The 288,358-nt window shown below is 41.2% G+C and overlaps 4 protein-coding genes across 12 annotated transcripts; 2 read left to right on the forward strand and 2 right to left on the reverse strand.

Annotated features, from left to right (window-relative positions):
• Window positions 1–15,449: 15,449 nt before the first annotated feature.
• Window positions 15,450–75,786, forward strand: LOC115790284 (alpha-2-macroglobulin). Of its 3 annotated transcripts, none has more exons than XM_030744082.1 (36): window positions 15,450–15,701; window positions 20,357–20,531; window positions 25,375–25,531; window positions 26,417–26,469; window positions 28,357–28,377; window positions 29,037–29,205; window positions 29,299–29,383; window positions 29,734–29,854; window positions 29,953–30,067; window positions 30,156–30,265; window positions 30,667–30,822; window positions 31,084–31,320; window positions 31,685–31,748; window positions 32,262–32,407; window positions 32,550–32,699; window positions 40,497–40,763; window positions 41,272–41,353; window positions 43,817–43,967; window positions 44,300–44,525; window positions 45,066–45,192; window positions 47,055–47,176; window positions 54,654–54,705; window positions 56,290–56,373; window positions 56,483–56,659; window positions 57,528–57,609; window positions 60,319–60,475; window positions 61,719–61,793; window positions 68,952–69,117; window positions 71,289–71,485; window positions 71,577–71,792; window positions 72,795–72,913; window positions 73,080–73,170; window positions 73,262–73,330; window positions 74,140–74,245; window positions 74,375–74,416; window positions 75,247–75,786. In XM_030744082.1, exons 1-36 carry the CDS (start codon window positions 15,625–15,627, stop codon window positions 75,267–75,269), a joined length of 4,467 nt encoding a protein of 1,488 aa, XP_030599942.1. In that variant the 5' UTR covers window positions 15,450–15,624; the 3' UTR covers window positions 75,270–75,786. The 3 variants fall into 3 exon arrangements, with proteins under 3 accessions (XP_030599942.1, XP_030599943.1, XP_030599944.1); XM_030744083.1 differs by having other exon boundaries at window positions 15,625–15,701; window positions 43,820–43,967; XM_030744084.1 differs by having other exon boundaries at window positions 15,625–15,701; window positions 43,826–43,967.
• On the reverse strand, window positions 75,578–187,114 carry phldb1b (pleckstrin homology-like domain, family B, member 1b). Of its 6 annotated transcripts, none has more exons than XM_030744078.1 (23): window positions 187,000–187,114; window positions 172,129–172,230; window positions 165,610–165,733; window positions 164,173–164,343; window positions 140,068–140,193; window positions 130,752–132,256; window positions 110,824–111,147; window positions 110,146–110,292; window positions 108,294–108,431; window positions 106,876–107,004; window positions 104,414–104,569; window positions 102,888–102,998; window positions 102,711–102,800; window positions 100,750–100,872; window positions 92,816–92,932; window positions 92,578–92,680; window positions 90,353–90,397; window positions 89,079–89,421; window positions 88,013–88,103; window positions 87,160–87,306; window positions 85,318–85,537; window positions 83,771–83,856; window positions 75,578–79,878 (listed from the first exon to the last, which is right to left on the reverse strand). In XM_030744078.1, exons 2-23 carry the CDS (start codon window positions 172,186–172,188, stop codon window positions 79,738–79,740), a joined length of 4,497 nt encoding a protein of 1,498 aa, XP_030599938.1. In that variant the 5' UTR covers window positions 172,189–172,230; window positions 187,000–187,114; the 3' UTR covers window positions 75,578–79,737. The 6 variants fall into 6 exon arrangements, with proteins under 6 accessions (XP_030599938.1, XP_030599937.1, XP_030599936.1 ...); XM_030744077.1 differs by lacking the exon at window positions 187,000–187,114 and adding an exon at window positions 173,221–173,428 and having other exon boundaries at window positions 110,887–111,147; XM_030744076.1 differs by lacking the exon at window positions 187,000–187,114 and adding an exon at window positions 173,221–173,428.
• Window positions 187,115–222,860: 35,746 nt separating this feature from the next.
• Window positions 222,861–238,343, reverse strand: arcn1b (archain 1b). The gene is made up of 10 exons (XM_030744200.1): window positions 238,151–238,343; window positions 235,549–235,812; window positions 232,802–232,981; window positions 232,163–232,368; window positions 231,900–232,061; window positions 230,380–230,545; window positions 226,861–227,008; window positions 226,213–226,321; window positions 223,856–224,060; window positions 222,861–223,005 (listed from the first exon to the last, which is right to left on the reverse strand). The coding sequence occupies exons 1-10, from the start codon at window positions 238,151–238,153 to the stop codon at window positions 222,916–222,918; spliced, it is 1,533 nt and encodes a 510-aa protein (XP_030600060.1). The 5' UTR covers window positions 238,154–238,343; the 3' UTR covers window positions 222,861–222,915.
• A 2,368-nt stretch (window positions 238,344–240,711) lies between these two features.
• LOC115791245 (porphobilinogen deaminase) lies at window positions 240,712–250,315 on the forward strand. Of its 2 annotated transcripts, none has more exons than XM_030745408.1 (14): window positions 240,712–240,885; window positions 242,751–242,804; window positions 243,136–243,208; window positions 244,600–244,649; window positions 244,881–244,936; window positions 245,312–245,389; window positions 246,122–246,199; window positions 246,289–246,364; window positions 247,315–247,428; window positions 247,513–247,551; window positions 247,666–247,785; window positions 247,890–247,943; window positions 248,135–248,221; window positions 248,317–250,315. In XM_030745408.1, the coding sequence occupies exons 1-14, from the start codon at window positions 240,862–240,864 to the stop codon at window positions 248,488–248,490; spliced, it is 1,077 nt and encodes a 358-aa protein (XP_030601268.1). In that variant the 5' UTR covers window positions 240,712–240,861; the 3' UTR covers window positions 248,491–250,315. The 2 variants fall into 2 exon arrangements, with proteins under 2 accessions (XP_030601268.1, XP_030601267.1); XM_030745407.1 differs by lacking the exon at window positions 240,712–240,885 and adding an exon at window positions 242,174–242,577.
• The last annotated feature ends 38,043 nt before the right edge of the window (window positions 250,316–288,358 follow it).

The raw sequence follows: 288,358 nt of genomic DNA on the forward strand, positions 1-288,358 counted from the left end.
AGTACGACTCAGTCTCATCAGATTCTCTGCAGTCACCAACATCTTGATTATTTTCTGTATGGTGCATGGATATTTTTTGTTGTTGTTATTGTTGTATTTGCAAGACGGCCACATGGATTTCCTTGCTTTTCTTTTTTTTTCACCCAGAACATTTTGTTTTTGCTGTAGTGTATAATGAATGCTTGTGGTGTTAGTATTTTACCGGTTGTGCGTGTGATCAGATGAAACTGTTTAGTTGAGTTTTTTTTTTTTTTTTTGGGGGGGGGGGGGGGGGGGGGGGTATTGTGTTTACAGCTGTAAAAAAAGAATGCATGTGTTTTTCTGGAGTAACGATTACACACTTACAGATGATGTGAAAGTGTCCACTTTCACAACTGTCTTGTGCCACATACTGTAATGTTTACTGATTATTTATTGAATCCTATTGTATAATAATGTTGGTTGGCTTTATCAAAGAAATATAAATTCTATGAGAAATATAATACATATGAAACCCAAAATTTATTGTAAGTTTTTTTTTTTCCATTTAGGTCTTAGGGAAGCAGATTCTCAGTGGCCGCAGCAGTCTTGAGTAATTATTTCATACCACTTGGATATTTTTGTGTGCTCTGAAATTGTTGTATAATTTTGAGCACAGATAAAAATGTTTTGTGGTTATTGTTTGGTTTTGTGAGAGCAGTTTGACATTTTTGGAACATAGTTTGACAACTGGGCTTACATTTTTGAGAAAAGGGTGGCAGGTTTGAAAAAAAAAATGTGTCTTAGCAATTGAGAAAACCTGTAACAGCCTCTGCCCTTGGCTGTCACTCTGCTTGTGTTTCTTATACTTGACCTCTGTGCTGCTTGTGTGGCATCATGGCCACAGTGACAGGTAGGACGAGGGGAGGTCGGACAGGCAGGCTTGCACCACCTGTGGGTCCCACTGCCCTCATTAGTAAAACCAGAATGTCTCTCAGCATGGCTCCCCGGCTGGAGCTCCTCTGCCTATCCTCTGCCTCCCTGACAAACCAAAAGCTGATTGAAGCAGCCAGGTCTTCCTGTTGCTATAGTAATAGGCAACACTGGCTCACCCCCACTTGAAAACATGTTTTTTTGGCATCCCTGTAGCCGTGGGTTTTTCTAGGCCTCCCCCTCAGAGCTCTTGCACCCCCATTGTTTACACTCTTGCTATTTTTTTTTGCAGACACTGCAGTTTTTTATTATGCATGATGCGCTTCTTTAGTCACACATGAATTTGTAATCATACCAGGTCATGGAGATCAGGAAAAGTTGCGCTGGTATGTGTGATGCCCCTTCAAGGACTTCATATTTAATCTGTTCCAAATGACCTCAAAGGAAATGACTCACTGAGATCAGGACTGAAAGCACAAACAACAGCATATGAGTTACAAATAAATAATCATTTAAATGTAGTCAAAATGCATTTTAAAAATGAATATAGTCATTTAAAAAGAATTCAAATGCAAATGAAATTTACATTTCAAGAACTAAAATCCACTGTTCACTGTACACTGTACTGTATATACCCTATATATTTGGTCCACACTATTTCATCAGTGAGTGCAATCCACAATGAATTCCTTAACTCGCAGGCGTTTTCTGCGTTGCGGCAAAACGATTGCCTGCTCTCTGTGCAGTATTGCCCTCCATCTGTCCGTTTGTACTGTATAACCATACAGGAGTCTTCTCCAGCAGTGCATCGTGGGATGGGAAGAGCCTCCTTCAAAGACACAGGCGGCCATGCACTCCTCTTACTATGGCACATTGGTATCAGTTACACCATAATTTCATCACCGGCAGCTCCCTGTGAATCCTGCTTACATTAACTTTTTACAGGGATTGGCAACACAGAGGCAGAGATGCATGGCAGCGCCAGCACTTGAACCCATTTAGATTTCCTATTCAATAGTTGGTCTCAATGTATTGTTATTTGTTGATGAAGTGTTGTATTTGTATGAACAAATGGATGTGAATTGTGTAAAATCCCTGTAGTTACAGTGGGATTAAAGAGTGGGCCTGGCAAGGGGGGGATTAAAAAAACAAGAGGATGGGGAGACTTCAAAGTGGCAAAGTGTGCAGGGCTGTGTTTGAATGATGGCTGGCGTATTGTTTTGATAAGTGTTCCCCGAGGAGAACATGCGAGGCAGCGTGTCACTCTCTCCTCACATCTCCTCTGATAGGGAGCCAGGCACCGGGGAATGTCAGAAATCCAGCTGTAATTACAGCAGCAGTGCAAGCAGTGCTGCAGAGTGGCTTCTTCACACTTACACAGCAGCCAAAACACACAAGAGCCTGAATTAATTAATAACATGAACGTAAATTAGCATGTCAGACCCTGAGATGGTGATGATAACTCCAGCTCACTGGGAGTGAGGAAGAATATCAAATGTAGACAATTTAATCCAGTTCCCATGATACGCACATCTGCTTTCATCATGGTGATATTATCAGCTATTGTAAGAGCTTATTAGGAGACCAAACAATGTCAAATATACTGTAAATTTCCATATTTGTTTACTATGAGTTTGAAACTGTAATTAATTTTGCACCACTTGTGCTTACAAATGCAAATTACCAAAGCAGCATGAATAAACATGAGCAAATTAACCCATTACGTTGGCCATGAACACGTTTTAGATGATGAAATGTGGATTAATGTAGGTCTCATTGTGAAGTTGGTTTTTAATATTATATCTTACCTTCTTTCACAGATTTGTACATGTGAAAACTGGTTGTAAAATCTCAATGAAAATAAACAAAATGCATCAAAAAACACAAATCAAATTTAAGGCCTCTGGTTTTTATTTTTCAAACTGTGGCATTTATCCTGATAATTTTATACTGCTCAAAAAAGCAAAGTAATTTAAATGTTTTAATGTAGATAAATTGACATGTAGAGCAAAAAAATTCTGATTTTAGAAAAATAAAAATTGCTATCTAATATAAAATGGTTCTTTTTCTTTACTTTTATTTTCTTCTAGCCTCAAAAACATTGATCAAAAAAATATACTTGACAATCATATACATGTACAGTGTGTTCACATGGCTGACTCTATTTTATGAAGTATTTATTTTAGGAATGATTGTAGGAGTTGGCAGTGATATGTATGATGCCCTAAACTGCATGGATTTGAGATGGAACATTTGAATTGGATTCCACATGAATGAGCGTTACAGCGAGTCAGGGGAGGGCTGGATTTAGGATTTATTTCCTTAAGAGAAAAAGAAAACAAATCTAATTATAATCAGTACACACAAACACCTGTACTTTCTTCCCCTGCATTTCCTGCCGTTATCTATGCTGTCACAAATAAATGCCAAAAATAATAAATCTTACAAAGAAAAGTACAAGCTCTGACATCAAACCTGAGCTCATGACTGAAACAGAAATACAGTGTATTATATTATAAATCATTGGGATAATTGAGGTTTGTTGACCTGGACAGGCCGTCCACCAGTGTCACTATATTCCAAAGAAGAAAGCTGACTTGTGTCCCCAGCTTCAGCTTTCCGGCAGTATCACACAAAGTGCACCGAGCAGACGAGGATGAGTTTACATCCAGAGAAACCCACATTACTAGATTACTGTTGTCTTTCTCAGGGTGTTCCACCGCAGTCTCTTGTAACAATGCTGTGGTTGGGGGGGAGAGTGTACCAAGCCGTCCCAGTAATTTCAAGTCATCGTGGTCTCATTACAGCAGGCTGTTGGTAATCCTCTGCCTTTGATCTGGGAGCTGAAGGGAGCTGTGTTTTACTGTAGTTCAAACAATGTTCTTGCTGCTCCCTTAGCACCTCCACCAGGAGCCCTGTGGTAGCTGAGGGGTGGGGGGGGGGTAGTTTTTTGTTGTTTTTTTGTTTAATATGATGTAGGTGCGAGCCAATGAAGATGGAGATTTACAGTGGGGTGTAAGTCAATCTAAGGTTAACCAGAAGGTGATTCAATCCACTGGGGGTTCTGACATTAGGGTCAGACTGAACAAGTAAATTCAAGATTTTTTTTATTCATGCTTCAAGGGATGATTCAAGGCAGAAGCATACACAAATAATGAGAGTGCACCGCATTTACACACAAAAAGACAACAAGAGGACAAAGCGTACACAGCTCCACCTCTTCTTACTATCTTAGCTAGCAAAAGCCAAATGTTTACCTGTTAAAGACAGAGTCAGATAGCAGAATAGCTTCACAAGGCTTAAACCAACAGATACCTACATGTATGTCATCATCAGTGACAAACCCACAATCAGGAACTAGCAGGAACAGGAACTGCAACAAGAAAAACATTGTGATGTTTCTGTGTTGCTGCTCCAGTTTTATTCCAGCTGATATTTGCAGACAGCTCACACACCTTTCTTGAAGATTCTGGGAAAGACAATCTAGTTTCAGAGTTTCTGAAACAATTTGATGAGCGTTGTAAGGATAGTTAAAGTTATATCATTTTTTTGGCATTTCTTTTAACATTTTTCTTTGTTCTAGTGCAGTGACCTGCCTTTTTATATCTTAAGATGTTCAGTCCAACATTATTAAAGTTAACTAAAATCATGTAAGTGTGGGGGAAAAATTAGATAACCAGAAATATAAATAAAAGTAGACTTTAGAATAAAACACAAACTAACTGAAATTAGTGTACTTACACAAATAACTAGAATAAATTTAAATGTAGAGAAAAGTCCTTAGTTTTAGTCTTTGTAAATTTGGTAAGACAACCTGCCTAATGAGGCTTTGGTAAAGGTGATTACTGAGACTGAGGTCAAAATGAACTTGGGTGAACTGCCCTCAAAAAGTGTTATGTTTGTATTGTAATATTTATTCTGAACTTCTTAGATATTTCATGTGACAAATACTCTCCCGATTATAATAATTTAAATAAGTCTGCAACTAACACTGAAATGAATGAAAACTAAACTCACACTTAACAGTTTCAGACAAAAAAAAAAAACATACTGAAACAGCAACTCCAGAAACTAACTGAAACTGAGCCGAACTTAAAATAAAGACTTAAAACAACATACAAAGAAAAAATAATTTGAAAATAAAAAAAAATTATAGCTTTGGTTCTGACCAAACACGGAGCCAAGTTTTGCAAACTTGCATTAATTAGAGTCTTTGCATAGAGTTCATATTCAATTGCTTCTAGCAAAATCTAGACTTCACATTTGGTGTGAACACACCATTAAAGAAATCCATGGAGATGAGTGAACATGGTAACATTTATGACTGAAGTGACATACCTTATCAACTTTGTTCTCTGCAGTCCTGTTTGTTGAGCGTGGCATAAACGTGGTTACCGTGATGTCATTCATCCGTTTCTGAAGCCCCGTTTGGAAGCCTTGAGATGAACTTTTGCACTATTGCCATCATTCATTCATTCATTCATTCCATTCATTCTCTTCCGCTGGTCAGGGTTGCAGGGGGGCTGGAGCCTATCCCAGCTGTCATTGGGCGAGAGGCAGGGTACACCCTGAACAGGTCACCAGCCTGTCGCAGGGCCAACACAGAGAGACAAACAACCTTTCACACTCACATCTATGGGCAATTTAGAGTAGCCAATTAACCTAACCCCAGGACTTTTGGACTGTGGGAGAAACCCGGGAGGAAACCCACGCAAGCACAGGGAGAAGGAGGGACCTGGGACAAGGTGGAATCAAACCCAGACCTTCCAGATGTTATTCTAACTGTGAGGCAACAGTGCTAACCACTGCTCCACCATGCTGCCCCTGTTGCCATCACTGTTTCTAAAAAACATGTGACAAAAGGTGTGGGTCTGAAATCACTTGTTCATTGGTTAACAGCTTGTCAATTGCACATCATTACATTTACAAAATAGACTATTTTTTTATTCAGTATGACCCAAAATGAGTGATTGAGCCTATAAACATCAAATTATCGATAATGTATACAGAGGTCGAGCCAAACAGCCATTTTCCCATAGATTTCTATAGGACTTGAAGTCTTTGTGCAACCACAGCTATCAGCATTTGGAGACTTCAGCTAGATTGCAGCCTGAAGGCACTTCCACACTGGCGTCACTTCTCAGACACATACTGTAATCTATACATTCATGTTTTATACTGTCTACGGTTTAGTGCCAGCATACTCACACTCACAACTAGTGCTGCACTAGTAAGCTGTTTACCATTAGTATGTTAGCATTTTTGCCCACTGACATTAGCATTACATAAACATTAGCTTCCAAATGTTATCATGATTGTGGTAGTGTGATTGTGTTCCCAGTCTTTACAAAGAATGGTAACAATTGTAACATTAGTTTTCAAAGATTGTATTAGCATTGCCATGGTGTGCTCCAAACAAGCACAAAGGAACATTTGGCCCTGGGTTACTCAGTAACTAACTGTAATCCCATAAACACTGTTCACTGTAATTGCATGTGTGGCAGTACATGCAGTGCTGTTGCTGTTTTTAGATAATTTTGCAAGCCACAAATATTTAACCTAAAAACTAATAAATTATATATTTCCTCCCAATGTTTAATAACTAGCTGGAATCAAATAACAAAAACAGACTTAAAAACGTTCAGCTTGCACAGAATTTATAGACTTTTTATGCAAAATTTCATTTCGTGGTTGTTCAGAAGAACACACCATCATTGTGAGCAAGTTAGCATTACCATTGAAGGCTTTATGGTTCTACAATGACGTCTATTTGCATAGGCCTTCAGCTTTGGAGGAGCAAGAGAGAGAGTGGTTGTGGGAATTCAGGGTGATGATGTTATGTGTAGTTCAAATGCTGATTGGTGGGCTTGAAAAGAAGGGGGTTGGGGGCACAGCAGTTCATCAGAAAAAGAAGCATGAAAAACAGTCAAGAGAAAAAAAAGCACACAAGAAAAGCATTGTTTGTGGCTGCGGTGGACAGTTTTCATTGTTTTTATCACTTCAGTACAGCTCTTTTGTCTATTTTCGTTCTTGTGATTGCATTTGCTTCAAAAAATATCTTAAAGTTTTAGAAAAGTGGATACAGCGTCAAATAACATGAAACTAACTGAAATGATGCAGATGTTACAAAATGACAGTATCTAACAATACAAAGATCTGAGGTGGAATTCTCCTTTAAATCTCAAGTAACACAAAGCACGCTAGATCTCAAAGGCAGTGTCTGGGTGTTTGTCATACCCATGAGACTCCTGCAACAAACTCTGATTTTGCTTAATAAACCTGTAGAAACTACACAGCTAAAAGAATTGAGGGCACTAAAGGCAGTCAGCTCTCTGTTATATCCACCACCTAAAGCTCAACTTATCCCTGCTCAAGCTTTGTACACATACACATAGACACACACTACCAGTGGATTTTGTTATACCAATATGGGAATCATAAACTCTGATATGGCCTCACTGACAAAAATTCTCTGGGATTGTGTTCATCGCTGGCTCATGTACCACCGCTGTGGGTTTCTGTTTGTCCCTGATCTTCAACATTTTGGTAGAAGTGTGGATTCCAATAAAGGCTTGTTAAACAACAGATTTCATTCTCAGACTCAAGGGGGCCCTGCATGGCCCAAAGGCGTAAGCTGCTCCTTTGAACATATAAATCCCCATGCAGCGTCTGACTTCCCTTTGTTATTCACTGGTGGACTGGTTTTTCCGTGTGCGCTATAGCTCTGGAAAGGCTCCAGTGGGCTGTGTAGAGGGAATTTTTAGCTGTAAAAGATCATTTCATTGAGATCATCAAGCTCCAGCTAATTGAAATTTTATATGATAACTTTGTAATAGCACAGCGTGAACATATTGTTTTAATAAAGAATTCATCAGCCAGAGACGGAGAGTGAGACATAATGAGCCCCTCCCTGGGTTGGAGATGAAAGACGTGGAGAAAACAGTGTGCTCTCAGCCTGCATGTCTGCTGCCCTCTCCTGCCAGCTGCTGTGAACACACACACACACACACACACACACACACACACACACACACACACACACACACACACACACACACACACACACACACACACACACACACACACATTGCAGTTGTTAGATGCGCTTCCTTATGAAGCTGAGGTAGTGTTTTACAACCAAATTATGTGCTGTTTATCAACAGTTACGTGTCAGTGCTGCGCTATTTCCAAAAGCAGGGCAGTGTGATTGTAAAATATTAGAGGTTGGGGAAAAAATCAATACAGCATAGTATTGTTTCAATACAGAGACATCAAATATCGATATTTTATTAAATAAAATATAAACAAGAGGGCCCATGTCATGCATCACCCTCCAGCGATAACGTTAGCCAGTCTCACTGTACATTTTGTATTATGACAAATAAAAGCGTCCTATTCTGTTCTAGCTAAGCAAACTTACATTAAATCAGCTGGACTGAAAAACCATCCAACACTGGACACACGAATTCAGAGCACACTAATGACTCAGTAACACAAGTAAAAACTTGCCCTTGCATCTGCTCCCCGCCAAAAAAAGAAAAGAAGTGAGTGGCTGCCTCGTGGTTGTATGGAATTGTTTGACATTCTGCGACCAGTTGCAGCTTGTGGCAACTAAATGGTTGGCCAGAGCTTGAGGGTGTTTTACATTTACAACCACTTTTGATCACAGGTGATTGCCTGATAGGAGGCAACCTTTCTGCAGCTGCAGTCTGACTTGGACTGACTGCAGTCACTCTCAGAGAGACTAATTTATAAATGCAGACAGATTACCAACACATTGCCATCAGTCTGACTGAGCCTTTGTCACAACTTGAGACTTGAAACTCAACTGACTGCCAGTTGGTTGTATTCTGGTGAGATTCTCATAGAACAGGAAAGTTGCTGAGCGTAAATGTAATAGTTAAATGTGAATTTCTATTAAATGTGAATTATGTAGACATGATTGTCTGACAATTTATCACAATTGGTGTTTTATCAGAAACAAGCATGTACCGTAATTGCCAACTCGACCCCATCAAATGGCAGACTGATGGCAGACTGATAGCAGACTGATAGCAGACCGACTCCATCTCATGGCAGGTTTTAGTGACAGTGTTGGTAGTGTCAGTGTTGACTTGACAATCTCAGTTTTTAGCAAAAAAAATAACTGAAGTGAGATCACTTTTTCTTACTGGATTAAACAAGTACTGAAAAAGTTTAAATCTGTGGACATAATTTGTAGTTTAACAATGTTATAGCAATACTCAGCATATGGCAAAATGATTAAAACTGCAATAATATCACGCTGAAGCATTGTAATAATGTCATTTCGTGGGGTGTCTGATGATTCCCACCTCTATAAAATATAAGACTGGACTTTGCCAACATGGCTGACGTTCTTCATTAGGGTTTTGGTCATTTAAACAGCTAAAGATCTTACAAAGGTAAAAATAAACACTTCTGTGTTGGAGATATTGTCCTGCTGTATGCTACTTTACTGCACTGCACAGCACACAGATATACAGTAGCTCTTGGTCAGGCTGCAGGTTCTCTGTGCACCTTGAGCTGAATTTGCTGATTGCCAACTGTCTTGAATATTTTCCCTATATTTAATATTTAAAAAAAAAAAAAAAAAGAATATTTTCCCATGTAAATGATCATTGTCTCTGTAGAATGATGGACTTAAATTGTCTGGAAATTATCTTATAACCTTTTCATGTCATGTAACGCTGTGTGTGGCAGGCAGTGTTGGACCCAAATGCAGCCCGTGGGAAACACGATGTGACTTGATACAGCGTTATTTACAAGCAAACATCTGACTTAACAAATCCTCAGGTGGTCAGCAGCCAACTGAACTGAGAATTACTACTCAAAAGGATTACCCTGAAAACAGGAATCTCACACCCAGCAGGCGGACTGCCACAGATGACACGGCAAAGAGCAGAAGGAAGACGCAGGTGCGCGATATTCTAATTTTATGACAGGTGCTGGTCATAAAATTAGAATATCACGAAAAAGTTGATTTATTTCAGTGATTCCATTCAAAAAGTGAAACTTGTATATTACATGCACTCATTATACACAGACTGATATATTTCAAATGTTTGTTTCTTTCAATTTTGATGATTATAACTGACAACTAATGAAAACCCCAAAATCAGTAGCTCAGAAAATTAGAATATTGTGAAAAGGTTCAATATTGAAGACACCTGGTGCCACACTCTAATCGGCTAATTAACTCAAAACCTGCAAAGGCCTTTAAATGGTCTCTCAGTCTAATTCTGTAGGCTACACAATCATGGGGAAGACTGCTGACTTGACAGTTGTCCAAAAGATGACCTTTGACACTTTGCAAAAGGAGGGCAAGACACAAAAGGTCATTGCTAAAGAGGCTGGCTGTTCACAGAGCTCTGTGTCCAAGCACATTAATAGAGAAGCGAAGGGAAAGAAAATATGTGGTAGAAAAAAGTGTAAAAACAATATGGATAACCACACCCTGGAGAGGACTGTGAAACAAAACCCATTCAAAAATGTGGGGGAGATTCATAAAGAGTGGACTGCAGCTGGAGTCAGTGCTTCAAGAACCACCACGCACAGACGTATGCAGACATGGGTTTCAGCTGTCGCAGTCCTCGTGTCGAGCCACTCTTGAACAAGAGACGGTGTCAGAAGCATCTCGCCTGGGCTAAAGACAAAAAGGACTGGACTGCTGCTGAGTGCTCCAAAGTTATGTTCTCTGATCAAAGTCAATGTTGCATTTCATTTGGAAATCAAGGTCCCAGAGTCTGGAGGAAGAGAGGAGAGGCACAGAATCCACGTTGCTTGAGGTCCAGTGTAAAGTTTCTACAGTCAGTGATGGTTTGTGGTGCCATGTCATCTGCTGGTGTTGGTCCACTGTGTTTTCTGAGGTCCAAGGTCAACGCAGCCGTCTACCAGGAAGTTTTAGAGCACTTCATGCTTCCTGCTGCTGACCAACTTTATGGAGATGCAGATTTCATTTTCCAACAGGACTTGGCACCTGCACACAGTGCCAAAGCTACCAGTACCTGGTTTAAGGACCATGGTATCCCTGTTCTTAATTGGCTAGCAAACTCACCTGACCTTAACCCCATAGAAAATCTATGGGCTATTGTGAAGAGGAAGATGTGATACGCCAGACCCAACAATTCAGAAGAGCTGAAGGCCACTATCAGAGCAACCTGAGCTCTCATAACACCTGAGCAGTGCCACAGACTGATCAACTCCATGACACGCCGCATTGCTGCAGTACTCCAGGCAAAAAGAGCCCAACTAAGTATTGAGTGCTGTACATGCTCATACTTTTCATGTTCATACTTTTCAGTTGGCCAACATTTCTAAAAATCTTTTTTTTGTATTGTTCTTAAGTGATAATCTAATTTGTGAGATATTGAATTTGGAGTTTTCATTAGTTGTCAGTTATAACTAACTGACAAATAAACATTTGAAATATATCAGTCTGTGTGTAATGAATGAATATAATATACAAGTTTCACTTTATGAATGAAATTACTGAAATAAATCAACTTTTTCATGATATTCTAATTTTATGACCAGCACCTGTATACACACGAGGTAATAAGGGAGATAGGACATACCACAGCTGCACTGAATTTAACTAAAAGGGCAAGGGAAGCAAAACTAAATGCAAACCACATGAGACAAGAGCTAACAAAGTAAAACAGGAAATCACTAAACACAACAGACAGAAACACAAACCTGACACACAAGGAGGCAAACACACTGAGGGAAAACCACAAACACTGTGTTGAAATTTTAAAAAAATATGAGTTGCTGCTTAAGTCTTTTAGGTTTCTGCGTGCTGGTTTATCGAACAGGAATGACACAAAACAATGGAATAAGGAGTCCAATGAAGTACCGACACCTTCTAGTTCAGCTCACAGTTTCATATAGTCACAGCTTACCTATCTTGGTTACATCATATACAAAACAAAATGTGGAAAACAGAGAATTTCAAAAGCAGGGTGTTCAGATGACCTCGAAGTCTCCATTTCTATCATTGTGTAGTCTCCATGAGTGGCTGACCGTTGCCCAGTGAGAAGACAAAGTTCCTGATGACACGAAACATTATAAGCTTCTGTATTTTTAATCAGTTGTGTTTATCTTCCAGTCTAATACAAATTTCTCAGGCAAATAAATGTACATATGGTAAGGGCAAACATATACCATGAGTATATTCCTTCAACTGCAATAGAACTAAATACTCAAAGTTGAAACACTAAGAAAACATTCAAAACTGCAAATCCTAGAATGAACTAGGAATCTAAATCATAAGCAAACTATGAAACACAACTGAAGAAATATAACAATGACAGAACTTCAGGGACTGAAAAACACAAAACACTGGGCCACAAGCCCGGGACCATGACTTCACCTGTATATGAAACCTTTCTCTCATTCTGTAAGATCATTACTGATGCCTCTCCTCTTTGGCATTGTGTTAACACACCTGAATCCTCCAGACCAGCAAACTGCCAAAACTTAAGTTCTTATAGAGGTGCTCACATTTGCTGATGATCAATTAATCAAGTACATCTGATTATCAGCACCTGACTGTTACTTTCCCTCTTAATTCTGATGGAAACAGTAAGGTTGTACTCAGTTTTTCACATGCTGTGTCTTCATTTTGGCTTAGGTTTTATTAAATAAATAATGACAGTGTAATATGCCATGTTTTGTAGTTGATCCAAGGTTGTATTTGCCTAATTTTAAGATGTACTAAGGACCAGATGATTTTTATCATGTTCTGGTATATAAACCCTTAGAACTGAAAGAGATAGATACCCAAAGATACCCAAGGAGGAGCCAGGGATTGATCCGCCAATCTTCCAACTGGTAGATGCTCTACCACCTGAGCCACAGCCACTCAGGTGACAAACAAAACAGAAAAACCTGAACCTTTGACCTCTAGATCCAGTTGCTATTGGTATGGTTTGGGACATGGTTCAGTGCAAACCAGTAAAAAATTCTCCTATGATATAATATTTTTATCTGAAAGTAAGCTTTTCCTGAATGACAGCGCCCCCATCCATATAGCATGAAGCCTCACAATGATGGAGATGAAAATGATGTGAATTATTTGCTGTGGTCTTCACAGTCCCCAAATCTCAGCCCAGATTTTGGTTCTGTGGTGGATGCCTCCTGAGTTACTTCATAAAAGTAGTGTCTATACTGGAGGTCATTGGGGACCAGAAAGTTTTGCCTGAGGGCCCCCTTGAAGGGTAGTCTAGCCCTCTCACTATGTGAAGAAACCTCAAATCTCTGGTTTTAAGGGGGTGTCAACCTTTTAAATCGCTTTAAGAACAAGGAAGGAAGGAAGGAACTCAAGCCCATTTATACATGCCTCTTCCACTGAAGACAAAATAGAAGAAACAGCCTTTACTGACCCACTCTGGAGTTAAACAGGACCAGCAGGAGGGAATCACTCTGCATACATTTCAGATGAGAATGAGAATAATGTTGCATGTAGTCTCCAAATAGGAAAATACATTTCTGTTAATACTTTCTGTTCAATTCAGTTCCGCATTTGATTGATTTTTGAGGCAGCAGAGATCAAAGGCAAGAGGAGACAAAAGATAAAAGAAGATAAAAGAAGATGCTGGAGGAAACACATCTTGGAGACTGTCACCATGTCGCCTCCGGTCTAGTGGCATACAGGCATCTCAGCAAACCTGAAATGAATGAAAATTGCTACACTTGCCCTGTGTATTGTTATGGAGCTTTGGGATGTTTCTGGAAAAGTCAGACCACATTGTGTATGTGCTGTGGAAATTACTGTCTCCGCTGAGCTGCATTCTGGTTCCTGGCCTCACATAGGAATGAAGAGGGGGAGTGTGGCATGTGAGAGAGAAGATTTTTAATATCCTGAGAGAAATTCTCCTCATGTTTACCCTCTCTTTTGTCTTACAGGATGATGGGCCTAATCTGCAGTTGCCCTTGATGCACAATATCTTGTGCCAGATTCCTTTAGCTGTATATTTAAATTACCCTCAGCACCTTATGAGTTTTGTTGATGCCAGGATCAGGATTTTTCAATTTTAGTAGAAAAGATGATACAGTGCTTGCATGCAGAGATTTCAATGGACTAGTTCTTATATGATAAATGGACTAGTTCTTATATAGCGCTTTTCTACTCAGTATGAGCACTCAAAGCCCTTATACAACATGTTTTACATTCACCCATGCACTCCCATTCATACAAGCACTTCCGTGTTTACTAAGCTAAGTGCTTTTAATTGGCTAACATTCACACGCATTCATACTCCGACAGGACGGTCGGAGAGCAACTTGGGGTTAAGTATCTTGCCCAAGGATACATTGGCATGTAGCCTGGAGTAGCCAGAAATCGAACCGCTGACCTTCCGATCAGTAGGTGACCTGCTCTACCTACTGAGCTACAGCCACCAGACTCTTGAAATCTTTTGATGATATTATGTACTGTACAGTACTGCAGATGATGAGCTATTCAAAGTTTCTGCAATTTTACTGAAAATTTTCCAATAAGGCACAATTTTTGGAAGACTGGCGAGCCACTACCTACCTACCTACCTCCATCCATCCATTATCTTCCGCGTATCCTGTTCACGGTTGCAGGGGGGTTGGAGCCTATCCCAGCTGACATAGGGCGAGAAGCAGGGTACACCCTGTACAGGTCGCCAGCCTGTCGCAGGGCCAAGACAGAGAGACAGACAATCATTCACACTCACATACACACACACACATACATATATATATATATGTATATATATATATATATAAACTATATATGTATAGTTTAAACTATATATATATATATATATATATATATATATATATATATATATATATATATATATATATATATATATATATATATATATATATATATATATATATATATATATATAGTTTGTATATATATATATATATATATATATATATATATATATATATATATATATATATATATATATGTGTGTGTGTGTGTGTGTGTTTCTATTTCCGTTCAGCTTTTCTGCACTCTTCTCTGGTGACCAATCTAATCATTGACCCAAGGAGAAGTCTGACGCCCAGCTTTGTAACACTATATCACCTTTAAGTCCACATATCCATATTCCATCAAACTGAAGTTATTACTATCCCCCTTCAATAGCTGCATAAAATGAATGTGAGGGGCCTTTATGAAGACACCGAGGCCCCTCTGAGCCTGTGCCTTATCTGTGTTGTTTTTTTGTCTGTTATTGCTCAACACGCGCTGACATTGCAGGGTCATCATGGCTGTCTCAGACAATGCTCCCTGTATTTTCACCTCTCCACCCACTCTTTTTTCAGCCCTCACTGGACTTTTCTGAAATTCTTCAGAAACTCGAGCAGCGGACCACTGGCCGTAGGGAAGATTTTGTGTGTCTGTGTGTGTGTGTGTGTGTGTGTGTGTGATTAGACTTTTGGGAAGTGCGACTGTTTCGGGAATAGGGAGGAGGCTGCAAAGGTCCAACGAGGCTGGGGGGAGTGACTCAGAGGAGGGGGTGGCGGTGTTTTGCGGTATAAACAGCAAACCACTGTCGCAAAGCCCCTCTTTTGGAGCAACTTTGCACCGTGCACATCCCTCAGTGTCTCTCACTCTCTGGGTCCGGGCCCTGGGAGTTGCAGGCTGCAAGTACGTCCTCCTCCTCCGTTACAGTGCGGTTCGCTCCTGCTGTCTCGCTGCTCACAGAGCACCGACTCTCCTCTGCAGCCATGGTACCTGTTTATCAACTGTTTGTTGTCATACTCTCATCAGCTCTCCTGCAAACGTCGGCCCTCCTCAACGACGCGTAAGTAAACTTAGATTTTTTTTAAAGAAAGTGCTGCATGTGATTGTGCAAAGGTTTTGGTTTAACAGAGGGGCGCCAGAAAAAAACAAAAACAAAAAACACTTTAAAAAACTTTTTCACGCGCAGCTGCTTCTCCTGAATTGCAAAGAAAGGGGACAAACCTGCAGCATTGCACTGGTGAGTCAGAAAGTCCAGTGGCTGGCCACAGGACAGTGTTATGCAATGAGCAAAGAAACTGTGTGTGCGCGTGCATGTCCCATCTGGTACCACTTACCACCATTTGATTAATAACCTGCTCCAGTGCCGCAGTTATCTGAATAAAGTGTAACTGGGAAATGTTTTTCATGAGACTGGACGTACGAATGGCTCCCTTGCATTTTCAGAGCCTCCTCGTATGCACTGATTTCCGTCCTAACCTTTGTTTTGTTGTTTTTGTCTGCTATCTAAACTTCAGCCATCATGACTCGCGTGCCTTTCATAGTTTACAGTCAGAGTCAAATTACTTTTCATCATTGTGCAACTTCGTCCCTGACAAAAACAGCATCAATATTCTCAGCAGCACCACCCAAAACTCAATTAAATGTGTCCTTTATTTCTCATTGGCAGCAGCAGGCCCCTGTGTGCCAAGCAGCCTCCAATACAGAAAATCCAGCAGGGTGGTTCACTAGAAACTCGATATCATGGTTGTTGCTGATGTCTTTTAATGAACTTTATTTCCATGGAAAACGTGGATAACGCTGCAATCCAAATGATTTGCATATGTAGCTTAGGGGCTTTGTGGTTTTGAGGTTGCAATGTCCCCTTATGTCTGTGGTGCAAGAAGGATGGCACATTGACACAAGAGCTGCTCTTGCTTGGGTGCCCAAATTATTCCAGAGCTGATATAAAAATGAACTGCACACAGTCATCATCAACAGCATACACTGTTCTCTAAACTGTATGCATGTTGCAAAAGCAGATACATTTTGAACAAACTCAAACAAAATAGGCATTATTTCAGTTTCATACAGTAAGGTCTATAAGTATTTGGAAACTGACATCATTTGTGTAATTTTTCTTTTTTATGCTACCACAGTGGATTTAAAATAAAAACTGCTGCATTAACTGTTCAGGAATTAAATACATTTTGATACACAGTCTCTAATTTTTAGAAGCTCAAAAGCATCTGGACAGTTGATTTCCAGGGTCCAGAGAGAGAGGGAGGTCATAATTAGGCTGACACCCCCCCCCGCCATCAAGAGATGTCTTCATGAATGGAAACAAAGAGGGATTACAGCAGGGTGCAAACCACTGGTTACACTCAATAACATGACGGGCAGAGTAGACGTTGCCAGAAAACATTTTTTTTTAAGTCTTTGATGGGAAGAGGAAAAGTATGGAGAAGGAAAGGAAAGCTTATAACCCGAAGCATACCACATCATTTGTCAAACATGATGGAGGGAGGCAGTGTTATAGAATGGGATGATGCATGCTCAATCGTCCAGGTAAGGAAATCCCAGAAAGCTGATTCTGTGTATCTGGAAGTAGCATTTTCATTAGGAGAAACTTTTTGTCACTCACCCAGGTGACTTCTTGGAGTCCCGCTGGAAACGCTACATCCAGATGAACAGTGTCAAATTTCTTGGGTTATAGAATAGGCATGCATGGCTGTCTGTCTCTCAAATCCAAACTGGGAGCTGGTTTCAAGGAAGAGGGTCCTGAAAGCTGAAGGCTCTGCCTCTCATTCTAGAACCACAAGTAAGCCAGCAGTCTGAGAGTGAAGTGCTGTATTGAGCTGATATGGTACTTTGAGTTCTTTAAAGATAAGATAGGGCCTGATTATTCAAGACCTGAGAAAAAGGATTTTAAATTCAATTCGGGATTTAACAGGGAGCCAATGAAGGGAAGCCAATATGGGCTTCTAGTCAGGGACTCAATAACTGCAGATATCTGGTATTAACATCAACACAAAAACTGTACCAGAAACTTCATGATTTGGGTTTCTGTGGCTGAGCAACTCCTGTAAGTGTAGGTGGTCCAGTACTTTTGCCTATGTTGTGTTCTTACACACTTGGTTCAGCAAAATAATCTCTACACATTGGCACAACTTTTATAGTCTTTGACGTGTAAATGCTGCTGCAAGAAAAATGCTAATGTTAACTACATCGCAGACTTATGACTTTGTCACCTCAGTGAAGCTAACATGTTTGGCTTATAACTTCTCTAGTCTCATGCTTGTTAGCATGGTCCTTCTCTTATACAGGTAAAGGTTATGTAATTAACATGTGGGGTTTTTTTTTCATCTTAGAACAAAAAGTGAAAGTGTCTAAAGCTGTATATCTTGTTTTCTTATTGATGCTTCAATCTTAAAAATGATCAATCAGTCTTTATTAGTTGGCTATGTACCACAGGCCTTCAAGGTGGCTGTAATTAAACCGCTACTTAAAAAGCCATCACTGACCCAGCTGTCTTAGCTAATTATAGGCCAATCTCCAACCTTCCTTTTCTCTCAAAGATTCTTGAAAGAGTAGTTGTAAAACAGCTAACTGATCATCTGCAGAGGAACGGTTTATTTGAAGAGTTTCAGTCAGGTTTCAGAATTCATCACAGTACAGAAACAGCATTAGTGAAGGTTACAAATGATCTTCTTACAGCCTCTGACAGTGGACTCATCTGTTCTTGTCCTGTTGGACCTCAGTGCAGCTTTCGATACTGCTGACCATAACATTTTATTACAGAGATTAGAGCATACTATAGGTATTAAAGGTACTGCACTGCAGTGGTTTGAATCATATTATCTAATAGACTCCAATTTGTTCATGTAAATGGGGAGTCTTCTTCACAGAGTAAAGTTAATTATGGAGTTCCACAGGGTTCTGTGCTAGGACCAATTCTATTTACATTATACATGCTTCCCTTAGGCAGTATTATTAGAAAGCATTGCATCAATTTTCATTGTTATGCAGATGATACTCAGCTTTACCTATCAATGAAGCCAGATGACACACATCAATTAGTTAAACTGCAGGAATGCCTTAAAGACATTAAGGCCTGGATGACCTCTAATTTCCTGCTTCTAAATTCAGATAATACTGAAGTTCTTGTACTCGGCTCCACAAATCTTAGAAACATGGTGTCAAACCAGATACTTACTCTGGATGGCATTACTTTGGCCTCCAGTAACACTGTGAGAAGTCTTGGAGTCATTTTTGACCAGGATATGTCCTTCAATGCACATATTAAACAAATATGTAGGACCGCTTTTTTGCATTTGCGCAATATTTCTAAAATTAGAAACATCCTTTCTCAGAGTGATGCTGAAAAGCTAATTCATGCATTTATTACTTCTAGGCTGGATTATTGCAATTCATTATTATCAGGCTGTCCTAAAAGCTCCCTGAAAAGCCTTCAGCTGATCCAAAATGCTGCAGCTAGAGTACTGACAGGGACTAGAAAGAGAGAGCATATTTCTCCCATATTGGCTTCTCTTCATTGGCTCCCTGTTAAATCTAGAATAGAATTTAAAATCCTTCTCCTCACCTAAAAGATCTTGAATAATCAGGCCCCATCTTATCTCAAAGACCTTATAGTCTCATATCACCCCAATAGAGCACTTCGCTCTCAGACTGCTGGCTTACTTGTGGTTCCTAGGATACTTAAGAGTAGAATGGGAGGCAGAGCCTTCAGCTTTCAGGCGCCTCTTCTGTGGAACCAGCTCCCAGCTTGGATTCAGGAGACAGACACCCTCTCTATTTTTAAGATTAGGCTTAAAGCTTTCCTTTATGATCAAGCGTATAGTTAGGGCTGGATCAGGTGACCCTGAACCACCCCTTAGTTATGCTGCTATAGGCCTAGGCTGCTGGGGGGTTCCCATAATGCACTGCCTCTTTTCATTCACCTTACCTTACATCCACCTTTACTTTGTTTACACTCCACTCTGCACTTAACCATTAATAATTATTAATCTCTGGCTCTCTTCCACAGCATGTCTTTTGTCCTATCTCTCTCTCCCCTCAGTCCAACCAGTCACAGTACATGACCCCCCCTCCCTGAGCCTGGTTCTGCTGGAGGTTTCTTCCTGTTAAAAGGGAGTTTTTCCTTCCCACTGTCGCCAAATGCTGCTCATAGGGGTCGTTTTGACTGCTGGGTTTTCTCTGTATTATTGTAGGGTCTTTACCCGCAATACAAAGTGACTTGAGGCGACTGTTTGTTGTGATTTGGCGCTATATAAATAGAATAGAATTGAATTGCTTTAGGCACCAACTTAAGAAATACATTCAGGAAAATCTTTCACTTAAGATGAGGGAACTGAAAGTACAAAAGGATGGTTTTAGGGCTTATTCCTGTGACACACTCAATTAGTTATTTAGCTAGATTATTTATCAGCTAGCTTTAGCCACACTCTAGCTTGGGCAGCCACAATTTGTGCTTCTCAAATATGAGCTTGTAGTATAGTAAGTCAAAAATATGCTGACAGCTTAACATGGGGCTAGCTCATAATCTTTGGTGCCCAGCATGTTGTCTTTCCTGTAGCTTTTCACTTGAACAAAAGGTAAGTAAGATAAAAGTAAGTAATTAAGATGAAAATGGGTTCTTTTTTCCCATTGTTTTTTTTTTTCCTTTGTAACACATCATTTTATTTTAAAAATGAGCGCACTTTCTTTTTCTCCTTGCAGGATCTTTGCAGTGACTGTGAGCTCTCGTGTGACAGGAGGGAAGCAGGAGATGCTGTGTGCCCAGATTCATGGCCTCGCAGAGCCCGTCCGCATGGTCATCGGCCTCACCCAGGACTCAACCATTATCTTAGATGAGGATGTAAAGGAGGACTTCTACCGCTGCTTAAACTTCCAGGTCAGATTCAACAAACACACAAAAGTACTGCAAAAGTACAGCTGCTTCCTATACACACATGAAAGTCGCTGTGTGTTAACTAGGGTTCTAAAGTCTAGCTAACCGGTGCCATAGAGGGAGTATGCACTGTGAGAAATCCTAAATGGACCAATTCAGCACTAATGGCTACACTTTATGGGTAAAACAGCTTCCCTGTACAAAAAAACAAAAGCACATCAATGATCTCTTCTTCAGGTGTATTTTCCATATAGTTTTTTTTTTTTTTTTTTTTTGCAGAAGCTGGTGTAAGCAGTTTTTTCTTACCCCATTCACTCTTATTCATCAAGGACTATCTTCTGAGCTCTGTGCCTCTGGCTGAATTGCAGCTAATTTCTCTACAGTGTGATTCTTAGGAAGTGGAAGGTCTTCCCTAAATTTTCTCTTATATGTATGTCCAGTGTGACTAGTTGCAAACAAAGTGCAATATTTCACTTCAGATTTTTTCTTTTTATTGTATTTTGTAGAGACGAAATGTACCAATGTGGTTTCTAAGCAGAGTTCTTCTTCCCCTCACCATCCATTAAACTAATGGCTAAAATCTTGGCATAACTGTGGACCTAATTATCCTTTGGGCGCCATGAGTGAGACTGCCAACCCCAGTGGGTTCTCTGTAAATTGGAGCTCTGGTTTCTGTCACACCGCTGCATGCTGTTACGCAACTTGGAGGCCTTGCTCTACATTGACGCGGAGCGACCCGTCAACTCGAATAAGCTCTGTGACAGTAGCACTTCATTTCACTTTGTTCCCCACTGTTTGGCCCTGTTGCTGGACTGCTTGGGTATTTGTCTCTAGGAACAAAGGCTGATTTCTGCCAGAGGCTAGCTATGTACCTGCATTCCTCTGGAAGCCACCCCCTGCCCTTACTCAGTCTCACAACACATCTGACCCCCCCCCCCCCCCCCCCCCCAAAAAAAAAAAAACCCATTCCTTTTGACATGTTTGGAAGTGGTCCCAGTCTCTCTTATGTAATTGCAGCTCAATTATAACAAGTTAAAAAGTAAAAATATGCTATACAAGTGTGACAACATTTCATAATTAACCCTGTGGGACCTTTTTGCCTGTTGTTGCTTAAGAACAGCAGAGCTCAGATGGCTCTTTATGGTCTTTCATCTTATGGGTGACACATGTCAAAAGTCCCAAGATGGAAAATACTTTATTGCACAAAAGTCTAGAGCTTCCCCTCATTTCTTTATATTTCGCTTCTAATGAGATCCACTTTCTTGTAATTTTTAAATTTTTTTTTAAAGTGGTCTTGTGCAATAGTTCTTCAGGAGGTCTTTCAGAGTGTTTGGACATTGGCTGCTTTTTCACTAATTTTTGGTGAATGGTAAAAGAACTAGTTCTTATATAGCACTTTTCTTGGAACACCCCTAAGCAGCATTTAGGAAAAGTGGTGGTAATGCCTTGTGTATCCACCAGGGGAAATAGTGATGATGGAAGCACATTCATTTACAGCTTGGATTCTATAATTATAACAGAATAATAATGGTGAACCTTTCTATAAAACACTGATATAGATATTTGCTTGCAGCAAATAAAGTAGAGGTTGTGCACACCGAACAAGCAAAACCAAAGACAGAAAGTTGTGCATGCACTCGATGATTACTGCTGACTAATGTTTCTGAACATAAAACATAAAAAAATTATTAAACCGCTCTGCTAATGTTTTTAAAGAAAAAGTACACTTTCATATTTAAACATGAATTGATTACAGTGAGGGGTGCATTTTAGTTGTGATCTGACAGAGGACTGGGTTTGCGTAACAATACTGTATGTGCGTGTATATTTTGTTATATGTGCACATATAGAAAGAAATATGGCAGAAATATGCGGTGCTCTGTTCAAAACATTTAGGATGAGGATTAAGTGAAAAGCTACTGTACAGGAGGTGCCCAAAGATTTGGCTCTCACAACTCTCTTACCAAAATTTCCAAATGAACAGACATGGCACCAGTGATTACAGTCACAAATGCTTACTTTTGGTGTTACTCAATGCACTAAGTTGTCTGTCACTAATCTTAGTATATCACGTTTGTGTGATTGTTGATGCATTTGGTCCTTTTCACAGCAGAGCAGAGTATTAAAATACAAATACATGTGCTGTAAAAAGTGTCCAACCTAATAATGCAGTGGCTGGTTATTTATTTATAGATGCAAAAGCTGTGTGTGCATTAGCATTCAACCCACTCTTTGCACTTAATGACAATTCAAACAGCTCCCCCACAAACCATGATTTTCAACCTGAATGTAGGGAAAAAAACATGGGAATGGGAAACTGTCTTAAATAGTAATGGACTCTCCTCAGCAGAAATGGTTGGTTTCAACATTAAAAAATCAACAACAATGAATATAAAGTTGGAAACCCTTAAATTACGTTTAGTCACATTTACAGTACGAAGACCGTTTTGTTATGAATAACAAACTTGTTTTTCTTCCTTGCCAGTCAGAAAACACAAGACATAAACAAAGAGTGGAGCCCTCTAGTGGAAGGGAGTGATGCCAACACTTTTCCCTGCCCCCACCAAACTCGCACAAACACACACACACCCATAGTCAGCTGTAGACACTCACTGTTGTACCTCTCTCCTGACCTCCTCCATACAGCTTGATGACAATTTGAACAAAAATTTCAAAGTTGGATTCATCACTCCATAAAACCCATTAAGTGTCCTTTTTTAAATAATTTGTGGTTTAGTTAAGTGGTTTAGCAAAGAAAGAAAAACCATCCCCTTCAGGTACAAGGACTGGACTGAAAATGATTTAAAATGCAGCCAATGTCCAAAGAACAACTTTTAAAGATGTTCATAGAGCCTGGTGAGCACTTGAGGAAAAAAAAAATTACAGTAGGTCAAAGTCTGGCTTCTGATTTACAACAAGACTAGTGCACAATATCAAAGGTTAAAGACGTTTATAGAGTAAATGAAGATATTAAATTGTAATCTGACAGGAAAAAAAATGTAGGATTGAACAAGTAAAATCCCAGCAAACTCTAAATGAAAAATTAAATTCTCCCAGTATCAGGCATAATCTGCACATCTGCTTTTGGATCTGTAGTATGAAAAAGTTTGTTGGCAAAAATATTTTTTCTGTATTTCTTTTTCTTTTAAATGGACTAGTTCTTATACAGCGCTTTTCTACTGTATTTGAGCACTCAAAGCACTTATACAACATGTTTGCATTTACCCATTCATACAAACACTTTTTTGTACATCAAAGAGCTTTTTCTATCTAACATTCGCACACACATTCACACTCCGAATATATTGGCAGCTACTCAGGGTTCAATATCTTGCCCAAGGATACCTTGGCATGCAGACTGGAGCAGCCAGTAATCGAACCACCAACCTTCCAGTTAGTAGATGACCTGCTTTACCTGCTGAGGCACAGTTTTAAATTGTATTTATTTATTAGATTAAATTGAAATGGATAAGTGAAGAAATGTTTGCTGGGAATTGTTTTGGTAATTTGCAGCACAAAATGTCTGAATGGTTATCCATCTATTTTACATTTTCAAAACTTAACTTTTTATAACTTTTTTATATTTCACCAGTTGAAAATATTCAAGCTATCAAAACAATTTTAAACTGTACAAGTCAAAGTTTTTTGAAGACAGTGTTATCTCTTGATGACACTCTGCAGCCAAAGGGGTGTGTTTGTAGTGGAAAGTGGATACACACCCAGAGAAGGAGGGGGGACTCCCAGCAGCTGGTAACTGGTTGACAGCTGGTTGGCAGCAGGCTGAGAGCGGCAATTAAGTGGCTGTATCTGTACACATTACAGACAACCTGATAAAGAACCCATTTTAAATTGCATCTAGGCACTTTGTTACTAGAACCTGTCTGAAAAACACACAATTTGTTCCCATTTCTTCAGTTGAATCTAAAAGGCAAAAGATAACATAGTTGACACAGATGATACATTTTGGCAGACATAAAATGGTATCTTTGGACCAACAAGGTGATTCCCAAAGAGCTAGTAGGCACCCAGGGCAAAATAAAAAGGGACAGGCCTTAAAAAAACAAAACACTCTCTCCAACAGATCAATAGTAGCATGAAGTCATGTTCTTATGAAATAGGGAACAAAAATCCAGCAAAGACCTGACACAGGACCTTAGAGATGCATCTGTCCCTTTAGTTGATCCATCTACTGTTCACCAAAGCCTCATCAGAAATGGTGTCAGTGGAGGGGTGGCTGTCAAGAAGCCATTCCTAAGGAAAGGAAATGGGAAGAAAAGACTGAGGTGTGCCAAATTACACAGAACTGGACTGAATAGTGGCAACTGGTCTTAAAGAGAAGGATGATGATGATGAATCAATGTGTGAAATCTTTGGTTAAAATCACTGTCAGTATATATAAAAACTGTAAAGAAAAGTACAGTGAGATTTTGATCCATCATGCAACACCGTCTGACACATTTCCAATGCAGTAAAAGTGTTCCTGAATAGAAAAACACACAGTGGAACATGATCAGTCATGGATTGGCCTCCCCAGAGTCTGGACTTCAATGTTATTGAAGCAGTGCGAGATCATCTTGACAGAAAGGAACAAAAGGCAGCCAATATCCAAAGAAGTCTGGAGAAGGCTTGCCTAAGATGGTTCAGACTATGTTGAAGAATAAAGATGGTCATACCAAATCTTGACTTTCAAGCTTGAATTATATATGTACAAACTCTGTTTTTGTATTTCCACGTATGTTTCTACATGTTGCAACGAAGAGTAGAAAGAGTAGAAATTGTGGTCCTACATGAAACATGGTTTAAAAGCCCTTTCTCCATCTGACAAATGTGTTTGCTGGTATTGCAGGTCCCAATAGTACGCAGAAGAACTGTGGCAGAATTTTATGTCAATTTTATTAATGGAAAAGCCATAATGAGCAAGCATGTCAAAGTCCTCATTGAGCCTCCAGCTTTCATCCACATCATCCGCACTGATAAACCCATCTACAAACCTGGACAGACCGGTAGGTGGAAGGTCACAGTTCAGTGTGTATAAGTGTTGGAGTTTCCTGTCGTGTGGTCAAATTAATAATCCTCTGCTCAAGCTGTTCATTTCATCTCTATGTCGTCTTGTCTGCACTGCTTACCAATTCTGCTGTACTTGCACATTTTTGGTCTAATTAGTTATATCTGCATAATGCTGAGCCACTACTTGATAACTTTAGGGATAGTGTCTATTCAGTGTAGAGATGAAGGGTGATTTCCTCGAGAGAGGGTGTTTATGTTGACTTAAAAACATATCCAATGCAATAAATAAATATCTGCACACACTCTAGGTGAAGAGAAAAGGAAACACTGGGGAGGTTATTTCCCACTTAACAGCCTGTGCCAGCAAGAGAGCACTAAATCTTTCTTTAAGTAAAAATAGGCTAGTAGATTTTTATGCATGTCTTAAATGTATTTGCCTACTACATTAGACACATGCATTTATTTAGATGGGGTGTGCCATCACAGTAGCTATGTCCATGTTTTTACTGTCTTTGAGGCTAATACTTCCTAAAAAATGCATCTTAAAATTTATTGGCCGACTACAGGAGGCAGAACATTGTAAGATGCATTTTTTTTAAGTGTTAGAAAAAGGCTAACCGAAACACTAGACTAACAAGATGCATAATCGAACTTAACTGTTTTAACTTTTGCATGTATTAACTATTGCATGTATTAAAAAAGAGAGAGAAGAGAAATTTTGGTGCTTACATATTAATTTTTTAATGCCATCTGCTATCACTAGAATCTTTTCCCCTTCATTTTTTTCTGCTTTAAGAAATTCAGCAGATTCCTCTCATTAGCCACTTGTACAATAACTAAAAATACACCATAGTAATAATTTTTCTTTCTTTTCTTTAAAGTCAAGTTCCGGATTGTCTCCATGGATGCCAATTTCATCCCTGTAGAACGAGTGGTAGGTTTTGATCCACTTCTTGTTGTCTGTCAGAATCATGTGATACTGTGCGATTTGTGTAGTAATTTCAGCCAGCAGATAACTTCATAATCTGCTCTGCTTTCTAGCAGGCAGTCAGTGAATCTGAAGAGTAAGGTCTATTTTGGTTCAGGAGAGTGGGAGGTGAAAGGAAGGCTGTTTGTTGATTTTGAAGACAGCGTGGGTGTGATGCGCTGTGTGGAGTAGTGTGATAAACATGCTGTCAGAGTTCATTTGGCACACACTGCATTTGACCCAAACATCTGAATCAATACTGGCTCAAGGCCTTTTCCGTTTTTGATGAGAGGATGAAAACACGACTGCACGCAGTCGACATGAAATCCATTCAGATGTATCACATGATGAAAGTACCTTGCTCTAAAGTGGTAAATCCCACCAGTTATAGTGAAAACGTCATGTTTTTTTCCCCTATTTTGTAAGACTTTATCACTCATTATGCATCTGTTCTCTTAAGCACTTTGTTGGAAATGTAAGAACAAAATATTTGAGGCCAATGTGGTCATGTCTTTCATGGGTTCTGTGGAGGAATGCACCAATCAGGGTTCGGACGGGCGCTGTAAATCCTTGAAAAATGCTTTGATTTTAATATTGTGTTTTCAAGTTTTGAAAAGGGCTTGAATTTTGGATATAGTGCTTGAAATTGTAATCATTTTTGTTTTGCTTTAAAAAAATAAATCTGATTGAACAGTTCGCTTATGAGATGGAGAAAGAAAATGAGTCGTCAAGTCTAAAATGAAAATGTCTCCGCCTGGCCTGCATGTGAGCTCTCAGTCTGCTTGTGACCCCACCCTTTTCCCCGAAGACAATCGCTGTTTTAATGAATGTTGGCTGGAAAATTGCAAATTACAATTATGGATAACGCTAGTATGGAATTATGTTTATTATAACCCTCGCAAAGAATGTCATTCCGCAGGCGCAGGAATTCATTCTTCGGGGGTAAATTAAACACTCGCGCGTAGAACTCAGCAGCCGCGCGCACAAAGAAACATCGCGCACACGTGTAACTTCAGTGTTTGTGCTGTCGCAGGTTCACGCGCAAGGAAGAAAAGTAAACGCGTGTAGCAGAATTCTTCGCCTGTGAAGAAACTTACCTTTTGAATGTTTGGGCGGGGCCTATGGAGCCTAATGTGATTGGTCACTTTGATGGATCGTTCAGGTTACTGCGTTAGACCGAGTTACACCGTGGCAGCAACATTAAAGCAGTTTTAACCGGATTTGCTCACAATCTGGAGAATAAAGTTTCCAGAATTAACTATCAGCAGTTATTGTTTTCCTTCAAGTGGCTTATGGCATAATACCATCTTTTTAATGTAATTAAAAATGTGAAATATTTTGAGTATGTATGTATGTATGTATGTATTTGTATAAATATGTATCCCAGTGTTAATGTGCTTGAAAATCTTGAAAATTGACATTGAAAGTGCTTGAAATGTTGTATAAACTCTGACCAATATATTACCTGAACATCAGTATGGGCTGGTGCCTTTTTGACTCCTACCAACCAAATAGGAAATAAGATGGCACATGGCAGCAGTGGGGATGTTGTTTCAGGGTGTAGTTCCTTCACAGTTCCTCTTTTAGCCACCTTCTTGGCTCCCAGTCCAATCATGTCTTTGACTGTGATGCTTAGTGCCCTATGCCTTTTGCATAATTGCCTTTTGCTGTGTTATCTGAAACTGGAACTACAAAAAACTAATAAAAGTTGATTATAATTGAACATATTTCTGTACTCTGAAAATGATTGCAACATTTATCAGAAAGCTTTACTGATAAATTGTCCTTATTGCATGCATTGTTCAAATTCTCTATGCAACTAAGCTATATCTAAACTCTTTCTTTTCCTTTCAGTATAAAGAAGTGGCACTCCAGGTAAGAAACATGCAAACTGGCATCTCTTTTGAAAACTGCTGACTTGTCTCTTTCCTTTTTAAAGGAATTATTTGCCATTTCTGCCTTTTTCATTTGGAGTGTAACAGCATAGAGGCAGGCAGGAAATGAGGAGACAGAGGGAGGGCTTTATGACATGTAATTAAAGGACTGGTTTATGGAGAACCTCAACAATACAGAAGTGTAGAGGACTACTCACTGCCCCCCCCCCCCCCCCCCCCCCCCAAATTTACCTTTCCCCCCTCATTCAAGGTGGTGCTGGTGCCATTTAAGAACAAATACTTATTTTGACAGGTTTAAGAGTCAAACGTTAAGTAGCAGAAGTTGCCAGCTTTTTTTTTTTCCCTCCCCTCCTTTTCGGAGCCTGTTCTAGATTGGATACCTGCATTGGTGGTGAAGAGGTGGTGTTTTAGTGGCAGCGGTGAAGCAGAAAGTAGACTAAAAAGCACTTTGGTATCCTCTGAACCGTAGAGGTTAGTCTGATAGGTTGGCCTGATAGGTGACCATGGCTGAGCCATCAGATTCTTGTGCCTCTTCCAAGCCTGGCTTCATGAGGCACTCTGGCATCCCTGGGGTCCCAGGTGATGGGCTCTGATTTGACATCCTTAAATAAATGTGTTGAATGTCTTTACTCTGTGTAGGATCCCAATTCAAATCGCATTGCCCAGTGGCTGGATAAATCCGTTGTTGGCGGCATCCTTGATCTTTCACACCCCATGATTCCTGAGGCCGTTCAAGGAAGTTACTCGATCACTGCCTTGACAGACAAGGGAGAAAAAATCTCTCACAAGTTTGATATCAAAGAATACGGTGGGATGAAAATTTATGATTTAAAAAAAAATAAAGCTTCATCTCTTACATACCAAAACAATAATGGGTTCAATCTGCGTTTCTTTGATTTAGTTTTGCCAAAGTATGAAGTGAAGGTTCATCTGCCCAGTGTGATAACCATCTTGGATCAGGAGGCAACGCTGAAGATTTGTGGAAAGTAAATGTCCCACTTCATCATGTTCTCAAATTTATTGTAGCAAATATAACAAAAGATATCTGCGTATTGTATTGAAGAGCGATCAGCTGTTGTTGAACTAGGCCTCGGCTGTACTGTGCAGTAATACCAATTTTTACCAAAGGCTGCAGCGAGTCATTGCAGTAAATTTTAGTTTCCTAGCTAGACACTGTACCAGTCATATTACCAGCACAGACAAAGACATGTCTCTACTCCTAAATTTCAATTTAACTTTTTGAATGATCTATTTAGTGTTACGAACAATTAATATGATCCAGCCATTACCTTTCCGTAAAAATCACCTTTGTATCAATGTGCCTTTTTCTGAACAGGTACACCTATGGGAAACCTGTTATTGGTTCAGTAAAGGCAGAATTCTGCAGAATCGCTGTCCGGTTTTTCTGGTATTACTTTTCCCATGAAAAAGATCTCTGCAAGACATATGAAATGACTGTGAGTATTCCAGATGTTAACAGAGACCCTTACTGTGCTGAAATTACAGTCCTCTTTGAGTATTTTTTTTTTTCCAATGCACTTTTGTAATCTTCTAGACGGATAAAAGTGGATGTGCTACACAAATGGTGAACGTGACGGCATTTTCTGTCTACAACAACTTGTACAGTGACAGTTTTGAGGTGACTGCTGAGATGGAAGAGTATGGCACAGGTAGGCTGACTGAAAGCCAGATACTGTTCATTGCAGCTCATCAGGAATTTGTTGTGATAGTTCAATCTGTTTGTTGACTATCCTCTAGGCGTCATGCTTAAAGGCTATGGGGGGACCACCTTCACCAGTTACATCAGAACTCTCAACTTTGAGGATGTACCTGAGGCGTACAAGCCTGGCATCCCGTTTGAGGGAAAGGTAACCAGACTCATTAGTGACCAGTTGGAATTATACCTTGCTGTCAGCACAGTGCATAACACAGGTACAGTAGGATTCATCCCCTTAAGATGAACGTATTGCTAGAATAATGTATTATGAATTACTTGATCAAATAAGCATTGTACCTGGAGTCCAGAAGATTCTATAACTTTAGTAAGTCTGGAGTCTGCACAGTATAACAATGGATTTGTTACAATGTAACTAAAAAGTTTCTGAGACAGCAGTTTAGTAATGGTGTTAGCTTTGTAAAATTTGTGACCCTAAATCATGCAGAGGAAACTAGTAGTGGAAAATTAAAAAAAAATCATTATTATGAAAAACAGTGAGCTTTTAGTCTTATTACATCTTCACTGCTTTTTTCATTTCTGACTTGTTCACAGGTCAAAGTGGTTGGGCCAGACAGCAAGCCTGTTGCCAATGAGCCAGTGTACTTGTTTGTTGGTGGCTCACTAAAACTAACACTCAGCACAGACATGAAAGGTGTGGCTTTGTTTTCTCTGGACACCTCTCTCTGGAAGGACACTGTGCATCTGACGGTTGGTTGCTGCTGACTGTACTTATTTGATGTTCCCAGGGACGAGTATATCTGTTATTTCAGTTCACCAACTAGGAAAATCAAATATAAGGTTGATCTAGTTATAGATATTCATCATGTTGATCATGCTGAAGACACCCACAGTAGCCTGCATTCTAATGAAACTGTTTTTTTTTTTCTTTTATTGTTACGGGTTCATGTTTGAGCATCTGAGGTTAACATCTGAGTATGAGTTTGACATCTGACCACATTTTGTCGACAGGCGAGTTCAAAAAATACAACGGAGCATGAACCACATGTTCACGGTTTGAGGAGACCAGACTACAGGTTGGCCAGCCAACATGTCACGCCGTTTTACTCCAAGAGTAGTAGTTTTCTGAAGCTCATGCAGGTCAGCGGGATGCTGTCCTGTGACAAAGATGCTGCTGTGGGTGCTCAGTACATCATACAGGGAGAGGAGCTGAATAAGGGACAGGAGGTCCTCGACTTCTTTTATCTGGTATGTCTAAGGGATTGTGAGGTGATCCTCAGCCCAATGCTTTTTTTTAAGTTTAATTTTTTTTGCATATTTAGAAATCTATCTTTATGAGAATTGCTGTTTGTAGCATCCGTACTTTTTTTTTTTTTTTTTTTTTTTTACCCAAGCCCCTTAGATCATACATAATACATATAACCTACTAAAGCTGCTCATGTTAAATAATTCTTTTTTTTCCAAAGAGGAGTTGTGAGCAATCATGTAAAATGTACACAAAGTGTAGGTATGTCACCCCCCCCCCGCCAAAAAAAACAAAACAAAACACATTCACGCGCACACACACACAGGAAATCTCTCATTTTTCTGCCTATATTGTCTTTCTTTACAGGTCCTGTCCAGAGGTGCAATTGTGCAACATGGTCGTATCCCAGTGGCTGTTAAAGCAGGAATTGGTACAAACTAAAGTCATTTGAACAAAGAAGATGAAAGCTAATGTTGAAATATGAGTCAACAAAAGCTACTTTATGCAGTCAAATGCATCATTACACCTTCTAACTAGGGGTACAGCAGGGGTTGCTCAAGATAGTCCTCAGTTAATTGGAACAAATTTGATGAAAGGCTAAACTAATTTTGTACAGCTGTTGATAGATTTAAAAAATGTCTTAGTGTTTGCAAATACAGTATAGAGTATAGTAGATCACTTGATGTGTAAATTATGAACATGTTAACTGTATCAAAAAGGAGATATTTGCTCGAGAGTCAGAGATAGGTAAGACTGTAGCAATGACATATTCCGAGACATGCATCTGTGGTCAAGTGCTTGAGGCTAATCATATTGTGCTAGGTTAGCTTCATGCCAATATAGTAGCTTATTTGCTCATACCAACTTTGATTAGGACAATGACTGAATAATATGTTATACATTTTGAAAACTGCTGCCATTTTTTTCTTTCTTTCTTCCTTAGTCAACAAAGGAGAGTTGTCTGTTCCACTCAGTCAGGTGACAGACCTGGCACCGTTTGCCCAGGTGGTAGTTTACACTTTGATGCCCAGTGGCGAGGCTGTCGCTGACAGCCACAACTTCCCTATTCAGCTCTGCCTCAATAACAAGGTAGTACATTACCACATTAAGACCTCAAAGCCACTTGGAAATGTAGTAAACTGAGGAAACGGGTGTATCTTAGACTGAGAGCTGACATGAGGACAGGCAGACTTCATCTAATCTGTTCTGCACCTTGGTATCTCCTACACAGGTGTCTCTGAAGTTCTCCTCTCTCCAAGAGCTTCCAGCAGAGAGGACCACCCTGACTCTCCAGGCTCACCCAGGCTCCGTGTGCTCTGTCAGAGCTATTGACCAGAGTGTCCTCCTGCTGCAGACTGAGCAGGAACTCACTGTCAACTATGTATGACAATCATTTGTCCTACTTTAACCTATGTTAAGAACTGTAACATCAGCTTGGTGTGGTGTTGTAATATCTTCTAGTTTCTATAACAAAGCCAAACAGCTAACTCTCCTATTGAGTCTTATTTTGAGCTTTCGGTGCCCCAGGTATTGACAGTCTGGCTTGTAATCATTGAAATCAGTCTCAGTGCAGTGAGATATTGAGATGAGATTCTGCAACCAGTGGCAATCCAATATCTCCACAGTCTGCGATTGAACTCTATCCTCCAAGATGACAACGTTCATCCCCACAGAGCAGGGTTTACCAGAGTCTACCTCCAGAATTTAGGAGTAGAGAGGATGGAATGGCCTGCCTGCAGTTCTGACCTCAACCCCACTGAACACTTGTGGGATCAGCTTAGGCATGCTGTTCATGCCAGAGTGGCCAACCCAACTGCATTGGCTGCCTTATGACAAATGCTGGTTGAGGAGGTTGAGGAGGAGGTGCCAGGCTGTTGTGGCTGTGTGTAATTCTTCCATATGCTACTGAGGCCTCTGTTTGATAAATTAATAAATTGTTAACTTGCCAATATGTCTTTGTAGCACAGCTGCTGCTATAGGAACCCAAACACATGCACTTGGACACAGTGTTCACTGTATGTCTCTTTATTTATCCAATGCAGAGCTTGCACTGTTCACTGTTTTATACATGGTAAGCCATGGTCAGCTTTAGTCTGCTTTGTTACAGTTTCTCTGCTGCTAGCTCCAGTCTCCTTCTCACTCTCTCCCATCCCAGCACACTACTGTTTGTATATAGAGAGACATGATGCCACCCCTTGATGGTCTGAGAAGAGGAGGGTGAATGAGAGAGTCAACCACCCACTGGTTGGTGGGTTGCCTCCTCCTTCTGTAACGTGCTGTAGCGGGTCTCATGCTCAGACATATTTCGGCTGATATACACAGTTGGGTGGACAAAACTGCCCCCAGTCTTCTGCCTGAAGTGTCACTCTGCAGAACCAATAGGAGGTTCGGAGTGTGGAGCAGGGGTTCCTCACAGAGAACCTGTTTCACTTGGGCAAAAATTGCGTGGCAGTAACTCCTCCATCCCCTGGACCAGATCTGGGGCAGCGCCTCAAGTGAGGTGGGTTAAGGGGCTGGTCAGCTCCGCAAAGTTCAGAACAAACCTATGGTAGCACCCAGTCAGGCCCAAAACCACCTCACCTACTTTTTTTTTTTTTTTTTTTGGTCTTGCGACGTATTAGAAAGATGTGATGGCTGTTCTTCTCCACTTGGGAACATACTTGCCCACCTTCCCTGTGGTACCCCACATACTGTACCTCCCTCCAGCTAACCGCTCACTTCTTGGGGTTGGCCATGAACCCTGCCTGCCTCAGACACCAGCACATTGACCACCTGCTGCGCATGCTCCACCCAGGTGTTTTTATGGATGACATCATGCAGGCAGGTGGCAGCATGTGCGGCGTGTGGACGCATCACCATGTCTTTGAGACACTGGAAAGTGCCAGGGCTCCAGGCAAGCTGAAAATAAGGGGAATTAGTTGGCGAAACCCATATGGAGTGGAAATGTCATCTTTTCCTTAGACTCTGAAGACAACGGAATCGGCCAGTAGCCCTTGGTCAAATCCAGTGTTGTAAAAAACCGAGCAGTACCCTACTGATCCAATTTGTCGACTCAGGGCATAAAATACGCATCGAATTGTGTCACCGCATTCACCTTACAGTAGTCAAAACAGAACCATATAGACCCATTGTTCTTCACCACAAGAACTACAGGGTACTCCGTGCACCGTGTGGGTCTATTACTCCCATCTCCAGCATCACAGCCGGTTCTTTCTGAACTATTTGCCTTTTGTGTTCAGGTAAACTATAGGGCTGTGAACGCACCGTCACACCTGGGTTTATCACAAAATGGTGCTGTATGAGGGTGGTGTGGCCGAACAGAGGGAGAACACATCTGCAAACCGCTGTTGCAGTGCAGCAACATCTGCTCTCTGGGCTGGTGTGAAATGGTCTTCATAATGGAGTGAGGTGTAAATGATTTAATTCAGGCCCCCAACTCATCTGTCTTTTACCAGGCTCACCAGAGAAACTGGTTTTGCCTCTCTTTATGCTTTTAGGAGGTGGTAAATCTGTGGTTTCACCTGTGTCCAACCACACTTATAATCAATGTCCCCTACTTGTGTAACCATAAAGGGCCCTTGCCTCTTGGTGAGTAGTTTAGAGCTTGAAGAAGGAAGTAATACAAGCACTTTCTCTCCCGGTGTAAATTGTCTGAGTCTAGCCCCTCAGTTGTACAGATGTTACTGATGTTCAGGGCCTGGAGCAAATTTTCCTGCGATGACATGTCCAGTGCATGCAGGTTTGCTGTCAGGTCCAGAACATATAGAATTTCATTCTTACTCAGGCTTGGACTGGGCTTCCTCCCAATTTTCTTTATTTATGTCCAATAACCCCTGTGGTTTCCTGCCAAACAGCAATTCAAACTGAGAAAATCCCGTGAGGCCTGCGGTACCTCTCAACAACAGAGGGTCTAACCAGTGATCCCAATTGCATTCATCTTCATGAATCAACTCATGAATCATGGACTTTAAGGTTTTATTCAGATGCTCCACCAGCCTGTCGGTCTGTGGCTGGTAAACGCTAGTCTGAATAGACCTAATGCCCAATCATTTATGCAGCTCTTTTAGTGTGTGAGACACGAATGAAGTGCTTTTGTCAGTCAGTATCTCCTTTGGGACACAGACTTGAGAGATGACCTGAAACGGTGCCTGTGCCACACTCTTTGCAGAAATGCTGTGCAGCAGCAGTATTTTGGGATGCCATGTTGCAGAATCCACCAGGACTAAAACAAAATGATATCTGGTGAAATGGCCCGATCCATGCCAATGCACTCAAACTGGACCTCCGTGCTTTTAAAGTGGCTGGCTGGTTAACCAGCATTCCAGACAGGACACGCACCACTAGTGTACTGCGAGCTGCCTGAGTCCACTAAATCCCGGTGTGTACCCCTATGCCACCTTACTGGAACACTGTATGTCCCTCCTAGATCAGGGGAAGGCCAGCGACATGGACCACTTGTCCCACCTCCATCAACGGGCACTCCCTGCAAAAGTGCCCCAGTTGCCCACACTTCAAACACTCCTCCCCTGGTATTTGGCCAGCTTCCTGCAGTGTCCATAGCAACTGGGATCTAAGGAGGCAGAGCACATGGAACATAATTAGTTGTGGTGCTTGCTGGTGGTTGCTTCAGGGGGAAGCTTCCACCTTGGTGCTGGGACTGGCCCAAAACCACACCTCTCCACCACAGACTTCTTTCTTTACGCTTCAATTATCCAATCCAATAAATGACACCAAACAAGAGTCCAAGCTGTTTGGCACTGGCAGAGAAGATTTGCCAATGCAAAGTTTTTCATGGGCTCAACCCACAAATACCATTTCCTTACAAATTACACCATTTAAGAGAAAATAAACAAGCTTTCCAGCAGTGTAAAATTTACTGCCAAGAGGCATTGCTAAAACAAATAATTGACCAAACACAAATTTCTTTACAGTGAGGTCGATTATCTCGTCAATAGTTTTACATCCTCACTGCGTACGACTTTGGATACTGTGGCTCCTCTGAAAAGGTAAGCCTCAAATCAGAAGTGCCTGACTCCGTGGTATAATTTGCAAACGCACAGCTTAAAGCAGATAACCCAAAAGCTGGAGAGGGAATGGCGTCTCACTAAATTAGAAGATGCTCATTTAGCCCGGAAAAAGAGTTTGTTGCTCTATAAAAAAGCGCTCCGTAAAGCTAGGACATCTTACTACTCATCGTTAATTGAAGAAAATAAGAACAACCCCAGGTTTGTTTTCAGCACTGTAGCCAGGCTGACAAAGAGTCTGAGCTCTGTAGAGCCGAGTATTCCTTTCACTTTAACTAGTAGTGACTTCATGGATTTCTTTACAAATAAAATTTTAGACATTAGAGAAAAAATTTATCATAACCATCTCAAAGATTTATCTTCATGTTCAGCTGCTTTCGGCACTGCTGGTTTTTGTTTAGACTCTTTCGCGCCAGTTGATCTTTCGGAGTTAACTTCAATAGTTACTTCCTCCAAACCATCAACATGTTTATTAGATCCCATTCCTACTAGACTGTTCAAAGAGGTCTTTCCAGTTATTGATGCTTCTATCTTAAAAATTATCAGTCTGTCTTTATTAGTTGGCTATGTAAAGATAAGATAGGGCCTGATTATTCAAGACCTGAGAAAAAGGATTTTAAATTCAATTCGGGATTTAACAGGGAGCCAATGAAGAGAAGCCAATATGGGCTTCTAGTCAGGGACTCAATAACTGCAGATATCTGGTATTAACATCAACACAAAAACTGTACCAAAAACTTCATGATTTGGGTTTCTATGGCTGAGCAACTCCTGTAAGTGTAGGTGGTCCAGTACTTTTGCCTATGTTGTGTTCTTACACACTTGGTTCAGCAAAATAATCTCTACACATTGGCACAACTTTTATAGTCTTTGACGTGTAAATGCTGCTGCAAGAAAAATGCTAATGTTAACTACATTGCAGACTTATGACTTTGTCACCTCAGTGAAGCTAACATGTTTGGCTTATAACTTCTCTAGTCTCATGCTTGTTAGCATGGTCCTTCTCTTATACAGGTAAAGGTTATGTAATTAACATGTGGGTTTTTTTTTTTTTTTCATCGGAGAACAAAAAGTGAAAGTGTCTAAAGCTGTATATCTTGTTTTCTTATTGATGCTTCAATCTTAAAAATGATCAATCTGTCTTTATTAGTTGGCTATGTACCACAGGCCTTCAAGGTGGCTGTAATTAAACCGCTACTTAAAAAGCCATCACTGACCCAGCTGTCTTAGCTAATTATAGGCCAATCTCCAACCTTCCTTTTCTCTCAAAGATTCTTGAAAGAGTAGTTGTAAAACAGCTAACTGATCATCTGCAGAGGAACGGTTTATTTGAAGAGTTTCAGTCAGGTTTCAGAATTCATCACAGTACAGAAACAGCATTAGTGAAGGTTACAAATGATCTTCTTACAGCCTCTGACAGTGGACTCATCTCTGTTCTTGTCCTGTTGGACCTCAGTGCAGCTTTCGATACTGTTGACCATAACATTTTATTACAGAGATTAGAGCATACTATAGGTATTAAAGGTACTGCACTGCAGTGGTTTGAATCATATTATCTAATAGACTCCAATTTGTTCATGTAAATGGGGAGTCTTCTTCACAGAGTAAAGTTAATTATGGAGTTCCACAGGGTTCTGTGCTAGGACCAATTCTATTTACATTATACATGCTTCCCTTAGGCAGTATTATTAGAAAGCATTGCATCAATTTTCATTGTTATGCAGATGATACTCAGCTTTACCTATCAATGAAGCCAGGCCTTAATGTCTTAAAGACATTAAGGCCTGGATGACCTCTAATTTCCTGCTTCTAAATTCAGATAAGACTGAAGTTCTTGTTCTCGGCCCCACAAATCTTAGAAACATGGTGTCTAACCAGATACTTACTCTGGATGGCATTACTTTGGCCTCCAGTAACACTGTGAGAAATCTTGGAGTCATTTATGACCAGGATATGTCCTTCAATGCACATATTAAACAAATATGTAGGACTGCTTTTTTGCATTTGAGCAATATTTCTAAAATTAGAAACATCCTTTCTCAGAGTGATGCTGAAAAGCTAATCCATGCATTTATTACTTCTAGAGTAGACTACTGTAATTTGTTATTATCAGGCTGTCCTAAAAGCTCCCTGAAAAGTCTTCAGCTGATCCAAAATGCTGCAGCTAGAGTACTGACAGGTACTGACAGGTACTAGAAAGACAGAGCATATTTCTCCCTGTTACATCTAGAATAGAATTTAAAATCCTTCTCCTCACATACAAGGTCTTGAATAATCAGGCCCCATCTTATCTCAAAGACCTCATAGTCCCATATCACCCCAACAGAGCACTTCTCTCTCAGACTGCTGGCTTACTTGTGGTTCCTCGGATACTTAAGAGTAGAATGGGAGGCAGAGCCTTCAGCTTTCAGGCCCCTCTTCTGTGGAACCAGCTTCCAGCATGGATTCAGGAGACAGACACCCTCTCTGTTTTTAAGATTAGGCTTAAAACTTTCCTTTTTGATCAAGCTTATAGTTAGGGCTGGATCAGGTGACCCTGAACTATCCCTTAGTTATGCTGCTATAGGCCTAGGCTGCTGGAGGGGTTCCCACAATAGACTGTTTCTTTTCATTTACATTATTAACTTTGTTTATACTCCACTCTGCATTTAATCATTAATTGATATTAATCTCTGGCTCTCTTCCACAGCATGTCTTTCTCTCCCCTCAGCCCAACCGGTCGCGGCAGATGACTGCCCCTCCCTGAGCCTGGTTCTGCTGGAGGTTTCTTCCTGTTAAAAGGGAGTTTTTCCTTCCCACTGTCGCCAAGTGCTTGCTCATAGGGGGTCGTTTTTGACTGTTGGGTTTTCTCTGTATTATTGTAGGGTCTTTACCCGCAATACAAAGCGCCTTGAGGTGACTGTTGCGATTTGGCACTATATAAATAAAATTGAATTGAATTGAATTGAATTTTTCCAGACCTGTGTTTTCAGGCCAAGTCTAACTTGGACTTCTTGTTCTTATATACTTGGACTTGTATTTTGTATAACCTCTTTGGACCTGGTCATTGAGTGTTCCAGTGAACAACTACTTGTAAAGTTTAACATTTGGAATCAACTCCAGATATTCTGTCTGGTTAATTCTAATAATGAGGGAACCTGTAAATTGTCTGGTCACTTTTGAACCTTTGAGGTCTGGATTCACAATCATACCAAAACTCACCAAAGTTTAAAAATGAAACTCTCAGGCTGATCCAACTTGCATCATAATGTGGCACAGTAATGTTTATGGCCCCCACATGTCTGTATGTGCTCCCAACAAAATCAGGGACTGGTCCTGATGAGATGGTGTATTGAGAATCTCCTCCCAGACCTAGATCATCTTGTCACTGAGCTACTGGACAGTCTATGTGGAAGTTTTAGATGCACCAATACAATTATCCCAGAAGTTCTCAACTGTATTCAGATCTGGTGAATGTGAGGCCCAGCCAGTGGCATCCATGCCTTTCTCATCCAGGAACTGCTTAAACTCTGGCCACATATAGCCAGGCATTGTCTTGCACCAGAAGGACCCCTGGACTCACTGCACCAGCATAAGGTCTGACATTAGGTCTGAAGATTTTATTCTTGTGTCCAACAGCAGTCAGTAGCATTGGCTAGCACTTGGAGGTATGTGCAACCCTCCAAGGATCTGTGTCCCACTGCCAAATGGGTCATGCTGGATGATGTTACAGGCAGCATAGCATTTGCAGACTCTTTAACTTCTGTATCTGGATGGGTTGCAAGTACTGTCAAAAAGCAAAACTAGAAAAATAAGTAAGGGTGGATGAGGAGAAGGAAATGGTCACCACCTCCAAAACCATCCTCTTTTGAGTGGATTTTTGTTGTTGCTCCAGTGTAGTTGTTGTCACTTTATATTAAAGTAGGTGAAATTAATTCAGAGCAGTTTGTTTTCTAACTGGACAGATTGCTATCCCTGAAATTTAAGTGATGTGTTATACTATGATGATTAAGGGTTCCCTTAACCTTTTGAGCAGTGCATAATTGTTTAGCATGTAGTTAAAATGCAGCCTAATTCTTAAGTGGTTTAATGATGATGGATAAGAGACAAAAGATCACCACTACCATTTAGCACACCTCCCCATCAGGCTCACGTATCTATGTGTTTTCATGCAGGTGTATAGGCAGCTACCTGTGCAGAAGCTGTCAGGGTACTCCTATGATGCTGAGGACTCTGAGCCATATCCCTGCTACTCCCTGCCAGTGCCAGAAGTGGAAACAGAGCCAGAGATAGAAATAGATCTAGAGCATGAAACCACAGCATCACCAACATCAGTAACCACACAGAGCACTGTGATCAACGCTCAGGCAGCACGGCGAGAAACACGCTCACTCTACTATGGACCAGTTAACCAGAAGAATGATGTCTACAGCATCTTTAAAGTAGAACATTTGTCTTTTCTATTAGCTGCAGAATACATTGAGAGTAATGTGATAAGTAATATGAATGTGATTTTAAAAACTTGAGAGAGAATTCCTATTTTATTTGTTGGTCCGCAACTCTTGTAAAACCAGCTCTATCTGGTTCTATCTTTTTTAACTGTCCTGCCTCTTTCTTTCCAACTTCTTGCTTTCTTTGTTTGTTCAGTCAGGTATGTCTCAATCTTCATCTTTCCTAAGGCCTGCATTTCTCAGTTTCTGCCTGTCTCAATCTCTCTACTATCATCACCTTTGTTTCCTTTATTTTTTATATTGACGTATCTCTTTGTACATCACTGTGTCTCTCTCTCCATTTCTATCAGTGTCTTCATCTCCCTCATCTGAGATCCATTTAAGGCAGTGTAGTTGTTATGCCATTGTCTTCTGTTGTTATGCTGGCATCAGTAGCATTGTGATCTATTCATACAGTATGGGGTTTCACTATATGTTGCTTTTCTTTCTCCCCTTATAGGAAATTGGAATCAAAATTATGACGAACTCTGATGTGAAAAAACCTTATGACTGCCGCGCCATGAGCTATGAATTAGCCTATGGTACGTTGCTGCTATTGTCTGACTTTAGTGCCCACTGATACAGCTTTAAGAAATGAACAATTCTTTACACTTAGACAAGGTTTCACAACTTGTCTAAGTGCTAACTTTAATTTACACTTGCAAAACAAACAAGTTAGTGAATCTTTTGGAATCACCAAAATTTCTGAATTGCTTCCTTAAAATGTGTCGTGTTCTTGGAGTCTAGACCAGTGCAGTCTTGACTAGTAAAACACAATCAGTTGTACTTTTCATTGAACTTGCTGAGTAATAATACACCATTCAGCCTTGAAGAAGTAAGTGAACTTTTGAATTTAGTAACTGGTAAAACCTCTTTCAGAAGCAGCTTTTGAGACTTCCTCAGTTGTTGTTGTAAGACCATTCCTCTTAAAAAACAATTTGTTCATCTAATTACCAACTGGACGTATAGAAGGTTATCCAGAAAAGTTCATTAAGTGACATTGACTAGGGGTTGGATACTGTTCCATCTGTAACTGCATTAAGCACAATTAATGTTGCATTTAATTAATATAGTGCTAGATGGAACAGCATAGCTCTATAGTGCAGTGGTTAACATATTCACCTAACATATAATAGATTCCTGGGATGAGACCAGGAAGAGACACAAATCCCTTAGTGGTTGCATCAAGAAGTGCATAAAAATCAGCTGAATCCCACATGCTGATCCACCCACTGTGGTGAGCGCTTGTGAATAAGGGTGCAGTTGAAAGAGGCTATAGTGGCCCTGTGTCTATTTTGATGCTTCTCTGCACACACACACTGTGGGTAACACAAGAAAGTGAGGGACAGAAATGTGCCTACCTTATTATTACCTTTTGCAAAAAATTTCAGTTTGGTCTTAGTGTAGTTGTATACCCGTCTTAGTAAGACACAAGAAATGCTGTATTTGGTCTGAGATCCCCCAGATAGCAGTTTGCTAGATAGAATATGAAGCTGGATGGATATGAAGTGAAGTAGCAGAGCCAATACAACTACGGCTATTATATATATATATTTTTTGTGAAATGCTTGAGCAAAAAGCTAACTTGGCAAACATGTTAGCACTGTCAGTAATGTCAGACTGTTAGCTCCCTTTGTATGCTATTGTTACATGGCTAACATTAACTGCTTTTATCCTAATAGTCTAAGAGTCTGTGTCCAAGGGCAGAAAGCTGATCTTGTTTCATTTCTGTTTTTATCAGTTATTTTCTTTCCTCGGGAGCAAAGAAAATAGCTTTCTTTCGAGAGTTTATACTGGTAGTGAATATAGGTCGATTTCCAGTTGCCACATTCCACATTAGTATCAGTATTTCCTCTTCCTCTATTGTGTCTCAGGCTGGTTTGGATGCTACATTGACTGCATCATTTGGTGAAGCTGGTATTACAAGAAAGTACAGCAATTCAATGTGTCTTTAGTTTTTCAAAGCTATTGTTTTATGTATATAACAACAAACTGTAACAGCTCATTTTAGCCTACAGTACTAACTTAATGATTCTCCCAGAAAGTTGATTCTGTTCATCGGGATGCTGCATTTTTAGTCTCAGCTCACTGGAGAAGTCGGATGAGACTGAAGGCTGGGGAAACCTGCAGTCGGCTTTGACCAAAGAGGTCGCTAGGAAATGTGAAACATTTCTCCTGCTAAAAGTCCTGCATCCAGATGAACAGAATCAGCTGTCTGCGGTTTCCTTACCTGGATGATTAAGCATGCATAAACATATTTAGCTTTTGAATTAACCCCTTGGGTCACTGAGTACAACTGTGTACATCATTTTCTACAGTTATATATTTTACTGTATTAATTTTCTGACGTCTCCTTCCTAAAAAGATTATGTGGGCAGAAGATGATTGGGGTTCTTTTTCCTACCAAAGTTCCTGTATCTTGACTGAAGGGGTTAAAAAATTCTGGTGCTGGGCGCCTGGGTGGCTTAGTGGTAAAGCCGACAACCACATACATATGCTGCGCTGCGGTGCGGGCGGCACGGGTTTGAGTCCCGGCCCGTCGCCGATTTGCCCGCGTGTCTTCCCCTGTATCCTTCCTGCCATTTCCTGTCTCTCTCCACTGCCCATTTAAAAAAAAAAAAAAAAAAGCCACTGTGGCCAAAAATGCAAAAAAAAATAAATAAATAAAAGTTCTGGTGCTTAGGCCTAGGACAGAGTGAGCTTGGGGATGGCAGGCTTGTACACTGGTGGAAACCCCGAGTCAACTGAGCCATCAGGTGATACTGGCTTGAGATCAGCTGATCTGCAGTGATTGTGGCTGAGCTTGACATAACCTGGCTTAATAAATACAACTGCTTGAGTGTTTTTACTTTAGTAAGATTGCTTTGTTCTTTAGATAATCACATGTTTATAAGGAATTCAACTGGAATTGTTGAGGCTAAAATGGATGATGTTTTTAGCCCTGTTGAAGATGAGGCTGGAATGATTGAGGAGACTATTAGAACTTACTTTTTCCTCCATCTGAGTGGTCCTAGATATGGATTCTCCTGTTCCCATGGCTTTCAATATGATGCCACAGCGTTCAGGTAGTTCGGCAAGAGGTAAAGAGGAGGAGAAAAAGGAGACCATCAGAACGTTCTTCCCTGAGACCTGGATCTGGGACCTAGTTACTGTGGGGTAATACATATCTAATGAAAAGGATCACAGCATTGTAATTTTGTGTTAGTAAGAATATTGACTGTTAATAAAATGTGAATAAAATGAAATAAATGCTTATTCATATGGTCCAACTAGCATAATTAACTGTATCCATTAGCAAATATGAATGAATAAGAGAATGATATTTAATGAACAGATGATGGTGTTTTTACTTATGTACCACATCCTGAAGTCAAAAAACAACCTGTCATGTATTCATTTGAAATGAATTTTAGTGTATGTATAAACTGAGTAAAAATGCCATACTACATGAACTTTTAAATGTTATATTTGGCTGTCTGTTTATATAGAGATAGTGGGTTGGTGAAGATGGAGCAGACAACCCCTGACACCATCACAAAGTGGGCAGCAGGAGCATTCTGTGTCTCGTCTGTGGGCTTTGGCGTGGCACCCAATACTGGACTTACTGTCTTCCAGCCGTTCTTTGTCAGTCTCACCTTGCCATACTCCGTCATCCGAGGGGAGGTGTTCACCCTCAAAGCCACCGTCTTCAATTATCTCTCCAAATGCATTGTGGTAAAAGAAATATCTGTTTCTTACAGATCCTTTGTACTTAATGGGATCCACAAGTAAGATGAGAACTAAGTCAGTTCAAGTCAAGTGTTTTATTTATTTATCTGTTTATTTATATTTTAATTCCATTACTCTGTTCAAGGGGTTTTTTTGTTGTTTGTTTTTGGACAACTAACTTGTGTCACTCATGCTGTTTGAATGAGTGGCAGTCAAGAAAGCTGCAACCCACAATCATGGCTAGGCTGAACAGTCTAACATTCACACATTTAGTGAGTGTTTCCATATATATTTGTCCTCTTTTTTTTCCCCCCAAAAATAACCTTAAGATTAGCTGCGTTTGACATGTTTAAATGCCACAAACAGGGCCGTTTGTGGCATTTAAACATGTTTTTCATTTACTGCATTATTCCATATGAGTTATTTCATTGATTTCATGTTTAACAATAGGCACAAGAAAGAGAACCCCTTCAATGACTAGATATTCCTACACTTTTGGTGCTCTTTTTCTTGGGCTGAGTATGTTTTGTGTGTTACTGGCTGCAGGTGGAGGTAACGCTGGCTACCTCAGACCACTACACCTTCAGAAACTGTGATGGCTGCATTTACAGGGTGTGTCTTTGTGGAGAGGAGAGCAGGACTTTCTCGTGGATTGTAACTCCAACTACCCTAGGTATTCCAGCTATCCGTTCCTCCATTTTTCTTAACTGCTTCTTATCCAATTCAGAGTGATAGGACAAGAGACAGGGTACACCCTGGGCAGGTAGCCAATCTGTTGCAGGAGCACAGTTGTTGGTGGTGGTGGTGGTGGTGGTGGTTTTATAGTAACGATGGCTCAGCTCTGTTGCATTTCTAAAAAATTTTTTAGTTTAATTCCAAATCTACCTTAGTCCATGCATGGATTTTCAGAATGCCACCAAGGTAAACAAATAAAAAATGAAAAGGACTCAGAGCAGTGGATCATCATATTTTACAAGATCCTCCCCCCAGAACATTTACTAAAAATATTCTTTCTTCCTTTGCCTACAAAGGTGAGTTCCAAAGCTGCTTTTTTTTTTCATTTTGTTTAACTGCAGCCTGAACCTTTTATATTTAGAATATCTCACATCTTCATAAATGGACCAGCTGTTGCCTTTCACTATATGGAGATTTGCAGAGATGTGGGTAAAAGGAGAGTATGCCACGCAAAAAGATGCAAGAATTCATTATCAAAGCAAACTGAGTCTAACCAGTGGGAATATACTGTAGTGGTCTATTCTGAAAATATTGGGATGCTGTGTAAAATGTAAATAAAAACAGAATTGTATTCACAATAGAACATAGAAAACCCCAAAAAATGTTTAAACTGAGAAATTTGCCATTTAAAGAAATCTTAGTTCATTTGGATTTTAATGGCAGCAACACATCTCAAAAAAGTTGAGACAAAGCCATGTTTGTCCTTGTGTAGCATCCCCTCTTCTTTTAACAACAGTCTGTAAATGTCTGGGACAAATGGATCAAAATTTGAAATTCCATCCATCCATTTTCATCCTCCAGACTGAAGAGGAGAGGGACCATCTAGCTTATTATTAAACTTTAATTTACTGTGTAGTATTTCCCATTTTAAAGTGTGTGTGTGTGTGTGTGTGTGTGTGTGTGTGTGTGTGTGTGTGTAAAGAACTTGCCATTTCATTGTCAGTTTTAGCTTTAACAAGACATCTCCAACTCAGATCAGAGAATACACTAAACAGAACTTTTTTTTTTTTTTTTAGGATTTTCTTTTTCCTATTTATTGGTTTTAGTCAAATCAGCTGTTTGAAGACTGTCACACAGTGTCAGCTGGTCACAGCTCTGCTCTCCCCGGCTCCTCATTACCACTGAGGAATCTGCCATTTGACTGTTTCACCAATAATACAATACAGTTTTCACCTCTTTTAAATTAAATACTAATGTTTCTTTTGTCCCATACAATCTCATACTTTCTGTGAAAAATGAGACACAACTGGGTAATTAGTGCTTATTGAGGGCACTGACAGCTGTTGCGTCTTCATTGCTGGAAGCAGAGACGGGCGGCTGTTGTTGTAGCTCTGCCTGGCCTGAAAGCAGAGGATTTCTTTCAGCCTCCATCAGCAGGGATGGAGATGAGGCTCTGATGAATGTCAAATTGCGCTCCTCTAACTCCCCCTTAGAGGAATGCTGACAATCACTTGTACTAACAAGTCAGGTAGTATCTCTGACGAAACAGTCAGAAACCTCTCCCTCAAGGGGTGATCTGTACTTGTCCTCCATGTGAAGGATTGTGGGCTGTGATGGAAGGAAGGGTGGGGGTGGGAGATAGAGTGGTATGCTATAATAAGGTAACAAATGGGGATTAATGAGGGTGAATATGATGGGAAACTGGAAGGAAGGAAAACAGCGAGGATAATGAGTTGGATTGAGAAGCAGATGGGAGACGGTTTTGCCTCTGTACACAGAACATGACAGTATGGCAGAGAAAGGGAGGGGCAATCAATACAGGCCTGCTTTCACAATGATGCCATGTATGTTTGCACACAGGTAAGGTGAATCTGAAGGTCAGCGCTGAGGCCCTGAAGACTGAAACACTGTGTGGCAACGAGGTGGCCACAGTCCCCAACGTGGGCCAAATTGACACTGTGATCCGCACCCTGCTGGTGGAGGTCAGTGACATCTCAAACACTGTGGACTGTGCTATAATTAAAAACTTGTTAACCAGTATGAAACTAAAGGACGTTTTCAGTCTTAGGGGTCTTTTTTCATTAATTATATTGTGGCAGGAATAATGTCAAAGTGACAAATATCAGACTTCTCCCACACAAAGAGGCCTCTTTAAAGTTTTCAGTTAGGACCACTGTAGTCCAAAGATTAAGATTAAGATTAAGATAGTGTTTATTTGTCACATGCACAGTTATACACAGTACAATGCACAGTGAAATGTATTTTGTACCTGCAACCATATATACACACACATATAAATAAGAAGAATAAAAATTAAAAAAAAGTAATTCACACTATACACTATACTCTATATACTATACACTATACACACTTTTATAAATTATAATATTTACATTGTGCAATAATGGTCCAGTTAGGGCTCAGAGTTGAGCAGACGGATGGCTTGTGGGTAAAAACTCTTCTTCAACCTTTCAGTCTTAGTCCTCAGGCAGCGGTAACGCCGGCCTGATGGGAGCAGGGAGAAGAGAGAGTGTCCGGGGTGGCTGGGCTGTTTTAGGATCTTCATGGCCCTCAGCCTGCACTGCTTGGTGTAAATGTCCTGCAGGTTGGGGAGGGTGGTTCTGATGGTCCGTTCAGCTGAACGAACCACCCTTTTTAGGGCCATGAAGTCCTGCTTGGTGCAGTTTCCCATCCAGGTGGTGATGCTCCCACGCATGATGCTCTCGATGGTGCAGGTGTAAAAATTCCTGAGCACCTTGAGTGGGAGCTTGAAGTCTCTCAGCCACCTGAGGAGGTAGAGACGCTGTCTGGCCTTCTTCACAGTGATGTTTATGTGATGAGTCCAGGACAGGTCCTGTGAGATGGTCACTCCCAGGTATTTGAAAGTGTCCACTCTTTCCACCTCAGCACCACTGATGACAAGTGGATGGTAGTCCCTCTGCTGCTTCCTGCTGAAGTCCACGATCAGTTCCTTCGTTTCGCTGACGTTGAGCAGGAGGTGGTTCTCCTGGCACCAGTTCTCCAGGCGGGAGACCTCTCTCCTGTAGGCTGTCTCCTCATTGTGAGAGATTAGTCCCACAACAGCAGTGTCGTCAGCAAACTTGATGATGACGTTGGACTCTGACGTGGCCTCGCAGTCATGGGTGTACAGTGAGTACAGCAGAGGGCTGAGCACACAGCCTTGGGGGGATCCAGTGTTGAGGGTGAGGGAGGATGAGGTGAGGTGACCCACTCGTACCACCTGTGGTCTGCTGGTCAGGAAGCTGTGAACCCACCTGCACAGGGATGGGCCCAGGCCCAGGTCCAGCAGCTTAGAGACCAGCCTGGAGGGAACTATGGTGTTGAATGCTGAGCTGTAATCTACAAACAGCACTCTCACATAGTTCCCCTTACCTGTGTCTATGTGTGAAAGGGTCTTGTGGAGGAGGAAGGATATGGCGTCATCTGTGGATCTGTCTGGCCGGTATGCAAACTGTAGTGGGTCGAGGGTGGTGGGCAGTGAGGAGGTGATGAATGTCTTGATGAGTCTCTCAAAACACTTCATCACCACAGAGGTGAGCGCTATGGGCCTGAAGTCATTGGGGCTGCTGGGGTGTGGTTTCTTTGGGACAGGGACTATGATGGACTTTTTAAAGCAGGTGGGAATCACACACAGTTTCAGTGAGAGGTTGAATATCACTGTAAACACAGGTGCCAGCTGGTCAGCGCAGGTCTTAAGGACACGTCCACTAATACCGTCTGGTCCAGCCGCTTTCCTGGTGTTTACACGTCTAAACGCCCTCCTCACGTCGCGCTCCGTCACAGTGAGTGTCTCCGCCCCTCCGGCCGGGAGTGCAGCGGGCTGTCGGCTTCCCGACTCAAAGCGCGCAAAGAAGATGTTGAGTTCATCAGCCAGAGAAGCGTCGGCACTCACCGGGTGTGTGTGTGGTGCTTTGTAGTCCGTGATGGTGCGTAGTCCCTGCCACAGTCCCCTGGAGTCAGACTGTTGTAGTTGCTGTTCCAGTCTGCGGCCGTAGCGATGTTTAGCCTCTTTCACCGCTCTGCGGACGTTGTATGATGCAACCTTGTAGTCCTCCATGTTCCCAGAGGCGAGGCCGGAGTTGTAGGCAACGGTGCGGGACCTCAGGGCGTCGCGGACAGATTTATCCACCCACGGCTTCTGGTTGGGAAAAGTCCTGATGGTCCTCCTAAGTGAAGTGTCTTCAACAACTTTCCCAATAAATCCCACAACAGTTTCCGTAAACTCCTCGATGTCTCCGCCCGCGCTGCTGCGAAACATGTCCCAGTCGGTTGAATCCAACGCACCCTGCAGAGCGGCCTCTGTTTGATCAGACCACCGTGTCACTTCTCTCACAGCAGGGGGTTCCTGCCTGAGCCGTTGTTTGTATTTCGGCATGAGAAGGACAGAGGTGTGGTCAGACTTCCCAAAAGGCGGAAGAGGCTTTGCTTTGTAGCCCTCTTTGAATGGAGAGTAGCAGTGGTCTAGGGTCCTCTCTCCTCTGGTGGGGCAGTCGATGTGTTGAATCTATTCCGGTATCACCTTTTTCAAGTTTGCACTGTTAAAGTCCCCGGCTACGATGAGAGCCGCATCACGCTGGTTAGCCTGATAGGTGGAAATCGCCTCATGTAGCTCGGATAGTGCAGTGTTTGTGTCCGCCTGAGGTGGAATATAGACGGCGCTGAAGATGACCGAACTGAACTCGCGGGGCAGGTAGTGGGGGCGGCATTTCAGGGTTAGGAGCTCCAGGTTAGGTGAACATGATTGTTTCAGAGGGACAACATTCCTACTGTCACACCAGTTGTTATTAATCATTAGGCACACACCTCCTCCTCTTGATTTTCCAGACTCACTCGTTCTGTCCGTGCGATGAACACTGAAGAACTCCGACGGCTGTACGGCGTGGTCCGGTATGAGGGGAGTCAGCCATGTCTCCGTGAGACAGATGATGTTGCAGTCCCTTATGTCCCTCTGAAACTGTATCCTGGCCCTGAGTTCGTCCAGCTTGTTATCCAGTGACTGGACATTAGCCAACAGGATGCTCGGCAGTGGCGTTTGGTGCGCTCTGCGCCTCAGCCTCTCTCTTACGCCGGCTCTTTTCCCTCGGGGCCTTGTCCGTGACCTGGGTGCTCCGCGCCGTCCTTTGTTTGAGCTGGCCCACTGGAAACGCAGTATCTCCTGGGGCCAAGTCGGGTCGGGAGAAAAAGGTGTCAGAATACAGCCAGAGTGCTGTATTCTGATATTAAAAAGAGTCTGTCTGTCATACGTGATATGACACAGAGCAGGCGGAATTATAAAGTCCAGAATTAGAGCTAAACCTAATATATACAAACAAAGCGTAGGAGCAGGTACGACGGCTGCTGACCTCACCGGCGCCATCTTGAAGATCTAGTCATTTGTATCTGACAGCATGGCTCTGTTGTGAGAGCAGCAGCAAGCCCCATAGTACAGAGCATAGCCAGCATCAATTATGACACACAGAACATTAAAAGTACAGTCAGTCTTTTTTTTTTTTTTTTTTTTTTTTTAGTTTATGTAATAGAAAAAAATTTTCTTCATACATATACATTGACCCGTGTGTAATTATATCTTCCAACAAATTCATGCGCTTTCATAAACTTTGTGTTTTTAATGGAATAATTATTAGGAGCGGGCAAAAGTTTGTGGAAGCTGCCATCTTGAATAGGCAGAGGAGAAGAGAAATTGTAGACATTAGTGTGCCATGGAGGCAGTCTTTTATTTATGTCTGCACCTTCAGACTCAAGATATGAAGGTTCATATGAATGTTTTATCTTCAGAGAAGAGGTCCCCTTCATCAAAGAAATGAAAATGCGTAGGAAAGAGACAACACGCCATCTGGATAAAATGTCATCCTATTCCTCCTCACCTCGAGCCTAATCTCCTGAAATGAAGTCAGGACTCTAACACACAAAAACATGCATAAAAATGTTTGTTTATTCCCGATATTGTCACAATTACTCACTGAACATATTAGACTATAGTTTGTTCTTATAAAAGGGAGTCTTCTTCGCACACTAAGGTTAATTATGGAGTTCCACAGGGTTCTGTGCTAGGATCATTCTATTTACACTACATGCATGTTTACCTTAGGCAGTATTATTAGAAATAATAGGATACATTTTCATTGCTATGCTGAAGATGACCAGCATTATCTCTCCATGAAGTCAGATGACACAAACCAATTACACCGCTCAAAAAAATAAAGGGAACACTTAAACAACACAATAATTTACTCCAAGTAAATTTACTCCAAGTAAATCAAACTTCTGTGAAATCAAACTGTCCACTTAGGAAGCAACACTGATTGACAATCAATTTCACATGCTGTTGTGCAAATGGAATAGACAACAGGTGGAAATTATTGGCAATTAGTAAGACACACTCAATAAAGGAGTGGTTCTGCAGGTGGGGTCCACAGACCACTTCTCAGTACCTATGCTTTCTGGCTGATGTTTTGGTCACTTTTGAATGTTGGTGGTGCTTTCACACTCGTGGTAGCATGAGACGGACTCCACAACCCACACAAGTGGCTCAGGTAGTGCAGCTCATCCAGGATGGCACATCAATGCGAGCTGTGGCAAAAAGGTTTGCTGTGTCTGTCAGCATAGTGTCCAGAGGGTGGAGGCGCTACCAGGAGACAGGCCAGTATACCAGGAGATGTGGAGGAGGCCGTAGGAGGGCAACAACCCAGCAGCAGGACTGCTACCTCCGCCTTTGTGCAAGGAGGAACAAGAGGAGCACTGCCAGAGCCCTGCAAAATGACCTCCAGCAGGCCACAAATGTGCATGTGTCTGCACAAACGGTTAGAAACCGACTCCATAAGGATGGTATGAGGGCCCGACGTCCACAGATGGGGGTTGTGCTCACAGCCCAACACCGTGCAGGACGCTTGGGATTTGGCAAAGAACACCAGGATTGGCAAATTCGCCACTGGTGCCCTGTGCTCTTCACAGATGAAAGCAGGTTCACACTGAGCACATGTGACAGACGTGACAGAGTCTGGAGACGCCATGGAGAGCGATCTGCTGCCTGCAACATCCTTCAGCATCTTTGGAGGGCCGCACAGCCCTCCATGTGCTCGCCAGAGGTAGCATGATTGCCATTAGGTACCGAGATGAGATCCTCAGACCCCTTGTGAGACCATATGCTGGTGCGGTTGGCCCTGGGTTCCTCCTAATGCAGGAAAATGCTAGACCTCATGTGGCTGGAGTGTGTCAGCAGTTCCTGCAAGATGAAGGCATTGAAGCTATGGACTGGCCCACCCGTTCCCCAGACCTGAATCCGATTGAGCACATCTGGGACATCATGTCTCGCTCCATCCACCAACGTCACGTTGCACCACAGACTGTCCAGGAGTTGGCGGATGCTTTAGTCCAGGTCTGGGAGGAGATCCCTCAGGAGACCATCTGCCACCTCATCAGGAGCATGCCCAGGTGTTGTAGGGAGGTCATACAGGCACATGGAGGCCACACACAATACTGAGCCTCATTTTGACTTGTTTTAAGGACATTACATCAGAGTTGGATCAGCCTGTAGTCTGTTTTTCCACTTTAATTTTGTGTGTGACTCCAAATCCAGGCCTCCATTGGTTAATAAATTTGATTTCTATTGATAATTTTTGTGTGATTTTGTTGTCAGCACATTCAACTTTGTACAGAACAAAGTATGCAATGAGAATATTTCATTCATTCAGATCTAGGATGTGTTATTTGAGTGTTCCCTTTATTTTTTTGAGCAGTGTAGCTAAACTGCAGGAATTTCTTAAAGACAAAGACCTGGATGACCTCAAATTTTCCGCTTCTAGAATCAGATAAAACTGAGGTTCTAGTATTCGGCCCCACAAAACTCAGAAGTGTGGTGTCTAAACAGGTACTTACTCTGGATGGCATTACTTTGGCCTCCATTAACACTGAGAAATCTTGGAGTCATTTTTCACCAGGATATGTCCTTCAGTGCACATAATATGGAAATCTATTGGACTGCTTTTACTCTGCATTTAATTATTATTTTTAATCTCTGTTTTTCCTTCCCACTGTTGCCTAGTGCCTGCTCATAGGGGATTGTCTGATTATTGGAGTTTTCTCTGTATTATTGTATGGTCTTTAACTTACAACATAAAATGCCTTAAGGTGGCTGTTGTTGTGATTTAGGGCGATATAAAAAAAAAAAATCAATAGACCTGATTTAGACACCAGCTGAGGTAAACAGCAGACCGATAGCCTACAGTGACTATAAAATGAATGGCAGTCAGAGTTGACTGTCGCACATGGGTGACATTATGCACTTGATGTTGACTGCACTCTATTGACATCTAGTGGTGCTATTTTACACACTAACTTTAAATAAGATACAGCAGGAAAAGGTGGAGCTGAGGTGGGTTACAAAGCAGCTTGCAGAAGCATATCAACTGTAGCCAGAGTAGAGCAGGTAAAATTGTGTGCCCTGTAGGATATCTGACGATTGGAGTTATAGAAGGCTATCAGCTGAGCCATCATCTGATATGAGCTGGCACTGTGGTTAGCTGAGCTACTGCTGGCTTGATTTGACAATAACTGTTGTCCCTTTTACAGCAAATAAACAGAATCAGAAATCTGTCAGTCGAGTCTGCCTCAGCCATTCGTTAGTGATTTGCCTTACAAGCTCCTTGAAGCAACCGTTTATTCATACAGTGCCAAATCATAACAAAGTTGAATTGTGTGTGTGTCTGTCGGAGGGGGGGGGGGGTGTTTTGTATTTTGACATATTGGGTTTCCATATAGAATTGTTGGAATAGTGAGCAGTGTGCAGCACAAATCTACATCATATGGACAAAAGCACTGGGCCACCTCTTAAACTTTGAATTCAGGTGTTTTCAGTTTCATTGCCTCAGGTGTATAAGATCAAACACCTACCATAGCCATGCAGTATCAGAATGCTAAGTCCATTCATAACAAATCTAAAGTGGTGCTAGTTTTGTTATGTAATGTCTGTAACATTGCATGAACCTTTACTTTCTTTACTTTCTTTTAGGGGAGTGTTTATTGTGACACCTAAGTTTCAGATCAGTCCACCTCCACACATGTTGTCATTCCCATTTGCAATTTCTGATGATTGGCTATATCTGCAGTTTCCCATAACTCTTTAGGAGCAGTTTAGCATCTGTGAACTCTGTATTTTAGTTGTACTGGTTCACTCTCAAAGTACACGACTGGCAATTTAAATTATCCTTATGTGTCTATAACACTGGGTCTTGTTCAGCCTCTTAGTTCATCCTCTGAAACCATTTTAACTCTCTTTACTTCCTTTAATCCAGCTTTCAATTAGTGGGAAAGTCTGTGCGGTGTTTGTTCATTGTAATTGTTTGGAGCATGTCACCTCATTACAGCTTATTCATATGATGTTACAAGAGTAATTAAATCAATATTGGTTGTCTTTACTACTCTTCTGTCTTTCTTCCTAAGGCTGAAGGAACTCCCCAAATGGTCAGTCACAACGTTCGCCTCTGTCCCCGAGGTAAGGGCTCAAAATTATCAGAGTACTGGCCTCTGAAATCTGAAAGCCACAAGGTGAGTGGCTAACTGGAGCCTCTCATTCACAACTAGTACACCTCCATACATGCATCTATTATAAAAACGTGTTAGGATCAGTGTGATTCATTTTGGCAGCTGATTCTGATTGCAATATTATGAAATAATGGCTGTAATTATTTAGCATGTGAACAAAAATGATACTGAGTTGCATTTTGGTCAAGCCACAGCTGTAAGCTGCATTTTTCTCACTGCCTGTGATAAACTAAATTAGCAAGATAATGTGCCTCAATATAATTTAATCATTTGTGTTGAGCTTGTCTGTGCCATTTGATTTCAGTGTATAGCATCAAGTCAGTTAAGCCTCTGGGATATTGATCTTTATTAAGTAGCAGTGGGGGTTATTAATCAGTTTCAGCTGCTTTGGTGTTAATGAAATTAGCAACTACAGGGGCAACAATGAGACAGCCCCCAAAACCAGGAATGGTTTTACAAGTGGACATTTTTTCATCCTTTCTGACTGTTTTTTGACTAGTTTTGCATTTGGTTAGGGTCAGTGTCACTACTGGTGGCACGAGGCGATACCTGGACCCTACAGAACTTGCACAGGTAGTCCAATTCCTCCAGGATGGCACATCGGTATGTGGACAGGGCCATAGAAATTGCTTATCCAATCAGCAGGACTGCTATCTGCTCCTTTGTGCAAGGAGGAACAGGATGAGCACTGTCAGAGCTACAAAATGACCTCCAGCAGCCACTGGTGAGAATATCTCTGACCTGACTTCGTGAGGGTGGGTCCTGGATTCCTCCTGGTGCACAACAATGCCCGGCTTCATGTGGAAAGAGTGTGCAGGCAGTTCCTGCAGGATGAAGGAATTGATACCATTGACTGGCCTCCACATTCACCTGACCTAAATCCAATAGAACACCTCTGGAACATTATGTTTTGGTTCATCCAACACCACCAGGTTACACCTCTGTCCAGGAGTTCAGTGATGCCCTGGTCCAGATCTGGGAGGAGACTCCCGCCCAGGACACAATCCGTGATCTCATTAGGAGCATGCGCCAACTTTTTCAGGCATGCACACAAGCACATGGAGGCCATACAAACAAAGTACCATTTCGAGTTGCTGCAATGAAATTTCGGCAAACTGGACTAGCCTGCTGCATCATTTATTCATGATTTTCAGCTTGTCTTTGAATTCAGCCCTCTGTAGTTTGATAATTTTTATTTCCATCAAATCATGTGGTATCCTTTCATTCCTAACACATTACTCAGCCCATGTCAGTATAGATATCTAGCATGATTTTTTTGCCCATTGAGATCTGATGTGTTTTCAAAGTGTTCCTTTTAATATTTTCTTGAGCAGTATAACAGATCTAACGACTTGTAATTTCATGTACATGATCATGGTGTCTTAAATGTTTTTTGTTTTATTTCAACAAAACATCAGTGTTGAAACCATTTTAAGCAGCAGAAATATGCAATTTTATGCACGTCTCCCAACAAAAGAAGTTAAGCAAATTTCTTCATGTTTTTTTTTTTGTTTTGTTTTTTTCTCCCTGTCAGATGGGCCAATGGAGAAGAAAATCTCTCTTCTTATGCCTGAGCTGTTTGTGGCCGGCTCTGCCAGAGCATCTGTTTCTTTACTTGGTTAGTGACTTTGTTGCTTAGTCAAGTTTGCTACTAGCCTGACAAGTATGAAGTGTGTGTCAGGTGGAACTATGGAGTCTCTCTAGCTTTTCTCTTTTTGCATCTGCAGGTGACCTGATGGGCAGGGCCATGCAGAACCTGGACAAGCTCCTGGCCATGCCATATGGTTGCGGAGAGCAAAACATGGTGCTGTTTGCTCCCAACATCTTCATCCTGAACTACCTGAAGAGCACTGGTCAGCTGACTCAAAGCATTCTGGACAAGGCAACACATTTCTTGGAGAGTGGTGAGACTGTTTGTTTGTTTTTTAATAGGCTTTAATGTGTGTTCTCTCCCACTCAGAATGATAACAGCTGAAAGCATGCCTCACAAAAAAAACAAAACAAATCAGATTTGGGAAACTCACTATTAGAAAACACCAAAAATGTATTTCATGAGACCCGAAAATGAAAGAATCCTTGCTATTGTCTTCAAACTGTGCTACACTCTGACTTGGACCATCATTCTGTCTTCACTGCCCATTACTGGATATTGCTGTACAACTCCTAAAGTGTGCATATTGCATATTATCATCTGAGGATTTTACCTTTAACAATAGTTTTAGCCATTTATGGCAGCTGAGTAGAATCAGTTTAGTGCCAAAAGATCTTGATCTTTGAAAATAGAACACCAAGTCAAGCTCAGTGGCGGTCCTTGCAAATCAGCTGATGTGGACTGGTCTTGATCTCAAGACCAGTCCACATCAGCAGATGAACTATTTGATACCCCTCTACACAGCAAATTGTTAAATAATGCTATTTATGCTGCTTTAGCCTGCCCCCCCCCCCCCCCCCGCTGATGCTGCAAGCCGCTTTACAGCCCAACTTCCACCCAGCTCCAAACGTAATAAATATCATATGTTGTCATTGAAGCCTTCTATGTATGCACATTGGACACGGAGGTCCTATAACAGAGCTATAGTGCTAGATAGTGCAGCTAGATTTTGATTGAAATGAGTTTGGTATCTATTTACCAGAGCTAAATTACAGTCTTATACAAGTAAACAAATCCAGATTTTCTTGATTCATATTATCTCAGTGTTGTATTGGGGATTTTTTTTTTTTTTTATAATATGCAGGGTTTTTTGTTTTTTTTTAATTGTCTGTATTTTGTAGGATATCAGAGGGAGCTCACATACAAGCATGACGATGGTTCCTACAGCGCATTTGGAAAGCAAGACACATCTGGAAACACCTGGTTAGTAACATGAGTGAGACAATCCAGCTAATGATAGAAATGCTAAATAATGAGTTATGGTGATACAGCAATGGGCTCTTAGTCAGTTAGTCAGTCAGTTGTTACAGCATAGTTGTAACAGTCAAGTTCTGGGCCGTTTGGATGGTGGCCAAAACTTTGAGTTTTAGCTTAACGTTGGTCTCTTTCAAGTGTTTGTTCTAAAGTGACTGCCACTCTGGGCGGGGGGAGGGACACACATCTACATACAGCATGTTTGCTTAGCTGCCTCTGTGAAGACACTGACATTAATGCATTCCCAATCTTCTTGCCCTCAAGCTCAACAATGACAGCAAAGTGCCAGATCCTCATCCTAAGCTAAACCTAATTTTAACCCTAAAACCAAAGTCCTAGTGGCAGGGAAAAAAATGAGAGAAGGCCAAAAAGTTATTTTACAAAATTTCATCTCTCTAAACCTCAGACAGCTGGACAGGTGCACACTGTGTTTTTTCTTTGTTTTTATCACAGTTTCAGTGAGTGTATCCTTTCAGCTGTACTTTTCCAAACAGTAATTAGGAATGAGACATTTAGTGGACATTGTAAATTGTAGCTTTGAGAAAAAAAACTAGAAGACACTAATGACATTTTTTTTTAACAGCATTTTAGATTAAATATTTTTAAAATGAAGACTCCTTTTTCTATTTATTTTTTTAAGAGTTCCAAATGGTGGTAAAATTGATGTATAAATATTTATTAAACTGAGAAGGAAGCTGAGATCTCAGCCTCTGTCTCAAATGTGTTTACTTTATGTACACATGCCAACAACATCATTTTGATGACCTATAAATACCAACATAACAAAGAATATATTCATGATGGTATATCTCGGGATGGTATGCCACAGTTGCATCAGCAGTTATAGAAGCATTAAAACATTTATCCAGAGCTTTGCTGTTGAACTGAATATTTTCAGCTCAAATCGAACACTTCATGTGACGCGACAACACAAAAGACACACAGACACAGTGGGAGGTAGACACACACTCACATGCACTCGCGCACACATACCGTGTGTCCTCGCTGGTGTTTGGCACCAGCAAGTGTCCTAATAATTTACTTCATGAGGAACCTGCCAGAAAATATTAATATTTTCATTTAATGGGCTTAAAGCACAGTGCCTCAGGGGATTTAACAAACCTACTGCTGTTTTGAAAGGGTGCTGGGCAGTTTGGCATTTGGTGGATGTGTGTGTGGGTGTGTGTTTGCGGTTTGGAGAAACTAGGCCTCTCAAGTGTTCAGTTACATTAGAATTCCAGAAAACTGGATAAAAATTGTCCAAATCACTTAAAATAACAGTTTTACTGAACACATTGATGTAAAACTTTGGAACTTTCACCCAAGCGTCAACAAATACAGTGATTTTTATTTAAAGCTGCAGTTCTCAACACTTTAACACGAACGAGGGCTCAGAGGATGACGTGTAATGTGAAAGGAGTTTCCTTTGGAGACAAAGTCACAGAGAATAATCACCGGATCCTGCACTTCCCCTCGGTGTGACAGAGGTTTTAAGCCTCTTAACTCGTGTTTTATGGTTTTATGGCTTTCAACTTCTGCTCTCAGCAACTCTGTTTTCAGACAAACGAGGAAGCTGTTTTCATCAGAAGTACTCAGATACTGTACGCTGCCTGCCCTGTACCAAACTGCAGACAAAGTTAGCAGCAGGTAGTGAGCACAGCAAAGCCTCAAATACACTTTAATGGATAATAGTCAATATTGACACATCATGTAGACAGAAACGTGACTCCAAAATGAAGTTGCTTTACATCTCTGGATATGTTAATAGAAAACTCTTTGAAAGCAAGCTATAATAATTTTGTTGTACGTGCGCAGAAGTTCTGACTGGATCAAACAAGGTAGGTCCACTCTAAAGCACGCCCTGCTTTAACTGTCTCTCTGATCACTAATGGGAACCAACATGAGGTTATATCCATTAAGAACTGAATCCAACAACTGACCATAAACTCCTTGGGGAAGAGTTTACTGAGGTCACATATCATGGAGCCAGAGGGTCATTTTCTCATGGATTCAGTACAGCCAGACTTGTTTTTTTTGTTTTTGTTTTGTTTTGTTTTTTTGCATCTAGAGGAGTGCTATATGTAGTCTGTGTTGGCAACTAGAGCATGAAATTGCTAAAGAGACAGAGCTTTTTCTCAGGAGATATAGGAGACCAAATCAGAGCTAAAAGGAGAGAGAGTGTGGATTTGAAGCACATTCATCTCCAGTGTGCCTCTTTGTCTTGTGGATGTGCATAAGCAATTGTTTGGCCAAGCAAAATTGTTAGACAACATGTCCAGGCTTTCAGATTGATCTGCTTCTCAGGTGTGGCCTTGTGGCCAGCATGAATAAACGAGCAGCTTTTACATTGTTTTGGGCTTCTTAAAATACAATACTGATATACAAGATATTGAATTCTGCTATTGTCTACAACTGGGTCCATGAAGAAGAATTTTACTTTGTTTGCCCCTGTGTCAACCCTGGCTGTCTTTACTCTGCTGGACTGAGTGTGACTCAGAGGATTGATTGTAGTGCTGTAGATGCAGCTCAGACCAAGCTCTGACTTGTGTGAAGCTGTTATGTAATTGTCCTGAAGCTGGGGTCATGGTGAGGTTACCATCGTGAATCCATAATTAGATTTGTTTTCTAAAATCTTTGTGTGTGTGCGTGACTTTCTAGGCTAACCTCTTTTGTGATGAAGTCTTTCGGTGGGGCACGATCGTACATTTATGTGCAGCCCAAGCACATTGAAGAAGCCAGGATGTGGCTGTCTACATACCGACGGCCTCATGGCTGCATCAGATCTGTTGGAAAGCTCTTTCAAAATGGCATGAAGGTAAGGATCACTTGGAGTGTTTTTAAATGGAACTTTCTGGGCTTCTCATCATCATTTTTTTGGTTGTTTTAACTGTTCTGCTTGGCTAAATCTCTCCTGCAAGATAAAAGCACAAAATTAGCTCAGTATAGTGATTTACATAGAATTTTCAGAGGAGATGGCCTATAGCCTGCAGGGTACACACACACACACACACACACAGACACACACACAGACACAGTGTAGAGCAGAGGAAATATCCTAAACACATTTCTAGTCAGTGCCTGTGACTCTACAGCTTCTCCTAAAGCCTCAGCTACATGTTTCAGGAACCTGTTTTTTTGTCTGCCTCTCTAATTTGAACTTATTTAACACCATAATGGGATGTGACATTCCTGCCATGTAAAGCAGCCACATGGCTCAGCCAGGCCTACTTTTCAGTGTCTCTTTCACAACTTTGAGTAGGAACCTTCAGAAACTTAGTTCCAACCTGTGCTTTTAAAGCAAACTCACTGGCAATAAGCCACTTAACAGATAATAAATCTTAGCAGGTAAAAGAGTTAAATGATGATAAATAAAATCCTTCAATGTAAATTGATTTTCTTTTTTCAAAGGTTTTCTAATATGATTTTAACAGCATATTACAGACCCTTTTCAGTGTTCTGGCTTACAGTAAATTCTGTTCTGTGTATGCAGAGCCCACAGGAAAAATCAAGTGGAATACCATCTCACAGTTTAATGGGTGCTTATTGTTTTTTCTGTCATATTTCTGTGGTTGCTCATGTTAAACTGTGTGAAATAATGAGGTTAGTGTATGTACAACTAATTGCTCTGAGCCAAAAGCTCAGGCTTAATTGCGGCTTAATTCACGCCAAACAGAAAGCTTATTTCACCTTGCATTATTCACACAAATGTGATGGCTAAGAACTTGCCAAAAAGTGGTACAATTTCACTCACTGCTGCTGTTAAGCTTTTGCAATCATAATCATGAGTTTAAAAAAAAATCACTTTACAAAGAACTTATATCCACAACAAAGATTTATGTGAACTTCAATTTTTTTATTCAATTTTTTTTTTTGTTTTTAAATGTGAAATTTCAAAACAAAGCTATTAGACTGCACTCTTCGTGCACCTGTGAGGTGAGTAGATGCTGCAGTCAAGGCTGTGGGTGCAGCCTTGACTGCAGTATCAGAAAACCGTAAGTAAAATGTGTCATAGCGCTGCGTGTTTTCTGAGCTGTGCTGTGTTCTCATGTTTCCACCAGGGAGGAGTGAGTGACGATGTGTCCCTGACTGCCTACATCATCGCTGCTATGCTGGAGCTTGACACCAATGCTACAGTAATTCTGACTTTGCACTCCTCCTCATTTTGAAACTTAACTGAGCGCTTGAAGGGCTCAGAGTAGAAAAGCATTATCTAAGTAGCGTCCATTTACCATTTAAATATTTCAAATATTACCTTAGTAAGTACTGCCTATAACGTTATACAGTTGGGGAAATTATTTGATCCCCAGCTGAATTTGTAAGTTTACTCACTTCCAAAGAAATGAACAGTCTCTAATTTTTTATGGTAGTGTAGGAGTCGGTGGAAGGAGACACGAGCAGGTATGTAGTCTCAGCTTTATTCGTAAAACACACAACAACTAGAACTCCAAATATAACTCCTCAAAAGGAGGAGTCAAGCCCTTTTATCCCAGGCCTCTCTCTCCCGCCTTTTCCCGATCTATTCCGGTCTCTCTCTCCGCAATAAGAGCTTGGGGCATTCTGGTGTGAAATGTGCATATATGTGGCCACCACACAGGCCCCCCCTGAACACACAGAATGGCAAACAATACAATAATAAAAACAGCAACCATTTTCAACTCAACATAGCAAAAATAAAATACCACATCAAGAGTATCTCCTAGGGGGTTTAACAAGGCGGCCGCCACGGCTGTGCTTGGCGACCACAGGTGGTGAAAACGAGGGAGAGGCATAGCCCCGACTACGGCGAGACTGCCCCCTCGCAGGGGAAAAAACAGCAGCTGGGGGCAGGTCCTCCGAGTGAGGCATAGAAACGGGAGGACGACCGCGGCGCGGAGGTTGGGCCAACTCAATAGGACCATCCGGAAACATGTGAGCAGGCTTAAGGCGATCCACCGAAACCCGCTCCTGACGACCTCCCAGCTCAACCAAAAAATCCTTAGGTCCCACCTCTAGCACACGGAATGGACCATCATAAGGAGGTCGAAGTGGAGAACGGTGCGCGTCATGGCGGATAAAAATGTACTTGGCAGACATCAGGTCCTTTGGCACATATGACTGTGGAAGGCAGTGATGCGCCGCTACTGGGGCCAAAAACCTATCATTCCCCGGGAAAACCGGCCCGCTCCTTTTGTCGGCCCCCGAAGCAGATGCACCAGGAAGGAATTCCCCTGGAACCCTCAAAGGCTGGCCCAGGACCAGCTCGGCTGAAGAAGACTGCAGGTCCTCCTTAGGTGTCGCACGCAGGCCCAGCAGGACCCAAGGAAGGCGGTCAACCCAGCTGCTGTCCACCAGCGCAGCCCGTAAGGCAGCCTTCATGGTACGGTGGAACCTCTCGCAAAGGCCATTGGCCTGCGGGTGGTACGCGGTAGTGCGATGGAGTCTGACGCCAAGGTTCTCCGCCACAGCAGTCCACAGCTCAGACGTGAACTGAGGACCCCTGTCAGATGTCAAGTCAAGCGGTACGCCAAACCGAGATACCCAGGACGAGACGAACGCACGCGCAACATCTGCTGAGGTGGTTGACGCCAAAGGAACTGCTTCAGGCCACCGAGTCGTCCTGTCCACCATTGTCAGGAGATGGGTGAAACCCCGGGAAGGGGGAAATGGACCTACCAGGTCTACATGGACATGTTCGAACCTTCTCTGGGGTATGGGAAAGTGCTCCAGAGGGGATTTGGTGTGTCGTTGCACTTTGGCGCGCTGACAAGCAACACATGAGGAAGCCCACGCCCTGACCTCTTTCCGGAGGCCGGGCCACACAAACTTGGCCCCTACCAACTTAACTGAGGCTTTAACTCCTGGGTGCGAAAGAGAATGAACTGCCTCAAAAACCCGCCGACGCCAGCAAGCAGGAACCAAGGGGCGAGGCCTGCCCAATGAGACGTCGCAAAGTAGGGTTACGCCACTATCCTGAAATGAGACATCTTCCAAACGCAAACTGGACTCGGCCACCTTAAAAGCCTGAATCTCCGTATCCGTAAGTTGGTCGGCAGCCATGGCAGAGTAGTCCACTCCCAAATGCACAGAACTAACCTGCGCCCTGGACAGACAGTCAGCCACCCGATTACACTTGCCGGCGACGTGCTGAATGTCAGTGGTAAACTCTGAAATAGCAGAAAGCTGCCGTTGCTGCCGTGCAGTCCACGGTTCCGAAACCTTTGCCATGGCAAATGTGAGAGGTTTGTGGTCTACAAAAGCGGTAAAGTCACGGCCCTCAAGCAGGAACCGGAAATGACGCGTCGCGAGAAAAAGGGCAAGGAGCTCCCTGTCAAACGTACTGTACTTTCTCTCCGCATCCCGAAGCTTCCTGCTAAAAAAGGCGAGGGGCTGCCAAGCACCACCCACCCATTGTTCGCACACGGCCCCGACTGCAAAATCGGAGGCATCGGTAGTAAGGGCAACAGGCGCCTCGGGAGACGGGTGGGCCAGCAGGGCAGCGTTGGCAAGAGCAGCTTTGGCACTGTCAAATGCCTGCACCCGCTCAGGTGTCCACTCTATCTCTTGGTTGCCTTTCTTGCCCTTAAGTGCATTGTACAGAGGGTGCATGAGGTGAGCAGCCCGGGGGATGAAACGGTTATAAAAGTTCACCATCCCCAAAAACTCCTGCAGGGGCTTCACTGAGGAAGGGCGCGGAAAAGCAGAAACCGCCTCCACCTTAGCGGGCAGGGGAAACGCCCCTTGGGGCGAAACGAGGTGTCCCAAAAACTCTATGGCCGGCAGACCGAACTGGCATTTAGCTGGATTCACAATCAAACCGTGCTCACTGAGACGCTCAAACAACTGGCGGAGGTGCACTGAATGCTCCGCAGCGGAAGGGCTGGCAACCAGTATGTCATCCAGATAGACGAACAAAAATGGCATACCACGCAAAACGGAGTCCATGAGGCGCTGAAACGTCTGTGCCGCGCCCTTCAGACCGAAGGGCATTCGCAAAAACTCGAAAAGGCCAAAAGGAGTGATAACCGCGGTCTTGGGCACATCACGCGGATGAACAGGAACCTGATGGTATCCCCTCACCAAATCCACCTTTGAAAAAATAGTTGCCCCCGCAAGATGAACCGAAAAATCTTGAATGTGGGGAACCGGGTACCTGTCATTAGTCGTCGCATTATTAAGGCGCCTAAAATCCCCACAAGGGCGCCACCCACCGTCAGCTTTAGGGACCATGTGCAACGGGGACGCCCACGGGCTGTTTGAGCGGCGCACAATACCAAGGCGCTCCATGTTTGCAAACTCCTCCCTGGCTATCGCTAACTTCGCGGCATCGAGACGGCGTGCACGCGCAAAAACCGGCGGACCCACAGTGGTAATGTAATGCTCCACACCATGTTTAGCTACGGCTGCAGAGAAGGTGGGAACCGTGAGGGTGGGAAACTCGGCAAGCAAACGCTGGTACTCATCACCTGTGGCAAGCATGTTAGCGAGGGGCAGGGGGCCAGGACTACGAAGTGTACAGGGGTAGGTATCAAAAGACACAGCATCTATCAAGCACCTATTAGCTACATCGACCAACAACCTGAAAGCACACAAGAAATCAGCGCCGAGTATAGGTACTGACACAGACGCTATCACAAAGTCCCAGTTAAACTGACGTCCCTTGAAACACACAGTCACCAACCTCATTCCATATGTGCGAATGGGGGTACCGTTCGCCGCGTCCAGCAGGGGTCCGTGACATTGTCCCAAGGCGTCCGCAGCTGAAGCCGGCATGATGCTACGCTGAGCACCCGAGTCCACAAGCAGACGGCGTCCCGAAGCAGTGTCCTCAATGAAGAGCAGCTTGTCCGAGCTGCCAGCGCACACAGCTGCTAGTGAGCACCGGCCCTCTCGTTTCCCTGGTGCTGGAAGGTACACGGTGGAATGCAGCGCTTCGCCTTCACTCCGAACCGGCGATGATAGAAGCAGAGCACGCTCTCCTTCCTCCGGCGCTCTGCGACGGCGGCCACAGCACCAGCTTCTCTCGTCTCCGCCCCTTGTAGAGCCGCACTCGGTAAAAGTGCATGCACACCGGAATGCCTGGATGCCAGCAAAATCTTGTCCGCCTCTTCAGCTAGCCCGCGGTAATCCTTGGCCCGTATCAGAGCGGAGCGGAGCGGGCTAGCGCGGTGCGCACGGGAGGGGGGAGCTGGCGCAGGAACAGATGCGTAAAGAGAAACGAAGCGTCGCCCGGGCCGAGCAGAGCCAGCATGTGCTCCATCAGCTCGGAGGGTTTACCATCTCCCAAGCCATTCAGGGACAACAGGCGATCAGCCCGCTCTTCGTCTGAAAGCTGATAAATCCGCAGCAGGTTCTCCTTCAGCGCTCCATACTTGTTAGCAGGCGGCGGGTCCCGGAGCAGTCCCATCAGCCGGCGGGTAGAAGCAGAGTCCAGCGCCGCGACGACATGGTAATACTTGGTGTCGTCTGAGGTGATCCCGCGGAGGTGAAACTGGGCCTCCACATGCTGGAACCAAGGCTCTGGATCGTGCTGCCAGAACTCCGGGAGCTTGACCGTGGCCGCAAAAATAGCGGGAGAAACGGCGGCGGCTGGTGAGGAAACAGCGGCCGCGGCCGTTGAGCTGTCGTCAGCAGACATGTTCTTTAGTCGGGGTCACCAATGTAGGAGTCGGTGGAAGGAGACACGAGCAGGTATGTAGTCTCAGCTTTATTCGTAAAACACACAACAACTAGAACTCCAAATATAACTCCTCAAAAGGAGGAGTCAAGCCCTTTTATCCCAGGCCTCTCTCTCCCGCCTTTTCCCGATCTATTCCGGTCTCTCTCTCCGCAATAAGAGCTTGGGGCATTCTGGTGTGAAATGTGCATATATGTGGCCACCACAGTAGTTTCATTTTAATCCCCATTAAAATGAAACTACCATAAAAAATTAGAGACTGTTCATTTCAGACAGACAGAATATCAACCAAAAATCCCGAAAAAACACATTATATAAACTGATTTTCATGTCATTGAGTGAATTAAGTATTTGATCCTGGTAAATGGACTAGTTCTTATATAGTGCTTTTCTACTGTTTTGAGCACTCAAAGCGCATGTTTACTTTTACCCCATTCACACCGATTCATACAAGCACTTCCATGATTAACTAAGCTTAGTACTTTTTATTATCTAACATTCACACACATTCACACTCCAACGCTTGCGTCAGAGAGCAGCTTGGGGTTTAAGTATCTTGCCCAAGGATACATTGGCATGCAGACTGGAGTAGCCAGAAATTGAACCGCCAACCTTCTGATCAGTGGGTGACCTGCTCTACCTTGTTAGCGAGCACAGCGGTAAGATGTTTCTTGTAGTTGGTCACCATGTTTGCACACATCTAAGGAGGGATTAGCTCACTCCTCTTTATAGAAACACACACAACTTTTTTAGGTTTCTTGGTTGCAGCTTGGCAACTCGAAGCTTCAGCTCCCTCCACTGATTCTTCTATAGGATTGAAATCTGGAGACTGGCTAGGCCACTCCATGATCTTAATGATCTGCTTCTTTAGCCACTCCTTTGTTGCTTTGGCAGTATGTTTTGGGTCATTGTCATGTTGAAAAGCCCATCCACGACCCATCGTCAGTGTTCTGGCTGAGTGAAGGAGGTTTTCATCCAAGACTTTACGGTATATGGTCCTGTCTATTGGCCCCTCAATAGAGTGAAGTTGTCCAATGCAGGAAAAACTGCCCTAGAGCATAACATTTCTCCTTCTGTGCTTGACTGAGGTGATGGTGTTCTTTGGGCCATACTCAGCATTTCTCTTCCTCCAAACATGGTGGGTCAAGTTGATGCCATAGAGTTCAATTTTAGTTTCATCTGAGCACAGCACATTCTCCCACAAATTCTCTGAATCGTTTAGATGTTCACTGACGAACTTAAGACCTGGCCCGGGACCTTGTGGGTGCTGCAAGATTTCATTCCTGGTGACTGTGGTCCTAAATGTCTTCAGATCATTAACTAGCTCCTCCTGTGTAGTTTTGAGCTGATTTGCCACCTTTTTCATGATCATCCTCATCACTTCAGGCAAACTCTTGCATGGAGTTCCAGACCAAGGGCAATTGGTGGTCATTTTATATTCCTTCCATTTCCAAATAATCATACAGTTGTCACCTTCTCACCAAGCTTCTTGATGATGGTCTTGTACTCTGTTTCAGCCTTGTTCAGGCCTACAGTCTTATCCCTGATGTCTTTTGATGGCTTTTTGTTCTTGCCCATGGTGGTGGAAAAGTTGGAATGGAAGAAAATGATTCTGTGGACAGGTGTGCTTTTTACACATGAGTTCAGATCAGGAGTATCTGTAATTGATTGATTGTAATCTGTGTGCTATATGGACACAATCTGTGGGAGTCAGAATTCTGTGTGGGTTGTAAAGGATCAATATTTATTTCAATATTATCTCAATGACATGCAAATTAGTTTATAACATTTATGTAACGTGGCCTTATTCTGAATTTTTGGCTGATATTCGCTTGTCTCCATTAAAATGAAGCTTCTGTAAAAAGTAACGACTATTCTGGCAAACCATCAGGTGACTCAGGAGGGGAAAGCGGTGCTCTATTCACATGGGGTATGGTGGGGCGCTGCTGACTAAGGATATAGATGGGCAATGGAAGGAATACTTAAACGACCTCCTTAATCCCGCTGACAAGCCTTCTGTAGAGGAAGCAGAGTCTGGGGATGAGGGAGATAGCTCACCCATATCTGGGGGGTCAGGTCACTGAGGTAGTTAAACAACTCCTTGGTGGCAGAGCCCCATGGGTGGATGAGATTCGCCCTGAAGTTCAGGAAAGCTCTGGATATTGTAGGGCTGTCTCAGTTGATATGCCTCTGCAACGTCACATGGAGATCTGGGACAGTGCCACTGGATTGACAGGGCTAGTGGTTCCCATCTTCAAAAAGGGGAACCAGAGGGTGTACTCCAACTATTGTGGGATCACACACCTTATCCTCCCCGACAAGGTCTATGCCAGGATTCTGGAAAGGAGAATTCCCCAGTGAAGACTCAGGACACGCTGAAGAGATTATATCTCTCAGCTGGCCAGAGAACCCTTCATTGTTCCCCCAGATAAGCTGGAGGAGGCGACTGGGGAAAGGGAGATCTGGTTTTCTCTGATTAGGTTGTTGCCCTTGTGATCTTGCCCCCAGATAAGAATGAATGGATGGATGGATGGATGGATGGATGGATGGATGGATGATGGATACTGTATCAGTAGTGACAGTCTGCTCTCTTCCTGTACTCAGTCCAATACTTGTGCTTGTGTCTGCTTTCTAAAAGGACCCCGTGGTGCAGCACGGCCTGAACTGCCTGCAGGCTGCAGTGGCTGGCCAGCTTGATAATTTGTACACCACTGCCCTGATGTCCTACACTTTCACACTGGCTGGAGATGAGGAGATGAGGAGAAAACTCATCACCCTTCTTCACCAGAAATCCCACATGCAGGGTAAGATGGCGTTTTCCACTTCAGGTTTTAGCTGTTTTCACCAGGGATGCAACAATCCAACTTCTTCATGTTCCAATATTCAATTAAATTCAATGTTATTTATATAGCGCCAAATCACAACAAACAGTCGCCTCAAGGCGCTTTGTATTGTGGGTAAAGACCCTACAATAATACAGAGAAAACCCAACAGTCAAAACGACCCTCTATGAGCAGCATTTGGCGACAGTGGGAAGGAAAAACTCCCTTTTAACAGGAAGAAACCAGCAGAACCAGGCTCAGGGAGGGGCAGTCATCTGCCGCGACCGGTTGGGCTGAGGGGAGAGAAAGACATGCTGTGGAAGAGAGCCAGAGATTAATAACAATTAATGATTAAATGCAGAGTGGAGTATAAACAAAGTAAATAAGGTGAATGAGAAACAGTGCATTATGTGAACCCCCCAGCAGACTAGGCCTATAGCAGCATAACTAAGGGAGGGTTCAGGGTCACCTGATCCAGGTCCAACTATAAGCTTGATCATAAAGGAAAGTTTTAAGCCTAATCTTAAAAATAGAGAGGGTGTCTGTCTCCTGAATCCAAGCTGGAAGCTGGTTCCAGAGAAGAGGGGCCTGAAAGCTGAAGGCTCTGCCTCCCATTCTACTCTTAAGTATCCTAGGAACCACAAGTAAGCCAGCAGTCTGAGAGCGAAGTGCTCTATTGGGGTGATATGGTACTATGAGGTCTTTGAGATAAGATGGGGCCTGATTATTCAAGACCTTGTATGTGAGGAGAAGGATTTTAAATTCTATTCTAGATTTAACAGGGAGCCAATGAAGAGAAGCCAATATGGGAGAAATCTGCTCTCTCTTTCTAGTCCCTGTCAGTACTCTAGCTGCAGCATTTTGGATCAGCTGAAGGCTTTTCAGGGAGCTTTTAGGACAGCCTGATAATAATGAATTACAATAATCCAGCCTAGAAGTAATAAATGCATGAATTAGCTTTTCAGCATCACTCTGAGAAAGGATGTTTCTAATTTTAGAAATATTGCGCAAATGCAAAAAAGTGTTCCTACATATTTGTTTAATATGTGCATTGAAGGACATATCCTGCTCAAAAATGACTCCAAGATTTCTTACAGTGTTACTGGAGGCCAAAGAATGTAATGATACCTTGGCTTTGGGTATCTGCTGATGTTGTATTTCTCACACTGAAGAAGTCTTTCATGTGTAAGGCAACATCAGTCTTGATGTAACCATTGCTCTCTCAACATAGTAAATTTAGTTTCTTGTGTGTATCTATCTGAAGCCAACAGGGAAAGCAGCATCATCTCATTCGACCACAGTTTGCGGCTAAGTCTAAAACTTATGAGCAAAAATGAAGAAAATGTGTGCGTCGCAAGTGTGTAAGCCCTCCAAACTACTGTTGCTGTTTCTATACTTTTAGTTGCCTCCATGCAACATTAGCTCTTACAGTGCTGGAATAGATATCTCAGCAGGACTTTAAAGGGACATGGGTGGGAGATGGCTTGAGATGGCTGGAATGAGCACAACCTCTCAGCTTCCTTTCATTTTGAAACAAGACCTGGAGACAATATAAACACCTCCAACCTTTGAATGTTTATTTTTTTTTTAAATCCAGTTCCTACTTGGGAAAGGGCTCTGTTCCTTTAGCCACTGTGACAGTGCTACTGTAGGTAAATTTAGGCATCATCTACATAATCACTTTGGATGTCATTGGTTTGTAAACTGCTACCAAAAGGAAACACAAAACTGTTAAATAAAAGAGGACCAGGAACTTGGGGAATCCAGTGAAGAATGTTAGTAAGCATGGTGTTTTAAAATGGCCAGCTTCTGTCCTGGAGATATGATTTGAGCCACCTTATCATGTTGCCATGTAACTCTGGCACTGTCATTGTGTACTGATCTAAACCCGAGTGGTGTTCTGACTGTGTCTGAAGACTTTTGCCTGAATGACTAATGTTTCTTTAGACTACCGATGTGTTTTTAATTATTCTTGTATTCAGGCACAATATTATAAAAATTCTGAAAAAAACAAAAACAGGAACATTAAAAAAAGCCTTTGTACCACTCTGTCCTGTTTGGATATCAGCAGACTGTCTATTGAACTAACTAAAGTATACGAAGGTGGTTATTGCTAACCTGATAATGAATGACTTTGGTGTGCTGGCTGGCAGGAGACACCCGTCACTGGAAGAGAGCAGGTGCTTCTGGGAAAGGTCTGGACTCTCTGGAGGTGGAGATGACTTCCTATGTGCTGCTGGCTCTGCTCTCCGGTCCGTCCATACCCGGCTTCGGTTTAGATTACTCTGCTGGCATCGCCCACTGGCTCACTCAGCAACAGAACCCTTATGGTGGTTTCGCTTCCACACAGGTCAGATAGACCGCATACACATTTAAAATTTATAGTAGGACAACCTCTGAATAAGTCCTAATGTCACTTTTAACTTGTCTGTGCTCCTCAGGACACGGTAGTGGCCCTTCAAGCGTTGGCTAAGTATGGTGCTGCCACATACAGTTCAGAGGGCAGCACTACGGTGACAGTGACATCTTTAGGAGGCCTGAACAAAGAGTTCACCGTAAATCAGGACAACAGGCTGCTGTACCAGGAGGAGAAGCTGAGCGAGGTCCCAGGAGAGTACACAATCAGAGCCCAGGGACAAAACTGTGTACTGACACAGGTACTGAATGATCCACAGAGATTCATTATCACAGTATGTATAGAAAGAACATTAATAATGCATCAAAAACAGAAGTATTTTGTATTTACAGTAGCAGTCAAAAGTTTGGACACACATATGAATGTATGTCCAAACTTTTGACTGCTTCTGTATTTACTTATTTAGAGACAAGTATGTAGCTGGAACCATTTCCATTTCAATTCAATTGTATGTATATAGCACTAAATCACAACAGTCGCCTCAAGGTGCTTCATATTGTAAGGTAAAGACTCTACAGCAGTACAGAGAAAACCCCAACAGTCGAATCTGTGGCTGATGAGTGGGACTGGGTGTTTATAGCAAAGCCTACACTTACGGGATATACAGTACCAGTCAAAAGTTTGGACACACTCATGTTCAAGACAGCATCTCTTTGTTAGATGGCATTACACATGAAGAATGTACTCAAGGTATTCAGTGATAGCAAACATAAAACAGGATGCAATCAGTGTGAACTGGTACTCATCCACTTAAGCTGAACTAAAATTGGACTCAAGACTCAAAAAAGAAATGGTAAATCAATATGGAGATCATTTGAAGGTAAAGAACAATATTTACTGATGTAAAGCATGAGTTATAAAGGATTTTAGAGACTGGATTTGGATGAAGCAACACAGCAGAGTGCCGTCCCAAGCAGAGGCAATAAATTGGACTGAAGTCTATACTGTTGTTTGGTGGAGCAGATGGAGAGGTGGATGAAATTTTGAACATCTGGGATTAGGCGGATGAAGAGGCTAGCATGAATGACAGTCTGAAAGGAAGAATGACCGTGAGCTTTAAAGAAGGGGGAACACAGACTGATTGGTAAAAGCTTCATTTGGAGTGCAACATATTAATAACTGGCAAGCTGTGATTCACGTATTGCACATAACATTTCAAACACTGACCCTAACGCTGCTGACTGGCTCAGGGACTGTTGTGCTGCACTCTGATTATTTGTGGCCTGACTTTATGTCTCTGCAGATCTCCATGCATTACAATATCCCCCCTCCTGCAGACTTCTCTGCCTTCAACATCTCTGCTATCACCATGGCTAAGTGTAACATCAGCAGGCCACAGCTCATCCTTTTTGTGCATGTCAGGTACTCTACATGTCTGTGTGTGTTTGTCAACATGTTTTGGGCCTAATTAACCAGAGCACACATTGGGACTCAGATGTTTTGGTTGACTTCCTTGCCTAAATCTTGACACTGAAAGCACAGGAGGATCACAGGACTGTATGTGAGTTTTGCTTTTTTACTTTTACAGGTACCAGGGGAGGAGACAGGAGACCAACATGGTCATCATCAACATCAAGCTCCTGTCTGGATACATCCTGGATAAGAGCTCCCTCACACTGGTCAGTTGACCTGCTGCAAGCCCTGAGCTCTGTCAGTCCTGCCACATAGTGTTTGTCCTAAATACTAAATGTATATTATTTGCTGTGTTAGCTGCAGATTGATCACTCAGTGAAGCGCGTGGATGTGGAAGAAGGATTCATCAACATCTACTTAGACGGGGTAGGAAGCATTGTTTGCATAAAAGATGTGTGCATCTTCCAGGTCTCAAAGTGAAGTCGATGCAGAAGTGACTTAAATGGACTAGTTCTTATACAGCGCTTTTCTACTCTGATGGAGCACTCAAAGCACTTATACAACATGTTTACATTTACCCATTCACACCCATTCATACAAGCACTTCCATATGAAACTAAGCTAAGTGCTTACTGTCTACCATTCACACACGTTCATACTCCAACTCTAGCATCAGAGAGCAACTTTGGGGTTTGCTATCTTGCAGCCAGGACCTTCCGATTAATAGGTGACCTGCTCTACCTCCTGAGCCACAGCCACCCACTTAAGCCTGCATTCTTTCCAATGACCAGCAGGGGCGGCTCTTCTGGTTGTGTAAAGAAACCTGTTTGGATAAAAATCTGGCCTCCAGTAAAAAATTTCCTGATGCGTGGTTTCCTTCACTTGTTTCAGATCTTTTTGAATACAACAGTGTGACTTTTTTGTATTTGAGTTATACTCCCCATTAGTTTTAGGGTGGGCCTACCTCATAATTCTGTCAGATCCACCATATCTTTCCATTTGGGAAGCTGCAGTTTTCCCCATAACTGTTTCAAGTAAAACTTATTTTTCTGTTGAACAAACAGTTAATCAAATAATTGTTTTAGTCATTGAATCCTGGTTGCAAATATTTAATTTACTTTAACATAAAGACACTGAAAAGCAACAAGTTCCCCTATTTCAGAAAAGTTGAGTTGTTTGTCCATGTTTTTCAAAGTGTAAGTATTTGTGGCAAATGATAAATGTTGTGTTTGCAGCTGAAGAAGGATGAGATGCAGATTTACAGTGTGACACTAGAAGAGGATCAGCCCGTCAGGAACCTGAAACCAGCTGTAGTTAAAGTCTACGATTACTACCAGACAAGTAAGAACCTCATATTTTACCCCCCCGCCCCCGACAGCTTTAATGCTGCTGCAGCTGCTTCTTTAAACATCATCGCTGTTTGTGTTGCTCGTTCTGTTCAGTGCTGAAATGTTTTTGTTCACGTTTCAGGTGATGAGGCGGTCACTGACTACACATCTTCCTGTGCAGAGAGTACGTAACAGTTCGTCCGTCATTCACTGCATCTTATGCCACATTTAGTATAAAGTCTTAAAGTGCTGTCTGACAGTGTTTTGTGTAGAACTGACACACAGATCACGAGTAGATTTATGGGCAGCTTGTTAACACTGAAGTGAGCGCAGCCAGCATGAAAGTGCCAAAAACTACATTTCCTATAATGTCCACTTGAGGATATCTCCAAACGTGAGTCAGTCCCCACAGACATGTTAAAGTGCTTAACTTTCAAGCATTACAATGTTAACAGCCTGGTACACACAATGGGGTTGGCCTCTCTCTGGATAGTTTATCCCTTTATGTCAACTGTATGGGGACTAAATTTCTTTTTCTAATATTTTGGGATTTTGCTAAAGTTTAAAGTTAGGGGCGTGGCTGCTTTGATTGACAGGTATTCCAACTTAGGCAGTTGTAGCCCATTACTGTCTGCTAGGCCTCACTTGATTAAATTCACTAAACTGGAACCCTCTGCTGTGTTGGTGCCTCAACAAAACAATGGATAATATAACAGTTGCTGTTTCTATAATTTATGTAGTCTAAAAATCAGTGGTGTACCTGATACACAAAATATGCACATCGACATGCAGTATATTGACTTGCAGTATAAGACAGAGGGGTTTGGAGCTGCTCCAATGTTCAGTGTGTCCTTACTTTTTGTTCAGACCTTTCTCACTAGCTTTTATGAAATTCAGTCTGATTTTTGCCTAATGTGACAAACTGAGAAGTATGACACGAAGGAATGATTATTTTTAATTTCACTAAAAAGTATAAATGTTTGAGTGGTTTCCACGTTAATGTTTTCTCTGCAGGTGACAGCATCAACGAGCTGTAGAAGTCCCTTCCTCCATAGCTACAATGGGACAGTTGGAAGAATCAAAGAAACATCTTTAATTTTTTTTTTTCTTAGACCATTTCTTCCATCTTTGTAGGCTTGTATTAAGAGTGAATCCCACTTTGCATATTTTTAGAATGAAGCTTTGAAGCTTTTTCTTTTTCAATGTCAGGGCTGCTTTTGTCCTTACAGTGGTTGTGTAACAAGCCCATAATCAATCAGCATTAGAATCGATATAGTAGTTATTGGTATCTCCCAACACTGGAACCTGCAGCTTAGAGCCCGTTGAAATCAAGGAAAGCAGCCGATCTGTGATAGTCGTTTAATAGATCTGACACAAATCCATACATGAAGATGACACGATACATACAGGGTACCAGTAACACAGTGTGGTCTGAGTAATAAGTGTGTGTATGTGTGACAGGAACTACTTTCTAGGAAAAATAAGCAAAAAAATAGTCTGAGTGAGGTGATTTATTTTTGATTGTGTGCAGTTATGTGTTTTCTGTTGTACCGGGGGGGGGGGGTGGAGGGGGGTAGACTGATACATCACTACCATACAAGTTGAAATGTAACTGACAATAAAATTTCTAAAATAAGTAAAATTGTACTTCTTTTTCATACAATACTGTTTGATTTCAATGTTTTTCATTCAGGCATCCTCTTTACAGAATATGTACTTTCTTTTCAACATAGATAACAGTGATGCATATACCACCTACCATCTACAGACATTTAACAGCCTTGCCAGTGTTGAATAGTTTGGTTTGCACATGCTCACTGTGCAGGTGAAGTAAAGGCAAGTGGGCAGTGGGGACAATATATTAAGGTCTTTTCACTAGTCTTATAACAAGTAAACATATCTCTATCTCAGGCACAACCATAAATTATCACCACTGTACCAACACATGAAACCAAACAGGAGCTCCACGTGCTCCCTCAGTCAGTTTGTCCTCAGCTCCTGCAAAACAAAACCAAAAGCTGCATCGGAAATCTGCCGATTCCAAACCGTTCCATAGGTTCAGAATGAGACGCTCGATTTCGATTAAAGCTGAAGGTACAAGCTCTATTTATCCATCCTCATGCAGGCAGCAGGCCGTGGGTCACAGTAAGGATGCAAAGCAGGGAGGACTTCATGTGATCAAGCACCAGTTTAAAAAGACTGAGCAGGTTTTGTTATTTTAAGATAAATGCAAAAATGTTAATGTAACAAAGAAATCCACCCATGCTATTTGATGCACTGTAATGTTTGAGTACCTATTTAAATATGAAAGAAGAAATCAGTCAAATGGCAATGGTCAAAAATTGATTTTTGGTCTATAATATGGGTCATGAGAACTAAATATTACCCACAATGCAGTGGTGAAAGTATTTAGATCTTTAAAGAGAAAGCAGCAATACTGCAGCACTCATGCAGTATGGCCCTTTTTAGAACTGTATTATTAATTCATTAGGCATATCATTTAAATTTATTTTCTGCTGGGCAGCATCATAAAAATATATAATTTATTAAAATTTTTGCATCATTTATTAGCTGATTTCAAAGAAAAAAACATTTAATTTGCTAAATAATTTGTAATTAGAGCTGTAGTTTGCTACATTTAGCTCAGAGTATTTCAACAGTAGAGTACAAACAGCATAACAAGTACTTCAGTACAGTATATGAGTAAATGTACTTAGTTAAATTCACAACACTGCCATACTGTAACTCACTTTTTCTTCTTTTCTTTTTAGTAAACTGCCTCCTGTTTAGATGTCACCAAGTGCTGGTTATAATGGGATTTGTTGGGGATCTCTCTCCAATATTGTAACAAAATAAAGCACCTTCAGATGGCTGTTTTTTTAAGTGGTGCTAAGTCAAAATGAATATAATTGCATTAAACTGACAAAAACTTATTAGACCAAAACGAATGGGATTAAGTGTCCTCACTGATCCCCACTGTGCTCAGGGCCTCTGGTGCATCTGCCTGCAATGTTGCTACAGGCAGACGTCGCCATGGTGAAGTAGAAAACGTCATGCAAACCCATCCACAGACCGCGTTACAACTCAGAAACAAAGTAGATGCATTCATACAACTGGAGCCCCACAGCGAGGCTGTGTACTACACACAGACACAGCAACAACAATAACAACATAGTCAAGGCACAGGTCTGAATTGCATTAGTCCATAGTGTCGTGTGGTCCTGTGTTGGTGCGGTCACTGTAGTGCCTCTTCTGGTGGTGGCTGTGTAGGCTGGCAGTGGTGACGGCTGCTTCCCAGCTGTGCAGTCATATGCTCAAGTTGGCTAAAGGCTACTTGGCAAACAGAAGATTCACCAGTTTGTGTACGCACATAAAGAGATGACATTTGCACCTCAAGTTGGCAACATGACGGCTTAATACAGACACAGTGAGAGATTCCTGTTCAACATATTTGACAAGTGCACTGAGAATGTGGCAGCTTTGGTGAGACCAACATTGTATTTTCTAGTAGTCAACCTCTGAGAATCGAGAGTCTGGCAATTAATGTGACGGACTGGCCACTGCTTCATTATTCATTATTTACGGATGTGGAAATTATTTCAGTGGGTGATGAGGTGAGTTTGTCGAGCCTGGCTTAAAAACAGCACATGGAAAACATTCTACTAAAAAGGGAAAGTCCAGTTTCAAAGCTGTCAAAGAACTGATGAGGTTTTATTTATCAGCAGACTTTCACTTTGGGGAAAATGAGGAACTATTAACACTTTCTTAAAGGGGACCTGTCCAAGGAAAACAAGAAAAATCTTATTCATCAAGCTGGTCAATTTTGCAGCCCCTCAGTTCAACCTGTTAGTCATTTTAGCGCTTGTCTCTTAAGACCCATCTCCCTAAAAGTCGACTATCATTTACTGGACAACTTCAGGAAGCCTAGCAATGGGCAGCATCCAGTATTAATAAGCTGTAATGCTTGCACTTGATAGGTTTACTGTGCCTAGAGCAGATGACTGATTAAGGAATTTTGTGAAGAGCTGGTCAGCTTGTCAAGACATATTATTTGAAAAATAATGAAAATGACTGAAGAGACTTTGGTTGAAGGATTACTTTTAACTTTTTAGAAAATTTTGGCCATTTTGTTATGAACAAGTATACATCCAATTGTGTATATGATCCTGAAAAGAAAGAAAATCAGGTCCTCTTAAAGAGTAAAATATGAGCGATAGCTTAGACTAGCAGAACGACTGGAAGCAAAGGGAAAGAGCACGTTAGTTTTTACCTTTGGACAGACCCCAAGTGCCTACCAGCTATAAAAGCAACACTTTTAGAACTCAGTCAGGCATGAGGTTTCCCCATTTTCAGTCTGCTAAGAAAGCTAGCTAGATTTAGCTCAATACAAAACACCTAGAACCAAGAATAAAGCAAAGGAAATGGCTAGCTTACTATAAAGAGTGAGTGGGAAAGCCACCAACTGGATCAAGAGGTACACTAAAACCACGACTGGTTTTTACACACTTCATACTAAGCTCTTTTCTGGCTTTAGCTAAATGCATTGTATGCATATGGGTTGCTTTAAACTTAAACTCTTACCAGCTCTTGATAGCTGTGAAGCCTAAAGTATTGTAAAGTACTTTTCTAAAGTACTGTAATGTCATAGTTTTAATGCACCAAATACTACACAAAACCTCATCAATAAGCAGCTTCAATACTGATACCTTCCCAACCCGATATTGGTCAAACCTTTCTGAGAAGTGCAGAGTGAACTCCTGAGTGTTGTGGGTTAAAGTCTAACAAAATAACTTCCAGTTACTTTGGTAATATGAACAGGGCGGAGCTGTGGGTGTAGCTGTGGGTACTGATTGGATTCGTCTATAGTTTGAGCAGCAGTCAGGTGAATTTGAGGACATTGAGGATGCTGACCTCCGCTGTTTTTCACTGTTACACACAAACATGCTCAGATCCTCTCCAGCTCCTGCTGGTTCACTGATTACAGTATTTCTCAGATTTACACATTGTAAATAAGATTTTTTTTCCCCCAAATATTTCTAAAGTGATTACACGCTTTGAACTATTCCTGTCTAACAAAGTCATGATGGAACACTCAAAGAAAAACATTGGCATCTTGTCATTTGGCAATTTTTTTCTACAAGTAAAAAACAAGAAAGAAAGAAAAGGAACAAATAATACAAAAGGTTCAACAAACAGTTAACTACAAGATCTCCATTTGGCAATATAGAAAGGCTTTGTAATAAAGTCTTTGACAGGTTTACATTTGGTTTATATACAGAAGTGTGTGTAAGTGTGTGTGTCCTCCCTTTTTAAATCCAAACAGAAACAAATAGAAAATGCGAAGGTGGAAACATCTACATGGTGAAAACAAAGGTGTTAGATTTAAAACAAAAAGTAACAAGGCGATACGTCCGGAGTACTGGAAACAGGAAGAGCCTGCATGTCTGTGATGGGAGAGTCCCTGCCGAAGCTACCTGCTCATCATCTGCGCTCCTAGTGCTCCTCTTAGTTCATGAACTGTGTGTACCCCTCTGCTCCCGTGACAATCACGTCCATCCACATCCTCATGGCCTCAGCTGAGGGGGCCACCATGTAATAGAGGCGGTCGTGTGTCTTGACACAGAAAGTCAAGGAGGGGTTGGGGCTCTGGAGGGCAACAGGACAAAAAGAAGAGTCAGTTGTATGATTTAAACTAAGAGTCTTTGTATTCTTGGTTTGCCAAAATGAGTCATTGGATGCAAGGTCAATTTTAGCCTCTCTCATCTGCAGTGCACATTCTTACTGCAATGATCTTCACTGTATAAGTTGATGAAATCTAACATTGTAATGGGACATTTAAAGTGGAAGGCACAGAGTCCTGAATTATTATTATTATTTTATTTATTTATTTGCGTTTTTCGGCCACAGCGGCTTTTGTTGGCAGTGGAGAGAGACAGGAAATGGGGGGAAGATACAAGGCAAGGCACGCGGGCAAATTGGCGACAGGCCGAGACTCGAACCCGCGCCGCCAGCACCGCAACGCGCGGCATACGTATGTAATCGCCAGCTTTACCACTAAGCCACCTGGGCACCCCATTATTATTATTATTATTATAGCTGCTCAGTTTGTGTAAAAATTGTGAAATGTCCAGTTAACACAGCGCTAACCATCAGTTCCAACTCCAGTCTGAAGTCCAGCATGTTCAAGTGATTCTCACCACTCCTCTGAAGGCACCATCTCCACCAGTGGCACCAATGAAAAAGATGTTGCTTGAAAGTCATAGCGTAACTGCCTGAAGGTTTAGAACTGTATGTTTTTATTCTCACAACCAGGCTCTGGATTTTAATGAGATCATTTGTGCTTCATTCCTGTTTCAAAAATGGAAAGAAAAACCCAAACAAAGAACAAAACAATAATGCAAATCTCATACCATGTGATGGCCAGGAATCAGAAAGCTACATAACAAAAAAAATGGTCCAATCAGAACCAATCGTTTCTCATCTGGGACAGAACAATACGTGGGAAGCAGAAGCAAAATGGAAAAATGCCAAAGTCTAATGACTGAATGGCTTACATCAGGGCTATATTTTAGTAGTTGAGTATTGTATCGATTATTCCATTGATTAGTTGAGTAATCGGATAAGAAATACTTTTGTCTTACTAGCAGTTCATCTGCATATTTTAACTTCCGTAGATGAACAGCAGATTTTTCGGGTGTCCCGCCATCACTGAATGATCGCTAGTGCTAATGGCGGCGCCCCCTAGCAAACTGTGGTGATAGCGATCTGTTCCGATAGCTAACAACTGAAATTCTCAGCACAGTGAACACAACACACACACCAATGTTAATTTCGTTGACGAAATATTTTCGTCATAGTGACCCTTTTTTCATGATGATAACGAGACGATAACTAAATTAAAACTACCTAAAATGATAAAAACGACAACGAAATTAATTGACACTCCCATTCATACAAGCATTTCCATCATTAATTAAGCTAAGTGCTTTTTTAATTAACTAGCATTCACACGCATTCATACTCCGACAGAATGGTCGGAGAGCAACTTAGGGTTAAGTATCTTGCCCAAGGATACATTGGCATGTAGCCTGGAGTAGCCAGGATTCGAACCGCTGACCTTCCGATCAGTAGGTGACCTGCTCTACCTACTGAGCTACAGCCAGTAGGTAGCTTCCCCTATATCACTCTCCCCTCTTTCCTGTCTCTCTTCACTGTGCAATATCCAATAAAAGGCAAAAAGGAAAAAAAAACATATATATTTTTAAAAAGAGGTGGTTCTTTTTTATAATTAGAGGTATCACTCTGTTCTGGGACCTCACTGGTCGAGCACTGCAGCCACTGTCTGAGCTTTTCCTGAATGCTTTTTTGATTTTTGACCCCACCCTCACATTTCTTGCACTTCATGGAGAACTCAGCTGTCATTCCCTTAACCTACAAGCTAACAAGCTTTTGTTGCCAAAACGCTATGCAAAGAGATTAAGTGCATGACAGTGACTCCCGCCTAAGACTTGGGAAGCTGGCAGTAAGACCCCCCCCAGGTCTGAACAGAACAGGCATCAATAACAACAGATCACATCAAACACAGTATGGGGAGGGGGGGTTGCAGAGCAGCTTGCAGATACACAGCAGCTGTGTGCAGCCATAAGTTAAAATGCTCAGTGACTGTACACTAAGCCTGTAATGCTACACATTCAAAAATCCCTGTTTGGTATGGGAAATTAAGCTTAATACAGATACGATTAAAAATCCAATATTCCAATATATCAGCTGAGCCGGATGATTATTATTTTTCCTTTCAGACACAAAAAAAACATTAAAAAAAAATTTCATAATATTTACTATGTGTAGTTATTACCTCGCCCACTGATAGGTGAACAGGTTATGTTTTTCATTGTGCCTGTCAATCAGCAGGATAACTCGGAAAACTAAGAATGGATTTCGATGAAAATTTCTGGAGTTGTTGGGGGTGGTACAAGAAACAATTGAATTTTGGTGGTGATCCGGCTCACCTTCTGGATCCATGACTTTGTAAAAGGACTCTTTACCAGGCGAGGTATCCACTCTAATGAGTGCCCTTCTAGTTGATTTACTATTTATCTACTTGTTCAGTCCGACTCTGCTCAGATCAGCCAACTGTGGTTGTGGCATTCAAAGCCCGTACTGTCAGCAGGGAAGTTACAGAGTGTCCTCTGGTGGACAAACTATGCAACATCAACACCCATAACATGGTTAAGTGCGTTCATCTCGTCTCTTTAGTTTAAATTTCTTTTATCATTTATTGGCTGATCCTGCTAGATAAGCAGACTGACAAATCGGTGAGGCTCTGGCTAATATGTCCACGTTGTATTTTTGTGCTGCTCCTAATAGATCAAAAAACTCTTAAATTCACTACACATAAAACAAAGACGCAGCTTTTGGAACCTTTTGTTATATACTGATACTAAAAAATAATGCAGGATAACAAGATGCCTGTATTATTATAACAAATAATTGGTCTTTGATGAAAGCCTTGCAGGTATCTTTTTTGTATTAAATGTTAATTTCAAGGCTATTATTAAATTCACAAAAAGGCACACATGTTCTTCTTGTGAAACTGTTGCCTTCAGAGGATCAGCCAATCAGCTTATTGTAAATATATTTGATCCTAACATCAGCTCCCCTTCACAAACTTCTTTCTGCTGCTGCTAAATGCAGAAGACTTTAAAGTTTTCCCTCTGTAACGTGACATTGGAAGTGACAAGTAAAATCAAAGTTCCAGACTTGATCAGAGCCACACAGTTAGTCAGAGCGTGGTGTACTGCGACAGGCCGTCAAACACACACAGAGAAGATGAGGCGGTAGCAGTGAGAGCTCAGCTTTATGTCGGAGATAAATAAAATGACAAGATGTGTAGGGCTCAAGTCAAGCAGCAAGAACAGAAACATGACCAGAAAGTACACCTACGGCTCCATCAAGTATCAAACATAATAGGGTTCTCAACTGAGAAGTTTGAATAAAAAGAAAAGAGGAATCAAATCTTGTTGAAGCTTTGAAAAGACTCAACATGATGTAAAATTTCCTGCTCAGCCTGCCTCATATAAAAGTAACAGTTCTTAAAAAATACAGTGTGGATATATTCTTTGAACCATATGAATAAGGAAGCACTTGTTTTCTAACCACTCCACTGGTCTGTACTGGGATCACTGGGACTGACAGAGGGAAGAATTAGCAATTCAAGTTAGAAAGTGACAGAGTAGCACCCTGTGCTTCCTGAGGGGTTCAGCACAACACAAACTACACATCCCTCTGTTCTCTGCACCACAAGTGCACATGCTGGGGGTTGGCTGAGGTTAGGTGGGCGAGCAGAAAGCGAGGATACATACGCTGGTTATGTTCAAGTTGAAAAATCCCTTCTGTGACAGAAGCAGCAGCAGCAGGCGGCGGCCAGAGCACAAGTACAGACGGAGAGAAATGAAAGAAGATAAAAAGGAGGACGGCCAAAAAAAAAAAAAAAAAAAAAAAAACATAAATGAGCGGAAAGGATTCACTCATAGCGTACCTTTGTGGCACTGCGCAGGTGATCGTAATAGACCTCTTCTATAGCCTGGAAGTAGATCACTCCCTTCAGCTTGGTCTCATGTTTGTCTGTGGGAAGGGAGAGAAATGTGGGTTTGGTCAGAAACTCAAATGTTTGGACTCTTCTTGGCTGGAAAAGCCGAGGCACACTGCTTCCCTGTCACATGGAATGAGGACAGGAAAAACATGAGACACTCAAAAAACACAAAAAAAAGGGATCAAACTTGGACCAATGTACAATTAGTAATGATGGATGGAAAAAGACAAGCACAGCACTTTTTTCCTCCACCTCTGTTTTTTAAGCCAGTGGTGCTCTCATTGTATTTTCACACTTGACTGCATTCTTACGCTACTCTGGTACATCATTGCAGTTTGTTTCATCAGCCACTGCAGAACTGCAGTCAGGAACCGGTGGGGAACTCAACAGCCCCTCTCTACCTCCAGGCACAAACACTCCACAAGCCAACTTAAAGAGTAGTAGGTAGAGATGCCGTGTTTCATTTCGAGGAACAACACTTTGCTTTTAATACGCAGCTATTATCTGCTAATGACCTCTTTAGCATTCAAACAGCCCTGCATTTGCATCTCATCTGGCTGCATCTAAACTACCCAAAGACTCAGTGGTGGTTGAGGCTGATTAACGTGAATTAGCGGCACTCGTGACTTCTGCTCGTCACCTCTAGTTACTCGCTGCTCAAGGTCAAGAGAGGAGGGTGAGAGATGCATCTCAATCACCTCCTCAGAGAGCGCAGCACTGAGTGCATTTTAACTACTGCCAAAGTAATCTCTGTACACCTCCTCACTCTGGCTCGCTTTCAACAAGGTACGCTTTAAGCAGCTTTAAGCGGAACCTTCTGAGGACTTCAAAGGCCCATCAGAGAGCGAGTGTCCCTGAGCTTGCAGCTCAAATTACACCACCGTGCATGCTACACGCTGCACACAATTCTGCTCAAAGTCTGGTGGACGCATGTTCTACTTTCACTCCTCTACAGCAGAACATTGCTGCCACCTTACAGGTTCAGTGTGAGGCCGGCTGAAGCTGGTTTACTGTTCTGCAGCTGCAGCCTCTCATATTTTCAGATCATCTGTGTCATGTTTCCACTGATGACTGAACACAAAACTAACCCAAAGATATTAATGAATTTAAAAAAAGGCTGGGAAAATGAACAGGAGGAACTCTCAGTAAAATGCTGCCAGTGGTGGAATTCATATTTTTTTGTAAATTTGATTTCAATCTATGAAAGAATAGATACTGAGGACCAAAACTTTCATCTGAAGATGTCACGGAAGAACACAAATTGTGGAAAAAAAAAAAAAAGAAAATATTGGTGGTTTGTATCTTAAAGAATCTTTTTCCAAGGTGAGCACCACTGAAAGTCTTTCTTCAATTCATACGTTGCTGTCATGGCTTCTTTATGCTTAATTTGCAATAAACAGATTAAAAAGAAAAGCATCACCCAGACAGAGAATGTCTAACTGCTCTAAGGAGACACGCATTTACACAGCATACACTGAAACTATGAGTCTTACCAACATAGTATGAGAAAGTCCTTTTGAGGCGATCAAAGACGAACCAGCGTTTCTTCCAGGACTTGATCTTGCCTCCCATCTTCACCAGGTAGCCCTTGCACATCTTCTCAGTGAGGATGACGTGATAGCACGTCTCCACACTGTGACCAGATGACTCGATGTGCGAGCGCAAATCAAACTCCTCCTTCCTGATGGGCAGGTAGCGAGTCATAGGACGGGCCTGCATGGAGCAAAGGTCAGACAGACACAGGAGAGTGAACAACTGGTCCTGAGCGCCAAGGCCTTAGTTTGCACACATTTATTGTTTTGCTTTTGTTTTTATTTATTTATTTGATTGATTTAACAGGGACGATGCACATTAATAAAAACGTTCATCTGCAGGCCGTGATGATGCACAGATATAAAAAATAAACACATAAAAGCACAGTAAGAAAACAAATGGGGAAAAAAAATTCATTCAGCAATCCTAAAATTATGGAAAAGAAATATTTCATCAAGGGCAGAAATGTTTGACTATGAGACCCAAGCTGCCACATTCATTCTCAGACAGCTCAGCAGCAGACAGGAGAATCTGACCCACGTTCTCACGATCCTGTTTCACCTAAATGTTGTCAACTGAAATTATGCAATAAAGTCATCTGCTAACCTCCACCTTGTTGTGGATGTTCTTATAAAGGAACCCCACATCAGACATAAATTAGTAATTGGTAATTACAAAAATCTTTTTTTTTTTTTTAATGTTTCTGTAATGGTTAATCCACCAGTATGTGCAAAGTCTTTAACTGAAATTATATTTTTAGTGCTAAAATATTTTCAAATTTACTGTTTTCCAAGAAAAAGAAAAAAAAAAAAATCAAAGAAAAACTAGTAAAGCACAATATCATTTTATATGATTAGATGTCACATTACAGTTATTGCATTTACATTTAAATTTACATTGGAAAACATATTTATTTATCATAAATTTGAAATGAGCAAGAGTATTCATAACTGTAACTGTGCTCTTTGCCATTTTACAATAACTTTAGTGCTTCTTGTAATTAAACAACAAAACAAACAAAAATTGGGGGAAAAAATATTTTCTCTACAGCTGCACTGAGCAAAGGTCCAGCTTGCTGCTCAGATGTAACATGTTCATAAGTGACAGTCATGTGCACACATTCGAATATTAACTTCAGGACTGATAGATGGTGTTAAGAAAAGAGGACCTCAGGGGACGCAAACTGAACTTCCTAAACGTGACAGTGTTTTCCTTTATTATTGTAGTGTGCTGTCTAATGTTTCAAGCCTCTTCAACATTTATTCTGTTATTATGTTATGAATGACTGCAGTTCCACAAAACAGGAAAGAGCATCATCTGGTTTCTGAAGCCAAAGGACATTTTAGGGCTGCTCAGTTTTAGTAAATTCAAAATCATTTTATTATGGCATGTTTGCAGACTCTGTTATGTCATACTTAACATGCATTTATTGAACTTTATGAAACACAGGTCTTTTTACAGAAGATTCCTGTGAGCTTTAACTGCAGCCTTAGTAAAATGAAAAACAAATTAATGAAAAAAGTGTAACTGATTGTTGTTTAGTAGAACTCTTTTTTGACCATCTTACAGCCTTTCAAAGGTTTACGTATGGAAAGACTTTATGGGTCTTTGGTCCTCTCGGTAGATCTTGCTGACCAAAGACTCTTTCCATCCTTTTGTCTTAAGCTGATCTAAACTGTTAGTGAGTCGGGGCTTTTTTCAGCAGTCCATAAAATCCAGAACCCTGTCAGCCATGTTTTCAGCTGTCAAGTCATTTAATATTTTTCCACGATGACTGCTCAATTATGTCTAATTTCACTGACCTGTGAGAAGTTCTTGGCCCTCATCTTGACTTCCTTCTCCACTAGCTGCTGCCGGTGGAAAGTTTCATCCTGCAGTCTTTTCTCCGCCTCCTCCCTCCTCCTCCTCTCCTCCTCGAGCATCTGACGGCGAGCCAGGCTCTCTCGTTCCTGGAGGACCGCACTTTCATTCAATATTTTTTTGATCTATGGAAGGGTTTTGCAGAGTGCACATGTTCGGCTCTGCATTCATACATTTATGTACATTCTGTCCTGCTGGGAGCTGCCCACAACCTCGTACTGCTGACCACCGTGCAGCTTCCACAGAGCCTGATTCTTTAAACAGAAAACTTTGGCTTATTTGGGGGTGTAATGATCGGCCTGACAGACAGCGGCACATACTGTATGAGCATACACGATACATTCATACAGACTCAAAACAAAACTAAAAGTGCAGAAGCCCACCGGGATTAGCCGAATACAGAAAAATATTGCAATACTAGAATTGTCTATAATGCAATTTTGAGAGTGAAAAACAAAGACGCTCACTTTTGTTCTCTTGTGCTCAGATTTCTGTATGAGATTTCCTAATTGGAATGGGCTCACAGTCAGAGCCAGTAAGAATAGAAAATAATGGACAGGATCATCTGAGGTTCTTCATCGAGGCACAAAAACAAAGGCGTGTGAAGTCCAATAAAATGAATACCAGCTTTGAGCTACTGTCAGGAACTTTTTGATTTTTTTTTTTTTTTTTTTAAATTTCGAGTTCAATTCAGAGTTATTGATGAGAACACTGCAAGACCTCTCATCACTCACAGAGTATGGATTCAGGATAATCAACTTCTAACACTGCGACGCTTGTGAAGGAGCATCTTACCCGCGATTCAATAAGTCTGGCTTTCTCCAGCTGCGCCTCCTTCAGCATTTTCTCCATCTCCTCAATCTTCAGCGCGTCCATGCCTCCAACACTGGCATCAAACGCAGCGTTAGTTACGGCAGAAAGTTCGCAGCAATAACTCAATTAACACTTTTACTCCAACACTAGATTAGTAAAAAGGTCCTACAAAATAAAAGCATCTAAATCCCTGATATTAGTATTAATGTGAATGCAGTCTGAATCATGCCTACAAGACTACTTTACAGTCAGCGGGAAATCTTTAGCATGTCTCCACCCTGCAGTCTTCATCAGAGCCTAAATCCCATTAAATTCATCTTTCAAAACATTTCAGAACGTTGCTCTGAGAGCTGCAAAATGCCTTTGAACAATGAGAGCATGCTGTGCTGAGGACTGCTGTAATGCAGTGCACAGCTTGACCACAATCAAAGATGTCTCCAAATTAGCCAACCTGTGGATAAAGACTTCAACTCACAGGGGGAGTCTGAAGATTAGCAGCCTTGTTACCTTTTTTCCCCCATTGTGTATGTGCTGCTATCTCAATTTAACTTTTAATGCAGTAGCTTCACGTTTGTAACAATAACTTTGGATTGAGAATTTTCACTGAACAGTTCTTTTCATTATTAATCTGTTGCTAATTTCTCAGGAAATTTGTTTACTGAAAGGTGTCAAAAACTGTGGGAAAAAAGGTTTGACACCTGTAAAGAGACTAAAAGAAGCAGCAAATTCGGTACAAGTTCACCAACTATAAGACTTCAGAGTGTTCTGTTTTTAAAAACTATGGCTCCTCTAACCCCCTCTGTAACACTGAGAACTCAGGGTTAAACCTGAAGTCACCTCACTAAGCATCTTATCCTGCTTCATAGTACAGGCCTCTGGCCTCATCACTGATGTATGTACCACTCCTCCCCAACATCTAATATAATTTAATGTCCAAATATTCAATTCTGATTGAAACAGTGTTAGCAACATGACTGAAGAAGTAGTTGGTTTGAACCCATTACTCAGTGGGGTGTTCAGGTGATATTTGTGTGTGCTTCTATCATACCCGCTCATGTTATCAGGCGAGCAGGCTGAATTGTTCCCAGTGGACACACTGGTGTCCATGCTGTCTGAGCTCTCCAGACTGAGGGTGTCATAGGGCTGCTCTCCAGCTGATGGGGGCTGGTGGTGCAGGATGGAGTGGTGAACCAGATGATGGGGGCCCAAGGAACTGTGGCTCAGCGCGGGGCTGTAGGCCATGACAGGGGAGTAGGAGGGAGATGGGGAGGACGAAGTCATGAGATGGGGCTGGGAGCCGTGGAGGGCCTCCCACTGGCACTGAGCTTCTGCTGCTGCTCTTTGTTTGAGCTCAGCCAGACGGCGGCGCTGCTCATCAATCACCTGCTGACCTGGAGGGAAGAAGAGGAGGAGGAGGTAATGCAATGAGTGTCTGAACTCTGATTTTGGTCTGAGGTGGAAGACGGAACAATGGCTGAACTGTCAGCAGGTCCGTTTGTTTCCGACAGAAAATAAAAAAGCTAGCTTTAGAGTAGATCACCCCGAGCACCCAACACTGAATACACACAAAGTAAACCAGCACCTATGACACCAGATTCATGCACCACACATACAAGTATGTGCTCTCTCAGTCATAACAAGCTTGAGGAAAACTACAAAAACCCACAAAGTTGAAGCACAAGTATCTATCCAACATCCTACATTTCAAATCAAGACTGCTGTGCAGCTCATAACACAACTGGAAAGAGATTGGCTCCAAAACAGGAGCTCACTGAACACTGAACATGCAAAATTTATTCTCCAGCAGCAGGAAAGTTCATGGAAGATTGATGGAAGAAGAAAGAGGATTCAATGTTACAGACAAAGAAAAAGATGAAAAGAAAGAGGAGTTAATGACACACCAGAGAGGATGAAGAGGGGAGTGTTAGCTGGAGACAAGGTCTGAAATGAACCGCAGCCAAGTGTCAAGTCCTGCTAAATGTTACCTTTGATGGATAAATCAACAGAAGCTAACTGTCAGAGTGGATCTCATTTTAGATTAGCCTTGAACTTTCTTTTTTGCTGCATAAAATCTTTGGTCTTCACCTGTTTTCTTCAACAGACAGGCTGCTGATTGGCTGCTTTATTTATGTTGCTCAGTATCTAAAACTCTGCTTGCATGGCTGGAAAACTAAACAAATGAGCATTAAACTTTATTTGCAGGACTGACAAACAGCTGATTTCAGACTCTGCTTGAGCAGGTGAGCAAACACAGGTGAATTCTGCAGCAAAATAAAGAAAGCAGGAGAAATCCGTGACCCCTGTACGCGCTGCTCCATCTACCTGCTGAGCTTCCCTCTATGGCGTTCTGTCTGAAGGTCTGGTGCTCTGTGGTGCAGCAGTCACAGACAGAAGACAGGCAGACATGAGAAAACCTGAACTGCAGACGCTGACAAATGTGACCAGCTCTGCTTTCCAACCCAGCACCCGTGGGTGGTAGCCGGCTGAGCTAAAAACACCAGACTGCTTTGCTCTGATCCATTTAGTCACACAGCACTGAAGCAGAAGGAGCACTGAAGACACACACACACACACACACACACACACACACACACACACACACACTCATGCATACAGCTAAGTGAAGAAAAGCTGGGTTTACAAACAGGAGTACTAACAAAGTTAGCCAGAACTTGATGAAGTCCGGTGGAGGGAAAGCACACAGACGCCTATTAAATATGTACAGATCATCTACTGCAGTGTTTACTCATTAACTCAAAGTCTTACAGCAACAGCCTTCTTTCCAAGCATGACAAGAATGTTTTGTGTAAGCTACTTTGTCATATTATTATTACTTATTATTATCATTATTATTAACCTGTAAAGCCTGAACCATAAAATAATTGCCAGAAAATTCAAATTTTTTGAAAATGGAATGTTTATTGAACATTCTGATAAATTAAAAAAAAAAAAGTATTAATGTGCATATATGACTTTTAGTTTGTATCATATTTGCTACATTTGGCAATTTTTTGAGTGGGGGCAATTTATTGCTTAAAATGTATTGTGCAATTTATTTAGGTTTTTGGGGCAAGAAAAAATTAAACTAATGATGTAGAAGTCTAAAAACTCATTCAATCAAATATGATACGCTAGGCGTTACTACTACTACTAGTGCTGCTACTAATATCATCATCATCATCATCATCGTCGTCGTCGTTGCCAGCTGCTGCTGGCTTGATTCAGACCATACATCTGGATTTGTGGGCTATTCTTTATATGTATATTTGTCTAAACTGTTATCTAACCAGAAATTCCCTTGAGATTAAAATCTCTTTTTAAGGGAGACCTGGGTGGCAAAGAGGGCACACCATTATAAGATTTGAAAAAAAAAAATTGTAAAACCAAATTTAACAAATGCACGTAAAAAGAAAACCAAAGTAAATCAGAGTCCGCAAATAACATTAAACATTAACCTCATGAAAACTATTTGATCAGTTACAAAATCTGTTATGAGAACTCGGAACTCTCCCAAGCAGACAAACTTTGAACTTTAGTGTGCTCTGAAGGTTATTTCATGACCAAGGTGAGAGAGCCAGTGAGAGAAGAGCAAACAATGGCTGTGTTAACAGTTCACACAGATAAGAAAGCAGCGTGCCCTGTATGGCTATGTACATAATAGTATACCGGTGCTGTTGTCTCCTTAGGGTCAATGAAGGCCAAGAAACTAGATGATAAAGCACACAGTGATGTGTACTGGACAATGAATTTGATATGAAACGTTAAGCACTTTTATGCGCAGAATCTAGGCAACAGAGTGTGGAAGAGGCAGTGTGTATGTAAACAATAGCACCATCGTCAAGAATATTTACATAGCCTGTACAAGTTTTCCTATCTGCTAAATCAAAGACAGCCCCAATCCAATAATAAAAACCCAGTCTAACCTTGAGCTTTTTCACCAAATGCTCAATATGCACAGAATAATGACCTCTGCCTCCACAGGCATGCATGCATTACTAAGCCAGGCTACCTCTGAGCAGCAGTGACTAATGCAGAATCTACTTGTATGCATTTATGCTTTCAGACATATGATGAACTGAGGAGTCTGCACCAAGGCCCAGTGTAAGAAATATAAGGATTATTTTGACCCATGAATCACACAAAGCTGCTCTGGTAGAGCCCAAGATGAAAAAGAGAAAACTGGAAATAAGCAGAATAGATTCTGTTTTTACATTTCTGCTTTCCTGTCCTGTGTTTCCAGATCTCAGATTTAATCTGCAAGCATTCAGGAGACCCAGACCTCCAGACGGGGAAGCAAGGATGTAGATAATTAAAATAATTAAATTTGTAACGTACATAACTGTGACGCAATGTACTCCTGACTGACTGATACTTTGATCATTTTTACTATGCAATTTATTTGCCATTAATGAGTAAACAATGCAGGAGCTATGTGGTGTTAATTAGCAGTTATTGCTATTGTGACATCATAGAGAACACAAATTTGTGAGTTTTAGCAGCTCTGAGGAGCGCTGCTTCTCAAACTCCAGGTCAAGTCAGTCCGTTACCTTTCTGCTGCAGCGCCAGCTGCCTCTTGGTCTCGATGTCCTGCAGGGTTGCAGCCAGGTTCCTGGGGAGACTTCCGGTGCTGCCGACCGCCAGCAGGGGACTCTGCTCGGTCAAAAAAAGAAAGCGAAATAACAGCGTCAGATGTCAAAAAGTGGTTAACAGAGTATGGCTTGATTGCGGTTCATATTGTCATAAATAACTTGCTTAAATGCTGCCAATTAGAAATAAACATTGTACCTTGGAGCCTGTGCTGCGCCCTAATGTTGCTGCTCCGTGCTGCAGCGGGGAAGCAGAGCCAGATTTAGGCTGAAGGAGAGAAAAGCCCGGATCACTGTCCAATTTAGAGCGGAAGACCTGAACAAGGAAGAAGCACAGGAGATTAAAGCATGCTGGATATGACAGTACATGTTAAAATGAACAAACGTGATACAGATGGAGCTTTTTAGAACTGTAATCCCCACTGAATGAGTTTTAATTTCAAACATATGCTGGAATGATTAAATCTACATCAATCAGTAGTTTATTTCAGTACAAATTAGAGGTGTACCAAGAGGTCAGCCTAATACTGTTAGAAGGTTTATTATATTTGTATATCAACAAATAAAACCAATGACTGATATTACTGGTTGAGTTAAAGTCAGTGTCCCAAAAAGACTTTAAAAATGTTAAAGTATTTTTTTTTTTGTTGTTGTTTAAATGAAGACACTCCTGGGAAATAAAGAAGGATTAAAAAAAAAAAATAGTGGTATCAGCACCAGCTATTGGAACCAGCTACAGTTCTGCAAATCCCCATCAAAACTATCAAAGAACCAACAGATATTTCGTGAGTGTGGCTGCTTTTTACACACACACACACACACACCTGGAATGGCAGCCTAGTCCCTTTCACTGAGTGCCTCTTTGATCAGGCTCATTTGAGTTAATGCTACACTCATGTACTATAAGACTATCTGTGTAGAATGACTTAATGTTCAAAGTAATGACTTGAAAGCATTCTAACTTCATTCAAGTGCTGATTGAAGTTTTCTCTGGTCTTCTGCTACAGGCAAATACAGCTTTAGTCCAAAATGTTTTACACCAAAGGAAACACAACAAGCCGTTCCAGCAGCAGAAAGCAGCAGAGTGCAGCGGTGGACTGGATTGTCTCTTCAAACAGCGATGTTCGAAACGTGGACTCTAATTCAGTTTGTGTTTATTTGTCAGAGGGAATGTAGACAGCCTGTCTCTGACTAATTAGTTGTCTGAGTTGAGGTGAACTCTGTTTTCCAGTTGTTTCAGGAGGCTGGAAGAGCTGTCACTGCAATGTTTTCATCTCATGTGAATGCAGAATTAATAATAATCAAAGAATTTTTTTCCTCCTTGTGTGTGCAGATGACTAATTTTAAGCACTTTATTGTACTGCAGGTGTATCCGATTTGATTTCATTATCTTTGAGTGGAGTCCTGATTGCACAGGAAGCTGCAGGTCTGTCAAATCCAAGCCATTTAGAACTCTTTGCACAGATATCCACAGGTGTGTCTGACTAAACTCTAGCCACTAGATTCAGCTCCAGTGGAAGTGGACTCCAAACAAGGATAATTAAAGCAAGGTCTAAACGGTGCTTTAGGTTGCTCTCTTATTTCCCATGGATCGCTACAGTGGAAGGATCTACATCTTTGATTTGGCACAGATTTTACACTGGATGTCCTTCTTGACGTGACCCTCCCACTAGCTTTAAGCCCCCTCAGGCAGTGCTTGTGTCTCCTGTGTAAGGTCAATGTGTTAACCACTACATCATGGAACCACTAAAGCAGGGTCTAAATATTTTTTTGAATATTTTTCACAATTAATACAAACGCACTTTCTCTGCAGCATTATGTATTAGAACGTATATTCAGAGGTTACCCACATGTACGTTAATTGGGCAGGTCACACAGGTTTATTAACAACGATTCAAATATTTTTGGTAACAATTTAGATAATTTAGATTTTTTAAAATTTATTATATAGATCATAAGAGTTAAAAACTAAACTAAAAACTAAAACGGTGGGGAAAAAAAAAATAAAAAATCACTTGACTGGAATGAAAAAACTACCCCTTAGAAAAGAAATGTAAAATAACTGAACCAATATTATTACTATTACTATTATTAACTGCACCAACCAAAACCCACTTTGGAAACTAAGAAAAATTTAATTGAAAATAACTAAAAGAAAAGACCACTGAAAAAATACAAAAACTATAATAACTCTTATATGGAGGTTCAGTCCTGCTAGCCAGCTCCAAGTTCCTTCCACCTTACATTTCCTGATGAGCACCCTCAGTGTCCTGGTTGCTATAAAGGCAAATGGCCTAAGTCATTTTTTAACGATGATTTTATTTTTGCCTAAAATCATATTTTCTATATTTGGTTCAGTTTTTTTGTCCTTTCTGAAAAACCTGAAAAAAAGACTTAGGCCATTATTTTAGGTGGGTGATGATTTACAAGAGAAATCTTTAAATGATATTTAATAAATACTTCAGAGAACTGTCTGAACTCTCAACACATTATTGCATTACTGTTTATAGCACTTTACGCTCCTCTACTGAGTCACTTTCATTTCTTATTTACTGCGCTGTCTTTTCTACACACAGGAGGACATTTTAATTACATTTTTGCTTTGTTGATTTTAAAACATTTTACTTGTTAAATACTATATTATTACTTAATCTTTGTTTTTAAATTGACATTTATTTTATTGACTCATTTATTTTGCTTTCAGAATAATTTTTAGCATAAGATATTTGGTTGGTCATGTTTTATCTATCTACATGCCATTCTGCTCATTTAAACTACTCGTTAAATGTCTTGTTGTGTTTAACTAGTTTATCAAAGTGCTGTAACAAAATAATTTCCCAAATGTGTCATTTAAAATTCAATCTACTGAACAATAACATACACTGAAGAAGAATTCAACTCAGTCTCTCAAAGTGCTTCAGCTGCAGGTTGAAGGTTGGCAGAGTTGTTTGGCAGCACAAAGAACCAGCACAGGAGTGAGTGCAGAAATGTGGGAAGTAAGAAAAGAGCCTCTACCTGCAGCACAGGCCTGCGGCCTGACAAAGATTTGGCCGGCAGAGAGGGAGAACAGAGCTGGCTGGAGCCAGCCATCAGCTCTTGGTACCAGTGCTCTAAGTCTAGCTTGGGGAGGTGAGGCCTGCAGCCCTCAGACTGAAGAAGCAGCAGAGAGAAAGAACAGGGAATGTGGAAATGAAGGGAAAAATGAGAAAGAGGAAGTTAGAAAGCAATGAAACACTATAAAATCAGGACAGAAATGTTCACCCTGAAAAGATGTAATTAAGTTGTTTTGTTTTTTTTTAACTTTAAAAACATTCCAGACTACAGTCACCACTGTATTGTTGTCAGCTACATCGTTCTTTATAGCCTCGAGCAGCAATATCCCTGTTTTACATTTCTCTGTTTTAGCTGTTCAATGACCCAGTTTCCCAGAAGAACATGCAAGTCTCCCTTATTTTATGTCTTACATAAATTCAGCCGTCACTGGACACCTAGTTTATTATGAAGATTATTTACTTCTTACAAAAACACCATCCCTCATCAGACTTGGTGCTTACAGTCAACTGATTTTTGTTTTCCTGCTTCCACTGTTGCTGAAGGTTTGTACTGCTGAGACACTCTACTTACATCACACTGCTGCTCCCAACATGACGATCACATGGAGCTTTTAACCATGTCAGACTGAGCATGCTCATTTTTTCACTCCCATTTCGTTACTTCATCTCCAGGTGGGAGCGAGCTGATAAAACAAGCTCATTACTATGAAAAATTAATTACACATGCTATTAAATATGATAGCTTACATTAATAAAATACGCTGTTCGGCTGTGAGCTTTTAATAGATCTTTGTAATGTCTGTGACTTCGGGCAAACCTGCAGTGCAACAGACAGTAAGAGCTCCTCACATATACAGTAATATGATTTACATATATGGTTTACAGTCCTCTGACCTTCTACATTTATGGGAAAGTCTGGGTAAAGCAAAACCATCAGATTTAAACAGAGTTTTACTTTTTCTGTGCGAGTCAGGGAGGAGACAGCTAGTTATATAACGGATGGAAACAATAAGAGGAAAAAAATAACAGAGGGTGCACCCTGCAACTCAGCACGCAGCATTCTGCACCTTCTCTTCTTGTTGCTGCAGCCTGGAAGGCACTCCAGGTGATCGGGGGCATTCATTTCATCACTGTGCAGGAAGTTAATGCCCCACAACATCATTATGACACTCCACACCACAGAACTAAGAAGTGGAATAGTATGTTCACATGAAGAAAAAATGTGCAGTACCATCTGCAAAGATCTGTATACAAAGAGCTGCATTCTTTTAATATGACATTATAGCATTCAATTTTTAAGTATCAATTTTTAAATACATATATGTAAGTATGTTGGCAAACAAGGCATTCTGTTCTGTTTATTTTGCAGCTGATTTACCATCTTGGTAACAGCAACACCACTCAAAAAAAAAAAAAAAAAGACATGCATTTCTGTTGGAATAAACAGATTTAGACACACACTTCCAGAAAAGATACAGTTAACCAATACTTTGATCTGTTGCGACAATAAGAAGTTCTGCATCCTGTTGTTGCCATTACTAAGCTTAAATGATCAGTGTAAGGGCCAGGGGAGCTGATAATACCAAAAATACCATCTGTGCTTAATACCAGTTTTGATCAGAATGTTAAAGTAAGCTATTCTCCCATAGTGCTGTTCACAAGAGAAGTAGAGGAGCTGCTAACAAATAGCAACAGATGGCTGTTAGTGGTGCAGCAGCTCTAAGGTGATGACTCGGGTTACATATTAGGTTTCTTTTTGTTAAGTTAACAACACTCCAAATGTTGCCCCCCCCAACTGTAACTGTGGTTTGTGCCTGTCAAACCAAACCAGTGGTGGCTCCAGAAATATTTTTCTGCAGGTGGTAAGGGGGGCTAAGCATTTTACTGAGGGTGCTATTTTCTTAGGGGTGGTATGACTTTTCCAGGGGGAGCTATAGCACCCCCTAGCGCCCCCCGGCACTGCCACTGAACCAAACAATGTTATAAAACAGGAAAGAGGACAATCTCAAAAGAGGCGAGGGATTTATAGGGTGTACAGAGAGTGAGCAATCATTTGCCACAAGACGAGCTCTGTTTTAAAAGAATATTCTGGACCAGTGGAGATATAGAGCCATGGACAGGAAACAGGCAGGAAGTTGCTGAAAAAGCATGCAACTATTGCAAAATATGTTTCTTCAAGGCAAATATTAAAGTGACTGAGCCATAAAGTCAAGTTTGATTACAGCACACCAAAGAGCCTAGTCAAATTTGCAGTTTTTAGGTTTCATTTTTTTGCAGTTATTTTCATGACAGGAGGTTTGTGTAGTATAGTCCATCCATCATCTCACTTTCTGCATGATTAAATATCTTTGACTTTTTGTTAATTAGACCATCAAACCCTGTCAAGAAAACTATGTGAGACTTGCAAGCACAAAGTTAAAGAGTCATTGTTTATATTAAACATCTATATTAAACTTGTATCTTTTAGAAAATGCCTCACACACACACAACCAGTAGCTGACAAAATCAGTAGTAATCAGTAGTCGCGATGCACTTTGTTCCTCAGTTTTTCTTCTCCAATGTTTGAGTTTCCTCCCATGAATGACTTAATCTTAGGGCTGCAACAATTCCTGGAGTAACTCAAATAATTCGAATATAAAAAATTCTTGATGCAAATTTGTTGCGTCGATGTGTTGTCTAAGATCTGCAGCTCAGGTCCACATTAGCAGCATTAAAGTTCTCCCTTTCGGTACAGAAGGGCTCCGTCAAAAAATTTTTTATATCCCAATCTAAAAAATTCAAAAAAATAGACCTGCAATAGAGACATAATTTGCAGGACAGGTGTGGACACAATGCATTACAACACTGAGCTCATGCAGCTCCCAGTTTTTCAACAAAAACACTGACAAAAACACAACAGCAGCAGTTGTTTTATGAGCAGTCTGTCTGCACACACGTGGCAAGCGCAAAGAGGCGGAGCCGTTATCGAGAAGGTCAGTTCAGGTGGAGTGAAGGGAAACGTTTTCTAGTGTCCAAAGCAGCAGAACTGGTTCCTCTAACTGGGAAACAGCTGGTGGAGCCCTTCATCAACCACCTGATCAGCAAGCGTTAATGTGAAGACAAGAGAACTTTGTAGCTGCTCCACCCACCGCTGTTTGTTTCACACAGCGAAAAATCTGTAGTTAAGCTACAGAAGTTAAAATATGCAGATGAACTGTTAATACGACAAAAGTGTTTCTTATCCAATTAATCAATGGAATAATCAATAGAATACTCAATTACTAAAATATTGATAGTTGCAGCTCTACTTGATATATTTATTTCTAAAAGTTATTACTTTTTAAATAAGAAAGGCAGGCATTATATTTGGGTCACAGGCCAAAAAAGTCAAACCCACAGGTGATCTGGCAGGAGGAGGAGGAGAGGGAAAGACAGCACACACCTCTAGAGAGAGAGAGGGGAAGGAGCCATGAGGAGAGGGGAGGCAGGAGAAGGTGGGGTCTACTCGTCCAGACTGCAGGGGCTGGCGAAGCGGAGAGGTAGGGGACGACTCCACCTTTGGCATCCCATACATCTGATTTAACTGGCTCACTGTCACATATTCCTTCCCAGAGGTTAAAACACACACCCACACCCACACACACACACACACAGAGGAGAGGAGAGGGACAGGAAAAGAAGACAAGGCAGAGAGGAGCAGAGAGACAGGTCAGCTAGACAAGAGCAAGAGGAGGGAAATATAGCCAAAACACTAAAAGGGAACCGGTTCTGTTCTGATTCCAGAGCCAGAATTTGAACCAGTCTGTATGTTATCACCCAGTAAATGAATGAATGAATGAATGAATACCAACTGTGACAGCATCCTGTACATGTGACCTATTGAAATGAGAAAAACACTGGAAATATTTGAAATAAATATTTGCAATGAAATGTTAAAAGATTGTATGGAAACATATGGGCTACCAACAGTTATGCTACAAATTTGGAGAATGTGTGAGTTGGGTTGAAAGGTGGCACCCTAGCTCAACAGCTACAGGACAGAACCGGTTCTACAATCAAACTTTTCGGGTGGACAAGCAGTAACAGAGAACCTTTGTATCATGAAGGTTTGAAGGAGGAAGGGTCTAAATACAGACACACAATACACACAGTCAACGTCATGGATAGACTGATATAAGGAAACATTATATCAGCGTCACCATGTTATCATCCACCCTGACATGTGCTTGATTTCATATTTCTGTAATTAGTACTAATTGTCTATCAATGGAAAACCACTAATTGCAATTTTAAATGAATCCTTGTGTAAATATATATATATATATAAATATATATCCTTAATAGAGAATGTATTGTTCAATGTTATCTACAGAACTACAGCTACAAATATACAAAACTATCATTCCCTCATTTAAAATTTAAGCATCTATTCTATAACCGTTTTTAGTTTTCATGTAAACAAATTACTATTTTTTCCAACATGAAAACAAGTGTATATTACACATTTATAAATACTGCTAGATATGCTTTAGGGTGGGCCTATTTTTTTGATTGACAAGTTGCTTCTGTGTGATCTCTCTCACTCGTGACATCAGGTAAGAGGCCAATGGCAAAAACATTGAGGCTTCACAACAGGACTTCAATAATCAGTGGCTAACAGCACAATGGTTATGTCCATCTTTCATATACAGTCTATGCATATTACATTAACATCAATACCAAAAACCATGTAACACTTTTCCCCAAAATAAAGTTATGAGAGTGAAAGCAGAATTTTTAGCTTGAAATTTAACCTTCATCAATCCAAACATACATGCATCAATCCAACCTGAAACAACCCTCTGCTGCTTCTGATTTGATGTGGCATACAGCTGCTATATCTTCCTTACTGTAAGTGAACACTGCCTCACAGCTACAGAGGGGGTGACTACAAGCTGTTTAAACCACACATTAATGTGGCAGAGACCAAAGTCAACAGTCAGTTTGATTAACCAGCAGAGGGAGCAACATGACATGGAAAGGAAAGGGAGAGACAGCAGAGCAGAAATTGAGAGTCAAGACAGAGCAAGTGAGCAAAGAGATGGACAGGAAGTGATGGTACCTCACAGGTGCCAGCTAACACAGCATCTATGGCACATGAGCGGCCGTGCGAGTTGGGCTTGCTGTTTTCAAGGTGGCCACTGCTGCCGTACATCTTATAGACATCCGACAGCTTCATATATTCCTGAGCCGCAGCAGACAGCCAACAACAGACAGGATGAGAAGCAGTGAGGACAATGCCGCACTGTGCCGTTCAGACACAGTACCTCAAAAAACACGCACACACACCACACACACACACACACACACACACACACACACACACACACACACACAGAGCCAGTCCACAAATCCTTCAACTTTTTTGTGTACAGTTGATGCCTGTGCAAACCAGGCTTACATTCACATAACATGAAAATGTGGATAGTGCATGTGTGACAAGAGACAAACACACTGCAACAAACACACTTTTGGTTTCCACAGCAACCAGCGGTGCAGTAGTAAATTAACAAGTGTTAAAACTGGATTCTGGTCATAAAACTAAGACCAGCCTCTAAAGCACACTTATCTGTGAAAACATATCACGTACCAGCACACTACAGTACAGCTGCAACTACAGCCACAGCGTGACCACAACACAGACACAGTAAAGGGCAGAAAGCACAAGACAGCAGAAGGGCATCATGCGGGGATGGTTAGTTCAGTTACCTCTGTAGGGCTGCTGGGGTACAACTGACAGGGAGGGGAGGGATGTAAGTAGGAAGGTGAGGCTCGACAGAGGGAGCGCTGGGAGGAGCGGAAGTCCTCCAACAACAGGTCAGCCTCGCTGATATGGAGCGCTTCCTGTTTTGACAGTCCAGGGGTAAGAAATTTTAATATCTACAGAACACTTTTAAGAAGAGTTCTGTTCTTCACCAAAAGAAAAAAATAGAACAAAACACCTTCAGAGTGGCCTTCCCTGTGTTATAGCTTCAGCAACATAGAGAGTTCAACCATTTTAGAAACGTTCAACAGTATAGTGTCTGATAAAGACTGGGCTCTTCACACTGAAATAAAGGAGCTCTCTATAAGAAATCACTGGTGTTAATGACACCCATGGTCATAACTGAATTGCAGCTGGCATCATGTTGCCAGCTGTGAATCTGATGATAGTTCTTAATGTTAGCTTATGAAATAATATGAAAATGGCCAGCCAAGTTACCAGATCAGCCCCAGAAGTTTAGATGAATAAGCTGATTCAAGAAAGTATTTTTCTATATAAGACAGCGTGCAATCCGTCCATGTTAGCAATGGCTAACATTAGCCACAAAACAAAAAAACAACAAACAGCTTAATGTCTGATTTGTTCTTCAAAACCAAACCATTCCCTTCATGAACGGAACAACCTGCTGATACTGACTGTATTTTTCCTTGACAGTTAAATTCCCTCTTGGTCACATGGCTTCATAAAACTGTGTTTCTTCTGGCTAATGTTTGCTAACATTAGCTGACCTGGACAAATTGCTTAATAGCCAACAGCAACCTTAGGGTGCTTGCTCTCTGATATGATCACTTCTAAAATACTATTTGAAGCCAAATCAGTGTTCAGATGTTTTGTTGTCCTTATGTGGGCTTTGTTTTGGAGTCTGTTGTGTGGGGAACTGCTGGCATGACAAAACCGAACGTTCCTGCTTACAAACCTCATTTTGTCACTACTATGTTGCCTCTTTTCAGTGTCTTTGAATTTTCGAAGAATGGGCTCCAGAGAAGTCTAAATTACTTTGCAATCCATTCTAATATATTAAATGAAGTTGCACACAGCATGCTTAAAACCATATCATGTAAATTTTCCTGCCTCAAGTCTTTTGTTAGACCTAAAAGATTAATACCAAGTCTGCACAGCACCACATCAATGTGAGTTGAGAGATTAAATGTGGAAGGAAATCAGCTGTGACTCAAAGCTGCCTTGTGTTTTCAGGCCAGGAGCACAGAGTGAGGTGAGTATGAAATCATGTTTTACTGCATCACCAAAAAGCTTCTCACCTCCCTCATTGCAGTGGAAGACTTGGGGAAGCCTTTTCCTCCAGTCAGACTGTGGTATCTCTTCTCCAGGGCCGACAGCCTCTCCTTTTCCTGGACAATTAAAAACATGCATTCATTCTTGGTAGCAGCTGTATGCTGAGATCTTATTTTGGTGTTGGTTTGAAATGGTTCCTGTACCTTTTGGAGCATTTGCAGTGTGAGTGTTCTGTCTTTGGCCAGCCGCTCACACTCCTGAGTTGCCTGCAGGCCAAGCTGGCTGGCCTGGTTCTCCAGAGCTGACACCTTGTCCTACAGAAGATTACACAAATTTAAAGTATTTTACATTTGTTTCAAACTCTGAGGTTTAGAAATCTGGGAACAAGGGTCAACTTCTGGACACAATGCAGAGTGCCAAAAGCTGCAACACCTCTAATGGCCTCTTGAAGTTGGCTTCAAAAGTGAGTCAATCCTCACAGATTTACAGCATTAAAAAGCATGCTGACAGAGTGGTGCAAAAATCGGTTTTAGATAGATTACCTCTTTTATGACAACTATACATTTTCTAACTGACCTGAACTTATAAAAACATGCATAAACATGTTGATTTATTCCTGATATTATCACCATTACTTATTGTCAGACATGTGACCCTCCATCCCCAGAAAGCTGATCAGCCAGCTCAAGAGGTAGGGCAGGTCATCTACTAACCAGGAGGTTGATGGTTCATTCCCTGGCTGCTCCAGCCTGCATGCCAAAGTATCCTTGGGCAAGATACTGAACCCTGAGTAGCTCCCATTGCATTCATCAGAGTGTGAATATGTGTGCAAATGCTAGATAGAAAGCACTTAGATGCAGAAGTGCTTGTATGAATGTGTGTGTGAATGGGTGAATGAAGATATGTTGTATAAAGTGCTTTGAGTGCTCAAGTAGAGTAGAAAACTGTTACATAAGAACCAGTCCATTTACATTTATCATCCATACCAAACTCATTTCACAAAGTTTTATAGCCTCTTCCAGAGTAAATAAAGTGGATGCTTCTCACCCGACACTGACAGCTGAGGTAAACAGTGGACTGACAGCTTACACAACAGGGAAAAACTCCGGGACAGATCTGGTCCAGTGTCACTTTGCTATATGAATACACTCAACAGATGAAGGTTGGCCAGAGTTTTTGAGGTGATTCAGGGGTAAAAACATAAAATACTGCAAAATATTTGATTGACTGTACCTGTTATTTATTTCCTGATTTATTACCAAATGTTGATATTATTAAAATATGTTAAAATATAGTGTCTACAAAAAACATTTTTTTTAATTAATTACATTTTTTTTTTTTTTTTTTTTTTTTTTACACAAACAGTAGTAGAAACATGCTGGCCAGCTGCGGTGATTATGGGGTGCATTCATATTTTAATGTTTTTGATGTTTGTAATGTTTGTTTGTCCCACAGCAGCCACCGTAGCTAGGATCTTACACTTGAACTCTTCGGAGCTTAAAAAACAAAAAAAAAAAAACAGACAAACTCATCTGGCTACAATCTAGCAGTGAAAATTTTACACACTGCAATGTTAAGAAGAATGCATTGCAAACTAACACTTAAACACTGCTACCTGCTGAATCACTGGTGTGAGATGTATGGTCAGACTTGATAAATAACCCAAGCTTGCCAATGTTAATACAATAAGGATACATTATCATTCCTTTTGCCTCAGGTGTTTCCTCACCTTCCTCTTGGCCACACTGTGTTGGTACTCGGCTCTCTCCTGGAGCAGCTGCTGGCTGATTGTTTCTCGCTCCTCCTCCAAGCTGCTTTCTCTCTCCAACTGCTGAAACTCCAGGTCCTCAAATTTTTTAGTTCCTGCTTCCAGTGCCTCTCCATCCTAATTAAGCCCCACACAATAGCAATGGTTACCTCACAAATATAAAAGCAAACATTACTATTGAACTTAAAAAAAAAAAAGAAGCCCTTCTCACTAGGGTAGTAGCTAACAGCAGAAGCATAAGCACCTTGGCTTTACTTGAAGGAAGGGAAAAAAAAAACCTGTTGGCCTATAGAGCGCTGCTGTCAAATGTTTTATTTGTACAATATGTGATATAAAAACCAATTTGGCTGTAGGTAAACCATCACTGAGCAAATACTTTTTTTGCAAATTTGTAAAAAAATAAAAAAGCCAAAAAATAACTGAGAATCTGTCTGGAACATGCTGTAGACCTTTGACTAATGAATACTTATACTAAGTTTCAGAATAATTTGCCAACAAAATAATGGTGGACTAATGACTTAAGTTAAAAATAAATCTAGAGTATTTCTTCAAAATTTGTAAAAAATAAAAGTGAAAAATCAGAAATTCCTCTGCAACATTTCGTACAGATTTGCGCAATGAACTTCTAGCAAGTTTGAAAAGATTCAACCAATAAATAAGGGAGACAGTCACTGAAGTTAAACATGAATGCACTGTTTATCTTCAAAATTTCAAAAATTTGTAAAGAAAAAAAAAATTGAAAGGAAAAATTTGTCTGAAACATTTTGTAGAGCTGTGCACACTGAGTACTCATACCAAGTTTTAAAAGTGCCAGTCTAGGAATAACAGAAAAATTAAAAGGTAAACCCAAAATGCACAGCATTTCTGGAAAATTTAGAAAACTCAATGAAAAAAAACTCAAAGTAAAAAATTGAAAATCTGTCTACCCTATTTTGTAGACAAATGTTTGTGCCAAGTTTCAGACGATTTCAAATATAAATGACTGAGAAGTAGCTAACCGAGCAAAAAGTTGACAGATGATGGATGGCAGGGTGTGCTTTTAAGCAGACAGCCAAGAAGATGAACATTCTTCTACTACACCACAGCTACTAGTGTGTGGTAATTAAAAGTATGTTGTACACATGGAGCAGAGCATGCACACACATACCCAAACATTTTTTAAAGGAAAAAAAATTTGCAAACCAATTTTTGAAATCAAAGTAATTTGATCTTTTCATCTGTCACTTTGACTCAACAACTTATACTGCTTAGAGTGCACACACTACATTCCAAGAGTGTATAATTAGGACTGACAGTCTTGAATTCCAGTTTACGTAAATGCAGTGTAAGAATCAGTCAAATGACTTGTTTTTGTAAGCTGTTCACAGAACCCAGAAACACTGAAAAACTTTGGGAGCAGTTTCTCTTATTTGTTTAGACTTCATGCTGCTGGCATTTGAGTTTCAAACTTAATTTTGCTCTGCTGGTTGAGTCTGAAATTCCCACCTGTTCAGCATTAAAATTCTGTACAATCACAGGCCACTACTTTACAAAGAACTTAACTTAATCTTGACATAGTATCACTGGCAACTGATGAGATATTCCTGATGGAAAAACCAAAGACGCCCCTGATTCTAAATCAAACAGCAATATTCAATTACATATAGACTCATAGGGAGAAAGCAAGGGAAAACAAGAGAATGAATCTGGTCAGGGCCTATGTTAATTGATTAGTGAGCAGTTATACGCATTATGTGAGCCATGACAAATCACAGAAGAGATGCAGATCAGATTCACACATGCAGTTCTTCACAGATGATACAGGGCTATGGTCAGAGTCTTACAACTATTTTTTTCTTTTAGATACATAAATACTGCATTTTCCTTTGTTAGACAATACAGTTCCAAGTCTATACAAATGCAAACTCTATGGCAGAGTCTCCTGGGCTGAAATCTACAGCAGAATTCTGTTACAGTAAAGATAGCAGTGGAAGTATGGCTTCCAGGGCAAAAAGCATTTTAAAACCATATTTTGGGGCAAAGGCAGCTAAATGTTTTCAAAATTTTTTTTTTCTAAATCAAATTTGACTGGTGATTCAAAATGACTGACCAAAACAAGTGCCCAGAGGTTTGACCAAAAGAGCTGCCGAGTGGGTTGTAGAAAGATTTGGCATTGGCATGAGGCATGGTCTACTTTATTAAAACACCTGATATTTCAAAAACTAAATTTAAAATCATATCTATAATGCCATGTGTTGCCTCTTTGAGCCAGATCAATTAACTCCGCTTTTATAAAAAGCTCACTGTTTGCTAGAGCCTTGAAGGGAAGTACTTGGTGCTACAGTACAATACAGAAGGTTGTAGGCAGGATGGTGAAGACTGTAGGCTAGAGCTGGTAGATCAGGAGGAGTGGTCTGGGTCCTTCTGCTCGACTGACAACCCACCCTCTTGAGCTGTTCCTGCAACTGTTCCCGCAGGGACTCGGGACAATTATGAAGCTGGTTCTTCAGCTCAGCGTAGCCCTCCTGGAGGCCCTGCAGAACCCGGCGCTCAGCCTCAACATTAGCCCTCTCCTAGAAAGACACAACACACACCCACACACAGGATGGATGGACGATAGGAGAGAAAGACAGAAAAACACTGCTCAAAATCCACGCCATGCAAATCAAAAGCTGTAAGGTGTTAGCAATAGACATGTGGTGACAGATTTTAAGGTTGGGCAGAGCACAAGAAGGAGGTATGTACAGTATCTAATATGATAATTATTCCTGTGGGCTTGCTAGAAATGAACCATTTCTTCTGTACATGACTGATTATTATAGACAGTAAATATTTCAAATTTCAATAAGCTGCAGAGAAGTTGCCACAGTTTTATTGGGCAATTATTGAGCAGAGAACATCCCCACCTCAGATGTTCCAGAGGCATCATGCCTCCTGGGTGCTGCTCCGTTTTCATGCCCAGAAATCAATAAATACTCACCTTGCTGTTATTGGCTGTGTTGAATCAAGAGTGGCTTTAGAACTTCACCTTCTAAAAGTGTATTTCTATGTGGAAAAAAGTCCACTAGGACTCTAAAGACAGCACAGATATTACAACTAACTATGATAAAGCGAAGTTGCTATTATATATATATATATATATATATATATATATATATATATATATATATATATATATATATATATATATTCCACTTTCTGTCTTGTGGTAAAATGCATTATGTGCAAGTAAACAGAAAAATGAGCCACCTAAAACCACCATCAACATGCTCATACATTCCCTTGTCCGCTAGTGGAACACCTTTTTAAAGGTCTCTAGCGGAGCTCGTGCACTATAGAACCAAAACTACAGAATCGGCTGGCCTACAGGATCCATCATGCAGAGTGAAGAAATATGCAAGCAGAGTTAATCAAACATTCTGTGAGTGCTCAGGAAGCAAAGGGAGGATTAAGGGTTAATCGTCAGCTGAGTCAAGCTGTGGAGAACACAAAGTAAAAGCCTAAGGCAGAAACATGCAATAGGAGACACCTAAGGAGGCAAATCAAGTCTTTTATTAAGCCCTTTATGTGATCTCAAAGTATGGGATCCTCTATGAAATGTATTAAATTCTCTGAATCAAGGATGCTCAGTGCAGACAGGAATGCTGCCTTATGTAGAAACACCAACAGTACCGGCAAGGAATGTAAGACTGTTTAGAGACTGTAAAAGCACAGGCAGTGAGTGTATCTGTGTGTGTTTATTCTCTTTCTGCAGTACCAGAAATGTTCATAACCTCTAAATATTAAAATTTGTAACCTGAACTGAAATAAAAAATAAAGCTGTTTACAACCGTCCCATACTCTTAATTACTGCTTCATGTACCTTGTCCTTCTCTCTTTGGATGGCGTTCTCCAGCTCGTCCAGTTTGTGCTGCAGCTGAGCAATGATGTCTGTTTCAGCCTCTATCTGGTCAAGCTCTGCCTGCCTTTCACCCTGTAGTAAGGCACGCTCCATCTCAGCCTGGAAGAACACCAGCATTACAGTGTGAACAGTGGGTTCTGAGACCAGTATCGTCCTGTGTAACATAACCAGTGATAATGCTGCAGCCAACAGGTGTATTCAGTTTTTACTGAGCTATCACGTTACCAGCCACAGTAACAGCATGGGGAAAGGATAAACACTCACCGAAGACTGCTGGTATTGGATTTTTTTTTTTTTAAGCAGAGACTGAAAAGACACTTGGTGCTTTAGATTTTTGTGCCACAAGTGTCATTGGAGGGTCAAAAGCTACACTTCAGTTGGCTTGGTCTACACTAAGGACAGGAGGACAGTGAAGGACTTTGTCACATGGTGCAAGCGGAACCATCTAGAGCTCAACGTGACAAAGACAAAGGAACTGGTGGTGGACTTGAGGAAAGACAAGGCACCGGTGGCCCCTATGTCCATCGGAGGGGTCAGTGTGGACACCGTTGAGGACTACAAATATCTGGGAGTACACATTGACAACAAACTGGACTGGGCTAAGAACACTGATGCCCTATACAGGAAGGGCCAAAGTCGCCTCTATTTTCTGAGACGCCTGAGGTCCTTCAACATCTGCCGGACTATGCTCAGGATCTTCTATGAGTCTGTGGTGGCGAGTGCCATCCTCTATGCTGTTGCATGCTGGGGCAGCAGACTGAGGGCGGCAGACGCCAACAGACTCAATAAACTGATCCACAAAGCCAGTGATGTGGTGGGAGTGGAGCTGGATTCGCTTATGGCAGTGTCGGAGAGGAGGATGCTGTCTAAGCTGCAGGCCATTATGAACAATGGCTCCCACCCACTCTACAACACAGTGATGGGACACAGGAGCACATTCAGTGCAAGACTCATCCCACCAAAATGCACCACAGAGCGCCACAGGAGGTCATTTCTACCTGTGGCCATCAGACTCTATAACTCCTCCCTTAATAGGTGACATTGTGGTTCATCAGTGTCATTCACTTATCAGTATTCAATTGTACATAAAATTGTTTAAATTTCCATATACATTGTACATACACTATATACATTGTACATTGTACATACACTTATACATTGTACAAAAAAGGACTGTGCATATATATATAATGACACCTATTTAAAAATTTTTGCACTCACAATTCTCATATGTGTATAGATTTAGATGTGTATATAGTCAAAATATCTCTTTAGTCTTTATACTTTTATGCCTTTAGTGTATGTTATTGTGTTTTAGGTTTACTCGTTTAAATGAAACGGTTGCAGCTGTAACAGTAGTAATTTCCCTTTGGGATCAATAAAGTATTCTGACTGACTGACTGACTGAATTCCCATCAGGAAGAGTGCCTGGCTGCAGGCAAGAGGGCGCCGCCATACCTCTACTCTATTCTGGAACTCCACAGGAAGTTGTTTTATACCGGAAGTCACGTGACAAAAGGTCACGTGAACAATTAAATCTGCTGGCTTTATTTTATTTTTACAGTTGGTTAATTTACATTTTCTGGTCTTTTAACCTCCTTTTATGTTCGTTTCTCAGTAAATTCTCAGTAATGAACGTCTGGTCGGGTTGCCATCTTGCGCATCCCCCAGTGAAACTGGCAATTCCCACTGATAAACTCACAAAGAAAACCAACTTCCTGTGGAGTTCCGAATGGAGTTGAGGTATGGCGGCACCATCTTACCTGCAGCCAGGCCCCTCTCCCATCCACAGGTCCAGATGGATTTCATCTACCTCTTGTTTGGACTCTTGGAGTTGTTGCTCTAGTTCTGTAAGTCGGGTTTTGAGCTCATCTATCCGAGCCAGGACACGGACCCGCTCGTCTTCCAGGTAGCCCAGCTCCAAACGACCAGCACTGCCCGAGCTGGAAGGGTCATCATGCTTCACAGAGAGAGAGAGATCAATCAGTTCTTTGTGTTCTCAATCTTATAGACATACAGGAAAACCTGGCATGGTATGGAATTTCAATGTGTAAAAATGACAAATTTCAGGAGCAAAAATGTAAACAATCAGTTCTAAATGAGTTAATATTGGCACAAACAGCTGTCCATTTTAATTGGAATATTTTATGATTAGGAAATCTGAGAAATCTGAAAGACAGTGACAGAAAACAGGAATAAAACCAAATGAGGGCAGAAATGTAGATGGTGCTAGTTAACAAATGAGCCTCATGCAAGATTCCAGTGCAAACAGCATTTCCACTGCCCAATAGACCTAAAACACAAGCAATCTGAAACACAAGCAAAGCAAAAGCCAATAAAATAATTTTACATTAAAAGGTGCAAAGAGTAACTAACTGGAATTTTGTGAAGATGATGTTTTGAAGTGCACTTGCTGTAAAGCATAGCACATCATTTGCACATGCTAGTCCTGCAGCTGCATGCACAGAGAGCATCTGAAATAAGCACTCACTCTGACCTGTCTTTCTCCATTGTGCAGTGCAGATGCTGTGCTGGGAGCAGGAGATGTCCTCACCTCCTGATGAGTACTCTCTGTGCTACTACACTCCTCCTTCAGGTTCTCCTCATCACTCTCCCTCTGTCTCTGTGCCAGACGGAGTGTGGTTGAGCATGCTGTCCCTTCCAGGACATTCTCCATTGATGGTCTCCGCCCGGAGCCATCGGCCAGACTTCCAGGGAAACCCAACCTCCCTGAGCAAAGTGGGTCCAGGCCGGTGCTGTCGCCTTTGTTGTATTCAGCACAGAGGTTTAAGATGGTCTCTAGTCGCTGTCTCTCCTGTGGCAAGCACACAAGGAAAGGAAGATATCAGATTAGGGTTTCATAGGTGGGAGTAACAACACACTAAAAATCTTTGTAGCAACTTTGTAGCAACTCTTTGCAACTCTTAGTTACTGACTTCTTTACATCTAATTAAATAGCAACATAAGGTTCTTAATGACCAATGTGGCAAAATTTGAAGTGAAGGGTGGACAGGCTATTCTTCAGTTCAAATATGTTTCCACTAAAGCCACTGACAGGTGATAAGAAAGCTCAGACAATTAAAATTATTGTAGGGCTGGTCTGTGAGTCACCCGACCAACTCAAAGGCCCTGATATAAAGTGGCAGACTGCCCCTGTGGTCTGACTGATTCATTTACCAGTATATAACCTGAAACAAACTGTTTAAGTGAATGTGAGTGGTGCAGAAGGCCATCCAGTGTCAAAAGAAACAGAATGAGCTAAGCGGCACCCCCCCAGGATGACAACTGAAGGCAACATGGACGTATTGAAAAACTGCAGTTTTGGCCACATGAGGCTGGCTCCAACAGTGAGTCAATCCCCATAGACTCCCATATTAAAATTCCCAGCTTAAAGCACTTTTCTTTTGATAAATAAGTTTCTCCTTTGTGGTAACTGTATAGGGTTTGAATTTTTTATGTATTTGGGGGAATTTTTGCCTTTATTATGTGGACAGTGGAAAGGAAATTAGAGGAGGGAAGACAAAGGAAGAAACACAGTAAATGGCCTCAGGGTGGACTCAAACCCAGGCCTTTGTATTAGCCTTACAGGTTATGGGTTGCATGCTTAACCCAGTGAGCTAAACTGGCACCAGGGTTTGGCTTTTTTATAACTCAGCTGTTTCCACTGCATTAAGGTTTATCAGTTACATGCAGATTATTAGTCTAGCTTTCTACTTCAGGCATTCAACTGTCTCACCTGTCCATGTTTGTGTTTTCTGACTTTTAGAGCAATTTTAAACTAATTATTGGGCAAATAATTTGCCCATCAAGTCGTTGTTCCAGTTTCCTAGTATTTTATTTCTTGCTGAACACAAATTATTGTGCCTGTTTGATGCACACATATGGTCCATGGATGCACTTCAGGCAATAACTTAGCACTCCACCATCCAAAGATGATCACTTCTGAATTTAAAAAAAAAGAAAAAAAAGTGAACATTCATAATACTCAAGTCCAGGATTCAAAATTCACAGAGGTCCAAAGTAGGTGGGATCACTGTGGCTATGTCGTAGCACATTAACATTAATGTGCAATCCAACCTGGTGATCTACTGCAAGAAAACTATAACTTATAAATTAATTTTAACAGCTAGCACTCCTCTCAGCCCTGAAAGACCGCAGCAGCCTCCACTATCCTCTCTCTGTGGGATGCCTTGCAGTCAGACTCCGTGACTGATTGTTCAGCTGTCAGTATGAGGGGTCAGGTCACCTATCAGGGCGCTAATACCACAGACCCCTGAACTGCTGTCAAAGCCCTCTGCTGCAGACATAGTGTCTCTGAGGTTGGCAGAGAAACAGATGGCAGCAAAACATAAACCAATTACACCAACCACTGCTTGGCAGATGGTTTTTCTAAGTGATCTGGTATAGTCTAATCTAAAGCAGCTGAATGCTCACAACTCAAACCAATAATTTATCAAAAATACTTTTTTTGTAAAATGTTGCCCATTGTTAACAAATGAACAAAACAGCACGGTGGTACTTCATGTTCTTCTGATCTATTTCAGGCCCAATCTGTTTCTTGTCACGTAGGAACACTTGGCAAGCCAAGTTATTTTCACCCACAATAATGAGCTTTGGTATGTTTTTTCCCCTCACACTGCAATATGAAAAGCTTTCCCACTGAGAGAGCATCTGCATGATTAGGAGCTACAGCCCCACCATTAGCTTTAACCTGTAATCTGGGACCAGTTTAGCTTTTAAGTGAGCGGGTGGGAGTACAAGACCCCTTTGAGCTGTAGAACAGGGTTGTATATTGAGTAGAAGAGTCAAAACTTCAAACATTTACTGGCAAGTCTAAACTTACACAAGTCCTCCCACTCAACATCTGCTTGAATGTACACAAAGGCTGCACTGCTCGGTGTTCCTACGCCTGTCTCATTTTTGTCAAGAAAGCTGTTGGAAATTGTCTCATTTGATTGCTAGACAGCCTTAAGGCTACCAAACCTGGATGCAGAGCAGCATCACAGACAGGTTTCAACATAAATCAACTTCAAATCTGACATCTGACAAATGCAAACTGTGCTTAAAAGATGCTCCCAATCAACTATTTGTTGACAGATTTACATAATCACATTTTTCTGGCTTTCATGTGTGGCTTGTTTAAAAAATTTTTTTTAAAAATCCACAAGCTCTTTCTAGGTCTCTCTGCAGACATCTTTAGCAGCCCCCCCAGGCCTCTCTGAGCTGGCTGAGAAGGAACAAGCTGGTACAACAGGTCAGTGTGTTAATACCAGCCCTTTTAGTAGATGTCCAATTCTCAAGTCCCAGTTGGAAACAGTAACAGCAGCATATTTCCAACACTGCTCAGTCAGGCTGTGTAAATGTAAAATTTTTGGCAATTTTGACCTGGTAAATGACTAAGGAATATGTCCCAAATGAAATAAAAATATAAATTAATGAGCCTGTAATCTGAAACTGGTATTACAAATCTACCGGTAATCAAATAAATCTGAGTTTACTCACTCTCATGATGAACACTCTCAGAAGCAAAAGCTCAAAACATGAAATGAGGGACACATTCAAGTCAAGACGGCTTAGCTAAAACACAGATGAACAAATACTGGCTTTTTTAAGACAGCAACACCCCCAGTCTCTGACAGCACCATAAAAACAAACCCTCACCTCCACCCAAACTGACAAGATTGGAGATGACAGCAGCAGACCTCCACAGCAACATTCAATCATAATCTTGTTAAACCTGAACCGGTAAATGCAGCTAATAGAAGCTGACAAATCAGCTGTTCAGAGACATGGACATCAATTATTTATTGCAGAAATACTTTAACATATTCAGTAATATTCAATATTACTAAAATATTCTTCTAATTGAAAATGCTCAAGGAAACATTACACCAAGAATTAGACTAGCTAAGAAACGGTCTCAAATATCCATTTACAGTAGTTATATTGAGTATAAAAGTTATTTTTGCTAACTTGCCAACCACAGCACTGACATATTAAGGCAACATTAACCAATAAAACTGTAAAACATTTAAATAAAAAGCATTTCAATATTATAATATGCATACAGTAAATAATATTACTGTAATATTACTGCCCAATATTTCTGTTTGTACTTGGCGCCACATTTCTTACAGTATATTAGAATTAGCCTACTTGCTACTTACAAGAGGCTAAACTGGGTCACTACTTGACAAAGTAAATTACCGTATTATGTTAACATATCGTGATAACGTGTTTTAAAAGGTACAATATAGCAATAATGTGCTATACTAGTATAGTATACTGAAGAGTATATGTGTAAAAATACTACTACTCATACTAGGTATGTTACAAAAATTTTCAGTCTTTCCAGTTACATCTAAAACCTGTGCAGATAGAAAGAGCACGGGAAAAAAATTACATTTTGATACCAAAACCACACCAATAGCACAAACAATTTACACCTGATTAACTACTCCTTTAGCATGCAGTTTTCCCATTATAATCAATGGAAAACTGTGATCTTAAAAGTGCATTTTTTTCTCTGCACATCTGATTATATTAACACCAACATTTAACACCTTTCCTTAGACTTTAATAGACCTTTTCTTTTAAAAAAATATTTGGGCTTGTGTCACAGCAGGTGGTGCTGATGACATTAAACTGTCCTTGTACTGTGCATGTTGGCTCAGTGTAAATGCTTAAAGGGATAATTCATGGAGCTATTGTCACCAAATTTGTTTTACTTGTCTTTTTTTCTGCTATGACAAGTCTACATTTATTCTGTGGAACAGATCTATAAGCTTAGTTGTGCAACATAAACCTGCAGGTTCCATGTAATTTAAGGAAATAGTGTTTCCATGCACCCAAACCTCAAATAGACTTTTTATATCCAAGCCAATCTATATTTGCAAATGGTGAAAACTGCCTTTGTGAGCCCTGCTGTGTTGCCAGGGCATACAAAAAAAAAGCAAAGTCACAAGTCTGAAACCACCTACAATGTGATGATCACAAACAAACAGCTCAGTTCAGACATATTTTTTAAACACTTGTGGAAAAAGTGTTCATAAACTGCTCATAAACTGTAGTAAAATGCAATGACCATCTAACAGAACAGACAAACTTTCCTTTTATGATTTATTACTGATATCAGACTCCGTCCTTTTCTTTTTAAGAGCAAATTCACAAATTGGACCATATTAGGACCTAGAACTTTGCTCTCAGATTCACAAACTGCAGCTTTGATAATCTACTTAGAGTATGTTGCCAAAGCCGCAGTACCAGATTGGTATGCATCCAGTCTAAATCCCACACGTGAGATTTTGCATGGAGCTTTGGTGCAGGGTGAAAGTCATCTAGACGGCATGCCATTCTTGCCAACCACAGAGCTGTGAAGGAATGCCTGAGTACCCAGACTTCACCAAGCTCCAGCCTGCACCCTCCCTCAAACACCAGTTCACACATTCCTCAGCACTCTGTGTCTCACCTAGCAGGAGTCTCTCCAGACAACTAGGCTGGATTAAAGCATTTTGAAGTCAGTGCCGCCAATTTATCATTGTAATGTGGCTGTTTCATGCAAAAAAAACAAAAAACAAAGTGTTGTTAAGGGACTCTTTTTTCAAAAATGAAGCCCTGTTTAGGAATTACAGGATTTCATAGAGTTAGACAATAATATTATAACCACACCTGTGCCTGTTGTCAATGTGTAGTACAGTAAAGCCTGAAGCCAGCAACTATTTATCATAACTTGGCATAAAGAAACAAAAGAAAGGAGGAAACAGCTGACCTGGTTTTGTACAAAAGATTCCCACATCTCCAACAAGTGCTAATCAACACATTATATCTGATTTGTTTGTTCCATGCAGAAAACCAAAGTGTAAAAAGGCAGTATGATTTTTACAGTGGATCATGTCCTGGACTACTTCTTGTCCAGATGCACTGATTTACTTACAGGGGGCTCCAGGAGGTTATTTTGGCAAGCCAATAAACAGCTAGCTCCTGTCTCCAGTCTTTAATTTAAAAAGTTATCTAAACCTGCCTGACCCTTTGTGAAAAAGTAATTGCTCAAAAACTGATGATGCCACCTTTGGCAGCAAGAACTTCAAACAACCATTTGCAATAACTGACAATAAGTCTTTCACATCACTGTGGAGAAATGTTGTCCCACTCTTCTTATAAAACAAATATAAAATTATAAAACAATACAACAGCTCAGAGAGATAGCTCTCACTCCAATTTGAAAGCCAAGGAATAAAAATAAGTTTTAAGACGCACTTTAAAAACATGGACAGTGGGAAGGAAAAACTCCCTTTTAACAGGAAGAAACCTCCAGCAGAACCAGGCTCAGGGAGGGGCAGTCATCTGCTACGATCGGTTGGGGCTGAGGGGAGAGAGAAAGGACAAAAGACACGCTGTGGAAGAGAGCCAGAAATTAATAATAACTAATGATTAAATGTAGAGTGGCGTATAAACAGAGAGAAAAGACATGAGTGAAGAAGAAACACTTCATGCATCATTGGGCCTATTGTAGCATAACTAAGGGGAGGCTCAGTGTCAACTGATCCAGCTCTAACTATAAGCTTTATCAAAAACAAAAATTTTAAGCCTAATCTTAGAAATATAGAGGGTGTCTGTCTCTGAAATCCGTGCTGGGAGTTGGTTCCACAGAAGAGTGGCCTGAAAGCTGAAGGCTCTGCATCCCATTCACATTCTGATAATGGGAACAGTATCCTAATAAATAAAATAGCTAACATAACAGTTTTAGCTTTTGTCTAAAAACATATCCCCAGTGCCTCAGACAAGCAGGGAGTCAACTCTGGTGTTGCAATCTGCAGGGGTTATGATACACTGGCAGAAACACTGAAGCTGTTTTGTGGGTTGAATCGGCCTGATGCCCTCTGCCCGAGGGCAGAGGGCATCAGGCATCTGGAAACCAAACTAACAGTGAGTGAAATGAGGCTACAAACCAGAAACAGTTAATGTCTTCTGGAAAGATACGATGTGTTTACGTCCTGTTAGCCTTAGACCTTTGAAATGACTGTCTATGAGATATCTTTATTAGTTTAAAATGTGTATAATTTTTCTTTAAAATCACAAGCGTTGTTAAGTCAGCTCCTCCCCCTTAGTAATTAAGCTAATGTATCAGTGTTGTTTTGCTCTAGCTCCAACATCTTGTCCAATGACTGAGCAGCAATTAGTAATAATCCTATTCCCACATGCATTGTAGATAGCCATAATACATCTCACTGTCACTTTCATTTACTCAGTATGCACTCCTCACTTTTACTCTTTACTTTCTGTATTTTCATCCTCCCAGCAGTCAGCATCGCTTCCTCATGTCTCCCTCTCTCCCCGGAGAGTCTGTGTCTCCTGTTTTATTCTCATGCCCTTTAATGTTTCTCCCTCCTCCTCCCCCGAGCGCCCTGGGGGCCTTCCCCTGCCTGCATACCTTTGATCAGAGCAGTTACTTTTAAAGTCTTCTTTGCCATGTTCACCTACGTCACAGGCGTAAACAGAAGTCTCACATGCACAGTCTTTCCAGAGTAAACTGGGAAAGTTCAACAAAGCCTTATTCTCTACATATATCTGCAGGCAGAGGGGGTGGATCACACTCGCCTTCTCCTTAATAGTCTACAAAACAAACCCCATTCATGATCACACTCTGCTCTTTGGAGGGCTCATGATTTTCAGGTCCCAGAGGAGGAACAAACAGACAATCCTTACCAAGAGATATTTTTGCTGTATTTTATTTTCTGCCTGTTTGTCTGTCCCTGCGGAACATGAGCATCAAAGCCAGGCAGGGGGAATAGGAAAAGCTAGCTCTCCAACCTCCCTGGATAATAAGCTCATGGTCCGCTCAGTGATGGTGTCACTGGCACTGATCTCCAAATCAAACTATGGGGTTGTTGCTTGTAGAGGGGGTGGCTGGCATTTAAACCATCAACGCCTCCTCTTTGACTGGCATCCAAGGCCTGAGGGCACTTCTTAAAGTGAAGACCAGGTTCCAGTTATCACGTCAAATACTTCCAGTATAGAGATGAGAACATCAAAGGCTAGATACAGTGATTATGGGAGTCATATTTTTACATTCTCTAAACACTGCTTGAGATCATAAGCAGGCTTATAGCTTGATTGTTATAGGCTAGAGATAGCACCGAGTCTGCAACATGTGCAGCCAATTACATCAGCTTTGTTAAGTTAAACAATTTGCTATGCATAAGAAATTATGTGATTAAATATCAATATCCACCCCAAAAAAACCAAGAGTCAACAGCAGCTGGTTGGTACAGCAGTAAAACACTGTAGTGAGAGTGTTCAGCTGGAGGAGATTTAGTTATCATATGAGCCAAAGTGCCATGGAGGATGCACACATCAGCCTAGAGCTCAACAGCCTGGTGAAGGCAGCTTGATATAAGATAAAGTGTTTCAAGAGGCTTCTGGGTTCTTTCCAGCAGAATCTGGATTCATAAGGCATTCCTCCAGCACTGGTACAATAATTACAATAAACTACAATAATTGTAATTGAGGGGGTCATTTAAAACTTGTGAATATAATTTAGCAGGGATGTTGAAAATAATCCAAGCTTTACCAGGATTCAATGAATTTGGTGGCATGGATGGATTCAACATCTGGAAACAGGTAAATGTTACATACGTATCTTAAGTGAATCTGTGACAAAGTGGGAGAGTGTTTTCCAGCTTATTGCTGTTCACTTTGACATAGGTCACTTAATGTTGCTGGATTAAAGCACTAGTAGTACTTTGTACTACTGGCTAGATTTGACTGTACATCAAGTGACATAATGTATGAGGTCAGAGGTTTCTTCCCATGGTGGCTATGTCCTAAATGCAGTTATGTGAACATGTCCATAGAAACCTTAGTAAACAGATCAGACTGTTATTAAACTGCAGCTTATAAAAGATAGCTCCACAGATGCTAAACAATACTGTCTGCATGTCAGGGACAATTAATGGCATTAACACTGCTGCGCCACATGCTTAAAAGCAACCCATTCACTTTGGAAATGCTCAGAGATGTACTGTAAAAACATGATGTTGCAGGTATGTAGCAAAGTTAGGAGAAAAAAAAATCTCCAAACTGCTGGAAGCAACAGACTCATTTCAGCTCCAATTTTTAGAGCACAGTGAAACTGTGTTCCCAGTTCTTTATTTTACTGCATTTAGACTCATGTCATATCATAATTGACACATACTGCAGATGGTACAATGTCTGATCTCCTAAGATTGCCACTGTGACGTTTTAAGAAAAGTGACCAGGGTGCTCATTCAGACGTGAAACTGACATGCTCTGACGAATGAAAAAGAATGCATAGAAATACTCCACTCTCTCTCTTCTTCAACAGTCTCTGGAATCCATCAACATGATAATCACAGGCCACTCTCAGTATGGTCCACATTAATCGACTAAATTGGTGGAGCCAGACGAACAGCATGAACTGTTCACCTACTGACCCTTTTCTGCAACAAGCTCAATCTTTGGCCAATATATGAGTATGTATATGAGTACTCCCTGAGTACTTTATTACTCATTCCTGTCATATAATATCTAACATCTGACTTGTTTATTGTTAACCCAATTAATTTGTGTATTTTGACATACACTTATTACATATTGCAAACTTTAAACATCAGTTATAAATTTCCTGTTTACTTTCCACAATCCCTTCTATTAAAGATTAGAGTATTAGTAATACCACCGAGACTTTACAACCCTAATACAGAAATGGTGCTTGAAATGTAGCTCTTGGGGTTTGTTTATTCTAGTACTCCAACATTTATTTCATACTGTAATGCAGGATTCTACTTATGTGAGTTGAAAGCACCTTCAGCACACAGCAGGGTTCTACCTTCCTTCTGGTTTACCACAAAACTGACATTTCCACACACTCCAGGTTATGTGATCATACCATAATGTGAATGCAAAAAACATTTCTCAAATTCAAACTCAAGTACACAAACAGTCTGAGGGCCTGAAAGCACCCCAGCACGAAGCTCTAACCACACGACATCACATGCAGTCAAGAGGTCGCTGAACAGTACTGATATTATCCAAATCAAAACATCCAACAAGTGAACACAGTCTATGTAAATGCAACCACAGAGCTTTCTTAATAGTAGCAGTGGCATCGATTACCTTCATGAGTGCTGCCATGCTGTTGAGAAAGACCGGCTTCTCTCTAGCCAGAGCCAGCAGGTACACCATGGCCTGCTCCCTGCTCTGAGCTCCCAGCAGTGGGAAAGTCCTGCTGCTGCCACTCAGCACACGATAGCGGTCCATAGCACATGGGATCAGTACTGGACAGCTCGAACTGGACCCAGAGATGTTGCTGCTCCTCCTCTACTGTAAAGTGATTTCACAACTGGCTGTGCTACTTTGAAATAGATGAAGAGCAGCCTAGCCTCCAGTTCAAAACCTTTTCTCCAGCCTTAGTCAGGTCTTGTGAGCGGCAGTGAGGTAACTGTCTGGAGCCGGAGTTATAGAGATCATAACACGCAGGGACTTCCTCAAGTGGGAGGAGGCATGCTGGGTGAGTCTAAGAAAAGCAAAGGGGCTAATTTTGTATATCAAGTAGAACTTTATACTGTATGCACTGGCTGCTCTTTGCTTGAAATAGGCCAAGTTCAATCCAGGCAAAAGTCCTCATGACTGATCGTCTTCAGCTGTTAGAGCCAATACATTTCTAGTTGTAGATAACGGGGACCAAATGAGCTTTGAAGTGCTTCAACTTTTCTCCACATTGGCTCAAAGTCTAACTTCTTATAATTATTTCTCTTTTCACTGTTTAATAATGAAAGCAAACCCTTTGAAGTGCTTTGTGCTGCTTTAAACGCTCGGCAGAGGCACAGAAAAAGTGCCTCCAAACAATTTCACTTAATGATATCAGGAGCTTCCCAGAGTCAGAGTCAGGTGTCGTCCTGATAACACCTGAGCAAGAAGTTTAATATTCAGCAAACAAATAACTTATTTTAACTTGTCTCTAAAACACTTAAGCCGTCCACATTATATTTACATAGGTTAACATTAAATGAATGTGTTGACGCACTAACATATTTTTCCTGGTTTTCTTTTTTTATATACTGATATAATTGAGTATACTGATATTAAAAATATTTTTTCCTTTAGAAAAATATCAAAGCTGCAGTGATGAATTAATTCACTGGTTGCTGTTTACTTGAAATAGGCCAATTTAGGGTTTTTCACCATTTTCTGACATTTATAGACCAGATGATTAAAATGAACAATGAAAAAAGGTTGTCACTGGTGCCCCTAAAAACATTTTACTTATACGAATATAGATTTAGAGAAAGGTATGCAAATATGCAATATATAAATACAGGCCTAGCTTTACATTACATACTACCCAAATTCTGGGTCTGCATAACTTCATCAACTGCACATGACACTAGTGGTGTCATGATTATTTATTGTTTCTCATGTTTGAAGCAACATTTTTGTAAAGTCATCTGAAGGCTCTTTTTCTAAACATGTCATAGGCTGGACAGGAAGTGAGTTTGGACTTTCACTGGGTAGAAGAGCAGCATGTATTACCTTTATAATACATGAAAACAAAAGCATCATTGCACCAAAACAGATCCACTTCTTCTTTCAGCTGGTCCTTTTAGAGGTCACCACAGCAATCATGTGCCTCCAATTCACCCCAACCCTAGCATCTGTCACGTGAACCCTCTGCATGTCCTTCTTCACTATAGCCATGAATCTTCTCTGAGGTCTTCCTCTTTTCCTCCTGCCTGGCAGCTCCATCTTTGTCCAACACATTCATCTCAGCCTTGCCTCCAAACTGCTCAACCTGAGCTGTCCCTCTGATGTACTTATTCTTAATCCAGTCCATCCTGCTCACTCCCAGTGAAAATCTTAACATCTTCATCTCTGACACCTCCAGCTCCACCTGTGTTTTTGTCTGTGCAGGTCTCACTACCATCTTGTAAGCCTTCCCTTTCACTCTTGCTGCCATCCTTTTTTCATAAATCACCCACTGATCTCCACCTACTCCACCCTGCCTGTTACTCTCTTCTTCACCTCTCTTGTGCACTGCCACATTGCTTTGGATGGCTGACCCAGGTATTTAAACTCATTCACCTTTATTACCTCTGCTCATCACCACAGACCGCAACGCAACAGTCACTGGTAATTCATCTCAATTAATCTGACTTTTAATGACTTTGTAATCCAAACTCACTGAAACTGAAAGTAAAATTTGATCTGTTGCCCCATGAAAACATCCATCTCATTTTCCCCTTTTAATTCAAATTGAGTGCACTGACTGAGATTTGCTTTTTTCTTCTCTTCTTTTTGTTTGTGTCAGTTTTAACTAACTTTACATTAAAAATTAACATTTTCATTAACAGTACACCAATTCTATAATTTCATAATCAACTGTTTTTTTTTTCTCTCCAGGTATAGATTTGTCAGAATGCAGCAGTAACAAACATTAAAATGTTGAACGTAGGTTAACATATTTTTTACTGTGATAATGAAATATTTACTTATATTTTCCCCCTCAGGCTGGCCATGGCTGCAGCTCCTATCCAAACCATAAACATTCATTACATTCTTTGTGTATTTAATTACGGATATTCTGATTTCTCATCATTTCTGAGCAATGTGTTACTGAATATACATTTAAAGAAAGACACTCAAAAGGACATAAAAAGCAAATAAGTATATGAAGAGCTGCATGTATGAGGAGTTGCTGGTCAGTATCATCAGTAAAGAGCTGAATTTGGGATGTGGGACTGAATAGTAAGATGACCCCCTCTAGTGGACAGGCCAGCAAACAGCAGATTGCAAAGCTGCAGTTAAAACAGCACAACTCTGTTATTTTTCATAATGCCTCCCCTGCTGTGCACTCTCTGATAATCAACTAGTACAGAGAGAATGAAAGTAATACTGTGTTGAGTGACATGATGCACCCTAATCTAATCTGGCTCTTGTTTTCAGCAGAGAAAATCCAAAGGTTGGTGCTGTCTCAAGACTGGATTACTGCAGCTTTCCTTTGGATGGGCAGGGTAACAGATTTATGGCTGTCCCAGATAAAGAGCTCCCCACCCCACCCCCATCCCTGAGTCCACTTGACCGTCTTATCTGTTCAAGCACGTCTCCCTTTTCCTGTTTCCCGGCCCCATTTGATTTTCAACCAAAAAAGCTCAAATCACAGTAATCTACCTCACCACAGTAAACATGCAAATGGGCAGCTTGATGCTGCAGTCTAAATATTTACTCTGCAGTGAATTACAGAAAGCTGTGATTCTGCAAACACTCCCCTCGAGTGTGAAGAAACCTTCCACCCGCTGGTCAGTGGGTTTGTGCAGTGTAGGTGCAGGATATATTTGGCAGCCTAGGTGGGCAGGTTTACTGTCCCACAGTAGCTGGACATATTTGGTTGTGCACTCAGAGATGATGGTACACATATTCACTCCAAGTGTATATTTGGTGCACTAATCCTTGTGGACGACAGCAAAGAGGCCAACCATGCAAGAAAGCCTCCTCAACCTTCCCAACATCAGACATCATACGTGGCTGGAATATGAAGGAAAAGATAAAGGAGGCTCAGGTTGGTGGTAGTGGTTTCTCAGTTCAGCTTCCTTTTAAACCACCACTAAATTAAATCTCTGCCTGAGGCAAAGTCCTCACAACTTGAGGACCATCGCTGATAGTTCAAGGACAGGTCAAGAGAAAAGAACTCAAGTTCAGAGAAAGTTTTGCAACTGAGAAAAGTCTAATGCAGGCCTTTATTAAAGATGCAATAAGCATCTGTGACCTTTATCAACCTCCAGGAGCAACCAGTAGGGATTTCAACAACAGATTTCTTCCTCCACAGGAGTCTGGCTGAGGATAACTCCCAACACAGATCCTCCAGATTTAAAGCCAGCTAATCTGAGTGGAAATCAGACAGAGATCATGAGTCACTGTGCAAAGTAAACCCCACTCAGAATAGCAAATGATGAAGTGGTATTTTAGCTTCTTTGTCATTTGCTATTCTGGGTCGAGAGAAAACTTTTTGCAACAGCAGCTGCATACAGCTGCACTTGCTTTACATCCCTTCAAAGTAAGAGCAGACACAGAGTGTCCTGATTCAGCTCATTTCATTAAGCAACAACATTACCCTTATTAGAAACTAAAGTATCAACTAACGTAACAGGAATGATGAGGTTGGCTTTAGTGGGCATGATAACAGAGTGTGAATGTGCCACAGATGAAGCACTCTGACATCCCGTCTTGGCAAACACGCTTGGCATGTGAGCCGAGTGGCAGTCAGACGGCCACGAGGAGGAAACAGCGCCAGGCTGGACAGCTTGGATCAGACGGACACAGGACGACAGTCTGCTCATTAGAGAGGGCTTACCTCCAGGCCCCAAAGGCAAGCATCAATTAGCTGAATTAAAGGCTGTTTAAGGAGGTTCCCCTGTCACTTGGATTGGCATAGAAAGAAAAAGAAAAAAAAAAAAAGATTACTGTGCTTTTTTGTTTTTTAATTTATAAGTGTTCAGTGTTTTGAACTGTTTTCTTTTTCAAATCGGGGTACAAAACTCACATTATCTCAAAAGTTAATGACACGCATTTAAAGAGGAGGAGAAATGCTCAGTTTGACAGAAGTGCTCTATGACACTATGAGGTTCATAGGATATAATAGGGTCTGATCATTCTGGACTTTGTATATGAAATATTGAGCTAACCCTGGTTCCAGGGCAAAAGCATCGAATACATGCAAGGATGGACAACATTTCACCACTCCCACTGTACAAAACAATGCAGAAGTGGGCTGTTGTGTTGTGCTGGTGACATTTGCAATCAGAGTGATCAGAGGATGAGACATCGTACCTACTATTGTGCCAGAATGAGAGAACACACACTTTGTATTGCACAGCTCTAGATACCACATGTCCACGGATCACACCTCGAACAGTCTAGCAAAGGGTTAGAGGACTCGTGAGAGACAGGATTACAAAAAACAGAATAAAAAAATATATATATCAATCTCCTGACTTCCAATCACATCTGTACTACAAACTGATCAAAAATTTAGATTCCCACAATACACCTCAAGAGAAGTGCTGGGGAGATCTTCCCTGACTGATGAATGTCCTCCCCATTTGTCATACACCTTTTATATTCATAGCAAACGGTTTCAGGGCTCATAAGTACACTCAGGGTTATCTCCATGACAAGTTAATTAACTTTAAATGGCTGACATTTTTTTAATGCCCCACTATAAAATGTGTACTGTCATCATCACTGTGAGCTCATTACAAATGAGCTCTCATTAGCTTATCCAGAATTTAAGGTCATCCACACTGTACTGAACACAAAACCTGAAGAAAAAGTGTGTCTCAGAAATATTAGTCGACCAGCATAATGAGACCTTAATGGTTTACTCTGGAGAACTTCCAACAGGACTGCAATGGGAATTTGAGCAGAAGGGCTCTTTCTGCCCCTAATAAAAATGAGGAAAACACATTAAACTATGCAAACTGGCTGAAGGACGATCAAGTGGCTCAGGGCCTCAGACTGAGCTTCATCTTCTGTACGACAGGCTTTTCAGTGGGTTCTCTGAGCTTTACATTTTTATATGTGAAACTGAGAAGCCCAAATATTTAGCACCTGCCTCAATGTATCATATATCATATCCTTTACACTGTAAAAGATATTTTAAAAGAAAATCCATCAAAGACGACAGCCAAATTAGCAGCATCTTTAAGTATCTTCTCTTTAGCTTGAAACAATGAAAACTGCCCACTCCAGAACTAGAGCAATAAACTTGTGAGTTCTTTATCTTGGTTTTCTACTCACAGTCACAGATATGACATACTGATATATAAGTCATTTCCTAATTAAAATTTTTTTTTTTTTGGCCCCTTTTCTGGTGACAAGGTGCCAGAAATTACTCCACTTTCTGCTAGTTACTCCTGGGAAGGCACTAAGACAGATGTGGCTGTGCACCAGGACCAGCACAATGCTGGAAAAGTTGTGGTTGTGGTACACTAATGCCTGACTGAAGACTGACTTTTTTTGTTTGCTTGTTTTGTTTTTAATAAAAACACATGAACTCCAGACAATCCTCTTGTTAGACTGGGATGTTATGAGGAGTTGTTCTTCACACATGAAGTACAAGGCAGAAGTAGTCCACATCACATGCGTTGTCACTACTGTTAAGGTGTGGATGCTGCCTGGGCAGAGCGTGCATATCTTCACCTCACTACTACCTGTGTTATTCTCAGGTTGGCGCAAAGCAGCACAATCAGACATCACGTGGATTTTTATATTTGAGAACTGCCTGGTTGAAGACCACATACAGTCACACTGGGTACTTGCATTCTCACATGCATCTCTGACAGGTATTATCAAGCAAAGTTTAGGGCTGTAGTCCACTGGTTTAAGGTAACTTAGAAACACTTTCACCACTGCATATAGACACTATACCATTCTAAAATGACTTTAGAGTAACTCCCCATATTTAACCACGCAAGTTATACACTGTAATTAACCTGCATTTAAGCAGCATCAGCAGGCCAAAACCCACTCCAGTCCACTTTCAGAAATATAAATCTGTGCATTCGTGGAGCAGTGAAGCTGTAGTCTCTGTGCAGCCTCACGCTGCCTCTGAGCTGTGTACGCCTGTTGATTTCACAATAAGACTCCTTTCTCCTGAATAAACTTCTTTCGAGACTTGCTGTTCACATAACTTTGTTTTTTGGTAATCAGTTGTGTGAATGAGTAGCAGGCTGTGTGTGAAAGTCTTTGAAACGCACACGCTCACGGGCAAGAAAAATCTGTCATGACAGTGAGTCAACTGTGACTAATTACAGGCCCTGCAGCTCCACGCCCTGCCTCCTCACAGAGCTGCAAGTTTCTGCGTTCAAGAAATACAACATCATAACAAGCTGCTGAGGAATTTTGCCTGTGAGTCTCAGAAAGCCTCTGTTAGTCTCCTGAATGCTTTTCTTATATGACACAATTTTGTGTTTGACCTTATGTGCCGTGAGCACATATCTAATGTCAATATTGTTCTCTGTGTCCCTGGAAGTTGTACTAGGCTAAAGGTTCTTATGCCTGATAATTTTAATGGCAACAAAGAGAGAGTAGTATTAGTAATAGTATTTGTTCAGGGTATGTGAAGGTCAGTATATAGGTACTAGACATGCAAATGGCATGTTATTTTGTCTCATACCAAAATAAGACCTCATTTGGACAGGGTTTCTATATCTCAGGGAGGTGGGAGTTTTTAATATTAATACCTCTGGTCAGTGATTTTATTCCAGTCCTCTCCAGTGATAAATGCAGTCTAATGTACCTCCTGTGTGTTAATAAACTTGGACTCTTGGGTCTTGGACTCCACCAAGTCTGCATAATTTAGAGTTTGACATATTTGTTATGTATCTTATGCTGGGCTTTGGTAAAACCCCTCAGTTCTTCCTCTGTCTGAAACAAGCCGTTTTAGCTCCACTTCCCTCTCCCTTTAAGCCAGTTTTCTTCTGATTGGTTGCCCCTCACAAACAGAAGGTGGGTGGGGCTTCTGTCCTCACAGCTAGGGCTGTATTCCATGACTATCCTCTCTTTTAGTATATATGTGGTATATACGGCAAGTTTTCTAGAATGCGGTTGTTGATTTACATGTTTATTTGCATCTATGTTTGGTGTGTCCAGCAGAATGTTCATGTATATCACAGACCACATTTTGCAAAACTGGATTCATTATGCATTTTCCTATTTTTTGTCATATTATATATAGTGTATATACACCAATCAAGCATAACATTACGATCACTGACTGGTGAAGTGAATAACACTGATTATTCTTCACTGTGGCACCCGTTAGTGGGTGAGATATATTAGGGAGCAAGTGAACATTTTGTCCTCAAAGTTTATGTGTTAGAAGCAGGAAAAATGGGCAAGCATAAGAATTTGAGTGAGTTTGACATGAGCCAAATTGTGATGGCTAGACGACTGGATCAGAGTATCTCCAAAACTGAAGCTCTTGTGGGGTGTTCCCAGTCTGCAGTGGTCAGTATCTATCAAAAGCGTTCCAAGGAAGTAATAGTCGTGAACCAGCAACAGGGCCGTGGGCAGCCCAGGCTCACTGATGCGTATGGGAGCTAAGTCTGGCCGATGTGGTCCATCCAACAGAAGAGCTACTGTTGCTCAAATTGGGGAATAAGTTGATGCTGGTTCTGATAGACCATTCCATTAAAAATTCATAATCACATAAAAACTGCTACAGGTGTCAGAACACACAGTGCATTGCAGTTTGTTGTGTATGGGGCTGCACAGCTGGAAACCAGTCAGGGTGCCCATGCTGACCCCTGTCCACTGCCAACAATGGACACGGGAGCATCAGAACTGGACAATGGAGCAATGGAAGCAGGTGGCCTGGTCTGATGAATCACATTTGAGCCCTAGAGATGTTTAAAAGCTGGCCAGAATGACAAAATGTTTTAAAATGTTCGTTTCACCCCAACACTGTTATTCTAGGGAAAATCTGCTGACTAACAAAAAACAGATAACAATTGATTTGCTGTAACCCCAAATTACATTATCTCTGTGTCTAGCCATAATCTAGCCTAAACCTTTTTTTGATAATATCGAAACCATGATGCCTTGGTGCATTTGGAAGGAACCCTGTCCCTGTTAAGGTTTAAACAGTCTCAGTGTGTAGATCGGGTGCCTGCAACACACTGTCTCACTACCCTGTCTCAACAGGAGGTACTGGGATATGACCTGGCACATAGACAGAGGGCATGTCATCTCATCCAACAGAGCTGCTGTCACCCTGTCTTTAGCTTTAAAAAAAAAAAAACACCCACTCTGTAATCACAAGCAAAGCAGATAAAAGCCTTCTCACGCAGGCACAAACACATAGAAGGACTGTCTGTGGAGTTCCATCCAGCCTGGCAGCCAAGTTCAAGATGTTGACCGACGCTTTCTTGCCCCCATTTGTTCAGTTTAGGAAAAAACAAACTATGCGGTTGCTATGGGCTCATCTAAGTTCACCGAGAGAGACTGCATGTCAGCAGCAGTTTAGACAGCCAATAGCCGAACTGCAGACAGTTCAGCGAGGTGGTTCAATGGCCTTGTTATGCCTCCTTTTGCGTGGAGATAGTGCAATAGATGTTCTCAGTTCCTCCTGGAACACAGATTAGAGACAGCCTGAGAGTATTTACGCCATCTCTTCTACAGATAATCACACTCATGAAATAGCTTGAGCCGGTTTCCTGACATGTCTGAAGATCCTCAGTTAAAAAAAAAAAAAAAAAAAATGCCACTGGAAAGATCAAAACTGTGCTTAGTGCTGTAATCGAAAGCTTTATAGTAATTATTGAGGGATCTCTAGATGATTCTCTGGAATGAATAATTAGTTAATAAAGTAATGAAAAATGCCTGACACAGTCTCCTTAAGCCCAATCTGACTATTTCAAATGCTTCATCTCATCCAATTAACAATACAAACTCAAACTAAATCACAACCGTTTTCTATTAAATAAAACAAGCCAAATATTTGTGCTTGTAAAAATTAAAGAATGAAACACATTCACAATTATTTAGCTGACTCGTTCAGGTCTTCAAAGAGACCATTCCATTAAAAATTCATATCCACATAAAAACTGCTACAGTGACCCTGGATAGGCTCTTCAAGGGCACCTAGTGCAGATGAAGGGCACTGGAGACATACATTCTGGTGAGTGTGAAGTGTCTTCACTGAACCTCAAACAGAGTTACTACTGGTCATTTAGTGGTTACTTCCATTCTACACGCCTGCAAGTACCAAACCAACTAGACTGTTCAGGCAATAAATTCCTTTGAAACAAATGTGTGAATTGCATAAATACAAATGACTCAACTTGTTCTGTCTGTACAGCATTTCAGACCACGGAGGAGTACAGACTCAGGGCTACACCCCAAATGGCACTTAAATCATCAACTGATGAACTAAGTAGTTCATTCACAAAAATACAACGTATATGTCGAGCTTTAGCTAGAGAGAAGAATGTTCTGCTTTGGCCTCTTGAACTTTTGAATGACTTTTCTCTGTTTTATAGTGATTCCTGAGTGATCTAGGTTATTCTTAATCCCAAGTACCCTAACCCTTATCTACCACAGTCTGTGATTTTTGGGTTTGGAAAATTGTTCTACAATATCTTGGTAATCAGAGTTGGAAAAATAAATATTCTAACATATATAAAAACTTTTTTTTTTTTAGGTTATTTCAAATGAGACAAACAGCATTACAAAACCTGAAACATCAAAAGGATCTGTCAGGATTAAGTTTATAAGCAAAGTACCTCAACTGTAAAATTAATCTAAAGTGTACAAACTTTAACCACTTAACAGTGTATCCATAAGCTCTTTTCAAATGACTGCTGAGTAACAGCAGATTCCTGGTGATTTACAGTCCTGACTTACCAGTCTCTCCATCTCCTGCTCTCGAAGCCTCTCCTCTCTCTGACGTCGGTGATACTCCAGCAGATCGTCCTCATTGTCACTGATCTCAGTGATGCTGTTCTTCCTCTCCCGCATACCAGGGTGTGGTCTCCCTGCGGACATCTTTCTGTGGGTCCTCGGACTGGCTACGGGAGAGGAGCCCGGCAGGGAGCCGAGACTGTAAGCAGGAGACAAGGAATTCCCAAAGCTCGCTTTCCGTACCCCCGCGCCCCCAACACTGCCCTCCGTCAACATAGAGGTAGGTGATGGACTGCGGGCTCGGATCCCTCTGCTGCAAGTTTGCTCCTCTGATATCGATCCAGTTTTACGCCGAAGTCGGGGACTCTCTGGAACAACCTTGCCCAGATTTGAGGGACTGTCTGGAGTCCTCAATGTGGTGACTGTCCCTGGAAGTGCCCCTGGGAGAACTGGAACTCCTCTACGAGCCAAGGAGGGACTTAAAGGTGGCAACTCTCTCATACTAGTGCTCCCTCCACTGCCCCCATTCAGCTCCACATTCCTCCTGGCTAAGCGAGGGCTTTCTGGGGGCTGCAATGAGCGAGGATGCTGCTGGAGGGGCGATCCTTGGATTATGTGGACGATGGGGTCCAGAGGAGGCTGGAACCCTCTGGCAGGTTGGGAAAGCTGCCTGGAGGGGCTGGAAGCAAGAGCGCAATCAGCTAGAGGGGTCTGTTCTCTGAAGGGGCTGGCAGGTCTTTCTTGGAGCACTGTTGTAGTCTTGGTCCTTGGGCTGGAAGGTGATGGGGATGGAGAGCTAGGAAACTTGGGTGTGAGCCTGGGGCTACTTGGCACAGCATTTCTACTACTGAGAGATTCACTGGAGGACAGAAGCGAGGTCTGTCGAGGGCTCTCAGACCCATCTTGGCCTAATCCTCTGTGGCTTGGCTTGGGGCTTGGAGGAGCGTCTGTTAAGACTTTTCGCTGCAGCCTGGGGCTTTCCTGAACCTTTTGGCTCACCCCACTGCTGCTGAAGTTAGGCAGTATAGTCCGTGGCTGTGGTACAGGTGGAGGCTGGGTGGTGAAGTTGTAACTAGAGGAACGTACAGGCACTGGCGGTAGAGAAGAACTCTGGTCCTGGGGTCCTCCACTAGGAGACGGGCTTGTAAAGCTTCCACTGCTGGCTGCTGAGGGGGAGGAGAGTGGGGAGAAAGGAGGGGATGTGTTCTCATAGCTGGACCCCACAGACATGGCCCCTGGGCTCGTAGGAGGGGACAACAAATACCGGCCCCCTCCATTGACCATGGGTGACAGGGGGGAATGAGCTATTGGCTGGCCTCCAGCAGGCTTTTTGGCCTCCGATGAAGTAGGCTGGGGGTCATCCATGACTAGGGAATCCATGATCTCCTGGAGGTCCCTCTCAATAGAGCTGACGATAGCGCTGTGCTCGGATTGGACTCTTTCTCCAGGAGCTGGGGGACACTGGGCTGGACTGGCCTGGTGATTCCCATTGACCAAGTTCCCTGTGTCTGAAGGGGGGAGAAGAGAAATTAACCAGCATTAGATACAGGTATTAAAATAGAATAACAATACTAAGAGTCACCAATATTCTCCAACTAAATAATTCAAAAGGTTCCACCCTGTGGCCCAAGTCATTAAATATAATACAAAGAAAACATTTTCAGTGGTGCAGTATGCAGGGATGGCCTTTTCATAATTCAAAACAAAAGCAACAAATACAGAGATGGTTAGAATGTTTTCAAAATGAGTAAAGGAATATATCACAAATCATGTATGATTTATTAATTTCAATGCAACTGTGATGAGGATCCCGATGTTGCGGGTCTTTCAGCTCAGAGGTTGGCCCTGCTCTGGTCAATGATAGTGTTTCCCACAGAAACAGTAGGTAGAAAGAAAGAAGGCATGTTCTCATTTCCAATATACTTATAATATACTGACTGCTCTACAGCCTCTGTGAACTGCAGTGCAGCAGCAGCACCAGCTCTCTACATGCTTTAGGTTCTAGCTAGAATTACCCTCAAGCTCACAGTGTATTTTTCCAGGCAGAACAAGGACTACTGTAACCTGTGGCAGTCCGATTCTGTCCGACAGTGGAATAAGAGACTAGAGACAGCTGAAAGGCATCACAAATCACCACCACAGCAACCCAATCACCCTGATAGGAGGGAAGCATGAGGCAGGAAGTACTGAAGCTAGCTGGTTAGTAGCCACTGAACTTTTAAAATAAGAATGGAAGATTGAATGTGATTAATTTACTGTCGGGCAATTATGTCACTGTGTTGGGTGGATGGAGAAAGGAAAAAAAAAGAAACATCTCGATTCTTAGGTGGCCTAGCCAGCTTAGGTGATGGTAAAATTTCTGAGAGACTGCATGTGCTAGCCCAACACCAACACTGGTGAATCTTTCAGAATCAAGAGCTTAATCACATTTGTCCTTCACCTGAGCTTTAATACAAGTACCTTCAATAACTATGAGAGTAACACACTGAGCCATCTCTTTGCTGAAAAGTCTAATGCAAATCTGCTGATTGACCTAACATTACCCCTTTCCCCTTAAGAGAAGAGAGATCACCCAAGCAACAGTACAGTGAAGTGGCACAGTTTTCCTTTCAGGGCCCCACCTTTTAGCCCTGATGACTTTTTCATGATTTTCCATAATTAATCTGGGGGTTGTTTCACAACTGCACAATGTTCTTTCTTTCCTGGTTGGATAAGGCTCAGTTTCTGTGCAGAGAATATCTCAGGAGTCTGAGCCCCTCCTCACTCTTCACAGTCACACTGAAATGAAACTATTTAGAAAATGTACTGCCAGAGTTCCTCACCTACCCAGAAAATGTAACAAATTTCCCAGTTTCAACCTGTTATTTGAGATGTGTTCAATAGCAACATCAAATCCCTGTTTTCTAGACTGGATATGGAAGACAGGTAAGTACAAGGTCAGAGCAGGGATTAGTGGTGAGGAAAGGAAGGAAGGACACAGATGAGAAGATGAACAGACAGATATGGATGAGAAATAAATGTGCCTGCATAACCCAATTACTGTATGGCCCGAAAGCAAACGTAGGACACAGGCCAGGTAATCTAATCTTCACCATCTTCCACTAATGTCATCATAGTAGATTATAACAACAGAAACGTACAGCCACGTGGGAGATTCAGCAGTGTGGCCTTGAGGCAGGGATCACTCCACAGATCACGCTTTCATTAATGTTAAATGAAATCTGTTCAAAGTGACTTGTCATTTTAAATGATAATTGCGACCTACAGTCAGCGCAAACACAGAGCGGTAATAAAGCAGGAGAGAGGGACAGGCTGTCATGTCTGACTGAGATGCTGAGAGACGGAGCAGATAAATATAAGAAAAATGATGTCAGAGAGGCAAATCCCACTAGAAAAAGTGCTCCAAAATATAGAAGCTTCAGAAATAATGCATAGCTGTGCCTGCTCAGCTGACATGGCAGCAGCTCTGCTTGCTTTTTTCTCTATTAACGTGAAGCTCTGCCCATGTGACAGCCTGGCTACAACTGACTCTGAACGCATCTTCATGTAAATAACACAGCACTGAGGTGCAAATGTTAATGTCACATCGTTTCTCACAGATTTTTGTGTGAGTAAAACACGGAGGTGGGGGTGACAGGGATAAAAGCGACCGCTCCGCTGAGGGAAAGCCCGTGCAATGATGTCATGGGATACAGACTATCGCCTCGAGTGGATCGTGCCAAACTTCATTTAAAAACCCGGGGATTTAATGTTAGCGTACTTGCCGGTAAGACTGATTGGTTTCAACATGACAACGAGATATTTAATTACAGGTGAGATTCTCTACATTTCGGCATCAAGTCCATCCTATGTAAGCGCCAGCTGACAAACAAACGTTTGGATCATCTGCCATTCCCAATTTCTCCGCTCACATGAACGCCGTGCGATATTGTGATCAAAGAAAATAAAATTGTATTTCCTGAAAATCAAACAAGCATGTTTATTGATCTGATACGAGCCGAATAAAGACTCAGAGTCAAGTTAATTAAATCGAGTATGTTTCGCTGTTCTAAGAGGTGTACACCTTCTCAGAAAGGCACACAAACGTTAAACAGACGTATTGTTAATGGAGTTTGGCATGTGACCTGTTCGTATTACTTTCCTCAGGCGTTAAAGCACTAGGGTTACTCACATGAAGGAATAAAACTGCGACCCGGTCAGTTTCTATGCGGTTCACCTGCTATATGATACACACATGAGGCCACGTCCTCCGGACACCGCTGACAAAGCGGCCGTGACGGAGCACCGCCGTGTCTGGCTCCACGCACACCGAGGAGATATGGAGATTCAAAGCGGCGGTGATAATTCAGCCGGGGCTAGGGTGCTGGGCACCGCTGCTAACTGCCGAACCGCTGCCACCAAGTTACAAGAAATGTGACACGGGTTTTCCGGTCCTGACTTTCAAAGTAAAGCGTCACGCAGAGTCCACGCAAACGTGCCTCTACTAAGAATGTAAAGGTGGCTTTTGACTGGATTTGACAAATGCACTGTCCCCTAAGTTTTCTGAAAGTTAACACTCTGCCTTAGACGGAAATTTTGCAAATAAACCTAGTTATGAAACAAAGTAGCTCAGAAATCCTCTTGACAGGCAATTATTTTATTCTGAAGGCAAATCTGTATTACGTCCTGTGTCGTGGCTATCTTAACGAAGTTTTTCCTGTCCAGAATGATGTGAACGACTGCGAGATTTACGGGCTGTTTTAGAGTCACGGCAGCAGATTTTATGGGTTATCACTGTTATTTGTCTCTGTATTGCAGATTTGGTCAGTTTCAGATGAAACAGAGGAGAAATCATCCACATATTAAAATAGTTTGGGGCATCCAGAGGCAGCAAGAGAATTATGCAGCTTATTAGTTCACCAAAGCAAGAGAAGTCTAAAAAGTAAAGAAAGTGTCTTAAAATTGTGAAAAATTAATTCAATTTATCAAAATAATACATATTCCTATGCTTTGTGTGTGTGTGTCACACTATTTTTCCACATAAAACAAAGATTTAACTGATCTAGCATAGTGAAATATTAATAGGAAAATAGAGACGGTCTTCTGGGATGGAAATGTGGGTTTGGACTGGTTTGGAAATGGAAAATAGGGGGCAGGAAATTTGTGGTTACCCTGTTAAATGGCAAAAAGATTCTGAGTTTGATGTCCAAATGGTGCTTTATTAATAAGCACTTGCTTTCATTTCATGATAGTGAAGAAAATAAATAAATAAATCAGAAACTCAGCATGTGCTAGTGCCAGTTTCTAACCACAACTGCATCCCCAACCTTCAGCCTTGTCCTCAGCGCTGCTTTTTGCAGACTGTCGAGATAAAGGCCTTTCACTGGGAAGAATACAGAGGGTAGGGGAACAAGGGACCAGAGGGGAAACCCAGTCAGGGAGGGTGCAGGGATGGGACACCGTATGCCGGAACTGGGAGATGTATTAATAGCCTCTGAAAAAAGACACTATAATCCCAGCCATCGGCCACTTTAAGGAAGCAGCTCAGGACCACAAAACCGTCTGCTGGCCTCGCAGAGAGACACAGGAAGTGTTGGTACAGAGGCAGCAGTTGTAGGCCGGCTGGAGCTGGCTGAATGAAGCTCTGGCAAAGCTTGAAGAAACTAAACAAGACAGGTAAATGTGACTGGCACCACTGTGATTTGTGATTCTTAACTGGTCTTCAGTGAGGATGTGAGAGTGTATGATTGTCTGTCTCTCTGTGTCTTGTATAGACATTGACGACATGTCCAGGGTGTACCACACCTCTTACCCAGTGTCAGCTGGGACACCCTTGTACCTCCATTCAAACCTAGTTGAATAAACAGCTCAGAAAATGGCTGGATGAATCACAGAGTGCTGCAAAGCATACAGAACTCTGGAGAATAAAATTTCATGACATTGGCATTTGCAAGACAATCTTTACAAAGTGATGCAAGTTTTCAGAGTCTTGAAGCAGCTGCCATTAGGCAATAAACAAATTAGTTTACCATCACTAAGCTCCTGTGCCTGCTGTGATAACACTGAATGCCCCCTGGAAAGTCTGCAGTCTCATTTACTCACTTGATAACAAACACCAGCTCTGGGCCACATAATAGCTACAACAGTCACAAATGAGATACGACGTGTGCTGTAGAAAAAAAAAATCCTTCAAAAGCCCAATGACTGAACCGGAACTCATATCAGGGTTATAGGACTCATCCTCATGCTGCTCTATGGGTCTGTAAATAAAACGTTAAAAACGGGAACATTGGTAAAGTTTAGTGGATTAAGGTTTCTGACGTGCAAGGAAGAGAAAAAAAGCACTTGTCGTCCAATGCAGAGTACCAGGTTTGAGTCTAACCATATAGCTTGTATGGTAGTGTTAGGTCAGGAGTCCATGACCAGGACAAGAAGGTATAAAATGGAGTTACTGAGTTATAATTCTTTCATACAGTGTAAGAGCTGACCCAGAAAGATCCAGAAGAGATCTAAACCATACTTTATGATGCAGATTTCTATCAGTAATTATCCTTTTATTCATGTGTATATGGAAAACAGACTGTATGTTGAAGGCAGATCTAAACACTGTGACATCAACCATTGTTAGTGAGGTCCTGTTGTGATGCTTCAAGACAAAGCAGTATGTGACGAGCAGTGAGTGGTACTGACTGTGAAACAAAGGTGAGCTGCACGCTCATTGGCTAGCAGCTGGTCAATCACAAGGTCAACATAACTTCATTTGTCCTTCTTTTTCACTGTAATGGGACCATAATTTACAAAATAAACATCTTGCAGTGTGCAGTGAGAGTTAAAACTAGCAACTGAGACCATAACTTCACCAGGAAACTGTTTACTCAGGTCACAAATCAAGTGAGAAGAAGATTCATTTTCACCCCCTGCTGGTCATTACAAAGAATGCAGGTTTGAGGCACTTACACAGCGGCTTCACTGTTCATCTTTTGTATACAGTATACAATGTGGAGCCAGCTTTAAGCCAGAGGATGTGTATACATTTTAGTCCAACAATCACACCTGTACTGACTTTAACCTCACCCTCAAAGTTTAACTTTATCTTTATCATCATGCGCTCGACTTGGACTAATTCAGTTCAAGGTCCTCCATAGGATTCATTACAGCAGGGCCAGACGCTCAAGGATTTATTCTACAGTCAGTCAAACCTGTGCTCGTTGCCATATAGCTCAGGCAAATTTAACTCACATGTTCTGGTCCTGTAATAAACTGCGCAGCTTCTGGTCTACAATCTTTCAGATCCTATCTGAGGCTTTCGAAATAGGTATCCAACCCAGCGCTGAATTGGCAATATTTGGAGTTCCAGGGAAGGGCATATCATTAACACATGACTTTAAAAATGTACTGGCTTTCTCAACTCTCCTCGCCCGAAGAAGAATATTATTAGTGTGGAAATCAGAACACCCACCCATGGCTTCTCTTTGGTTGAAAGATCTGACCCTGTTCCTTAAGCTAGAGAAGATCACGTTTTGTGTCAGAGGTTCGATCCAAAAATTTTATAAAACTTGGGCCCCTCTATTATTTTATTTTGAGAGACTGGATGTCCTCCCTCGAGCCTGAAGTTCGCGCAGGAGCTGGTTCTGCTGTGTGTGTGCCTGTCCCTCCAGCCCGGCGGCCTCAATGGTTCCCTGTGGTTCCGGCTTTTGACAGTGATTGTCAACCTGTGCAGTTTTAAACGTCCGTGTCCTGACTTGGTTTGTGTATCCATGCTTGTGTGGACGCCTGTTTGCATGTTGTCCACGTTTTTTTTTTTGTGTTGTCTCCTGGGTTTTCATGCTCGTGGTCTTTCAGCTGTATTTTTTTTTCTCTCTCTGTTATATCATTTTATTTTGTTGTATCATTGTTTGCAGCAGGGTGGGGATAGATGGGGAGGGGTAGGGGCAACAAGGGGAAGGGAAAGGGGAGAAAAAAAATAAAACATACGCCATGTTTGCTTTGTCCCTGTGGTCAACGACCTGTTGTTGATGGATGTTTAAATAAAATGTATAAAAAAGAAAAAAAAGTTTAACTTTATCTAAGCACTGGACCATGAATCTCTTTCAACAGAGATGCTCCAAAGTATTTTGAAATGGGGAAGTGACTAAAATTTGTCAACCCTTAAGCACAAACTTCCTATGTACATGTGTAGGGATTCAGCCTTACAGTGCATACTGCATACTAGAAACTAACATCGCTTTATTTGGACACAAAACTGAAAAACTTGTCATTTGTAGGTTTGGCCTCATGATTGCCTCAAGTTCACATACAGATATCAAGTGCCGCTTTCAAGTCTTTTCTAGCTGATACGACAGGCATGCCCAGTTTATCATAGGAGTGGTATAAGCAGTCTTCATCTGAACGCAACTCAGGAACGCGTAATTGGTACGTTTCTAAACAACGGAAGGCTTTCATTAGTGGATCAGGAAGTCCAGAGCAGCCAGCATGCCTGTGTGCTATACTTATCCCCTGGTGGCATGCAACGTCAACAGTGGGAGGAGGAGGGACAGAAACAAGATGCTATGACAGTTCCCTGGAAGTATAGCTTGCCAAGAGAAGTTACACTTACATTTGTGGACATGCCAGGAGGAAGACACACACATAAACACACACAGAGACTCAAGCAAGCTGAAAACTTTGCCTGGAGACGCAGAGGAATGAAAGGCTCATAAAACATGCATGGTGTGAACTCCAGCACCAGGTCCCAGCTGGGTACCATTCAGGCTCCGGGGTTCAACGGGTGCTGAATTTTAAAGGCTCCAAGTGACAGCAAGGAGTCTGATAACAGAGCTACAAACAGGAATTCTGATCAATCTATGACTCTATTTACTGCAAATATTTTTAAAAAATGAGAAAATGTCTTTTAAATGTAATATTGACTTATATAGGTGTCAAAAAGCTGACAGTTCTTTATATATATATATATATATATATATATATATATATATATATATATATATATATATATATTTATATGTGTGTGTGTGTGTGTGTGTGTGTGTGTGTGTGTGTTTACATATGTACACACACACACACACACACAAACACAAAGAAAAGTTGCTCCACCTCCACTGCCTGCCTGTTAAAAATCTGGCCCATTCATCTATGCAGAATGGAACTTTGTAAGGAAGATGATCTTTTTTAGGCCTTTTTATTCACTACCAGTGTAGGTTTTTTCACACTGATTTGGGTTTGCAAGGAAAAGGTTCCATGAGGTGTAGAGTTAGTTCTCCTGAAGGATAACAGACAGAAAATACTACAAAATGTATATGGATAAGACAATAACAGCTTGCATGTGAGGACCATACAGTACCTGCACACAGTCTGTAGTCCCCAGTGGAGACACTCCCTCCTTGGGGCATCATACTCTTCATCCTGAAGGCTTCCTCAGGGTGGTTAAAGCGAAAGAAGGCTGATTGGCCAAAACACAGCATACAGCCTGGAAAGAAGCACATATCATTTATTTCCCCTTGTTTTTACCAGCACCTAGTAGTATATAACATACACTGATAAAAATATCCTAAAATGAAATCTAATAATTTATAATTATAACACTTTACAACAAATAGATTAATGGGTTTAAATACAACATTTTCCTCTTAAATATAATGATATAGAGGAACAAAGTAATATAACAGTAAATATTTAAGTGAAGTATGAGTCCTTGAATAAATATATTTAACTTTCCACCACCACCTGGCTCAGTCTTAATATTTAACATACAGACATGCGAGTAGCATCAATTTTTCCATCTTAACGCTCATAAAAATAAATAAATAACCATACCCAACACAAACAATCCCCCAAAAACTGCATCCAGTGGCTCATAACAGCATCCAGTCTAAACACAGAGTGCAGAGGACTGTTAAAATTGCCAACACAGAGATAAATAAGGTGAACACCAGGCATCAGAGTTGTTCTGACAGCATCAGGAACAAAGTGGTGCAAAGTGCTCACAGAAGCTGTGCTGACTCAGACCACAATAATTTCATCATCAACACAAAGCGTGAGGGCACACAGTCCTTTGTTGCTATGCAAAGGTAATCACTAACAATACACAAACTTGATGAAGCTAGACGACAAAGTACAGAAAAGATATACGAAGGATCCGAGTTCAAGAGACATATCTGTACAAAACCTCAAATCTCCTTCCTTCCTTTCTGGGAAGCAGGAAGCTTTATCAGAACTGCAAAGTAAAAAAAATAAATAAATAATAAAATCGCTAAATACCCCCAACTTCAAAAAGTCTGTCTTCTACTCCCATTGGCTTATACAGATGAACAATCTGATCTGCCTCTCCCTGGCATCCTGTTTCTATCCAATTAAAGAGATAAGATGATAAATGCCATTTCAGTAGATCCAGAATAAACAAAGTGATGAGAGAATGAGTTGTCCATTCAGAAATATCAAATGATAAATTCCAAATGATACAAAGGAACCTATTTCAAGTTTTCAAATATTTAGTGCTATGAGAGCCCGACGAATTTATCAGCAGGCCAATATTATCAGACGATATTCAGTTTACTGCCAAACAGCAGCTATATTCTACAAAACAACTCCAACAAACTTACTGTAAGCTAACAGGTCAGCCACAAACAGAAGAAATCAAAGTACAGTATAGCTTTTTTTTTGTTGTTTTTAGAGATAGTAAGGAAATCATTCTCCACCTGTGGTAGGTTCTGACTGGAGTGGCCCGGCCCTGCAAAGGGCTACCACCTTCTTCCAGAAGAGATTCCTAATCTCAAGCATTTCATTTCATGGTTAAAAAAAAGGCTAACAACAGAGGCACAGGGAGTCCATCCCTCTGTGTGTCCAGAGACTCACAGGACAGGCAGCTGAATGATATTGAGATCCACCACAACAGAGCCCAGGTGAACTTGCTGGGAGGGAAACACATAAAGGAAAGGACCTGGAGCTAGCTGGTTAGCAGAGTCAGAACTTTTAAAATAAGAACAGGAGTTATTAATGTGATTAAGTTATTGTGTGTGAAATGCTGTGAAAAGATTAAGATCAAAAACTGAACTAAAACTGGAATAAATGCTGAATTTAAATTGATCAATTAGCCATAATCAAAGTCCAAAGGAATGCTAATTTTGCTTCATATGTGCTAGATTTAAATATGTGCTGTTTAAGTGGCCTAAGAAATCAGTACTTAGGTTTATAAATGGTGCTTATCTAATTCATTTGTTGCATTTAGAAAGCTGTCAAAGTAAAAAGGTTTGACTTTGTCCATCCCTGCAAACTGAAAATAATTGATCTTGAATTGCTTGGCTGAATGTGTCTCTACAACAGTCCATTATAAACTGACACAGCTGATCCTCATAATGAGCAGTTCACAGGAACACACTCACTGGGGTCTATGTGCTAATATTAATCATGTCCATTTACCACCTGGTTTAAACATCAGAGCACATAATTCACATAACTAATTCAGCTCCTTCATGTGCCATGAACCAGATAAGAGATCAGCAATCACACGTTTATGACTTTCTCAATATAGCACCGTTGTGTCCCGCTGAGATTACAAGGGAAAGGTTTTCCAGGCCAGCCGGAGATAAGATCCCTGCCTGTTGTAATGAGGCCTGAGGTAAAGACTGGAAACTTCGCCATCACGCAGGAGGATGCTGTGATGTACAACAGAGCCAGATTGCCCTTTTATTATGGAGTGATACAAACACTGACAGCCTGGGGAAAAACACCTGATTACATCATGAGATGTGGGTGAGGACACAACTGATGGAAAACAGGTGTTTGCTCAGTTTCAACAAGTGGTGTTAATATCCAGCTTAGCACAGAGGGGTAAAGAACAAGATGCCACTCCAAAACAAATCTCTTTAGAATACATTTCTTGTTATTTCTCCAATTAATATGCATGTTATAGGCTGTTAAAAATACTATTTAGAATTAATACCACTTCATCCTCTGTGGACCTAGGAAACTTAGCAGACACCCTGGACAGACTGGCAATCAGACAGCTTAAAAATGCAGCCCTGTGGACAATTTCTATGTCACTTGAACACGGCAGAACCATGGATGAATAGTAGGTTTTTGTTTGAAAACTGGATGGACTGAATGTGGGCATCTGTGGGGACTGACTTGGTTTTGGAGCGAGCCTCAAGTGGCCATTGAACTCACTGCCTGCAGTTCAGTGGCTGCTGCCTGGGCAGAACTTAATCTGGCAAGTCTAAGAGAAAATCCCTCATTAACTAGATGGTACAGCATAAATATTATCAATTATATTCTTGCCTAATATTTAGAGTCTGAAATTTCAATGTAAAAAACTTGTAAAGCATATTCCCTGTAATAAAAATCCCTTGATGCCTGTACTGTAAAATAAAGTGGTGGTGCTAAAGACTGTTAAAATTGATACTTTATATTAGTGCAATGAATTCCACATGCCTGCATCAGCAGTCTAAGTACAGAACTTTATTTGCATTAGTATTTCTTTTCCACCACCAGTATCTGTTTCCATTAGCATTCCCTTCAGTGGTTACACCATCCTCTGCATAATTTTGGTCGTTTTTTTTTCCACAGTTGTTTCTGCCAATATTTGCAGGAAAATGAGTGCACCATCAGTCTAGTCATGAATCAGAAAAATAAAAACATGCTGAATAGGATGTTTAAAAGCAGCCGTGCTACCAGTGCGGTCTGCAGAGCCACGTCAGCTGAGCCACCGTGTCTTCACACTCTCCACTTTAGCAGTCATCCCACTTCTCCACCTAGCTCTCCCTCCACCTTCCCTGACTCACACTCCTTCCCCTGACTTGCACTAACATGATCTCCCTGCTGAAGATCAATTCAGGCATTTCCAAAAAAGATACTGGTTAAAACAATGTAGCTTGAAGGGGCATGTATCTGACACAGTCATGACAAACTCATCGCTCACTCTGAGCCTGGACGGGTTTGGTGATGCCTCCGTGGCACGCTGCGTCATTTTCACTCAGTAGTTCTGTCAAAACAGCGAACATCTTTGTTGGAAGGATCTTAAACAATGATGACTAAAGTTAACAGGTACCTGCAATAACAATGCAATAACAAAAATGACAATAACAATGAAATTGAGTCACTTGTTAATGCAAGTGGACAGGTACCAGATTAAATCAATCTCAACTTTGAGGTTATGAATTTACCAAGAATACGCTTCACTAACATAACAAGTTGGGAGATTCACTAAAAAGTTCGCAACACAACTAGACCCACAAATGTCTGCCAGCAATCAGCTAAGTATTTATGTTAACTTCACAGTTAGCAGTAGAAAATGAACTGTGGTACATGTTAAATGATATCACGACTATTTTGTTCAATATTGAGATCCTAATTATTCATTGAAAAATGCACAGAAACAGAACACTACTGTGTAAATCTTTGAAGAAAAATACCAAATATAAATTTAAAAAACTATACCAAAGCTTAACACAAACTTAAACAGGGCACTTTTACAGAACTCAGAGCAAAGTACAGCTGTGAGTTCCCTCTTTTTCCCCTGCAACGTTTTGTGAACAGTGTGGGTTTTTTTGCCACCACACAAAATAATTGCACGAGGCAATAACACATCTTTTGTCTAGTGTGTTTACAATTTTCCTGAAGCCTTTGTTACTCACTGTGTTTAGTGGACACACATCTTTGGCCAAATGGAATGTGACTGCATTAGTGATTACAGTGAGTCTTTGTGAGATGGACTGACACGCCGTACAGACTTGCTTTTATGGACGTCTGGGTAGCTGTTGGATGAGTCACGTTAGCAACCACAACACTGTTTTTCTTGGCCTTAATGCACTGATTACACTGCAGTTGGTGGCATGTTTTCAGGCAGTTGAATTACTAAATTGTGTTTCTTTGTAGTGCAGACACAATACAACAGCACTCTTTGCATGCCATTTCTTCTTGGTTAACATCACTTGCCCTAAATCCAAAATATTTCCAAACAATGGATGATGATCCACTTTGAGGTACAAGCTCTTCGCCTTCTGCTGTATTTTGCTGTATATCTGTCTTAACACTGTGGGAAACAGCTGTGAGGAGGCATGAAGGCAAGGGGTCAGGCATTGATTTCATCTAAAGTGCTTGATTTGTTTTTGCTTTGCATTTTAAATCACAGCATTTTAAATACTGCTCAAACACACTCATTTAATTGTGGAAAGCCAAAATCAGGATTCAAATGTGATTAATTATGCAGCCCTAGTGTGCTCACACTGTTAAACTAAGGATAAGCTTGTTGATGATAAACATAAGTATGTTTTTTTCCAGTAGTATGAAAAATACCCTAAATCTATAATTAAAGTTTTAATTAAAAACTAGAAATGTTTTTCATTAGAATATATTTGGTGTTTTTCTTGCATAAAATAATACACACACAAAAAAAATAAATAAAACGTAAACATCTGCTGCCCCACAAAGTGGCATGGTCATACCACAAAGGCCCTTTCTAAGCAGGGAAAACCCTGATATTATCCTGCATGTGAAGCTGATATTAGGAAAGTAGATGAGTAGAGGGGATTTAATCTTTTATTGTTGTCCATTTTTTTAAATCAGTTAGAGCAGTTGGTCAACAACATATGCCACCACTTGAAACTTAACGTTTTGGGACAGTCATTTTAAAGTATTATTTGACTTATTTTTAATCTTAAATGGTCACCAATACATATAAAATCTAAAAAAATATTTTTTTTCCCTCTGAAGTTCTACTTCTACCACCATCTTCACTACTGCAAGCTTTCAATCCAGGATTCTGTGAGCAGCATGTCTCTGCTAAGGAGATGTCAAAATCGCCACACCCAGCTTAGGTTGAAATTGAGCCAACTTTACAAGATTTAAACGACACCTAACTTATTTGTGATGGGTGACACCCTGGGAGGCTGCAAGCATGTCTGTGAGAATAAACTACTAACTGCAATAGACCGAGTTAGCTGTGAATAAATCACACCAGGCACAAACAGCATCCTTTCAGTGTGGAGCTGTTCTGTGTACATGTAGACATACAGGACACAATGATGCAGAGGCTGCTGGAGGCTGCTGGATAAGAGAATGTATTTCTCCCCACCTCCCCAGTCTCTCAGTACTAACCTCTGCTGGCAGCTAACACTCACTCACTGACTCCTGTGCTGCTCTGCTACCTCTAAAGGACCCTGTGTGTGTGTGTGTGTGTGTGTGTGTGTGTGTGTGTGTGTGTGTGTGTGTGTGTGTGTGTGTGTGTGTGTGTGTGTGTGTGTTGCTGACAGTAGAAAAGTCACCAAGGATCGGCACATGATGAATCAGCAAAGCGGAGAAAACACATGGTTTATACATGGCATTCAGAAACAGTGACAAGCTTATATTACTCGCACTGTGGTATTGCATTATACTGAAAAATAACAGACTGGTAGTGGGAGCTCAAACTTCAGACTGCTCAAAACTCCCAGTTTCTGACATTTCTTTCATTCTTGTGTCTTTATGATGTCATATATGTTATCAGGTTCACTGCTGCTTCAAAATCATATTAAGTTTCTGCCAAAGCAAACTGAGCATTTTCTACTGCTACTGCTTTTAATTAAGGGAAGTCAAGGACTGAAATCTTAAGGACTACAGCTTCGTATTTTTTTTTTTTTTTTGCTGTTCTTTATGATCTAACAAAATATCTTTTTCCCAGCAGTCACACATGACATCATAGACACAGGTGTTTACTAATCACATTAGTATATCTTCTGTGCTATTTAGCCTTGATTAATGTGATCAATAACACTGTGTTTGTGTTATTGTGACTATTTCATGTCAGAATGGCTGATGTGAAGAACATCTGTTCCAAAATATTTAACATTATTGAACTTTACAATTACTCACACATCATGACATTTTCAAGGAAAAGGGGCACTAAATAAAGAGAAGATGGCCTTTAAATGAAAGGTTGGTCCTAATTTATGACTGATGTGGCATTTCCCTAATCAATCCATCTGCTTGAAGTTTTAAACTAAAACTGCTGTCAGTAAAGTCCATTACAAGCACTCTCTTGATCCAAATTAACACTCATCGCTTCAGCCATTACGAAACGGTGTAGCTGCTCATCAGGTTGGAGCCATGCTTCTGGGAACATCAGATGACACCTCTCCGCAAAATAGGTGTAGATTTATGGTCTAGTGAGCCGAGGAGCATTTATCCAGGTCCCCAGAACAGGTCAGGTTCACAGAGATGCTCTAAACGGGCCATGTATCACACTCAGTGAAAAGAAGGGGGGGACAGTTAAGATCATAAATCATGAAGATATTTCTGATGGAGCACCCATACAGTGACACCAAAAAACTGGTGTGCTTCATTTGGCAATTACAGGAACGAAAGGTCATTTATGCTCGGTATAAAGCCAATAAAGAGGGAATAACAGATGGTTCTCTGGGACATTTCGAACTTTAACATTTAGATCACTTAGTAAAATCTCCTAGAATGAACAAACAAGACAGGAGCTTATCCACTTCTTATCTCAACTGATGGCTCATGGGAAGAGCATCTGTTTCTGATCTCAAACACCAGCCTCCACCCAAACAATGAGGGTTTTCCCATCTTATCTCCACCACTGAGAAGTTCTGCCGCAGACATGCCTTTCTCATACTAAACACAGCACTGGGTGGGACGATTAATGAGACCACAGAGAGGCCAAACCCTAACCACGCAGAGAAATTAACCACTCCTAAAACCCACTAAGTCCTTTATTTAAAGTAGAAGGGCTTTAAGAGAAAGATTTTAGGGATGAGTGTTTTTTTGGAACATCTGCATGTTACTCAACACACTTACAACTTTATCTTCCTGACAACTGCATCACAGGGCTTCATCTTCAGTCCATGAAGGAAAAGTTAGCCATGAATTACGGTAATGATATACGAAACATTTCCAAGAAATTAAAAAAGTCCTTTATTTCACTTTCCAACCCCCTTTCATGTGTGTATCTCCCTAGGTGGCCCAAGAGGAATCAGGTTTCTCTAAAGTAATCTGTCATCAAAGGTCCTAATCAGCTGGGGTGACAGGAAAGATGAACTCTGGGCGATGGAGGTTAAACTGTTTGGTGATCAGCTTTCCCTTAAGCAAAGAGGGTGGTCCCTTCGACATTTGGAGACATAAATTTGACATAAGTTTCAAAACTTGCAACTAGCTCTAAAACATAGTTCCAATGAAAAAAGGAAATTAAATATTTGGGACATATGAAGGACAAATTTAGAGCCATAAACTCTGGTTTGATTGAGGGAGAACACCATTAAATGTTTTGTTTTTTGTTTTTTTTAGATGTTAAGCTCTGCACATTCAAGATGTTTAATAACCTCAAGCTGAAATGTATTGTTTGGTACCAAACCAAGGCATTAAAGTTGTTTTTGTTTTTTTTCTATAACTTTCTGCATCTTTTAAGCATAAAACAATTGACTTGGTGTTGTCTCAAATAACATACATTCATAATGTCAACACTATTTTGAGTGTGGAGCACACTTCATGTCCTCAATGGTTACCATCTTGGCTGGTTTTTTTTAGCTAGTCAAAGAGGGATACATCATCAGCAGCAATGATGACAACAGGGCTAACTAGCTAGCTAGCAGTAGCAGATGTTTTTCAGGCATTGCAAGTGAAAACCAAACATTACATGGGTTGTGCTGAAAAATGCAAATGTTCCCACAAAGCAGTAGGTAGTGTGGCAACAGTCAAACATTGCAAACATGACTGTGTTCACTTTGAGAGAAAACAACCCAGTCAAATTCATGTACTACACAAATAAGTACACAGTGAAAGACTACATGAAAGACTTGAAACACACTAATTATGACCACTCATGAATTAGCTAAGTAACGCTGAATCTGTCATAAAAATGTCAATGTCTGGAATACACTGGAGAAGAAGCAGGAGAAATATGCAGGTGTATGGATGTGAATGGCCAGGACTTCATGACCTGATACCTGGGATGGAATATCTCTGAAACAGCAAGACTTGACGGATGCTACTGAATGTGGTCCAGGGCAGGATAAATTATGAACCACCAAGATGTAGTTGGAACACGTCAGATCTGTAGCAACTCCATCTTGCTGCATAAAGGACAGGATTTGATGCTGACATGTTGGTACCCATTACTACTGGGCACCCTCAGAGGCTTTGTTGATGAGCCTAGGCTTTGGTGAGTCTAAGCTGTTTTGGCAATAATGAACCAAAAGCATATAAGGATAGTTAGAAGGTGTTATTACAGTATAAAGTTGACGTGGCTAATGTAGAATTAATACTTAAAGTTACAGTGTGTAAAGGTTTCACATTGTTGGACATTTGGTCATGCTGTGAATAAACTCTCATAAGATATGAGAATGTAATCAAACTGTTTATCAGAGGGAAAGTGTAATTTTTTTTTAGGACACATTTAAACACCAGGCTCTAATTACATGGATATTAGGGGTATAAGTGACCCCCTTTCATTAAATATGGTCATTTGTTTCATTCTTCCTGTAAAGATACTACTTTGTTTTGACCAAATGCACACATATTCAATTATAGGGAATAAAACCTTTGATTTGAAAAAAAAAACAACTTAATTCTAAAAATCAAGTTTCCTTTTCAGCATATTGATTTTTGTGCTCGATAATTGGTTTTTAGCTACTATATTTAAATGAAAGATACAAAATTACTAGACTGTGTCAACAGATCAGCAGGGTGTCTACCCACAAGGACACAATTATCTTTTATTATGTCTGCAGTATTAGTACCATAAAAACTGCATTCTGACATCACAACATATATCTTGACTACATTATTCTAGAAATCACCAAGCTGTATTAAAATCCCAACAAAATAAAACATTCCTATTCACTTTTTCCATGCAAATATCTGTATTTCACAATAAATGTAAAAAGAACAGACAGAATTAGTTTTAAATCTGCTGGTACCACATGCTGCACTATAAGCCATAAATAAAAACCAATAAGACATTTCAGTCTCTGTACTGTTCACACTGTACTGTTTCTCTCCAAAGCTCAGATCTAGTTTCTACTCTTAAAGGATTTAACTGCATTGTAATTCCTATCCCAAATACAATACAATATATATTGTCTGCTTTGACAAAATCATGCGAATCACCAAAGTTGGATTCAAACTGAAGCAGCATGATATGATCAGTTCCAGTTCTTTGATGGAGGCTAATGTACATTATAAAAAATAAACCACTTCAAGAATGTGCATCATATTGTCCCATGTCCCTGTTAAATATAGACCTACAATTGCAACTCAAACCTTGTTCATCAATCAAAATTGAAAGGAAAAAAAAACAATACAATAAGAAAAAGACTGAACAAGTATGGCTTGTTTGGAAGGGTGTCCAAGAGAAGGACCCTTCTCCTTAAAAACAAAAAAAAAAAGACCAAGGCACCATGAAGTCACTGAGTCGACCATAAACTCCTCTGTATACCAAAGTATTCCGGTGTCAAATGTGAGGACATCTGTCCAACAACTACAGGTTTGCCTAATCTGGGTCATGCAACAAGACAATGATCCCAAGCACAGCAGCAAATCTACAACAGAATGGGTGAAAAAGAAAAGAACCAAGGTACTTTAATGGCCCAGTCAAAGTCCTGATCTCAACCTGATTGAAATGCTGTGGAGGGACCTTAAGAGAGCTGTGCACAAACATTGCTTCAGTTTCAGTGAACTGAAACATGCTGTGTAGAGGTGTGGGCCAAAATTAACAACTAGCTGGTCTCGAACCAAGAACGCGTGACGAAAGCGGCAGAAGGGCGTGACTCTGCCGTCTCAACATAAACTTTTCTACCATGTTACATGTTACATGATTTTTTTAATAATGTCCTGATACGTAAAATGTTACAAATATTACAACTTGACTCTACAAAATCTTTTGAGTTGTGAAAGAAAAAAAAAAAAAATCAAATCTTAAAAAGAAGCAACCCCATTTATCTGAAAATTAGACCAGCCTTTCATAGAATATTTAGAATCCACCTTTATTTTGGGTTGTATCTGCTGATGCTGGTCAAGTACACTCTGGAATAAAAACACTTTCACTGGGACTTTGAAAAGCAAACAGCACCGTTCATCACCATTTGTGTCAAATTCTCTGTTTTATTAGCAGAAAGCCTCTGTGTTGTTCCTCATCAGGAAACTATGGGTATACTGCACTATTTAAAGGCTTTCATTGTGTAAGGAAATAGGCATGCAAATTAGTCTGATGAGAGGTTTGTGACTCTAAATAGCTTAAAGATTCTTCACTCCCAAATAGCACTACAGCACTGAACCATGTCCTATTTCAGCTTTAAATTACAAATCTCATTCACTTTCCATCACCAACACTTCATTAGCACTGGCTTAGATCACCGCTGGTTTCATGTGCAGTAGTAATATAGAGTATCAATTCCACATCTGGTATGACCATGCTAGCTTTAGTTTTGTTTTTGTTTAAAAAAAAAAAAAACACACCCACACTGGTATTTAATCGTTTCTCTCCTTCCCTCCCTTGTTCATAAGAACCCTTTGACCTGAGAAAAGCATCCTGGGATTCCTCCAAGAACCAACCCAAGGCTACACTCAGTGAAACAAGCTGCGGTAGAAACTAAAATCTCTTCCAACACAGTCCAACAGGAAAATATAACACATTGCCAATTTTCATAATTAGAACTGCCTACAGTAGAAGGACAGGCAATCAAGAGCCAAAGAGCGAAGGAAGAGTGGACGTGTGTGCACACACGAGTTAAACACTTAGATTGATTACCTGGCCACTGGGAGAGAGGACGATTCCCCCCAACACTGCAGAAGCAATTCATGTAATCACTGGCTTCATCACAGAGAGTGCTCTGTGAGCATTATTGCAAAAACAGCATCCTTGAGCCGCACTCTGTGCCCTCCAGAACAGTCAAACTCTCCCAAAGAAACAACCAAACACAAGCAGGGAAGCAGCTCTCAAAGTGCTGAATCCAAGAATCCTTTATTATATCATGCTATCAGCTTTTCCTTATGGCAACACTTCAAGTACAAGGACATCCTGCATCACCACCTTACACAAAGGCACTATAACCCCATTCTCTAATAAAAGTACAGGAACACCTAAGGTAATTATAGAGCATGCAGAAAGTGATAGAGACTGGACTAAGGTGGCAATATTTCTAATATCTCTCAGTCAGAAATAAACAAAACAAAATGCATGGTCCTTATTCTATATCAAACAGCACAACACATTATTGCATACTATGTTTAAATTATATAATGTTCACCTTTGTACAGGCAATAAAAAAGCCCAACAGGGCAACAAGCAGTGGACCTGTCACTTTCTTTTCAGATGTCAGTTGCTCATTTAATTAATATGATTTTAGATATGATTTAATTGGCAGCTACGTATGCAATCAATCTCTGATTAACTGAGAAGCTGTGTCTAATACTGCCACTAGTTACAGCAGTAGTTTAAAAACAGGAAGCTAATTTACCAACCAGATCAGGAATAGAGTTTGAATTCATTAGATTTTAACTTAACTTTATACACTCAAGATCAATTTTTGCTGTGTTAAATGATTTGTAATTGGTTTGTGTTAGCTATAGATAACCTTAACCATAGATAACACAGTTTTGATCCCTGAAAATAAACAAAGGTAACTGAAAGCCTTGCTGCTGTTGTTTCTATTTTTATTGTAAAACTGGCCCTTTTTCTGGCTGACATTAGCTAACTTTAATTTTCCTGCTAAAGTTAACTCCCCAGCACAGCAGAAAGCTGGCAAACTTTAGCTCACCTCCTTGCCAACACTGTCGCTACCAAAATACTAACTGAATCCTTATAATTTATTTGTCTCTATGAGGAGCTATGTGGTGCTAGGAGCTGATCAAGACATGTGGAGGGGGAAGAATAAGAAAGGCGTTAAGGCGAGGCATTTGGGAGTGAGGAAAAATAGCACATCTTTTGAATTTATATTGAAAATCCATACAGCATGTCCAAGCTCTCAAAGAAACCAAGAGAGTAGGAGACAGGCTCATGTACATTATATTAGGAATATTGTAATTCTGATTCCCTATTAAAAAATGAAAACTATATAAAAAGAAAGAATGTTTATTATAAAATCAAAACACATTTAATATAACTATTGACTAAATACCAGAGCTGCCAAGAGTAATCACTCTAGAGCCATGTGAGTACTCTGTTGAGACCACTCAGGCCAATCAGTGTTAATGCCACATCATGCCTCAAGGGTATTGTGGCATTAAATGGAGATGTGGTTAGCGGCCCTGCTACATTCAACCAATCAGAAAAGGGTCTGTGGACCAAATATTCCATTACTTCTGTAATATATCTGAGTGTGCTTCTTTCCCCCTTTCCTTTGCGCTGGTATGACCACATTAAATCTTTCCAGTGTGTCAGCTTTGCCTTAAGTGCACTTCCCAGAAGATTAGATCAGACGAACCAGAGGTGGTCAGGGCACGAATGCTTCAAATTCTACTAGCATGAGTGCGTGCAAAGTTGGTTCAAGTGCACATATGACAAAGAAATGCTGTTATACATTTACACGCTGGTACCACAGGTTTGGCTCTGTGGATTCAATTCAGTTTCATTTCATTTATATAGCACCAAATCACAATGGTGACAGCTGTTGTGATCTGATTAGAGAGAAAACCCTCAAATCAGACGACCCCCCTATGAGCAAGCATTTGGAAACAGTGAAGTGGAGTAACACATTACAGCCAATCAAACTCATGACTATCCTGCCTGTCTGAAGCTGTGAAAACATATTTCCTCTCATGCAAGCATGTTCACAGAAATTCCCTCATCCAGAGCAAAAAGAACAGAAAGGAAAGAAACATGGAGAATATTGATATCTGCAGCACTGTGATGTCTTTTGTCCTAGGATTTGTTTTTGTATGTTTGTTTGTTTGTTTGTTTGTTTTATGAAGGTTTAACAGCCTTTCCCCCAGTTTAGGTATGATTGATTGTTCTAATGCCCATCAGCACTCTCTCACCCATTCACATGAATGGGTGAGAGTGTCCAAACTTGACTGGTACTGTATAGTAGATATCTGCTAATTAGCATGAGGTAACAAAAAGCACACAAGAATACTACATATGAGTTACATGTGGTGTAGACCACATGTGGTCAAACACAACAGGGCATAGTATTTGTCAGATAACTGCATTCAAAATCCTCCAAAGGCACCAACACCACAAAAACGGTCAAGAAATCCAGCTCAGTGGCTCAAATCAGCTGTGCTGAAGCCCAAATGAAGCTAACTACCTAACATAAAATTTAGTCAGCTTGAAAATGTCGGTCACTGTTGATTGTTCAGGGTAAAACAACCACTACTTCCCAATAGGGGTGTAACAATTCTGAAACCAAAATCCCAAAACAAACATTCTCACCATCATATTGCCATTCCATGGTCCCCAATGTCCACATGGAGCTAACCCAGTGAAAGCTGAAAATGTTTAAAGATAGCTCAGGTAACAAGTAGTCTGTAAATGTGGTAATGTTTGCTAATGTTACACACCTACTTTGCAGGCCAAATTTTGCTAAACATAAGGACATACCACAATGTACATTTATTTTGGTATTATTTACAGAGATTCTTAACACTGACACATGAACCTTAGATTCATCTCAATAGATGACTCTCAGTTCCTTTAAAGGGTTATGAAGGGTTTATGAAGGGTTATCACTGAGAGAGAATGCAATGGGTTTATACTGAGTAAATCTTTGCATTTTAAAGGAGGCACTGTTACCTAAGGCACAGTCTACCTTTAATCCCCACACAAAATACAACCTCAAAATAGCATAAAAGAGCTTATTCTATACAGCGTGTCCACCATTAGCATATAGTCTCCTTTTCTCTCACAGCTTAGATCAAATCTAAAGGTTGCAGGTTTTCTACTTGATACCATGTTGAGAGCACTCCACCTATCAGCAGCTGAGGAAATCTGCCTTCCTAAGTCCTGACTGTGAGTCAAACAGCAGAAAATCACCATGATACCCTAAAGCTATACATTTCCAGAGCTTCGCTACACTTCACTCTGCTCTTCATGTCAGGGAAACTATTTTCTCAGCAAATTGATACAACTCTTTTATTCACTGTTAAGTTACCTGTGAGGGAAAACCTTGGTCATTTTTTGGATTGTACTGTTCTTCAAAGGCACTAAACCACCAGCATGAGACATCACTAAAGTGTCTGGAGGAGCTGCACACAAAGGCAAGTAGACAACTACAGCTGACAGTTGCTATGGCACACTGATAGTTTACAACCTCAGCAAAGGCCAAGAAGTCAAACCTGCCAGTTAATCAATGACCGCCTTTTGCTGAGCCAGGGGCACTCAAACACAGACGAACATACCAGAGAATGATATGGAGCTGGTCTGAAAGGAGAGCACATTGGAGGAGTGGAGCTGTGGAGGGCTAACCTTGCATTCCCCATCATGTGAGAGTGAACAAATAATATAAGGTTGGAAGAAATTACTTGAAAAGTGATTGCATGTTGGAAGCAACATGATGCCAGGATGTAAGATATCTGGAGACAGCAGTTGCTCTTGGACAGCCGCTTCACACAAATGATTTTGAGCTTATGTTATGCAGCAAATTCAGTTACAATGGGGATGGGGGATATGAAATTAAAATAAAATAAAAATACTTCACAGAGAACAGGAAAATGTAAAGGGCGAGGAAATCCATGTGTAAAAAAAAAATGAGCGGAGTAGCCCTTTAAATCACTCCTGCCGCTCACAGCATCCACGTCCCACAGACCACATGTGTTATCATGCACGTGGTCAGCTGCTGTCTCCAGTGGGTGCTCATCACGCCGGTTACAGCTTGTTCGAACAGATGTTCTCTTCTTCGCTACCCCACCTCCACACACACACACACACACACACCACCATCACCTCCAAACACCCCCATTCCACTACCCTCCTCCTTTCCGCTAGGATAATTTTGGCCAATCTCCCGCTCTTAAACATGCTCCCTGAGGCACACGGCTGCAGGCATGAGGATCAATCAAGCGATGTGATCTACACGTGGTTTAGAGGTGGGCTGTTGCTCAAAACAACCTTATTTGTAGTGGTGTTTTTTTGTTTTTGTTTTCTTAAATAGCTGCAAACACCAGTCGGGTCATTTTTGAGCCAGTTCTCACTGCTAACTGCAGCTGTGCAACAAAACTTTTCTCCAGTTCTCCCTTGATGTGCACAGGCACATGCATACTCTGCATCCATGAGTGGTGACTTAATGTTTGAACACATGAGAATGTGTTCAAAGGACAGCTTTCATTTAAAACTTTTTTTGATGCATTTGTTTAAATTTTCCACTTGGAAACTGTAATATGTTAAATATGAAGCTTCATTTCAAGCCACACTTGTGCAGCCCTAGGCTATTGGTGATTGGCTGGTTGTTAATTTCTGTGTTATTTCTTTTAACTGACATTCACAATTTTATTTTTCTAATTTAGCCTCATCTTTGAGAACTCAGCTCTGCAAATAATTCACTTGTGAGGCAAAATTGGACAGTGCCACAAGGTAATGATCCTTCCTTTTTGTTCTGCTGAGCCAAGTGCAATTCATCTTGTGGCAACTTGAGACTGGCTCCAAAAGAAAGTCAAACATAGACACCCATGTTAAAATAGCCAGCTTTGCAGCATTTAAGAGCATGCTTACAGCATGGTTAAAAAAAAAAAAACAAAAAAAAAGTTTTGGTCTCTGTGGTTTCCCCCAATTTTAATAACCTTGAGGTGAATACATTTATTTTAGAATTCATCCTGGGGTTACACTCATTGACTGACAGGTGTGCTGCCACAGGACATTGTAGATGACTGATGTCTCCTAGGCCTCACCTCCACTAATTCAGTCACTGAACTGTACCTTACTTCGGTTTTTGTGCTATTTGTGCCTTTGGGAGCATTAAAATGGAATGATTTGACAAATATTATAACCTGCAGTGTTGTACAACAATTATTCAGCAATTTCATCATCATTTCAACTGCTGTAACGAAAGAATTTCCCAAATATGGGTTAAATAAAGTATTTTGTATCACACTGTAAGAAATTAAGCCATCTTGTGGCATTTCTGTACTGATTATTTTTTCTTTTTCTTTTTTAGCTGAAGAGATTGCCACTTGATCTGTCTTGACAACTTAAAAAACCTCAAACTATCTTGACAATTTTCTGGCCAAAAATCAGAGAACCTTATTCAAATTCTCACTGGTATTTATACCCACAAATACATGAAAATCCAGCCTTGAAACAGAGCCTTTTTCAATAGGATGGAAAAATAAAAAAAGATGCTTATGATTTCAAAGGCTCCATATAGAAATGAAAGAAAACTGAACCCTGTTATATGGTTACTAAGAACACACTAAAACTGAAAGAAGCAGAAGAGGAGGCAAGATCTCTTGTTACTGACACACCACAGACGCCTGTCTTTGAACACCAGCTACATTGCTGAATACATATTAATCTTTTAGACAAATCAGATATGGCGAGCAGCATGTGCAATTTATACCAAGACCTTCTGTGTGGAAAAAAAAAAGCATTACTCAAGGTACTGGTGTGCTCATAGTAATATAATAACTGGATAATTTGGATACATTGCCTTGACCTCAGTGCAGCCAGAGGATGTACAGTCAAAGACTGTGTCAACAGCAACATGCAGAAACACAAACAGCACCCCTGCATATGGGTGCCAGTTGCTACCAGCCTCCTGCCTGTGTTGATACCCCTCACATAGGACTGACCTGCACTTAGAGTCCACACAGCAGCCTGATGAATGTTTGCAGAGGGTTTTTTTTTTGTTTTCTTACACATCCTTTCTTTACACTGGGGTCAACACAATATGTCAGAGATAACAGATGCTGAGGAGCAGCAGTGATACTCTTGCAGGGCTGTGGGAGTTTGAACTGTCTACTATGATCAGAACTCGAGGCCCCCAAAATAAGCAGAATGCATGAGAGGGAAACTCTGTTCTATTCCAGTAACCAGCCCTGGTTAGGTCACACTGGCAACCAGGAATAGCAGTGTAACAGTAGACAGACACAGAGAGGTCTGGTCATGCCAGCCTGGATGGAGGTATCTGCAGATCTGGCAGACCTGTATGCGTTTGTCGCCTATAAACAGAACTCACGTGGAGGAAAACGAAGCTGGGACTCAGCGTTGGGACTGAGGGGTTGGAGAAAGCAACTTTAGAGCAGGTCTTCTATGTGTGGACCAAGAATCCGCACTTCGTTTGAAAAATGTAGCAGTTCAAAATGTTCTGGTGTAAAGCAATTGTAGCTGTGTTAAAAATGTAAACTAAACAAGTTAAGATGTCACAAAGGGATTTGGACAATTTCGGCTTGGAAAAACAACCAATTCTAAGGAGCTATTTATGTCAGTAAAATGTTTTGGGGTTTTTTTGTTTTTGTAATTTACCAGCACAGCTAGCAACTACCCACCCGAGCAAACCTGTTAACGACGCTGAACAAGCACGAGCAAAATAGAAAGAAATAGCCAGTAAGAAATTATTGTTTCAAATAGTGTTTTGCTACAGCTAGTTTACCATTTTCAACACAGAATGCCACATTTGTATAGTTTTTAAATGGAGGTTTGTTAGTGGTGTTAGTTAGAAAACTCGGAAAAGGCAATAGCGTGTATATTGTCACAGGTCCAGTCCACACTAGTGTAGTAAGCTAACCTGCAGAGCCAACAGGTCCGGTAGAAGTTTCTCTCCGCGCACTCCGTCACCTTTCACCGGCTACTACAAATTTAGAAACCCCCGGCACCGACTTTGAACCACGGGAAGCGAACACTCAGTAAAAGCAGGACAACTTACTTTAACTCCAATGAATGAAACTCTTCTCTACTTCCTCTGTTTTCATCGTTTCTGCTCCTTTAAATAAAGCCACGTGTTTTTTGTCCGTTTCTGTGAGTTATTGTGGAACAACAGGAGCGTTTATTGGGGTGCGGGTTGTCCTCACGCGCTATTGTTATGATAATCCTAAAATCCCACAGACTCTAATATATTCTGCTCATATCTAAAAGTTCACAATAGGAGCTGTCCGTCTGCACACTTCTTAAAACACGGGTTCATCTGCTGGTGCGCTGGTATATCCCAGTTCACTGAAGCCGGTGCAACAGTTTACAGTCATTGTAAGCTTTGTCCATTGTCTTCCTCCAACCCACGCTTCTGTTCGCGTACTACAGACAATGCACCCTTCTCTGCTGCCGGGGCTCCTGTGAGAAACAGCTGGCTCACAGTCATCCCTCAGCCCGCCCCGCGGAGAGAGCCGGGGCTGTCAGGGAGCAGAAACCGGATAGGAGGAGGAGGGGCAGGACGGAGGGAAAAAAGAAGGTGGAGATCCTGAGTCAGAGCTATGCAATTAGAGAGAAAAAGTGGAGAGATAGCGGAGTAGGGGTCTAAAGCGAGACATAGGGAAAACACCTATCTTAATACACGATAAACTGATCAATACCGTTGATTTATTGATCATGATAATGACAGAATATGACCTGACTTGAGTAGACCTGATTTTAATTTAAATAGAAGCCAGGACTCACTCTCTCTCGCCCTCTCATATCTCAGCTTGATCACGATATAAAAGAACAAAGGTTAAGCCCAGTGTGTTACCAGGCATTTATACAAGCCATAAAACTTCAAAGAGTCACCCGCAGGCACATTAGCCTCAGCAGTAAATATTATGATACCGCTGCAGCATCATATGTGCTTTATGCTAGATGTCTGACCCACTGACAGTGTGCATAAAGTGATGTGAAAAAGCTGGCTCTGTGATGGAAGAGGTGCTTGCATCCATTGCAGTATGTGGAAATACTCCATTACAAGTTAATTACAGTGGACCTATTCTGCTCGGTTCCAGCTCTGTATTTTTCTTCTTCTTTTTTTTTATTCTATTCACAGTTCAAAATGATGCTTATTTATCTTCTAGCAGGCCTTTGTCCAGCCATCTCTTTTATTTCAGTCATCTTTATTTTGACTGGATGCCCTTCGCACACAGAAGGTTTTAACTAGGGATGGGAATGATAGTTTATGCAACTGTCACAGATTGTTATATATCTGTTAGAAGTATGACACAACACAACATGCCAACTTTGAAGCAGCACAGCTCACAAGCTATGGGTTCTGCCATACAGTAGGCTTCCAGAAGTCGGCTAATCAGAAGAAAGGAAGGCTTACCTAGTGGAGTCCCAAACTAAAAAGAAATAGATAAGCTTCATCTGAGCCCCATTTTCTCCTTGTATTCTTTCTGACAGGCTCAATGAAACCAACCAACTATTGTCCAGTTAAAGTTCTAGCTCGTCCCTCTTTTAATAAACTGTCTTCTCTTATTATAAATCTCAGACAATCACTACTAAACCTCTTGTTGAGCACATTTTTGGTTTTTTTGGTTTTTCTTTTTTTTAAATAATACCAGCTTGTTGCTGCTAACCTGAAAGCTATTGCAAGCTTTAGACTAGCATCTAGTCATAGCTTGCTCACCACTCATTTGTCCTGAAGGGAATATTTATGTGCCTTGTAAAGTATTACTCACATAGCCCATGGGAGTGGCAACCAATAAAGTCTGATCTACTTCCTGCTGCATAATTAGATCTGTATCAGCATGCATTAAGGTGATACCGCCTTGTAAATAACTCAAACTATTGCTTTCATTACTATTGCAGCTCTTTCCACTGTACACTACTGTCCAGGACCCTGACGGTGACCTCTGGTTTACCCTCATGCTCATTTTTCACCCTTAAGCCCCCTCTGGGACTAATGTTGCTTCTGTCTGGGGTAAAGGGAGCAGTATAAATAGAACCGTGTCCCCACTCTGGTTACCCTGCCACTGTCCAGGTCGAAATGCCAAAGCAACAAAGGGATCCACTGACAGACATATTTCTCCAGACATATAGATCACAAAGCAGGACACTGAATACAGTACAGCATTTAAAGAAAATATTGAATACACTATAGGGCTGAGAAATAGCACTACATAGTTTATGATTACACAGCAGTACAGAGGGAAGTTCACATCCTGTGAATAATGATAAGTACTGTCCCTTTAACTCATTCTCATTACACACAGCATAGCACACTCTCTCTGACACTATGAATTTCCATGACTTAATTCAAACACAGTCACAGTTTTACTTCCTTTAATGTGATTAAGCAGAAAATTGTGCAATATTAGAAGATGATGTAAAGAAGGACAGCACACAACGAGATTCTTTTATGTGTGTTTGCATATCGTTAGCCTAAGTCATATTTTGGCCAAAACTGAGATATCTATCTAAATGAATCTACACTGTTAGCAGAGTAGAATTAGGTAGGTATCTCAAAACATGCCAAAATATGACTTAGGCATTTATGCTATTAGGCTAACAATATTATGATATTTCTGCCCAGCCCAAAGAAAATAAATTGAAATATGAAATAAAAGTTTGGTGACTTTTTTAATTTTCATGGACTTTCATTTTTTCTCCAGTCTTTTTTATTCATTTATTTTTATGTTTGGTTATTAATTGAAGTTAACAACAAACGTTATCTTAAGACTCATTTAAAATCGTAAGTTTAAGACTATTTTAATGACAATCAGATGATCCTCTTTGAACAAGCTCTTGGCAAAAACTCCCTTTGAACAGAGACAGACCTCCAGCAGACCCAGGCTCAAGGAGAAGCAACTGTTGGGGTGGCCTCAGCCCCAGTAGGCCCCAATGAACTCAGTTGTCAAGTTGATTGAAAGTTGTAAACTTAGTGCTTAAACAAAGTTAGCACGAGGTGGTCAGGGTGGATGGTGGGTATAAAGTTCACACTTCACACTAGAGATGAGACTCCCATCCAGATACCCATCCATGGGTTCAGGCACTAATAGTTACTGTTAGTTAGTTAATAGTTACCGACAATAGTCTCCAGTCACTGTGGACTTCCCCAAGTCACGTGGCTGGTTCTGGTTCTACTAGAGGACTCATGCTTTTAGTACTGAGTTCTTCTTCCCCACCTGCACCAAAAGCTAATAGAGACCTGTCTGATCATTGGGTTCAAATTTCAAAGGTTCTCTACCTTACAATAGAAAATCTTGGGATGAATCATTGTGAGCTGGTGATAAAACTGAATTGAACTGAATAGAACCTTTTTGGCAGTAGTTATGCTTCAGGAAGTCAATATTGTACTACAAGGTTGTTAGTAGACATCTTACTGATACACTCAGCACCCATATTACCTTAAAAAAAATGCTTAAAATATCACATTCAGTACTGTGCAAAAATCTTGAGCCCCTCCCCTCATTTTTTTACATTTTGCTTCCAAGCAGCCAGACCTTCTTGTAAGTTTGTAAAAGTGACTTTGAACAATAGTTTTCCAGACTTTCTGAAGATCCTTTAAAGTTTTTCTTTGGACATTTTTCAGTTGAGTCCTTCTTCCTGACATTTTCAGAGCAACATTTTTATGTTAAGCCACTTAACAAATAAATCATTCAAGCTTAAAAAAGACTGCACCAGTTTTGTGCTTACACATACAGACAACTTAGTGAAGAACTAATTTAAACTGTATCTGCTGGCACTTTGTTGCTATCAGCCAAAAAACAAACAAACAAACAAACAAACAAAACAAAAAAAACAGTTTGACAGACAATTGTATTTTTGCACCAACAAGGTGATTCCCAAAGAGCAATTAGCTGAAACCTTGGTATATCTCAGCATGGTGTGCAATGTGTCCCTAAAAGTGGAGGGCAAAATAAGTGGGAAGCCTAAAAAAGTAGCTACAGCAGATGAACAGTGTCTGAAAGTCCTGTCCTTGGGAAATAGGAAAAACTCCAGCAAAGACCTGACACAGGATCTGAGAGATGCATCTGTCCCTTCAGCTGATCCATCTACTGTTCTCCAAAGCCTCATCAGAAATGGTGTCAGTGGAAGGGTGGCTGTCAAGAAGCCATTCTTAATGAAGGGAAACAGGGAGAAAAGGAGGATGTGTGCCAAATTACATAAGAACTGGACTGAAAATCAGCGGCAACAGGTCTGATGGAGTGATTAATCCAAATTGGAAGTTTCCAAAATACTGAAGCAGTGTAGGATCATCTGACAGAGAACAGAACAAAAGGCAGCCAATATCCAAAGAAGAGCTCTGGGATGTCCTCCAAGGGGACCTACTTCTGAAGACTACATGAAGAAATTATAAGCTGCCTAAGAGAGTTCAAGCTGTGCTGAAGAATAAAGGTGGTCAAGCCAAATATCGACTTTTAAACTCATTAGAATTGTACAAACTGTTTTTGCCTCATATACTGTATGTATATGAGGCAGCACGGTGGCGCAGTGGTTAGCACTGCTGCCTCACAGTTAGAATACTATCTGGAAGGGAGAGGCCTCTTCCTCTCTCTGTGTGGAGTTTGCATGTTCTCCCCGGGTACTCCAGTTTCCTCCCACATTCCAAAGACATGCACTTACTGGGGTTAATTGGCTACTCTAAATTGCCCATAGGTGTGAATGTGAGTGTGAAAGGATGTTTGTCTCTCTGTGTTAGCCCTGTGACAGGCTGGCGACCTGTTCAGGGTGTACCCTGCCTCTCACACTATGACAGCTGGGATAGGCTCCAGCCCCCCCGTGACCCTGAACAGATAAGCAGAAGCGAATGGATGGATGGATATTGTATGTATGTTACATGTTTGTTTTTAATCATGTTTTGATACATTTCTGCATCTGTTTTACATTTTCCCAGCAAAAATAAAGAATTGAGTAGTGGGTTAAGACTTTTACACAGTACCGTATAGCATCACATTTGTCTTTCAGCTTTAACATGTTTTGCCCCAGTCAGTCTGAAGCAAATCCACATGGCTTATGCATTAAACTTTATTTTTGTCCACTGACACAGTTGTAAAGTTTCTTGACTGTCCCTTCTTTCAAAGACTGGCCACATTTCTTAATGTGTGCAACACACACCTTTTTCTCATAACTCCATAATCAGTAAGATCCTTTCAGTTACATTACAACTTTGTGCAGCAGACAGATGAGCTAGTTAAGGTGTCTGGTTAATCTTTGTCTTGATTGTCCATACTTTCCCACTAGATGCTGCTTTCTAACAAAACAGTCCTTCACCGTAAAAATGTCAGTCCCAGAGGGCAATATGAGAAAAGTTCTCCACACAGTCTAATCTAAGATCCACTACAGCTGCAGCAGATTGAAAATGGATTAATCTCTCCCATTGGTTCCATCCATATCTGCATGCCTGAGCACAGCAAAGCCCACTCTGTTAACTCATTAACCCAGGAACCTCAGGCTCCTCTTCGATCAGTAGTTGTTTAATAACACAGACTGTGCATTTTATCCAATAGGCTTGCTGGCAGAGAGCTATTGGATTGATCTTTGGCTTACAATTACTGGGATCATGCGCATCAGCAGCCGGGAGAAGCCACTAAGTTAAAGAGAAACCATGGATCCATTACTGCAATGCACATTCTACACAGGGAAATATTGTGGGAGGTGCATTGGGACAGTGGTTGAGCTGGTTCCTACCTTGTGAAAGGCGAGTGGGCTGTTTGAGCTGGATCCCATCAACAGCACAGAGGTTCCCACATGGGTGCAGTGTAATAACCCCTGACCTGTTCTCTATGTAGCAGTGCTGAGCTGCCACACCAGGACCCTGGATGTTGATGTCCATGGGTCCATGACCCAGAGTGGTCCGGCCTAAGTGAAGGAAGGAGAGTTAGACTTAAATCTCATGCTGTGACACAATAATAATGGGGTCTGACTCTAACATACAGCACACTGAACTGAGATGGATAGGCAGTAAGAGAATAGTGTTCAGATGAGGAAGATCACAGGAAAATTGATCTGATATTATAAGAGTGAGAGCACATTACCACTCCTTTTGCACTAAAATGATTCTATCTCATTTTAATGCTAATGTGAGAAAAACAAAGACACGTCACACTCTGGAAATGCACTGTCAAGGTCCAATGAAATGTCACAGGGAAGTGCAACAAACAAACCCACATACATGCACTTTGTCTGGAGATGACCTCCTGAGAGAGGAATCTGAAAAGGCAATGACAGGAAGGCCAGCAGACAGACAGGTAGACAGAAAGAAAGGGCAAGCTAAAGGCCAAGGAGTCACGAGACGCAAGATGAAGCCCATCAGCTGTTCAAAGAGACAGACAGAATAAACAAAGTGCTTTGTGGTCAATTGTAAAAGACTAAAATGTAAGGAGATACTAAAAAACACTGGCTCATTTTAATAACCCAAATGTTAGGTTTGGGCTCTTGAGGTATGGGTCAGCTTGACTCATAAACAATATAAATGATAAACGTAGCTTCCAAGTTGGAAAAATGAAGCCAATGTGTGAGTGCCTTAAGCCTGAATTCTAAAAACACCAAATGGCAGTAGCTGTAGTTGCAAAAAGACTTCCCATAGAAATCTACGGGAAACCGGCTTTCTGTCTTCACCTTAGCAAACACTTTTCTGCTGAGTTTATGGGTTCAGTCACTCAATTTGGATCATGTTGAATAGAAATTTAAATCTGTTTTGTAAATTTTGGTCATACCATGCTTGAAAAAGGAGGATTTTCTGTGGTACGAAACGGCATGCTCATTGGCTAACAACTTGACAATCACAAATCATTATCCAATGAGTGCGTATGTTTTTTTAAAAACCAGGATGGTAATGGTGATCGCAATGAACCAAACAATTGTCAAGGTAACATAAACTTGGGAACCATGATAAAAATCTGATAATGTAATACAACATGATACCGATTTTAGCGGTATTGTCACAACTCTGTTGACCTATTGGTTGTGTTCAATTACCGTATTTTTCGGGCTATAAGGCGCACATTAAAATCCTTAAATTTTCTCAAAAATCGGCAGTGCGCCTCATAATGCGGTGCGCCTTATGGTCCGAAAAATACGGTACCCTTTGTTCCCACTGGGCTGGTGTTAAAGCAGCACCCTCACCCTCAGGCAGAGGCAGCAGGGTGATTGCTGTGCTCAATCGTCCACTCCCCAAGCTGACCAGGTGGGGGCGCTCTGCTTGGAACTTCAGCCCCTTTCCAGTCTCGATCAGGTCCAGAGGTGTGCTCTGCAGGCGAAACCAGAGAGTGGACAATATGTGATAAGTTTTTGCACCTAATAAATGTTTCTGATGTGAATTTAAAGCTTATTCCCAATCTTTAATCAGACACCTATTGCATGCTGCATGTTCACTATCACAGGATGGGATTCTAATTGGCTGCTAGAGGCGTGATTAATTATGCAAAATCCTATTAGCATTCTATCTTTAAAGAGTTGGTATTTCTTCCTATTTTTCCTGTGCAACCTTGCAGCTGCTTGAAAGCATCACGTCTTTGCAGATATTGCAACACACGGTGTGTAATCTAATAGAGAGGACACTGTACACCTTTGAACCTGAGGAGGTCGCATCGTCCGTTTGCACAGCTACTGTATGTCTGGATGATAAATGACTTGTTGCGAGTGCGACCTAACAGGAGATCATTTCCTGTCCATTAGCTGAACTAATTGGTTTTGCATGACACATAAAAACATGGACACGTAGCATTACTGGGGTCACAGAGGACAGATGACTCTCTGCATGCAGTGAACTTTTTATTGCTTTGCTAATGGATCAGAGCCACAGAGCAGTCTTCATTGAGGGGAAGGGGTGCTGCTGTGGCTGTACATGCTCCTCGCCTTGTTAGGGAGGTGTGTGCGTCGTCTTCCCCCTCACAGCTCCGGCTGAAGCACCACCATGCACTCTCAGCTCAGTGAGGGGGGAAGGGATGTCACCATGGCAACAGCGCTCTGCAATTAAGAAACATGAAGCTCCTGGAGGGCGTTCGGCAAGCAAAGTTGTGATGAGCACTTTTCAGCGCAGCGATGCCTGACTATAAAATCTCTCCTGCTTTTTAGTCATCCTCTTATAGTCAAATTACTCCCACCACAGTACTGAGGTCTGACTGTGATGCAATAAAATGTTCTGGTTTGTGCTTTACCTCCCATGGTTTGATATGATTTGATATCATTGCATGGATGAGTTCTTACAGGACAAACTGAAGCTGTCAAATGGAACTCTTTATTTGAGTTATTTTGACAGACATGCATGATGTAGAAGTTTCTGCTCTGGTTCCAACATTTTTCGACTTGTGACCCTTTGAATGGAAGAAATTTATGATTTCTCAAAGACTGCTTTTGGCCTATGAGCAGACTGAGGTCACAAACAGTAGCAGTCAAAAGATTTGATGCTTTATGTCCTACTAGCTACATAATAATACATAATAAAGGCCTTTAAAGAAAAGCTAGAAAAATACACAAAAATGTTAAAGGATGTGTGGATTTTTCAAACTTAGTTGATCCTTCTGTTGACGTGTGATGATCTCCTTGGTAAATGTTATGTGTCATATGCTTCCCCGCCTGCTGTCGACTGTTCTCTGTCTTTCTCTTATTTTGGTAAATGTTTTGCTTGAACATGTAGTGGTCCTTTTACTTCCAGCCCATGTCTGTTTCTGTCCATTGCTGTTCCTGTGTTCATTAGTTCATCCCAAACCCAATTACGCCTCTGTTTGGACTACATTTTATCTACTTACCTGCTTAAAGCCACCTGTACATGTACAGGGAGTAGTTATTAAGGGAATGGCAGGGTGAATTTGGACACAGCTACCGCATCGTATTTTAACGATTTAACATATTAACTGGCATCTTTTCTAAATGTGTGTTGTGGACATCCAGAACAGAGTTGTCCTTAGGCCTTGATAGACTCCATGATTCACCAAACAGTAATTTTGTTTCACATCACACTTCATAAGATTTAGCACTTCTTTTTCTTCTGCCTAAAGTAGTGTTTAAAGTAGTTTTTACAGAGCTGATACAGCTCTGTGCCAGCTTAAGTGTTAAATGGGTGTGGAGTCATTCACTGGCATTGATTTGCATTTTTAAAAAAATGCTGTGTTTGCATCTTTTTGTCCCACTTATGAGGCCTTGTGTTGTTTTATTTATTATTTAGGACGCAGTGAGTGACTCTGTGTCCTCTCGGCTGGTCAGCTAGCCATGTGTGTCCTAATAGGATTATCTGATTGTGGTGGTCTGTCAGTGGAGTGGGGTCAAGTCTAAGAGGATTGCTGGGACAGAGGCCAGCTTGGTTGGAAGGCACTGGGAAAGCTTATACTGGGAGCGATGGGATGAGAGGGGAGGTGCCTGCAAGATTCATGCTGGCTTATCTGCTGTGTGCTGCTGCTCCCAAGTGGTGTGCTCAGCTACAGCTTGCTTTCTGTCTGCCTGCATGTACAGGAGAAACTGTAATGTAATCTAAGTAGCAAATATTGCACATCTACTTCATCTGCAAATTTAATGTATCTTTTGTAAGGTAGATTTTCACAGTTCAAGTCTGTACTGACAGACTTCCTGCACAGTATATCTTAATCTGTTCATAACCTTGTTTACTTCTCTACTTCTCTTATTAACTACAGCATCACTTTGTCACAGCAAATACAATTACAAATAACAAAAATATGAAAAATAAAACAAGATTAATTATTGTTGGCTGAAAAAATCTGTGCAACTTAAATAACAGAAAAACAGATTGTTTTTAACAATATGTAAACAGTTTATATTTTACCATCAAAAACAACAATTTCCGGGGAATGTTGTTTGGTTTTGTCTGTTTACAGATTTTTTTCTGGAAATATTTACAGGGGTAGCATTGTGGAGATGTGGAGACCAATATGAATTTACCAGTGGTAAAAATAAAATATCTTAAAGGACAATTCCACTATATTTCATGTTTTATTTCATTAATGTGTTCTCTGAAAGTGGCCCTAATTAGCAGTCAAGCATGCACACAGTGGTCCCCCTACCACCTCTGGAGGCATGTGTCAGTAAGCAGGTCAGCCTCTGCAGGCTTCTCTATGAAACATGAGTGCAGGCGTGGCGTGTTTCTCAGCACAGAGGGAGAGCGCTGAAACAGAAAACAGAAGCAGAAAACTTCAGGCGAAAAAACTCAGAGATAGCTTTGTTTCCTGTTTTGACTTCTTCTTTTTCTATTCCAGTGATGAAGGAGTGATTTGCACTTGCTGCCTTTGTTTTAGAGAAGACGAGTCACACCGTGCCAATATCAAGGAACAAGATGCCCTGTCAGTTTCTTAGCCTTTATTTAACCAGGGAGTGAAACCTTTGAGTATAAGAAGCCAGTTTGCAAGGGTGGGTGCCATTAACCGAGCAGGACCATGGATCCACCATGCTGCTTGCGTACGTGTGAGGCTATTAACAGCTGTCATTTAATGAGTCCACAGCAAGCAAGACATCCAATGTTCTCTTTAGATTTACTAAAACATGGTTCCTCTCTTTGGAAGATGCTGTGAGGGATTTTCTTCTTCATTAAAATAACATTTCCAGTCAATTTACTTTTGTTATTTCAGATGAATTCTTCTTCCTAAAATGAAGATAAATGACTCTAGATGTTGACCTATTCTATTTTCGTTTTGTTCTGTCATATATAGTGTTAAGCTGCATACACAATGGAAGCGAGTAGCTCGTTGCATTCATTCATTCCAATACACACACTTCTATATCCACAAATAGCTGCAAAATATGGCCCAAGTTAAAGGGTCAAAGATTAAGGGAAAGTGAACCTATAAAAATGTGTTGTTTAAAATAAATCACAGACTCAGCCAAAGGACGGCTGTTCCAAAGTTTCCATTCCTGCTAATTCCTGGGAGCCAAAAGCACAGCCTCAGGGTTTAACAGTGTTTTCTGCTCTTGGATCTTTATGATGTCATAGAGAGTGAATAACCCTAATATCCCTAATATGATTTCTTTACATGGAGCAGACAATCAGAGGAAAGCTGCCTTTTCAAACATTTCAGAGGATCTAAAATTTTTTCTTTTGGACAGAAGGGGAACTCAGGGGCCCAGTTTGAGAAAAATTAGAATTATTTTGAATGTGAATCACTCACTGCTAAGTCTAAGAATAGGAATATAAAGCTGGAAATGAATAACAATAGGTCCCCTTTAAATGCCTCAGATGTCTACAGAGCCATCCCAGGTTTGCTGCAGGAGTCATTAAAGTTTAATCTCATTTCATTCATTTCTTGCACTCTCTAACTGGGTACATGCACAGGAAACAAACCCAGAACACACAAATCCCCCTCCCCTTAATGCCTGATAGGATTTTTAGAACCAGCAGGTGGAAAACGCAGACATCTAATCTCAGGGTCTGTCTAATTACTACTTTACCCTTACTGACATATGTGCTGCTCAACCCAACCTGCTGCCTCTTCACTTAGTGACATTTTGGCCTTCTGTATTTATAATCCATGGAGTGTTTCAGTGCCAGGACTCTGTGCCCAATGTGCTGACATTTCACATCAATGGATACAGCTGTCAGATGAACAGAGCAGCCACTGTGTGCGTGAACTGGAAACATGTAAGAAAAATGCTACACTGATGACGTATGACTGTGTTTTTCTGTGAGAGCTGCCAAGTTTGGAACAATAAAGTCCCGGGGCCAAATTCACAAAGATAGACTTTGACTATGGCTTAGATAAACCCAATAGTCACACTGATGTCTTAATACATCTCTTGCTTACGGTACTTTCAACATGAACGGCCTTAAGAGGAACTAGAGCACAATTAAATTGAGGCTTTTTTCAAGCAACTACATCCAGCCACTTGTCTTAAAGGACCACAGGACAAGCTTAAAAATATAAAAAAAAATATAGTGCTGAGAATTTGCCTCCAGTGTTGGCTGTAATAACCTCACAATTAGTAATCAAATAATTATGTTCTTATTTTTGCAACAAGCTCATCAATTTTCTGCATGAGGGGTGGGTGGAAAAATGATCCAAGTGTGCCTTTTTAATGCAGGCCTGTGCTGCAGTTGCTTAGCTTTGGTTAATGTGGGAGAAAGGACAGAAAGCTACAGATTTAGATTTTTTAAAATTAATTGGATTAAAGAACGTGCTCAGTCAAAAACAAAACACCACCACTGCAAACACAGCCCGAAAGCTCAACAAGCACCTGCAAAATGAACATGCTAACCTCTTTGAACATGCATTTCAACTGGTAGCAGGAAAGTCTGGTAACTCTGATTTTTACTCAAACTTTTTTTTTTTTGCTGTATTTTGCCGATTTTTTGTTTTTGTTTTTGTCAAATACTGATGGATACTTCTGTGGGGAGAGAGAGTTTACTCAAGGGAAGAGCTTTTTTCATTGAAATGAAGCAAAACTGGATGACCTGAGATAAAGAGGTGTCTTCGTGGTGCTGGTGCAAAGGTGGAGATTGAAGCCCTTTCTGCCAACACTGATGAACACTGTCTGCCCAACAATACTGATGAGCTGGAAATATTGGTGAAGACTCAGAAAGTATACTGTGAGTGCAGTCTGATGTTAAACTAAAACATGGTTGAATCAAAACATTTCAGACTCTAATGCAGATATACCTGATTTCACTCTCACAGAGATGCTAAAGCTGGTGGCAAGAAAAAAGGTGAAAAAAAGGTGAGCGTCTGGCTTTGTTTGTGAACCGAACATGATGTAATCCTGTTCATATCACTGCTGAGGAGAAGCTGTGCCATCCTGATACTGAATTATTGGCAGGTGGAATGCGACCATGTTGTGTGCCAAAGAAATTCAGTCATATTACAACAATATTTGTGTACATTCCGCCCAAGACATGAGCCAAAGTGAACGCTCTTCACAATTTCAGGAGACTTCATATTTCTCTCTCCTCCCACCTGACTGGAGGCCATCCTGAACAACTCTGATCACTCACTTTATAACATCTTTATGGAACAAAAAAACATCAGTACTGGAAGACTCCCCTCTCTCTGTTGTAGAATGGAGAGATACAGAAAATCATTCACAACCACAGCCATCAGGCTTTTCAGTTCTCATACAAATAGCAGATGAGCTATGTCAGGCATGTGAATTTCCCTCTGGGATCAATAAAGTTCTTCTTCTTCTTCTTCTTTCATACACAATCTATGATGCCAGCTCAAAGCTAGCAGAAAGAGACCTCTGGACCCACAGTGACTAAAAAGTGGGGTGCATGCCAACAACACAGGCTTGATTTTCAACAGGTGACAAAAGCTTCTACACCACTGGTTCCCACATTAGAGGTGCAATCAACAAGACATTTTTTCACGTGAACTAAAGTAGTTCTTTTGGTATTGTTGGTGGAAGAAATCCTGAGCAATGTTGTTTGTTGTTGGATACTACTGGTCTGTGGAGCTGGCACTGTTACACTGGTAACACTGGATCTCAAGGTTAGTCTGGGGTAAGGTGTCTAATCTTTTTTTTTTAAATTAGTGTTTATGTGAAACTGTCTAATTTGCATCACACTTATCTATGAACAAAAATAAAGCTTTTTCCTCTACCTGACTGCTGTTTTCTTCTTGAAGTACACACACACACACACACACACACACACACACACACACACACACACACACACACACACACACACACACACAAACCCATACTCACCTGTAAAACCTGGTGAGTTTGCCGTCCACACTCAGGCATGTTCCTGTTCAAGCGGTCCATGTCCACTGAGCTTTCCCCAGCTCCCTGCGACACATGAAGATCCTGAGAGAGGAAATTACAACACAGAGAAAATGAGTAACAAATGTCGTCATGAATGCGCTCATTTCTCAAAAATGAAAAAAAAAGAAGAAGAAAATTCCTTTGTATTTTTTCTTTTTGCGGTCCAAATCTAATAAAGTGTAAAAGCTTAAAAAAGTCCCAAACTCACACTTTTTTCACAATAGTTTCAGAAAGGCCAAGCATATGTATTGGGAATCCCCATCCCTGCTTTACCCTCACACTAATGCGTCTATAGGTCTGATTCATACTGTCAGCACACACACAACAGATGGTAGACAGTATTTAGAGCGAAAAACACACATTTAAATCTCTTGGTAGTTGACACATTCATTGGAAATTCACCATCATGCCTTTTCTAATCTCCATAAACACACACTCGCACCTCATCATACTCATGTCATTTTTTAGGTATTTCCATCAAGACAGCACAGAATGAATGTCTATAAATAATCCTCCATATCTATATTAGTATTTGCATTGCGAAGCATCAGTGTGTTGAAAGAGACACTTTTGCAGTCATTATATGAAATGTGAGAATCACAGAAAACCACACAGGAAAGGTTAGAAAACACATAATTATCCCAATCTACACAGTGAAGCCAGAGTTGTTTGCACGCCTAAAATGTTTTGTGGTGGGGATGAAAAATATGGTTCTGATGTGCTCTGCCTTCAGGATAACAAAGCACTGCTGCAGTATCACCAAGTTTGTTCTCTGACAGCCCCGTGAAAGGATATTCAGCAGCACTCGCAGCCTCAAGCGAGCCTCAAACAGTAAATCACAAAACAGTTAGAAAATAAAAATAAATCTTTGAAAAATTCCACCAGCAAAACGCTTTTCTGTAATAAAAACTCCTTTCTGAGTGTGAAGACCCCCCCCCTCCCTTTCTCTTCTGTGCAGTTTCTGAGATGAACAATTTCAACCAACATTTTAAATGTTGACCTGTAAGTCGTTGTCTCTGATATGATAATTACCTTTCTCCAGTTGTCCAGCAAGTGCATCGCCTCCATGGCATAAAGCTGCTCCAGACTGATTAAATCCTATCAGTCACTTGACTAAGCAGGGCACCTCTGAGACTGCACAGTAACTCAGTATTCAACTTCTTTCAGATTGTCAGTGTCTTTGTGTCTCGATCGTGGTCTTTTGTTTAAAGCTACCAGTGCAGTACCCTTCATAAATCCCCATTCAGGAGGTCAGACCTGTTACTGCTTGCTCCACTAAACTAAGACCTACATTCCTGACTGGCAGCACCAAAGTTGAAGATAGCAGGCAGATGTGTGTGTGTGTGTGTGTGTGTGTGTGTGTGTGTGTGTGTGTGTGTGTGTGTGTGTGTGTGTGTGTGTGTGTGTGTGTGTGTGTGTGAGCACTGATCAAAAGAGCAGAAGAAAAAGAGTGAGCAAAGAGTGAAATGACTTGATAAAAATAATGTTTTGAACATGTTGAATCAGGAAGAGGGGGAACTCTGTAATTATGTATGATGCAAATGCACCACAGCTCCTGACTGAACATGCATGAATAGGATGAATAAAGCATGAATACAGATTTGCAGTTGGGGCTTCACCGGGAAATATCCACATGTGTTTTCCACTTGTAAACATACAAGTTATGGCCTTTACATCTTAGACATATATGTATTATTTTGTGCTTCGCATAAGACAACTTGCAAACTAAGGCCACCATAACACTGGTGTTAAGGCCTGTTGAGGAGGCAAATGAAGCCAGCTGTCACTGTGAGGAAAAATAACAACTTATTGCTGATTATGTGGAGGAGGAAATGTTACAAATATCAAGTCACTGTGCAATGAGGTAAAGAAAATACATTCAGAGGTAAATGTAAAGAAAGCCACACATAACCAACATGCACAAGCCAACTGAACAAGAGTTTATTTTTGGTAATGCAACAGTACTATAATGACTTACTCTTCTCTAAACTTGGTACTGTAACAGATTACTTCTAATGGTAGTAATCATAATTCAATTCAATTCAATTTTATTTATATAGCGCCAAATCACAACAGTCATGTTAAGTAATACCCAAAACTAGTGTTTTGGGTATTACTTAATAAGGCTGTCAAAACTAGTGTGGAAAAAGAAAAAAAAATGAATGTATGGGTGGGGAGTACTTCGGGTTGGGGTAGGTAGCATCAGTGCCAGAGATGCCAGCAGGATCAACAAATTGATTAATAAGGCTGTCAGTGAGGTACATGATGTCACTGAACAAACTGCTCTCCATCATGGACAACCCATCTCACCCACGCCACTCCACACTGCTCAGGCAGAAGAGCTGCTGCTCCCTCAGACAGATTCAGCCTCACTGCACGTTTTAGGAAATTATTCCTACCATTCTCTATCAAACTTTATAAACAACTCTCCTTTCATAAGATCCCACACATATTTCTATATTAGTACTGGGAGAGTGCACCAGAACTACCACAGTAGGTGTATGAGTAAGCATGAAAAAGAGTGTTGTGGGGTTAAAAAAAATTAGTAGAACAGTTACATTAATAGGAAGAAGTGGTGCAGTTGTTGGAGACTATTTTCAGCTGTGGACTGATGCAGTCTCTCAAGGGGATTCTTAGTGAGTGTATTATCACTGAGCCCTCAGATCACCTAACTTATTTTGTTGTTTCTTTTGATCAGCTGAGAAAAAAGCAAAGAGAAGATAATAAAAAAAAGCCATTTTCAAGTGCAGAAATATGCGTTTGCTCTTTATTGTCACTTTAACAGCTTGTGACCCCTCAGATTGCTTTTTATGTGGGTTTTAATCTAATTGAACAAGCTGTGTTTAAGAAAATTGCGACTAAGCTCAAAAAGCTCACAATACAGCTCGTTGATTTAATAGTTTGTGAACACCAAGGATGCTCTGACACAGACAACACAGAGCCGATCAGCCACAACATTAAAACTGCTGCCTTCATGTGGCTGTTACTCACACACAGAAAAACAGCCATAATTTTTAGTGAGCTCACCAACTCAGTTAGCAGTTTTTCACTCTCTCAAATTCACAAACAAAAAGAGTGGATACACAAAGAACTCATCTTTCTATTTCTCTCTCTTCCTCTCATCCAGGACAGAAAGGCTGGTATTGTTTTCTGTTGAGCAGGCATGGCTCTCACATGAGGGAATCTTTCTTTCATTCTTTCTTTCTTTTGATGGGGTTGTAAAAATCAAGCGAGGGAGGCTCACCATTTAGTTGCAATACAAAAATGTCGAAGCGGGAAGGGAGTCTGGACAGCTTGCTAACTTGATGGAAAGTAAACGTGAACTGGCATGAATAATATAGATGATAGAGTGTAAAGAAAAAGAAGAAGGAGGTAAGATGCAACAAGGCTACAGACAAGTTATTTTCAGATTGCAGAGTTTGGCCATGAAAGGGTTCATCCTCTGGGCAGGGATATGATTCCCAGTCTACCTACTGAGATATGGACGTGGAAAGAAATTAAATTGATGGTGATGCTAGTAATATGGTTTGAAGATAACCAACGTCATGAAGCATTGTGTGGCTAGTAGCTAACACAACAGTGGCCATGCAGTCCGGGCTCCTGTCCAACCTCAGTCACTCCTCTCAAACAAATGGATGATTTAAACAGTCTGGGGGTCGTCTCCAAGAATGCAGAGATAATCAGGAATGTGAAGACTGACAAAAGTAAGGCTCGCTTCATACTCTGAGGACAGCATCCGTCCACCATTCCTTCTGTGTTAGCCTCATATCTTCTAGATGTCTGACAATTGTTTTCTATTTCTGGTTTTGTATGTACATTACAGTAACACTTGACATAACCACTGAAAAGAAGCACAGTATATTGTATATACTGTACTAACTAATTCATTTTCTCTGACTTGAAAAGCTCTTGAAAGATACATCTTTATTAATATTTATTGAGTCCATTGCGAATTAAATATAAAATTGCAACCAAAAGGGAAATTCTAAAAAATACAAGCTAATGAAACATTAATGTGCGCTGGCAGTAAAGCTATAACTGGACTGCTTTCAGTCATCAGTCATTTGATTAGTCTGGCCTGAAACAACAGTTTCTTGGTTTAAATGAATAACATTTCCATGAGTGACACAGGAGGACTAACAGGAGGACAATCAGTTTTCGCGTAGCTACACATCAATGCTGAATGACTGGAGATTTCAGCAAACACATTTACCAGGAAAAAATGGACATAATGTCAGACTGAAGGGCAACCAGAGTTTATTGTCTGTATATTGTCACATCTAATCACAGTAAGGTTCAGTGTAGATGCAATAATAATGGTCTTCCAGTGACTGAAAGTCGCCATCACTGTTTTGAAGTTTAGGAATAAATTTAAACCCTAAAGCTGCAGAAATTCAGATTAACATTTTAGTCTAATTAAATTGTCAACTCCTACCACCCTGTTACAGACAGGAGCTTTGATCATGTGTTCAATTGAACTGGCTTGAAAATGGATGCAGTCTTTAGCTACAGGCAAGACACTGTGCCAAAGGGAAGCTTTATGATCACAGCAGAAATATGCTGGAATGCTGGAAACAGCAACAGCAGTATCAATGAATAGTTTGGAAGGAGTCTTTATAGCTGTGCAGGTGTGCCACTCACATCCTTGCAAACACACCTGGCCGCTTTACGGAGGTCCAACGGATAAGAGTCTATGTGCAAATAATGGCAAAGTATACAACAACACAGTAAAGACAGCAATAATACCTTTCAAATCCTTACTCTTTAGGAAGCTCCGTTCCGTATCACTGGGATTTATAGCTTGAATAAACTGAACTTGCCTCGTAATATGAGATCAAACCTGTGTTCTTGATCTCTTATCTAGTTGGTCTAACAAAAGAATTCTCCAAGACCAGACAACTAAAACATCTTTGTGTGTGCTACACTTCACATAACTGCATTAAAACTGTTGGGTTGGTTCAACGATAATGTCAAGTATTTTTGAATGAAAAGAGCACTTCTATGATGAAATGTGAACTTTACCAACACAAAATAAAATGCTGTTAAGAGCATTTTATGAGTCTTATAGCCAGGAAATATAGAATATTTTAGCACACTGGCAAACAAACCAGTTATTTAAATCTGCTTTTTTCTTTCAATATGTTGCTGGACTAGTAGATCCAAGTTGCACGATATGTGTTGGACTGAATGTGTGCTGAAATGTCTCCACATGTAAGCCTTTTAAGATGTTAGGTTTTAATGGATGGATAGTACCAGTTCATAGCAAGAGTCAGCTTAGAACACTTTACATTTTAAGGTAAAACTCTTGCAATATTTCAGAAAGAAACACAAACAACCTTTGAGAAAGCTCTTGGAAAACAGTGATTACTGATATACAGTACCAGTCAAAAATTTGGACACACTCACCCAGTCATATGAGTGACTTACTGTGGCTAAACATTTGACTGCTACTGTTTCACAATCCTCATTTGCAGTGGTAACTACAAATAACAACAATGCACTAATAACCAGCTGGCTACATTATAACACAGGATACACAATGGTCAGTGGATATAGTATTGTAGACACGAGGTTCCAGTTAGGATGATTCTGACCAACCAGCCATGGCAGCATTGGTTACCCTGCCAATCATACATTTATATCTGCCATCTCAGCAAGAAACAAACAGGCTGGTGTACCATAGTTGAGACTAAATAATGAATATTCCACTTGTAGAGAAAGCTGACGCGTTCACATGCAGGGCTTAATGAGCAGTGTAAATGATATATAAACATAAACTTGTATATGTGTATATAAACATAAACTTCTTAGGTCAACACCAACACACAAACATTTGGTGACTTTTCTTTCTTTCTTTCTTTTTTTTTTTTTTGCCAAGAGCTGAAGGCATCCAGAGACTGGAGCACATCAGGAGCCTTATGGACTCCATATGACATGAATGAATGAGAGCAGATGAAGATGAGCGTGAAGGCGAGAGAGAGGGAAAAGATAGCAGGACGACAGAGGAGAAAACACTTTCCCTCATGCCTCTATCTTGTCCAGGCAGCTGCCACAGCACAGCTCTACTCCTGTCTTCTGGGCTCTGATAATGGAGTCTGTTGGATAATCCTCTGCTTGCAGGGATATTCATCTTTTCTCTGTCTCTTTCTGTTCTTCTCTGTCTGCATCTTCCTTCACTAGTCTCTTGCTTCCTAATTTTTCCTTCTAATAATTATAATACCCTCTTGCTGCCCCTGGCTGCATCTTTTCTGATCTTTTTCTGCCCAGATCATGTTAATTTTGCACTAAATGTTGTATATATTAGAAACAATATGAAACCATACCCGGTTCAGTGGTTTATGTATGCTGTGCTTCACATGGCCTCATAAAAACTGCAAAAAAAAGTCATTTTGGAAGTATGTACTAAATATATTTTTTAAGTGGCCAGCACTCACATGAAAGTATTCCGTCCTCAGGAAATGGACACTTGAAGATAATTAATGCCATTTCAGGCAGTCTGCTGTTTGCACGCTGTAGTGTTGCTTTGTTTTTGTTTGTTTTTTTTCCTCTGCTGGATGCAGCCCCAGCCAAATGACACACTCTGTTTTTAGAGACAAACCATAAAAATGCAATAAACTTCTGCCGTGGGAAGAAGGGTGGATCCAATATGAGCACAAAATAAAAATCTGCAACTCGAGAAGAAAACTGTCTGAAAGGTTGACGCTGACTCCATTAAACTCTCTTACATAACTGAACTTGCATGCTTCAACTGACTGGATTAACATCATAACAACAATGACAAAACAATAAATTATACAAGTCTGCCTTTATGGACACACAAAGTTAAATAGGCATTCACATGACACAATCCCCCCCAAAATTCAAATGTTAAAAAGTCCAAATAAACAATATTAAAAAGCACATTTACAGCCTGGTATGAAAAATGGTTTTGGTCTCTATGCAATCTGCCTTCATAACAACTGTATGGTTGCAATGTTTAAAAACGCAATGTTTTTTTAAACTTACATGTTTAGATTTTGCTGTGGTTTAAAGTTGGGCACATAGGTTAATGATGCCTACCTCACCCAAACCCTTTACCTTTCCCTGTGGGCGTCACTCACAAAGTTTATGAATGTAGTTTGCTAGTGTTAGCTGATAACTTAGTACTTAATCCCCTCATACAAATGCCACAGATGATGCTAACTACACTGTGAATATTTGCAACTTGTGTTTCTGATCACACATAATATTAAATTATTCTAAGTGAAGCTGACATGCATGAAAAGTAAATGACGTCACAGTACAGACAGTGTGCAGTTTTACCCTTTTAACGACTGAATAAAAAACCCAGCTGGTCTGTTTGACCAAAGAATTGGTTCATTTAGGCTAACAGAGCTTTTTCACAGTGGACATTTTAGAGCACAGGTCAAACCAGTTTTGTTAGCTATGACTCAGTTCCACTCAATTATAATAAAGAGAGAAGACAAGAGCAAAATAGAAAGCATGATAACAGAGCGAGTTTCCAGCCTACATGGAATACTTTTAAAATATTGTGTCCATACGCATATGCCACGAATTACATTACTGACTTTAAAAGTCTTTGTGAACCTGTACATATTATAAAGACCCAGGGAGAGGTCTGTATATGTATGCATATATAGACCTCTCTGTATATGTATGCATAACAAATTGTGTCAACTTTTCTCTATTGTTTTACTTCATAATATAGGCCAGACTTCATGGGCACCACTAATCCCCACTCTGGTGGTGGCATTCAAACCCAGGCCTAAACATAGTATTTACAAGCTTCACAAGGCATCTTTAGTTGTGGTGTCTCAGGACTCGAAGAAGCAACCGCTACAAAAGAGCGACAACTTCCTTCAAAGAGCTTTGACAGCTTATGAAGCAAATCCATCAAATACCATCTAGAACTAGTAAAAATAAATAAATAAATAAAAAGACTGAATCTGATTCTAGTGTAGTTTTTCTTAAAGATATATGATAGTTTTTATGATGCAGACAATAAAAGTAATATGATTAAATGGATTTGCAATAAATTCTGGTGGTTCAGATAAAGAACATGTTGATTATGATGATTCAAACAGGCTAATTAAAAGAGCTGCATTGCATTAAAATGGTAAAGAATTACATATGGGAGCCTCTTCTGTCTAAAGCTTTACCTTTGAACTCAAGTTAAACAGTCACTGTAAAGAGGGACAGACCAAGATCCAAGAAAAGGAGCTTGTCATCAACAGCAGGAAGTGTGTGGTAGACAAAGGAAGATGAAGACACACAGAGAGGCTTCATTCTGCTGTATGGGTGTCACTAAATGTAGACTTCCTGTGGAGCGAGACAAGGTCCATTTCCTGTTAGTGGCACAGGCCAAGGTCAGAGTTAGCCTCTGCTGTGGAATAAGTCTGTCCTCAAATATGAACACCAGTGAAGGTTTGTTATAATTCAGTTTGAGTATTACTGTTTGAGTTGAAGGGCCGCTGTAGGGGTAGAAGGGGTAAAATCTGCCCCCACATGTTAAGGATCTATTTTCCTTTCCTCTTATTTTCAAACTAGAATTGCTGCCTTTCTGTTGTACACCTCTGCCAACCATTAAGATTACATCCATGTCTGTCCAGAGTAGTATGAATAACTACATAAACTTGATAGGCTGACACCAAACATAATATAGACACAAACTTCTTTTCTGTTCCTGAGTTTGAAGAAGGTTGTTTAGTTGTTTCTGGGTTGCTGGTTAACACGTAGAAATGTTAAAATTCACACACTGTTGTTGTGTCTAGTGTGTGAAGATTTAATTTCTTTTTTTTTTTTATTGATTTTGATTTCTTTATTGTTCTAGCACTTTTGGCTCATCTTGATTTTTCATTAGTAGCAGTTTTAGTGCTCTCAGTGTTTCCTGCTACCGCATCTCTGTCAGTATGTGTTCCCCTGTTTCTGTCATCACATCCACTGTCTTTTTGTCTCTCTAATTAGTATTTATCTTTTGATTACTTACTGTTTTAATTTCAAGGTTAGATTTCTTCTGTATCCCGTTAGTTTTACTCACAGTTTTACTCTGTCATTCCCCAATGCATTTATTCCTTTCACCTGTGTCTTCTTCCCCTTCTGTCTGCTAAACCATACCTTGTTTTGTATACTTTGTATTTTTTTGAATTGAGGCAATTGAATTGATGAAGACATAATATCTTCATTGGTGAACTTGGAGTTGCTGGTAGGTACGTGTTGTACTATTAGATAGTGCAGTCTAGCTGCATATCTGTGTCCAGTCTTCATGCTAAGCTAACATATCTAATTTGTTTTTTTAGCGCATGGCTTTGCCCTCATTGACTGATCCAGCGACAACAGGTATCTCATAGTTAGTGGCGCATTTAGTGACCTGTGAATCAGTTCTTCAGGAGTTAGGCAAAGCCAGAACAGGGCCGAAAGAGGAGTGAACATTAGCATCAGTACGTCAAATGAATGTTAATGTTACCCAGCAAAGATTTTGACGTTGAATAAATGTCACCTGGCATTTCTTTTCTCAACATCTAGTCATGGTTGAAAAATAGTCCCAAAATGAAAGTTGAACCGAGGTCAAGGACATTACCTTGGTGGTTATTCAAGGTACTTCTTGAATATTATCTCAATGCTTTTGTTAGAGTTTCTGGCGAGAAGAGAACTTTTGTGTTCAAGAATTGTTTTCACTCTGTCAATTAAAATGAAACAAAAATAAATGGTGTGTTTTACTCGTGACAGCTACTAAACTAATGGCAACATAACATTTTAGCAATGCTCAACAACCTTGCTGAGTTATTGTGAGTGTATCTTTCCACTGCAGATGAATAATTTTGCCACGTTTGCAGTAGATATATGGCTAATGTCTGTTAACATAGCCTTATTTAATGTTATATTTAGCTATTTCTTCAGAATTAAATGGCATAACATTGTGTCTTGGCATAGTTCTGCCCCCAAGTGCCATAAATATATCAACTCAAAACTTAACATTCTATAACATCAGCAAATAATTTTGAAAATAATTGCTCTGTGAAGGCAACATATTAGCCAGGGCAACTTAATGAGGTTGTTCCGGTGCCCCCAAGAGGCCACAGTAGTACTGTGCACCTTTAAAATGAGAGTAAAAATGAAGAATTTTAGTTTTGTCTGTTTGAAACAGAGTCAGTTGCTGTTTCAGTGTTTTTATTGTATAAATGCATCTCAGTTGTCCTAAGAAAAGCATAATCTGCTTAGACAAGCTACTTGATGTCAGTTCAGTGGCGCAGGAGCAGATTTCTTTTGGGGTTTGTTTTGTTGTTGTTGTTGTGTTGTTTTTTAATAAGATTTGCTTTGGAAACCAAATAAGTGAGAAACCAACCTCACAGTCCAGTTTTGTTATACTCAATGAATTGTCTGGAAAACAAAGCAGGGTTGAAAATCAAAGCTTGGAAAAAAAAAATATTTGTATGAGACCACAGTGAGAGCCTTTTGCCACATAAAGGTCATTCATATTTACTAGTTTCAAAGGCAAATCACATTTTTGCTCTGAATGATATCTTTCCACAGATAAAACTAAGCCAACTGCCACACACATTAAAATGCAAATCTATGCACACTGGGATCCCAGTATATCCCTTGCAGCCTGATAGTGTGTGTAAACACAGATTTCTTATTCTGGCATGAAATGCTACTTGTTGGAGGGACGCCATTATCAGCAGGCAGTTAAATACACCAGCTGTCCTGTATATGTGTCTTGCACAGCCACAGAGTGGTATGAGCACACACATGCATAACTCCTCATATGCACAAACACACTGAAGTGTTAGAAGATGAGGGGAAAGGGAAAAAATAGAAGTGAAAGGAGAAATATCCCCTTAAGTCTGACATCTGATGGCTCTAAATGTACCTTTATTTCCCAAAGAAAATAAGCACTGAAGCAAATTCTTTTAACTCCAATAAAATTAACAGTATGGCTGGTGTCCCAGGTATTACAAAGTGCCGCATCCAGAAAACAGGATTTACGAGGTTGAATGAAGCTAGGAGTTAGTAGTAAGTTACCTAACTAGTGGAAAATGTGATACATTGTGCTATGACAGAACAAACAGCTTAGGCCATAAATTAAGATCGAAAACTAAATGTTTGGAGCATTCAGGTAGCTCTGTTAGTTGCTAGCTACAGCGCTATGGCTAAGCAAACACATTAGCACAGTGGAGATGTAGGATTAGGGTTGAAGTGTTCTCAATAAAAATTCATGTTGCGGGTCCCTGATCAGCAGAAATAAACCCATCATACTGCAGGAAGAAAATGCTGAGCACTGACCAAACTTCAGTCAAGGGAATATGAATATGATAGCTGAGCCCATCCACAGCATGAGGTTAGTCATTAATATGTTGCTGTGTGGTTTGGATTACTGGATATGAAAAAGTCCTGATCCTAACCTTAATGTCTACAGTGAAAGCTCAGTTGGCCCAGAGGTGATTCTTCTCAGAAGTGTTCAAATACGTTGTGTCACTGAAAGCCTATAAGCTGTAGTTTATACTCTTAAATTTTAAAAACTTAGCTTGAAGGTGTGCTGCATACGAAGCTGGAGAGGCTGAGAATCACAACTGAAAGCTGTTAGGGCATCATGTGTATTCAGAAAACAAACGCTAAAACACTGCAGGACATCAAAAAGACCAGAGCTACATCCAATGCATGAGACACCTGGATGCAGGAACAGGGTCTTTACATCATCATGCACCTTCCTAAACGACTGCTACAAACACGCCTTTTAGCAAAAAAAATGTTCTAACAGCTGACAGTGTTGTGCAGGGCAGAAAAAAAAAAAAAAGCCTGATGCTCAGGTGACTTTGCTCAGATGATTACCAGTTCCAACAGAAATACCTCAGTAAACAGAAAAAATAGGACATGAAAAAGTTTCTGACTATCTGTTGCAGTATGTGTTTGTCATCAAAGTATGAAACTGCAGCTCAGCAGCTCTGAGGATCAGAGGGACTGTCATTATCAGATTATTGTCTCCAGTGACAGCAGAAATTATACCTTAGGCTATCCATGAAATAATACTTGCTGTTGTTATCCAAACCACTGTTATCCAGCACTGCTAAATGGCAACTCTGACTAAGTCGCTGAGGTGGACCCATGGCCAGAGATGACTCAGGTTCTCTGGCTGCTGCTTTACTCGAATGTACGGCTGGAAACAATTGCAAATAACATTTTTTTTTTAACTTTTTGAAAAGCACACTTGTTTTTGCTGCTGTAATATATTTGAAATTTTGATTCATTGCCATTGCTCTACTGAGTTTGTCAGCTCAGCTTTTCCACTTTCTCTACTGCTGAGCATTAAAGGAATATTCCACTGAATGCTCGAAAGCTTCAGAGAGCTGAAAGTTTCAGTGAAAGCATCTGAATAAGCAGAGAAAGAATGAATGTAGTCACTTCCATACAAGACAAAAAGGCTTAGCGATTGGTTGAAGGAGTGTATCAATAATTCTTATCCTATGGTCTTCACAGTCAAGATATTGGAACAATAAATGATTAAGTTGCTTTTTTCTTTATGTTCATCCTTCTTTAATTTTCCACTGGCATATTCCTTTAATTCCAGACTAAATACAGGACTAAACTTTCAATATATAAAACAATGCAAAACATAAATTCACAGCTATGCTTACCCTTAACTCCAAAAACTGGTAATTGACAAAGAGACTGGATTTTCCAAGAGCACCTGGTGTGTTGAGTTTGTTTCACAAGTGGGTCTACAGTGTTGCTGTTAATGGTCATTAAATGGCTCATCCAAGAAAAGTCAAAATATGAAACTGTCCATTCAAAAAAATTCCTCCTGAATTATAGGCAGACTTTTTTATTAAAATAAGAATTTAAAGCTTCGACAATTAAAAGTTTTATATTAATTAATGATGAACAAGATTTTTGTTCTGCCATTTAGCACATTGTAGCACATGGAGTTTTCAACTAATTTTTGCCATTCTCTTTGTTTCTTCTGCCTGCTGTTTATAAAATTTTAGTTAATTTTGATAATAATTGTTCTATTACACATATCTTTCACACTAAGATGCTCTGTGATCAGGGAACCAACCACTGGCACACTTTTAACTGGCTGTCACATGCGTCAGGTATTAGAAAGTAATTAAACACCTGGAGTGCATGTACCCCTGTTCAAGGTGGAGAGGAAAAGGGGGGCAGAGGGACCAAACAGGGAACCCAGTGGGAGTGATCAACGTGGTATTTCTGTGGTATTCCATTGCTCAGTGGCTCAGTTGACTTTTGGCTCAGTGTTTCCCAAAGACGTGGAGCTGGAAAGGCATTCCAGCCTTGTGGGGACAAAGAGGCCCTTTCAACAGCAGTAATCCTCAGGAGGTGGAATGAGAACGCTGCAGCCTGCTGAAGCATACTGGACAACAGGATGCACACTAAGGTTTACATACACTGGACTGCAAAACACAAGGGTACGGAACCACATATGTGTGGGTATAAGACTTAAACCTATATATTAATATATGGAGAAAATAATAGGCTTTCATTTGAATACAGGTAGATAACGGTGGTACAAATGTGTGGTTTTGCCTTAGTGAATTAAACCCTAAGACATTTTTCTCTTTACAAAGTTAAACAATTATTATGATACTAGAACATAATATAACTGGACATGTAGGCAATAAATAAATAAATACATAGACACATAATTTATTACTGCTTTTTTTCCTGGAACTTTGAATCCAATCAACAAGCCTTATGTGTCTTCCTTTCCTCATCTGTTGTTTTCTCACAATCTATAACCATGATTAGGGGCTGCTGGCTTTGATAATCACCTTTTTAGTTAATACTTTACTACTGATGTCCTCCCATAAAGGTTGCTTGTATACACCGTTTATTGCAACCTATTGTTATTTTCAATGCTACAGGATCTATTAGTGGTCAGATCCATTAGAGGGGATGAGGTGACATGATCATGGAGTTATAGTCAGGTTGGGATGGATGGATGGGTTGACTTAGTTGTGTAGAAGTGTTTGTGAAAATGACCCTTCAGCTTTCTTCACCTGTGACTTACACGAGTGAGTGAGTTTACTGCCTCAGTCACCTTCTTCAATTCTCATGATGCTAATTTTGTTAATTATAGCTCCTGTTAGATTAAAAATGAAGCATAAAGTTTGGTCTGCTTTACAAAGTGATTGACAAGTCGCTAGCCCAAGTGCAACTTCCCTGCATTTCACAGCACAAACATCTGATTCAATAAGTCTTCATGTAAGCAATCAACTGAAAAATGTTGCTGTACCATTTAGTAGCATTTATTGTACTTTATGCTAATATGAACTACATTTATCTGACAAGTTACTTTGCATATTAGCACTGTATATAACAAACATCTATCAACTAATCAACTAATAAAGTGTGGTTATAGATTAAGCTTAAAATATTAATATTACCACCATTAATATTGCCTACTTTTAAAGGCTGCTTACACCATAATGCATTAGTAATCCAATAATATTATATTATACTCCTAGTGGCTTTATTCTGCTGCATAATGAGCACTTTGAGTACATGTTCAGTATCTATCTAATTAATTAGTCTTTATGAGCAGAATTTCACGACTATACACCAATAACGTAACCCAAAAAACAATGACTGGCCTAAACAAAAGGCTAAATTCATATAAGTTAAACCGCAAACACCACTAGCAGTACACATCTCATAGGCGCAGTTTCAAACAGCTTCCTGTTTGTCACCAAAAGAAACACAACACCATGTGTCTGTCCTGCTGCCAGTCTGAAGGAGCAGCTTTGACTTCAATACCATCTCCATACATACACACTCATTCGCAGTGTCACTCACCCTCCTCTTCCTCTCTTTTCTCTGCAATTTGATGCTGTCCTTCACAACCGGACACTCATTCAAAAGAAAGCTTCAAAATCCATCCAGTGTCCATGTCTTTGAAAGTCCCCTAAATCCACCAGGCTTAGTGTGAGGTATGAACATTGTTGGTGGTAAACTATGAAAGAAGGGAGTGACATTGAGGGGGTGGAGGCTGGGGTAGGGTGGGGAGGGGAGGGAAAGGGAAGGGAAGGGAGGAGAAGTGGGGTGGGGGTCTGGAGGCAGCGTGGGATATCCCTTTGAGTCATGGAAACTGATCCAAAGAGCAGACAAGCTCACAGACGTCCAAACAGCTTTCTGTGTCTCTTTGTATTGTTCTGTCATTCAGCCCCTGCTACACTGTGAGGACATTCACCAGCCTCTGGAAACACTTACTGTACTTCCCTATGGTTCACTCAATGGAAAACATGAATAATACCACTAATGAATACACACATTCTCTGTATTCACCTCTCTACTCTTTCTTCTGTTAGATTTTTTCATTTGCTTCTCATATATTAGATTTAAAGAAAATTAAAATATGTATCTCTGCCGCTCTCACATCACACGAACTGATAGTTATTAAAATATGTTCTTAAAGGAGCTCCACACTAGCCTCTGAAAAATGACACCTGTTGCTGTGACGTGATCTGAAACCATCCTGTCAAGTTATTGTGTCAAAGCTACACTGGGCAACAGTTTTTCAAAAGCTGTCTGTGCTTATTCTTATGGATTCTGATGTGCTGCTCTCCTGATATAACAATTAACCTAGATGATTAGCTGTTGTTTCCAAGATACATACATTTCTTTACATTTTTACACCTGTGTGCGTTGTTTAGTTAAGCTTTAATTATAAATTGTAAGCTTGTGTCTTCTCATTCATCTCAACATTATATTTGAACTCAGGGTGGGTTATTCTATGGATCTATGGTTGTAACATGGAGAAACATCAATATTGTTAATTACCCAAAATATTAAGATGCATAAATATGTTGGTTGCATAAATTGGTTACATGTCTATGGATGTCCCCACAGCCAAACATATAATTTAACAATGTAGGGTACCAGCAGAGGAAATGCAAAGCTAAAGTGCATTTCACTGGCACATGTTCTAAGAGGCAATTCATACAAATCAGTACAAATCCAGTTCAATCAAAATTGAATGACTTGTTTCAGAAAAGTGGTAAATTAGCACCTACCCACTTTTTGGGTGGGTATTTTTTGACAGAATTCAGGGTTTAAAATGTATTTTAGTCATTTCTGGCTTCAGTCAAGTACTTTTGGTCTTAGACCTAGTAGCATATCATGCCTATAGCCAATCTATACCTTTAATTAATGCTTCAGTCTTAAATATGATCAATCTGTCTTCATTAGTTGGCTACATAGACTTTTAAGGTGGCAGTAATTAAACCACTACTTAAAAAGCCATCACTGACCCAGCTGTCTTAGCTAATTATAGGCCAATCTCCAACCTTCCTTTTCTCTCAAAGATTCTTGAAAGAGTAGTTGTAAAACAGCTAACTGATCATCTGCAGAGGAACGGTTTATTTGAAGAGTTTCAGTCAGGTTTCAGAATTCATCACAGTACAGAAACAGCATTAGTGAAGGTTACAAATGATATTCTTAGAGCCTTTAATAGTAAACTCATCTCTGTTCTTGTCCTGTTGGACCTCAGTGCAGCTTTTGATATTGTTCACCATAACATTTTATTGCAGAGATTAAAGCATGCAATAGCTATTAAAGGTACTGCACTGCAGTGGTTTGAATGATTTATCTAATTTATCTAATAGACTCCAATTTGTTTGTGCAAATGGGGAGTCTTCTTCACACACTAAGGTTAATTATGGAGTTCCACAGGGTTCTGTGCTAGGACAATTCTATTTACACTATATATGCTTCCTTTAAGCCATATTATTAGAAAGCATTTCATACATTGCATTTTCATTGTTATGCAGATGATACCCAGCTTTATTAATCCATGAAGCCAGATGACACACATCAATTAGTTAAGATGCAGGAATGTCTTAAAGACATAAAGACCTGGATGACCTCTAATTTCCTGCTTCTAAGTTCAGATGAAACTGATGTTATTGTACAGCGTCTAACCAGACATTTAGTCTGTCATTAGTTTGGCCTCCAGTAACACTGTGAAGAATCTTGGAGTCATTTTTGACCAGGATATGTCCTTCAATGCACATATTAAGCAAATATGTAGGACTGCTTTTTTTGCATTTGCGCAATATTTCTAAAATTAGAAACATCCTGTCTCAGCGTTATGCTGAAAAGCTAAGTCATGCATTTATTACTTCTAGGCTGCACTATTGTAGTTCATTACCATCACACTGTCCTAAAAGCTCCCTGAAAAGCCTTCAGCTGATCCAAAATGCTGCAGCTAGAGTACTGACAGGGACTAGAAAGAGAGCAGATTTCTCCCATATTGGCTTCTCTTCACTGGCTCCCTGTTAAATCTAGAATTGAATTTAAAATCCTTCTTCTTACATACAAGGTCTTGAATAATCAGGCCCCACATTATCTTACAGACCTCATAGTACCATATCACCCCAATAAAGCACTTCGCTCTCAGACTGCTGGCTTACTTGTGGTTCCTAGGATACTTAAGAGTAATATGGGAGGCAGAGCCTTCAGCTTTCAGGCCCCTCTTCTGTGGAACCAGCTCCCAGTTTGGATTCGGGAGACAGACACCCTCTCTATTTTTAAGCTTAAAACTTACCTTTTTAATCAAGCTTATTCTTAGGGCTGGATCAGGTGACACTGAACCATCCCTTAGTTATATCACAATAGGCCAAAGCTGCTTGGGGCGGGTTCCCATGATGCACTGAGTATTTCTTTTTCATTCACCTGTTTTCACTCTGTTTATACCCCACCCTGTAGTTAATCATTAGTTATTATTAATCTTTGGCTCTCTTCCACAGCATGTCTTTTGTCCTGTCTCCCTCCCATCGGCCCCAACTGGGACTGCAGGCTGACTATTTCTTCTGGAAGAGGCTGTAACTATCACGGAGGGGGCTGTGTGCGGGAAGGGGTGGACCCAAATGCAGGACGCATGAACTGAGTTTACTCAAAACAGCTTTATTGCTGAAGCCTCTCAAATCTTAAACAAACAAAACCTCAAAAATACAAAAAAATCCCAAACACAGCAAAAACCACTCATGAAGCCTGGGAGAAGGGGGGTGGGAGGGAACAACAGGTGAAACAAATTAACCTAATGACAAAGGGGAAGCAAAACTAAACACAAAGCACAGGGAACATGAGATTGTCAAAATAAAACAGGAAGTGACTCAAGGGAAGAGAGACGCAGACCTGACACTGAACACTGGGAAACACAACGAACTACAAAAAAACAAACAAACCACACAACAAAAGAAAAAAACCCCCAGAACAGATAAATTAAAGCCAAACCAAAAACACACAGGGTCCAACGGACGCCGGACCATGACAGTAACTTAACTGGAGTCAGTGAAAATCGATGAGTTAGTGAAGCTCACTTCTATCCAATGATGGCAATACTGAGATGAGTTTATCAAGGATATCCTGAACTTTTCTGTTGGCAAGTGCTGCTGTTTTTATTTAGCATTAGTAAAACTTTCTTTGAAGTTGATCTAACATTGTTGGACTTGGACTCTTAGCAAATAAACTCATACGATATGATAATGTAATCACAATATTTATCAGTGGAAAAGTATGATTTGTAGGACACTCAAACCTAGCGTTAGCACGTATGTTGGCTTATAACTAATTGTTGTTGTTTAACCTTTGTTAGCTGACTGGAGATGGGAAGGTCACATGACTAATCTGCTGACAATAAATAACTGCGGGAATTTCAGGAATAAATCAGCACATTTTCATGTATTAGAGCCCGTACTTCATTTCATGAGATGAGGTGAGGTGAGGAAGAAGAGGAAGAAGTGGAAATGAGGGAAAAGAGAAAGCAGTGGTGGAGTGGGAGAAAAACATAATGAGACAGAGATGATGAAAATATACATGTACAACTATTAAATGGTCATATATTGTTTGAAAGAGCTATTTGTGATCTTTAAATTAAAAGTAACTTATAAGACATACTATGTATGTGGCTTTTTTATGTATGTGGCTCTAGCCACATACATAAAAAAGGATTAGGCGCCATAGCAATGCTCATCTTGTCCACTGTATTCAAGAAGGCAGGGCAACATAGTGGCTTCCACAAATGATGATTGTTTTTTCTATTAAATTACTTCAAAAATCATTCACTGACCCTTTAAGCATCATTTTCAGTTTGGGTGGCCCAGAATTAGTCAAGTTGGACTATATTTATTTCAGAAGCTAAGTTACCAGATCAACCCTGGGAGTTTTATCCACTGTAAGATAAAACTCCCAAAATACATGAGACTGCAAGCTATCTCATATATTTTGCAATATGAGATAGCTTGCAATTTGTGTGCTACCATTAGCTAACAATAGCAATAAGAAAGATGGCTCATGGTTGGCTTTGATCGCCATCTAATCCATGAATTGAGCCCTTATTATGCTGATTGTAGGTTTGTTCTGAGAGCAAAATTTCTGGGCTTCACTGAATAATACTGGATTTCATCTGACTAATAGGCATTAATGTTAGTTAACTGATACAAATGTAGCACCTAATTGTTTGGCCTTGGCTTTCTGATTAACATTGTCATTAGCAAAATACTAAATGAAATCAGTTTTGCTTTGTTGTTCTTATGTGGAATTGAAGTTTGTGTCTTGCTGGAAGCTGATTGTTTATTGACAGCTGAATCCACTAATCCAGTAATCCCTGATTAGTGGATTCAAGTTCTGCCATTATCTAGTGTTCACGGCTTATTCTGGGAAAAGAAGAGCGGCATTGTATCCTAAGTCCTTCACATATAAAAACTCCAGTTTGTTAAAGGCAACTGAGGAGTCCAGAAAGGTCTATTTTTTTATGTTACTTTACAGTTTGTTGACACACTGGTTATGAAAAGCATTTAATATCATGAACGTATACATTTTTCTTGCCTAACACATTTATAAATAACATGTTTGCTATGCATATCTTATTTATTTTTCTCATTTATTTTGTAGTATCTCTGCAGGAATCATTGAAGTTTCATTTTGAAATCCGAGACACACCCCTCAGCATCAAAGGGCATCAAACAGGCTAGGTGAAAGAGAGGAGCAGCAGCCAACCTCATTTGTGCCAGACAGCTGCCTCTGCCAAAAATCCTTTGTTACCATGGCAACCCCGTAGGGAAAACTCTGTGGTGTGTGTGTGTGTGTGTGTGTGTGTACTTGCTCTTGTGTGCATTTTACAGCTGCAGCATGTTTCTCCCAGCTGGTTTGAAGCTGCAAATAATTGTATTACGAGCCAACAAAATCTCAGATGCTTTTCACGTCTGAGCGTGCAAGCATCGGAGCAAGAGGTAAGGGAAAAGAGAGGGAGCTGAAGTAAAGTGAGGTGAGCAGTCTGAGAATGATTATGTCTTTGGTTTGGGATGAGTCGCTGGCCTAAAGGCATGCCGCACATAAAAGACAAAAGACAATAAAGGGAGGAAGTGAAGAGGGAGGAAAGAAAGAAAGGGAAATTTGCAGAGGTCATATCGTAGGATGCACATTCTAATTGTCTGCTTGTTTTTTTGTGTGTGTGCAAGCAGCACACAACAGAAGATTGTTCAGCTGTGAGCAGTATGTAACCTAATCTGACCTCTAGTAACCTCTGTTGACTGCTTTGTCTCCACATATTTCAGATCTGACAATTCTATCATCCCTTTTAAATTAAGGCCAATGGTGGAACAGATTTCCATTTTTATAGGTCAAAACACTGACCTTTAAAAGGTCATTCGATTCTATTAAAACTTGGATCTTACATGTGCAGCATCATTCCTATCAGTTCTGATAACAGCATACTGAGTACCTCTTGTGAGCAAGAGGAATAAGTGCTCAGATGATCAACACTGCAGCTAAATTATTTATGCGGTTTGGTAATAAATTGTAGGGTTCCTGAGAAGATTACTTTAATACATCAAACGCTGCTTTTCAATTTTAGGTTTATATTTCAAACTCCTTTAGTTTGATAAAAGAAGAGATACACACACTTAATTGAACTGCCTGCAGTTAAGGTCACAGCTGAAAGCAGCTGAGGAGAATCACTGCTTGATTTTACAGAAACACTGGTGGTGAGTCTGTAACATAGTATGTTCTGACTTTGCCCAAGACTAATTGCTTTCTGTAGAATGTTAACAAGCATTTGTTGTTTACCAGGACTTTGACTGCACCATAGACAGTACAAAACATCGCTTCTAGGTCTGAAAAATAAAGCCAGTAATGATGTGCCTTAAAACTGCATTCTATTTAATGACCATCAGGGTCTAATGGTTACAGAAAGACCTCTGGTTCTGCAGAGGTTTTTGGGGGGAAAGCCTTGTAATTATAGAGCTCTGTGTTTAGAGTGCTCTAAACACAGTTACAGTTTTTTTCTACGGGCATACCGACCCGCATCTCCCTGGTACGCACAACATATAGTTGGGTGTTGGTGCTGTGAGACACAGCAATAATGGCTGCCTAGACAGAACAATCTCAGTTTAGAGCCCTACCAAAAAGTTGATGGTGATGCAGGTTTGCCAGCCAGAAAACCATGATTGAAGTCATGGTGGTACCTTTGTGTTTTTTAAGTCAAACCCGGGCTGCTGCATTTAGCCTAGCCTGCTCAACCTCTGGAACTAGCACACCAAGAACTTTACGAGCTTTATTTGGCACTTGCCCTATTTTCACCTGAGAATTTGCTTTGGTTTTACTTGCTTTTTTATTTTTGATCTCACTCGCTGTGTTTTGGAACTAAAACTCTTCTGTGAGCTTCAGGTAAAGATTGTGGTTTCACAACAGTAATCCATCATGTTAAAGAATGACAAACTGGGAGTGACAGACCCCTCTCCCTAATCCCATAACCTGATGCATTAGGCCAGAGGACAGGTACCAACATATAAATAAGGATTATTTTGCCTTTTGAACCATGCAAAGCTAACCCCAGTAAAGTGCAAAAATAAAAATATGAAGTTGATAATGAGCATAATAGTTCCCCTTTGAACATTTGTTATTAACATTGTGATAATGTCAAAAAAAAAATATGAAGGAACTTTAAATTGTTGCTATGTTGTAGCTTTACTGATAAATACAGATTATCACCTGTGTTACCCCAAACTACTGGACTGCATTCATTTTTAAACCTTCAGTTTTTGCCAAGGAGCCAGTTATTGCCAAGTAAAATGAATGTGCATATCTCAAACTGGTTTATACTCTCAGAAGGGATTTATACCTCTGTATCAAATCTATGCCGTAGGTACGTCATTACCACAAACACAACTGAAACCTGAATGTAACTACATGTCACATCGGCGCAGCCCCCAACTATCATGATTGGCCTGTTCAGTATGTCAGTTCTTCCTATAAATTTCCAGCTACATTTCTGGTGATGATTTTTAATTTATCAGTGAGAGAATAAAAACTATAAGGACTCACAGAGGTCAGCAAATTCCTGAAAGAAGATTGCCAGAACTATTTTTATGGGCATGAGAGAATGTACAAAGAATTGGAAAAAACTCGAGGGGACAAAAATAAAAACCTGTATTGTTTTTGTTTCTATCAATGTCTGGTACCACATATAAAGCACCTGGACAAGATCTAAAGGGAACAAACACATACAACATCACACAAATGACACTTGCATAGATTTCATCATAGGCTCTAAAAAGATTCACTGCTGAAGTCAAATTTACAATCAAGGACTGGCAGCTTTCACTAATTCTTTCACATACGTCGGGTGTTCCACTAAGCAGCCATGATACAGTAAAATTCTGAGGTTATTACCGTCCTCTGGTGGTGAACAGTCAATACAATCATCTCCCTCCACAAAAAAAGAAAAGAAAATTGTTAAACCCAGATCACATTCAAGGTCAGGAGTATCACTAACAGCAAAAGTAGAGCACCAGGAGCACCCACAGGAAGTGTCCAGACTCAGCACAGGGGAAATCAGCATGAGAATGGGTCTGGGTAGATGACTGGGGGGGGGAATCAGTTGTGTTGGAGGGTAGATAGAGTGCCTCTGTCCTGGCCTGATTATTCTCTCTACAGAATGAACTCACATAACAAAGGATTTATTATCACTAGCTGGAAAGTTGCTGCTGTCTGGGAACTCTGCACAGCCATTTTCTCTGCCAGGCACCCGGAAAATGTGGCCCAGCTCTGCTTTGGTTTGACAACAGCATAGCCTGTATAGGTCCCTCTCTCTTCTTGGGTCCATAAAGCAGCCAGTGTTTCAGGAGGGTGGGAAGACCAGTTTAACGTGTCAACAAGAAACAGCTGCCTTTTGCAGGCCCAGGCTTTACTGTTTTCTTCCCCACCTCTTCCTGCAGGTGGAACAAATGCAACTTTGTGGTAAGGTGGTTACTTCAGGGTGAAATTAACTGATTGTGCATAACTGCACCGCTATTAAATTAGTGCAAGAAGTCAAACTGCGACAAAATGCATAACATTTAGTTTAGTTACATTTATTCAGGCCAATACAGGGCTTTTAAAACCTTGGGCTGGTTTGCATGGTTTTAGGCAATAAAATATAATTATACTGTACAATTATGCTGATTTTTATAGCAATACATGTCATCTGCTTGTATGTGAGCATGTGATTTTTGTCAAAGTCAATACTTGGAAATAGGAATATTGTCGTCCCTTGCCATATCGTGGTTCACTTTACTGTATCGCAGGTTTTTAAAAAATATAGTTTTCGCTATCTCATGGGATTTTTGTGGTATATAGGTATTTCTATAATACCTATGATTTTAATTATTTTTGCCTAAAAAATTTTTAAACAATATAAAAAATATATAAAAAATTTTAATTTGAACATATTAAAAGAATATTAAATCAAAATAAAATACAGTATGTACAGGTATTTCATCAGTGAATGAATACCGTACTATACACAGTGGAAATGCAGTACTGTACGGCACTACTGCTTGTGAAAGTTTGCTGTTGGCTGATGGGATGGAAGGTGACCAACCACAGCACTGTGTTCTGTATCCTGGGCGCTGATTGGCTCAGTGTCCGTAGCATCCGCTATTTAGTGGATTTTCACCTATTGTGGGGGTCTCTGGAATGTAACCCCCACGATGGGTAAGGGATCACTGGAATAGATTTTAATGTAGCAAAAAATTATTACTATTAAACGCAAATAAAGCAAAAACACAGACATAAGATAAGGAAACAATTACTAAATAAATAAAAACAACAGCTAAGAAAATAAACAAAGAAAACCAACATCTCAAACTGAGTTTAAAGCCAACAAAAATAAATGTGTTTTAAGAGAGGACTTAAAAGCAGAGAGTGAGTCAGCCTGCCTAATGTGCAAGGGAAGAGCGTTCCACACTTTTGGGGCAGCAACCGAAAGAGTGCGGTCACCTCTGGACTTCCTCTTTGTCTCTGGGACAGCCAGCCAGGAGTGCCAGATCAGAACTCACATAATATTATTACCACCTGCTTAATATTTTGTTGGCATGGACTCCACAAGACCCCTGAAGGTGTGCTGTGGTATCGGCACCAAAATGCTAGCAAGAGATCTTTTACGTCCTGTAAGTTGCGAGGTGAGCCTTCATGGATCTGACTTGTTTATCCTGCACATCCCATAGATGCTTGATTGGATTGAGATGTGGGGAATCCGGAGGCCAAGTCAGCACTTTAAACTCGTCTTTTTTTTGTTTTTTTTCAATTTTTTTATGGGCAGTGGAGAGAGACGGGAAATGGGGGAAAGATACAGGGGAAGACACGTGGGCAAATTGGCGACAGGCCGGGACTCGAACCCGCGCAGCCCACACCGCAATGCGGCATATGTATGTGGTCGCCAGCTTCACCACTAAGCCACCCAGGTGCCCCTTAAACTCATTGTTATACCATTCCTGAACCATTTTTGCTTTCTGACGGGATGCATTATCCTACTGAAGGAGGCCACCGCCGTCAGGGAGTACGTTCCCCATGAAAGGGTGTACATGCTCTTCAACAATGCTTAGGTAGGTGGCACATGTCAAAGTAACATCCACATGGATGGCAGGACCCAAGTTTTCCCAGCAGAATATTGCCCAAAGCATCACACTGCTTCCACCTTCTTCCCATAGTGCATCCTAGTGCCAGGTGTTCCCCAAGTAAGCGGCACACATACGCCCGGCCATCCACGTGATGTAAAAGAAAACGTGATTTATCAGACCAGGGCACCTTATTCCATTGCTCCGTGGTCCAGATCTGATGCTCACGTGCGCCGTTTTCAGCGTGGGCACCCTGACTGGTGTGTGGCTATGCAGCTCCATACACAACAAACTGCAATGCACTGTGTATTCTGACGCCTTTCTATCAGAAGCATCATCAACTTTTTGACCAAATTGAGCTACAGTAGCTCGTCTGTTGGATGTCTGTTCCTTCCTTGGACCACGTTTGATAGATACTGATCACTGCAGACTGGGAACACCCCACAAGAGCTGCAGTTTTGGAGATGCTCTGACCAGTCGTCTGGCCATCACAGTTTGGCCCTTGTCAAACTCGTTCAAATCCTAACACTTGCCAATTTTTCCTGGTTTTAACACATCAACGACATGAGGAAAAAATGTTCACTTGCTCCATAATATATCCCACCCACTAACAGGTGCCACGATGAAGCAATAATGAGTGTTATCCACTTCACCAGTCAGTGATCATAATGTTATGCTTGATCGGTGTGTGTGGCCTCCTATAGCATAAGCTTGCATTAGTGAACAGATTAGAATGTTGCACCATAACTTCGAGTAATAACATAAATTCAGTTTGAAATTACTCACAAGTATGCATAGTTACATATTTATATCAATTTATTTATTTACATAATTAATTAAATAGTTAACTAAAACTAGTAATAGGAGGTGGTTTGTTTGTGACATTGCTCATTATGCTAACTTATATTTACTGCTCTGTCCCAGTACAAGTGGGTCACATACTGGCATTAGCACTTTACATATTACTGGGTAGTATTAGAAATTTAAAGCCAACAAAGATTTTCAAGGAAATACATCACTGCATGAGGAAGTCAGGAGTGACAGAGAAGTATGTGCATGAGGACAGCGAGACAGAGGTGAGGTGTGTGTTAGGAGTCAGAAGTCATTAGCAGGACTCTGGAGAACTTGACTGCATACTGAGGAGGTAATTCAGCCATTTGAATTAGGTGTGTTGGATCAGGGACAGGGACATCTAAAACCTGCAGGACACCAGACCTCGAGGCCTGGATTTGAGGATCCCTCTGTCCCTTTCATTTCTGTCACAAATCACCCCTGACACTCATCTCCATCCACTCCACCCAGCCTGCACTCTCTTCTTCACCTCTCTTTTGCACTGTCCTGTTGCTTTGGATGGTTGACCCCAGGTACTTAAACTCATCTACCTTCATTATCTCTTCTCCTTGCAGCTTCACTGTTCCACCTGTCTCCCTCTCATTCACACACACATATTCTGTCTTGCTTCTACTGACCTTCAACTGGTGTTCTGTAGCCAATGTACAATGGATTGTCTTTTTTTCTTCATGCTGAGATAAAGTTGCAAAGTCTGGTGATGTTCCCTGTGTTTTTGTCACCACAAGGCACTCCTTTAACAAAATGTGATCTAGTGTTAATATGAACATTTGAAGCAGTGCAGTTCAAGCCCAGCACATTCACATCTGTACTGTAAATCCAACATGTCAGCCAGTCTTGCTTTTTTGGCTCAGGCTTTACAGAGAACCTGCCAAGCTCAGCTTGGACTGTTGAGTCTGTATCGCTGATAAACCAAGAATATTCTCACCTATGCAGGAAGGAGAAACCCCAAATATTTTCTGAATGATTGTTAATGAAGGATGTAGCTGCAAATGGATGTCTTCCAATACAAACTAACATCCACATACTTACGATAACTGGGATTATGTCATTTACTACATAAAATACATCATCACTTATTTTTGTCCATGATAATAATGGCTAGTGTAAGAAGCACGACTGGAAAATGTTACCAAATGTCACTTTAGTGTTGCCAAGAAAAGGTTAACACCCACTTCTTTCAGCCAATGCTGAAACCACATCCTTAATTGAAAATAAGTATCAAACCTGATGAATCATCACTTATTGTAGCAACATGTCCCCTTGATTATGCAAAAATATATCTGGAAAGTTATTTTGATGAGTTTTTTAACCAAATTAGTACACTTTGTGACAACTACAGTTAACAAGACTGTGGTTCTTACTTAGATGTGTCTGCATTGTGAAGTCACTGTAATCACAAGAACATATAAAGTATAAGATCTGCAGATTATGTTTCAAAGCCAGGTCTTTCACCACTTTTTCACCATATTGTGCTTAATTGTTAACCAAAAAAAGAAAGAGGAGAAAATCCGACAGTGGCTTCATGAGCACCTGCACTGTTTACATAAACACACACACGCACACACACACACACACACACACACACACACACACACACACACACACACACACACACACACACACACACACACACACACACACACACACACACATAAAACCTTGATGCCTAGAGAGAAAAAACTGCTAGTGTGAAAACAACAATCACCTTTTAATCTTGAATTTGTGAGGTGTCTACTTTACCTGATGGAGGTGTGGGTGGGTTTGTGCAGTGGGAGGGTCCAGTAAAACCACAGGTCTAAACAAACATGCTGCTGCTGCTTGTAAAGACAGAATGGGACTGCTGCTGGTGTGACAAAAAAATCACGAACAAAGAATCTGACTGGGATCCAAAGAGGAAGCTTCCCCTCCTGCTCACTCTCTCTCTCTCTCTCTTTCTCTGTCCTTTTATTAGGGTCTCTCACTCACTGTCTCTCCTTGATGCGCACACACATTGCCTGTAGCTGTCATTACACACACTGGGCTAAAGCCATGTGGCAAACACTCTGCTGACACACACTGTCTGGCTGTTTGTCCCTTCCCTCTCGCTCTCTCTTGAATCACATGGTCACTCTTTCATTTTCTCTCTCTCTCTCTCTCTCTCTCTCTCTCTCTCTCTCTCTCTCTCTCTCTCTCACACACACACACACACACACACACACACACACACCACACACACACACCACACACACCTTAAACACATGTACCCTCACTCTCTGAGCTTTCCCGTCCACGCAGCCTTGCCCCAAATAGGGCAACACAAGGCACTCATTCTTCTGGATAAAGAAATGACATTTTGTTCATGAAGACCTGCAGAAATTTTAACCTGAAACCCAACTCATAAGTAAACAAGGTGCTGATCCTGAGTGGATTACAGTAAGGAAGCAACTTTTCACTAGAGGACAGCCATTTATTTTCTTACACTGCAACTACTGTTACTCTAAACCACATTTTCCCCTCACAGCCTATTCAACTCTCTAGGTCTATATACTATAAAACAATGAGCAGAATCTAGGAAAGAGGAGCCAATTAAAAAAGAAAATGCGCATGGTTTTGATGTATGTCAGTTAGAAGGATTATTTTCTTTGTTCCCTGATTTCGAAGACGTGGGAGAACAATTTCATAAAACCAAAAACTTCATATATTGAATGGGTCTCAGTTAAGGGCACTGGGATTATTACAGTTAACTGGAACTAAACTAAAAACTAAAGAAATAAAACAAAAATAACAACAACATAGAGAGATATTTTGAGATATCTGTCTAACTGTGCTTTGCAATTTATCTGCTCATTTAAGCAGATAGATTGCAACTTGGTTGTGGAAATGAAGGAAGTTTTAAAGTGTCAATTCAATTCAATTCAATTCAATTTTATTTATATAGCGCCTAATCACAACAAACTGTCACCTCAAGGCGCTTTGTATTGCGGGTAAAGACCCTACAATAATACAGAGAAAACCCAACAGTCAAAACGACCCCCTATGAGCAGCACTTGGCGACAGTGGAAAGGAAAAACTCCCTTTTAACAGGAAGAAACCTCCAGCAGAACCAGGCTCAGGGAGGGGCAGTCATCTGCTGTGACCAGTTGGGCTGAGGGGAGAGAAAAGACATGCTGTGGAAGAGAGCCAGAGATTAATATCAATTAATGATTAAATGCAGAGTGGAGTATAACAAAGTAAATAAGGTGAATGAGAAGAAACAGTGCATTATGTGAACCCCCCCAGCAGACTAGGCCTATAGCAGCATAACTAAGAGATGGTTCAGGGTCACCTGATCCAGCCCTAACTATAAGCTTTATCATAAAGGAAAGTTTTAAGCCTAATCTTAAAAATAGAGAGGGTGTCTGTCTCCTGAATCCAAGCTGGAAGCTGGTTCCACAGAAGAGGCGCCTGAAAGCTGAAGGCTCTGCCTCCCATTCTACTCTTAAGTATCCTAGGAACCACAAGTAAGCCAGCAGTCTGAGAGCGAAGTGCTCTGTTGGGGTGATATGGGACTGTGAGGTCTTTGAGATAAGATGGTGCCTGATTATTCAAGACCTTGTATGTGAGGAGAAGGATTTTAAATTCTATTCTAGATTTAACAGGGAGCCAATGAAGAGAAGCCAATATGGGAGAAATCTGCTCTCTCTTTCTAGTCCCTGTCAGTACTCTAGCTGCAGCATTTTGGATCAGCTGAAGGCTTTTCAGGGAGCTTTTAGGACAGCCTGATAAAGGCCTAACTTCTTTAATTTACACCTCGCAAATACCGCCCACATTTTAATAATAAAAATCTAACACTAATACTGAAACTAATAACAAATGAAACCGAAAATGAACATTTTCAAAAAACAAAAACTTAACTGAAACAAGCACATCCACTCTGGAAGGTAAAGGGAACTGGAAGGAAAATTTCATAATGAAATAAAAAAAAAGAAAAGTTAACAATAAAACTATAATAAACTGTATGGTGGGCATGTCAGATCAAGGTACTCTGTAGACTCTCACATACTTTAACATCCAGGCTTCTACAGAGAATCAACACAGGCAGACTATAAATACACACACAAACAAATCTTAATTTGCACAGTATGGAAAGATACGCACCCAGTGTGAGGGGACTGGTGTCTGAGCTGTGTGTTGTGGCAACACTGTGAACCTGATTCACCTTAATGCTTTAAAGAGAGTAAAAGTCACAGCATGTTTCTGTTTTTCTAAGTTTTACTATGTAGAGCAGAACCACTGCAGGCTGTCATCAGTGTCTACAGCTGGTGGTTCTCTGACCAAACTGCTTATTTGGATCTCCACTGAATTCCAGCTGGAACCGCTGCATTCATTTGAGTGTGAATACACTTGACAGTACTTGCCTGTATGTCTGGATCTGGAAAATGCTTCATTTTAAATTATATGACAAACTGCACATGCCTAACATTCCTGTAGGGCTGGGTGGGATTTATCGAGACTTACATAACATAATCTATCAGTCTAAATCACACAGCCTGGCTGTTTCAGAGAAAACATATGCCAGTGCATTCAACCTGTTTATCCAAAAGAAATCCTGATGTAGCTCTGGCAGCTTATGGGAAATTTTCCTGAAGACACACAGCTGTAATCTATCAATGTGGGCTGATAGGGGTGTTAATCAGCACTGAAATGCCTGGCTTTCAAAACTCCCTTTTTTCTCTCACTCTCTATTTTGGAAGCCAGCTTAACTCAGACTCCCACTACCATCACCTACTCATGTTATCAGCTGTGGCAATGCTATAACAATGCATGTAAGCTTTGTCTCAAGCTGTAATACTGTAGGTCTTCCAGAAACATGGCTTCAGATTCCTTCTTTACCAGATATCTGTGGTGGCTGTAATTAGCTAGCTAACACCTCTTAATTGGTAATACTGTCCTATTAAATAATGTGCAGACAGTAGCCATAAGCTACCTAGCAAGAAGCAACCAGGTCTGTGTCAGTGTAGCCTTCTATGGAGGGCCAAAAGTGTCTGGGTACTCTGGTTTCCTCCCACAGTCCAAAGACATGCAGTTAGTGGAGTTAGGTTTATTGGTTCTAAATTGCCCTCAGTTGTGAGTGTGAATGCTTGTCTGTCTCTCTGTGTTAGCTCTATGACAGGCTGGTGACCTCCCCAGGATGAACCCTGCCTCTTGCCCTATGACAGTTGGGATAAGCTCCCAAGCTGCCTTTTGAGTTTATGCCAGTCTTCTGAGTCCTGCATTTGGGTCCACATCCTGCTGAATCCTGACATATTCAAGAAATTTACTGTTGCTGATTCCATATTTTTATATAAGTTCTTGGAATGAGATAAATTTTCTGTCTTGAATAACATGTTCTAGATTTTTTAAATCTATTTCTCATGCCTTGATGGAAAATTCAGTATTTTCTTTTTTTTTTCTTATTAATTACACATTTAATAAATGATTTAATGTATTTATTATTTCATTTTTGCACTTTTGACACTACATTTATGACAGGTCTGAAAAATAAAACAAAAACTGCAGTTCCTCTAGTGCACACTTGAGGCTTCTCTAAAAGTAAGACAATCCCTATAAACTCCCATGTTTAAATGTCCAGCTTTACAGCAGAAATAAGCAAGTTTATAACCTGCTATAAAATGTCTTTGGCCGCTAGCTTCCTCTTGATAACAGCTGTTAAGTGGGTGATTTTTTTTTTCATAACTCATCGAAAGGAGACAGTTGAGGTGGCTCGGGCATCTCACCAGGAGGAGGCCCCGTGGTAGACCCAGGACACGCTGGGTCTCTCGGCTGGCCTCGCCTTAGTGTCCCTCCGGATGAGCTGGAGGAGGTGGCTGGGGAGAGGGAAGCCTGAGCTTCTCTGCTTAGGCTCCTGCCCCCGCGATCCGGCCCCGGATAAGCAGAAGAGGATGGATGGATGGATGGATGGATGGATAACTCATCTGTTTGGATTTTGTTGAGGCTTACAGTCAGGGTTGATACAGCCAGTTGTAGCTGCTAGCTGTCTGCTATGTCTCCAGCTCTAGTCAATGAATTGTCACTTGACTGTGTTAGCCCTGTTTATTAGTGGGATTTTTCTGACAGTATGACCACTACTTCCAGGGTACATGGAGAAGAATAATAATCTAAAAGATTGAAGCTCCAGCAACACTTGTGATATGAAGAAAAACTTTATTGCTTGACCAATGTGTTTCAGCCTGAGACCTTCATCAGGTTCATCAAGAACTATATTACAGACAGCATTTTAAATAGCATATGTGTTTAAGCAGAAACAAATGTTTCATACTGTGTGGTATAGTTGAGTGAGCAAAATTCTAGTGTTTTAGTAGTTTGTTACTTAGCACAAATTAGCATATATGTGTGTATTAGGGTTTAATATTTTTCCCGAAAATGGCATGAATTAAATCCCGGGAAAAGACGAGCCATTTCCCAGGAATCCCGGGAAAATTTTTTTTTTTTTTTATTTTAATTAGGCCTTCTGTAGCCTGTGTTGGGCTTAACCTATTTTGACATTGTAGAGGTAGCTTTCCAGCTATGTCCTGTTATGCCCAGTAGGGGGCAACGTTGGCTTGATTAATGCAATAAAACCTACATCTCGGCATTTGAGTGCTCGAGCTATGCGGTGTTGTATCGTTCCTCAACACTCCCTTAACAAATATAATTCGAATATTCCTCCATTGTACATGGAATTATACCAAGCTATTTTACAATTGCTGGTGCAAAACAATACGGTTCATCTCCACACAGCATTGATAAAGGCTCAGCGACTTGCGCTGTCCACAATGCACACCGTTCCACCAGTGGAATGCTGTATTAGTCATTGAAAAGTTAACTACCGTACTACACTATAACATGACATAACACAGGGCCTTGAGTAATGCACTACGACTTGGTCATTGCCATTCTGGCAACAACAAATTTATAATACGAAGCTGAAGTTGGTTTCCGATTGCAGCTTCCGATTCGGGAAATGGCTAAAGGGCCATTCCACTTAATTTTTTGCTACCTTCAGCATCTTTAATCTGCTCTAGTTAAAAATCTACAACACCTACACACTTCAAACCTGGATTAGATTATTCTGCACTAATAGTAGAGTATTTAAAACCAAGTGTGTGATTTGTGAAACCTTTATCTGATTTGTGAAACTTCAGTAAAGTGTGATTTCAGCACCTTTTTTTTGCATCTGGATCACACTAGAACTGATCAAGCTCCAAAACTACAAAACCTACACACTTCAAACCTGGATTAGATTATTCTGGACTAAGAGCAGAGTATTTAAAACCAAGTGTATGGTTTGTGAAACCTTGATCTGATTTGTGAAACTTCAATAAAGGGCCATTTCAGCACTTTTTTTCCATCTGGATCACACTAGAACTGATCCAGCTCCAAAACTACAACACCTACACACTTCAAACCTGGACTAGATTATTCTATGAACTGAGGATATAGTCAGGCGGTGGAAGGGATACTTCAAGGACCTCCTTAATCCCACTGGCACCCCTTCTGTAGAGGAAGCTGATTCTTGGGTGGTTAAACAACTCCTTGGAGGTAAGGCCACTGGGGTGGATGAGATTTGCCCTGAGTTCCTGAAGGCTCTAGATGTTGAGGGGCTGACTTGGTTGTCACACCTCTGCGATGTCGCATGGAGATCTGGGTCAGTGCCACTGGATTGGCAGACTGGGGTGGTGGTTCCCCTCATCAAGAAGGGGGACTGGAGAGTATGCTCCAGCTATTGGGAGATCACACTCCTTACCCTCCCTGGGAAGGTCTATGCCAGGGTGCTGGAAAGGAGAGTTTGTCTATTAGTCAAATCTCAGATTCAAGAGAAAAAATACGGTTATCGTCCTGGTCACAGAACAATGGGCCAACTCTTTATTCTCTCAAGGGTATATGAGTGTGTGGGAATTTGCCCATTCAACCATATTCCTCAGGGTATCCTGTAGGGGGTGCTGAGGGAGTATGGGGTGTCTGGCCCATTGTTATGGGCCATTCAATCCCTGTTCAAATGCAGCGAAAGCTTGGTCCACGTTGCTGGCAACTCATTTCCGATGGGTGGTGGACTCCATTGGGGCTGCACTTTGTTACTGATTCTGTTCATAATTTTTATGGACAGAATTTTTAGGTGTAGCCAAGTGGTGGAAGGCTTCCTGCTTTTTGCAGACGATGTGGTCCTGTTGGCTTTATCAAGTGGTGGCCTTCAGCTTGGACTGTAGCGATTCACAGCCTAGTGTGATGTGACCGGTATGAGAATTAGCACCTCTAATGCCACTTTTCCACTACCAACTCAGCTTGACTTGGTCCGACTTGACTCAGTTTTCAGGTTTTCCATTAAGAGGTACCTGAACAAAGTATCTGATACCAGATAACTACCTGATATCTAATATCAGATACTTTTTTAGTACCTACTGAGTCAAGCCAGAAATGCCACATCAACAGAATGCATACCACTGATTGGTTAGGCCAGGGGTCGGCAACCCGTGGCTCTGGAGCCGCATGTGGCTCATCCAGGCTTAATCTGCGGCTCTGTGCGGCTCGCAGGAGTAAATTATCCACTAAGTATCCAGTTGAAGTGCATTTTATTTTTGTCAGTTCGGTTTTTGTTGTAGTTTTAAATTGGAACATTATTATGATCTTGAAATATTAAAATAAAATAATTGTATTTATTTATTTTAGTTTCTCAATATATGCGTCACTCGCGGCAGCGGCTACCGGTTTCCGCTAGTATTTGCGGCTCTCACTGTTTTGTTTTCCGTGGAAACCGGGTTCGTATTACAGGTTGCCGACCCCTGGGTTAGGCAGTGGCATCATTAGATGAGTCTTGAAATCGACTCCATCACAAGAATCAAACCCGCCATTTTTTAAACCTGGCAACGAGGGAAATGGCTACACACTAACCAACACAGATGTTTTTGTGCTCTGTGACTGACAACAAACTCCAGAGGAAGCTAGATGGAGCAACTGTTTGTCTCGCATACAAATGACGTCATGGGACTTACTTGTTACAATTGAGTACCGCCTCTGCAAGGCGCTACTAAATTGTAATTGAAACTAATGAAAATGAATAGAGTCGATTCGAGTTGTGCCGTGTAGGTACTAGTGGAAAAGAGGCATAAGTCTGAGGGCATGGTCCTCAGCTGGAAAACTGTGGAGTGCCCACTCCAGGTCAGGGACAAGTTGCTGCCCGAAGTGGAGGAGTTTAAGAATGTAGCCCTATACTCTGGTGGACTCTGAGGCTTAGTGAATAAACTCTCATATGATGTGAGAATGTAATCAAACTGTTTATCACAAGGAAAGCATGATTTTTAGGACACTCAAGCCTAACATTAGCTGGTATAACTTATAGCTTATAACCAGCTGTTGCAGTTGTTTATCCAGCTTATCAGCTGCCCAAACGATGGGAGGGTTGCATGTCTAATCTGCTGACAATAAGTAATGGTGACAATATTGGGTGTAAATAAGCATGTTTATGCATGTTTTCATGTGTTAATTTTTTGTGTGTCACTTTCAGTTCAGCAGCTTGCTTGAGGTGAGGAGGAAACCGTATCTAATTAAGCTAAGTGGTAGAAAATGGATGGATGGATGATGGATGGATGCTAGTGATATCTCTTTCCTTTGCATTTTTGATTCTTTCATGAATGGGACCCTTTCGGCAACAATAAAACATGGATATGGGCCTTCATATCTTGCGTATTAAGGTGCTGGCATGAATTTAAATGTCGCTCCATGGCACATGAACACCTACAAGTTCTCTTATCCTCCACTTTCGGTGTGCTACATATGTGGCCGGTCTCTAGCCACATATGTAAAACATCAGTCGGAAGGGAGCTGTCCTTCCCGGTTCCTGTGTTCATATGTATTTTTAATGAATGGCATTACCTTGGCCTCACAGTAACACTGTGAGGAATCTTGGAGTCATTTTTGACCAGGATATAGCCTTCAGTGCACATATTAAACTTTCAACTGATCCAAAATGCTTTAGCTAAGGGGCGCTGGGGTGGCTCAGTGATAGATCAGGTGACCGCATACATGCCGCGAGGCAAAAAGCTGGCAGCACAGGGTTGAGTCCCAGCCTGTGCTCTTTGCTGCACGTCTTCTCCCGCTTTCCTGTCATAACCTACACTGTCAATAAAGCCACTTCGGCCAAAAAAAAATTAAATACTGTAGTTAAAGTACTGACTAGAAAGAGAGAGCATATTGGTTTCTTGTCATTGGCTTCCTGTTAAATTAAGAATTGAATTTAAAATCCTTCTTCTCGCATTCAAGGTCCTGAATAATCAGGCTCCATCTTATCTTAAAGACCTCATAGTACCATATCACCCCAACAGAGCACTTCGCTCTCAGACTGCTGGTTTACTTGTGGTTCCTCGGATACTTAAGAGTAGAATGGGAGGCAGAGCCTTCAGCTTTCAGGACCCTCTTCTGTGGAACCAGCTCCCAGCTTGGATTCAGGAGACAGACACCCTCTCTATTTTTAAGATTAGGCTTAAAACTTTCCTTTTTGATGAAGGTTGTAGTTAGGGCTGGATCAGGTGACCCTGAACCCTCCTTTATATATGCTGCAATAGGTCTAGCCTGCTGGGGGCTTACCATGATGTCCTGAGTGTTTCTTCTTCACTTACTTATTTTCACTCTCTATGTGTTTATACTATATTTAATCTTTGGCTCTTCCTCCCCCCTCCCCCGACTGGTCGGGGGAAATGGCAGCTCCTCCATGAGCCTGGTTCTGCTGAGGGTTTCTTCCTATTTAAAGGGAGCTTTTCCTTCCCACTGTTGCTAAGAGCTTGCTCATACGGGTCATCACTTTATACTGTAATGTAGGTTCTTTGCATTACAATATAAAGGTGGGGTAACTGTTGTTGTGATTTTGCACTATACAAATAAAATTTAATTGCATTGAACATTTCTTTACTAATTAAATTATGCATAAAGATACAATGCATTACAGGTGAGCGTTTTTTTTTTTTTTTGTAGTTTATATATTCATTTTAATTTTTCAGAAAATTTGGTGCACAAATTAATTGAATGGTCTATCAATACCACATACCGTACTATATTAACCACTTAACAAATTATTTTAGCAGGCAGATAATTGTCGCTTGCTGGAAAGCTGACAAATCTGAATGCTTACATGTTAATAGTAATAAATGTTCAGTAAATGTAGCGGAATGATAGTATAAAGTAGTCTAAAATGACAATACTCGGGTAAAATACCTTAAAAGTGTAAGGACCCGAGGAAGTATCCATCTCTGTAAATATACAAGCAAAAGCAACAAAGCTTTAAATAGTCTTTCACATTTCCCTTTCAGCATCAATCTGAATTGAAAGTCAAAAATGAGTGAGAAGACACCACATGCACTGCAGTCACCCTGTATGGATGAGCCTGCAGGTAACTACAGATGGGTGGGGGGTGGGAGGCAAAGGTAAATTTCTCTTTTATGTAAACACACACGCTCACACTTTCACACTTGGCATAAACAGATGTCTGAGACAGTAAAAGCTCTCTCTCCTTTCATCTTTAATGAAAAACATATTTGGTTCTGTCTCCCCTCCCCTCCCCTCCCACCACACCAGCACCCACGCACATCCATTCATATCCTTTATAGAAACATACAGCACAGTGCTGCAGGGCTGAGCTAAGGGAAGCGCTCATTATGAACATCAAAGAACTCGATGGGCGCTGACTTGATCCTTTGAGATGATTGGAGTGTCTCACTTGGTGAACAAAAAGCTTGGACGTCTCTGCGCGCCTCTTACACTATCGACCAGGGTGGAAATTCAATTAGCACGGCCGGCAGAGGAGGAGGAATGTAAAGATGTGAAGGAAATGGGTCATCACTTTTTGCAAGGATGTGCTTGCAGATGACGAGTGGCGGATCAGACTCCCACATGTTGCCCCTGAAGCCTGGGGCCATACCGTAGGAAGCTGCAGTTCTGTTGTGGGCCCACAATGTACCACCGCTGAAATGTTCGATTGAACAACACTATCGCTGAGTGACAATAACTTCCACATCAGTTCTCATGTCATGCTCTGTCTGTCAGAGCTGACATGTTGTTCCTGTGTATGACAATAGCCAGCAGTGGTTTCCTTTAGACAAATGTCTGTGAGTGCTGCTGTTCTGGAGGATTACTGAGAGTTTGGCTTCAGGCATTTTTTTCCTTTATGTTGCCTTCTGAAGGCAAGGAAAAAGCAGATCATCAGCGCCATCTAGTGCCTGTTTCATATGCATGCTTGTGAAGAGGCTGTTTTGTTTCTCCATTGTAGAAGTCCAAGCACTCTTCCCTGCACTGGACAGCATATAATATGTTGCTTATGGTAAATGAGCAACATAGTGCTTATACAACATGTTTACATTTACTCCATTCACACAAGCACTTCCATAATTAACTAAGACAAGTGCTTTTATTATCTAACATTCACACACATACACACTCCAACGCTTGCGTCGGAGAGCAACTGACCTTCCGCTGACCTTCCGATCAGTAGGTGACCTGCTCTACCTCTTGAGCTACAGCCACCCATCTTGTGCTTGGAAGTTTTGTCTTTAGGATGGACCAGTCGTTGCCAGAGGAGAAGGTACAGGCCCGTCATCCCGTCCATCATCATGGGAAACGTGAGATCTCTTCCCAACAAAGTGGACGAGCTGGCGGCGCTAACGCGACATCAAAGGAGCTACCGGGAGAGCAGCCTCATGTGCCTGACGGAGACGTGGCTAACCGAGCTAACCCCGGACTCACACATAAACATGGACGGCTTTCATTTGATCCGTGCCGACAGAACCAAGGAGAGTGGTAAGAAGAGGGGCGGGGGTCTGGCTGTGTTTGTAAACGATAGATGGTGCAACTCCAGACATCTAACCATCAAAGAGACGCTCTGCAGTAAGGACATTGAACTGCTCGCTGTTGGTATGAGACCGCACTCTCTTCCTCGGGAGTTTTCACATGTTATTGTGATAACTGTGTATGTGCCGCCCTCTGCTAACGCTGCTGCAGCCTGCGATGTCCTCCATGCTACTACCAGCAGACTCCAAACACAGCACCCACAGGCCCTCTTTCTGATCTCAGGGGACTTTAACCACGTCTCCCTGTCCTCCACTCTCCCCACCTTCACCCAGTATGTCACCTGCCACACCAGGAATACCAACACACTGGATCTACTGTATGCCAACATCAAGGAGGCATACAGCTCATCACCTCTGCCTCCCCTGGGGGGCTCAGATCACAACCTGGTTCATCTCCAGCCTGTGTACAAACCCTTGGTACACAGAGAACCAGTTGTGACACACACAGTAAAGAAATGGTCTGAGGAGACTGAAGAAGCTCTGAGAGACTGCTTTAGCTCCACTGTGTGGGAAGAGCTTTGTGCCCCTCATGGGGAGGACATCGACAGCATCACGGACTGCATCACTGATTACATCAATTTCTGCGTGGAAAACACTGTGCCCACCAGGAGGGTACGGTGTTTTTCAAACAACAAACCCTGGATCAACTCTGAAATAAAGGCTCTCCTGAAGGAGAAGAAGAGAGCCTTTAGATCAGGAAATAAGGAGGAGCTGAGAGCCGTGCAGAAGGATCTGAGAAGGAAAATCAGGGATGGAAAAAACATCTACAGGAAGAAGATGGAGGACCAGCTACAGCAGAGCAACATCAGTGGGGTTTGGAGGAGTTTGAACTCAATTTCAGGCCACAAACCAAGCCCTAGGGTTGTGGGAGACTTAGAGTGGGTTAACAACCTGAACCAGTTCTTTAACAGGTTTGACCAGCCACCCACCCCTCCCCCAGCCCAGTCCCCCCCTGCTGTCAGCCCCACCATCTTTAATGACTGCCAACCTTTCTTCTTCTTGGGACCTCACACCTCTCAGCTCTCAGCCATCACCCACCCCCTTCACTTCTGAGGACTCCATCTCACAACCCCCATCCCCCACCTCCATCTTGTCCCTCTCAACTCATCATGTGAGGAAGGAGCTACGTAAGATCAAGGTGCGAAAGGCTGCTGGTCCAGACGGCATCAGCTCCAGGCTCCTGAGGTGCTGCGCAGATCAGCTGTGTGGCATCATGGGATACATGTTCAACCTGAGCTTGAAGCTGGGGAAAGTACCACAACTGTGGAAGACCTCCTGTGTGGTACCGGTACCAAAGACCAAACATCCAAAGGATCTTAGCAGCTACAGGCCGGTAGCCCTGACATCGCATCTAATGAAGACCCTCGAGAGGCTGGTCCTCAACCATCTACGCCTCATGGTGTCGTCTTCGTTGGACCTGCTGCAGTTCGCCTACCGGCCTGGCATCGGGGTGGATGACGCCATCATCTACCTCCTGCACCGAGCTCTGACCCACCTGGAGAAGCCTGGAAGCACTGTGAGGATCATGTTCTTTGATTTCTCCAGTGCTTTTAACACCATCCAGCCAGGACTTCTGAGAGACAAGCTGGAACTGTCAGGAGTGGACCACCACATCTCCGAGTGGATACTGGACTACCTCACTGACCGCCCACAGTACGTGAGGACACAGGGCTGTGTCTCTGACAGGCTGGTCTGCAGTACGGGGGCCCCACAGGGAACTGTGCTGGCACCGTTCCTCTTCACCCTCTACACTGCAGACTTCTCCATCAACTCCCCACGCTGCCATCTGCAGAAGTTCTCTGACGACTCTGCCATAGTTGGCCTCATCACAGGTGAGGATGACTCAGAGTACAGACAGTGGACTCAGGACTTTGTGGACTGGTGCCAGCGGAACCACCTCCTGATCAACGCCGCTAAAACCAAGGAGCTGGTGGTGGATTTCCGCAGGCACAGACCCACCACACGGACACCGGTGAACATCCAGGGAGTGGACATTGAGATAGTGGACTCTTATAAGTACCTGGGTGTTCACCTAAACAATAAACTGGACTGGACTCATAACACTGATGCGCTCTACAGGAAGGGTCAGAGCAGACTCTACCTGCTGAGAAGGCTGAGGTCTTTTGGAGTGCAGGGGACACTCCTGAAGACCTTCTATGACTCTGTGGTGGCATCAGCCATCTTCTATGCAGCAGTATGTTGGAGCAGCAGCTTATCTACAGCTGAGAGGAAGAAGATAGACAAGCTCATCAGGAAAGCCAGCTCTGTCCTAGGATGTCCTCTCGACTCAGTGCAGGTGGTGGGAGACAGAAGGACTCTGACCAAAATAACATCACTGATGGACAAGGTCTCCCATCCCATGCATGAAACTGTTGCTGAGCTGGAGAGCTCCTTCAGTGACAGACTGCTGCATCCTAAATGCACAAAGGAGCGTTACCGCAGATCCTTCCTCCCAGCAGCTGTAAGACTTTATAACCATCACTGCTCCCAACAAAAACCACAATAACCTACACAATGTAGGATAATATATAATATACTGTAAATAGTCCGGCCTGTTAAGGTTCAACACACAGGCACATCATGTACATTGTATATAGTGTTAGTGTTATTATTAGTAGTATTAAGGTTAATATTGTTTGTTGATTTTATATATATTCTTTTCTTAATAGTGTGAATTATTATATCTTTATTTATATTTATAATAACTGCGGCTGCTGTTACACCCAAATTTCCCCTCTGTGGGACAATAAAGGCTGTTTCTTCTTCTTCTTCTTCTTCTTCTTCTTTTTGCCTTACTGTATAGTGTAGGTTTGAAGTACACTTCTTGGTGATATAAAGGTGGTGACAAATTATGACTCACAGGTTAGACACTGATTTGGATGCTCACAGATTACCACAAATAAATATTTTCTCGAAATACATCTCGAGACTTGTGGTGCTACAAAAGGATGCACTGTAGCCCTAATGCCATGGAAGGGGCTAAAATGCAATGAGGCATGGTAGATTTAACAACTCAAAGAGACCACAAAGACACCTGAAATAACACAATGATGACAGGGGCCAAGTTGGCTCAGTGGGTATGCAGGTGATCATATGGGTCACATGGCTGAAATGCAGCCAGCCTGGGTTTGAGTCCAACCTGTGCTGTGTGTCTTCCCCTTCTCTCTCTCTCTCTCTTTCTCTCTGTCTCTCTCTCTCTCCCTCCCCACCTTGCTGTCAGTCTTCACTGTACTGCTATCTATTAAAGGCAAAAATATATTTTAAAGAGATGATACAAAGTAACAACAAATTCACTGAAAACAGACAAAATCCTCAGATTAATCCCCAAAAAGTATAAGACAAATTGCAAAGGAAGAAAAAGACACAAAATAAGAACAAATTTAAAGAAGAAGGAAAATGGCAAGGCTCAGATGCATAGTGATTATAACAAAAAGACTATGAAGAGAGCATCTCTTTGGTACTGTGTAGCTTTAATGCTGACAGGTTGAAACTCCAGTGCCACAAAGAGTAAGAAAAAAAGTCAAACATGAAAAAAGAAAACAGTATGAGAAGCACAGATAATAGCCGGGGTGGTTTTCAGCATTTTTAACTCTCGGTTTACCTTACTCAAAAGATGCTCTTTAGAAATGATGACTTCTGCCTTCTCCACAGCAGAAGCTAAGCTAAGGATCCAAGAACAGCACAACCATGAATAGGAGCAGCCCACATTAGTGGTTGTTCCACATATACTTCACATTGCCCCCTTGTGGCAGTACTCAGGGAAGGTTCTGTGCAGCACCTATGGACTACATACACTCTACCATGCTGGGACCCTCAGTAGGATAGATCCGGGGCTCTGTATGACTGAGCACAGGGACCTGCATAGTCTGTAGTCTCATGATCTGCCCATGCCTGCAGGGCAACTTTCCAGATGTAAAAGTGAACACAGGAACACTTAAACACAGTTCATACCCCTCTCTGTTAGACAGTGTGTTACCACAAACCCTTCATGTTACTTTCTCTCTGACTTTCTCTCCATTCTGTGGCTTGTTTTTGCTTACTCAGCTTCTCTAATGCTCACTTTCTCACACTTGATACACTGCTTGGGAAAATGTCACATCTGAAAGGATGGCAGGAACAGCTGGCACTAACAAGTGAGAATGTAAACTGGTTCATCACTAATGACATGATCACAAAGGCCCCTATAATGACAGCAATACATGAACTAAGGTTACTCTCACACCTTCTTGCTGTGAGCCTTTGACTAACTTGAGTATGTTGCCAAGTATTCCAAGTGCTGCTTTGAGTCTTTTATTTTGAAAGGTGCAAATGTTGGAATAATAATGAAACACAGAACTGCATGTAGACTTGTATGTACTATGTAGGTGTCATATTAACCCAAACACATGTCTACAGGAAGTCTTGGAACAGATGGTCTTCACAGTGATACTTAAGGCTGGATCAGCTGTAATTTTGCTCATAGAGATTTCAGTTAGTCACCCGCAGCTTATATAACCATACTAATTTAACACCAGTCAGAGTAACACCTCTGTTGACCAGACGAGGGAAAAAACATAGCTCATAATTTCTATTGCTGTAGAAATTCAATACTAAAAACACACATTTATTATAGTGTTTGTTGAAAGTTATGCTGCCAGTGGCTTTCCAAAAGGAGCCAGCTATGGGCTCAGCATAACAAAACCACAGGCAGAAGGTGAAAGTGTCTTGTGTCGTGAATGAATTTAGTTATCAACCTGAAGTCTGGCTATCTGGCCCCAGATGTTAGCATCTTATGCAGTCAAGGCTATGTTGTTCTCTTTTCACTGGTGTAGAAATTTCCAGGCATTTTGACCAAAAATACATTAGTTCAGCAACTGTGGGTTTGGTTCCAAGATGCCATTTGAATGGGAATCATGACTATCCTCATGATGGGTAGGTGTGTACTAACCATAAATTGTATATAAAATATGGATGGCCGGGAAGAGGCCCCGTGGTAGACCCAGGACATGCTGGAGGGATTATATCTCTCGGCTGGCCTGGGAACGCCTTGGGGTCCCTCCGGATGAGCTGGAGGAGGTGGCTGGGGAGATGGAAGCCTGGGCTTCTTTGCTTAGGCTCCTGCCCCTGCGACCCGGCCCCGGATAAGCGGAAGAGAATGGATGGATGGATGGATGGATGGAATATGGATGTAGCCACTTTGACACCAGAAGTCCCAGCCTCAAGCTAGTCATTTTTGCTGTTGTCTGTCTTCACTTTCTGACACCAAATAGTGGTGTCCATCCATCCATCCATCCATCCATCCATATTCTTCTGCTTATGTGGGGCAGGGTTGCAGGGACAACAGCCTAAGCATGAGAAACCGAGAACTCCCTCTCCCCTGTCACCTCCTCCAGCTTATCCGAGGAACACAGAGGCATTCCCAGGCCAGCTGACAGATGTAATCTCTCCAGAATGTCCTGGGTCTTCTCCTGGTAGGATGTGCCTGGAACACCACACCCAGGAGGTGCCCAGGAAGCATCCTAGTCAGATGCCCGAACCACCTCAACTGGCCAATTCATTGTATTGGTACTTTGTATGAACTTGTTTCTCCATAAAAGATCCTATAAAACGACCCATCACCAAAAGAAAAGAGACAGAAAAGTGGTATTAGATAGCATTGCGAAAGGCTAACTGTCTTATGCCCTTTGCTTGACTGGAGATTATTTTGGGGAAGTTGCCTAATGCTGACATAGTGCCAGCTAAGCTTAAAAGGCACTTGGAAACCAAACATGAGGAAACTTTGCAGGTTTGAAAGAGCACTGGCTCTGACTCAAAGGTGATTCTGTTTGTTGGATTCTGTGAAAGTGCCTGATAGGAGAGCAAGCTATATGTTAATAAAGTGGTGACATCCTTGCAAAAAATTAAATAAATAAAATAAACTACACTAAACAAGAAACTGTGGGTGTCATGCCAGGTCCAGGTGCTACAAATGGGTGGCCTCACCTGATAACTCAATGCAGAGTAAATTAACAAGATATCAGACAGCACAGAGGTGACATTTTGCACAGATATGAATAAAGGTATAATTTAGTGTGTCTTGGGCACACAAAGTTTGAAAACTACTTGACTGTGAGATTACATGAAAAGAAAAAAGACATTCCCATAATACTAAGGCCAACCAACCTACCAAGTAGCTGTGGAATGGAGACAGAAGTGCTCATAGTAAACACTGATTTGATTTTTTTTTTCTTCATATTCCTATTTTAAGTAAGTGATAGCCAGCAGCTACAGCTCCTCCTGTTCCTGTCCCTGTGCTGTAATTATCACCTCTGTGTCACCACCACACAGACTGAGCAGCAGGCAGCAGGTTATCCCTTTGAACTGCAGGCTGGGCTGCTGTTGCTAATGAAGAGCCAACAGAGGCCCTGCACAGGTTTGCTCAGTCACACACTGCAGGTTATCTTGAAAGGGACACGACACACAGCCTGTGGATTAAGAGTTTCTCAGTGTGGTTAAATAGAGACAAGCAGAGTGGATTGAGTTCATAAATGTGATTATGATTATTTCCAATATTTGATGGTAGACAGTGGTGTTTTTGCTTGCTCAGAAGTTCTAATGGACTTTTTTGTGGATACCACTCTTTTCCTATATGGCTCTGTGATCTACAGAGCCATATAGAACAGAAGAAATCTGTTAATAGATTCCTTCTTAATCTGTTAACATCCACCAGATCACCAGTGACAGTTTAGGGTTAGGTTCATCTAACCCTAACCCTAAGTGTTGGCAAGCAACCTGGTGAATGTTAAGATGGTCACTTTCTACCAAATAAGCTTGAAAAGTTAAACTCACGGTTTCCTATGAGGCTAAGAAAAAAGCTTCCAGCTATGAAATGTTTAAGAGGACACAGGAACAGATTTAAGAAGGTGATATCAGTTGGATGAATGTGTTATCTTAAGACTGACAACAAGAGAATCCATGTTTTGTCAATAAAAATGTCATGCTAGATCTGTAAATAGGTCATGGTTCAGTCATTTGCCAACTATTTAATAACAGACACCCACAAAAACACAAGCTTTAACTGAAGCACACAAGCTGAAGGATTATCCTACCTTGAATCGCACTTTCTTGGGCATCTTTTTTTTATTTGTTTTTAAGTCCAAATGAGACAATCTAAAAGTGTTATAGAATTCCAGAAAATTCACCAAAACTCCAACCGGTGTCTCCTCTGACTCCAAATTCCAGGCAGGACATCCAAAGTGAATCACAGCGTGCTCTGCAATGTGAGGCGTCCGTCTGCCGACTGTGTGTTTAACATGCCAAAGACAACAGTGTCTGCCCTCCCCTCTCAGTCCCTCTCCCTTTCCTCCCCTAAAACCTTTTTGCTAAGCTTATCAGCCTGCTCATTCATTTGGAAACTGGACACACCCTCCTCTTCTTTTTTCTTTTTTAATGGCTGGAGGACCACTATTAACACCCCTGTCCTCCAACAACACCCTGCAGTCCAAATACGGGTGGTGGTAAGCTCTCACTCAAACTCAGCCCCCCTGACCCTAAAAAGCCCCCCCCCCCAACATCTGACTTGACTTCATCTTCACGGCTGTTCAGATTTTTCTCTGATACGTCATATGAGCCCAAATTTAGCTAGTACATTTCTATTTACAAAAGAAGAAAAGGTTTTAAAAATTCAAGTAAGACAAACATCATATGAACTAAATCAATACTGTCTTTAGATCTGGACTGAGAGTTCTGGGGCAATAATTTAAAGCAATGGACATACTTTAGTTTGGAGTTGGGTTGGGAATACGTGCCCTCAGTTTTGTTTTTCATGAAGATCTCATCTGCAGTTTTTAACCAAGAAATACAGTAAAAAGTCTGCTTTAATTTGCTCCACTGTACTTGGGGCCAAAACCAACCTTTAACTTTGGTTAAGGAGGTCATTTTTTGTATTTTTGTGTACAAATGTTATGTAACATAACAGCTTTTTCATCAGCTGATACATTTGACAAATTCTTGCCCATCTTTAGATCTTGGTGGAAACAGACAATAGAGGACTAGAGAAGTTCTTGGACAGTTCTAGTTCCAAGAACTATCTACTGTTGGTAGAAATGTGGCATTTTGGAGCATGTGGTTTATAATATAAGTCATCATCAGGTGTGTGTTAAGAGAGCATGCACTGTAATGTGAAATTATCTTTTCAAGAAAGGTTCTGAAAGTCAAACTATTTTACAGGTTCCTAAATTCAGACTCCTCTAATCTTTGCTTTTTAGCCCCACTGGTTGTGTAGCAATCTCAGTCAGCTCTTTGATGGACTGTCATAAAATTGGGTATTTATATTCATGCCCTCTAGATGAATCCTACTGACTTATAGATACAGCCATTTAGAACTGCTGCGCTTTAACCAAAGGCCCCTTGGCTGCCAGAAATAAGTAAAAAATAAGTAGAAATTACACTGCTCAAAAAAATTAAAAGAACACTTCACCAGATCTCAATGGGCAAAAAATCATGGTGGTATCTATACCGATATGAACTGGGTAATGTGTTAGGAATGAAAGGATGCCACATCGTTGGGTGGAAATGAAAATTATCAACCAAAAACCAAAATGAAAAAATTATCCAGCAGACTAGTTCATTTTGCTGAAATTTGATTGCAGCAACTCAAAAATGGTACTCAATAGTCTGTATGGCCTTCACATGCTTGTATACATGCCTTATGACATCAGGGCATGCTCCTAATGAGCATGCCCTGATGTCCACCTCCTAATGAGGTGGTAGCCTGAGGGTCAGGTGAATGTGGGAGCCAATCAATGGTATCAATTCCTTCATCCTCCAGGAACTGCCTGCATACTCTCACCATGAGGCTGGGTATTGTCATGCACCAGGAGGAACCCAGGACCCACTGCACTAGCGTAGGGTCTGACAGTGGGTCCAAGGATTTCATCCTGATGGCAGTCAGGGTGCCGTTGTCTAGCCTATAGAAGTAGATACATAGATATGCATCCCCTAACTCCCCACCTAACTGATCATGCTGAATGATGTTACAGGCAGCATAACATTGTCCACGGCTTCTCCAGACTCTTTCATGTCTGTCACACATTCTGAGAGTGAATCTGCTCTCATCTGTGAAAAGCACAGGGCACCAGTGGTGGACCTACCAACTCTGGCATTCTATGACAAATTACAATCAGGCTCTACGGTGTGGGGCAGTGAGCACAGGGCCCAGTAGAGGATGTCAGGCCCTCAGGCAATGCACATGAATGCCAAATTGGCATTTGTCATAGAATAACAGAACAAAGAAACCTCTGTGGAGTCTTTGTATCTGCTCATGCTACCATTAGTAACATTGACCCTAGCCAAATGCAAAACTAGTAAATAAAAATAAAATAAAAAAGATGAGCAGGGAATAAATTGTCAGTGGTCTCCACCTGTAAAACCATTCCTGTTTTGGGGGTTGTCTCATTGTTGCACCTGTTGTTAATTTCATTAAGAATCCCCGCTGCTACTTAACTGACAAGATCAATATCCTATTAGTTTAACTTACTTGATGCTATACTCTGATTAAAAAAGTGTTCCTTTGATTTTTCTGAGCACTGTAAGTAGAAACGTATATAGACATGGTCAAGATGACCTGCTGAAGTTCAAATCGAGCATTAGAATGGGGAAGCATTGAAGTGATTCTGAACGCACCGTGGCTGTTGCTGCCAGGTGGCCTGGTCTGAATATTTCAGAAACTCCTGATCTGCTGGGATTTTCCCCACACAACCACCTTTACAGTTTACAGAGAATGGTCTGAAAAAGTCTTCATTTCAGCTGCAACATGCAGACAGTGAAGTAATGAAATCATGGCTCCATCCCACCTTTAGAATATAGTGGAAGAGGGTTTTGGTATAGTGCCATGATGAAATCAAACTGTCCAATTTGCCACATATTCCCAAAGAAAGCTAAACCTAAGTAGCATATTTGGTTACATTGCTCAGTTAGATACACTTGAATGCAAGAAGACATCGCTTCATTATAAAGGGGCCAAAAATGTTAGAAAGCACTGATAAACAAACACACACGCCTGCATGCACGTAGAAACAGTCTGTGGCTCACAGCTCCATGGATCCTGTTGGCTCTATACTGTCTGGAGGGCTTGGCTTCTTAAACAGTCTTCTATTATAATCAATGAAGTGATCACTAACGTTTGTTTAGACAATGCAAACTAAGCTAAACTGCAGGAATCACAATGCATTCATCCATTATTTTATGATTATCAACTTGGTACATGGCACAGTAATTAATGGTAAATGAACTAGTTCTTATATAACGCTTTTCAACTCTGACAACTCAAAGCACTTATACATGTTTGCATTCACCCATTCACACCCCATTCAAGCAAGCACTTCCATATGAAACTAAGCTAAATACTTTTACTGTCTAACATTCACAGACATTCATACTCCAAAGCTTGCATCGGAGAGCAACTTGGGGTTCAGTATCTTGCCCAAGAATACTTTGGCATGCAACCCGGAGGAGCCAGGAATCAAACCGCCAACCTTCTGATTAGTAGGTGACCTGCTCTAACTCCTGAGCCACAGCAGACAAGCCAGTTAACACAAAAACCCAAGTCAGACTTACATTTTCAATAATACATTTTATTCCATTAAAGATTTTTTTTTCTAATTGTACACTGGAATGTCAAGATTCCCCTTCAGCAATGTAGTTAAAAATGCTCCATCTCATCAATTTCAACCTCACATCAACAAAACCACTGTGAGACTGAAATTTGGGGAGTACAAATTGGGGGGTGGGCATGAAAGACAAACGCTTTATTCTGAATCATGTATCATGAGAATATAAGTAAAGGATGACTGGGTGGGTGAACAGAAGAGTTGAGCTCGGATGTGCGAGGAGTGGGTGGAATATCAGGCTGGCAGCCTCTGATCTGCGTTCTGTGTGAGAGTGAGTGAATGCCAACTTGCATCCACTCCCATCTCAAATCTAAAACCTCCTGTGGGATGTTAGATTAGGGGATCGGATGTTGTTTTTCTTCAAAGTACTGTTTTTGAACTCTGAATATCTGAGAGCTGATCTCTGGACTTAAACGGACCAGAGCTTAACACATCTTTTTTTTTTTTTTTGACAAAGGAAGGAGTGGTTGTAATGCTGTAACCCCCCCCCCCCCCCAAAAAAAGAAAAACCATTAAAAAAAAGAAAAAAATTCAACAGATGCAACAGTCAAATGTATTTACTGTTAGGCAACTTTGCTATGCAGCTGGGAGTCCCTTACAAAAATCCTGCTCTTTACTGTCAAATTTCAATCTCCAGATTAGTGGTAAACAATGAAAAACATACAGCAAACAGAAAAAAAAATCTAAGTTAAACAAAAGGAAAACTTTGCTGATGATAACCATAGACAGTACAGGCAACATACTGAGTACAGAGCCATGTTTTGCTTTTTAATAAAGAGCCAGTGTTTACAAAAAATGGGGTGAAAAAAATCCAAAGCATCTTCACAAGAAAGAAACAGAATAAAATTAATCTGAAATAAGATATCAACAGAGCAAATCACAAGTTTAGTGATTAAAGAAAGTCAGGCCTACAATGATTGAGACGGCTACTATTCTGCAGATATAATGATTAACAAGATCTGAAAAGAAAGAGCAAGAATCCCATTCAGCAATCGACGAAGCACTGTGATGTGAGTGTTGCAGACAGGTTGTGGAGGATGCATCAACACCGGGGTTGGGAGCTAAACTACCAGTGGAGACTGATACAGTGGCCTCAAGCCCCTGTTCTCCCTGTCTACCTCCTGACAGGGTTTACCTGACCGCTGGCCTCTCCTGCACCCCCGCAGCCATCCTCTACTTTGTTGTCTTTACAGTTCTGCATGGCGGACACAACAGCATCAGTGTAGTTTGCTTTCTTTGTGTGTGTGAGTGTGTGTGTGTGTGTGTGTGTGTTGGTTTTGCCTGTTCAATTAACTCTATATATAGATGATCCTCTCTCATACAAACATAAATACACCACCGCTGCTACACTCCACCACAGGAAGAGGCCTCGCCAGAGGGCTGAGTCCTGTTGATGTACACAGTCTCTCAAATAGTATACAGGGTGGGCAGGCGAGAAATCTTCAATCTTTCTGTGTAGCATCGATTTAGACTTTTTTTTTTTTTGTTGGTGATTTTGTTTTTTTCAATTTTTTTCTTTGAATGGGTTTACAGAATTTCATATTTGTCAACAACAAATGAGGTTTCTGAAGAGAATCTAACGGAGCTGTCGCCATCTACGTGAGTCACTTTGGTAACCTGTGGAAAGAGAAACAAGGTTTATTGTGAGCATGTTCTGTGACGATCACAGAGAGGATTACTAAGCACAAGACACTCAGGAGTGCCATTTGAATCCCCTCCTAATGCTCACTTCAGATTGCTTGAAACACCAAATATCTGGATTCCTGTTTTCATGCTTGAAGCTTTTATTCACAAGTTTTCCGTGTATCAAACACTTGATGTTGCCACTGTGTGAATGGACTGTCATGTGACTCCAAAAACAAGACCTATGCAGTTAACTGTAACTTAGCTGTGCAACCCAGAGCTAACCCTGGCAGCTTTATTATGTCCAAATAAATCTGGGTCACTATACTGATATGCAGGTATAGAGTGTATCTGACAGTTCACGTCATGGTTTTCATCGAAGCTCCTTCAATGTGACTTAACTGTTGCGTTGCTCTTTTTTTGATTGAATTAATTCATTAGTAACTTCATTTAGTAACGTCTGACAGAGAAACGATGGGCTACACATTTTTGAAGACAAAAATAAACAGAATTTTACTCATTTTTAAATTCATTTCTACATGCCTGTAATAGCACTGTCCTATCTTATCATTCATAATAATCTAGTCTACAATATACTTATTTCTTTTAAGGAGGAAGTTTAGTTTAACTCCAGTGTTCCTGTAGATGTCTTCAGTTACGAACCTCATTCATTATATTTTCTAATGTCTGCCATGTTTTAAACTACTGACTGAGTCATTTTAGAGAACTGAAGACTTTATGTGGAAAATGTGATGTGTAAACTCAGCTGCTCCTCAGTTAAACATGCTTTCATCACTACTACTCAAAGTACAGTCACAGGCCATCATCATCATCAGTAACCCACCTGGATGTCGCAGTAGTTGCGTTTGGACACAAAGGACACACTGATAGGGAAGAAGTCATTGGGCTGCCCTGCAATGCTGAATTCCAGGCTGCCTGTCTTGTTGTTGGCATCAATGACAGGTAGGCACCACTCGAGGACGTTTCGCCTGCTGTCATGTTTGTACTCTCCATCCAGATCACCAATCACTGGAGCTCCCACACCAGCCCTGAAGAGGACCAGGAATGTGTCAGGAATACACAGGACAAACAGAGGTTTCACAGCTGTGCACGGCTATGATGTTAACAGATTAATACAAACATGGGCCCTGCTCTGTTTGTTATTTCTTATGCACATTTTGTGGGTGTTATTTTGACTTTCATTTCCGTAACAACCGTATTGTGTATGATTATATTGTTCTCATCCTGGCCTTATTCCATGTATACAGCTACACATTTCACTGCTGATAAGTTACTCTCTACTACATGCACATGATATTAATTACAAACATATTCGAGACACTTTTTCACAACAATAGATTGAACTAAGAGTTGTCCAAGGGCCCTGTTCCAGGAAGCAGGTTTAGCTAACAACTCTGAGAAAAAATTTGGGGTTTTCTGTTCCAAAAAGACATCTTTAGTCTCCATCTTCTTAAATCTGTGACTCAACAAAAATGCAGCTGTCAAACTGTCAGTCAGTTCATCAGCAGCAATCAGTGTTTAAATAAACTCATCTGTTTTTGTTGTGTTGTAATCAGTCACAGGTCTCTCTCCCAGGTCGTTCACGCCCCACCTGTCATGACCCTGCACCCCACACTTCAAGAAGCACTATTATATGGACTGTCTCATTAACACACACATTCATACAAGCAATTTCTACACCTAAATGCTTTCTAACATCCGCACCCAATCACTCTCTGATGAACACATTGGGAGCAACTCAAGGTTCACTGGAAACACTGCCACGCAGGAAGAGCAGCCAGGGATCAAACCGCTACCTCCTGAGTCAAAGCCAGTTTAATGTGAAAAAGTTACTATTACTGAACTCTTTATAAACTCTAGGCTCTGCTTTTTCTTTACCCACTGCTGTGATGAATCCTGGTATTGGAGCTCCATTGATAATGGCTTTCTTTCTTGCATAACTCAAGGTGAATATATTCAGAGCTGATTGAACTTACTGATCAGGTGTTCTGGGACAGGAAACTCTCAGATCTCAGTTAATCAATTCAGAGTTTGTTTTTAAACTCAGAGCTTGCTGAACCTGCTTCCTGGAATAGGGCCAGTTTCTTAGATCTGAAAATTGACACTACCCTTTAACAACAACCCTTTTACAAACTGCCACTTCACGGATCAACAGTATATGGTTATATCTAAAACCACAACTACTCCTTATTTAAAGAGTCCTATGTAGAAGACTACAGTGAACTTCACTACTTTCACACAATAAAATTGTGACACACTGTCAAGTAAATAAATTCTGTGTGGTATCTAAAAAAGATACCACACAAACAATTTTTGTATAATTATTAGCAGGGTTCAACATAACACAAAAAAGTATGACGGGCAAGTTAACTGTCCAGTTGCTGGCCTGTATCAGCCAGTGATGGTGTTTCCACTGATCAATTCACCTGTGAAATGAACCCTATATGATGAACAGGTTTTTCTTCCTGTCAGTATGCCTTCATCAGATCACCTGTGCAAATAATTTAAATATGAAGAAAAGTGGCAGCACAGCTAAATTAAGAAGAAGCTAAAATGAAAACTGTGTGTATAAAGAGAAACTGCTAAATCTGTAGATCTGGCAGATTTCTTATAAACTCTGTTGCAGGCTGACAGCAGCCACTCCATCTCGCTGGTTTTTCTGAAACAGATTTGTAATGTAAAAACTAATTATGTTGGAATTTTTGTGGGCCAGTTAAAATCTGTTCAACAGTCCCTGTAGTGCAGTGGAACAAAAATGTTATGGCAAACTGAGATTAGCATATTTAAAGAATTTGGGAAAATAAACACAAGATATGCATTTCTCATGAAAATCATCACATTGTGCGACAGAAATTTAAGAAAATGACTGAGGCAGTGTTACACAGAAGCTTAATATATAGTCCTCTACAGAGAGTAGCTGATGTAATTACTGTGGTAGTATATTGATATGTCCTGGTCTTGTCATTTTTCCTTCCATGCAACATCTCATAGTATAAAAAGCACTGATTGTACAACACTTGTCATGAGGCATTCTGGGATGCTCGACTGTACTGTATAAAGTACAGTAACACTCACTACACAGTGGGACACCAGTATACTATATAATACACAAATTGATTTTTGTGTATATTGTATATCTTGTATATATTGTGTGTATATTTGCTGAGTAACTGCACGTACGGTACAGGGATGCTGATGACCACGTCATTGAGCTCGAGGCTCTCCTCCTGCAGCTCGTATTCAATGTTTACATCACAGCCAGTTCCACTCTCTGACGGCCAGCAGTTTACTGTGAGGAGGCAGAGAATCCAGGTCAGTCTGCAGCAGCTACTGTTGCTGTACTGGAATTATTACAGTATTACAGCCAAGCCAAAAATGTGAATAGCTACAATTGGCAATTAGTAATGTTTTCCACACAACTATCTAACTTCAAGGCTCTCATTCTCTAATTAAATAATGTACATTATGACTTAAAAAGATAATTTACATGAAATTACACATCCATTTCGATAAGTGAATATTCATCTTTTTGAGAAAATATCAAAATGTGTTGGTTTTGCTTCTTCACTGAGAATATCTGATGCTTGTATTTGTCACACATGGTATCAAAATGAGTACTCTCAGGTTTGGTGCACAGGTTAGGCGAAGCACAAGATTTACAGATGCAATCCTGGGCTGTGAGAAACTAAGAGGCATTTTTTGACATTTGTAAACAAAAACTTAATAACGCATAACTACTATTGTTGATTTTTTTTCTTTTTTTTTGTTGCAGCATCCAATCAAACAAGCTTCAGTAAAGTGAACAGAAGCTGGACATATTGGACGTACTGGTTAGAGGTATGAGGGACTCGTCTGAGGTTTGTAGTCTCCACTTCAGCACACCAACATCATTGTTGAGAGGGAAGGACTTCTCGGGGTTCTTCAACCCAATCACTGACTCCGCTGTGAACAGCTTCTTGTCCACATTGGGATGTGTCTAAAAAACACAGAGGACGAGACACATTTTAAAACCTATCTATTACTGTCAAAAGCCAGAGCAGAATAGTCTGTGTACGCTGTGTCGAATGCGACACAGTGTACTTCAAAAGTACCGCCATTTACAGACTTCCAGCAACAAATATAATACCCCTATATGGCTGTGAAGTGCAATTTCTGAGCTATTGGGAACCGTTTAAATGTTTCCGATAGAACAAATGGTCATGGAGTTACGGTAAAAAGCCAGCTGATCAAAGTTCCTTTGATCAGCGGACTCTGTGCTGATATGCTACATCTTAAGCAGCTGTTCACGACTAGTAAGGGCAGGGAACAGGCTCTTCAGTGGCGCCTGGCGTTAAAGGCTTAAATAGTAAAAACAGAACTGTGGAGGAATTAACAGCCTCTTTATAAACAGTTCCCCACTTACAGCTCACGTGTTTAAAAATTTCGGTCTAAAGCTGTTTCACAGTCAGATGAAGGTTATTTCTTTATTAATTTTTTGTTATTTCTTTATAAACTAAGCAGGTTAAATGTTTGGAATTGATTGGGAAATTTGCATTTGGAAGCTGCTGCTGGAAAACAACATGTCATCCACACCTAAATGGAATTTCAGGTCACTGAAAATGGAGCTTCTGAAAAGCTCCTTTCAGAGTGAAGATTTTCAGAAAGATCTTGTCTTGCACTGCTAAATGACTTTATCTGCATTTTAAACATCAGTCTGTTAAATGCTACGTTATTGTTTGTAGGCTGCTTCTTCTGTACATTCTTGTTCTTCTTCTGTAGGTTGGGGTTATATCGCCTCCTGTTGCTCTGGTATGCTCTTCACAGCGCTTGAAATAGTTCTGTGTTTTCGTGTTGACAGAAATATTTTTCAAAATGAGAGCAGAAAATCTCTGTTTAAAAAAACAAACAAGCAAACAAAAAATACCAGTGCACATGTGAATGTAACCAAAGAGCTACTGGTATCAGAATGACTGGAGGAAAAAGAATAAAACGACAAGGCTTGGAAAGGCTCACAATCCGAACCATACAACTTCACTCTTCCAGGTGGCATAATGTAGGCAGTGTGAGCATTTGATGAATTTTGTACAGAGCTAAGCTTGCAGCCAAATATTCAATTTCATATTCATATTGAGCCAAATGAAGCAAGTTAGTGTTTCACAGGACAGCTGGGACCAAAATACACTTGCAAAGGATTTTTATTAAATATAAGAATTCCTTTTATACAGCAGAAATTGTCTAAGTCGAATTAAAATGGCCCGTGGAATTTTATCCAACTTGTAAAAAATTCTGTCTTATGTGTAATTCAGAACAAACCTGATTCGTCAAAATATCGGACAGACTTTGGGGTCTAATATCGACTTTTGTGGCAAAGGCTTTCTGCTTCATCCCTGGGTTTGCTTCCGCAAATTTTATAATCTTGTTTTTGCTCATAAGTACGAGTTTGTAGCTTATGCTTGACTCCTGCACTCACAATGATTCATCCATTAATTTTCTTCCAAATATCTGGGGCCAGGTCACGGGAGCAGCAACCTAAGCAGAGAAGCCCAGACCTCTCTCTTAGTTAGATGTTAGATTCAACTCATTGTCATTGTGCGCACCAGGCACACAACAAAATGATCGTTCCAGATCACTCATCCAGAGACGAGCATCTGTGGTCATGCAGCCAGAGACCGGCGCTACCGGGGGATCCTGAAGGCATTCCCAGGCCAGCCACGAGTTATAGCCTCTCCAGTGTGTCCTGGGTCTGCCTCGGGGCCTCCTCCTGGTAGGACATGACCAGAACACTTCACCCAAGAGGCGCCCAGGAGGCATCCCAGTCAGATGCCCGAACCACCTCAACTGGCTCCTTTCAATGTGGAGGAGCAGCGGCTCTACTTTGAGCCCCTCCCGAATGGCTGCACTCCTTACCCTCTCTCTAAGGAAGAGGCCAGCCACCATTTTGAGGAAGCGCATTTCTGCCGATTGTATTCGTGATCTCATGCTTTCAGCCACTTCCCTGCGCCACTCATGACCACAGGTGAGAGTAGGAACATAGACTGACTGGTAAATCAACAGCTTAGCTTTCACACTCAGCTCCCTCTTTACTGTCACTGCCCATGTGAGCGTTGAAGTCTCCCAGTAGGATGATGGAGTCACCAGATAGAGCACCTTCGAGCACCCCACTCAGCGACTCCAAGAAGGGTGGGTAGTCTGAATCGTCATTTGGCGCATAAGCACAAACAACAGCCCACCCCGAAGGCGCAGGGAAGCAACCCTCTCGTCTACCGGTGAAAACTCCAACGTACAGGCAGCATAGGGGATACAAAAATACCCACCCCAGCTCGCCGCCTCTCACCGAGGGCAACTCCAGACTGGAACAGAGTCCAGCCCCTCTCCAGGAGACTGGTTCCAGAGCCCAGGCCATGCGTTGAGGTGAGCCCAACTATATCTATCCGGTATCTCTCACCCTCACGCACTAGCTCAGGCTCCTTCCCCACCAGAAAGGTGGCATTCCATGTCCCAATAGCCAATCTCAATAGCCAGGGATTGGTCTGCCAGGACCTCTGACCTTGGCCACTGCCCGACACACACTGCACCAACCCCTACAATGCCTTCTGCAGGTGGTAGCCCTACAGGAGGGCGGGCCCATGTCTTCTATTCGGGCTGCGCCCAGCTGGGCACCATCAGCTAATGCCCGGCTACCAGATGCTCTCCCTCAAGCTCCCTCCCCACGCCTGGCTCCAGGGTGGGGCGCCGGTAACCCTATCCCGTGCAGGGTAAACAGTTCCCTCGGTGACTCTTCCGTAGGGGTCATTGCCATGATTGTTTCTGGTGAAATGAACTGATTCGCCCAGTGCAGCCAATCCAGATATCGTGACTATATAGACACTCAAGCGATCTCCACGCATTGTTAGCGTGTGTAGTTATGCATAAAAAAACCGATGCATGGAGTTTGCGTAGATTGTAAATATTGGAATTGGGCATGGCAGGAGCTGAGGAGGGCTTTAGCGCTAAACTCATCTGACTTATGTGCTCACATTGAACTGGAAATGCATTACAATGGGATCAGATTTTTCATCCAAGGTAGGCGAAAATCTGACTTGTATGATCCAATGTAGGTGATGATTTTTATTGGAATTAAGTTTAGGAAAATCGGGACCTGTAGAAACCATCTGACTGGAGCAAAAATCCAATTTGTGCAATTCTGACTTAGGCAGTTTCTACTGTACATTTCGGACATTTTCTAAAGATGATTAATTCCTTAACAGCCGACACTACTTTTGTGTAATCCGCCAAATTAAAGCTGACAGTCTACACTTAAGTTATATTTTCATATAATCTACACATATCAGTGTCTCCAGCAGATGTGTGCGTACGTGATAAACCAACCTGCAGTTGCAATCCTTTGCTATCATTGTTATTGACAACCAGGCGGATGCGTCCATATTTGTCATCTGTGACTCGGAGTGTCACCATGCCCAGCACCTCCATGTTCTGTAGGCCACCATCACGGCCGCATGTCAGTGTGATTTTTTCCTCCACACGCAGATGTACACTGTAGTGCAAACACACAAACACACTTTAAGTAATAAAGTAACACTAAGATAATGTGTTAACACAGAAATCAGCACAAATACAAAATCTCCTCCCTGTTTTTTCAGGCCAATTCTCCTCATTAACAAAACAAAAACTTCATCATTCCAATCAATTCATATCATCTCTCACTGTTTTGGGACAAGTTTGGAGTACAGCTACTGTTGTATCACTTTCAGTGAGCTGTTGGAAAAGTATCAGATTGCTGACAAACAATGAAGTAATTTGATTCAGACCTGCAGAGAGAGAAAGTCTGAGAAAAAGAAAATCAAGTTACCTATTTGTTTGCTTCACCTGTATCAGTGCCTCACATACAAGCAAGTTGTACTACTACACTATAGGAACACTTCGTTACAAAAAAAGGGCTGCATCTATAAAAATGTTACATAAGAACTAAAATATTACCATAATAATACAACTTAAGTGCAAAAAACAAACACTCATTGTGCAGAATGGTCCACTTCAGAATGACATTTGATTATAATTAATGATTCATGATAATAAACATGTGCCTTGTATTATCGTGTATCTATTAAAATTTACTTTACATACTACAAGTCTGAAAAAAGAAGTACAGTATTTGCCTCTGATATGTATTAGAATATGAAGTAGCAGATAAAAGTACTTTCAAGTACAGCTCGAGTGAATGTACTTAGTTACTTGTCTCCGATAAACTACTTACATAAATTTAAAACATAGGTCAGTTAACTGTACATTGACTAAATGCTGCATGAATGTTACTGGCTCTACTGTCAAATCAGGGATTATTGCCTTAAACACTATTATTATTATTTTTAATTATTATCAATGATATTATGGTCGTGGCATTATTATGCTCAGCTCAATGATTTTTCATCCATACCTCCTCAGTTATTATTACTTTAGGATGCGCCGAGACAGCTTTCAAGAATTTAGCCTGTTAGCCAGACCCAGCGTGCACCTGTCACACTGGGTGTATTTGTTTTGTGTCACTGGGTGGTGCATTAAAGCAGGGATTAATTAAGGTACCCAACCTGTTTTGAAACTATGTTAGGGCAGACTAATGCCAACTTCAACTTATAATGACACCATCCTTTAGCCTAGTCTTACTAAGTAACTGGAAAATGTTGTTGATGCCTTTGCTCATAATATTTAAACTAAATATATCAGATTTGCACAAAGTAAAAAGAATAAATAAACAAAGTGAGTGTCCTGGTTATGGTTAAGTTATTCAAGTATTGTTGCACACCTATACGACCTGTGGAAACAAGGACCAACAGCCTAACAACAACTGTCAGTTCCAGAGGAATAAACAGTATCATATGACGAATGTGTACCTCTCCATGTTGACTGGTGGCGGCAGAACTTTAGAAACATCTGAGCCCCTCTTTCCGGTGGTGGGCATGATGGTTTCACCTTCTGATTTGAGCTTGTCAACAAAGTTATCAACTTCTTTCCCTTTCGCGCCCAGTTTCAGAGCCTTGCTGGGCCCACTTGGTCTGGACAGAAATAAATAAACATGATGTGCCATCAGCTTACTCTGAGATACAGTGTTTGTGCAATAAGAACAGAAATGTTCAAATACAAATTTGAGTTGTACCTGACTGGAGCTGGTGTGATCTTGGGTTTTTCTGGCTCGACGATGGTGTCTGTGATGATGCTCCCTGAGGACACACTGGTCATGCCGGCGCTGCCGAAACCGCCAAAAGCTGGCACCTTCTTCCCCGAGCGCTCAGCATCCCTCCTGGCCTGCTGCAGCTCCTTGGCCTTCCTCCTCATCTCTGCCTTGGCCTCGCGCTCCTGGGTCTGTAGGTTTTTAAAACAAATTGAGCAGAGTTCTACATATCAGAACAGTATACTCAATACTAATACAGTCACATTAAGTTATCTGACAATTACTTTGCAGGAGGGAAAATACATGTTTGCATATCTATTGATTCAGAGTTAGATTCACTGTTAGATTTTAAATACAGACAGTGCAGCTGTGTTGTCAACCGTGTGATTTCAAGTACACTTTCCTTAACCTGTAAAGAGTGTGTACATCTTATATTCTCCTTCATTCATTTATCTCCGTCCCTTTGTAAAACTTTGAAAATCATCATGCACCAAAATTATTGTGGTTTCTTTAGTTCAAAAACAAATATTGATTATGCAAATGCTCCCTAATAAGTTTCCCTTTGCTTCTCTTAAGTTGCTGGAATAACTCAACAGGCAGGCAGACACAGCTGTGTGATCTCACCTCCCTGACGGCGCGGAACACCTTCTCCTCGTGGGAGTCCATCTCTGTGAAGGTGCGGATCTGAGCCAAGTTCACATTCTCTCTGTAGCCCAGTGCCACAATCTCATCAAAGGCAAAGATCAGGTCAAAACAGTGCTCCGATATTTCACTCTCCTCTAGCATGCGACAGTACTCTGGGATCTGGAATGGTAGAGAGGAATGAATAATACTGGAAAAAAGAATCAGAGCAAACATTAAAACATTTGGTGTACCCTGCATTGGTAAAGACCTGTGAAAGCTAAAAACCACACCGAAGTCATTGTCTCTGACTCTGAATAAAGATGCACTAACAGTATAACCTAGTTCATGCTGCCAAGCTTTACTGACAACGGTTATTTTCCTATTATTTCTGTGACTGAATAAAACAAAATAGATATGCTGATGATAAAAATGAATTCACAGCATTTCCTGCAATGAAACACTGCCATCTTTCTATGCAGCGTACCTTTTTCTACTAGTTTCATTATTAATCATTTGCTTGTTCAGAGTTAAATGGCACTTTTTTTTTTTAAGCATCTTAAAGTTCAAAATCCTGCTGTGATTTTACTGTAACCTGACTCATTTACTATCAGGACCAACTAGCAGTAGGGTCCCCTCACAGTTCTGATCAGGTGACGCAAAAATGTATATATGACAACAATTAATAATCCACAACTAACTCTTAAACAGGGCAAATGACAATTTGTGAAACATGAACTGTTTATAGAATGCTCACCAAATGGCATAATGGGTAATACTAGACTAACAGTGTGCTGGCAGCTGGAAGGGGTTCTATGCTGCATTCAAGTACAATACAGACAGAAGCATGAAGAAAAGAGAGAGAGAGAGAGATGCTAATAAACAAAAGACGACGTGTTTGCTGTCTGTGGGTTTTTCAGTTTTAAAAAATGAGTTTGTTTTTTCAGCTACTGCCGGCTACACACAGGTAGCTCCTCCACACAGCAACAGCTAAATTATTTCTGCTGCAAAGTTTGGAAAAATAATTACAAATGAACAAGTCCCACCCATGACTGTATAAAAACAGTGATAACAAAATGTGTCATAAAGGTCTGTGTCTGCAGGCTGCACTTTCTGGAAGCACCTGTCAACTCAATTTAGTGTTTTTCTCAAAAGCTTGCTGTTGCTAGGAAACAAAGACATCTTTTCAAAGTTTTTTAAAACCAGGGCCAAGAGTTATATTTATGTCTTTGGTTGTACTTGTGGGGTGTTTTAAAATTAATTTTATCTACTTATATTTTTTCTGATGACATAAAAAATACTGTTAAAGCCTGAACCTTAAAAACTACAGTGATTAGCCCCTGAAAGACTGTTACAAAAGCTTTATTAATGACCAGTCCTCCAAACCCTTTTTTTTTCCAGTTCAAAATTTCAGTCAATTTAAAAAAAAAATTCTTTCTACATAAATTCAAAACAAATGTTCCTTTCAAGCTTAACTAGAACAAACTGTGCAAGACCAACAGAAAAGCACTGATAAGAAGTCTGTTATCCATTTCAAATATTCTAAACCAAAACACGGCAGGACAGCTGAGGCGGAACATCACAAGCTTAAAGGGTGGGTGCCAAAGTCTTGTCTATCCTAAGGAAGTCTTTTTTTCTTCAAAACACATGTTGAAATTTGAGTGGCTAAGGAGCAGGGGGACTGCTCATCTTACATCAAAATCGTATTAGTTTGTAGTATTTGGGGGCCAGTGCAGTATGAAGCTGTCTGTTTGCTGTGTCCATATGTCAGCTGTTCTTTGGTGTTAGTTCATCATCAGCTCCTGGTTACTATCAACACGATATGGCTGTCCAATCCCACATGAGCAAGCTAAACTGTTAGGATAATGGAACTATTTCACTTGATTTTTTTTTGTTGTTTAACTGTAGTCATCAAAGAGCTTCTAATTGTATTACTGCCACCATCTGGTGGCAAAATTGTATTACAGACAACAAGACAAAATATCTGAAGACAATTAATAGTTGCATAAACATTTATTTTTTTACAATTTACTGGCTATTCAAATACTCATAAATCATCACCAACCCTACTCCCAACATATGTTCTACTTTCTCAGTATGTTTGGGTCTGAGTCCAAGTGCCATAAATATTGGTAAATATCAGAAAGTGAACATGACACTCTGTTTGGACCTACCTGTGCATCATCTATGTACTCAAAGCAGACTTTAAAAAAATATAAACAATTTCTCATGTGTGGTATCTGCAGCAGTCCATATGTGCATGCACCACATAAATGGTTTTAAGAGTTGGACATAGCTTTCAGCTCTGAAAACTGAAGCCAATGTGTGTGCATGCCCTAAACCTGCATTCCATTCAATGGCCACCAGGGGCCATATCTGTAAAAAGACTACCAGCCTTACAGAAATCTTTTTTGTCTGTGTGTATGTGCGTTTTTTTTTTTTTATAATGCTAGTTTTTTTTATAATGATAGTGGAGGTTACCTCACGGCATATCAGAAGTTAGAGGTTTTCAAAGGGAGACATCATGAGTCTAGTGACTGTAATGTTCAAAAAGTACACGTTTTTATAGTGATGTGTATCTCTACATTTTTGTTCTTTGTTAGAGAGTGTGTAAAATAGTCAACAGAAATATTACCAAACCATGTATTGTGCCAGAGTATTCCTGGTCACTTCCTCAAGTTGTCAGACACCATTTGTTTAAGTGCTCTTTGCACACCAACTTCTATCTAAGCAGGCTGGTGTGTGCTTACCACACGGGAGAAGAGTCTGAGTGTCTCCAGGTCCTCCAGGATGTTGCTGTTCTTGGTGGTGATAAGGACCATGTAGAGCTTCTCCAGCGGCTGGTACACATAGCGAACACTGTCTGTTTCCACGAATGTGTGCTGCTTGCCCGTGTTCATCAGTTTAGGAAATGCAGCTAGGAGACCCTCAATTCGTGTCCGGGTCATTTCCACAAACTGCCGCGATACAATGGCCTTGCCGGCCTTGGTGCACACCGCCGCTGCCAACAGCACCTGAGGGATGAAGAGAAACTTGATTGTTTTAGTTCCTACAGACTAAAGTATTAAAACTAGAGATGCACTGATTGTGAAATTCTGAGCCAGTACCTATGCTTATAAAAACAATCTGGGGGATAACAAATGCCAAAATCAACATGTTTCTCTTCATTATTCCATCCATCCATCCATTCTTTTCCACTTATCCTGTTCAGGGTAGCGGGGGGGGGGGGGGGGGGGGCTCTAGCCTATCCCAGCTGACATAGGGCAAGAGGCAGGGTACACCCTGCACAGGTCGCCAGCCTGTCGCAGGGCTAACACAGAGAGACAGACAACCTTTCACACTCATATTCATACCTACGGCAATATAGAGTCGCCAATTAACCTAACCCCAGTAAGTGCATGTCTTTGGACTGTGGGAGGAAACCGGAGTGCCCGGAGGAAACCCATGCAGACACGGGGAAAACATGTAAACTCCACACAGAGAGAGGGGGGCCTGGGGCAAGGTGGAATCAAACCCAGGCCCTCTAGATGTTATTCTAACTGTGAGGCAGCAGTGCTAACCACCACGCCACCGTGCTGCCCTCTTTGTTATTCTTTCCTTTTTATTCCAGAGAAACAAAAAATGTCACTATAAAAAACCATAACTATTTTATAGTACTTCAGATATTCATCATGATTACTGAGGACTTACACCTAAGCACAAGATCGCTGCTGCAAACCTCTCTGAAACCCTATGATGTAACCTGATGTGCACCTCCCTAGAAATGTAACTACACGTTGTGTTGACGTAGCCCGCAACTATTGTGATTGGCCTGTTCAATACCGTTGATTCCTCCTGTGAATTTCCATCTAATTTTTCATCGTAGTTTTGAATTTAGAGAATAACAATCATTGCCCCAATAACCATGGTATATAAGATCTCACAAATGTCAGCAAATTCCTGGAGGCAGATTGCCAAAACTATCGGCATGGACATGAGGGAATGTACAAAGAAGCTGAAAAACTTCAGAATATGTTTGTCTTTGGAAAAAAAAACTCACCACAACAAAGAGCGGGGACCCAATGGAAAAAAGTAAAAAACAAACAAACAGAACAAACAAAGATGCACAGCAGAAGTCTAAATCAGTTGTTTTGCTCTGCTAAATTGTTTTGACATAACAGATAACTACTGGCCTACATTCAATAAGGTCGGTATCAGGTGATAATGATGTTTAGCTGATAAAGTGATGTCAGACAAACCTTATTACAACACATTTGTAGGTTCTTTGAAGAAAAAAGTACATACTAAAAGTACATTAATTTGCTAGAACTCCTTAATGTTTGCCTCTCAGGTGAGCATGTCTTACCAAGCAAAACTTCATCAGGTTTCCCATTAAATGGCCAGCACTGCTTAAAGCCTTGAACAAATCTCAATAATCTTCATTATGTTTTGCCTATAAACAGTTCACTTCAAAAGTACTTGCACTTCTCAAAACCCCCCTACTAATCTCAGACTTGGTGCAAGAACACTAAGAGCAGCAAGCAAATGAGTGCAGCAGTAGATGAGCCGTGTATCTTGAACTTGGCAATCATGTGAAGCAATCTGGAACAGGTTAAGTCTGGGTTAGAATATGAGTTTTTGCCTGCAATGAAGCAAAACCACCTTGAAAATCACGAATATTTTGCCCTGGTCCTTGGTAAGACCAATAAGGACACCGACAGCTATTGAGGATGTTACGGGAAAAGGACCTTACATAAAAAATTTTAAGAGTGATTTAATATAATGAGTATAAACAGGGTAGACATAAACGGACGCTTTATTTCGCCATGGTAAATGAATGGAGGAGCTGCATTCATTCCACGTTGACAATAGAAATGGAAGACCCGATCGCACCGATGTGAAACTGATGAAGACGAGCAACAACTGTGGTTAACGAAGTCGTCGACGATGGCTAGCCATAATACCACAGTTGTATGTATGGTTACGGTCTGTTTTAAAGCCGAAGCCAGTTTCCCCTGGCTTATTACAGTCTGACAACAGTGAGTGGCTGCTCGGATCCGGCTGCTGACAGGAGGAAAGAGGGCTAGCTTGTAAAGCTAGTTCACGTCAGCATTGACTGCACACTTAAAGCGCCTCACTCAAATGAAATGTGATTTTGACGATTCATTAACTCGATTTTACCAAGTGATATCGTTATCATTGTCGGACCACCAAAACAAACAAAAAACAGCGTTTGGTATTCCTCTTCTTTCGTTATTGAAAGGGGGGAAGCTAGTGAACTCATTCCTACCTTTAGCTACTAGCCAATGTTATGATACTTGCTAGGCCCGATAAAAGGCAGGAGAATAATCTTCACTTTCCACTGTCACTCACCATTTTGGTCTCTCTCTACGGCACGATGGTCCTTGGTCTCTCGTTTTTGTTGCTTCGGTGATTTCTAATCCCTCTGGAATGGCAAGGCGCGAATATACAGCTGACTTCAAGTTGTGTGATTGTTAGCTGGTTAGCGTCAATATGGCAGCAGTGCAGAGCCACGTCTCCACCGGAAGAGCCGCGCTGGATCAGCCCACCGTGGAAACCAGTGACGTGGGTCCCCAAATGTTGGCCTTCTTGCATAAACAAGTTATTTACATTACTTCTACGGCGTTTCTTCCTCTTGTTTAGACTTCTGTGTAGTACCAACCACATATTACCGCCACATGGCTACTTCTAATGTGTCTACGTTTATTATCATGTCAACAATCCGAGAAATTCTACACAAAGAGATGCCCACAGATTGTATTAAGTAATCACCTTCTCTTCTGATGGGAGTGATCTCTGGGATGGAAATGCCTCCGTCCACAGAGCACAAGGGCTCACTGAATAGTTTGATGAGTATGCAAATAACTCGTATACTATGGTATTCACAGTCACAGACTTCAGCTCAGTGCAGCTCAGAGTTTGTGTTAGACAGTTATGTAGTGTTAATGCATTTCAACAAAGTCACATACATTTTGGGATTACAGCTTATATATATATATATATATATATATATATATATATATATATATATATATATATATATATATATATATATATATACATGAGAGAGAGAGAGAGAGAGAGGGTAGACCTTAACATAACTCAGTTCATTTATCTTCTTCTGCTTACCCAATTCAGGGTCACGTTGTCTGGAGTATATTCCAGCTATCAGGCAGGGTACATCCTGGACAGGTCACCAGGGGACTGAAAACCATTAACACTAATTATTTTAACCCATGGGCTGTGGAAGGAACACCCTGAGAGAACCCACACAGACACAGGGAGAACATGCAAACTCCACACAGAAAGACCCCAGCCTGGATTAGAACCCAGTTGTGAGGGGGCAGTGCTAACTGCCACACCACCATGCCGCCCCACTCAACCCAGACCCAAATCATTAGACAGGTCACGTTAATATTTACAATGACCTTGTAAATATTAGGAGGTTAAGCCTTGGGCTGCCTCAAGAAGACTCAAGATCATCCAGACTCTGAGGTCATTTTTTTTTAAAGAACAGGCACGAGTTCAGGCTAATTTTTAATATCTATAGCTGAGAAATTTTGTAAAAACACTTCACCATAATTTGTTGACATGGAAAAGTGAAAATCTTAGCAAAGAAATCAGTTTGTGCTGGATCACATGTTCCAAAGGTGACTACACAGGTCTGCAGCAAATTTAAACCATCATAATGAAGGTATAGTGGACATTTGCAGTGAATGCACATAAACTAAAGGAATGCTTTTGGCAGTGCGCAAAGATTAAAAAGGAAGAAGAGGTCAAGGTAACATATGAAAAGATTATTTCTGAAGAAATTTCCTCATACCCAAATATATTTCCACTTGGCTTACAGAACAACATAATAATTATAATGAACAAACATTAATGAAATTAAGATTTTATGTGCTAAAAATATAATAACATTGTTTGGGGGGGGGGATGTTTTTCATTTAGTTCATATAAAATAATAATATTAATATGCTAATATTTTTAACATTTAGTTAAAAAATACAGTCCTTATTTGCACAAGTGGAGGAGAACAGTACAAAATATTTTAGTGTATGGAAAATGATTACATAGCTTACACATGAGGTAAAAGGTTAAAAAAGAGCAAGAATAAGATTTTGTTTTGACCAATAAGTAAAACAAGCATCAGATATTAGCAATGTCATCCCTAATGTTCACTCATGTCTCTTGTATCACGCAGTTTGCTCAGACAATTACTGTGTATGATAAGCCTTTATAAGAATATTTGGCACGGACAATTTAGGTATTTAGGAAGTTCTTGGGGACATATACCCAACATCCCTATGAGAATAGTGTCTTATATGTTTTTTTTTTACATATTGCCAAAATAAAGCACGTGTATTTAGTGTTGCGGTAACTTCTTTCGGTCACGAGGTGTCACCATTTTAACAATGTGAGGAAAATCCACACTCATTCCCTAATTTATCCAGTTTAAAGTGGAGGGTGTGTTTTTTTTTTTTTTTTAATAACAAATATTTTACTGTTCCTTTCACTTTTATAATTATAATGTAAGAATATGAGTGTATTATATTTACTCCCAGTCATTTCCCGAACAATGTACCTTATGTTCTCATGGACTTAGTGGATAAGCCTACAGGTAGGCATGGCACTTGCCATGCAGGTCCAAAGTTGATAGACAGGTAATATTTCTTATGGCCACGTCATCAGATCACAATAAATAAATAAATATACAGAAGTTTTAAAGTAATCATTCTAATGCTATTTGCATATATTTAGCAGATACTTTCCCTTCATACATAAAAACAATTTTGTTTCTATCAACTTTCTATCAAAACTCAGTAAACACCGTCGCATCCTGCGTGCAGCCGGCTGCAGAAGCACAAAGGACGGACGGAACCAGGAAATGACCTCTAACCGGTGCAATGACATCAGAGCTCCCATACTCATTCATACCGGGAGCTGTTTGACACGAGTGCTCCGACTGCTTCCCGGAATTTAGTTGTTTCTAATGGTCTCTGCGTCCAGCAAAACGCACCGTTGATTCGTGCAACACCGGTGGGGTAAACCGAATCACCGACATGTCGAAAGAAGCAAGTTCCCAGGTAGGTTTTCCTTTATTTTTTCAGTCAGATCTTCCTGGTGGTCATGCTCTCACATGTTGTGCATAAATTTCGTCATCATGTAGAGCTCGGCGATTGGCTGACGTTTGTGCCTTTCTGCGGATTCTTCTGTCCATTGGACGGAAGCAAGGCGGGGAGCGTTATCAAACGTGACAGCTAGAGTAGCTCTGAAGAGCTAAATGTTGTAGTTTGACTTCGGAACGTTGATTACGGCGGGGCTACTCAACAGATCACTAACTTGGCTGTTGAAAATTATTGTAAATATCATAAATGTCACCAAAACAGCGAACGCTAACCATAGCGGCTGTGTTTTGGTTACTTGTTAAACGTCACATGTCAGTGTCTTAGCTACTGTCACAGAAAAACTCCACCACCAGTTTTTACAAGGTAAAGTTAACAGCGAGACACTGATAAGAAGCAGCTGCCGGATCAGCCAACGCTTCAGGTCCAAAAGCGTTTGGCCCTGAAGCTGGCTGCTCAGCCTGATATAGACCCCTCATCAAATGTATAGCACGGATTTTGCTCCCACCCCAAAGTTATGTTGCGTAAATGTTTTAAATTTAGCCGTAAACACATTTGAAAGTTCAATATTTTATCAAAATAAGCGCGTCTTGTTTGTCACTAATGCCAAACGGATGTTTGCCGCTTGCTGACCTCGGCTGCAGTATGTCGTGTTGTAAAAATTCAAATGCTATTTTGACCTTCTTAAATCCTTAACGTTATGCCAGAGACATTTACTTACATAAGTAACTAAATAAATAATGTCATAAATAAGGAGTGTGATGCAATAATGAGAGGTTTAATAGGAATAGGTTTAATGTTATAATCTTATAATGTTATAATCTGAACATAGTGTCATAAATACATAGCATGTATAGAAATTAATCATTAAATTATACAATAGTTCTTAGGGCAAATCAAACATGTGGAGCTACCTGCTGTGGTGACGTCCTGTGTGAAAATTAGAAAAATAGAATTTATTTGACAGTATTTTTAGTTTTAAACTACAGCATATGAACAAATACAGATTACTGTTGTTTATGTTAGTGGTGCTTTCACAGTGACAGTGTTGTTATACCTATCACTGCTGGTGAAACCATCAACCAATCCTGTAGGCCAAGTCTCACCAGGATTACAATGAAATAAACATTTCCAGTCACATTGTTATTAAAACACAGGAGTTTTTACTCAAAGAATAATGTGAGATTTTGCCACTGAAGAATGTATTTCAACCTTGTGTGTCTCAGATAAAAGCAGTCAGCAGTGTTATCTAGATATTTCTTCACATGTGACAACTGTGCTTTTGGCCTCTGTCTAATCAGAATATAGTGTCGGAAGAGTAAAGCTTTCCCTATGACCACACCTTACAACCAGGACCCGCCTTAACTGCCATCCCTGCCTTTTTTATAACGGACTCAGTGAAAAGGTGCACTTATCTTTTGGAACCAGAGAGATGTAGGGGTGGAGGTCCTTAATGAGGGGGAGGAGGAGGCAGTTGAGTCCTGTAAGAAAGGACACTGTTTAGAATCAAGAGGCTATATGACCTCAGCACAGCTCCCTACCGAGACGCAGCAGTCAGTCCCAGACACACAGCGGCCACAATAGCCTCTACAGTGCAGGAGCTAAGTGTGGATTCTCAGGATCATGGAAGAAGGACCTTACAAGTACATCAGGGTGAGGCCAGCAGAGAGGGTTTAATTCATTCAGACATTAGTCACAGATGGTGTAATTGTGCTGACTGAAGATATCAAAGAAAATATATTGGAAGGGGGAGAAAGTGAGTTTATTTTTTAATTATTATTATTATTATTACCTTGTGGCTGATCTGGTTTTTTATGTTCTGGCAGGATGGAAATGGCAAGGTTAGCCGAGTCATTCGAATTGGAACCCGCAAGAGCCAGGTACAGTATTACATTATTATCAAATAATGCGCTTTAACTTATATTATGTGCGCTATCTTCTGGCAGTACTTGACTTTAACGTGGATTTAGCTAGATTTTAAAGTTGTACAAAGGCCATACAGAGGGTTCAGTTGTGAATTATCTGATTTTAATGTTGAGAGGAAGATGTCTGGAGCTCCTCTGTGCAGAGATAACACAATACTGCCTCAGAAATGTGTTTTTATAATAACTGTTCTTCCTCCAGTGTGTGATATTGCTTTAATAGTGCCTGGGTCTGTTAAAAACCTATGAAAGGACACTGAATGTAATATGAGGGGATCTTCTTTTGCAGTTGGCTCGCATCCAGACTGACAGCGTGGCCGAAAAGTTGAAAGAACTGTACCCTGATGTCCACTTAGAAATCGGTAAAAATCATCAAAGCCTGTCCCGTCTGTGCACAACTTTTTGTAGTTCTGTCTTAATATTTTCATACCAACTGCAGATGCTAATTTGTGGTCTGTTCCATACTCCACAGTGAATAGATAATTAATATTTTCTTGCAGCTTTATTTGATAAATTCTGAGTTTAGTAATGAGGGTAAAATTGACTCAAAATCTGCCCAAACTGTCACTACATCATAGTGACAGAGGTGCTTCTTTACTGCAAGTCAGATGTCCTCACAAGAAGCAGTGTCGTACTAACTGTGACTGAAAGCAGCTGGTTACCTCATGTATTTCCAGAAAAGCTCCACTCAACCTGAACATGAGCAAAAGTCTAAATAGTCTACGGATACTCCTTAAATCCATCCATCCATCCATCCATCCATCCATCCATCCATCCATCCATCCATCCATCCATCCATCCATCCATCCATCCATCCATCCATCCATCCATCCATCCATCCATCCAACTCCTCTCAGTCACTGTATGTGGAGGAAATCTATAGTATCACATGCAAAAGATGCTAATTTGAATATTAATCAAAAGTTTTTTCCTGTCAGTTCTTCTATCAAAAGTAGGGACGCGCTGATGGTGATATTCTGGGCTGATAACAATGTTTAAGATAACAGTTTGGCCAGTAGTCAATGCCATTTATTACAAAGCAACAACTGAACTATAAAGTATTTCAGTATTTGCAGATATCCATCAGCAAGGTTAGTATCAGCCAACCCTAGTCTTCTTTACTTCTTTCACTTTCTTTGTTTTTGTAATTTTCAGTTTTTGAAGACTTAGCCAATGCAAAATTGATGCAACAGATAAGTATCATACACTGACAGTTGTTATGCACTGATATCATTCAGCAGGATCAGTATTGGCTGATACAGATATTTACCAGATATATCGGTGCATACCTAATCTACAAATTTGTGTCTGTGTAACTCAAAAAGTAAGGTACAAAAGTCAGTAACTTTACAACATTAAAGCTGTCCAGCTTGGGAAAAAAAATCTCTTTATAAGATACCCAAATACTGCATACAGTTCTGCTGCTTTGGGCCGACAAAGCATGTGCATTAGTATCCTTCTCAGCTGTAAGACCAAAATACTTTGCAGGTTTTTGATGCTCAGAAAAATGTTCTCAGACTAGTTTTCAACACATATGTAATTATAAGATTTGAAACTGTAATGTAAATGTTTTTAAAAGGTAATTACTAATAGCCTGATTGTGGGAAGAAAAAAAAAAACAGTGTTAATGTTAAAATTGTGGCCTTTACATATTATTTCTAAACCATCGCAGAAATAAGCTTCAGTGTTAGTGTGTTTCCAGTGCTTTGAGTTATTGCTGTTTCTTCTTATGATCAAATCTTTTGCCCTGCAGTTGCCATGTCAACGACAGGAGACAAAATCCTTGACACTGCTTTGTCAAAGGTAAGGCTTTTCATAATTGTGACACACTATAACAGACGTGGCTGCTACCACCTACAAGAAAATCCAATATTGTTGTAATTTTTAAAAAGCAGCCATACATGCACAATAAGCTCAGTGCTGAAATGAGCAACACTCACATGCAATCCTGACCTCTGCTTATTGCAGGAAGAAAAGAGGTACTAGATGAATGTGAAGCAACTAATGGAATTTTTTTTTCTATTTGTCATGCAGATTGGTGAGAAGAGTTTGTTCACCAAAGAGTTGGAGAATGCTCTGGAGAGGAATGAGTGAGTGTGACATCTGACTCCACGCTGGCCTCATAGCTCCTTCTGTTAAATTAAAGGCTTTCTCTTCTTTAGAAGCAGCTTATTGAAGCGCTCAACTGTAAATCTTTACTGTGGTTACTTAACTGTAAATTTTGCACATTTTAATGGCAAAAAAAATCCTAATACAAATTTAGGAACTCGTTAGTTTTAAGCTTTTCATAATAGAAAAGACAGAAAGTGTCTGGTGTTAAACCCATAAAAACATGAAATACATGCAGAAAACACTTGAGCCTCAGATGTAGCAGGTGGCTCTGTTTGCTCCCTAAATGGCTGCATTGTGCCAGGAAATATAAATGGAGCTCATACATGTGACTGCATTCCCTGTGTGTGCTTCAGGGTCGACCTGGTTGTTCACTCACTGAAAGACCTTCCCACCACTCTGCCTCCAGGGTTCACCATTGGAGCTGTGCTGAAGTGAGTGCACTCACACATTTGGGGTGTTTGTGTAAATTCACAAAATGAATTCTTGACTGTGACATTTAAAGTTACTTTTTAAACGTGTACTATTTCAGAATGAATTCAGTATGTAGGCTTTATAACTTTGCACCTCATTTACTCCACTTGTAGCAGAATGCATTAGATTACACAACACCTCTGCTGTTAGTTACAATTTTATGAATTTACAAATCTAATTTATGGTTTTTATTCAGGTTGTGGCAGTATTAATGGCAGCTATATATGCTAAATTTCACAGGTGTACCTAGTAAAGGGTGTATAATGTCACTTGTCAAATTTATATACAGTTGGATTGCATTTACCCAGTGTCTTAGTTCCCCTCCCTCTCCCTTTAAATTAGTTTTCTTCTGATCACCTGGCCCTTGAAGGTTTGAACAGCATTTGAACAGCATTTGTAAGCATTGGCGCTTAAGAAATACAGTGTTTGTTGGGTAGGAAAGGGAGGACTGCATGTAACAAAAGTCCCAGTCTTGTTGAGTACCATTGAAATGACATCAGGAGGTCCTAATTGTTTCCTATACTGCTGCCACTGAAGCAGACACAGATGGGCAGTGTGTGGAGTATCAGGTCTTCCTTTGTTGGGACAGTTTGCATTGACAATAAGTAAAATATAATAGTGTCTTTAGCTCAGTGTAGTATTTGTACTGTAATCTTATTGTGGTTGTCATTTGTGCCTGGTGCATTTTGCAGGAGAGAAAACCCACATGATGCAGTGGTCTTACATCCAAGCAATGCAGGGAAAACTCTGGACACACTGCCAGAGAACAGGTACAGCCAGAGATAGATCACTTAAGAAGACCTATTTGTTTTTTTGCACTCACATTTAACATACTCAACTTCACACTGTATTTGTGCAGCGTGATTGGCACCAGTTCACTACGCCGAGCTGCTCAGCTAAAGAAGAGATTCCCCCACCTGGAGTTTAAAGACATCGTATCCTTTCTCAAAACAGTCATTCTGTTGCTTTTCTATGTTTACTGTTGGTTACTGAAAGACTCAAACAGGCTAGGGAGCTTTGTACAGACGAAATCAGCATCCAATATAAACACAACTCCTCTGGTGTTTCAACATGATAATAGCTGATGATAAACTAGGATTTTACTAAACCACAAGCAATCATAATATTCTAGGTAAATGATCATTTTCTCATTTGGTGTGTGTGTGTGTGTATGTGTGTGTAGGAGTGTATAGAATTAAAGTATTGGATACTCCTGTTAAACATGGCCAAAGTTTCAAATTATGAGTTAAAAGTATATCAAAGTACTCCCAGTGGCGCTAAATGATGAAAGCTCAGAATTTTAACTGCTTTGAATACTAGGTTTCTAACATTTATTTCCAGATTTCTTTATACAGTCTGCTGCAGAAGTACAATGACTAGAGGTCACAAGCACTTGATCCTGGCCCTTGGTAGGCTTCGGGAAGTTGACCAGAAAAAGGAGAAGAGAAGGCAGCTGAAACAGCCTGTGTCAGACAGAATAAACTGAGGAGCTGCTCTTGTGGAGTCCCAGAATCTAAAGCTGGAAATGGACTCAGCAAGATCCCTTTAAAGGTTTCAAGGCCAAACTAATGTCTGAACAAAGTGATCTTAATATACAAGTCAAACAAGGATACAGAAAGAGCATGGCACTAAGTTAAATGCTAACGTGCTAATGCTTAAAAGCAGATATTTATACTTAAAGCTCTGTTTTAGTTTTAATGCAGTATTGCATGCTTGCATGCTAATGTTGCACTATACATAAAGTACAGTTGAGGCTGAAATGTAAATGTAAAGTTAAAATCTCAGAGTGAATGATCAGACTTGGCTTGTATTATGTAATTTCCAAGTGAATTTTGAGTGGGCAGTTTTTGGTTTTGGCCATGTTTTCCTGAGCTGCAGTATTCAGCGTGGGAACCTGAATACACGCCTGAAGAAGCTGGATGAGAAGAACGACTTTGCTGCCATTATCCTGGCTGCTGCTGGCCTCAAGAGGATGGGCTGGGAAAGCCGCATCAGCCAGGTACAATATGTAAACATGTTCTCCCTGTGAAACCTCTCTGAGTGATGGTTCAACTCTTAAAGTCTAATTCTTTCCCACTGTTAGATCCTGGAGCCCGAAGACTGTATGTACGCTGTTGGACAGGTAGGACGAGCAGGATGGAAAACATCAAGAATGCACAGAAGAGGTGGTTAGGTAATGGCTCCTAATAAATTACTCTGTGTGTGTGTGTGTTTTTTTTTTTTTTTTTTTTTAAAGGGGGCCCTGGCCGTGGAGGTTCGGGCGAGAGATGCAGACATCCTAGAGATGGTGTCAATCCTTCATGACCCTGACACTGTGCTGCGCTGCATAGCTGAAAGGGCCTTCCTCAAACATCTGGTACACACACTCTGCCTCATCTTCACAGTGTGAACATGGAAATATGTATTTATTCTATGACCTTTTATTTTTTTTATTTAATTAATTTTTTTTTTTTTTGGTAGGAGGGTGGCTGCAGTGTTCCAGTGGCTGTGCACACCCAAGTAAAAGACTCCCAGGTAAGAATCCACAGTAAGTAATATTGTGACCAAACCAGATACTGTATAGATTGGTGTAAATGGCAAAATGCCAACTTCATAATAAAATGGCCCACTCAGATCTTATTTAAAAAGGTTAATATTTGAATTTGTGAATAACACAGGAAAAATACTTCCATAAAAGTTCAATAAAAAAATGTTTGTTTTTCCAGCTGTACCTGACCGGGGCAGTATACAGTCTGGATGGATCAGACAGTCTGAAGGAAACAATGCAGGTCAGCATCACTGCTGGGGACAAGGTGAGAACTGAGTTTATCGCATGTTTTGGCCACTTTAAAAACCAGTTGGCCTTCACAGCCCACAGTAAACTTTTTTCATCGTAATTGTGCCACAGAGCTTGGAAAAGGTGGATGAGCAGGTCCAGCGAGTGGGAGTCACGGCCAACAAGATCCCAGGTGATGTCCAGGATCAGGCCGAGAGGCTTGGTGTCGATTTGGCCAACTTACTGCTGAGCAAAGGAGCCAAGGAAATCCTGACAGTTGCCCGTCAGCTCAATGATGCCAGATAAATCTTCCTGGCTGACGGGTGGGGCTCCAGAGCATGCAGTCAGTCACAAGTTTGCATCAAGTAAAAGCCTGAATTCCTTCTCTGTGAGATTCACACATTGATCTGAGAGAAAGACAGCTCACTTTCTGTACATGAGGCTAGGACTTCAGAAACTACTTGGACCAAAGTTGTGGTCAGCATTGTAGAAAGCTGCTGAACTGGCTGCTATTATCAGCTCACTGAGAGTCCCTGCTGTCCTGGTTCCTGTCTGTTCTTACAGAGTACCTTGTGGAACCATCTCCTGAGCCATGTAGGAATCTGACCTCTGTGGTCCTCAGCAAGAAACACACAATGGCCTTCAGACATTGTTCTCAACACTTAACAGTACAAATGCAGGCTTTTTTAATGTATATATTTACATTTCCTTGTTTAGTAGAAGTGAAGTGAAGTGAAGTTAAGGTGAACAGTTTGGAAATTTCAATTTAGACTGGTATTCTCTTTCATTCTTGAACTTTGTCATACCCATTTGTTACCAGACCACTGAAACTCATGCTTAACCTCCTGAAAGAAATGGTACCATCCACCTGAGGAGGTTTGGCATAGTTTGAGTATGCTTGTTACCTCATTAGGAAAGAAAAATATATTTAATATGCACTAAGGTGGAGGGAGTGTTTTCTTTGACCCCACCTATAACACATGTAGTGATGCTAAGATCTGCATAGCTTTGTACAAAGTCTATGTGGGTTTCCCTGCAGCGGTTTTCACTGTCCTGCTGATTTTTCAAACCTGCACTGTTGTCCTGTTTAATGCTTTGTTGGAAACAGGGATGCACTGATATACAGCTGAATACTGGTTAATAAAATGACATTAATCAGTGTCAGTGACTGAGATTCATGTTTTGTCACATTTTTATGGTTACTAAATGTTCAATGGTAGTGTGATGAAGAGCTGAAAGACTTTTAAAGGTTAGAAGTAAATGTTCTTAGATGGGAATAAACAGCTTTAAAAAAAGTGCCTGTATCAGCTATCAGTTAAGTTGGTGCATCCCTGTTGAAAGCTGAAATTGTGGAAATCCTCACTGCACCATACGAATGAACTGAATGGGGTTAGCTGCTAGAGCTGCACAGGATGGAAACACATTTCATTTATTAAACAAAGCAAAAATGTGTAAGAAAAGCTCCATCTTGTAATTATGATAGAAAGACCTTGTCATCATGTGGTGATGATTCTCATTTTCTCAATTGGGCATACTGATCTGTTATTTTGATTTATAATTTTCACCTAATGTTTAGATCTGATAACAGATTCTCATGATTTACAACTACTTCTTAAACAACTGAAATCACATTCATGAATTAGTTACCAGATGCAGGACTCATCAGTTCAAAAAATATGTGCGTTAAAAAATGCAGTGTATTTCAGTTTAGTTTTTCTGCAACACAAATGTTTTAATAAGTACCTGTAAAATTAACAAAAAACCTCCAAAACAAACTATTGTGCTTTTTTTTTTTTTTTTAAGTTTCCCTGCAGCATGTTTCCAGCATGCTGACCTTAATGACTTGCCTACTGAATGAAACTTGGAATGGAAGCCTGGAAAGCCACTGATTATCTTTCCTCAGTAAATGTATCATTTCTGCCTGTAAACTGCATACCTGCCTTAGATCTTCATTCTGCGCCAGTATACTCAGTGTGATCGAATGTTTTTTTTTTTTTTCTTTTTTCATTTTGCTCTTTGTTGCATATTATGCCTAATTTAAAACTCCTGACACAATGACAGGTAATGTTAGCCATATTTTTTTTCAGCTTTAATTTCTATATGAGATAACATAGAATACTCTTGTATTTAGGATTGTATTCAGTGTTCAGACTGTTACAAATAAAATGTTGAGATATTGTCTCACTTGGCGCTTGGACATCATATCAAATGAAACCACTTATGTCAAGAAGCAATACTGATGTTTATACAGGACAAAGAATGTTCCAAATGGGCCTCAGAGACACAAATATATGGTAAATGGACTAGTTCTTATATAGCGTTTTTCTACTCGGTCTGAGCACTCAAAGCGCTTATACAACACATTTACCCATGCACACCCATTCATACAAGCACTTCCATGATTAACGAAGCTAAGTGCTTTAATTATCTGACATTCACACTCCAACGGTTGTGTTGGAGAGCAACTTGGGGTTAGGTATCTTGCCCAAGATACATTGACACGCAGCCTGGAGTAGCCAGGAATCAAACTGCTGACCTTCCGATCAGTAGGTGACCTGCTCTACCTCCTGAGCTACAGCCACCCCAGCCACACCCACTGTCCAGGCAACCATGCTGAGAATTATATGCATGCTTTATGGTCTTGCATGCCTGTTCAGAGGTTCTGGCAGAAGATATGTGATGACTTATCCACATGGTTTAATTGCGCTATCCCAGCCTCACCAAAACTGTGCATTTTAGGTAATATAAGTGAATTAGATATGGAAGCAAATATGTCACACACAGTTCTTATTGTCTTATGCGTTGCTAAGAAAACTATCCTCATACATTGGAAATTTAAAAAATGATTTATGTATTACTCACTATAGGAATTTACTTTTAGATCACATTAGTCTGGAGTGAATGTCTGCCACCTCTAAAAATCAACTGGACGAATTTGAATCTCTCTGTTCCCCACTGATCAATTCCAGCACTTAGTTGGGGGGGGGTCAGCTGTAGTCTTGTCTCGCCATGTGTCTGGCAGGTGGCTGGGTGATATTTGTTGTCTTTTGTGTGTGGATGTTGTGGGTGTGTTTGTTTGGGGGGGGGCTGCCTACAAGGGGGTGGACTGCTCATTGCCTCTGGCTCTCTGGGGCTTTTGCCCTTTGGCTGTGGGAGCTCCATCTAGGGTGTCTCTGCTTCTTTTTCTGGGGTGTGCGCACGGTTATCATTGGGATGTATGGCCACAGGTCTTCTGAGCTCCTTGTGGTTCTGTGAATGGCCCAGGCCCCCTGGGTCTTTCCCTGTTTACCACTAGATCCTGGGAGGCTTTGTTGGGGTTTCTCGCCCTCATTATTGAGTACATTTCATGACAGAGGCACACACGCGTACATTACAACATAACACAGCAAGAACTGCAAAGATGTGAATTGCCTGAACATGCTTTTGTGATGCATTTGATTATTACTGTACCAAATTAGTCACCAAATTAGTACAGCTTTAACTATTCCATTCCATTTGTAAAAAAAAATAGCTGGTAGTCCTGAGCTATGGTAGTAGCTGTGTGTGGCTAATTTAAAGTACAGCACTGAGTAAGCTAAATCTGACCCAGTCATTGCATTAAAGAAAAAGATGGGAGTGCATTGTAGTTCACCTTATGGAAAAAAACTGTTAACGTCAAGGTGGAACCAAAGTAACAGTGGAGAGACTGAAAATTATTAGAATTTGTCTTCTGATGACACAATGTTAAAAAATGATAGCAATAATATTTAACAATAATTGAGATATTTCAGGTTGGTTCAAAACGATACACCGATGCTATCACTCAAGCCACAAAGTCCTGCAGCCATACCGTACAGCCGTACAGCTCGGCATGACCGCCTGGGAGCAGACAGTAAGGTTGGCAGCAGTAGTTTGGATTGAGACAACCATGGTTTACGATGACATTGTTGCTGCTATTTCCCCTGCTGAGAAACATGAGCGATTCTGTTTTTGGAGCAAATTGGAGACGTTTGTCTTCAGGACTTTCTGCCTGCTAGAAAGAAATATTGTGAAAGGGTGCATTTAGCTCATGTTGCTTTGGTTCAATTCAATTCAATTTCAATTCAATTTTATTTATATAGCACCAAATCACAACAAACAGTTGTCTCAAGGTACTTTGTATTGTGGGTAAAGACCCTACAATAATACAGAAAAAACCCAACAGTCAAAACGACCCCCTATGAGCAGCATTTGGCGACAGTGGAAAGGAAAACCTCCTTTTTAACAGGAAGAAACCTCCAGCAGAACCAGGCTCAGGGAGGGGCAGTCATCTGCTGCAACCGGTTGGGGCTGAGGGGAGGGAGACAGGACAAAAGACATGCTGTGGAATGTGTAATATAAAAAAAAGTAAATAAGGTTAACGAAAAGAAACAGTGCACCAGTATTTGGATCTGGTCATTCAAGATGGCGGCGCGCATAGTGGCAGCGGCTCAGTGCTCTCCTTTTCGGTGCTCTGTGAAATTGTGTATGTTGTTATGTGTGCTTCAACTGTGGCTCAACACATCACCATTATGTCGGGCGGACATTATAACATACAGACGGCACGAACTCCTACATATAGGAGCACAAAGTGAGCAGGCGGTTATGGCTGACTTCCTCCACTCTCACAACATCGCCAGACCACCTGGCTCTTTGTGGTTCATCATCCCTGTGAGGGGGGGTCGCAGACGGAGACGGCGCAGAGAAAGGAGGCAGAAAAGAGGCGGCAGAGCTGGCGTTTTGGAGAGGCTACGTAAACGGCCTCATAGACCTCCGTTACCCAGTGTTTTCCTCGCCAATGTAAGATCACTCCCGAATAAAATGGATGAGTTGAGACTGCTGGTGGCTACAAACAGGACCGTGAAGGACTGCTGCGTTTTGCTCTTCACTGAGACCTGGCTTCATTCATCCATTCCTGATGCAGCCATCGAGCTAGCCGGCAGGACAACGCACCGGCATGACAGAATGCGGACCTCCGGTAAGAGCAGAGGAGGGGGTGTGTGCTTGTATGTAAACAACAGCTGGTGTACAGACAGTATGACTGTGAACAGCCACTGCTCTCCGGACCTGGAGTACATGACTGTTAAATGCAGGCCCATCTATCTGCCCCGTGAGTTTACAGCTGTTTTGATCACTGTTGTTTATCTTCCCCCTGATGCTAATGCTAACTCGGCTGTTAGTCTCTTACATGACATGGTTTGCAGTCAACAGAGCAGATATCCTGAGGCTGTACACATCATTGCAGGAGACTTTAACCATGTCGATTTAAAGACTGTTCTACCCAAGTTCCATCAGCATGTTAAATGCCCTACAAGAGGGAACAACACACTGGATAAAGTCTACTCTAACATCAAGCTGGGTTTCAGGGCTGTGCCACTGCCACATCTGGGCCAGTCAGACCATCTGTCCCTGCTTATGATTCCAGCATACACCCCCCTCAGCAAAACTGCTCTTTCTACATCTAAGACTGTTCAGACCTGGCCTGAAGGTGCCTCTCAACAGCTGCAGGACTGCTTTGAAACAACTGACTGGGACGTATTCAAGCACCAGGACCTGGAGCAGTATACCTCGGCTGTTCTGGACTACATCAAGTTCTGCACCGACACTGTAACTGTGGACAAGAATATCCGGGTTTTTCCAAATAGAAAGCCATGGATGAATGGAAAGGTGCAGAGCTTACTCAGAGAAAGGAACATCGCCTTCAGAGCTGGTGATGGGGCACTTTACAGCGCTGCCAGAGCCAACCTGAAGAGGGGCATCAGGGAGGCCAAGGCTGTGTATAAGAGGAGGATTGAGGACTGTTTCCAGAGCCACGACTTCAGGCAGGTGTGGCAAGGGGTTCGGCATATTTTGAACTACAAACCCAGCCTGTTAGTTGATCAGCGTAACATCAATCTGGCAGAGGAGCTGAACAGCTTCTTTGCACGCTTTGAGGTACAGCAATCAGAGACAGCCATCCAACATCCCTCAGCAGGCAGCAGCAGCATCCTCAGGCTGCAAGAGCAAGAGGTGAGGCGTATGCTGGAAACTGTGAACCCCAGGAAAGCTGTGGGGCCCGATGGTGTCTCTGGACGGATACTGAAGGTCTGTGCGGCTCAGCTGGCTGGTATTTTTACCAGCATTTTTAACCAGTCCCTGAGCCAGGCTGCTGTCCCTTCCTGCCTGAAGTCCTCCATTATCGTCCCCATCCCCAAGAAGAACACTATCAGAGGTTTGAATGACTACAGGCCAGTAGCACTAACACCAATTGTTATGAAGTGCTTTGAAAAGCTTGTCCGGGCTCACGTCATCTCCAGTCTCTCTCCCAGACTAGACCCCCACCAGTTTGCCTACAGAGCCAACCGGTCCACAGAGGACGCCATTGCCACGGCCCTCCACTCTGCCTTCTCTCACCTGGAGCAGGGGGGGAACTACGCTCGGCTGCTCTTTGTGGACTTCAGCTCGGCGTTTAACACCATCCTTCCTGGCAGACTGGTGACTAAACTGTCAGATCTGGGGATACCACGCTCCACCTGTCTTTGGATCAAGGACTTCCTGACAGACCGTTCCCAGAGGGTAAGAGTAGGTCCCCACCTCTCTTCAGCCATCAGCCTCAGCACCGGCTCTCCACAGGGCTGTGTGCTGAGTCCCCTACTCTTCACCCTCTACACACATGACTGCACTTCCATACATGCCAGTAACTGCATCATTATGTTTGCGGATGACACCACTGTGGTGGGGCTCATATCAGGCGGGGATGAGTCAGCATACCGGGATGAGTTGCAGCGGCTGTCAAGGTGGTGCAGTGAGAATAACTTGATCCTGAACACCACTAAGACAAAGGAGATGGTAGTAGACTTTAGGAGGACAACACATGTCATTCAACCTCTGTTCATCGAGGGGGATGAAGTGGAGCTGGTTTCAGATTTTAGGTTCCTGGGAGTACATCTGCAGGATGATTTGACCTGGAGTATCAATACGACCAGCATTGTCAGGAAGGCCCAACAGAGACTGCATTTCCTGAGGGTTCTTAGGAGCAACTATCTGACCCAGAATCTGCTGGTGTCCTTATACCGTTGCTGTGTAGAGAGCATCCTGACCTACTGTCTGTGCGTGTGGTTCAACAGCTGCACAGCAGCAGACAGGAAAACACTCCAGCGAATCATCAACACGGCTCAAAAGATCATAGGCTGTCCCCTGCCCTCCCTCCAGGAACTGTTCAATGCCCGCTGCCAGAGGAGGGCACAGAACATCCTCCAGGACCCCTCACACCCTGGACACTCCTTGTTTCAGCTACTGCCATCAGGCAGACGTTTCAGGACAATGAAGGCCAGAACAAACAGACTGAGGAACAGCTTTTATGCCAGGGCTATCATTGAACTGAACTCTGTGTGGTTTGGACAGTGATGTGGGGTGGTAGTGCTGACTGTGTGCGTGCGTTGGTGTGTGTATTGGGGCTAGATTCGTCTTAATTTACTATTGTGCACTGTATTTTAGTAATCATTTTTATCACTCATATTTTTATTATTTTATTATTTATTGTCTGAGGCACCTAGAAAGGAATGCATTTTAAATTTCGTTGTGCAACTTCTGTGTACAATGACAATAAAGATTCTGATTCTGATTCTGATTCTGAAACCCCAGCAGCCTAGGCCTTTAGCAGCATAACTAAGGGATGGTTCAGGGTCACCTGATCCAGCCCTAACTATAAGCTTGATCATAAGGGAAAGTTTTAAGCCTAACCTTAAAAATAGAGAGGGTGTCTGTCTCCTGAATCCAAGCTGGAAGCTGGTTCCACAGAAGAGGGGCCCGAAAGCTGAAGGCTCTGCCTCCCATTCTACTCTTAAGTATCCTAGGAACCACAAGCAAGCCAGCAGTCTGAGAGTGAAGTGCTCTATTTGGGTGATATGGGAATATAAGATCTTTGAGATAAGATGGGGCCTGATTATTCAAGACCTTGTATGTGAGGAGAAGGATTTTAAATTCTATTCTAGATTTAACAGGGAGCCAATGAAGAGAAGCCAATATGGGAGAAATCTGCTCTCTCTTTCTAGTCCCTGTCGGTCCTCTAGCTGCAGCATTTTGAATCAGCTGAAGGCTTTTCAGGGAGCTTTTAGGACAGCCTGAAAGTAATGAATTACAATAGTCAAGCCTAGAAGTAATAAATGCATGAATTATCTTTTCAGCATCACTCTGAGAAAGGATGTTTCTAATTTTAGAAATATTGCACAAATGCAAAAAAGTGTTCCTACATATTTGTTTAATATGTGCATTGAAGGACATATCCTGGTCAAAAATGACTCCAAGATTTCTCACAGTGTTATTGGACGCCAAAGTAATGCCATCCAGAGTAAGTATCTGGTTTGACACCATGTTTCTAAGATTTGTGGAGCAGAGTACAAGAACTTCAGTTTTATCTGAATTTAGAAGCAGGAAATGAGAGGTTATCCAGGCCTTTATGTCTTTAAGACATTCCTGCAGTTTAACTAATTGATGTGTGGCATCCAGCTTCATCAATAGATAAAGCAGAGTATCATCTGCATAACAATGAAAATTGATGCAATGCTTTCTAATAATACTGCTTAAGGGAAGCATGTATAATGTAAATAAAATTGGTCCCAGTGCAGAACCCTGTGGAACTCCATAATTAACCTTAGTGTATGAAGATGTATGTAATAAAATGTTATGATCAACAGTATCAAAAGCTGGACTGAGGTCCAACAGGACAAGAACAGAGATGAGTCCACTGTCAGAGGCTGTAAGAAGATCATTTGTAACCTTCACTAATGCTGTTTCTGTACTGTGATGAATTCTGAAACCTGACTGAAACTCTTCAAATAAACCATTCGTCTCCAGATGATCAGTTAGCTGTTTTACAACTACTCTTTCAAGAATTTTTGAGCGAAAACGAAGTTTGGAGATTGGCCTGTAATTAGGTAAGACAGCTGGGTCAGTGATAGCTTTTTAAGTAGCAGTTTAATTACAGCCACCTTGAAGGCCTGTGGTACATAGCCACCTAATAAAGACAGATTGATCATTTTTAGGATTGAAGCATCAATAAATGGAAAGACTACTAGTAGGAATGGGATCTAATAAACACGTTGATGGCTTGGAGGAAGTAACTACAGAAGTTAACTCCAAAAGATCAACTGGAGTGAAAGAGTCTAAACAAATACCAGCAGTGCTGAAAGCAGCTGAACATGAAGATAAGTCTTTAAGATGGTTTTGAATAATTTTTTCCTCTAATGTCTAAATTTTTATGGATTTCTTTATTTGTAAAGAAATCCATGAAGTCACTACTAGTTAAAGTGAAAAGAATACTTGGCTCTACAGAGCTCTGACTCTTTGTCAGCCTGGCTACTGTGCTGAAAACAAACCTGGGGTTGGTCTTATTTTCTTCAATTACTGATGAATAGTTGGATAATGGTTAAAAACAAACCTGCTAGGTACAAACGTATCCTTCAGAGCTTAAGTCCAAAGCTCTCCCAACTGAGCTATTTTGGCATGTTTTATAGGAGAAAGTGCTCTAAAATTGCATTTTAATAACCAGTCAGGCATACTGGTGGCCAAACTATAGTCGACCCACTGAGAGAGTGATGCAATGTGAAATTAACTTTAAAGCTTTGGATTTTACAGTGAACACAGACAAGTAATGAACTTTTCTTTTTTTGTTTTTTTTAAAAAAAGCCTGTCATGTCTGGCAGATCTTGCAAGCAGAACTGTGATCTGAATGCATTGTTGTGCCAAACATATGTGCTATTTCAAGATGAGTTCTATAGGTTCTCTATAGGCTCCTCTTGTTAGTGTGTGACCCTTTATTTTATTATTTTATTTGTTATTTTTAACATACTGTGTAACAAATTGTGCCAGAGCTGACAGGCTTAGGAAAAAGAAAAGAGAAAAGAAAGAAAAGAAAAAGGGAGCGAGAAAGAGACAGGGAAAAAAAGGAGAATAGAGAGAAAAACGGGAAAGAGCGCAAGTAAATAAACCAAATAGTTCATCACTTGTTAAACATAAAAGATACTAACAATACTTGCAAAATTAAAAATTGTGTGGGGAAAACAAAAAAAACAAAGCATGGTTACACAAACCTACCAGCTTTGGATTTTACAGTAAACACAGAGAAGTAATGAACTTTTCTGTCTTAATTATTGTCCCATCTGAAATAAGATTGAAACTCACTTAAGGTTTGCTTTTAACATGCCGACATAATTCATTTTTAATTTATCCCCCCTCTCCTATATGTCAACCCATGTGCATATCTGTCTTGGAGAACTTTGATTCTATCTCTCTGTCTAGTCTGTCTGATATAGTCGCCCATATGCAACCCTCTGGGTGCCCACTAGATATTATTCCACCTCGCCGGATGATTTACAGATTTATCTCCCCCTTCAACCTAACAATCATTCATCTTTGAATACCTTATTGGATTGTTTAAGGGATGTTCATTTATGGCTGCAGTCTAACTTTCTTAAATTAAACAAAAATAAAACAGATTCTCCCATTTGGGCACCCTCACATATTGGATGGTTATGACAGTGCCTTAGGCCTCTTATCCTCCTTTGTACGCCCATCTTCTAGAAACCTTGGCGTCATTTTTGATACTGCTCTGAAATTTGATAAACAGATCAGCTCGGTAGTCAAGACATGTTTCTTCCATCTAAGACTTTTAAGTAAAATAAAGGGATATCTCCCACCACCGGTCCTGGAGAGAGCAATTCACGTTTTCATCACCAGTCATTTGGACTATTGCAACTCGCTTTATGTGGGATGTGAACAGCGTCTTTCCAATCGCCTACAACTAGTTCAAAATGCAGCAGCACGGCTGTTGACAGGCACCAAACGGCATGATCACATTTCTCCCATTTTAGCCTCTCTACACTGGCTTCTTATTTCTTTTCGAATCCAGTTTAAAATACTATTTCTGGTTTTTAAGAGTCTAAACGGATTAGCACCTGTTTATTTAACTGAATTGTTGAGGCCCTACATCCCGATAAGAGAACTGAGGTCCTCCAATAAAAAAGCTATTGAACAGATACAAAGCTAATTTGAAGAGTAGAGGGGATAGAGCCTTTGCCGTGGTGGCGCCTAAACTCTGGAATGACCTCCCTCTCCACATAAGAGAAGTTCATTCCCCTACTACTTTTAAAAAAACTTCTTAAAATTAATTTATTTGCTTGTGCATTTCAGACTGCTAGATAGACCTTCTTGGCATTATTATTGGCACTACTATTACAGTCCTTCATTGTTTATTGCATTCTTTATGGGTTTTATTGTGTTTTTATTTTTGCTTTATGTTCTTTTGTTTTTATAATATTTTATTTGTTGTTTTATTTGTTTTTATGCCCTGTGAATCACTTTGGTCAATGGCTGTTGTTTTAATGTGCTATACAAATAAATTGATTGATTGATTGATTGATTGATTGACACTTTGTGATTAGCAATTAGCAATTAGCAATTCAGTATCTTTGAAGCTTTGGACACCGTTGTTGTTGAAATGCAACAAGGCAGATTCTTGACACTTGCTCTGTTGAAATGTATTGATTGCACTTCCCTTTTAAAGTGCACTTCTGTTCATAAGTTCACGGGGCACCAAGACACCTTAGATCACAGGTCAGTGATCGGGTTTGTAATCATTTGATTAGATCTGCGGCTGCATGTCTCAGACGCTGAGCTGTCAACTGATTTGCACCTGGTGGTGAGTTGGATCAGGTGGCCAGGGAAGATGTTGGTGTCTGGTGCAGTCATAAATGTAATGAGGGTGTGCTGGGAGCCTCTGGAGTAGGCCCCAATCTGCAAGAGCTTCACTTGATGGACTTTGCTAAGTTGCACCATCTTTGTTTTGACCTGACAATGTAGTGACAGGACTATCAATACTGACTGACAAACTGAGTTTAACCAATAAAGGTGGATATTAGATGAAGACAAGGGACCACCCACTACTTGAAGCTAGGTATAACAATTCCTTCAAATGATTAATTCCTTTAAATGGTTACCCCCTTATTTTAGTGTATCTACAGTGATGTCTCTAATCTCACTACTTTTTTCTGGTAACGAGTAATCTAACATGTTACTTTTTGCAGTCCAGTAATCAGATTTAAGTTACTTATCCAAGTCACTGTGTGTTACTATTTTTGTCATTTTCCATAGTACAAAGATATATTTTTGCTTTCTTGCATCTCGGGGAGTGACGTCTAGCTGATGCGACAATTAAGTACCATTTTCAGCGTGGGGACAATAATAGCACACAGCGACACAAACGTAAACAATGGAGGGAGGAGAGAGATACACGTTTTCTAGCTGAAACACAGGCAGTATTTTGAGTTTGTGTCAGCTAAAGATGACAAAATCAAGGTTAGTTGTTCACTCTGGGTTGGCAACAAAGTGCTATCTAGCTTCAAAAACATTACGTCAGATTTGAAGAAACATTTGGAGTCGCAACCCAGCGCAGTCACCACCAGGTGGTGCAAAGCAGAGAGCTACAGCTAATGCAGGAGGCCCCCCAGCAACCAATCAACAACAGCTGGACTTGGTGCAAAACCAGAAAGTGTGTAGTAGAGAAAATGCTGCCCTTAAACACGGTTGACTCACCCTCATTTTGTGGTTGTTGTTTCGTCATCTGCCAAAAAGCGATTTTCAGTATTTGGCAAAAAAAAAGGGACTGTATTTAAACAGCTGCAAATGACTTGTTGACCTATAATCCGTGAAACATATCTCTCATAAATGATATCAGGTCATTTTGAGCGAGAAACAGCATTTCTATCACAAGATAGAAGCTGCAATCAGTTTTTGGCAAAGTGACTTTTATATGTTTTTTATCAAGGTAAGAACTGTCATTGACATTAAAAACGTCTTTTTAAACAGAAATCAGACTAAGAAGGTTGCAGAAATCACAACAAATATAACATCACAGTTCTATAAAGATATTTCAAATGGCCAAAAAGCACAGGATTGATTATAATGTAGGTACAATCCCACTAAAGATTGTTGAAAAACAGGTTATTTCTTCATTTTATATAAAAACCCTTCATAAATAATGTTAACTGCACTCTATTTACCAATATAAGCAAAGACATTACACATAAAACCACACAGACACGTCAGAATCATTTTATGGCAGACAATCACTTTTTGGCACAACACCGGCGGCTGTTGAATGTAACTAATAACCAATCCAAGCCAAGACAATTTTATTTATAAAGCACTTTTAAAACAGCAAGCACTGACCAAAGTGCTGAACAAAGAAAAAATGACAACAATACACAAGGGAAGTGCAGATAAAAAAAAAAAAATAATAAAATAAATTTAAAAAAATAACACATAGGAAAAAAGCAACAATAACATACATAGTTTATCATGAATCAAATAATAAAACAGTATAAAATAACTAGGTAAAATTAAATAAAAAATAAATACACAGCAACTAAAATCAGCATCTCAAACCTGGTCAAAAGCCAGGTGTCATGGTCCTGGGCCTTCTGCCCAGAGTTTTGTGTTTTTAGTTTATTTCCCTGAGTGTTTAATTCCCAGTGTGTTTTGATGTTTTGATGTTCTTGTTCCCTTTGTCTCTGTCTCCCCTGCTCCATGCTCTTGTCTGTTTTGTCATGATGTCTTGACCCTGACCTCCTGTGTTTTCATGTTGAGTTATTCCTAGTGTTGTGACTAGTGACTCTGCCCCGTGTCTGTGTGCCAGTTCCCCGTATGTAGTCTGCGTGCGCCTTGGTTAGTCACTTCCTGTATTATTTTGACAGTCTTGTGTTCCCTGTGCTTTGTGTCTAGTTTTGCTTCCCCTGTTATTAGTTTCATTGGCTTCACCTGTTGCTCCCTGCTGTGTATTTAAGCCCTCAGTGTTCATCTGTTCCTTGTCGCGTCGTCTTCAGTGTTCCCTCGCTGTGTGTCTCCCTGCTCCTCCTCAGGTTTTGGTTTAGCTTCTCCCAGTGTAGGTTTATTTTTGTATTCCGTTATATCCCCAATAAATCACTTTAAGTTCACCCTCTCCTGAGTCCTGCGTTTTGGGGTCTACCCGCTCCAGCCACACAGCCAACCATGACACCAGGTGAAATAAGTGGGTCTTAAGAGAAGTTTTAAAAGTTGTCAGTGAAGAGGCCTGTCTAATATGCAATGGCAGCGAGTTCCATAGTTTATGGGCTGCCACTGCAAAGGCTCTGTCCCCCCTAAGCTTCCGCTTAGTCCTCGGCACATCCAAAAGCAGTTTATCAGCTGATCTGAGCGAGCGGGAAGGGGAGTGTAGGTGCAGTAACTCAGAGAGGTACGATGGGGCAAGGCCATTTAAAGACTTCAAAACAAATAAAGGAATTTTAAAATAAACTCTAAAATAAAAAGGCAACCAGTGCAATGAAGCTAAAACAGGGGTAATATGCTCCCTCTTAAGTATTCCAGTCAAAAGCTGTGCGGCGGGATTCTGGACCAGCTGAAGACGAGCCAATGAAGACTGGTTTACGCCAATATATATATGACATTCCTATATTGTGTAATATCCAGTATTCATTCACTAGTGCAATATTCATTTACCAAGTGCAATATTCATCATCTTCATTATTATATGTATACACATATTTACTTTTCTTACAATGTACAGATGCACCAATGTATGTATATATTTTTATACATGCTATTTTTTGTATATTTTACACATTGTTTATTTCTGTATATCTCTTGATTATATTGATCATACTAGATTATAATATTTTCATAATATTTTTATTTTAGAGAGTTTGATTTTCTGTTACATGGCACTGAACAGGAGTGGTCCTCCAATCTCATTGTACATCCTGTATAATGACAATAAAGGCATTCTATATACAAAGAGTTACAGTAATCCAGCCGGGATGTAACAAAGGCATGGATTACAGCTTCAAAATGATTTTTCAACAAGATGGTTTTAATCTTGGCGAACTGTCTGAGGTGAAGGAAACTAGATTTCACCACAGCAGTAATCTGACCCTCCAACCTAAGACTCTCATCCATCTTAACACCCATGTGACCATGGGTTTTGCATACTGGGATAAAGGACCCAGATCCACAGAAGTTGGCGCCCCAGTGATGCCCGAACCAAAAACGCCTCCTTCTTATTTTCATTAAAATTCAGGAAGTTCAAAGCCATCCAAGCTTTGATTTCATCGAGACACTTTGTCAAGGCCTGTATGGAGTTTGTATCACTATGTTTTAGGGGCATATAAATCTGGGTATCATTGGTGTAACAGTGGAAAGCAATTTTATGCTTTCTGAGAACAGAACCAAGGGGCAACAAATATAGAGAAAACAGCAATGGTCCAAGAACTGAACCCTGGGCCACCCCACACGACAAAGGAGCACAGGATGATTTAAAATCATGTAAGCAAACAGTAAAAGTTCTCTGGGTCAAGTATGATCTAAACTACTTTAGCGCTGTGCCCTGAATACCTATACACCACTCTAGACGAGATAATAAAATAGAAGTAAAATCACAGTCACCTCCATCTGTGGCCCAGAAAATGTCATTAAAAACCTTTAGCAAGGCAGACTCAGTGCTATGAAGAGGCTTGAAGCCAGACTGAAAGACCTCAAGGATATCATTTTCGCCTAAAAAGGCTTTCACTTGGCTATACACGACCTTTTCCAGAATTTTAGAAAGAAATGGAAGCCTCGAAATAGGCCTAAAATTAGACAGCACAGTGGAATCCAGTCCAGGTTTTTAAATCAATGGTAACACTGTCACATGCTTAAAAGTGTCAGGAACCACACCAGAGGACAAGCTTCAGTTAATAAGGGCAAGAACAGCTGGGCCTAATACAGGAAAAACCTCTTTAAAAAATTGAGGTGGGATAACATCAACCGGGGAGCCTGAGGGCTTCAGGTGACCGACAGTCTCATTTAAAAAAGACAAAGTGACAGGCTCAAACTGGTACAAAACAGCAGAGCAGGGAACAGAGACTGATGGATCAGAAGTGGGAGATGATATGAGAGCCATAACATTTTCCACTTTTGGAAATCTCAAAATTTTTCACAAGCCTAAGGTGAAGGCTCAGCACCGGTAGATTGAGGGACATTCAAAACAGAATCAATGATGTCAAATAATACACGGGGCTTGTGACTATTTGCCACAATAATATTTGACAAATACTCTCATTTAGCATCTTTCACAGTTGGCTGGTAGCTACGCCAACAGTACTTTAATATGTCGAAAGACACCTGCAGCTTGTCCTTTTTCCATTTTCGCTCAGCCTTTTGACACTGACAGCACGAGTTGTGTCGTTCAACCAGGGCTCGAATTTAGTTCTGGGCTTCCTGGGCTTTACTGGAGCCACTGTATCTAAAACAGACTGGCAGATGGAATAAAACCAGGTAGTGAGCACCTCTGTATTAGAGGACTTGGGAATTCCACCGTGCAAATAAAAAAGAGCAGAGAAATGTGCAGCAGTAGATGAGTTAAAAACACGACAGCGTCGCGCTGGAGCGCGAGGTTTAACAATGTTATATGGCAAAGTAAGATCAAATAACACAGGCGAGTGGTCTGAAAACACTGCATCACAAATTGACAGGTTAGAAATAGACAAACCATACGTTAAAACTAGGTTCAGAGTGTGTCCACATTTTTGAGTGGGGCCCGACACCCACTGAGTAAAATTAAACGAGTCAATTAAATTTAAAAAGTCCTTAGTCATCAGCTTATCCAGACAGCACACATGTATATTAAAATCTCCAATAAAAAGGGCTTGGTCATATTTAGGCAAAAATTCAGACAATATTTCAGAGAAATTATTTAAAAAATCCTTGTTGTATTTAGGTGGACTGTAGATAACAGCACACAGCACTGGGTGAGAGCAACCCAGCTCAAATAAGCTCACTTCAAAGCTTGAATACAAGGATGGAGGAGACAGCGGTTTACATTTGTACACACTCCTAAAGAGAGTCGCTATTCCTCCTCCACGGCCTGATGTCCCTGGGGAGTTAAAATAGCCACAGTCAGGCGGTAAAAGCTCCGAAAAAACGCTGGACTCACCAGCGTTCACCCAGGTCTCGGTCACACAGAAGAAGTCCAGTGGTTTAGAGATAAAAAAGTCCTTAAGAATAAAAGATTTGTTTGAAAGGGATCTGGCATTCACCAGACCAAACCTAACAGGAGCTGGTGGGACTGGGACGCCGACACTGCAGACATCCCAGCGGAGAAACCGCAGATTTCCCGGATTCACTCCAAGCTGCCTGGAATGAGGAGAGAGGAGGCAACGAGGCCATGGTAGCTGGAACAAACCCTCCGAACCAGCGACAGGCACCGTACAACCATGACCAAGGCTATTTGTATTGTGAATAAGGCCATACAAGCGTGACTTAGGCTGGTTGTACAGTGAATAAGGCCGTACAACCATGAATAAGGCTGGTTGGACCAAGAATTAGGCCGTACAACCATGACCAAGGCTGTACAACCTTGAATAAGGCTGTACAACCGTAACCAAGGCTGGTTCTACCGTGAATAAGGCCACACAACCATGAATACGGCTGGTTGCACTGTGAATAATGCTGGTTGTACCATGAATAAGGCTGTAGAACCATGACCAAGGCTGGTTGTACCATGAATAAGGCTGCACAACCATGAATAAGGCTGGTTGCACTGTGACCAAGGCTGACTGTATGTGAATAAGCCGTACAACCCTCACCAAGCCTGGTTATATTGTGAACATGGCCGTAGAACCGTGACCAAGGCTGGCTGTACCATGAATAAGGATGTACAACTGTGACCAAGGCTGGTTGTACCATGAATAAGGCCGTACAAATGTGACCAAGGCTGCACATACATGAATAAGGCTGTACAACTGTGACCAAGGCTGGTTGTACCATGAATAAGGCCACACGACCGTGAATAAGGCAGGGTGTACTGTGAATACGGCTGGTTGTACTGTGAATAATGGCATACAGCATGACCAAGGCTGGCTGTACTGTGAATAAGGCTGGTTGTACCGTGAATAAGAATGTACAACCGTGACCAAGGCTGACTGTACCTTGAATAAGCCGTACAACCGTGAGCAAGGCTAGTTGTACCATAAAAAAAAAACATGGCGCCCTCCGTGGCAGACGTGTTTGCGACGCGCTCCCTACACCAATTGTATTTGTTGTTTATTCTAGTGCTAGTTTGTGTGGCTAATATTCAGTGCTTGTACTCAAGGATCACGTACAGCAGAGAAACACTATTGGACATTGGAAAAGTTTCCCATGGGCTTAGCTTAGACCTTTTGGACCATAGCCTTCTTCTGTGTTTGGATCATGCCAGCTCAAGCCAGCAGGCCGTAACACCACGATCATGCTCAGGCAGGCAGAGCAGCCGACAACGAGCGCATCCAAGACGGAAGCGTGGCAAGAGAGGAGGGCTACATGCTAAACTAAAGGCTAGAGCCACACGACCACCATTGCCTAGCCTTTTGGTAGCTAATGTCCACTCTCTCGAAAACAAGATGGACGAGCTGAGAGCTAGGACAATAGCTCAGCGGGAGATCAGGGAGTGCTGTGCTCTGATCTTCACGGAAACCTGGATCACTGCAACTACGCCGGACTCGGCCATTCAACTACAGACCCACTCAGTGCACCGCGGAGACCGCACATCTGCCTCGGGTAAAAACAAAGGTGGCGGTGTATGTGTTTATGTCAACAAGCAATGGTGTGTGGACGTTCAGGTGGTGGAGAAACACTGTTGTACTGACATCGAAGTGTTGATGGTGAAGTGCAGACCCTTTTATTTACCAAGGGAGTTCAGTGCTGTGTTAATGCTGGCTGTTTATATCCTGTCGCGAGCCGATCGGACCACAGCGCTAGGAGTACTGCATGACATCATCAGCAAACATGAGACCGCCCACCCAGATGCTGTGTTTGTTGCTGCCGGGGATTTTAACAATTGCAGCCTCAGGACTGTTCTCCCTAAGTTCCATCAACATGTGAGCTTTCCCACAAGGAATAACAACATTTTGGATCACGGGTACAGCAATGTGAAGGATGCATACAAGGCTGTGCCCCGCCCACATTTTGGACAGTCCGACCATATTTCTGTGTTCCTCTATCCAAAGTACAGGCAGCTCCTCAAACAAGTCCCCCCAGCAATTAAAAGCATTAAAGTTTGGAGTGAAGAGACTGATCTGGTGCTTCAGAACTGCTTTAATGCCACAAACTGGGATGTGTTTAAGAATGCTGCTCTGAGAGAGGACAGTTCTGTGGATTTAGAGGAATATGCATCAGTGGTTACCAGTTATATCAGCACATGCGTTGATAATATTGTCCCCACCAAATGCTGCAAGATATATCCCAACCAGAAACCATGGATGAACTGTGAGGTACGCTCCATGCTGCATGCACGCTCAACTGCATTTGCCTCTGGTGACACGGAGGGCTACAGAAAGACCAGATATGACCTACGTAGATCCATCAGAGAAGCCAAGAGGCAGTACAGACTGAAGCTGGAGGGATATTACAAACACTCTGATTCCCGACGCATGTGGCAGGGCTTGCAACACATCACTGACATTCAGCAGAGGAACAGCAGGATCACAGCCTGCAACAACGCCCTACCAGATGAGTTGAACCAGTTCTATGCTCGCTTTGACACCCTCAACTCCATCCAACGTAGAGAGATTCTACTACCGGAGGCAACACAGAGCTCTTCACCCACTGTAACATCGACTGAGGTGTGCAAGACCCTGAGGAGGACCAACCCCCGAAAAGCACCTGACCCCGACAACATCCCTGGCCGTGCTCTGAGGGTCTGCTCTTCAGAGCTGGCTGAGGTTTTTACAGATATTTTTAATTTGTCCCTCTCCCAATCATCTGTGCCCACATGCTTCAAGTCCACCACTATAGTGCCCCTCCCCAAGAAAACCAACACAACCTCTTTGAATGACTATCGTCCCATTGCACTCACTTCACTTGTAATGAAGTGCTTTGAGAGGATGGTCATGTCCCATATTAAAGGATCCATTCCGGACACATTAGATCCCCTGCAATTTGCATACCGTCAGAACCGTTCAACTGATGATGCTGTTAATGCAGCCATCCATACAGCCCTCTCACACCTTGAAAATAAGGACACTTATGTTCGAATGCTGTTTATAGACTACAGTTCAGGTTTCAACACTGTCATCCCAAGCAGGCTGGTTGAAAAGCTGTTCACCCTCGGAATATCACCCTCCCTCTGCCGCTGGGTCTTGGACTTCCTTACAGACAGACAGACCTCAGGCAGTCAGAGTTGGTACCAGGACATCAGAAACAAAGACAGTGAGCACTGGGACCCCACAAGGCTGTGTGCTCAGTCCTCTCCTGTACACCCTCTTCACCTACGACTGCATCCCCTCCCAAAGCAACACCTCCATCGTCAAGTTTGCTGACGATACCACCGTCATTGGGCTGATTACTGGGGGAGAGGAAGCAGCTTACAGGGAAGAGGTGGCCCAGCTGGTGTCCTGGTGCCAGGAAAATAATCTCTCCTTAAATACAGAGAAGACTAAGGAGATGATTATTGACCTGAGGAAGAGAAGAGACCAGCATGCTCCATTATTCATCAACGGGACTCAGGTGGAGAGAGTGAAGACCTTCAAATTCCTTGACACCCACATCAGTGAAGACCTCACCTGGACCTACAACACAGCACAGACTGTCAAGAAAACTCAACAAAGACTCTTCTTCTTAAGGAAACTGAGGAAATTCGGATTATCCCCCAAGCTCCTCAGCAACTTTTACAGATGCACTGTGGAGAGCATCCTGACAAACTCCATCACGGTGTGGTATGGAAACTGCACCAGTCAGGACAGGAAGGCTCTCCAGCGTGTCATCAAAACAGCACAATTTATCTGTGGAGCTGCCTTCCCATCACTACAGGACACTTATAATACCCGGGTAATAAAGAGGGCACACAACATCATCAAGGACCGTACCCACCCACAGCACACACTGTTCACACTCCTGCCGTCTGGCAGACGTTACAGGAGTGTAAAAGCAAGAACAACCAGACTAAAAAACAGTTTCTATCCACAGGCCATCAGGCTACTGAACCACTGACTGATTATCAAACTGTGATTACCTGCCTTTCTTTTCATCTGTATATATTGCACTTGCTTTATTATTTATTTATTTTTATTTTCTACTTTTACTTTCCTAATATACTAGTTCTTAAATTTTATTTTAACTTAGTTGCTTATTTCAATTGTTTGTAAGGCAGTCGCAAGTAAGAATTTCATTGCTCAGCATAACCACAGTGTTTTGCGGTGTACATGACAATAAACTTCTTGAATCTTGAATCTTGAAAAAGGCCGTACAAATGTGACCAAGGATGTACATACATGAATAAGGGCGTGCAACCGTGACCAAGGCTGGCTGCATTGCAAACAAGGCTGTACAACCGTGACCAAGGCTGACTGTACCTTGAATAAGTCCATATAACCATGACCAAGGCTGGTTGGGCCACTGAATAAGGCCGTAACCAAGGCTGGATGTAAGGTGAATAAGAACTTACAACCGTGACCAAGGCTGACTGTACTGTGAATAAGGCCGTACAACCATGACCAAGGCTAGTTGTACTGTGAATAAGTCTGGTTGGACCATGAATAAGGCCCTACAACTGTGACAAAGGCTGTACAACCTTGAATAAAGCCATACAACTGTGAGTAAGGCTGGTTTACCATGAAAAAGGCTGTACAACCTTGACTACGACTGGTTGTACCATGAATAAGGGCATACAACCATGAATAAGGCTGGTTTTACACTGAATAAGGCCGTACAACCGTGACCAAGGTTGGGTGTACCGTGAATAAGACTGTACAACCATGACCAAGGATGGCTGTACCGTGAATTAACCCGTGCAACCGTGAATAAGGCATGCTGTATTGTGCATAAGGCCGTACAACCTTAAACAAGGCCGTACAACTTAAATAAGGCCGTATAACCATGACCAAGGCTGGTTGTACCATGAATAAGGCCGGACAACAGTGAATGAGGCTGGCTGTACCATGAATAAGGCCAAACAGTCGTGACCAAGACTGGCTGTACTGTGAATAAGGGTGTACAATCTTGAATAAGGCAGTACTACCGTGACTAAGGCTGGTTGTACTGTGAAAAAGTCCACACAATCTTTAATAAGGCAGTACTACCGTGACTAAGGTTGGCTGTACCGTGAATAAGGCCATAAAACCGTGAATAAGTCTGGTTGTACTGTGAATAAGGCCGTACAACCGTGACCAAGGCTGGTTGTATCGTGCGTAAGGCCGTGCAACTTTGACCAAGGCTGGTTGTAGCATAAATAAGGCCATACAACAGTAATCAAGGCTGGTTGTACCATGAATCAGTTAGTACAACCATGACCATGGCTGGTTGTATTGTGAATAAGGCAGTACTACCTTGTATAAGGCTGGTTGTACCAAGAATAAGGCCATACAGTGGTAACCAAGGCGGGTTGTACCGTGAATAAGTTTGTACAACAGTGACCAAGGCTGTACAAATGTGAATAAGGCCATACAACCGTGGATGATGATGATACTTTATTCATTCCACAGTAGGGAAATTACAGTTAACAGAACACCCATCCAAGAAGACAAACAGAATAAACATGGGGAGATAGGTGAACTGTGGCCATGCTGCCCCCCCTTCTGGAGGTGCTGCCATTAAAAAGACAGAAACAACAGTGTAAACATATAGGGATGAGTGAGGAAAAAAATCATGTCATACTTTGTATACATACAGTGTATCACAAAAGTGAGTACACCACTCACATGTCTGTATATATTTAAGTATATCTTTTCATGGGACAACACTGACAAAATGACACTTTGACACAATGAAAAGTAGTCTGTGTGCAGCTTATATAACAGTCTTCATGTAGCACAACAATTCATCTTTTAAGATCCTCAAAGAGTTCTTTGCTGTGAGGTGCCATGTTGGAACTTTCAGTGACCAGATGAAAGAGTGTGAGAGCTGTACTACAAAACTGAACACACCTGCTCCCTTTGCACACCTGAGACCTAGTAACACTAACGAGTCACATGACATTTTGGAGGGGAAATGACAAGCAGTGTGTAACCCAGGTGACAATGTGCATTAGGTAAAAACCTGATAAAAATTTATTTTTATTTATTATTTCATCTGAGTTAAAAAACTGGTTTAAAAAGATTAAAAACAAACATTCAATCCATGATTATTGGTTGATTTAATAATTGTATATGTTTATATGTGTTTGAAATTGTATATGGGCGAGCTTTTATTTTGAAAGTGTTACTGTGAGGCCCATGTGACTGGCAGCAGCCAACCGGATCTTTTTCGACCTAACCTGAGCAGAAGCAGACACGCCAAAGCAGAGCTGCTGCCAGTGAGAAAAAAAGCGAGTTATCTTGGAAACTTTTACTTTTTTTGGGAAGTTATTTTTCTTTTCACTCTATCCTGCCCTTTTTGGATGTTACACGTTACTGAATGGGACTTGGCTATTTGAGTTGGATGGAGAAAGAGTGCCCGAAAGTTTAAGCAAGTGCAGAAGTTGGACTGTACATGCTGTGAAATGAGATGGCGAGCCAACAGACCTGTTGAATGTGGATCTGCTTATAGGAGTTGATGTTGACGTCACAACCCGCAATCTGCTGAACATTGACTTTGCTCCAACCTGGTAGGATCTATCTTTTGCTGAAGTGGTGGATTAAAGGCTAGCATAAGATTAATGATTCAGGACATGCGAAGAGACAACCGCATGAGGAGATAAAAGAGACTTTCTTTACATGGAGAACTGTTCAGTCTTTTGCTGAATTATTTTGAGTTGTACATTTTTTTTTTGCTTTAAAGTTTTAGTTTAAGATGGAACACTGTGTGGTATTTTGGAATATGATTGCCACTGTGAATCCTTGTGTGGGTTAACCATAATATCGCGGCTACTAAACTCTAGTATAGGGTCGTGAGGAGTAGCTACGATTCCAGTCGATCAAAATAGGCCTTGAACTAGAGAACTAAAATAGTTACCAGTTAGGCTTTAACTGGAAAAGCAAAACAAAGCAACGGAACTTAAAACTAAACAATGAGTAAAGGTAAATTCCTTTGGTTTAGACAACTAGAAAGGGGATTATAGGCCTGAAAGGTGTATGTTATTGTGTTTTCTGTTTGTCAATTGTGTATTGTCTTTGTGTGTAAATAAATCTTTGCCGGCTAATTTAAATTAATTTTCTTGGTCTGTGGTCCTTAATCGTGATGACCCTAACACTACTCTCCGTAGCCGAACCTGTCATCTGGTCCAAAACCCTGTAACGACTAAGGTGTTACAAGTGCGCAATTTGGACATTTACAGGTGTAGTCTCTTAGGGGTGTACTCACTTTTGTTGCCATTGGTTTAGACATTAATGGCTGTATGTTGAGTTATTTTGAGGGAAGAATAAATTTACACTGTTATATAAGCTGCACACAGACTATTTTTCATTGTGTCAAAGTGTCATTTTGTCAGTGTTGTCCCATGAAAAGATATACTTAAATATCTGCAGAAATGTGAGGGGTGTACTCACTTCTGTGATACACTGTACGCACATACACAGGATAATGAAATTGGAATTCTGATTTTCACACACAACACAACAATACACGCATGTGGAGAATGGGACAGCTATGTAAGGTGCCTGGGGAATAATAAGCGGTTAGAACCTTTGCTCAAGGGCCCATAGCGGTCCTAATGAGGGGACAGATGATAACTGACTTCTCTAATCTCTGGGCCACCTTGGCTACTAGAAGTTTAGTTTAGGGGGCGCCTGGGTGGCTTAGTGGTGAAGCCGGCGACCACATACACACGCTGCGTTGCGGTGCGGGCGGCCCGGGTTTGTGTCCCAGCCTTCAGCTGATCCAAAATGCTGCAACTAGAGAACAGACAGGGACTAGAAAGAGCGAGCATATTTCTCCCATACTGGCTTTTCTTCATTGGCTCCCTGTTAAATCTAGAATAGAATTTGTGGGCAAAATTTTGGATCAGCTGAAGGCTTTTCAGGGAGCTTTTAGGACGGCCTGATAAGGAATTACAATAGTCCACCCTAGAAGTAATAAATGCATGAATTATATTTTCAGCATCACTCTGAGAAAGGATGTTTCTAATTTTAGAAATATTGCGCAAATGCAAAAAAGCGGTCCTACATATTTGTTTAAGATGTGCACTGAAGGACATATCCTGGTCAAAAATGACTCCAAGATTTCTCACAGTGTTACTGGAGGCCAAAGTAATGCCATCCAGAGTAAGTACAGTGGTGTGAAAAAGTGTTTGCCCCCTGCCTCATTTCCTGTTTTTTTGCATGTTTGTCACACTTAAGTGTTTCGGAACATCAAACCAATTTAAACAATAGTCAAGGACAACACAAGTAAACACAAAATGCAAGTTGTAAATGAAGGTGTTTATTAGTAAAGGTGAAAAAAAATCCAAACCATAATGGCCCTGTGTGAAAAAGTGATTGCCCCCCTTGTTAAAACATACTATAACTGTGGTTTTTCACACCTGAGTTCAATTTCCCTAGCCACACCTAGGCCTGATTATTGCCACACCTGTTCCCAATCAAGACATCACTTAAATAGGAGCTGCCTGACACAGTAAGGTCCACCAGAAGATCCTTGAAAGCTACACATCATGCCGAGATCCAAAGAAATTCAGGAGCAATTGAGAAAGAAAGTAATTGAGATCTATCAGTCTGGAAAGGGTTATAAAGCCATTTCCAAAGCTTTGGGAATCCAGCGAACCACAGTGAGAGCCATTATCCACAAATGGCGAAGACATGGAACAGTGGTGAACCTTCCCAGGAGTGGCCGGCCGCCCAAAATTACCCCAAGGGCGCAGCGACGACTCATCCAAGAGGTCACAAAAGACCCCACAACAACGTCCAAAGAACTGCAGGCCTCACTTGTCTCAGTTAAGGTCAGCGTTCATGCCTCCACCATCAGAAAAAGACTGAGCAAAAATGGCCTGCATGGCAGAGTTCGAAGAAGAAAACCACTGCTGAGCAAAAAGAACATTAAAGCTCGTCTCAATTTTTCCAAAACGCATCTTGATGATCCCCAAGACTTTTGGGACAACATTCTGTGGACCGATGAGACAAAAGTGGAACTCTTTGGAAGGTGTGTGTCCCATTACATCTGGCGTAAAAGGAACACTGCATTTCAGAAAAAGAACATTATACCAACAGTAAAATATGGTGGTGGTAGTGTGATGGTCTGGGGCTGTTTTGCTGCGTCAGGACCTGGAAGACTTGCTGTGATAAATGGAACTATGAATTCTGCTGTCTACCAAGAGATCCTGAGGGAGAATGTCAGACCATCTGTTCGTGTACTCAAGCTTAAACGTACTTGGGTTCTGCAGCAGGACAATGATCCTAAACACACCAGCAAGTCCACCACTGAATGGCTGAAGAAAAACAAAATGAAGACTTTGGAGTGGCCTAGCCAAAGTCCTGACCTGAATCCTATTGAGATGTTGTGGTATGACCTTAAAAAGGCCGTTCATGCTCGAAAACCCTCTAATGTAACTAAATTAGGACAATTCTGCAAAGATGAGTGGGCCAAAATTCCTCCAGAACGCTGTAAAAGCCTCATTGCAAGTTATTGCAGACACTTGGTTGCAGTTGTTGCTGCTAAGGGTTGCCCAACCAGTTATTAGGTTTAGGGGGCAATCACTTTTTCACACAGGGCCATGATGGTTTGGATTTTTTTTCACCTTTACTAATAAACACCTTCATTTACAACTTGCATTTTGTGCATTACTTGTGTTGTCCTTGACTATTGTTTAAATTGGTTTGATGTTCCGAAACACTTAAGTGTGACAAACATGCAAAAAAACAGGAAATGAGGCAGGGGGCAAACACTTTTTCACACCACTGTATCTGGTTAGACACAAGTTTCTAAGATTTGTGGGGCCGAGAACAAGAATTTCAGTTTGATCTGAACTTAGAAGCAGGAAATTAGAGGTCATCCAGGCCTTAATGTCTTTAAGACATTCCTGCAGTTTAACTAATTGATGTGTGTCATCTGGCTTCATTGATAGGTAAAGCTGAGTATCATCTGCATAACAATGAAAACTGATGCAATGCTTTCTAATAATACTGCCTAAGGGAAGCATGTATAATGTAAATAGAATTGGTCCTAGCACAGAACCCTGTGGAACTCCATAATTAACCTTAGTGTGTGAAGAAGACTCCCCATTTACATGAACAAATTGGAGTCTATTAGATAAATATGATTCAAATCACTGCAGCACAGTACCTTTTTTTTTTTTTTTTTAAAGCCTGTCATGTCTGGTAGATCTTGCAAGCAGAACTGTGATCTGAATGCGTTGTTGTGCCAAACATATTTGCTATTTCAAGATGAGCTCTATAGGTTCTCAATAGGCTCTTCTTGTTGATGTTTTAACCCTTTATTTTATTTATCTGAGTTATTTTTAACATACAATATAACAGCCAGAGCTGACAGGCTGAAGAAAAGGAAAATAAAGAAAAGAAAAAGGGAGAGAGAAAGAGAGCAAAAAAAGGAGAATAGAAAGAGAGGGAAAAAAAAGGGGGAAAGAGCACAAGTAAATTAATCAAATAGTTCATCACTTTAACATTAAAAAATACTATCAATACTTGCAAAAATACATTTGTGTGTGAAAAACAAAACTAACAAAGCATGTTACGTACACCAACAATTTTGTTGAATTGTGATTGAGTGGGTGTTTGTGTCTGTGTCATGTTTGTGTCTGTGTCATGGAACGTACTTACCAATGAGGGCAAAACGCTGCAGCTCCACCCATCAGAAGCTAGAGGCAGGTAGAGAAAGCCTCAGGAAACCCAGGCCACCAGCAGCCCACCAGGAGCCAGGAAGACCCGCGGCCACTCAATCCAAAGACAACCTCACACCCGCCCCAGCAGACGGGAGAGGGTGGTCTCAGATGGAGCCCCTCCAGTTGAGGAGCGAGGGCTCCAGGGAACCCAAGGCGATGAGAAGCCAGTCTTCCCCCAGCGGTCAGCCCCCTGCACTGGCCGGCGGCAGGGCCCCAGGGCCCACGGCACCCAAGGACCGCCTGACCCTCCACAGAGCCCCCCCCCCATGCCGAAGAAGCCAACGCAGCCCCGCACCGCACCGCACCCCCAAGGGGGGCAGGCCAGCACCCACGCCAGAACATCCAGCCCCACCCAGGAGCCCTGAGGCACCCCCACCCCAGGGGAGCAGGGGGGAGGAGGTAACCAGCAAGGAGTGGCCAGGAGGCAAGGCACAAGGCCCAGACCCAGGTCCAGCCATACATACAAACACACCCACACACCCGTGTACACATTTATGCACAGATACTCATACATGCCCATACATACTTACCCACATACAGATACGCCATACATACACATTCACTCACCCACCCATACTCACGGAGACGGTGACAAATACACACATTCATCCATAGCTACCCACCCTCTGAAGACGGGGCAAGTGGAAACCACCCCAGGGCCAACAGCGACCCCAGGACGCCACCAGCCCGGTCCCCAAGGAACCACCCGACCCCTACCCTGGGCGAGGTGTAAGAAATGAGATGACCCATCCACCCCTCCTCCTCCCCAACTTGTAAGTGTATGTGTTAATGTTTGTGAGTGAATGAGGTGTATAGGGTGCAGTTAAAATTGAGGGGACAGTTGTGCCACAAGCACCAACTGTTGGTCGTCAGTGTCTGCCCACACTGTCCCCCCAAAACCCTCCATGTCCAAAGTGCAAATAAAATTTGGGGACAGACAATGACGACGATCCGAGTGGGGCCACCTCAGCGACCCCACCTCATCAACCTCTGAGTAACATGCCTGCCCCAAAGGTCCTATGTGTATCAGGTTGTAAGTGTGTATGTGTTGTGAGTTATAATGACTAAAGTGCAATTAAAACAGAGAGGCAAGTGGTGGTGCAGCTCTCCACGTGGCCTCTCTGTGAGTGATGTGTATTCTGTGTGTGTGTGTGCGTGTTTGTGTATGGGGAGGGGGGCATATGACCAGGAAAAATCCTGGAAGAAGAGAGCCAGCTGTCCGCTGGCTCAATAGGCACCCCGACCCCCCACACCTCAGCACAGGGCAGGGGGAGGTGAGCCCGGGGCCGCGGTGACAGCATCCCGGAGCACTGCAGCACCCGAGGTTGGCGCCCCCGCCCCCACTGCAGAGGGCGGCCCGCTCCCCCTAGATGCCCATTCACTCAACAATAGACACAAACAAGCGACAGGACATACTGGCCTGGGCATGGGAATACAGTGCCCACAGTACCTTTAATACCTATAGTATGCTCTAATCTCTGTAATAAAATGTTGTGGTCAACAGTATCAAAAGCTGCACTGAGGTCCAACAGGACAAGAACAGAGATGAGTTCTTGTCCTGTTGGCCTGTGGTACATAGCCAACTAATAAAGACTGATTGATCATGAGATGTCAGAGGCTGTAAGAAGATCATTTGTAACTTTCACTAATGCTGTTTCTGTACTGTGATGAATTCTGAAACCTAACTGAAACTCTTCAAATAAACCGTTCCTCTGCAGATGATCAGTTAGCTGTTTTACAACTACTCTTTCAAGAATCTTTGAGAGAAAAGGAACGTTGGAGATTGGCCTATAATTAGCTAAGACAGCTGGGTCAAGTGATGGCTTTTTAAGTAATGGTTTAATTACAGCCACCTTGAAGGTCTGTGGTACATAGCCAACTAATAAAGACTGATTGATCATTTTTAAGATTGAAGCATCAATAATTGGAAAGACTTTTTTGAACAGTCTAGTAGGAATGGCATCTAATAAACATGTTGCTGGTTTGGAGGAAGTAACTATTGAAGTTAACTCCAAAAGACCAACTGGAGCAAAAGAGTATAAACAAATACCAGCAGTGCTGAAAGCAGCCGAACATAAAGATAAATCTTTGAGATGGTTATGATTAATTTTTTCTCTAATGTCTAAAATTTTATTTGTAAAGAAATCCATGAAGTCACTACTAGTTAAAATGAAAGGAATACTCGGCTCTACAGAGCTCGGACTCTTTGTCAGCCTGGCTACAGTGCTGAAAAGAAACCTGGGGTTGTTTCATATTTTCTTCAATTAATGATGAGTAGTAAGATGTCCTAGCTTTATGGAGAGCTTTTTTATAGAGCAACAAACTCTTTTTCCAGGCTAAATGAGCATCTTCTAATTTAGTGAGACGCCATTCCCTCTCCAGCTTACGGGTTATCTGCTTTAAGCTGTGCGTTTGTGAATTATACCACAGAGTCAGGCACTTCTGATTTGAAGCTTTCCTTTTCAGAGGAGCCACAGTATCCAAAGTTGTACGCAGTGAGGATGTAAAACTATTGACGAGATAATCGACCTCACTGGGAGCAGAGTTTAGGTAGCTGCTCTGCTCTGTGTTGGCACATGGCACTGAAGAGCATAACACAGGTTAGGGTTAGGCTTACAGTCAAAAAACAGAAAAGGAGTAGGTTTAAAATCACAGGGAAGAATGGGGTTAGGGTCACCGTCACAGGACAGGTTATGGTTAGGGTTAAAGTCAGGGGAATGCATGGGGTTAGGACTACAGCCACAATACAGGTTAGGGTTATGGCCACAGTCAGACAAAAGGATGGAATCAGGGTTAAACTCAGCAAAAGGATGGGATTAGTGTTCCAGTCACAATACAGGTTAGAGTTAGGGTTACTGTCACAACACAGGTTAGGGTTAAGGTTACAGTCACAGGAAAGGGTGGGCTCAGGGTTAAAGTCAGTGAAAGGTTGGGATTAGTGTTGCAGTCACAACACAAGTTAGAGTTAGCGTTACTGTCACAACAAAGGTTAGGGTTACAAAAGGACATGGTTAGGTTTACAGTCAAAAGACAGGAAAGGATTAGATTTACAGGCTGGGGTTAGGGCGACAGTCACAGCACAGGTCAGGGTTAGGGTTACAGTCAAAGGACAGGATGGGGTTAGGGTTAGAGTCACAACAGAAGGTACGGTTAGGCTTACAGCCACAATACACGTTAGGATTACTCTTACAGTCAAAGGAAAGGATAAGATATGGGTTACAGTCTCAAAACAGGATAGGGCTAGGGTTACACTCACAACACAGGTTAGGGTTACAGTGACAGGAAAGGATGAGGTTAGCGTTAAACCTACAGGAATGGATGGGGTTAGGGTTACAGTCACAATACAGGGTAGGGTTAGGGTTACAGTCACCGGAAAAGATAGAGTTAAGGTTACAGTCACAGGAAAGGATAGGGTTAAGGTTACGGTCATAGGAAAGGGTTGTGTTAGGGTTAAAGTAAGAGGAAATGATTGGGTTAGAGTTACAGTCACAACACAGGTCATTCACCTTATTTACTTTGTTTATACTCCACTCTGCATTTAATCATTAACTGTTATTAATCTCTGGCTCTCTTCGACAGCATGTCTTTTTTATCTCTCCCCTCAGCCCATCCAGTCGTGGCAGATGACTGCCCCTCCCTGAGCCTGGTCCTGCTGGAGGTTTCTTTCTGTGAAAAGGGAGTTTTTCCTTCCCACTGTCACCAAGTGCTTGCTCATAGGGGGTCGTTTTGACTGTTGGGTTTTTTCTGTATTATTGTAGGGTCTTAAACCACAATACAAAGCGCTTTGAGCCGACTGTTTGTTGTGATTTGGCGCTATATAAATAAAATTGAATTGAAATGAATTGATTTGATCTGATGGCCCCTACCAGAGCCATCTTCTTCCTCAAAAGCTCCTGGGCAAGCACATTTTAGTGATATCATGGATAACTTCACAAACTTTACTCAAACTGCTTCAAAACATGTTTCTCCATGATTCTCCTTCAATCTCCTGTCATTTCCACGCAGAACCCCGTCTCCCAAAACAGTCCTGTGAGCACAGCAGCTTTTATGTGCGTTTTGAGCTTTTCTCACCGTGAGAAGCACATTATGGTGATTTGATGGATAACTTCACAAATTTCATTCAAACTGCTTCAAAACAGGTTTCTACATGATTTTCCTTCAATTTCCCGCACAATAACACAGAGAGCAGGCACTCTGGCTTGGTTAACATTGACCACAGCACTCTCAATGGAGTTCCTCCAATGAACAGGGGCTCACTATCCACACAGTAACCAGGGACAAGGCACTCTCTCCTGGGTAATATTCACCTTAGCCCTCCCCTGGAGCTCCTCCAATGAACAGGGGCGCATTCTCCACAGAGTAACCCAGGGATGAGGCACTCCCCTGGAGCTCCATCAGTGGCCAGGGACGCACTAGAAGAATATACCTGGTGGCCCTTTCGCTTAAGAATGGGGCCACATTTCCACTGCGTTTCTGTGAACTGCTCCTTTATGTATGAGTGTGGGCGGGTGTTCATCTGGACATGGAAACTGAAACGCACAAATGCGGGAGAACACGCTCCCCTTTCTCGTGCTGCAAATACATTTTACGGTCCAAACCAAACTACTGCAGCATCTGTGTGCAGCACACAGGTAAACACAGAGAGCGATTAGAGCAAGACGACAAGTACGCACTTTGCGTCCTTTTATCTGTGATATGTACTGATATAATGCAGCAAGTTCAGCCTTAGAGCCCAACCTAATTCACAGCCATGAAAATCACCATGTTTTTCTCATGTAATACACATGTAATATGGTAGAAACGCATATGTTGAGATGGCCGATTCACGCCCTTCTTTCGTCACGCGTTCTTGGTTCAAGACCAGCTAGTTTGCGGGCCCCAAGTTGAACCTTTTTTTCGGCCGAGCGCTTCCACGGTGGAAAACCTGCCTAACGGTTCAAATAAAGGTACCGGCTCTGGAACACTGTTGGTGGGAAAGAGGCTTCTGTGATTAAAGCTGTAGCTCCTGTACAGACCAGTACAGGTAGTCAGGTACTGGAAAGTTACCTCAAAACCTGCTCGTTTTCTTTTACCAGACCGTGTCACAGGCTTTTTGTGTGCCACTTTAGTGGATTGCGCAATCTATTTTACTGCAAAAACTGCAAAGAACTCCGATTGTATTAAAAATATCAGACTATGCTCAAACTAAGCAACCCTTGTGAACAGCCTTACATCAATATTCACCCTACTAAAGGCAGAAACAGAATTTCGTGGTTATCGTAAGCTTTGCGTGATGAACAGTACAATGTTTTTCCATGTTAAAGCATAGAGTGTGGGCAAGGTGATCAGCTGACACAGTTTTTGTTGTTTGGATTCACCATTACAAACTAGTCTAGTAAGAACAGTGTGATGCTAGTATACATTTCTTTATCTATTACTGCATTAATTCTAATGTTTTTTAATTTGTGAGACAGTCACACAGGTGCTCTTTTAAACAATATCAGCCTCAACGATGCTGCAGCCGGGTTTCCAGGGAGCCATAACGCTTTTTTTTAAAACAAAAAGTCCCTTTTTACCCAAATCAACAGTTGGATGGCTCTCGGAGTTCGGAGTGTTTCACTCCAAACTGCTAGGAGCATTATACAATGACCGGTCCTTTTACCAACAACAGCAACAGTTGGTTTGTCTTTATTACTTATGTTTCATGATAACTGTTAGGCCCCTTAAGCAGACATGTAGTCTATCATAAACAGCAGCCATCTTGGCTGCTTTATTATGTGTTTCACCGTTACCTCAGACATAGCGCAGAATGCGCACCTACTCAAACAGCTGTTTTACTCCCATATTCATCTATTGTATGAGTCTGTCAGTTTTAAGCAGAAATTAAATGTGTAATCCTAGTTTCTGTTTTAGCACCAACGCTGTTTCACTGAGCGTGATAAAACCTGGCAGTTTGGTGAAATCATTATAGCTGTAGAATCTCATCGTTTTTCTGACAACTTTAGAAGTTCCACACAGGTTTACCCCCGCAGTTTGATTCAAAGTCACAACAGAATATCACACAGCGTGAAATCATGTCTCAGTGTTGCGTATAAACCTATTTTTGTAAGTCAAAACGATACAGCGCTTTACCCATTAACCACGTTTCTATTCTTTTTCATCATTATCAGAGATTCTACACTGAAAGAAGTGAAACATCTATGCCATTTATTTGAATAGAATCTTTACATTGGTGCGATGGAAAATCTGGATTTTTGGTTTGAAACCGTTAATTTTACTTTATCTAAAATTAAAAACCACTTGCTATGGAAGAAAGCAACAGAAACAGTTTGTGGTGAATTAAATATGGACTTCAAGCCAAAGGTGTTTGTGTCACACAAACTGCTGGATGTCTCGAGTCTCATGTCCGCCATTACCTCACTTCAGCACTGACCACGTGGTAAAGTCTGCGTGGTTTCACTGAAACACTGTTTTATAAAAGGTAAGGATTACACATTTACTCATTTTATGCCATGATGAATGTTATCTGTTTATATTTTTGGTTGGCAGTGGAATGGAAAACTATTTTGCAGACTTTGTGGGCACCTGGCTCGGGCTAGCTTAACAGTATTATTTTCTGAATAAATAAGCTTGCGAAAAATGATATTTCGAAAGGCCATTTGAAATTACTTATACAGGAATTTTTTTGCGATGTGCAAATCATGCTATAACACGATTAATATAACAGGAGTTCCATGCGTTAGCTGAGGGCTAGCTTGTAGCATTAGGCGATGCTTCCATTGCTGCCGCCATTACAAGTGCAAAGTCAGGTTCATGTTAATGGTCAGTATGAAATTATTTTAGATTTGCTTATGGACTTATATAGACCGCATTGTTCTACTTTGAGTGAATATGTAGTCTGCGGAGGGTGAGGTTACTCTTGTGCGGCACAGTCAGAGACAGGCAGACTAACCTGCAAGGGGCACAGGAGCTGAAATTCCAATGCCATTTTATGTTGTAAAGGCCACTGAAAATAACTGCTTTTATTTTTGTTGCATTTATATTACTGCAAGTAGCATGAAGCCTTTGGAGAAAAGTAAGAATGTTATAATCGCCATTTGCAGCCCTAGTGTGAGATGTGTGAGAATTTTAATTTGGTAATATTTTTATATCAGGGATCACTGACTCTGGTCGCTGAGGTGCACTGTTCTGCAGGTTTTAGATGCTTCCCTTATTTAACACACCTGATTTAAAATAGAATGGTTCTTTAATAGCTTGTCAAGTTCTGCACATGCCTGTTAATGACCCATTCATTTGAATGTTGCATGGGGCTCTGGACAGATCTCCAGACCATCGCATGACCAACACAAATGAGAGAATAAAAATTTGTGCTCACTCCTAGAGTCAATTTTGAATCACCAGTTAATCTAACAGGCATGTTTTTGCACAGTTGATGGAAGCCAGAGGGAAACCACCCCTGCTAACTTTATAGAAGTATAATTCTTCCAAGATATTCAAGCCCTAGTTGATGATATTGTGCTTACTTACAGATAGAAATAATAATAAGTGTCCCAATGTTAAAACAATATATGAAATCTCACCTTTTCTTTTGTGTCAACAGAGTTCCTGTGGTTTACTGAAAAGGTCACAGGTTTAGCCAAATTGTTGAACTAGGTAAGTTTGAAAATGAATATTTGTGCACATTGTTTTTGTACGATGTTTAAATAGGATTAACCAACCCAAATAAAAATGCAGCACTTTAGTGAATGGCTTTGAAATTTTTGGAAATGTATACTTGTCTCATATGTTACTGCACAGATTTAAATGCATTTTCAATAGAGGTATGAAAACTGGACTTTGCATTTTGTTTTTTACTTTTTACATTTATTGAGAATTACTAACACACATGACCTAAAATCCCCCAAATATTAGGAGTAATACGGATCTTTTTCCCCCCTAGTCTTCAAATGAATGTGGACATGCAAAGGTTGTGGATCCTCTGTTTCACGAAGATCTGAGCTTCTTAAACACTACAAGCTTGTACATGGACATTATGGACGTCGGCAGTCTTACTTTTGCATCCATTTCAACTGTCTGTGTACATGCAAGACTTGGAATGCCCTGTTGAGCCACTTGTCAAGATGTCATAAGCCATCCTTACAATCTGAACTTACCACGTTAAAGTGTTCCTTCTGCAACTTCAATCAGTGTTCAACTTTAAAATACTTTTTTCAACATCTAGCTCAGCATCTGAAAAACAGTGAGACTGTTATTTGTGTGTTTCAAGGGTGTTCATACAAAACCAATATTTATGGTTCTTTTCGAACTCACAGAAGCAGAAATCATAAGGGTTGTTCAGTGAGTGACTTAAAGCCTGGAAAACTCCAGAAACAGGGCTCAGACATAGTTTATGCTGAAAGTCATTCTTCTGACAATGAAAAACTTAATTGTGAGCCTTCATGTGACGTGAGTGCAGGGGGATTGAATGAGTCTAATAGTAAGGATTTAAATGACTTGCCACAAAACAATGAGTTCAAAGTTGCCTCGTTGTTACTGAAGTTGGAACATGTTTATCTTGTTTCTAGTGTGGCCGTTGATGAACTTTTGCAAGAGTTGGACTATTTAGTTACCACTGCGTCTGTCCCTCTTGTCCATCAAACCATAGTTCATTACTTAGAGAATGGTAACCATCAAGTGGATGAAGCAGTTCTAAAAGAGTTAGCATCTAGTCTTTGTAAGTCAAATCCAGTTACAACTTCTTTTGGTTGTGGCCCTCTTTCCACTGCCTGGAAGCAAAAGACCTATTACAAAAAGCATTTTAATATTGTAGAACCTGTGGAATTTCTGCTAAACTTCCAAAATAGGAAATCATTCCAATACGTCTCTATACTAAAATCTTTACAGCAAATCCTAAGCTCTCAAGCACTATTGGATAAAGCATTCAATCTGAAATCACCCCATCCCATTCAGTCAGGAAAAATTTTTTATCAGTCCTTTTATGACAGTAGTAGTTATAAAGAAAATTTGCAGTTGTCAGAGGACTGTGCCATTTCATTTATTTTATATATAGATGATTTTGAAATCTGCAATCCTCTGGGCACTGCCAAGAAAAAACACAAAATTTGTGGTCTGTATTGGGCATTGGGAAACTTACCTGCTAGCTATCACTCATCACTGTGAAATATATATTTAGCTGCACTTATTCATAGTGAATGTTGAGTGCAGCGTTGCGCAGAGGTCTTTGCGTTGCAAAGATTGAGATAAATGAGTCACTGGGTCTCTTCAGCCTCTTTCTGGCATATTTATTTAACAAAACTCCAAACACAGTCCGTATGAAAAACAAATCTCACTCAGAGCGCCATTATTCAAACACATCACCGACGTCATGATGTAACGGCGTCATGTATGTGTACATCAGAAGCAGTAATGAAAAACAACAGTAGGTGTCAGTATTGTGACACATTTTTTCGAGCAAGAGCGTCAGTAACAATAAAATTTAACACCCCCACTCGCTCGTAGCTCACTGGGTTATCTTGAAAATATACAGAACACAAGGTTTACCTTTTTACCTTATCAGAAATGAAAATATCTCTGCACGTTTATGTGCCAAACATGTCCTGAGCAAATTTTTTCAGTTTCAACTTCGTCGCAGGTTTTGTCATCAAGTCTGCTAGCATTTGATCAGTAGGACAATATTCCAGCACTATGGTTGTATAAGCGCTTTGAGTGCTCATACTGAGTAGAAAAGCACTATATAAGAACTAGTCCATTTACCATTTACCATGTGTCCATTGTTCACAACTTCTCTTACAAAATGATACTTGATATCAATATGTTTGCATCTTTGCCTGTTGACTGGGTTCTTAGCAAGTGCAATAGTGCCTTGATTGTCTTCATACACTTTTGTTTGAGCATACTGGTAACTGTCTATACCTTTTAGAAGTTGCTCCAGGTAGAGACATTCTTGAATAGCTGAAGCTAATGATATGTACTCTGCCTCGCAGGTAGACAGTGCCACTGTTGTTTGTTTCTTTGTCTTCCAAGAGATCAATGAGCTCTCATCATTTAAACTGGCACAGTACCCTGTTGTGCTTCTTCTATCTGTTGCATCTGATGCCCAATCAGCATCACAGAAAACTTTTAGTCCTAGATTTTGTGAGTCGTTTCCTTTAAAACTCAACTCTTTTTCTACTGTGCCTTTAACATATCGCAAAACATGTTTCACTGTACTCCAGTGTTCTACGGATGGTTCAGTAAAGTGTTGGGAAAGTTTGCTGACCACGAAGCTTATATCAGGCCGTGTACAAGTGGACAAGTATATCAAACTTCCCACTGCCTCTCTGTACTTTCTTGGATCTTCCATTTTATTTGCATCCTTTAAATATTCTAGTTTTGTTTCACATGGGGTTTCCCTGAGTTTACAATCCTCCATTCCAAATCTCTTTAATATTTTGATCACATATTGTTTCTGTGACATTTTAATTTGTTTTCCTGTTTGGTCAAAATCTATTCCTAAGAAATGCCTCAGTTTTCCTAGATCTTTCATTTTGAATCTTTCATTTAGCATCTTCTTTACTTCCTTCAAAACCCTTTCACTGTCTGCTGCAATGATAAGATCATCTACCCATATCAGTAAGATAACCTTTTCGCCATTTTTCTCTCTACTATACAAACACTGATCACTAGGATTTTGTTTGTAACCATTCTCACACAAGTATGCATGCAGTAAAGCATTCCAGTTTCTGCCAGATTGTTTTAGACCGTACAAGGACTTTTGTAGCTTGCAAACTAGTTTTTCTCCTGTTTTAGACTTCTCCTCAAAACCTTCTGGTTGTTCTATGTAAATTTCATGATCAATCGGTGCATGTAAATATGCAGTTTTAACATCCATCTGGTGCAGGATTAAATTTTCTTGTGCTGCTTTTTGCATGACCACTCTTACACTCGTCATGTCAGCTGTTGGTGAAAATGTCTCTTCATAGTCAATGCCTTGTTTTTGATTGTAACCTTTTGCTACATACCTTGCCTTGTATTTGTCAGATCCATCAACCTCGTTTTTAAGTGCAAAAACCCATTTTCCCCCCACTGTCTTTTTACCTTGTGGCAGCTGGGTGAGCATGAAAGTCTTGTTTTCTCTCAGAGACTGCATCTCCTCACTCATGGCTTTTCTCCACTGCCTTGAATTAGGTGATGCAATGGCTTCCTTATAGGTCTGAGGAATACCACACACTGCTTTGTAACAAGAGTCTATGCTCATTTGCAGTTTGTCTCCTGCTTCCTCCATCTCATAGTCCTGTAGATGTGCTGGTTTCATTCTGTTTCTTGGTGGGTTCCTTCTGGTTACAGTCTGTTCAGGTACAATCTCAGAAACATCACTTTCATCAGGTACGTTTTTAACATTTTCATCCTCTTTTTCATCTGTGTCAGAGGTTCTGGTATACAGTTCCTCTTGAACATACTCTATGTTTGGGTCAGTCTGTGTCTCTCTCTCTTTTGTTGTCTTAGTTGTGAATTTCACCAGTCTATGTTTCTGTATCTTTTCAGTGCTTGGGTAGTACACTAGATACGCTGGGCTGTTTTTGTCATCAAGTCAAGTCAAGTCAAGTTTATTTATAAAGCACATTTAAAATAACGACGTTGACCAAAGTGCTGTACAAGATCTGTAACCCCAAGGACTATACTAAATAAAAATAAAAATATATAAATAAATAAATAAAATAATAAAATAAAAATAAATAAATAAAAACATTAAGAACAATAAATAACATAAGAAAATTAAAAATTAAAACGTTTAAAACAAGTACCATAAAATACCATAAAACAATCATCTAAAAGGAGGTAGCACTGCAGCCAAATGCCAAGGAAAAGAAATGTGTTTTTAATAGAGATTTAAATGTGTGTATCGTCTGAGCTGTGCGGATATGGAGAGGTAGATCGTTCCATAGCTTTGGTGCTGCTGCTGCAAAAGCTCGATCACCTCTCTGTTTTAGTCTAGTTTTAGGCCTCTGTAAGAGCAGCTGGTTCGATGACCTCAGAGCTCTTACAGGGGTGTGACAGTGAAGCAGCTCAGACAGATACAAAGGTGCCAGTCCGTTTAAGGCTTTAAAAGTAAGCAATAAAATCTTAAAATCGATTCTAAAACGGACAGGGAGCCAGTGAAGGGATGACAGGACTGGGGTAATGTGTTCATGCTTTTTTAAACCGGTTAAAAGACGAGCTGCCGCATTCTGGACTACCTGCAGGCGGCGCACAGATGATTGATCTATGCCAAAGTACAGAGAATTACAGTAGTCCAGGCGGGAAGTAATAAAAGCATGAATAACTTTTTCCAGGTCCTGCTGTGGGAGATAAGGTTTTACCTTGGCAATGACTCTGAGTTGGTAAAAACTGATTTTGGTAACAGCACTTACTTGCTTCTCCATTTTAAAACTACTATCTAAAATGACACCCAGATTT

This window comes from Archocentrus centrarchus, chromosome 13 (assembly GCF_007364275.1).
Source record: "Archocentrus centrarchus isolate MPI-CPG fArcCen1 chromosome 13, fArcCen1, whole genome shotgun sequence".
Taxonomy (NCBI): Eukaryota; Metazoa; Chordata; class Actinopteri; order Cichliformes; family Cichlidae; genus Archocentrus; species Archocentrus centrarchus.

Bases quoted from the DNA above. Each gene is read 5' to 3' on its own strand.
- LOC115790284 (XM_030744082.1), top strand. From the start codon at position 15,625: ATGGTACCTGTTTATCAACTGTTTGTTGTCATACTCTCATCAGCTCTC. The intron at 54,706-56,289 runs GTAAGGGCTCAA...TCTCCCTGTCAG, and splicing joins CGTTCGCCTCTGTCCCCGAG to ATGGGCCAATGGAGAAGAAA. The intron at 56,374-56,482 runs GTTAGTGACTTT...TTGCATCTGCAG, and splicing joins AGCATCTGTTTCTTTACTTG to GTGACCTGATGGGCAGGGCC.
- arcn1b (XM_030744200.1), bottom strand. The intron at 232,062-232,162 runs GTACAACTCAAA...ATTTCTGTCCAG, and splicing joins ATCACACCAGCTCCAGTCAG to ACCAAGTGGGCCCAGCAAGG. The intron at 227,009-230,379 runs GTTGGTTTATCA...TGTGTTTTTTAG, and splicing joins GCAAAGGATTGCAACTGCAG to ACACATCCCAATGTGGACAA.
- phldb1b (XM_030744076.1), bottom strand. From the start codon at position 173,256: ATGGAGGCGATGCACTTGCTGGACAACTGGAGAAAG. The intron at 100,873-102,710 runs GTGAGAAGCTTT...GCTGCGGCTCAG, and splicing joins CTTCCACTGCAATGAGGGAG to GAATATATGAAGCTGTCGGA. The intron at 83,857-85,317 runs GTAAGACTCATA...CCCTTCCCACAG, and splicing joins GACTTTCTCATACTATGTTG to ACAAACATGAGACCAAGCTG.
- LOC115791245 (XM_030745407.1), top strand. From the start codon at position 242,548: ATGGAAGAAGGACCTTACAAGTACATCAGG. The intron at 242,578-242,750 runs GTGAGGCCAGCA...ATGTTCTGGCAG, and splicing joins GACCTTACAAGTACATCAGG to GATGGAAATGGCAAGGTTAG. The intron at 242,805-243,135 runs GTACAGTATTAC...CTTCTTTTGCAG, and splicing joins TTGGAACCCGCAAGAGCCAG to TTGGCTCGCATCCAGACTGA.